Here is a 284,296-nt window from a genome sequence, read left to right as displayed (position 1 = left end):
CCATAGAAAATCAACGGCGTCTTTATTCAATTGTGTGGAGCGCATATCAGGTGGGTTTTCTCTGCCGGCTCTTAAGAGATACACGTGAAACTAAAGCCGATCCTGGGTGCCTAGGGTGCCTGTCATCCAATCCGCACTGAATTTCATTCTAGCACATAGCCAAAATATCGCCCCATTGACATTACATTGGAGTGCAGAAAAGGTCATTTTTTCTCGGTCCTTTAAGAGGTAGGAGTTAAACAAGCTTAGTCTGCGGTGCCCAGGGGGGACCCCATCCAGCCCGCACTGAGTTTCATTCCTACCACCTAGGAAAAAAAGTCATTATTCGAGGCTTAGAAAAGTCATTTCTGCCAGGTGGGCTGGGCCTGCTGCCGAATGGAGTAGTCGCATGGAGAGCCGCTCCTGCTCCAGCGACACTTTACAGCGATCTGTATACCTCCTTGGAACATCGAACCTGACCGGGTACGTGTCGGAACGTACTTAGAACATGTCTGGCACTGGAAGAAGGGGAAGAAACGATTTAATACTGGTAATAAAATTACTACTTTCTTCCCGTATGCCGGCGCGCAAGATGGCGCAGGCTCTCATTTGAAGAGGAGGAAGACAACAAACACTGCCTCTACTACCGAGTGCAAGAAGGTAGGGAGTCCTCGAGGAACAAATTCGCACCACTGCGGGATTAGAGGAAGAAACCTCAGGGGGAGGAACGTACAGCGTACCCTGTTGCCCCTTCAGTAAGTCCACGGGACCCTCCGGACAGGATGAGGACATTAGCAAACCTCCTCTCCCCCCCGGTATCCGAGCATAAGTAGGCCCCCGAACCGTGAGGAGAACGGGAATTAGCAGGTGCCATTTCTACTGCTTCTGCAAACATAGGACTGCCCGAGCTGGATGCTTTGGAACGTTGCCATACGGGCGACAACCCTACCACTGATTCTTCCATGAAGGCCATGCTAACGGCATTAGAGAATCCTTAGATAACAGACTGGATAGGGCCCTGAAGCCTATAAAGCGGATATCAAAGAGCTTGTGGAAGGACTGATCATTTGGAAACTAAAATGGGGAGCTGGTGACAGCTCACAATGAACTATATGATGGTCACACAGAGCTTGTCAACGAGGCCTAAGCGCCTGAAGAGTAAGATCAGCGATCTGGAGGACTGCTTCAGGCGCAATAATATTAAGCTACAAGGTATTCCGGAGAATGTTACACAATCAGAACTCTTGCACTTTGTACAGAATTCATTAAAGAAGCTCTTCCTGATAGTACCCATCGGGACTTGACGATAGACAGGGTCATAGAGTGCCCAGACCAAGACATTTATCGGATGACATACCCAGAGACACTCTTGCAAGGGTACACTATTCCCACATCAAAGAAGCCTTCATGCAGGTCACGAGAAATAAAAAAGACTTCCCGGAGAAATTTGCCTCTATCAAAGTCTTTAATGATTTATCAGCTCACACTCTGCAATGGCGACGTTCAATGGCTCCGATCACCATGACACTGCGGTCCGCCAACATTATGTATAGATGGGGATACCCTGCGAAACTACTGGTGACTCGTGATGGCAGAACCACAGCGAAATTTGATTTAGAGGAGGGCACATCCATCCTTCGCCAATGAATCTGGAGCCGACTGCAGACCCGACCCATCAACATCCGGCACGTCCAGACTACCACCTGACTGGCAATTAGCCCGATCTTCCAAGAGGGACGCCGCTGATTACATGAGAGCAGACACTTTTTTGTGCGGCCGACCCATGCTTTCACCTTCACCCGGTTGTCCACCGAACTGTTGACCCCAGAGAACATTTTTGTTAAGTAACAGTTAACACTGTGTATTCCTTTTATCATCCTCTTTGGATGACTGTTACCTATTCTCATGTTTACTTTGTTGACTTTGTTTCTTTTTTTGTTTCTACTCACCTTAGATCTGGTCTCCGCGCGGTCCACCTCTCTCTCGCTGCCCATACTGGAGGCTCAAAGGCCAGGTCTGGAACTCTTCGATTCTGGTAACACACAACACATATATGCATGCTTACTCATTCCACCATGGTTGTGACATTCATATCATACAATGTCTGCGGCTTAAATTCCCCGCAGGGCGATCTCACTTGTAGAAGGAGCTTAAAACTTCCCGAGGCGATGTCGCTTGTGTGCAGGAAACACACATAACAAGCTCAGATGCATTTAGAATTAAACATCCACAATTTCCGATCATTCGTCATTCCCACTACCATGCCAAGAGAAGGGGGGTGTTTATAGCCTCAGAGACCCTTAGCGGTTCAAATACATAAAGAAATCGCAGATGAAGAGGGTAGATACCTTCTTCTTAATTGCACCATAAACAACACTGACCAGTAGCGAAAATAGGCGGGGGCAAAGGGGGCGGTCGCCCCGGGCCCACTCAGGCAGGGCCCACTAAGGTCTCAGACAGTTAATGCTGTCTGCAAAAGCTATTGCTTTTGCAGACAGCCTTAACACATGTCTGTCCTGGCCGGGGCCCCCAAGAAGCTAACAGCACCTGGCAATAGCGGGCCCCCTCAGCTGGGATGCCGTGCCCGGCCAGGGCTGGATCTTCTCCCTGCTTCTTCCTCACAAGCTGCTGCTGGCCCCTCCCCCTCATACCACACTCTGTAGGACAATGAGGGGGAGGGGCCAGCAGCAGCTTGTGAGGAAGAAGCAGGGAGAAGATCCAGCCCTGGCCGGGCACGGCATCCGACAGCTGAGGGGGCCCGCTATTGCCAGGTGTGGGGAGGGACCAGCAGCTGGAGGGATCCTGCCGTCCATGGCTGCCAGAGAGGGACTGAAGTCATCCAGCAGCAGCTCTGACAGTAAGTGAGGCTGCTGAGCGCTGGAAGGTGTCAGGTACTGTGAGAGGAGTGACAACACACAGACAGACACAGACACACAACCACCCACCCACACCACTGACCAGACACAGCAGCTATATATATATATATATAATATATATTACATACAGTAATATATATATATATATATATATATATATATATACAGCTCTGGGACCATCTTGTACTCAGTACGATGGAGGTCACACAGCTTTCCAGAATCTTCTATTCAGTATAATGGAGGTCACCCAGCTTTCCCAGTATCCTGTAGTCAGTATAATGGAGGTCACCCAGCCTTTCCCAGTATCCTGTAGTCAGTATAATGGAGGTCATACCCAGCTTTCCCAGTATCCTGTAGTCAGTGTAATGGAGGTCACCCAGTTTTCCAGTGTCCTGTAGTCAGTATAATGGAGGTCACCCAGCTTTCCCAGTATCCTGTAGTCAGTATAATGGAGGTCACCCAGCTTTCCCAGTATCCTGTAGTCAGTGTAATGGAGGTCACCCAGCTTTTCCAGTATCCTGTAGTCAGGATAATGGAGGTCACCCAGCTTTTCCAGTATCCTGTAGTCAGTATAATGGAGGTCACCCAGCTTTTCCAGTGTCCTGTAGTCAGTATAATGGAGGTCACCCAGCTTTCCCAGTATCCTGTAGTCAGTATAATGGAGGTCACCCAGCTTTTCCCAGTATCCTGTAGTCAGTGTAATGGAGGTCACCCAGCTTTTCCAGTATCCTGTAGTCAGTGTAATGGAGGTCACCCAGCTTTTCCAGTATCCTGTAGTCAGTATAATGGAGGTCACCCAGCTTTTCCAGTATCCTGTAGTCAGTATAATGGAGGTCACCCAGCCTTTCCAGTATCCTGTAGTCAGTGTAATGGAGGTCACCCAGCTTTTCCAGTATCCTGTAGTCAGTATAATGGAGGTCACCCAGCTTTTCCAGCATTTGTACTCAGTATGATGGATAGATAGATAGATAGACAGACAGACATACATACAGACAGACAGACAGGAGATAGATAGATGATAGATAGGAGATAGATAGATAGGGATAGACAGATAGGAGATAGATAGATAGGAAGGAGATAGATAGATAGATAGATAGATAGATAGATAGATAGATAGATAGATAGATAGATAGGAGATAGATAGATATATAGATAGATAGATAGATAGATAGATGGATAGATAGATAGGAGATAGATAGATAGGAGATAGATAGACAGACAGACAGATGGAGTGATATATAGATAGATAGATAGATAGACAGATAGACAGACAGACAGGAGATAGATGGATAGATAGATAGACAGACAGGAGATAGATGGATAGATAGATAGATAGATAGATAGATAGATGTCTAAAAGCTTATTACCTATACCACTATTATTTTTAGGCAAAGATAATCTGGTTAAAAGGGTTCTCCAGAAAAGAGGGTTCTCCAGAAAGAAAAACAGCATAATTGTTTTCTTCCAAAAACAGCGCCACCCCTGCTCTTAGGTTGTGTGTGGTATCACAACTTGGCTCCATTCACTTTAGTTGAATACCACACACAAAGTGAGGACAAGAGTGGTGCTGTCTGTGGAAGAAGGCAGCTATATTTTCTAATCTTAAGCCCTTTTACTTTTTTGCGGTTCTATATTCCAGATGTAGAAGCCTCTTACACGGCTCTTTATTCTTATTCACTATCAGAAATGTAGAACAATATTCCCTTTATTATTCAGAAATCCTTGTCACCTGCTGAGGTTTCCTATGGGTAACCTTGGTTGGGGGCCCACTCAGACTCACTCGCCCCCCTAGGCTGAACCCCTAGCTACGCCCCTGCACACTGACTATACAATTGTCACGATATATGCCCCGAACAAAGGTCAAGTAAATTTCTTAAAGAAAATGCTCAAACTTATGAAAAAAACAAAAATGGTCAGCTAATACTCTGCGGTGATTTCAACGCGGTCCCAGACTTGATTAGGGACTCTACGTACAGAGGACGCTATCCTAGACCATCCCTGGACGACATACTTTGGCAGGCAGAATTGTATGATGCTTGGAGGGCACAACACGGAAATGAGGTAGATTATACCCACTACTCTCACACTGCAGATTCATATTCCAGAATAGACTTAGCCCTATTGGATAACGAATCCCTCCTCAAATTGCACTCAATCTACTATAAAAACAGGGACATGGTCAGATCATAGCCCGCTGCTGTTCTCACTTAAGGAGAAGGCGGAAGCCCCCCCTACCTATTTATGGCGGTGTAACTCCTATATCATCTCCCAGGAAAAATATAGAGTTAAACTTTTGGACACCCTAACTAACTACTTTAAAGATAACGATAATGGCGAAACCACAGACACCACCTTGTGGAATGCCCATAAGGCGGTCATACGGGGGAAATTAATTCAGATTGGTTCTTGGGTTAAAAAGAACGTTCTAAATTAACAGACTCCCTCCTTTCGGACATCAAAAGATTAGAAGCCATGCACAGGACTAACACATCCCCTCAGACATTAGCGGACATTAAGAAGCGCGTAATGATTTACGCCTGGTACTGCTGACGGATTACGAGAGATCCCTTAGGAAAGCTAAATCCATTTACTATTCGGAAGGAGACAAAGCAGGGAAGACTCTTGTGAGAAAAATTAAGACACAACATGCCAAAGCTAGAATCCCATATTTAATAGATACCGTTTCTGGAAGCAAACTTATTGACCCTAGGGACATAGCATTCAATTTTTAAATCATACTATGAAAAACTCTATAATCTAAAAACAGATCCTCACACCCATCAGCCTACCCCTCAAGAAATTGACGCCTTTTTACAAAAAAATAAAACTTCCCTCCTGACCCAGGAACAATTAATGGCCCTTAATTCTCCGATTACATTGGCTGAGGTCTCCCGAGCTATAAAAGACTCCCCCTCCAACAAGTCCCTGGGACCAGATGGGCTTACCGTGACACTATTATAGATCCTTCTCGGGTATTCTTGCCCCATTTATGACCAGATGTTTTGTAGAATCTCAAAACAAAGGCACCCTTCCCCCAGAAACCAGGCGGCCATAATAGTTCGCGCTACCTAAACCTGGTAAAACACCCGATAGGCCAGCGAACTTTCGTCCCATATCATTGCTGAACTGCGATTCTAAATATACGCCAAGATTTTGGCATCCCGACTTGCTGATATCCTCCCCCACCTTAATTCATGTAGATCAAACAGGTTTTTTGAAACATAGACAGACATATGATAATACGAGAAGAGTTATAAATATATTCCATCATATCAACTCTACAAAATTGCCAGCAGTCGCAAGTTTCCCTTGACGCCGAGAAGGCGTTCGACCGTATTTCGTGGTCGTTCGCCTTCTCGGTGTTGCGTAAATTTGGCCTACAAGGTACCATTTTACACAGCATCCAAGCGCTTTATTCTGCTCCATCAGCGAAAGTTTTCATCAATGGCACATTATCCCCATCATTTCAATTAACGAATGGTACTAGGCAGGGTTGCCCCCTATCCCCTCTTATGTTCATCATGTCTATGGAACCTCTGGCCAGATGATAAGAGATGACCCCCGAATAGCAGGCGTACAAATTGGCAAAACCATCCACAAACTATCCCTGTACGCAGATGATGTAATCCTTACCCTAACCCACCCAGCGAAATCTCTACCCAATGCTTTGTCTCTTTAGCTACATTTGGGAAGGTGTCCTACTATATGTTAAATTCTACTAAATCGGAAGCCCTTCCCTTGAACATACCTCAGCCTGATTTGGATGCATTACATAGTGGATGCCACTTAGATTGGCAGAAGACATCCATCAAATATTTAGGAACACACATAACCGCTAATTTGAGACAACTATATCAGGCAAACTATGTCCCGCTACTAAATGATTTGCAAAAGTCCGCAAGCAACATGATTACCTTAGAGATATCCTGGTCCGGTAGGAACGCTGCATTTAAAATGCTATTACTACCACGCTTACTATATTTATTCAGAGCCTTACCAATTCATGTCCCTTTACAATTTTTTTCGGAAAGCTCGCACCATGGCGTCCAAATTTATTTGGAATAACAGACCCCCTCGCATTGCCTACAAAGTGATGATTAGACCCCCATTGTTAGGTGGCCTAGGGGTTCCAAATATATATAATTATTACAGAGCGACGCTGTTAAACCAAGCCCGAGAGTGGCTTACCCCTCCAACTAGTTTCAAACCCTGGCATCAAATAGAAGACTCACATTGCAACTTCCCCTTGTCATCGCTTATTTATTCGCATGTACGGACTCGAAGGCTCGTGCTGCACAATTATCCCCCTCCTATGGCTGCCAGCCTTAAGTGCTGGATGCGGCTACATACCTCAGAAGGCAAACAGTATAAATTATCAGACCTCCCTATCCCTATAAATGCCTTATCCGCTGTTCTCCTACATACTTCAATACAGACGCTGACACACTGCACAACAAGGGCCTCACCAGAATAAAGGATCTCTTTGATAGAGGTCAACTCCTTGAATTCCAATCCCTGACTAAAAAATACAATCTCCCCTCAACTTCTTTTTCTTATACCTTCAAATTAGGCATTGCCTTAATGAGAGGTCTGATATCGCAGCTTTTTGGGACCCTTTGTTACACCAACTTTTCATAGCCGACTCACGCGGCTTGCGCCCACTATATGAGCGACTGGGTGGTTTTCAAGACTTCCTTAAACCTATAGCCTTAAAGGGGTGGGAAAGGTTCTTTTCCCAATCATATACCGAATCCCAATGGCTTACGGCATACAAATGGTCCTTGAAATCTGTTTCTTTCAACTGCTCATAGGGAAAATGTCATAAAAATACGCTTACAGTGGTACTATACCCCTCAAAAATTGCAGACTATCTTCCCCAATTCCTCTCCACTTTGCTGGCGGGGATGTGGCCAAATAGGCTCACTCTTATTAACGGCCCCACAGGCCCTTTTGTTTTTGAATGTGGAGGAAGTTCCTTCTCCGGTGAGGCTCTTATACTGCAAAATTTTATAGCAAAAATAGGCCTCACCAGACAATGGAAATCTCCTATCCTTCCATTATTGGATGACATTATCGCAGACATTCGTCACTGTTATACATTAGAGAGGCTTATAGCCTATAGCAATCATTCCATTAAAACTTTCAACTCAACGTGGGCCCCCTGGGAAACATTGTAAATACCATTCTTCACCTCATTGATTGCCATACTATATTATCTCTTACACATATTTTAACAAGTTGTCTCTGACACATACAACATCGGGCCTGACTGGGGTCGGATAAATCTCTTCTCTCTGTATGGAGGACACTACTAATCACCCGTTGGTATTACGAAGGGGGCTTGAGGGGGTGGTCTGGCGCGGACACCCATCCGTATCTTCTATAATTTGCTAAAACAATACCTGTAAGTATTTGAGGTGAGTAGATGGTTGAGGCCTGATATATCAGTCCTTGTTCTGTTTTTGTTTTTCTGTGACTGCGCATTCCCGGGTTCCAGTCCTCTGCCCTGAATCATTGATGATCTAGCAACACATCCTTATCTTTTGAGTGCTCACTAGCTAAAACTTCCTTACTGAAGACGTGACCCAAAGAGCTCCTATTGGTCTGCTACCCTCTGACTGTGCACTCACCTATATCCGACTGGGCATTCGGACTGGGTCGAAGGGAATGCGACTGTTCTTAGTTTTAGTTCTTCTTCTTTTCTTCACCTGATTGTGATTTTGTGTACTTTCTTGTTATCCCTAGAAAAGTTAAAAACGTTTCCTCAATAAAAACTTATTGAAACAGAAGTCATTTCTGTAATTCCCATAGAAAATCAACGGCGTCTCTATTCAATTGTGTGGAGCGCATATCAGGTGGGTTTTCTCTGCCGGCTTAAGAGATACACGTGAAACTAAAGCCGATCCTGGGTGCCTAGGGTGCCTGTCATCCAATCCGCACTGAATTTCATTTCTAGCACATAGCCAAAAAATCGCCCCATTGACTTACATTGGAGTGCAGAAAAGGTCATTTTTTCTCGGTCCCTTTAAGAGGTAGGAGTTAAACAAGCTTAGGTCTGCGGTGCCCAGGGGGGACCCCATCCAGCCCGCACTGAGTTTCATTCCTACCACCTTAGGAAAAAAAGTCATTATTTTGAGGCTTAGAAGTCATTTCTGCAATTCCCATAGATAATCAACGGCGTCTCTATTCAATTGTGTGGAGCGCATATCAGGTGGGTTTTCTCTGCCGGCTTAAGAGATACACGTGAAACTAAAGCCGATCCTGGGTGCCTGTCATCCAATCCGCACTGCATTTAATTTCTAGCACATAGCCAAAAAATCGCCCCATTGACTTACATTGGAGTGCAGAAAAGGTCATTTTTTTCTCGGTCCCTTTAAGAGGTAGGAGTTAAACAAGCTTAGGTCTGCGGTGCCCAGGCTTAGAAGTCATTTCTGCAATTCCCATAGAAAATCAACGGCGTCTCTATTCAATTGTGTGGAGCGCATATCAGGTGGGTTTTCTCTGCCGGCTTAAGAGATACACGTGAAACTAAAGCCGATCCTGGGTGCCTAGGGTGCCTGTCATCCAATCCGCACTGAATTTCATTTCTTTTTTTAAATTTTAAGCCAAAGGCTAAGATACCTTGCTTGCCCAAAAGGTAAAATTTAACTTTTATTATTTCTTCATTAAAAAAGGGAAAAATAGATGTGCAGTGATTGTGTATTTACAGTGTTAGTTAAAATAGACACACACTGATGTATCCATAGTTGGGTTTATTGTGCGTTCAACAGCTTGTATGTCCCTGGATAATTGTCCAATATTGGGATCTTGCTTGTTGCCACTGAAGGGGAGGTGTGGAATTACCCACTGGTCTCTATGGCCGACTATGGAATGCAATGGGGATTTCTAGGGGTCCTCAATGATATGTCGCGGGCCCGCGATATTTATGCACAGAATGAGGATATACCCTTTGGCATTATCTTTATTTTTCTTAGATGCGCTATGAACTTTAAGTCAACGCCAATACTTTGAAAAAGTTGGGAAACTCCGACGAAACTAGTCAGAAAGATGGCAATGGCAATTTTAATCTACAGACACACTGATAATGATGTCCTAGTTGGCAGTTAATAGCAGCATTGTGTATTGCTGGGTGTAGTATACGGAGAAACAGGCAAGGCTAGATCGCAAGTCTCAGCACCCGCCGTTGCGAGCAGTTAGCCTATTAGGAGATAGTGTACGGAGAAGCAGACAAGGCTAGATCGCAAGTCTCAGCACCCGCCGTTGTGAGCAGTCAGCCCATTAGGAGATAGATATAACCCATATAGGTTCATCTCCCAGCCGCCGATGTGAGCAAGCACACGTTGAACTGGCGTATGACTGTAGGGCTGAGCTGCCACCGCATACAAACAGGGGCCATAGTAGATAGCAATACTAAGTGTGCTATCTCTAAGTCATTGGCCACTGAGTCCAGCCGCACGCAGCAAGCGGTGACAAGTATGACTTAAGTCACTGAGTACAGTGAACACTTGCACGCAACAAGCGGCGTTAACGATATTTTACCACCTCCCTATATCTCCTTTGAGTGACGGCAACGATTACACTATACATTTAGAGTATCAGCAGCTTATACACAATTAATAACTGCTGAACTAGCCGTCATTCACCAACATATGCCGCGTTAAAAATGCAATGGAGAGAAAATGACTTAAAGTTCATAGCGCATCTGAGAAAAATAAAGATAATGCCAAAGGGTATATCCTCATTCTGTGCATAAATATCGCGGGCCCGCGACATATCATTGAGGACCCCTAGAAATCCCCATTGCATTCCATAGTCGGCCATAGAGACCAGTGGGTAATTCCACACCTCCCCTTCAGTGGCAACAAGCAAGATCCCAATATTGGACAATTATCCAGGGACATACAAGCTGTTGAACGCACAATAAACCCAACTATGGATACATCAGTGTGTGTCTATTTTTTTTAAAATTATTTATTTCTTTATTTTCCAAAATATACATTTAACAATTCATTATACATATTTACTGGGTTACAATACATTACTCAAGTTCATACATAATACACCTATACAGATATGAATCACAAATTTTTAGTCCATCGTGTCATTAAGTAATCCCCTCAGGAAATACGGACTGTTATCTGCAACCCATACAATCTAAATGAAACTTGAATAGCCCTTATAAAACCCCAAACAACCCCATCCACCCATCCCACCCATGCCGTGGAGGAAGAAAAGGGGAAGCGGAGGAAAGAAAAAATAAAAATAGCATTAAGTTACACTCCATCAATTGATTCAAGAGAAAGTTCCGGAATCAATACATAGGCTGTTACCACAACTATATGCATAGATCAAGAAACTTGATTCCGAGGACTAACCTCCAACCCACCCCCACCCCCATCTTCCACCCACCCACCCCATTATGCCCTAGAGGAGCAAGAGCAGAGAGAAGAGAGAGAGAGAAAAAAAAGAAAAAAAAAAAAAAAAAAAAACATTCAGGCCTCACCTCTACTTCCACTTCCCCCAAATCCGTTGGAATTTAACCATGCCTTCTTTTTTTTCCTGAAACCAAACCAACTCATAACCCCTAAGCTCTTCAAGTGATCTTAACCATTCAACCTTAGTTGGTGCCTCTTGCGAAAACCATTTATTCAAAATCCTAAGTCGGGCGTAAAAGAGGACCCGCAGCATTAACTGCTTGTCTTCCTCCATCCCCGTCGAAAGCCCAAGGATTGCTATCAGCGGATTACGTGGGATGCTGTAATTAAGTTTACTATTTAATTCATCAAAAATTTCTTCCCAATACTCCCGAATAGGGGCACAGGACCAGAAGAGATGTAACAAGTCAGCTCTTTCCATTCCACATCTGGGGCACGCTGTTGTGTCCCTAATTCTCATTTTATATAGCAACTCCGGGGAATAGTAACATAAATGAACAATGCGAAACTGTGTTATTCTATGCATTTCATTAAGTGAGACTTTACCGATGTTTTTCAAAATATTCTCCCACTGATCAGTCTCGATCTGCCCCATTTGCCTCTCCCATCTGGATCGACTTGCATCAGCCCTACCCTGCTCTCCCAAACCACTCAGCAATTTATATATAATGGATATACGCTTTTTTTTAATATCTAATTCCAAAAGTGATTGAAAAATCCCTGAGTGTACTATAAAAAATCTTCCTTCCTCCCGTGAGCAAGCTCTAGCATGCAACAACTGATTATAAAAAAACTTGTGCTTGGGTAATAATCCATACGTCTCACAAAAATAGTGAAAGGAGTGCAATTTCCCATTTTCAAATACCTGAGCTATTTTATTAATACCCCTCTGCTTCCAGAACCAACTATTAACAATTTTATTAAATTCACAAATGTGCAAATTATTCCAAAGTGGAGCAAGAGCTAAGCTCCCGCTTATTCCACACCAGAGTCTAGTCTCATTCCAAACTTTATCCAATAAGTGACATAATGAAGAATTTTTATAAGGCTCCCGTGTCAGGGAGCCAGACTCCAATAATTCATACCAGTGATCAAAAGTGCCCAAACTCAATAAGTGTTCAAAAATAGCCACCTTTACCCCTTTTATAATATTAGCAAAATGTGCTGAGAGAAAATATAAACGCAAGTTAGGAAGCGCGTACCCTCCCTTTCTTTTCGGGGTTGCAAAAACAGAGTATTTCAATCTAACTCTTTTCCTTCCCCAAATTAAATCACCCAACAAATTTTCAATTGACTTAAGCCAAGCATCCTCGATCCAGATGGGGGAGGCCATAAAAAGAAAAAGAAGTTGAGGCAGAACAACCATACGAATTATTACGATTCTATCCGCCATAGATATAGGAAAAGTCTTCCATACCCCTATCCTGCTTTTAAGATTCTTAGCAAATGGGATTAGATTATGATTCCGAAAACCATCCACCTGTCCGGAGATCTTGATTCCAAGATATTCCAGACTATCCGATGGTCCCAAAATCCTGAGTTTCCCTATAGGGGAACCAATCTCCCCATCAAGAGGGAGAAGGGACGATTTCTCCCAGTTGATGGCGAGACCTGAAAATGACCCAAACTCCTCGATCTGCCCAATCATGGCTGGGAGTACCTTTTCTGGGTCCCTGACAAACATCAGAACATCATCTGCGTATAATAGAAGCTTAGGAAAACCACAACAGCTACCAAAACCACCATACCCAGGGTACTGTCTTGCCCAAGCTGCTAGAGGCTCAACATAAAGCGCAAATAATAAGGGGGATAGGGGACATCCCTGTCTAGTCCCCCTTCCAAGAGAAAAGGGCTCAGAAGGAGAACCATTTACAATAAGTCTCGCTGTTGGAGAGTTATAAAGTGTTTTAGTCCAATTCAGGAAGCGTCCCCCTATACCCATCTTCTCCATAGTGTACCACAGGAACTCCCACTCCACCCTGTCGAACGCCTTAGTGGCGTCTAGTGACAGGATGGAGCGGGCCCCCGGGACACTTAATTGAATGTTGGCAAATACTCTATTGATGTTGTCATGGACTGTCTTGCCTGGCATAAAACCACACTGTTCCTCCCCTATAACCGAGGCAATCACTTTGCCCAGCCGCAAGGCCATAACTTTTGCAAATATTTTTATATCAGTGTTTAAAAGAGAGATGGGACGGTAGGAATCGACCTCCAAGAGATCTTTACCTTTCTTGGGAATTAAAACTATATGTGCTTCTCTCATGGACTGTGGCAAGGAGCCCCTACTACAGGATTCTTTCAAGACCTCTAACAGAATGGGCAAGACAGCACCAGAACACTTTTTATAGAAAAGAAAAGGCAAGCCATCAGATCCCGGAGCCGAGTTACCCGCAAAGGACCCCAAGGACTCCTCCAGGTCCCCTACTGTCAAATCCTCCTCCAATAAATCCGACTGTTCATTAACAAGTGAAAGCATCTTGACATCTGCAAAAAAGTTTTGCATCTTTCCCCTGTCAGCCAGACAGTCAGAGCCATATAATCTAGCAAAAAAATCTACAAGCACTTTTTCAACATTATGTCTACCCTGAACTATCTTACCCCTGTGGTTCCTAAGCCCCGTAATGTCCTGGCGCTCCTGCTGGTTTTTAAGAAGATTAATCAGGAATTTATTGGGTTTTCCTCCCGAAAGGAACTTCTGCTGCCCCAGAAAGGATAATTTATGTTGGGCCTTCTGTCTCAACCACTCCCCATATGTGTCTTGAGCCTTCCTAAGGTTACTCAATGCCTCAGGAGTGCCTTCCCTTTCAAATTCCTTAGTGTGATGTTCCTGCTGCAACCTAAGCTCTCTTTCCTTTACACCAAATTGTTTTTTTTTAATAGAGATCTGCTTCACATAGAGACCCCTGAGATAAGCTTTTAAGGAATCCCAGACAATTAGAATATCTGCTGTTCCCTTATTTGTGTCCCAGAACCATTTAATTTCCTTACTCATTTCTTCTTCATTATTCAAAATATTGAGCCAGTGCTGGTTCAGTCTAAAAGGTTTAGGAATATAGTCATCCCCCTGGCCCTTTAATTCTAACAGGAGAGGAGCATGATCAGAGATAGTTTTAGGCTCTAGTCTGATATTTTTAATATATTTTAGCCCCATATTGTTAACAAGAGCTAGGTCTATTCTAGAGGCAGACTGGTGCGAGGCACTGAAGCAAGAGAAAGCAATTTTATCCGGATATCTCAATCGCCAGGCGTCAAACCAGCCTACCTCTTTGCAGAATGTCCTAAGAGGAGATGATTGCCCTAAGTTTTGCATTCTAAAACTTTTACGATCTAAACTTGGATCGAACACGCAATTGTAGTCACCAAGCGCAAACAGGCACTCATACTTTTTCCCCTTCTGGAAGTTCGTCAGGGCTATCAAAACATCTACCTTAAATGGTGGAGGAATGTAGATAAAAGCAATAACCACTTCCCTTCCGTCTAACTTCCCATGCATGAAGACATAACGACCTCTTTGATCCACTACTGAGGAATATAAGGAAAAATTGACTCTCTTGTGGATAAAGACGGATACCCCTGCAGAGTAGGAAGACAGAGTGGAGTGCAGTTCGTATTTCACCCAGAGTCGCTGACATTTATAAATACTGTCTTTATCTAAGTGTGTTTCTACAATACCCACTATAGCAGGGAGATGTCTGTTAATTGCGTCAAAAATGGCTACCTTCTTGACTCTTTCCGCCATACGTCGCACATTCCACAAAAGAATTTTAGTGGGGGTCGCCATTCACCAACTGGAGAAGAGAAGAAAAGAAGAAAAAAAAAAAAAAAAAAAAAAAAGAGAAGAAAAGGAAAGAAAACCCTCTGCTCTTGCCCCTCACCCTCCCAACCCCCCCTTACCCCCCATTCCCCCCCAACCCCCCCACCCCATCTGTCATGCGTACTATACGCATAACTCCAAACTAGGCCCTGCCTCCGCATCTCCGAAGTCCCCCCCGCCCGGGCTTCCCATATTATTCTCAGGCATTGATCCCCTTAGAACAAAACATTTCAAAAGTAGTCACTTTTATTATAGCCCCTCCGAGTCCAGCCATTTAGTCACCTCCTGGGAGTTTGAAAAAAATTGGACAGAATTTTTATATACTATCCGTAATTTGGAAGGGAACAACAGAGAGAAAGCAATCCCTGCTGTCCTAAGTCTTCTCTTAGCCTCTCGATATGAGCTCCTTCTAATCTGAGTGTCACGAGAATAGTCAGGGAATAGTGAAATTTTTGACCCATTGTATTGGATATCGGCCATTTCCCTAGCTTTCTTAAGAGCAATATCTCTATCACTTGAACAAAGAGTTTTAACCAAAAGAGTACGTGGGGGACTCCCAGGAGGTGGCTTCTTGAAAGGGACACGGTGGGCCCTTTCCAACCCAAATAAATGAGAAAAGATGTCTCTTCCAAAAGTGTCCACAAACCATTTAAAACAAAAATCAGCTGCATTTCCTCCCTCTACCTCCTCAGGGAAACCAAGTATTCGTATATTACAACTACGGGCACAGTCCTAGAGATCTATGACTTTATCCCTTATGCGAGCATTTTCCCGCCCCAAACCCGTTAACTCCTTTTCCAACGCCCCCATCCTTCCTTCCATCTGGGGTAGTGATTTTTCCAGAGAGGTAAGTCTATCCTTAATAGACGCAGAATCTTGTCGAATAAACATAATCTCAGAGGAGACGGACCCAACCTGAGTGGCTAGTTCCTTAAGCGAGGTATTACATTTTGCTATTTCCAAAAGAATAGTGTCAAGTGCTGCAACTGGGGGCTCATTCGGTTCCAGTGAGGCCTCATCAGTGCGGGCCTCCTCACTGAGAACCGCGTAGCGAGAGCCACCAGGAGAAGCTGCCTTGGCACCTCGTATTTTGGGAGGCATTGGAGATTTCAGAAACTTATCTATCTTAAAGGATGAATTTAAATCCTTGAGTGAGCTATTGCTTCCTGATTTACGATTTTGTGCTTTAGCTGGCATAATCAACACAAAAACCTTAAGGGGGCAGTAGAACATACAAAAAGACACATAAGTAGATCTTCATATTGGCTGTCATGAAGGACATAAACAGGGTTGCATGTAAAATAATAAAAAAAAAAAAAAAAGAGGGAGATATTACGCTTTACGTGGTAAGAAACAAGATTCCAATCGATAAAGTTCATAAACAGGGGAGATAGTAAAGTAACGACCGTTAATTCCCTTCCTTTCACTTGTTTGTAAACCTCCACCTCCAATATACAGCGAGGCCAATTCACAACCTGGCCCAGGAATCTTGATGCAAACGGAAAGTCCTCACCGGGTCGAGTTTTAATGCCAATACACTGCAAAACCAAGGAGGGAGTAAAAAGGAGGGTAATAAAAACAAGATATTCAATCTTCAGTACTTCCGATCTAATAGCCTTTAAACCCAGCATGAGAGGGTAAGCCTGCGTACCTGCACCCTGATGACATACAGTTCTAAAGTATTCCTGGTCTTTCACCATCTTTCCCCTTCTCTAGTGTAGTAATATATCACAGAGCTTGGAGGTAAAAGTCCTGAGGAGAAGGGGAAATAGAAATATACAGTCACAGGGCATCTTACTTTCCCGCCCACGTATTGCTATATTGCCTTCAGAGTCATTTCACAGGGACTTACTAAGTCGGGTAACAGGAAAAAGGAGCACGGCTTACCCTCACCCAGCAACGTTTGAAATAGGAAGGGGACGATCACAGCTTGAGGCTGCATAAACACCAGCAGCAATGGCGCCCTGGCGTCTTGACTTCAGTCCGTCACGTGACTGCATCTGGGCGGAACAGGAGCCTTTTATGGTTTGCATGTCTTGTATGGTTACCTCCCACATGTTTAACCCCCATCCTTGCTGGATCTCGGAGCCGCGGATCTCGCGGTCCTGCGGTCATCAGACCCCCGTCTTCGGCACAGTGCGTCCAGAGGGGAACCCGAAAAGAGAGCACCTCCAGACTCCCGGCTCCGTCCGCCACCTCCATCACCGCACCACCGCGACTCCCGTCCCCAAACGATCCGCAGCCAAACAGGCCTCCCCTCAAGCCAGGGAGCCAAGAGACCGCCGACCCCAAAGCCCCCAGGTCCAGGGACACAGGCACACAGGTACGGCTAATCAGGGTGTTCAAGGGGAGAGTTCATGGCTCGGCGCCCGGGCAAACGAGGCTCCGGAGGTGCTGAGAGGCAGGTGCAGCTACGCCATCTTGCTGCTGCTAGCCACGCCCCCCGTCTATGAGTGTGTGTCTATTTTAACTAACACTGTAAATACACAATCACTGCACATCTATTTTTCCCTTTTTTAATGAAGAAATAATAAAAGTTAAATTTTACCTTTTGGGCAAGCAAGGTATCTTAGCCTTTGGCTTAAAATTTAAAACTATAGACAAATACCTCCCTCAAGGTTAGGATCACTCACCCCAATCTAACACATAGAGAGTAAACCCTCTCACTACCCGATCCTATTCCCCACTATAGTGGGCAAGTACCGATCATACAGACTACTAAATACGGTTACGTATTATGGCAAGTTTTCTGTCCGATATATTATCAACTGAGACCCTCCAGAGTGCCGCGAACCAAGTATTCTCTCTATCAGACCTCCCACTAAACAGTATCGATATAAACACAGCATTTAAGGAATTACAAAAGACCTATAAGAGCTATATTAGGTCATGGTGGGAGATCAGCAGCCTCCAAACATATATTGATCAGAAAATAGTATATCGGGGGCTCCGTGTTAACATCCGCCCAAACGCACATCAAGAGGACGCCGAATTCATCAAAGGGTGGCACGAACTAATGACCGCGAATTCGATACGGATGCTAGAGTATCTACTAACACATGAGAAAATTGTCTTTTCGAAGCTAACAACACAACTAGAGACACAACTTCAACAAATTCAATTTTTTAGCACTAATCCGGAATTTACAAACTTTGAAACGAGGCTACAGCGACATATAGAGATCTTTCAATCCGAGATAAAAGAACGAAAGCACCGTAAATATATCCGTGACAAAAGAGACTTTGAAACAGGGGAAATTTATAAAGAAGCCAACAATACGAACAAGTACCAATACTCCGAATATTCGGAATCAGATTACTCAGGTACTGAGGATCCGACTCTTCCAGATAATAGTGGTTATCAACAACAGAAAGCGAGGAACTTTAACCCTAAAAAACAAACACGCAAACCAAGGAGTAGAAGACAGCAAGCACAATACCAAACACCAAATCAAGGATGGACACAAAATCAAGCACCACAATATCAGAGACCACAAGAAACAATACCAACAATGACTGGAAATTCTGCACCCTTACCACCATCTGGTACACCTTCCTTATCCTCTGCACACCCCAGCACTATGATCAACAACGCACCAACCACGATACCGGGACACATACAACAACAACAAACGAACTTTGCCCCACTCACTATTCAACCTCCCATCACAAGTCATTTTTTAGGCCCAGCACAACTCAGGGACCGCAGCCAATGGGCATACAAGAACCCCCGATACTAACAAATGAAAAACCACAAATCATGAATTTATCCTCAACCACACTAACAGATATGGAAATCCAAATATTGGAAAAAGGATTATCATTCACACCTACCCCTCGTTTTGATGAATTTATGTGGATCAAAGACATTCACCTCTTCGCTAGGAAATTAGCACTCCACAAATTTTATAAGAACAGACAAGCCAATCCAACTAATATATCCACAAGAGAAAGAGAGGCAATAGAGACCCTCTTCGACTTACAAACTGAGAATGAAACGGGAATATATGAATTTTCAGCACCCGCCACAAACCTACGACCAAAGTCTCTATTCACACCATCTCTGGTGACGTTTCACAATATCGATAAGTTTGTAAATTTGGTATGTAATGACATACAAAAAATAGAAACAAAAATCTCTAAAAATGACATGAACCTAACTCATCAAGAAAATCAGGCATTAAAAAACCTCATCAAAAACCAACAAATTGAAATAAAACCTTCAGACAAGGGCGGAAACCTAGTAATTATGGAAAAAGAAGATTATAAACAGATGTGCCTACGATTACTACAAGACGATGCCACATATGAAGTTTTGCGATCTGACCCCTCAAAAGAATTTCTGACTGGAATCAAAAACCTACTCACTGAAGCAAAAGGACAAAAACTAATATCAGACCTTGAGTTCAAGGCTCTCTATAATCCCACTCCAACATTGGCTACATTCTACGCCCTCCCTAAAGTCCACAAACAGAGGACACCTATACCAGGACGCCCGATAGTCTCGGGCAATAATTGCCTCAATGAAGGAATAAGCAAATATGTGGATCAGGTATTAGCTCCTTTTGTTGAAATATTACCATCTTACCTCAAGGACATAACAGCTACAGTTAAAAAATTACAAGAAATATCAGTCACATCCGAGGTGATGCTGGCCAGCTTAGACGTAGAGGCCCTTTATACCAGCATCAAACACGAGCACGGCATCAATGCCGTAGATTACTTTTTGTCAAGTAGGGGTAATACGTTTATACCTCACAACAAATTCATACTTAAATTACTGAATTTTCTGCTATCACATAACTATTTCATCTTCGATAAAAAGTTTTACCTTCAAAGACCGGTACGGCAATGGGCACCAGCTGTGCCCCCACCTATGCCAATCTCTATCTAGGCTGGTGGGAGGCCACCTACGTCTTCAATGACAATCAGCAATGTTACACAGATCACATACTTTTTTGGGGGCGCTACATCGATGACGTCCTAATTGTATGGGACGGAGATGTAGCGCTCTTCAATGAATTCGTCATGAACCTTAACTCCAACCCTATAGGACTCACCCTGACCAGTGAAATTCATCCGAATCAAATCCATTTTTTGGACCTTACGATTACAATTGAAAACAACGGTGATCTTTCGACAAGAATATACCGTAAATCGACTGCCACCAATAGCTTTTTACAATGGAAAAGTTTTCACCCTACACCCCTCAAGAAGGGCATTCCAGTTGGACAGTATCTTAGGGCACGGAGAAACTGTTCCACAGAAGAGGCATTCCTGGACGAATGCAATATATTGTATCGTAGATTTATCAATAGGGGATACCCAAAAAAAGTGCTCCATAGGGCCTTCTATAGAGCGAGAACCACAGATCGCAACAGCTTACTAAATAAGAACATGTACACCGTCACACCATCCAAGATCATCAGATGCATAGGTACCTTTGATTCTGCACATTATAAGATCAGACAAATCATACAACAATACTGGCCAGTATTACAGGCTGACCCTGATCTAAAGGAAGTCCTCTCGAACACTCCGAGTATCACATACAGAAGAGGCAGGAATCTAAAGGACCACCTGGTACACAGTCACTTCTCAAATACCATCGACGAAAACCCACCAACAACATGGCTTCGATCCGATATTAAAGGCTCTTATCCATGCGGTACTTGCGTACATTGCAAATACCTACCAAAAATGAAGACCTTTACTAACCCAGTTGATCAATACACTATAAGACAATTTATAAACTGCCAGACTCGAGGCATCGTATATGCGGCCAAATGCCCTTGCGGGTTGATATACATAGGAAAAACCATCCAGCCCTTTAAAAACCGTATCGGCTCACACCTAAGCAATATTAAAACGCGGACAGAAACCAGTGTAGCCCGCCATATTACTGAGTTCCACAATGGAGACCCCAGGGGTTTATCCTTCTGGGGTATTGAAGCAATACGTCTTGGGCCAAGAAAAGGAGACCTGGATATTAGGCTCCTACAAGCTGAAGCCAAGTGGATACACCGCCTGCGGACACTCTACCCACAGGGGTTAAATGAAGGGTTCACTTTTACCCCCTTTCTATAACTACAGGACACATGCAAGTGAATCAAGTATACACAGCGTTATTTTAGAAGATCCTAGCTCTGTGAAACAAGTATCAAACACCCTCTATATATTCCTTGGAATTCTCAAATTACCTTAGGCAACAGGTACAGAGATCTCAACAACTAAATCTAACCAATATAATATATATATAAAAAAAGGGGAAATACTCACCATATCAGTAGCTGAAACTTTCATATAATGGTGTATAACCATCAACAACAGCGTATTGCGAGAAACAGATGTTGTCCAACCCAAAGCCTTCACACGGGACCTGGAAAAAGCTAAGTCCCTGCGCAGACGCAATGAACAGTCCAGAGCCCGTCAGAAACTAAGTCTTGACGCATGCGCAATACGGGATAACTGGACCAAAAACTAAGTCCCGGCGCAGACGCAGTAGTAAGCGCAGTGTCTTTAATGACCTAAGTCCGCGCGCATGCGCAAGAACAACGGTGGAGGCGGGGACTAGCAAATCACCCGCGAAATTTGAATGTGGAGGCGGGGATTAGCAAATCACCCGCGAAATTTGAATGTTAGAGGCTGTCCCTGCAATTTAAATGATCGTAGTCATCCCAAAGGGATCAACCCCCCGAAGATTATGATTGGTTAGCATCCTAGGATCAGGGGCGGACTATCCTCAGCATCTATATAGTCATCACTGAGGCCCCGCCCGCTAACGCCAATACTTTGAAAAAGTCGGGAAACTCCGACGAAACTAGTCAGAAAGATGGCAATGGCAATTTTAATCTAGAGACACACTGATAATGATGTCCTAGTTGGCAGTTAATAGCAGCATTGTGTATTGTTGGGTGTAGTATACGGAGAAACAGGCAAGGCTAGATCGCAAGTCTCAGCACCCGCCGTTGCGAGCAGTTAGCCTATTAGGAGATAGTGTACGGAGAAGCAGACAAGGCTAGATCGCAAGTCTCAGCACCCGCCGTTGTGAGCAGTCAGCCCATTAGGAGATAGATATAACCCATATAGGTTCATCTCCCAGCCGCCGATGTGAGCAAGCACACGTTGAACTGGCATATGACTGTAGGGCTGAGCTGCCACCGCATACAAACAGGGGCCATAGTAGATAGCAATACTAAGTGTGCTATCTCTAAGTCATTGGCCACTGAGTCCAGCCGCACGCAGCAAGCGGTGACAAGTATGACTTAAGTCACTGAGTACAGTGAACACTTGCACGCAACAAGCGGCGTTAACGATATTTTACCACCTCCCTATATCTCCTTTGAGTGACGGCAACGATTACACTATACATTTAGAGTATCAGCAGCTTATACACAATTAATAACTGCTGAACTAGCCGTCATTCACCAACATATGCCGCGTTAAAAATGCAATGGAGAGAAAATGACTTAAAGTTCATAGCGCATCTGAGAAAAATAAAGATAATGCCAAAGGGTATATCCTCATTCTGTGCATAAATATCGCGGGCCCGCGACATATCATTGAGGACCCCTAGAAATCCCCATTGCATTCCATAGTCGGCCATAGAGACCAGTGGGTAATTCCACACCTCCCCTTCAGTGGCAACAAGCAAGATCCCAATATTGGACAATTATCCAGGGACATAAAAGCTGTTGAACGCACAATAAACCCAACTATGGATACATCAGTGTGTGTCTATTTTAACTAACACTGTAAATACACAATCACTGCACATCTATTTTTCCCTTTTTTAATGAAGAAATAATAAAAGTTAAATTTTACCTTTTGGGCAAGCAAGGTATCTTAGCCTTTGGCTTAAAATTTAAAACTATAGACAAATACCTCCCTCAAGGTTGGGATCACTCACCCCAATCTGAATTTCATTTCTAGCACATAGCCAAAAAAATCGCCCCATTGACTTACATTGGAGTGCAGAAAAGGTCATTTTTTCTCGGTCCCTTTAAGAGGTAGGAGTTAAACAAGCTTAGGTCTGCGGTGCCCAGGGGGGACCCCATCCAGCCCGCACTGAGTTTCATTCCTACCACCTTCGGAAAAAAAGTCATTATTTCGAGGCTTAGAAGTCATTTCTGCAATTCCCATAGAAAATCAACGGCGTCTCTATTCAATTGTGTGGAGCGCATATCAGGTGGGTTTTCTCTGCCGGCTTAAGAGATACACGTGAAACTAAAGCCGATCCTGGGTGCCTAGGGTGCCTGTCATCCAATCCGCACTGCATTTCATTTCTAGCACATAGCCAAAAAATCGCCCCATTGACTTACATTGGAGTGCAGAAAAGGTCATTTTTTCTCGGTCCCTTTAAGAGGTAGGAGTTAAACAAGCTTAGGTCTGCGGTGCCCAGGGGGGACCCCATCCAGCCCGCACTGAGTTTCATTCCTACCACCTTAGGAAAAAAAGTCATTATTTCGAGGCTTAGAAGTCATTTCTGCAATTCCCATAGAAAATCAACAGCGTCTCTATTCAATTGTGTGGAGCGCATATCAGGTGGGTTTTTTTCTGAGATACACGTGAAACTAAAGCCGATCCTGGGTGCCTAGGGTGCCTGTCATCCAATCCGCACTGAATTTCATTTCTAGCACATAGCCAAAAAATCGCCCCATTGACTTACATTGGAGTGCAGAAAAGGTCATTTTTTCTCGGTCCCTTTAAGAGGTAGGAGTTAAACAAGCTTAGGTCTGCGGTGCCCAGGGGGGACCCCATCCAGCCCGCACTGAGTTTCATTCCTACCACCTTAGGAAAAAAAGTCATTATTTCAAGGCTTAGAAGTCATTTCTGCAATTCCCATAGAAAATCAACGGCGTCTCTATTCAATTGTGTGGAGCGCATATCAGGTGGGTTTTCTCTGCCGGCTTAAGAGATACACGTGAAACTAAAGCCGATCCTGGGTGCCTAGGGTGCCTGTCATCCAATCCGCACTGAATTTCATTTCTAGCACATAGCCAAAAAAATCGCCCCATTGACTTACATTGGAGTGCAGAAAAGGTCATTTTTTCTCGGTCCCTTTAAGAGGTAGGAGTTAAACAAGCTTAGGTCTGCGGTGCCCAGGGGGGACCCCATCCAGCCCGCACTGAGTTTCATTCCTACCACCTTAGGAAAAAAAGTCATTATTTTGAGGCTTAGAAGTCATTTCTGCAATTCCCATAGAAAATCAACGGCGTCTCTATTCAATTGTGTGGAGCGCATATCAGGTGGGTTTTCTCTGCCGGCTTAACAGATACACGTGAAACTAAAGCCGATCCTGGGTGCCTAGGGTGCCTGTCATCCAATCCGCACTGAATATCATTTCTAGCACATAGCCAAAAAATCGCCCCATTGACTTACATTGGAGTGCAGAAAAGGTCATTTTTTTTCTCGGTCCCTTTAAGAGGTAGGAGTTAAACAAGCTTAGGTCTGCGGTGCCCAGGGGGGACCCCATCAAGCCCGCACTGAGTTTTATTCCTACCACCTTAGGAAAAAAAGTCATTATTTCGAGGCTTAGAAGTCATTTCTGCAATTCCCATAGAAAATCAACGGCGTCTCTATTCAATTGTGTGGAGCGCATATCAGGTGGGTTTTCTCTGCCGGCTTAAGAGATACACGTGAAACTAAAGCCGATCCTGGGTGCCTAGGGTGCCTGTCATCCAATCCGCACTGAATTTCATTTCTAGCACATAGCCAAAAAATCGCCCCATTGACTTACATTGGAGTGCAGAAAAGGTCATTTTTTCTCGGTCCCTTTAAGAGGTAGGAGTTAAACAAGCTTAGGTCTGCGGTGCCCAGGGGGGACCCCATCCAGCCCGCACTGAGTTTCATTCCTACCACCTTAGGAAAAAAAAGTCATTACTTCGAGGCTTAAAAGTCATTTCTGCAATTCCCATAGAAAATCAACGGCGTCTCTATTCAATTGTGTGGAGCGCATATCAGGTGGGTTTTCTCTGCCGGCTTAAGAGATACACGTGAAACTAAAGCCGATCCTGGGTGCCTAGGGTGCCTGTCATCCAATCCGCACAGAATTTCATTTCTAGCACATAGCCAAAAAATCGCCCCATTGACTTACATTGTTTCACGGCCGCGGCGGCGGCCCGTGTTCCGGGCCGCCGCTGCGACCTCCTCCTGCCACATGCAGCCGCCGGGGTCCTTGTGCAGGGACCCGGCGCTGCTGCTAGTTCGGCCCCTGGGGGCGCCTCACCTCTCCTCCGCTCCTGTCTCTGTCTGTGCCAGCCGGCGCGCGCGTCCCCGCCTCCTAGGGCGCGCGCGCCGGCTGTCTCAGATTTAAAGGGGCAGTGAGCTCCTGATTGGTTCACATGTCAATCACTCCCCTATAAGTTCCAGCCCTGCCCCACTACAGGTGTTGGAGCCTCTACATGCTTCCCATAGCGTTTGGCCCAGCTCCCTGTTGTTCCTGATTCCTATCCGCTACCTGGTCCCTAGTCCCTGTTCCTGATTCCTATCCGCTACCTGGTCCCTAGTCCTTGATCCTGTTTCCTGTTCCCCTGTGACACCTTTGCTCCTGTGTTCAGCCTGTCACCTGGGGTTACGCCCACAGACCTCTGCCAGCACCATCTCCTGCCTACTGCTCCTGCCACGCCTCGCCTGCCGTCACTAGCAACCAAGCCAGGGGTAGCGACCTGGGGGTCGCCTGCCGCAGCAAGTCCATCCCGCCTTGCGGCGGGCTCTGGTGAAGACCCGCGGCCCCTTAGACTCCGCTCCCTGGTGAGGTTAGTGCCATCGCTGGTGACGGTCCGGTGGATCCACTACTCCAGGCGTTACAGTAGGCTCCAACCATGGATCCCGGCGAGGTGCCTGATATCCGCGAAGTAGCCCGAGTGGTCGCCCTAGAGGCGCAACAAATCCAGAAACAGTCGCAGCAGATCCAGCAACTCACTGCCGCCTTACAGCAGCATATTACAGCCCAGCGCACACCACCTCCTGCTGCTTTTTCAACACTTCGACTGGCTCTTCCAAGTAAATACTCTGGTGACTCCAATTTGTGCAGATGATTTCTGACTCAGTGCACCATGCATATTGAACTTTTAAGTAGTCAGTTTCCCACCGAGCGCTCTAAAGTGGCTTTCATCATCAGCCTATTGGAGGGTAGAGCTCTGGCCTGGGCCACGCCACTGTGGGACCGAGATGATCCTGTTGCTGCCAATCTCCGAACCTTCCTAGTCGAGTTTCGCTCCGTCTTTGAGGAACCTGCCCGTGCCTCTTCAGCTGAAACTGCTCTCCTCAACCTCTCTCAAGGGAGCTCCTCTGTTGGTGAGTACGCCATCCAGTTCCGCACCCTGGCGGCAGAATTAGACTGGAATGAGGCCGCTCTAATAGCCACCTTCAAGAGGGGTCTGTCCAGTCGGATGAGAGACGTGCTTTCCGCCCAAGACCTACCTACCTCCCTGAACGAACTCATCCTACTGGCCACCAGGGTCGATACTCGTTTTTCAGAGAGGGAGGAGGAGGTCTGGCATGAACGGCGACTAGGCCTGTCCCGTCGCCATCACCAGCTGGCGCCGGTCTTCCAGTATCCTGATGTTCCGGAGTCCCAGTCGACTCCTGAGATTCCTATGCAGGTGGAACGGGCTCACCTGACGTCTGATGAAAGACTTCGTCGTCTGGAGCTGAATCTCTGCCTCTACTGCGGTGGTTCGGATCACTTTCGACTGAGATGTCCCCAACGTCCTCAAGCGTCCGGGAAATGCCAGCACCTAGGTCCAGTGGGAGAGGTCTCCCTAAGTGTGAATGCCACCACTCCAAAGTTGTCTGTGCCAGTCTCCATCCAGACACCCTCAGGACAAACTCACCAGACTACTGCCTTTCTCGATTCTGGGTCAGCAGGCAATTTTATTGCAGCTACATTGGTCCAGAGAAGGCGGCTACCCGTGACCCCACTAGCCAGACCCCTGACTATCTCCTCGGTCACGGGCGAGATTCTTACCGACCATGTGCACTACCAGACCGCACCTCTAGTCCTCCAGGTGGGCACGTCACATCTGGAAAAGATCTCCTTCTACGTCCTGCCCCATTCTTCTTCCACCATCCTCCTGGGACTCCCTTGGCTGCAATTACATGCCCCTAAATTGGACTGGAGAACCGGGAAGATTCTCAGTTGGGGTCAGGACTGTTCCAACCAGTGTCTGAGGTCACCTCAGCCCAAGCATTCTATGTTGTCACCCGAGCCCGCCAAGCCTTTGTCCAGCCTAGCGGCGGAATACCAAGATTTGCCTGATGCCTCCTTCTGAAGGCAAGAAAGAGGGGGAGGCCAAAGGGGGGGGTACTGTCACGGCCGCGGCGGCGTCCCATGTTCCGGGCCGCCGCCGCGACCTCCTCCTGCCACATGCAGCTGCCGGGGTCCTTGTGCAGGGACCCGGCGCTGCTGCTAGTTCGGCCCCTGGGGGCGCCTCACCTCTCCTCCGCTCCTGTCTCTGTCTGTGCCGGCCGGCGCGTGCGTCCCCGCCTCCTAGGGCGCGCGCGTGCGCCGGCTGTCTCAGATTTAAAGGGGCAGTGAGCTCCTGATTGGTCCACATGTCAATCACTCCCCTATAAGTTCCAGCCCTGCCCCACTACAGGTGTTGGAGCCTCTAATGCTTCCCATAGCGTTTGGCCCAGCTCCCTGTTGTTCCTGATTCCTATCCGCTACCTGGTCCCTAGTCCCTGTTCCTGATTCCTATCCGCTACCTGGTCCCTAGTCCTTGATCCTGGTTCCTGTTCCCCTGTGACACCTTTGCTCCTGTGTTCAGCCTGTCACCTGGGGTTACGCCCACAGACCTCTGCCAGCACCATCTCCTGCCTACTGCTCCTGCCACGCCTCGCCTGCCGTCACTAGCAACCAAGCCAGGGGTAGCGACCTGGGGGTTGCCTGCCGCAGCAAGTCCATCCCGCCTTGCGGCGGGCTCTGGTGAAAACCAGCGGCCCCTTAGACTCCGCTCCCTGGTGAGGTTAGTGCCATCGCTGGTGACAGTCCGGTGGATCCACTACTCCAGGCGTTACACATTGGAGTGCAGAAAAGGTCATCTTTTCTCGGTCCCTTTAAGAGGTAGGAGTTAAACAAGCTTAGGTCTGCGGTGCCCAGGGGGGACCCCATCAAGCCTGCACTGAGTTTCATTCCTACCACCTTAGGAAAAAAAGTCATTATTTCGAGGCTTAGAAGTCATTTCTGCAATTCCCATAGAAAATCAACGGCGTCTCTATTCAATTGTGTGGAGCGCATATCAGGTGGGTTTTCTCTGCCGGCTTAAGAGATACACGTGAAACTAAAGCCGATCCTGGGTGCTTAGGGTGCCTGTCATCCAATCCGCACTGAATTTCATTTCTAGGGGTGGTGATCCCTATCTATTGGGAGGTATTGATCAAAGTTTGTAATTTTTGCCAGGTGGCAGAATACCTGTATTTCCCCAACAGTAAAACTTAACTTTTATTTGTAAGTAACTAAAGATAAATCCCCAGTGTGTGACATGTATTTACAGTGCTCACTTAAAATAGGTGTGCAGCTGACTCGTTTACCTTGAGCGTATTACATAGTTTTACATAGTCTCATTCAGACTAGACTGTGGCACTTGCGTTATATGGTGCGGTATATTTTAATGTTTGCAGACAATCCTGCTTAAGTAGTCACTGAATTATTTTAGTCTCACTTGTGGAAAGTATTTGAATATACCACATGTAAATATCGCAAGTTATCCGGTTATCCCGGTAATTATTGAGATGTGAGTGGAGAGCGATAGCTTGTAGGCATATATGAGTTTACGGTCCTCCCGCTATAACAAGACTTATCACGCTCTCATATAGCTCAGGATAAATAATTAATACAGCGACCCAGGATACAGTGTGTCAGCATTAAGGGTGTAGTACGATCATGTATGCTTACTGCAGATGCTGCTGGGCAGCTGCCCCAATAGCTCTGCTCGATCGATCACCCTTAAAGTGCTTGACCCTGATCTCAGACACGGGTGCCGTTGTGCCCAGTTACAACATATTCTACGGCAAACAAGGTAACACGTGCAACACCTAATCTAAAAATCCATGCCTATCTACCTAACTAGTTTCATCAGCTCCCTGACGTTATCAAAGTACAATTGGCAATTGTACTTTGATAACGTCAGGGAGCTGATGAAACTAGTTAGGTAGATAGGCATGGATTTTTAGATTAGGTGTTGCACGTGTTACCTTGTTTGCCGTAGAATATGTTGTAACTGGGCACAACGGCACCCGTGTCTGAGATCAGGGTCAAGCACTTTAATGGTGATCGATCGAGCAGAGCTATTGGGGCAGCTGCCCAGCAGCATCTGCAGTAAGCATACATGATCGTACTACACCCTTAATGCTGACACACTGTATCCTGGGTCGCTGTATTAATTATTTATCCTGAGCTATATGAGAGCGTGATAAGTCTTGTTATAGCGGGAGGACCGTAAACTCATATATGCCTACAAGCTATCGCTCTCCACTCACATCTCAATAATTACCGGGATAACCGGATAACTTGCGATATTTACATGTGGTATATGCAAATACTTTCCACAAGTGAGACTAAAATAATTCAGTGACTACTTAAGCAGGATTGTCTGCAAACATTAAAATATACCGCACCATATAACGCAAGTGCCACAGTCTAGTCTGAATGAGACTATGTAAAACTATGTAATACGCTCAAGGTAAACGAGTCAGCTGCACACCTATTTTAAGTGAGCACTGTAAATACATGTCACACACTGGGGATTTATCTTTAGTTACTTACAAATAAAAGTAAAGTTTTACTGTTGGGGAAATACAGGTATTCTGCCACCTGGCAAAGATTACAAACTGAATTTCATTTCTAGCACATAGCCAAAAAATCGCCCCATTGACTTACATTGGAGTGCAGAAAAGGTCATTTTTTTCTCGGTCCCTTTAAGAGGTAGGAGTTAAACAAGCTTAGGTCTGCGGTGCCCAGGGGGGACCCCATCAAGCCCGCACTGAGTTTCATTCCTACCACCTTAGGAAAAAAAGTCATTATTTCGAGGCTTAGAAGTCATTTCTGCAATTCCCATAGAAAATCAACGGCGTCTCTATTCAATTGTGTGGAGCGCATATCAGGTGGGTTTTCTCTGCCAGCTTAAGAGATACACGTGAAACTAAAGCAGATCCTGGGTGCCTAGGGTGCCTGTCATCCAATCCGCACTGAATTTAATTTCTAGCACATAGCCAAAAAATCGCCCCATTGACTTACATTGGAGTGCAGAAAAGGTCATTTTTTCTCGGTCCCTTTAAGAGGTAGGAGTTAAACAAGCTTAGGTCTGCGGTGCCCAGGGGGGACCCCATCCAGCCCGCACTGAGTTTCATTCCTACCACCTTAGGAAAAAAAGTCATTATTTCGAGGCTTAGAAGTCATTTCTGCAATTCCCATAGAAAATCAACGGCGTCTCTATTCAATTGTGTGGAGCGCATATCAGGTGGGTTTTCTCTGAGATACACGTGAAACTAAAGCCGATCCTGGGTGCCTAGGGTGCCTGTCATCCAATTCGCACTGAATTTTATTTCTAGCACATAGCCAAAAAATCGCCACATTGACTTACATTGGAGTGCAGAAAAGGTCATTTTTTCTCGGTCCCTTTAAGAGGTAGGAGTTAAACAAGCTTAGGTCTGCGGTGCGGTGCGGTTAACACCCCTCGTGCTTACGATCGCCGCTATAGGCTGATCAATTCAGATCAGCCAATAGCGGCGATCGGAACCTTTCCGGGTCATCGGTGACCCGATGACCCTGAAAAAGATGGCGGTCGGTGCTGTCCGAGGACGGCACCGACCGCCATTACTGTAAAAAGTAATGGTGGTCACCGTGCCACCGGCCCGATCGCCGTGAACGGCTGTCCAGTACCGGCCGGCCGTTCACGGCGATCAGGGCCGGTGGCACGGCGATCAGAGTCCCACAATATAGTAAATGCCTGCCCTGGACCCCTCAGCTAGGTAGCCGAGGGGTCCAGAGCAGATATTTGTACATTACTCACCTGTCCCGGGCTCCTGATCGGCGTCTTCCGGGTTCGCGGCGTCCTCGTGTTCGTTCGGGTCTTCGGCTTCCTCCGTGACGTCACGTTCGGCTTCTCTCGGCTATTTTCGGCTCCAGCGTCGACTTTTTCCGTATTTTGCGCTCTGCTGCCCTCTAGCGGCTGATATGTGTAATACACTTATCAGCAGCTACAGTGATGTTCAGAATGTAGAAAAAGGTTTTTGTTTTTTTTTCAATTTTTTTTTTCTATATTCCGCACCCTATCGCCGCTGAGTGTTGATCAGCATCGCACGAAAGTGCGCTGCTAATCAGCAACTCCTCCTTTTTGGCGTAGGGTGTTTTTTTTTTTATATTCTACTGCTACGGTCTGCTTATAAGTGCGGCATATAAGTGCGGCATTTATCAGCAACTCCTTTGTTGCCGTAGGTTTTTTTTTTTATACTTACTGTAAAAAAACACGTAAAAAACACTACATTACACCACACTACATTGAATAAAGTTTGACACTACACCACTACATACCCCATATACCAATCCCCGTATAAAGATGGCCCCCAGGGTGTTTTCGGCGTCAGAGGGATACGTTATTGCCTCCGACACTGAAAGAGCCAGTGAGGATGAATGGGAGGGATCCTTCTTTCCTCCATTCATCCTCATCATCCGGTGACGTGTCTGGGGGTAGCGTAGCGTACGCTGCCCCCCAGACACGTCTTTTCTGTCAGTACCGTCCCAATAAGAGATGACGGTATGGAGTGAAATTCTACAAACTCTGTGAGAGTACCTCAGGGTACACTTACAGATTTAGGGTACATGCACACTGCGGAATGACGAAGGATAACCCTTTGTGCATTCCGCAGCTGGCACCCGCCGGCGGTTTGATGCAGGCGCGCGTCTCCACCCGTGTCATAGACTCCATGTTATGCATGGGCGGATTCCATCGTCCTTCCAAAGAATGAACACGTTGGACAGAGAGCGGAATCCGCCCATGCATAGAATGGAGTCTATGACACGGACGGAGACGTGCGCCTGCATCAGTCCGCCGGCGGGTGCCAACTGCGGAATGCACGAAGGGTTATCTGTCGCGATTCCGCAGTGTGCACGTACCCTTAGAGTGTATGTAGGAAGGGACACCCGAATCCTGCCCCCAGATGCCCCCTCCCCCCTCATTCTCGGAGTTAGTGGGAAGATCGTCCGGGAACTGATCTTCCCACTGCTGGATAAAGGTCACCACCTGTACGGGGATAACTTTTATACCAGCACCCCCTCTTCCGGTCCCTCGCTGCCTGAGCTACTGTAGCTTGTGGCACTATCCGAAAATATCAGAAGTAGTAATAGCGCCCTAATATTTAGCAGCCATGGAGCGGACCCAGCGCTTCTGGATATGAAGGACCCCGTATCGCACCAGGACAACATTTTCCAGGTGACGTCCCTCACACTGGAGAAAGGAAGACCCCAGAAGAAGTGCAGAGTGTGGCGTAACAGGGGGATCAGGAAGGACACCATTTTCCAGTGTGACACCTGTCCTGATCCCCCCAGCCTCTGCATACTGGATCGCTTCAAGGCACACCACACGTCATTGGGGTTCTACATTATCTAAATTCTGTCCCTTATTCCTATTTCAGGGGTCACGTTGATCCGGGGATTATTCTGATCGCCATTATGGAGTCGGGAAGGAATTTTTCCCCTGTGATGAGGCTACTGTCGTCTGCCTCACGAGGGGTTTTTGCCTTCCTCTGGATCAACACAGGTTGAATTTGATGGACACCTGTCATTTTCAACCTTATAAACTAATAATTGGCCTAATACCCCCAAATAAATTAGAATTGTCCCTTTTCCCCAGCTAAGTAGGTATGGCCACCATTCCCATTAGAGGATGCCATGATGCAATTACAAAGCCTCTGTGCGGCCAGGACAATAGAAACCCCCCACAAGTGACCCCATTCTGGAAACTACACCCGATAAGGAATCTAACAAGGGGGGCAGCGCGGATATGGCCCCCTGGTGACGGCCACATTTGGGACGTGAAAATGAAAAAATTTTTATTTTTTATTTTCTCGGCACATGTTCTACGTAAGTGCCCGTCACCAGTGGGGTCCATATCCTCACTGCACCCCTTGTTAGATTCCTTATGGGGTGTAGTTTCCAGAATGGGGTCACTTGTCGGTGGTTTCTACTGTCCTGGCAGCACAGGAGCTTTGTAATTGCGACATGGCCTCTAAAGGCCATAAAATGAAATTTTTTACTTTTACGTCACATTGTTCCACATTTGTGCCCGTCACCAGTGGGGTCCATATGCTCACTGCCCCCCTTGTTAGATTCCTTGAGGGGTGTAGTTTCCAGAATGGGGTCACTTGTGGGGGTTTTCAGTGTCTTGGCAGCACGAGGGCTCTGTAAATGCGACATGGCCCTTGAAATCCTTTTCAGTGAAATTCAGCTTCCAAAAGCCAATTGGCGCTCCTTCCCTTTGGAGGCTCGTCCTGCGCCCCCTTGGCACTTTATCGCCACATGTAGGGTATTTCCGTACTCGGGAGAAACTGCGCTACACATTTTGTGTCTTTTTTTGCCTCTTATCCCTTTAAGAAAATGAAAAATTGAAGGCTAGAACAACATTTTAGTGTAAAAAATAAATTTTTCTTTTTTCACGCCATATTGTTCGGAAAATCTGTGAAGCACCTATGGGGTCCAGATGCTCACCGCACCCCTTGTTACATTCCTTGAGGGGTGTAGTTTTCTAAATGGTGTCCCTTTAGGGGTGTTTTTTAGGTTTTGGCACCCCAGAGCCTCTGCCAACCTGAAGTGGTACAGTCAAAAATGACCAAATATAACGGAGGCGTTGAAATTCACTAGGCGCTCCTTTATATCTGAGGCTTGTGGTTGCGTCAAATAGCGCAATAGGGTCACATTTGGGGTATTTCTATAAACTGCAGAAACGGGAAAATAATTATTGGGGTGCATTTCTCTGGTAATAGGTTTATAATTATGAAAAATATTGGATTACAATAAAATCTCTGCACAGAAAATTAAAATTTTAAAATTCCTTACATACGTAGCTTTTATTTCTGTGACTCCCCTAAAGGGTTAAAACACTTTCTGGATATGCTTTTGCGGAGTTTGGGCGGTGCAGTTTCTGAAATGGGGTGCTTTGTGGGGCTTTCTAACATACAGGCCCCTCAAATACACTTTAAACCTGAACAGGTCCCTAAAAATATCTGATTTTGAAATTTTACTGAAAATTTGGAAATTTGCTGCTAATGTTTTAAGCTCCCTATCGTCTAAAAAAAATGAAAGATAGTTTAATAAATGCCGCCAACATAAAGTAGACATGTTGCTAATGCTATTTAATACATAATTTATGTGGTATAACCACTTTCTGTATACGCAAAAAAGTTTCAAAGTTGGAAAAATGCATTTTTTCACATTATTTTTTCATAAAATTTGTTATGAGTATCGACTCCAATTTACCAGAAATGTAAAGTACAATATGTCACGAGAAAACAATCTCAGAATCAGCCGGATAGGTAAAAGCATCCCGAAGTTATTAATGAATAAAGTGACACTGGTCATATTCATAAAATTTGTCTCTGTCATTAAGGCCATTTCAGGCTCTGTCCTTAAGGGGTTAAAACAGCTAAATAATTGTTTAGCTGTTTTAGTAAAGTTAATTTAGATTAGAATATTCGATCAAACTCGAATCTTTTGAATACTGCAGTATTCGTTTGAATAGCTATTCGATCAAATACTATTCGCTCATCTCTAGTATTGGGTAAATGCAAATATGTACAAATGCTGAGAAGATGCCTGCATTGGATATAGCTATGTATATATATATGTATATATGTATATCCGATACGGGATGATGGGTTTGCTTTACATGGGATGCATATTGAAGCATATGTGTGTATATTCTTGATTTGTTTATTCACCCAATACACAGAAACAATAGACTGAAGCCATATATGTTTTGTTTGTATGCTTGAAATTTAACCCCTTAACGACATCGGGCGTACCCATACGCCCCCGTTGCCTGGGCTTTAACGCAAACGGGCGTATAGGTACGCCCGATGTTTCCCCGATCGCTGTGTGTTCACACACAGCGGTCGGGGAAGATGGCCTTCTATAAATCATAGCAGGCCATCTTAGCTTCACGGCACGGGGGGTGGTTAACAACCCCCGTGCTTACGATCGCCGCTATAGGCTGATCAATTCAGATCAGCCAATAGCGTCGATCGGAACCTTTCCGGGTCATCGGTGACCCGATGACCCGGAAAAAACTGGCGGTCGGTGCTGTCCGAGGACGGCACCGACCGCCATTACTGTAAAAAGTAATGGTGGTCACCGTGCCACCGGCCCGATCGCCGTGAACGGCCGGCCGGCCGTTCATGGCGATCGGGTCGGTGGCACGGCGATCAGAGTCCCACAAAATAGTAAATACCTGCCCTGGACCCCTCAGCTAGGTAGCCGAGGGGTCCAGAGCAGGTATTTGTACATTACTCACCTGTCCCGGGCTCCTGATCGGCGTCTTCCGGGTTCGCGGCGTCCTCGTCTTCGTTCGGGTCTTCGGCTTCCTCCGTGACGTCACGTTCGGCTTCTCTCGGCTATTTTTGGCTCCAGCGTCGGCTGTTTCCGTATTTTGCGCTCTGCTGCCCTCTAGCGGCTGATATGTGTAATACACGTATCAGCCACTATAGGGATGTTCAGAATATAGAAAAAGTTTTTTTTTTTTTTTTTTTTTCCAAATTTTTTTTTTTTCTATTTTCCACACCCTATCGCCGCTGAGTGTTGATCAGCATCGCACGAAAGTGCGCTGCTAATCAGCAACTCCTCCTTTTTGGCGTAGGGTGTTTTTTTTTCTATATCCTACTGCCACGGTCTGCTGATAAGTGCCGCACATAAGTGCGGCATTTATCAGCAACTCCTTTGTTGGCGTAGTTTTTTTTTTATACTTACTGTAAAAAAACACGTAAAAAAACACTACATTACACCACACTACATTGAATAAAGTTTGACACTACACCACTACATACCCCATATACTAGTCCCCATATAAAGATGGCCCCCGGCGTGTTTTCGGTATCGGGCGCATACGTTATTATTGCCTCCGACACTGAAACAGCCAGTGAGGATGAATGGGGGGGATCCTTCTTTCCTCCATTCATCCTCATCCTCCTCATCACCTAATGACTTAACTGGGGGTAGCATAGCGTACGCTGCCCCCCAGACACGTCTTTTCCACCAGTACCGTCCCAATAAGAGATGGCGGTATGGTGTGAAATTCTCCAAACTCTGTGAGAGTACCTCAGGGTACACTTACAGATTTAGGGTACGTGCACACTGCGGAATGGCGAAGGATAACTCTTCATGCATTCCGCAGCTGGCACCCGCCGGCGGACTGATGCAGGCGCGCGTCTCCGCCCGTGTCATAGACTCTATTCTATGCACAGGCGGATTCCATCGTCCGTCCAAAGAATGAACACGTTGGACGGAGAGCGGAATCCACCCGTGCATAGAATGGAGTCTATGACACGGACGGAGACGCGCGCCTGCATCAGTCCGCCGGCGGGTGCCAACTGCGGAATGCACGAAGGGTTATCTGTCGCGATTCCGCAGTGTGCACGTACCCTTAGAGTGTATGTAGGAAGGGACACCTGAATCCAGCCCCCAGATGCCCACTCCCCCCCCCATCCTCGGAGTTAGTGGGGACATCGTCCGGGAACTGATCTTCCCACTGCTGGATAAAGGTTACCACCTGTACGGGGATAACTTTTATACCAGCACCCCCTCTTCTGGTCCCTCGCTGCCCGAGCTACTGTAGCTTGCGGCACGATCCGAACATATCAGAAGTAGTAATAGAGCCCTAATATTTAGCAGCCATGGAGCGGACCCAGCGCTTCTGGATATGAAGGACCCCGTATCGCACCAGGACAACATTTTCCAGGTGACGTCCCCCACACTGGAGAAAGGGAGACCCCAGAAGAAGTGCAGAGTGTGGCGTAACAGGGGGATCAGGAAGGACACCATTTTCCAGTGTGACACCTGTCCTGATCCCCCCGGCCTCTGCATACTGGATCGCTTCAAGGCGCACCACACGTCATTGGGGTTCTACATTATCTAAATTCTGTCCCTTATTCCTATTTCAGGGGTCACGTTAGTCCAGGGATTATTCTGATCGCCATTATGGAGTCGGGAAGGAATTTTCCCCTGTGATGAGGCTACTGTCGTCTGCCTCACGAGGGGTTTTTGCCTTCCTCTGGATCAACACAGGTTGAATTTGATGGACACCTGTCATTTCCAACCTTATAAACTAATAATTGGCCTAATACCCCCAAATAAATTAGAATTGTCCCTTTTCCCCAGCTAAGTAGGTATGGCCGCCATTCCCATTAGAGGATGCTATGATGCAATTACAAAGCCTCTGTGCGGCCAGGACAGTAGAAACCCCCCAAAAGTGACCCCATTCTGGAAACTACACCCGATAAGGAATCTAACAAGGGGGGCAGCGGGTATATGGCCCCCTGGTGACGGCCACATTTGGGACGTGAAAATGAAAAAAATTGTATTTTTTATTTTCTCGGCACATGTTCTACGTAAGTGCCCATCACCAGTGGGGTCAATATCCTCACTGCACCCCTTGTTAGATTCCTTATGGGGTGTAGTTCCCAGAATGGGGTCACTTGTCGGGGGTTTCTACTGTCCTGGCAGCACAGGAGCTTTGTAATTGCGACATGGCCTCTATCCTCCATTCCAGCCTCTAAATGGCGCTCTGTCCCTTTGGTGACTTGCCCTGTGCCCATATGGCACATTATGCCCACATGTGGGGTATTTTCGTACTCAGGGGAAACTACCCTACACGTTTTGTGTTCATTTTCTTTTTTAACCCCTTGTGGAAATGGAAAAAAATCAAGGCTAGACCAACATTTAGTGTAATTTTTGTAAAATTTTTACTCTACATCATTAATCTTGTCATGATTTTTTCATTTTCACAAGGGGTTAAAAGATAAAAAAAAACATTTAATGTGTAGCGCAATTTCTCCTGAGTACGGAAATACCCCACATGTGTACATAAAGCGCCATTCGGGTGCAGGGTAAGCCTCCGAAGGGACGGAGCGCCATTTGGTTTTTGAAGGCTGGATTTGGATGGAATGGATTTCGAGGGGCCATGTTGTATTCAAAAGGCCCCTGTGTTGCCAAGACAGTTGAAACCCCCCACAAGTGACCCCATTATGGAAACTGCACCCCTCATGGAATGTAACAAGGGGTGTAGTGAGCATATGGACCCCACTGGTGACGGGCACAAATGTGGAACAATGTGGCGTGAAAATGAAATATTACATTTTTTACACTATAATGTTGGTTTAGCCTTGAATTTATCATTTTCACAAGGGGTTAAAAGAGGGAAAAAAAAAAAATGTGTAGAGCAATTTCCCCCGAGTCCGTAAATACCCCACATGTGGACATAAAGCGCCATGTGGGCGCAGGGCAAGCCTCCCAAGGGAAGGAGCGCCATTTGGATTTTGGAGGTTGGATTTGGCTAGAATGGATGATGAAAGCCATGTCGCATTTACAGAGCCCTCGTGCTGCCAAAACATTGGAAACCCCCCACAAGTGACCCCATTCTGGAAACTGCACCCCTCAAGGAATCTAACAAGGGGTGCAGTGAGGATATGGATCCCTTGATGACGGGCACATTTGTGCCATGAAAGTGAAAAAATGAAATTTTTTACTTTTACGTCACATTGTTCCACATTTGTGCCCGTCACCAGTGGGGTCCATATGCTCACTGCCCCCCTTGTTAGATTCCTTGAGGGGTGTAGTTTCCAGAATGGGGTCACTTGTGGGGGGTTTCCAGTGTCTTGGCAGCACAAGGGCTCTGTAAATGCGACATGGCGCTTGAAATCCTTTTCAGTGAAATTCAGCTTCCAAAAGCCAATTGGCGCTCCTTCCCTTTGGAGGCTCGTCCTGCGCCCCCTTGGCACTTTATCGCCACATGTGGGGTATTTCCGTACTCGGGAGAAACTGCGCTACACATTTTGTGTCTTTTTTTGCCTCTTATCCCTTTAAGAAAATGAAAAATTGAAGGCTAGAACGTTTTAGTGTAAAAAATAAAAAAAAAAATTTTCACGCCATATTGTTCGGAAAATCTGTGAAGCACCTATGGGGTCCAGATGCTCACCGCACCCCTTGTTACATTCCTTGAGGGGTGTAGTTTTCTAAATGGTGTCCCTTTAGGGGTGTTTTTTAGGTTTTGGCACCCCAGAGCCTCTGCCAACCTGAAGTGGTACAGTCAAAAATGACCAAATATAACGGAGGCGTTGAAAATCACTAGGCGCTCCCTTATATCTGAGGCTTGTGGTTGCGTCAAATAGCGCAATAGGGTCACATATGGGGTATTTCTATAAACTGCAGAAACGGGACAATAATTATTGGGGTGCATTTCTCTGGTAATAGGTTTATAATTATGAAAAATATTGGATTACAATAAAATCTCTGCACAGAAAATTAAAATTTTCAAATTCCTTACACACTTAGCTTTTATTTCTGTGACTCCCCTAAAGGGTTAAAACACTTTCTGGATATGCTTTTGCAGAGTTTGGGGGGTGCAGTTTCTGAAATGGGGTGCTTTGTGGGGCTTTCTAACATACAGGCCCCTCAAATACACTTTAAACCTGAACAGGTCCCTAAAAATATCTGATTTTGAAATTTGACAGAAAATTTGGAAATTTGCTGCTAATGTTTTAAGCTCCCTATTGTCTAAAAAAAATGAAAGATAGTTTAATAAATGCCGCCAACATAAAGTAGACATGTTGCTAATGCTATTTAATATATAATTTATGTGGTATAACCACTTTCTGTATACGCAAAAAAGTTTCAAAGTTGGAAAAATGCATTTTTTCCACATTATTTGGGATTTTTTCATAAAGATTTGTTATGAGTATCGACTCCAATTTACCAGAAATGTAAGGTACAATATGTCACTAGAAAACAATCTCAGAATCAGCCGGATAGGTAAAAGCATCCCGAAGTTATTAATGACTAAAGTGACACAGGTCATATTCATAAAATTTGTCTCTGTCATTAAGGCCATTTCAGGCTCTGTCCTTAAGGGGTTAAGAGTGGTGTTTGACGATAAACATGTGGGTAATGGGATTAGGTAGATAGCAATTGCTCTGTTGGGTCTATTCTTTGGCCAACCAGGGAAGTAGTGACGTTATCTGGGCAAAAGGCCCTTGTGGCGAGGGCACAATAATTCCCCTGCTTGTCCTTGCTATTAACAGAAGCACTTTCCAGGGCAGAGATTTTATTTGTTTCTAAGAAAGACTTTTGGATTTTTATTTTTGTGTTATCCATTTAATGAAGGAGTGGTGAAGAGCGACCACCATGTAAATGTACAGGACTTTACACAGAGATCTCTTGTGTGACTGAAATCAGAGCTGCTATGTTTATATTATACAGCTCCACCATGTTTGCTATCTGCTGTGGATTCATTGATTCATGTTATACTTGGATATTGACCCTGGTTGAGTCTGTCTCTAAAAACTCAGCAAATGCACAGAGCCTGAAGAGCTGACATCCCGAGATCTACAGTGTCTTCAAAGGTGCCAAGATGATGCACAAGTGAAGGAAGACAACGTACCTGGCCCAGCACTGCTAAAGGGACTGCACCTCCAGCCATTCCGGCAACCCTCAACCCGTCACCAGAGATACAGAGGGGAAGGGGAGAAATGAAACAGTCTTCCAAACTTGTAGGGCGGGGGCAGATGCCTACTGAAGGTCTGTTCTTTGGCCAACCAGGGAAGTAGTGACGTTATCTGGGCAATAGGCCCTTGTGGCGAGGGTACAATAATCCCCTTGCTTGCATTTCCTGCACCATTTTTTGGTTTTTAAGCCCAGCTGTGACCTCCCCAGTTTCTATTTGTAGCAATCGACCAATGTAAAAGAGGTAGATGGTGAAGTGTTTAGTGTAATATTTTGGGTGAAAAATATTTTAATGTGATAATTGTATGACTTCAAATAGGTGTCACAGAGTGTATAGATGCTTGTATCGGAAAGAACCACGGCACTTCGATATTTGCAAGAATAAGTGAAAAGTTTATTTTTTTAGCAAAATGATATACTTTCTATGTATGGTCGGAGTAAAATACCGTATATCATTTTGCTAAAAAAATAAACTTTTCACTTATTCTTGCAAATATCGAAGTGCCGTGGTTCTTTCCGATACAAGATTTATGGGTGAAGAGCCCAGTTACCACTGAGCACCGACTTCCATATCTAAGGCAGAGATGTGCAGCACTGACCCGATATAGAGTGTATAGATGCAGCCACCAACAGATTGTATCCCACAGCCCCCCAAAAACTAGTGGGACCACTAGTATATTTTCTGATTTCTGTATTTCTTACTCAAGGCATATCTAAGCTCCATATTGTGCAGTGTCCATAAAATAATGAACCCCAGGGGTAAGGGTCGAGAACGAGGGCGTGGGGTTCCAAGCGATGCAGTTGGCAGAGGCCATGGTTCAGGGCAGGGTGACACAGCAGCACCAGTTGAGGAGGGAGCAGTGGCACACCGCAGATGTTCACTCCTTAGCTTCTTGGCTCAACTAACGGGGTCTCATGGTAGACCGATATTGAAACTGCAGCAGTGTGAACAGGTGATGACATGGATATCTTCCACGCAGTTAACCCAGGCTACCCAAGGAAGTGGAACCCTTGCTCCATCAGCTCAGTCTCCTTCCCCACAGCCTGGCCCCTCAAGGGAAAGAAGGGATTCAGATCCACCATCACCACCATGCTCCCAGGAACTCTTTTCTGGACCCTTCCCCGAGTATGAGCACATTTATTACAAATTTATGACAAAATAGTAACAAAGACTGCACAGTATTTTGATCATTCTGGAAAGATAAAGCTCAGTGATACACAACTCTGCAAATTGTCCAAAGGTTGCGGCAATATCTTTTCTCCTTAACCCCTTGCCGCAAAATGACGTTCCTGGAACGTCATGTAAAGCAGGTAGTTCCCGCAACATGACGTTCCAGGAACGTCATGGCTTCCCTACCTCCCCCCGCTGTCCCTATAGAAGATCGGGCAGCAGGAGGATGCTATATCACACAGCATCCCCCTGCTGCCTCTGCCCGGAGGGGAGCCGCGCTCCCCCCGGGCAGTTAACCCCATAAACGCCGCGGTCAATGCGACCGCAGCGTCTATGGGGAGATCGGGCGATCGGGCGGCGGGGGGAGGCTGCAGCACGTTGCCTCCCCCCACCGCCACAACTAGTATGTCCCCCGGCCCCCTCCCCTTGTCCCCCGATACCGGAGATCACAGCTATTACCGTTATAGCGGTGATCTCCGGTACCGGGAATTACCGGCGCCGCCGAGAGCTTTCATCTCCCCCCACCGTGAATCCACGGTGGGGGGAGATGAAAAATGTCCCCTCAGACCCCAGATCAGCCCCCCGATCAGACCCCAGATCACCGTACCCGGGCGGCCATCAGATCCAAGATGTTTGTTCGCAGGGATGGAAATAAAATAATGATCAAAGCCCCATGCTCTCCGCCACCGGAGGTAGCGGAGAGCATGGGGCAGTGATCGGGGACCCCCCCGTGTGGTCCCGGAGCAGGCGATCGGCGGTATATACTATATACCGCCGATCGCCTGTTCCCAGTGCTGCCCGCACTTTTTATCCCCTGTCACCATAAATCATTGGTGACAGGGGATAAAAAGTGTTACAGTGTCACCCCCCACCCCCCCTGTCACCCCCATCCCCCAGTCACCCCCCCTTCCCCATATACTCACCGGATCCACGGAGCTCCCTCCTCCTCGACGTCCTGGCTGGTTATGAAGTGCGCATGCGCTCCACAACCAGCCAACTCTGAAAATTTAAAGTGACAGAGACCAATTTGGTCTCTGTCACTGAACTATGATTACTGTGATAGAAAATATCACAGTAATCATAGTAATACAGTGAAACAAATGTGTAAAAGTACAAAAAGTGACAAACACACAAAAAAATAAAACACACTTTTTTTTATTATAGTAATAACTGCAGTTTACTCCCAGATTATTCCTAACCCCCCAGATTACCCGTAACCGCCCCAGGTTGCCTGTAACCGCCCCAGGTTGTCCGTAATCACACCAGATTGCACATAACCGCCCCAGATTGCACACAACCACCGCACGTTGACCGTAACCACCGCACGTTGCCTCTAACCACCCCACATCGCCTCTAACCACCGCACGTCGCCTCTAACCACCGCACGTCGCCTCTGACGACAGCACGTTGCCTCTTACCACCTCAGGTTGCCTCTGACCACCCCACGTCGGCTCCGACCACCGCACGTCGCCTCTAACCACCCCACGTCGCCTCTAACCACCCCACGTCGCCTCTAACCACCCCACGTCGCCTCCAACCACCGCACGTCGGCTCTAACCACCGCACACTGCCTCTAACCACCGCACGTCGCCTCTGACCACCCCACGTCGCTTTTAACCACCGCGCACTGCCTCTAACCACCGCACGTCGCCTCTAACCACCGCACGTCGCCTCTAACCACCCCAAGTCGCCTCTAACCACCGCACGTTGGCTCTAACCACCGCACACTGCCTCTAACCACCGCACGTTGCCTCTGACCACCCCACGTCGCCTCTGACCACCGCACGTCGCCTCTAACCACCGCACGTCGCCTCTAACCACCACACGTCGCCTCTGACCACCGCACGTCGCCTCTAACCTCGCCTCTGACGACAGCACGATGCCTCTTACCACCTCAGGTTGCCTCTAACCACCGCACGTCGCCTCTGACCACCCCACGTCGCCTCTGACCACCCCACGTCGCCTCTGACCACCGCACGTCGCCTCTAACCACCGCACGTCGCCTCTGACGACAGCACGTTGCCTCTTACAACCGCACGTTGCCTCTAATCACCGCACGTTGCCCCTGACCACCGCACGTTGCCCCTGACCACCGCACGTTGCCTCTGACCACCGCACGTTGCCTCTGACCACCGCACGTTGCCTATAACCACCGCACGTTGCCTCTAACCACCCCAAATTGCCAGTGACCCTCTCCAGATTGCCCGTAACGACCCCAAATTACAGGTATCCATCCCAGATTACCTATAAGCACTTCAGTTTATCCGTAACCACCCCACGTTGCCCATAACCACCCCAGATTCTCTGTAACCACCCCAGGTTGCCCATAACCACCCCAGGTTGCCCATAACCACCGCAGGTTGCCCGTGACCACCCCACATTACCTGTAATCTCATTTTTTATTGTATTTTAGTAACTGCGCTATTCTAATAACTATTACTAGCTGCGGTTTTGCTCCAGCAAATTGGCGCTCCCTTCCTTCTGAGCCCTGCTGTGTGCCCATACAGTGGTTTATGCCCACATATGGGGTACCGTTGTACTCAGGGGAACCTGCGTTACAGATTTTGGGGTACGTTTTCTCTCCTGTTCCTCGTGAAATTAAGAAATTTTTAACTAAACAAACATATTATTGGAAAAATTCTAGTTTTTCAATTTTACTGTCTTATTTTGAATACTTTCCTCTAATACCTTTGGGGTCAAAATGGTCACCACACCCCAAGATGAATTCTTTAAGGGGTGCACTTTCCAAAATGGGTGGACTTTTGGAGGGGTTCTCTTCTGCGGACACTACAGGGGCTCTGCAAACGGACCTGGCGCTCAGAAACTTCTTCAGCAAAATCGGAACTGAAAATGCTAATTGGCGCTCTCTTCTTTCTGAGCCCTCCTGTGTGGCGATACAGTAGTTTATGCCCAAATATGGGGTACCATTGTATTCAGGAGAACCTTCTTTACAAATTTGGGGGTGCTTTTTTTCTTTTGTTCCTCGTGAAATTGAGAAATTTCAAACTAAAAAACATATTATAGGAAAAATTCAAGTTTTTCATTTTTACTGTCTAATTTTAAATACTTTCCTCTAATACCTGTGAGGTCAAAATGGTCACCACACCCCAAGATGAATTCTTTGAGGGGTGTACTTTCCAAAATGGGGTGACTTTTGGGGGGTTTCTCTTCTGCGGACACTACAGGGGCGCTGCAAATGCACCTGGCGCTCAGAAACTTCTTCAACAAAATCTGCATTGAAAAAGCTAATTGGCGCTCCTTTTCTTCTGAGCCCTGCTGTGTGCCCATACAGTGGTTTACGCCCACATATGGGGTACCGTTGTATTCAGGAGAACTTTCTTTACAAATTTTGGGGTACTTTTTTTCTCTTGATCCTCGTGAAATTGAGAAATTTCAAACTAAACAAACATATTATTGGAAAAATTCGTGTTTTTCATTTTTTACTGTCTAATTTTGAATACTTTCCTCTAATGCATGTGGGGTCAAAATGCTCATCCTACCCAAAGATGATTTCTTTGAAGGGTGTACTTTCGAAAATGGGGTGACTTTTGGGGGGATTCTATTCTGCGGACACTACAGGGGCTCTGCAAATGCACCTGGCGCTCAGAAACTTCTTCAGCAAAATCTGCATTAAAAAAGCTAATTGGCGCTCCTTTACTTCTGAGCCCGGCTGTGTGCCCATACAGTGGTTTACGCCCACATCTGGGGTACCGTTGTATTCAGGAGAACCTGCGTTACAAATTTTGGCATGCTTTTTTTCTCATGTTCCTTTTGAAAATGAGAAACTTTAATCTAAACGTATATATTATTTGAAAATTAAAATTTTCGATTTTTTTTACGGCCTAATTGTGAATACTTTCCTCCAGCCCCTGTAGGGTTAAAATGCTCATTATACCCCTAGATTAATTCTTTAAGGTGTCTAGTTTACAAAATGGGGTCACTTATGGGGGTTTCCAGTATACAAGCCTTCTAAATCCATTTAAAAAAAGAACTGGTCCCTAAAAAAAATCAGTTTTGGAAATTTTCACAAAATGTGATAATTTGCTCATAAATTTCTAAGCCCCGTAACACCCTAAAAAAGTAAAATGTTTCCCAAATTATGCAAGAATAAAGAGGACATATTGGTAATGTGATTTAGTTACTAATTTATGTGCTATGACTTCCTTTTTTAGAAGCAGAGAATTTCAGAAGTTCATAAAATGCAAAATTTTCAAATTTTTCTTGATATTTTGATGTTTTTCACAAAAAATACACAAAGTAGCGACCAAATTTTGCTACTAATATAAAGTGTCATATGTGACGAAAAAACAATCTCAGAATCGCTAGCATACGTTAAAGCATCACTGAGCTATAAGAGCATAAAGTGAGACAGGTCAGATTTTGAAAAATGAGCCTGGTCATTAAGGCCAAAACAGGCTTTAGAGGCAAGGGGTTAAGAGTGGATTATTGGTTTTGTCTGCCCATTTCCTGCCACAGGGACCTGCAGATCCTTGCACTGCAAGGAGATACATACTCCTCTGGCTGTGAAGGGGCAGAACATGGCAGAAAATTGCCTTTCAAAAACAGGGGAAATAAAGGAAGCTGACCTTCCCATCTTTCCAAATGAAATACGAGAAGGATCTTCACATAAAAATGCACAAACGTGTTTCTTTTATTACCAAATAGTGCTACAATATACAATGTAAACTTTGCTGTCTAATTCTGTTTCTCTCTCGCTGTTTTTTTTTTGTACAATTTGGAAAAAAAAATCAGACCCTGCTCTAACAAAGGAAACAAATGAAAATTCTAGTTGTTGGGCAGCACACAATTAGTAAGGCAGGACTTCAAGTGATGATCCCATTGCATGAGACAATTGCCAGATCCTTAAGGAATTAAAACCAGGATGCCTGAGCCACATCAGTTTTGCAGTTATGTTGAGTTTTGAGCTGATACAGCCATACCCCATGAACATCACATGATGCAGGGAATGTTACTTCAACTGCTACAGTCAAATTAAAAGTCAAATTCAAACTCAAAACAGTGGTGGGGGAGAGGTGGTGAGTCACATGATGCAGGGAATGTTACCCCAACTGCTACAGTCAAATTCAAAGTAAAATCCAATTTAGCATCCTTATCTTGTCCATTTCAAACCATATTATCTGTGGATGTCATCTTATGGTTGTCCTTTGCCGTCCTTTCACCAGTACCTTCTACCTTCTTTGGATGTTGCTATGTTGTGTCAGGCAAAGTTTTTGGGTGGTTCATCATTTGTTACCTCTGTTTTAATGGCTCCCTGTGTTCTCACTGTCATGCTGTGTCAGGCTAAATTTTGGGGTGGTTCATATGCTACCTCTGTGTTAATCCTTTACTATGTGATCACTGCCATACTGCTGCCCATAATTTGGCGTAATAGTGCGATTAGGCAGCCTCAGAGGCATCCATGCATGCTCCCTTTGCTGTTTGCTGTCCATTTCCGTGTTGTTTCCATCATTTTCTAAGGTTGACAAGTTTCCACACAACCTTCCCTCTACCGAGCTTGGGTCCCCTGCAAAAATGCTCGAGTTTCCCATTGACTTCAATGGGGTTTGTTACTCGAAACGAGCACCCGAGTATCGGGAAATATTCCTCTCGAGTAACGAGCACCCGAGCATTTTAGTACTCGCTCATCACTAATGTTGTACATAATAAGCTCACATGGCTCTGTAGGTATAGAAAAAAAAAAATGCTAGCGCTATGCCCTTTTGAGCACGTGAGGAAAAAAAGAGAAAGTGCTAAAACGAAAATTGGGCATGTCCTTAAAGGGTTAATGAAAACAGTCACAGCACGGAAGTCATCAAGTATCATCAAGATTCCAATGAAGAGGCATAAGAAGCCGATCAGCAATTACCAAAAACGCTTGTTAAAGTGACTCTGTACCCACAATCTGCCCACCCCAAACCACTTGTACCTTCAAGATCTTTCCTGAGGTCTGTTCGGCAGGTGATGCAGTTATTGTCCTAAAAAACAACTTTTAAACTTACAGCCCTGTGCTTATTTGGCGTTGCCTAGAGTATCTGTGCCCTAACTTTGCACCACCCCTCCCCCCCTCTTCATCATTAGGAATGCCACTGGCAGGATTTTTCCTATTTCTCTGCAGTGGACACTGCACAGGTGCCTTAACGATCCAACCCATTATTCATGTTTTCACAGCTGATTAATAGGAGAAAATCTGTCTGCAGAATTCCTAATGATGAAGAGAGTGGGGAAGAGGGATGGAGAGGTTGTGGTAGCCTAGACACTCTAGGCCACGCCAGTTTGGCACAGGGCTGCAAGTTTAAAAGTTGTTTTTTAGGACAATAATTGCATCACCTGCCGAACTGACCCCAGGGCAGATCTTCGATTAAAAGCAGCTATCCAAAGGTACAAGTGGTTTGAGGGAGACAGATTGTGGTTACAGAGTCGCTTTAACCCCTTAACGACATAGGGCGTATATTTACGCCCTGATGCCGTTAGGGACGTTCAGAGCGGGGCCGCGCGGAGGCCGCGCTCTGAACCGCGGCAGTCCCGGGTGCCGCTTCTAGCCCGGGACCGCAGGTATTAGCGGGCACGGTCCGATCGCCGTGCCCGCTAATACAGTAATCAGATGCAGCTGTCAAAGTTGACAGCTGCATCCGATTGCCGGACGCAGCGTCATCCCTGGTGTCTAGTGGGGAGATCACTCCTCCGGGATGTTATCCCGGAGGAGCGATCTCCGTAACTGAAGCCGGCCGGGGACCGCTCCAAGATGGCGCCGTCCCCGGCTCGGCACTCGTTTACTTCCGGCTGCAGCAGCCGGAGGTAAACGAGTGCCTAACTCATGGATCTCTGCAGCATATCTATGCTGCAGAGATCTCTATGAGAGATCAAAGTGTATATACTAGAAGTCCCCCAGGGTGGCTTCTAGTGTAAGTGTAAAAGTAAAAAAAAAAAAGTGTTGTTAATAATAAAAAGCCCCCTCCCCTAATTAAAAGTCTGAATCACCCCCCTTTTCCCAGTTTATTAATAAAAGTAAACAAATAAATAAATAAACATGTTTGCTATTGCCGCGTGCGTAATCGCCTGAACTATTAATTAATCACATTCCTGATCTCGCACGGTAAACGGCGTCAGCGCAAAAAAATCCCAAAGTGCAAAATTGCGCATTTTTGGTCGCATCAAATCCAGAAAAATTGTAATAAAAAGCGATCAAAAAGTCATATATTCGCAATCAAGGTACCGATAGAAAGAACACATCATGGCGCAAAAAATGACACCTCACACTGCCCCATAGACCAAAGGATAAAAGCGCTATAAGCCTGGGAATGGAGCAATTTTAAGTGATGTATATTTGTTAACAATGGTTTGAATTTTTTACAGGCCATCAGATACAATATAAGTTATACATGTTACATATCGTTTTAATCGTAACGACTTGAGGAACATGAATAACAAGTCAGTTTTACCCCAGGACAGATGGCGTAAAAACACATTTCCCCCAAATAAACAAAATGCATTTTTTTTTCAATTTCACCACACTTAGAATTTTTTTCTGGTTTCGCAGTGTACTTTATGCAAAAATTCAGCCTGTCGTTGCAAAGTACAATTAGTGTCGCAAAAAATAAGGGCTCATGTGGGTTTATAGGTGGAAAAATGCGGGAAAAATGGTGGAAAAATGCAAGGAGGAAAAAACGAAAACGCAAAAATCGAAATTGGCTCTGTCCTTAAGGGGTTAAAGGTTATGTATTTAAAAGGATGCGCTACAAAGTGCTGGACCTGGGAATCATAATTGCTTACTAAAAAGATCTTCAGGTCCCTTATTTGTGCCAAGTCAAACACTTGCGGCAGTGCTGGGAAGCCTGGATAATGAAGTACATATCAGAGTGCTTTGATCTGAAGATTTTTGAAGCCAGAATTTTTTAAGGGCACCACAACGTCTGTTACTTTAACTCCATGCAGCAGGATCTCCTTTGCAAATAGCATAGTTACAATCTACAGTATCATCTGTAAACAAATGTATTGATAAGCAGCAGAGCAATGTTTTATCAAATAAGCCCTGAAGATTTACAGGGGACATTGATGTTTATTTATACATGGAACCAAGTGTGTTCTTTATATTACAGTAATAATATCACTAACATTGACAAGCAAGGATTAACAGTTAAACAGTAACCATAAGAATAAGGCAAACAGTTTTCGTCATATATCTAGCACAAATAAAATGTTGTTAGCATTCTAAGGAATATTATAGAAAAGGACAAATGATCCAGAATATGTACTCTGAAACGTGAAAAAAAGAGACTGTCAAACTATTGCAGCCCATTTTCCTGCCTGGTTTACATGTGAAGAACCTTGGCATTTCTGAAACATAGGATAGACATGTGTGGGTAAATTATTAAGTAAAGTGAAACAGGTAAATCTCTTAAATTAAAATGATGTGATCCTTTGCTTTAAACAGTGGTGACTCAGAAGCTACCCTAATGCAAGCTAACACTTACTGCATAAAATCCTACAGTGGAAGTGGATAGGTTCACAATGTCCGATTATACTTTACAAATTATTTGTCAGCAAATTAAGCAAATAAATTATTACAACTGGAAATAAAGAACAAGTGTGAGATCAACTGCTAGAGGATGTCTAACGAGGTGAAACCTGAAAGAATCTCCTATACCCCAGGAGAAATGAGTACAAATTGAATAACAGAAGGTCAGGTCCTCAAGAGAGACAAGAGAGTATGATGAAAATGATCGCTGAAATGATTATTTAATGAAATGCATAAAATCATACATGTAAGGGAGTAAAATGCAAAGGGTATCACCGGTGAAAATTAGTAATAATGTTCAAAAACACAAGAAAAATATTTGGTCAGAACAAAAAACAAACAGGAAGATGGAAAAAATATATATAAAAGAAGAAAATATAAAATAAAATAAAAATAAAATAAAAATAAAATTGAAATAAATAAATAAAAAAATACAAAAATAAATATAGAAAAAAATAAATAAAAATAAAAATTATCTTACCGTATAACCCACAACATAAGCAAATAGAGAAGATTTTTTATAAATATTGGCCCATCTTCTGTCGGGACAAAATTTTAGCCTCATTACTACCAGTTAAACCCCCTATTGTATACACTAAAGCTCCTAACCTTGGAATCAAAGTCGCACCCACAGTCAGAAACAGTCAGTCAGTAATAAGTAACACCTCCTGGCTCCTCCACACTCATGGGTTCTACAGATGTGGTTCCTGCTCATGTTTTTAGACCACCAAATTCCAGAAAAAAAACTCTAAGCGTCACATCTACAACCAATCACTTCACCTGGTCCATAAAAGAACTTCTAACATGTCACACCAAAGGTGTTATATATCTTATACAGTGCCCATGTGCAAAACAATACATCGGTAGGACCAAGAGAGCACTCAAAGTCCGCCTTCACGAACACTTTTACAATATCAAGAAAAGGCAACGAAAAGCATCCCCTATCTCTTCACTACAAAGAGTTTCACAATATGGAGATCTCGGGTACCACTTTCACTGCCATACAATCAGTCAATAAATGTTGGAGAGGTGGCAATTACATTGCGGCCATGTCTAGAACAGAGTCCAAGTTCATATATGATTTTGAATCAATTGCACCAAGTGGCCTCAATGAAGAATTAGAAATTTTTGGTTTCTTGTGAGTTTCTCCCTGGCCTGGGGGACCTTGCTCACGGCCCGTCATTTGCCAGGCTGTACTATCAGCGCAATGACGGGCTCTGGGATTGATCCCCCGATGCCCACTTGTACATCTACTATACAATCAAGCTTCAAGCAAAACACTCCTACTTTCATTTCCTTCCTATTGAATTTTCATTGTCATGTATTCCCTTTCTTCCCTTCTATGTTCAATCAAGACATCCCAATCACTCTATGACAGCATCACTCACTCTCATACTATTCACACATTCCTTAATTGTCACTACTGTTTTATAATCTTGTCTGGTTCTTTTTCAATCATTCAAATATGTTAATATTGTTGTATTCATTTACTATTATGTTATAACATATGTTTCTGGACCATATACTTGTGACTAGTGAGATCCAGTCCACTAATTAGCCACAACTCAGGTTCCAGGTTGAACTTTGGGGCGGTACTCAAATTAATTATCCAATCATAGGGCTATGCCCCCTTCAAATGTTGGACATTTCCACTGTTTTTCACATTATACTAGCTGCAGAGGAAAGAGCCAAGAGGGCTCTGAAACGCGTCCAGCCTTTTTATCCTATTTTTATCACCATCCATACAATTGAACTTTTACCTACATTGTGCAGAAAAAAACGCCAAAACCACCACGAGGTCCGGCGGCTACCAAAGTGCAGTGCACATGCGTGAGACCGGCTTCCAATTTAAAGGGAACAGAACCCGGCGCGAGCCGCCAAAACACAGACGTACCAACCATACGGCGTGACAGCTTCATCAAGACCAGACGTCACTGTGAGCACAGCAACCGCCGAAAGCGGCAAGACGGGTGAGCGGTGCATAAGCATCATAGACTGTTGAATCTTAAGACTGTTACATTTGTACGCACCTGCTAATTTGTTGCAAGAACATCCACGGCAATTATACAGCCATTGCAACAACCACACTGAATGTGGATACAACTCGCCTTCAAGACACATTGCTGTCTGTCTTCAACCACTTCTAGGACACAGCGCTGCCTGCCATTAACTGCACACCACCGATTACAATTTCACAAATGGATCGGTAGTCCCGATTGTATGGATGCTAAAGTTATTTAAAGCTTTTTGGTACAGTATATTAATTGCTGAACTACTGTATGCACAACCTTTTGAGACAATTTTTATACCAATTTTTACACTAATTTTCACTATTTCATATTTTTTCTTTTCATTTTCCTTTTTTTCTATATTTATTTTTGTATTTTTTTTTATTTATTTATTTTATTTTTCAATTTTATTTTTATTTTATTTTATATTTTCTTCTTTTATATATATTTTTTCCATCTACCTGTTTTTTGTTCTGACCAAATATTTTTCTTGTGTTTTTGAACATTATTACTAATTTTCACCGGTGATACCCTTTGTATTTTACTCCCTTACATGTATGATTTTATGCATTTCATTAAATAATCATTTTAGCGATCATTTTCATCATACTCTCTTGTCTCTCTTGAGGACCTGACCTTCTGTTATTCAAATTATTAAAACTGCCTGCACTGGTCTTGGGAGGGGTCTGGTTCATGCGGTTATGGAGGTAAAGCCAGTAGTTTGCAGATAGTTTACAGTTCTAGCTCACGTGGCAAAAACAAGTGGGGTGTACAATAAAAATAAAGTAGAAATATCTTACAGGCCATGCTTATAAAATTAATTTCTAAGGCTACATTCACATCTGTACTAGAAGCTCAAATAAGAGACAATGTCACAGATTCCGCTAAGCTGTGCTTTGTCTGTTGAAATGACTGACTATAATGGATTCTTGTTGAGCTTCTGTGATAGTGTGACATACAGTATTATGTAAGTTATGATATATTATGACATATCAGTCATGTAATGGTTGCAGCACTGCCATCATTTTCATTGTTCTGCTCCTAAGATAATGCAGAAAAGATGATAAAAGAGCCTATGGGTAATCTTTGTTAGATATTACAGGTTAGGTCAAGACAAGGTAAAATGCAATACAAAAACAGTCCATAAATGAATCAGTATTATCAGTAAATGATTTCAGACATTGACTTTTTTTTACAGTGAGCTGTACTGTAGTGGTCACTACGTTGCTGCTCTTGTGTTGTTCCTTGGTAAGTCCTTCCTTGTTCTGTAGGACAATTATTAGGGAAACTGCAGAAAATATCTTAACGTTTAGATTCATATACACACCTAAAAAAAAAACAAAAAAAAACCACATAAGTATTTATGGTATTTATAGCACACCAAAAATGATGTCAGTGAGTAAAAGTACTCCCCTAGGTGTTCACATGGCATGTCATAGTTGGGGATGTGGGTGCCGAGACCCTGCTGAATGGACCCCTTCATCTCCGCTCTAAGAACCTATAATGGAAGTCTATAGCACATTCAGACAACTCATAGATTCCCATTATAACACAGTACATAGTACATAGTTCACTATAGCCATTTGGAGCAGAGAAGAGGGGGCACAGTGTTTGCAGCCATGTGCTTCTGTCCTTCAATCTAACCATTGTAAGGGGACTCAGCACTTACACTAACCGGCCACTTTATTAGGTACACCTGTCCAACTGCACGTTACCACTTAATTTCTAATCAGCCAATCACATGGCGGCAACTCAGTGCATTTAGGCATGTAGACATGGTCAAGACAATCTCCTGCAGTTCAAACCGAGCATCAGTATGGGGAAGAAAGGTAATTTGAGTGCCTTTGAACGTGGCATGGTTGTTGGTGCCAGAAGGGCTGGTCTGAGTATTTCAGAAACTGCTGATCTACTGGGATTTTCACGCACAACCATCTCTAGGGTTTACAGAGAATGGTCCGAAAAAGAAAAAACATCCAGTGAGCGGCAGTTCTGTGGGCAAAAGGGGGTCCAACCCGTTACTAGCATGGTGTACCTAATAAAGTGGCCGGTGAGTGTATATCTTCATCAATACAAAATTCTGATCGATCATTCTGACAAAGAATACCAAATGATGGCTACTCTAATTGTAAACACCAGATACATTGTGAAAAAATAGAAAAATAGGAGGGCACTCACCATAAAACTTGACTTTTATTGTGATTACATAAAAAAACGATCCATTGTGTTCAGGCGACCAAGACGCCAGCACCATGCGGTGAATCCACGTGACAGCCGTTTCGCGAGCGTAAGCACGCTTCTACAGAACCTTAATTTCTAAGGAGGAGCACCCCATATCCCTTCTCTCTGATTAAAAGGCAAAATCTAATGAAATATCCTAACGGGACACTGTTCATACTACTTTAGTGCCGATTACATCCATGCCCTAGTCATGCTAAAAAAGAAAAGAAAAAGCAAACTAATGGAGTGAGAGACCTGCAGTGCTTAACCCCTTAACGACATCGGGCGTAAATTTACGCCCCCGCGCCCTGGTACTTAGCGCAAATGGATGTAAATTTACGCCCAATGTTTCCCCGATCGCTGTGTGTTCACACACAGCGGTCGGGGAAGATGGCCTGCTATAACGTATAGCAGGCCATCTCTGCTCGTCGGCACGGGGGGTGATTAACCCCTCCCGTGCCGACGATCGCTGCTATAGGCTGATCAATACAGATCAGCATATAGCAGCTAAATTCAGCTGTCCGGGTCATCGGTGACCCGGAAAGCACTGGCGATTGGTGCTGTCCAAGACAGCACCAATCACCATTAGTGTCCGGGGAAAAGATAGTGCCGATGCCACCCCCACGATCGCCGTGATAGGCCGGGCCAGTACCGGCCGGCCCATCACGGCGATCAAACCGTTAAAAAACAGTGTCCCCGGGTTCTGCACCCCTCAGCTACCTAGCTGAGGGGTGCAGAACAGGTGTGTATAGTGTAGGTGCACTATACTCAACAGATCTGGGCGTCCGGAGCAGCGATCGGGTCCCGCGCGTCCTCACTTCCGGGTTCGATCGGGTCCCATCGGCAATTTCCGGCTCTTCGGCTTTTCCGTGGCCCCTATCTTTGGCAGTCTTCGTCAGCTTCTCTGTACTGCCCCCTAGCGGCTGTTCAGTGAATATCATTCACTGATCAGTTGCTTTAGGTTAAAAAAAAAAGTTTGTTTTTTTTTAATTATTTTTTTTTTTTTTTTACTTTTTATTCGCCCTAACGCCGCTGAGTGCTGATCAGCATCGCACGTAAATGCGCCGCTGATCAGCAACTCCTCCTTTTTGGCGTAGGGGCGTTTCCTCCCCTATATCCTACCGCCACTGTCTGCTGATAAGTACCGCACACAAGTGCGGCATTTATTAGCAGCTTCTTTTTTGGCGTAGAGATATTTTTTGCTTACTGTCAAAAAACACTACACTACATGAAATAAAGTTTTACACTACACCACTACACATTTACATACCCCATATACTAGTCCCCGTATAAAGATGGCCCCCAGGGTGTTTTCGGTGTCGGACGCATATGTTATTATTGCCTCCGACACTGAAACAGCCAGTGAGGATGAATGGGGGGATCCTTCTTTCCTCCATTCATCCTCATCCTCCTCATCATCCAGTGACGTGTCTGGGGGTAGCGTAGCGTACGCTGTCCCCCAGACACGTCTTTTCCGCTAGTACCGTCCTAATAAGAGATCACGGTATGGCGTGAAATTCTCCAAACTCTGTGAGAGTACCTCAGGGTACACTTACATATTTAGGGTACGTGCACACTGCGGAATGGCGAAGGATAACCCTTTGTGCATTCCGCAGCTGGCACCCACCGGTGGACTGATGCGGGCGCGTGTCTCCACCCATGTCATAGACTCCATTCTATGCACGGGTGGATTCTGTTGTCCGTCCAAAAAATGAACACGTTCATTCTTTGGACAGAGGGCGGAATCCGCCCGTGCATAGAATGGAGTGTGACATGAGCGGAGACGCGCACCTCCATCAGTCCGCCGGCGGGTGGCAGCTGCGGAATGCACAAAGGGTTATGTGCACGTACCCTTAGAGTGTATGAAGGAAGGGACAGCCGAATCCAGCCCCCAGATGACCCACCCCCCCACCCCATCCTCGGAGTTAGTGGGAAGATCGTTCGGGAACTGATCTTCCCACTGCTGGATAAAGGTTACCACCTGTACGGGGATAACTTTTATACCAGCACCCCCTGTTCCGGTCCCTCGCTGCCCGAGCTACTGTAGCTTGCGGCACGATCCGAAAATATCAGAAGTAGTAATAGAGCCCTAATATTTAGCAGCCATGGAGCGGACCCAGCGCTTCTGGAGAAAGGGAGACCCTGTACCGCACCAGGGAAACATTTTCCAGGTGACGTCCCCCACACTGGAAAACAGGAGACCCCAGAAGAAGTGCAGAGTGTGGCGTAACAGGGGGATCAGGAAAGACACCATTTTCCAGTGTGACACCTGTCCTGATCACCCCGGCCTCTGCATACTGGATCGCTTCAAGGCGCACCACAGGTCATTGGAGTTCTACATTTTCTAAATTCCTTCCCTTATTCCTATTTCAGGGGTCAAGTTGATCCAGGGATTATTCTGATCGCCATTATGGAGTCAGGAAGGAATTTTTCCCCTGTGATGAAGCTATTGTCGTCTGCCTCACAAGGGTTTTTGCCTTCCTCTGGATCAACACAGGTTGAATTTGATGGACACCTGTCATTTTCAACCTTATAAACTAATAATTGGCCTAATACCCCGAAATAAATTAGAATTGTCCCTTTTTCCCAGCTAAATAGGTATGGCCGCCATTCCCATTAGAGGATGCCATGATGCAATTACAAAGCCTCTGTGCGTCCAGGAGAGTAGAAACCCCCCACAAGTGACCCCATTCTGGAAACTACACCCCATAAGGAATCTAACGAGGGGGGCAGAGGGTATATGGCCCCCTGGTGACGGCCACATTTGGGCCGTGAAATTAAAAAAAAAATTATTTTTTATTTTCACGGCACATGTTCTACACATGTGTCCATCACCATTGGGGTCCATATGCTCACTGTACCCCTTGTTAGATTCCTTATGGGGTGTAGTTTCTAGAATGGGGTCACTTGTGGGGGTTTCTACTGTCCTGGCAGCACAGGAGCTTTGTAATTGCGACATGGCCTCTATCCTTCATTCCAGACTCTAAATGGCGGTCTGTCCCTTTGGTGGCTTGCCCTGTGCCCGGATGGCACATTATGTCCACATGTGGGGTATTTTCGTACTCGGGGGAAATTAACCTACACGTTTTGCATTCATTTTCTTTTTTAACCCCTTGTGGAAATGGAAAAAATCAAGGCTAGACCAACATTTAGTGTAAAAAATGATTTAAGTTTTACACTAAATCATTGATCTTGTCTTGATTTTTTCATTTTCACAAGGGGTTAAAGATAAAAAAAAAACACAAAATGTGTAGAGCGATTTCCCCTGAATACGAAAATACCCCACATGTGGACATAAAGCACCATGCGGGTGCAGGGTAAGCCTCCAAAGGGAAGGAGCGCCATTTGGCTTTTGGAGGCTGGATTTGGCTGGAATGGATTTCGAGGGGCCATGTTGCATTTAAAAGGCCCCTGTGTTGTCAAGACAGTTGAACCCCCCCACAAGTGACCCTATTATGGAAACTAAACCCTTTAGGAAATGTAACAAGGGAAGTAGTGAGCATATGGACCCCACTGGTGACGGGTAAAAATGTGGAACAATGTGGCGTGAAAATGAAATATTACATTTTTTACACTATAATGTTGGTCTAGCCTTGAATTTTTCATTTTTACAAGGGGTTAAAAGAGAAAAAAAGCCACAAAATGTGTAGAGCAATTTCCCCCAAGTCCGTAAATACCCCACATGTGGACATAAACCGCAATGTTACACAATATTAACCCCTTAGGGACCAAGCCTGTTTGGGCCTTAATGACCAGGCTCATTTTTCAAAATCTGACCTGTCTCACTTTATGCGCTTATAAGCTCAGTAATGCTTTAACGTATGCTAGCGATTCTGAGAATGTTTTTTCATAACATATGGTACTTTAAGTTAGTGGCAAAATTTGGTCACTGTCTTGTGTGTTTTTTGTGAAAAACATCAAAATATAATAAAAAATTTGAAAATTTAGCACTTTACAAACTTTGAAATTTTTTGCTTCTAAAAAAAAAGGCACATGACAAAAATTAGTAAGTCACATTATCAATATGTCCTCTTTATTCTGGCTTCATTTCGTAAACATATTTCACTTTTTTAGGGTGTTATGGGGCTTAGAAATGTATCAGCAAATAATCAAATTATCATGAAATTTCAAAAACTGATTTTTTTAGGGACCAGTTCTTTTTTTAAGTTGATTTAAGAGGCTTGTATACTGTAAACCCCCATAAGTGACCCCATTTTGGAAACTAGACACCTTAAAAAATTAATCTAGGGGTATAATGAGCATTTTAACCCTACAGAGTCTGGAGGAAAGTATTCACAATTAGGCCGGAAAAAATGGAAAATAGAAATTTTCCAATAATATATTTGTTAAGATTAAAGTATCTCATTTTCATAATAAACATGAGAGAAAATGCACCCCAAATTTTGTAACGCAGGTTCTCCTGAGTACAATGGTACCCCATATGTGGGCGTAAACCACTGTATGGTCACACAGCAGGCCTCAGAAGGAAGGGAGCGCCCATTAGCATTTCCAGTTCAGATTTTGCTGCGTGCCAGGTGCGTTTGCAGAGCCCCTGTAGTGTCAGCAGAATAGAACCCCCCCAAAAGTCACCCCATTTTGGAAAGTACACCCATCAAAGAATACATCTTGGGGTGTGGTGACCATTTTGACCCCACAGGTATTAGAGGAAAGTATTGAAGACAGTAAAAATGAAAAAAATAGAATTTTTCCAATAATATGTTTGTTTAGTTTGAAATTTCTCAATTTCACGAGGAACAGGGGAGAAAACTCACCCCAATATATGTAACGCAGGGTCTCCTGAGTAGAACGATACCCCATATGTGGGCATAAACCACTGTGTGGTCACACAGCGGGGCTCAGAAGGGAAGGAGCGCCAATTAGCATTTCCAGTTCAGATTTTGCTGTCAGCAGAATAGAACCACCCCAAAAGTCACCCCATTTTGGAAAGTACACCCCTCAAAGAATACATCTTGAGGTGTGGTGACCATTTTGACCCCACAGGTATTAGAGGAAAGCATTCAAAAGGAGACAGTAAAAATGAAAAAATAGAATTTTTCCAATAATATGTTTGTTTAGTTTGAAATTTCTCAATTTCACGAGGAACAGGGGAGAAAACTCACCCCAATATATGTAACGCAGGGTCTCCTGAGTAGAACGATACCCCATATGTGGGCATAAACCACTGTGTGGTCACACAGCGGGGCTCAGAAGGGAAGGAGCGCCAATTAGCATTTCCAGTTCAGATTTTGCTGTCAGCAGAATAGAACCACCCCAAAAGTCACCCCATTTTGGAAAGTACACCCCTCAAAGAATACATCTTGAGGTGTGGTGACCATTTTGACCCCACAGGTATTAGAGGAAAGCATTCAAAAGGAGACAGTAAAAATGAAAAAATAGAATTTTTCCAATAATATGTTTGTTTAGTTTGAAATTTCTCAATTTCACGAGGAACAGGGGAGAAAACTCACCCCAATATATGTAACGCAGGTTCTCCTGAGTAGAACGGTACCCCATATGTGGGCATAAACCACTGTGTTGGCACACAGCGGGCCTCAGAAGGAAGGGAGCGCCAAGCATTTTCACTGCATGATTTTTCTGAAGAAGTTTCTGAGCGCCAGGTGCGTTTGCAGTGCCCCTGTAATGTCTACAGAATAGAACCCCCCCCCTCCCAAAAGTCACCCCATTTTGGAAAGTAAACCCCTCAAGGAATTTATCTTGGGGTGTGGTGAGCATTTTGACCCCACAGGTATTGGAGGAAAGCATTCAAAAGGAGACAGTAAAAATGAAAAAATAGAATTTTTCCAATAATATGTTTGTTTAGTTTGAAATTTCTCAATTTCACGAGGAACAGGGGAGAAAACTCACCCCAATATATGTAACGCAGGTTCTCCTGAGTAGAACGGTACCCCATATGTGGGCATAAACCACTGTGTTGGCACACAGCGGGCCTCAGAAGGAAGGGAGCGCCAAGCATTTTCACTGCATGATTTTTCTGAAGAAGTTTCTGAGCGCCAGGTGCGTTTGCAGTGCCCCTGTAATGTCTACAGAATAGAACCCCCCCCCTCCCAAAAGTCACCCCATTTTGGAAAGTAAACCCCTCAAGGAATTTATCTTGGGGTGTGGTGAGCATTTTGACCCCACAGGTATTGGAGGAAAGTATTCAAAACTAGACCGTAAAAATGAAAAAAAATTGAAATTTTCCAATAACATGTTTGTTTAGTTTGAAATTTCTCAATTTCACTAGGAACAGGGGAGAAAAAGCACCCCAAAATTTGTAACTGAGGTTCTCCTGAGTACAATGGTACCCCATATGTGGGCTTAAACCACTGTATGGGCACACAGCAGGGCTCAGAAGAGAAGGAGTGTCATTTTAGTTACAGGCAATATGCAGGGTTTACTGGTTATCTGGGGTGGTAATAGACAATCTCGGGGTGTTTACTGGCTTGGTGGCAACAGGCAATCTGGTGGGGTTATGGGCAATCTGGGGTGGTTACGAGCAGTCTGTGCCAATCTAGGGTGGTCACGGTCAATCTGGGGTGATCACAGGCAATCTGGGGTGTTTGCTGGCTGTATAGGGTGGTTATGGGCAATCGTGGGGTGTTTACTGGCTATCTAGGGGTAGTTACTGACTATCTGGGGTGGTGACAGGCAATCTGGTGGTGTTCACTGACTATCTGGGGTTGCAACAGGCAATCTGGGGTGGTGACGGGCAATCTGGGGTGGTTGCGAGCAATCGGTGGTGGTTGCGAGCAATCTGGGGTGGTTACAGGCAATTTGGGGTAGTTACAGGCAGTCTGTGGCAATCTGGGGTGGTTACGGGCTGTCTGGAATAGTTATGGGCTATCAGGGGGGGATACGGGCAATCTGGGGTGGTTACGGGCTGTCTGGGATGGTTACGGGCTGTCTGGGATGGTTACGGACAATCTGGGGTGGATACGGACAATCAGGGGTGGATACAGGCAATCTGGGGTAGTTACAGGCAGTCTGTGGCAATCTGGGGTGGTTACGGGCTGTCTGGAATAGTTATGGGCTATCAGGGGGGATACGGGCAATCTGGGGTAGTGATGGGCTGTCTGGGGTGGTTATGGGCTGTCTGGGATGGTTATGGGCTGTCTGGGATGGTTATGGGCTGTCTGGGATGGTTATGGGCTGTCTGGGATGGTTATGGGCTGTCTGGGATGGTTATGGGCTGTCTGGGATGGTTATGGGCTGTCTGGGATGGTTATGGGCTGTCTGGGATGGTTATGGGCTGTCTGGGATGGTTATGGGCTGTCTGGGATGGTTATGGGCTGTCTGGGATGGTTATGGGCTGTCTGGGATGGTTATGGGCTGTCTGGGATGGTTATGGGCTGTCTGGGATGGTTATGGGCTGTCTGGGATGGTTATGGGCTGTCTGGGATGGTTATGGGCTGTCTGGGATGGTTATGGGCTGTCTGGGATGGTTATGGGCTGTCTGGGATGGTTATGGGCTGTCTGGGATGGTTATGGGCTGTCTGGGATGGTTATGGGCTGTCTGGGATGGTTATGGGCTGTCGGGGATGGTTATGGGCTGTCGGGGATGGTTATGGGCTGTCGGGGATGGTTATGGGCTGTCGGGGATGGTTATGGGCTGTCGGGGATTGTTATGGGCTGTCGGGGATGGTTATGGGCTGTCTGGGATGGTTATAGACTGTCTGGGATGTTATGGGCTGTCTGGGATGGTTATGGGCTGTCTGGGGTGGATACGGGCAGTCTGGGGTGGATACGGACAATCTGGGGAGATTACAGGCAATCTGGGGTGGTTACAGGCAATCTGGGGTGGTTACAGGCAATCTGGGGTGGTTACAGGCAATCTGGGGTGGTTACAGGCAATCTGGGGTGGTTACAGGCAATCTGGGGTGGTTACGGGCAATCTGGGGTGGTTACGGGCAATCTGGGGTGGTTACAGGCAATCTGGGGTGGTTACAGGCAATCTGGGGTGGTTACAGGCAATCTGGGGTGGTGACGGGCAATCTGGGGCGGTGACGGGCAATCTGGGGTGGTTACGGGTAATCTGGGGTGGTTACGGGTAATCTGGGGTGGTTACGGGTAATCTGGGGTGGTTACAGGTAATCTGGGGTGGTTACGGGTAATCGAGGGCACTTGACTTTAGTGACAGGCGTTAAAAAGTGACGGCACCATTTGGAACAAGCGATCAGTGGTATATAGTATATACCGCTGATCACTTGTACTGGGACCACACCGGGTGGTCACCGATCATTGCCCTATACTCTCCGCCACCTCCGGTGGTGGAGAGAATGAAGCTTTGATCATTTTTAGGAATCAATCACTGTGAACAGAGTCTGTTCACAGTGATGGCGGCGGCCATCTTGGTTCAGATGTCCGCCCAGGGAGGGGAGGGTCAGTGGCCAGGTCACTAGGGTTAATTCTGGGGACAGGGGGGGGACATGTTCTCATCTCCTCTCACTGTGGATTCGCGGTGAGAAGAGATGAAAGCGATCAGCTGCACTGGCAATGTCTGTTACCGGTGGCCGTTGTTATACTGATAATAACGGCGATCGCCACTCTGCCCCAACCCCTCAGCTACCTCCAATAGCTGAGAGGAGGGGGCTGCGGGCATTACCGGCGCCGCTGCACTATTCTGCACCATCGCCATAAAGAGCTGATGCCAGCCGAATAGAGCCCGTTAGTGATCACCGTAAAAATCCGTATCGGCGGTCACTAATAACATAATACATGTATTCTCTGGGTCACTACGGTTACAGCGATACCACATTTGTATAGTTTTTTTTTAACTATTACCGCTTTGGCGCAATAGAAACCATCTTCCTAGCAAAAACACACAAAAACTGTCGCCGCATTGCAAGATCCATAGCATTCTCATCTTTTGCGTGACAGAGCTGGTTTTGGGCTTATTTTTTGCGGGAAGATCTTTAGTTTCTATTGATACCAAGTTTTATATGTATATGACTTTTTGATCTCTTTTATGACGTATTTTCTAAAGTGGATTGATAAAATACAGCTATTATGGTACTGTTTTTTTTATTTATTTTTTTACAGCGTGTGTCGTGCGATATAATTATTGATATAGTTTTATAGATTGGGTCGTTACAGACGTAACGATACCAAATATGTATAGGATTTTTGTTTTTGATCACTTTTATGTAATGTTTTATAGTGTATGGGGAATGTAATGCATCTATTATTGGAGGGGGGGGCTGTGTTGTTTGGTGCACACTTTTTTTTCACTTTTTTTTACTTTTACACTAGTGTACATTACTGTACACTAGTGTAAAATACTTAGATCACTGATACAATACATTGCAGTACCTGATGTACTGCAATGTATTGTATTATGCCTCATGCTGACAGGCAATAGCCACGGCCACCCCTGTCAGCATCAGGCATCTTCATGGTGACCCCGGGGACCTTCATTAGGACCCCGGGATCACCATGGAGACATCGGGACCGCGGACGCCGCCGCGGGACATCGCGATCATGTAAGTGGACCTGCGGCGCCGTCCGGGATCCACCGGGACCCGTTAAATGCCGCTGTCATGGTTTGACAGCGGCATTTAACGGGTTAAACTGCCCGAAGCGGAGAATCCTCCGCTCCGGGCAGTTACAGGAGGGTGCCAGCGGTCACACTGACCGCTGATCACCCGTCCTGCAGCCGCCGTCGGGTGGTAATTTATTCCGATGCGCCCGCCGTTAAAAGGCGTACGCATCGGAATAAAGCCCATTAGTAGGTCGCCGTGAAAAGGCAGCATGGCGGTCAATAAGGGGTTAAATATGACAGATATAAATGAGTTGCTTAACACTGTGGTCACCAGTTAGTGGAACATTGGATTACAACCCATGGATGCACAGAACAAAATAAAACAAAGCATTTATTATACAATAAAATATAAAAAATAGTAGTAATAATAATAATAATAATAATAATAATAATAGAACACCGCCGTTCTACACTCTACACTTGCATTTTGTGCATTATTTGCATTATATTAGATTGTATCTAACTTGTTTATGTAGTCATTTACTATTATTTGCATTATATTAGATTGTACCTAACTTTTTATGTAGCCATCTTCTAGCCTATGCATATTTTATGTTTTATTGTTTCTACTTAGATATTTAACTATCTGTACTATTTTTATCATAACTTCTCATTATTAGTCTCTCTTGAGGACCTGTTATCCCCTTTTTTTAAATCAATAGGAGTATGTCCCTGCTGTTATCTGCCCATCAGTCCCGCTCCTGTGGCTGTCACAGCTGCCCGAGGCTGCTCCTTTATCTTCATAGAGCAACTTCTGTGTCCCTGTACGGAAAAGAGCAATAACAGCACGGACTATGCTATCCTATGATATAGGCCGTGCTTCCACTGCTCAGGGACCTGGGTGCTGCTCTCTGAAGATGTAAAAGTAGCCTTGGGTGGTGGTGACAGCTGCAGGAGTGGGACAGAAGGACACATAACAGCAGGGACATACTCATATTGATTTGCCTCTTCATCCAAATCCTGCAGTTATAGGTGGGTGTATTTGGGGAGGTGTGTAGCTCTAAAGTTCCTCTCAGTACATACAGGGACAACTGGGCGGCATTACATGACAGCAGGTTCATATAGTGAGCCTGCTGTCCCACTGTATAGGCGGCTCGCTTTTCTTCAACCTCAATCGGGATCCCTTCAGTGCGGCTTCAGTCTTCAGAGAAGTCCTGTATAGGGTCACTTTGTTCCATATACAGGGCTTCTGTCTTCAGTGTGCAAAGACACGCACTGTACACGGAACGCCATTGGTGTGACGTTCTGTTTATAGGCCGAGTCTTTTAAACGCCTCTACAAGCCGGGTGTCGGGTCACTGATGTCACTGCGTCACTTTTAAAAGTTCAAAATTAGAGATACGTGCTAGGCAGACAAAATCAAGTGTCTAAAAAATTTTTTGTCGCAAAACCCCTTTAAGTTTCATGTTTGGAGAACACTGCATTACATTCAGAGATTTTTTTTAATACAAGGATAAATTACACTACAAATTAGAGAAAATGACTTGTCATTAGACCTGTGCAATCTAACTATACCGATGTATATAAAGATGTTTTTTGGGAACAAACTGAAGTAAAAAGACTAAGGCCCCATTCACACGTCCGTGTCAGTTTTTACTGTCAGGAAATCCAAATCAGGAGACCTCAAATGTCATCAGGAAAGTATGAGGATTTCCTGACAGTAATCCGTTTTTACCTTCAGGAAAAACCTTCAGGATTTCCTGATGAGAATAAAAAAATAGGACATGATGGGAGATGTATTTCTGCAAACTGGATGGTCACAGGCTGCAGAAGTACGACTCCCATCATGCCCGACTGACAGGACATGATGGGAGTTGTAATTCTGCAGTCTGTGGCCACCCAGGTTGCAGAACTACAACTCCCATCATGCCCCGCTAACATGGCATGATGGGAGTTGTACTTCTGCAGCCTGTGGCCATCCAGGTTGCAGAAGTACAACTCCCATCATGCCCTGCTGACATGGCATGATGGGAGTTGTACTTCTACAGTCTGTGGCCACCCAGGTTGCAGAAGTACAACTCCCATTATGCCCGACTGACAGGACATGATGGGAGTTGTAATTCTGCAGTCTGTGGCCATCCAGGTTGCAGAAGTACAACTCCCATCATGCCATGTCAGCAGGGCATGATGGGAGTTTAAGTTCTAGTGGGGTGATCTCACCTGTCCTGGTTCCTGGTCTGCTGATCACTTTCGTCCGGGGGTTGCCTGACAGATGGTGCAGAGGTGACGGCAGCAGGAGGTGAGATGGGGGGTGCACTTGCTGCTGCTGGAGGAGGATTGCGAGCCGGTGGTCCAGGAGCCACTATCCGGGGGGCGCTGTCAGGGTGAGGCTGTCTGGGGGGCGCTGTCAGGGTGAGGCTGTCCGGGGGGTCGCTGTCAGGGTGAGGCTGTCTGGGGGGGCGCTGTCAGGGTGAGGCTGTCCGGGGGGGTGCTGTCAGGGTGAGGCTGTCCGGGAGCTGGGCAGACACAGAAGGTGAGCAGGGCCAATGTCAGTCCGGGCGGGGGGCGGCGATACCCATCAGCAACGCACCCTGGGGGAGAGATACAGGGGTGTGCCAGCTCTGCGTGTGGTCCTAGTCCGGTGGGGGGCGGAAGGCTGAGCGTGCAGGCGGCAGCCAGGGGTCCGGGTGCCCGGCAGAAAGGTGTGCTAAGGCTGCGGGGGTCCCGGGGGGCTCTTAACCAATCCGGAATCCAGGGCACTTTCCTGATGTACATCAGGAAAGTGCCCGTGATTCCGGCGCCCCCATAGACTTCTATGGGGGCGTCCGGGCCGGAATTCCGGACAAAAATAGGACATGTGGTATTTTTTCCGGATCTATTTTCCAGAACGGACACCCTTCCGGAAAAATCCAGAAAGGTGTCCGTGACCAATTAAAGTCTATGGGCCACATGTATCATCCGGCGAACGGATGATTTTCGGCGGAAAGTGCCGATTTGCGTATTTTTTTTTATACGCAAATGGCCGATCTGCGAATAAAATATTCGCAAATCGGCACTTTCCGCCGAGTACGCCGGGGGGGCGGAAAGGGGGCGTGTAGTGGGCAGAACGGAGGGCGCGGACTCAGAGTCCGTGCGATTTACCATCCGTTCCGCCCAAATGTACGCCGAAAACCTACTCCAGTCCTCAGCTGGCGTAGGTTTTCGGCGGTGCGCACCGGCGCGCACAGGATTTATGTAGAGGCAGTCCGCCTCTACATAAAACCCTGTAGCGCCGGAGCTGCGGGGCATTTATAAGTCCGGCGTGAAAAATCCGGATGGTTTTTCCGGACGTGTGAAGGGGGCCTAAAAAGATGAATCCCCTACACAAGATTGTAAAGATTAAACTAGATTTGCATTTCCAGGGAAATACATAGTGCTTGAAAAGAGCGCTCCTTTACCAGTGACTTCCAGAGCGCCCCTCTTACCAGTGACTTCCAGAGCACCCCTTTACCAGTGACTTCCAGAGCGCCCCTTTACCAATGACTTCCTTTTAACATAAATGCTGGGTGCTGTCCCTTTAAGAGCGACTTGGGTCCCATCCCTTTAAGAGCAAATTGGCTCCCGTCCCTTTAAGAGCGACATGGGTCCCTTTAGGAGCGATGTGGGTCCCATTGCTCTTAAAGGGACCCAGGTCGCTCTTAACGGAACCCAGGTCGCTCTTAAAGAGACCCATTTCGTTCTTAAAGGGACCCAGGTCGCTCTTAAAGGGACCCAGGTCGCTCTTAAAGGGACCAATTTCACTCTTAAAGGGACCCAAGTTACTCTTAGAGGGACCCAGGTCGCTCTTAAAGGGACCCAGGTAGCTCTTCAAGTGACCCAGGTCGCTCTTAAAGGGACCCATTTTGCTCTTAAAGGGACTAAGGTCGATCTTAAAGGGACCCAGATCGTATTAAAAGGGACCCAGTTCGCTTTTAAATGGACCCAGTTCGCTCTTAAAGTGACACAGGTCGCTCTTAAAGGGACCAATTTCACGCTTAAAGGGACCCAGGTCGCTCTTAAAGGGACCCATTTTTCTCTTAAAAGGACATATTTCGCTCTTAAAGGGACATATTTTGTTCTTAAAGGGACCCAGGTCGCTCTTAAAGGGACCCATTTTGCTCTTAAAGGGACATATTTCGTTCTTAAAGGGACCCAGGTCACTCTTAAAGGGACCCATTTTGCTCTTAAAGGGGCATATTTTGCTCTTAAAAGGGACCCAGGTCGCTCTTAATAGGACCCATTTTGCTCTTAAAGGGACATATTTTGCTCTTAAATGAACCCAGGTCGCTTTTAAAGGGACCCAAGTCGCTCTTAAAAGGGACCCATTTTGCTCTTAAAGGGACCAATTTCGCTCTTAAAGGGACCCATTTCGCTCTTAAAGGGACCTAGATCGCTCTTAAAGGGACCCATTTTGCTCTTAAAGGGACATATTTTGCTCTTAAAGGGACCAGGTCGCTCTTAAAGGGACCCAGGTCGCTCTTAAAGGGACCCATTTCACTCTTAAAGGGACCTATTTGGCTCTTAAAGGGACCCATTTCGCTCTTAAAGGGACCCAGGTCGCTCTTAAAGGGACCAATTTCACTCATAAAGGGACCAATTTCACGCTTAAAGGGACCCATTTCGCTCTTAAAGGGACATATTTCGCTCTTAAAAGGGACATATTTTGCTCTTAAAGGGACCCAGGTCGCTCTTAAGGGGACCCAGGTAGCTCTTAAAGGGACCCAGATCGCACTCAAAGGGACCCAGTTTGCTCTCAAAGGGACCCAGTTTGCTCTTAAAGGGACCCAGGTCACTTTTAAAGGGACTAAGGTTGCTCTTAAAGGGACCCAGATCGCACTCAAAGGGACCCAGTTTGCTCTCAAAGGGACCCAGTTTGCTCTTAAAGGGACCCAGGTCACTTTTAAAGGGACTAAGGTTGCTCTTAAAGGGACCCATTTTGCTCTTAAAGGGACCCAGGTCGCTCTTAAAGGGACCCAGGTCGCTCTTAAAGGGACCAATTTGACGCTTAAAGGGATATATTTTGCTCTTAAAGGGACCCAGGTAACTCTTAAAGGGACCAATTTCACGCTTAAAGGGATATATTTTGCTCTTAAAGGGACCCATTTCGATCTTAAAGGGACCAAGGTCGCTCTTAAAGGGACCAATTTCACTCATAAAGGGACCAATTTCACGCTTAAAGGGACCCATATCACTCTTAAAGGGACATATTTCGCTCTTAAAAGGGACCCAGGTCGCTCCTAAAGGGACCCAGGTCGCTCTTAAAGGGACCCATTTTGCTCTTAAAGGGACATATTTCGCTCTTAAAGGGACCCAGGTCGCTCTTAAAGGGACCAATTTCACTCATAAAGGGACCAATTTCACTCTTAAAGGGACCCAGATTGCACTTGAATGGACCCAGGTCGCTCTTAAAGGGACCCATTTTGCTCTTAAAGGGACATATTTTGCTCTTAAAGGGACCCAGATCGCTCTTAAGGGGACCCAGGTAGCTCTTAAGGGGACCCAGATCGCACTCAAAGGGACCCAGTTTGTTATTAAAGGGACCCAGGTAACTTTTACAGGGACTAAGGTTGCTCTTAAAGGGACCCATTTTGCTCTTAAAGGGACATATTTCGCTCTTAAAGAGACCCAGGTCGCTCTTAAAGGGACCAATTTGACGCTTAAAGGGATATATTTCGCTCTTAAAGGGACCCAGGTCGCTCTTTAAGGGACCCAGGTCGCTCTTTAAGGGACCCAGGTCGCTCTTTAAGGGAACCAGGTCGCTCTTTAAGGGAACCAGGTCGCTCTTTAAGGGACCCAGGTCGCTCTTTAAGGGACCCAGGTCGCTCTTTAAGGGACCCAGGTCGCTCTTTAAGGGACCCAGGTCGCTCTTTAAGGGACCCAGGTCGCTCTTTAAGGGACCCAGGTCGCTCTTTAAGGGACCCAGGTCGCTCTTAAAAGGGACCCAGGTCGCTCTTTAACCCCTTAACGACATCGGGCGTACACTTACTCCCTCGCGCCCTGGTACTTGGCACATCAGGGCGTAAATTTACGCCCGATGTTTCCCCGATCGCTGCGTGTTCGCACACAGCGATCGGGGAAGATGGCCTGCTATAAATCATAGCAGGCCATCTTAGCTTCTTGGCACGGAAGGTGGTTAACACCCCCCGTGCTTACGATCGCCGCTATAGGCTGATCAATTCAGATCAGCCAATAGCGGCGATCGGAACCTTTCCGGGTCATCGGTGACCCGATGACCCGGAAAAAAATGGCGGTCGGTGCTGTCCGAGGACGGCACCGACCGCCATTACTGTAAAAAGTAATGGTGGTCACCGTGCCACCGGCCCGATCGCCGTGAACGGCGATCGGGCCGGTGGCACGGCGATCAGAGTCCCACAAAATAAAAAATACCTGCCCTGGACCCCTCAGCTAGGTAGCTGAGGGGTCCAGAGCAGGTATTTGTACATTACTCACCTGTCCCGGGGTCCTGATCGGCGTCTCCCGGGTTCGCGGCGTCCTCCGTCTTTCCGGCGCGTCTTCGAATCTTTCCGGTGGTCCCCGTCGTCTTCTTTCGGCTATTTTCGGCTCTAGCCTCGTCATTTTCTGGAATTTGCGCTCTGCTGCCCTCTAGCGGCTGATATGTGTAATACACTTATCAGCAGCTACAGGGATGTTCGGAATGTAGAAAAAGTTTTTTTTTTTTCCAAATATTTTTTTTTTCTATTTTCCGCACCCTATCGCCGCTGAGTGTTGATCAGCATCGCACGAAAGTGCGCTGCTAATCAGCAACTCCTCCTATTTGGCGTAGGGTGTTTTTTTTCTATATTCTACTGCCACGGTCTGCTGATAAGTGCCGCGCATAAGAGCGGCATTTATCAGCAACTCCTTTGTTGGCGTAGTTTTTTTTTATACTTACTGTAAAAAAAAAACACATAAAAAACACTACATTACACCACACTACATTGAATAAAGTTTGACACTACACCACTACATACCCCATATACCAATCCCCGTATGAAGATGGCCCCCAGGGTGTTTTCGGCGTCAGAGGGATACGTTATTATTGCCTCCGACACCGAAACAGCCAGTAAGGATGAATGGGGGGATCCTTCTTTCCTCCATTCATCTTCATCATCCTCATCATCCTGTGACGTGTCTGGGGGTAGCGTAGCGTACGCTGCCCCCCAGACACGTCTTTTCCGCCAGTACCGTCCCAATAAGAGATCACGGTATGGTGTGAAATTCTACAAACTCTGTGAGCGTACCTCAGGGTACACTTACAGATTTAGGGTACGTGCACACTGCGGAATGGCGAAGGATAACCCTTCGAGCATTCCGCAGCTGGCACCCGCCGGCGGACTGATGCGGGCGCATGTCTCTACCTGTGTCATAGACTCCATTCTATGCACGGGCGGATTCCGTCGTCCATCCAAAGAATGAATACGTTGGACGGAGAGCGGAATCCGCCCGTGCATAGAATGGAGTCTATGACACGGACGGAGACGTGCGCCTGCATCAGTCAGCTGGCGGGTGCCAACTGCAGAATGCACGAAGGATTATTTGTCGCGATTCCGCAGTGTGCACCTACCCTTAGAGTGTATGTAGGAAGGGACACCCGAATCCAGCCCCCAGATGCCCCCTCCCCCCCCCCCCATCCTTGGAACAAGTGGGAAGATCGTCCAGGAACTGATCTTCCCACTGCTGGATAAAGGTTACCACCTGTAAGGGGATAACTTTTATACCAGCACCCCCTCTTCCGGTCCCTCAGCTGCCTGAGTTACTGTAGCTTGCGGCACGATATATCAGAAGCAGAAATATCAGAAGCAGTAATAGAGCCCTAATATTTAGCAGCCATGGAGCGGACCCAGCGCTTCTGGATATGAAGGACCCCGTATCGCACCAGGACAACATTTTCCAGGTGACGTCCCCCACACTGGAGAAAGGGAGACCCCAGAAGAAGTGCAGAGTGTGGCGTAACAGGGGGATCAGGAAGGACACCATTTTCCAGTGTGACACCTGTCCTGATCACCCCGGCCTCTGCATACTGGATCGCTTCAAGGCGTACCACACGTCATTGGGGTTCTACATTTTCTAAATTCTGTCCCTTATTCCTATTTCAGGGGTCACGTTGATCCAGGGATTAGTCTGATTGCCATTATGGAGTCTGGAAGGAATTTTTCCCCTGTGATGAGGCTACTGTCGTCTGCCTCACGAGGGTTTTTTGCCTTCCTCTGGATCAACAGAGATTGAACTTGATGGACACCTGCCATTTCCAACCTTATAAACTAATAATTGCCCTAATACCCCCAAATAAATTAGAATTGTCCCTTTTTCCCAGCTAAGTAGGTATGGCCGCCATTCCCATTAGAGGATGCCATGATGCAATTACAAAGCCTCTGTGCGGCCAGGACAGTAGAAACCACCCACAAGTGACCCCATTCTGGAAACTACACCCCATAAGGAATCTAACATGGGGGGCAGCGGGGATATGGCCCCCTGGTGACGGCCACATTTGGGACGTGAAAATGAAAAAAATGGTATTTTTTATTTTCTCGGCACATTCTACGTAAGTGACTGTCATCAGTGGGGTCCATATCCTCACTGCACCCCTTGTTAGATTCCTTATGGGGTGTAGTTTCCAGAATGGGGTCACTTGTCGGGGGTTTCTACTGACCTGGCAGCACAGGAGCTTTGTAATTGCGACATGGCCTCCATCCTCCATTCCAGCCTCTAAATGGCGCTCTGTCCCTTTGGTGGCTTGCCCTGTGCCCATATGGCACATTATGCCCACATGTGGGGTATTTTCGTACTCAGGGGAAACTACCCTACACGTTTTGTGTTCATTTTGTTTTTTAACCCCTTGTGGAAATGGAAAAAATCAAGGCTAGACCAACATTTAGTGTAATTGTTGTAAAATTTTTACTCTAAATCATTAATCTTGTCATAATTTTTTCATTTTCACAGGGGGCTAAAAGTTAAAAAAAACAAACAATAAATGTGTAGAGCAATTTCCCCTGAATACGGAAATACCCCACATGTGGACATGAAGCGCCATGCGGGTGCAGGGTAAGCCTCCAAAGGGAAGGAGCGCCATTTGGTTTTTGAAGGCTGGATTTGGATGGAATGGATTTCGAGGGGCCATGTTGCATTCAAAAGGCCTCTGTGTTGCCAAGACAGTTGAAACCCCCCACAAGTGACCCCATTATGGAAACTACACGCCTCAAGGAATGTAACAAGGCGTGTAGTGAGCATATGAACCCCACTGGTGACGAGCACAAATGTGGAACAATGTGGCGTGAAAATGAAATATTACATTTTTACACTATAATGTTGGTTTAGCCTTGAATTTATCATTTTCACAAGGGGTTAAAAGAGAAAAAAACACACAATATGTGTAGAGCAATTTCCCCCGAGTCCGTAAATACCCCACATGTGGACATAAAGCGCCATGTGGATGCAGGGCAAGTCTCCGAAGGGAAGGAGCGCCATTTGGATTTTGGAGGTTGGATTTGGCTAGAATGGATGATGAACGCCATGTCGCATTTACAGAGCCCTCGTGCTGCCAAAAAACTGGAAACCCCCCACAAGTGACCCCATTCTGGAAACTGCACCCCTCAAGGAATCTAACAAGGGGTGCAGTGAGGATATGGACCCCTTGATGACGGGCACATTTGTGCCATGAAAGTGAAAAAATGAAATTTTTTACTTTTACGTCACATTGTTCCACATTTGTGCCCGTCACCAGTGGGGTCCATATGCTCACTGTGCCCCTTGTTAGATTCCTTGAGGGGTGTAGTTTCCAGAATGGGGTCACTTGTGGGGGGTTTCCAGTGTCTTGGCAGCACGAGAGCTCTGTAAATGCGACATGGCCCTTGAAATCCTTTCCAGTGAAATTCAGCTTCCAAAAGCCAATTGGCGCTCCTTCCCTTTGGAGGCTCGTCCTGCGCCCCCTTGGCACTTTATCGCCACATGTGGGGTATTTCCGTACTCGGGAGAAACTGCGCTACACATTTTGTGTCTTTTTTTTCCTCGTATCCCTTTAAGAAAATGAAAAATTGAAGGCTAGAACGTTTTAGTGTAAAAAATAATTTTTTCTTTTTTCACGCCATATTGTTTGGAAAATCTGTGAAGCACCTGTGGGGTCCAAATGCTCACCGCACCCCTTGTTACATTCCTTGAGGGGTGTAGTTTTCTAAATGGTGTCCCTTTAGGGGTGTTTTTCAGGTTTTGGCACCCCAGAGCCTCTGCCAACCTGAAGTGGTACAGTCAAATTGACCAAATATAACGGAGGCATTGAAATTCACTAGGCGCTCCATTATATCTGAGGCTTGTGGTTGCGTCAAATCGCGCAATAGGGCCACATATGGGGTATTTCTATAAACTGCAGAAACGGGGCAATAATTATTGGGGTGCATTTCTCTGGTAATAGGTTTATAATTATGAAAAATATTGGATTACATTAAAATCTCTGCACAGAAAATTAAAATTTTCAAATTTCTTACACACTTGGCTTTTATTTCTGTGACTCCCCTAAAGGGTTAAAACACTTTCTGGATATGCTTTTGCAGAGTGTGGGGGGTGCAGTTTCTGAAATGGGGTGCTTTGTGGGGCTTTCTAACATACAGGCCCCTCAAATACACTTTAAACCTGAACAGGTCCCTAAAAATATCTGATTTTGAAATTTTACTGAAAATTTGGAAATTTGCTGCTAATGTTTTAAGCTTCCTATTGTCTAAAAAAAATGAAAGATCGTTTAATAAATGCCGCCAACATAAAGTAGACATGTTGCTAATGCTATTTAATATATAATTTATGTGGTATAACCACTTTCTGTATACGCAAAAAAGTTTCAAAGTTGGAAAAATGCAGTTTTTCACATTTTTTCACATTATTTGGGGGTTTTTCATAAAGATTCGTTATGAGTATCGACTCCAATTTACCAGAAATGTAAAGTACAATATGTCACGAGAAAGCAGTCTCAGAATCAGCCGGATAGGTAAAAGCATCCCGAAGTTATTAATGAATAAAGTGACACTGGTCATATTCATAAAATTTGTCTCTGTCATTAAGGCCATTTCAGGCTCTGTCCTTAAGGGGTTAAGGGACCCATTTCACTCTTAAAGGGACCAATTTTACGCTTAAAGGGATATATTTTGCTCTTAAAGGGACCCAGGTCGCTCTTAAAGCGACCCATTTTGCTCTTAAAGGGACATATTTCGCTTTAAAAGGGACCCAGGTCGCTCTTAAAGGGACCAATTTCACTCTTAAGGGGACAAATTTCACGCTTAAAGAGATATATTTTGCTCTTAAAGGGACCTATTTCGCTCTTAAAGGGAACCCAGGACGCTCTTTAAGGGACCCAGGATGCTCTTTAAGGGACCCATTTCACTCTTAAAGGGACCCATTTCACTCTTAAAGGGACCAATTTCACTCTTAAAGGGACCAATTTAACGCTTAAAGGGATATATTTTGCTCTTAAAAGGGACCCAGGTCGCTCTTAAAGGGACATATTTCGCTTTTAAAGGCACCCAGGTCGCTCTTTAACCCCTTAAGGTCAAAGCCAATTTTCGTTTTTGCACTTTTGCTTTTTCCATTTTATGTTTAAAAGTCCATAGCGCTTGCATTTTTTCACCGAGAGACTTATATGAGCGCTTTTTTTTTTGCGAAACCAATTGTACTTTGCAATGACCGGCATTATTTTTCCATAAAATATGCTGCGAAACCGGAAAAAAATAATTTGCGCTGTCAAATTGAAAACAAAAACGAATTTGTTTTGATTTCGGGGAGTTTTGCATTTACGCCGTTCGTTCTATGGTAAAACTGACTTGTTATGCATGTTCCTCAAGTCGTTACGATTACAACGATATATAACATTTATAACTTATTGTATCTGATGGCTTTTAAATAAATCAAAACATTGTTAACAAATACACGTTCCTTAAAACCGCTCCATTCCCAGGCTTATAGCGCTTTTATCCTTTGGTCTATGGGGCTGTGTCAGGTGTCATTTTATGCGCCATGATGTGTTCTTTCTATCGGTACCTTGATTGCGCATATACGACTTTTTGATCACTTTTTATTACATTTTTTCTGGATTTGATGCGACCAAAAATGCGCAATTTTGCACTTTGGAATTTTTTTTGCGCTGACGCCGTTTACCGTGCGAGATCAGGAATGTGATAAATTAATAGTTCGGGCGATTACGTGTGCGGCGATACTAAATATGTTTATTTATTTGTTTATTTATTAATTTATAAAATGGGAAAAGGGGGGTGATTTGGACTTTTATTAGGGGAGGGGATTTTTTTTATTAATAAAAACACTTTTTTTTTTTTTTTTTTTTACATGGACTAGAAGCCCCCCTGGGGGGCTTGTATATACATAGCACTGATCTCTCATAGAGATCAATGCTGTGTATATACACAGCAAAGATCGATTAGATTGGTCATAGATTGCTATGGCCTGCTGCAGGCCATAGCAATCTATTGCCGAGCCGGGATCAGCGTCATTCCGACGCTGAGGCCCGGCACGGGCAGAAGAACGGATCTCCCCCCCGCGATCGCATCGCGGGGGGGAGATCCGACCCACTAGACACCAGGGATAGTGTGCATAAAGCACTTCAATGCAGCTGTCAGGTTTGACAGCTGCATTGAAGTGCTTAACTAGAGTGCTAACAGAGGCACTGCCCGGCTGCACGTGTCAGCCGGGATCAGCGCCGTTCAGAGCGGGGTCCCGGCGGGACCCCGCTCTGAACACCCCCCGCGGCACCATGACGTATCAGATACGTCATGGGTCGCTAAGGGGTTAAGGGACCAATTTCACTCTTAAAGGGACCAATTTCAGGCTTAAAGGGACATATTTTGCTCTTAAAGGGACCCAGGACGCTCTTAAAGGGACCCAGTTCGCTCTTGAGACCCGTCCATTTAAGAGCGACTTGGATCCCTTTAAGAGCTACATGGGACCCTTTAAGAGTGACTTGGGTCCCGTCCTTTAAAGAGCGACTTGGGTCCCTTTAAGAACGACTTGGGTCCCTTTAAGAGCGACATGGCTCCCTTCCCTTTAAGAGCGACTTGGGTCCCTTTAAGAGCGACTTGCGTTCCTTTAAGGGCGACCTGGGTCCCTTTAAGAGCGATCTGGGTACTTATAATGGTAAAGATCATTGCTCGGTTACCATGACAATCTTACTCATGTCAGTGAGACAAAATCATTAAGGACCTTCCATATATTACATCTTCTATTGGCCAATAGTGGACATGTGACTGTGGATGGTGTGACACATTGCCTGACAAAACCTTAGAGTTCCTATTGGCTGCTATTTTTCAGCTATTTGCATATGTGCTGTGATTGGCTGTTAGCGGTTAGAGTGTGGCCATTATTTGCAATGGGCCATTATTTTCTATGGGAAAACAGAAATTACTCACCGATAATGATGTTTCCTCGAAACATGACGGCACCATGGAGAGAGGGACCCCGCCCCCAGGGACAGGAAACCTAGAGTATAAAAAATTTAGGCCCTCCTCTCATCCTCAGTGATTTACAGAGACCGAAGAGAGCCCTGGTTAGTACAAGGATAATAATACCATACCTTCACCAACTAATAATCATGCAAAATATATATGTCCTTTTTTTTTTTTTTTTTTTCTTTTGCACACCCTCGTGAAAAAAGTGAGATAGCACCAAAAAAGGGTGGGAATGTGGTGGTGCCGTCATGTTTCGAGGAAACATCATTATCGGTGAGTAATTTCTGTTTTCCCCATCAACATGACGGCACCATGGAGAGAGTACCAGAGAAGAAACCACTAGGGGGGGACAATGGCCTGTAAGACTTTCCTACCAAAGGCAACACCCGATAAATCAGATAAATCTAATCTATAGTGCCTGAAGAAAGTGTGGGGTGAAGACCAAACCGCCGCCCTACAGATCTGAGCAATAGTAGCGTCCCTCCTCTCCGCCCAGGAAGTCGCTATTGCCCTGGTGGAATGAGCTCTAAGCCTAAGTGGTGGAGGAACCCCTGCCACCGAATAACAAGCGCATATTGCTTGTCTTATCCATCTGGAAATGGAGCCACTGCTTGCCTTACATCCCTTATTGACTCCAGAGAACTGTATGAACAGTGATCTGGACTTGCTAAATTGCCTGGTAGATTCCAAGTATTGCAAAACCACTCTTCTGACATCTAGGCAATGGAATTCTTTTTCTTTATCGTTAGATGGGTTCTCACAAAAAGATGGCAAAACAATGTCCTGAAATTTATGAAAATCAGTCACTACCTTTGGAAGAAAGGCTGGATCGGGGCTAAAAATTATTCTGTCCGATAAGATTTTTGTATAAGGTTCACAACAGGACATATTTGCCAATTCTCCTACTCTCCTGGCCGAGGTGACTGCAACCAAAAGCGCTGTTTTTAATGTTAAATTCTTTAGTGAAATTTCCGTGAGTGGCTCAAACGGAGCATCTGTCAGGCTTTTTAGTACTAAATTCAGATCCCATGGTGGGACGGCACAGCTAACTGTGGTGGAGAACCTGGCTGCCGCTTTAAAGAATCTCATGACCCATGGATCACATGCCACCTGCTGATTATACAATGCCCCTAGTGCTGAAGCATGAACCTTTAACGTGGCTGGTTTTAGTCCTTTCTCTAGACCCTTTTGTAGAAAATCCAGCACCTGGGCAATATTTGGTTTATGTAAGTCTATAATATTGGAACCCACAAAGGAGAAAAAAGTTCGCCAGATCCTAAAGTAGATCTTATATGTATTCGCCTTTCTACTTTTCTGTAGAGTGGTAATTACTGCATCAGAAAGGCCATGAGTTCTAAGGATCATCCTTTCAAAAGCCATGCTGTCAGGTGCAGTTGCTTCACACTGGGATGCAAGATGGGTCCCTGAGAAAGAAGATCTTCCTGCTCCGGCAGCACCCATGGGTCCGCTACTGACAGACTCTGAAGAGACGAGAACCATGCTCTCCGTGGCCAGAATGGCGCTATTAGAATTAACTTGGCTTTGTCTTGTCTTATTTTCTTCAACACTCGGGGAATGAGTGCTAGTGGAGGGAAGGCATACATAAGGCTCCATGACCAGTGGTGAGCTAATGCATCTACTTTTAGGGGCCGGTCTGCTGGGGACAATGAAAGAAAAAGCTTGACTTGCCTGTTCTGACGGTTTGCGAATAAGTCCACGACTGGTACCCCCCATAGGTCTGTTATCATTCGGAATATTGTAGGGTTTAGCTGCCATTCTCCTTGATGTAACTGGTGACGACTCAGGAAGTCCGCTCTCGTATTCATGCTCCCCTTCAAGTGCACTGCGGAAAGACTTAACAAGTTGTTTTCTGCAAATAAAAAGATATCATAAGACAGGTTAAGCAAACCTTGACTTCTAGTTGTACCCTGTCTATTGATCACAGAAACTGTAGTAGAATTGTCTGACATAATTTTTACATCTGTTTTATAAATGAATCTCTTTGCTGTCAGCAAAGCTTGGTGAACTGCAGCTAATTCTTTTTGATTTGAAGACCCAAAGGTATGCTGTTCCAACCAGGGGCCTTGGAAATTGCGGTGATCCAGATGTGCTCCCCATCCCCAGGGACTCGCATCTGTGGTAATGACTTTAAGGGATTTATTAACCCAGCTCAGACCCGCTGATAAATTCTTTTCCGTAAGCCACCATGAAAAACTGTCTAGAGTTCCTTGTGACAGGGTGATCTTTCTGTCAAGGTCTGTGGGTGAGCCGTCCCATACTGCTAATAACTCTGCCTGCAGACGTCGGGAATGGTATTGAGCCCAGGGTACTGCGGGAATGGTGGCCGTAAACAGACCCAACAAGGACATACCGTTCCTTATGGACGTTTTTGGATTTTGAATTATAGTTTTTACTGCATGCTGCAACTTCTGAATTTTCTCCTTTGGCAAAAAAGATTTCTGCATTACTGAATCCAGTATTATTCCCAGAAACTTCTTCCTCGTTGCAGGGACTAGAGAGGATTTTTCTTCGTTTATGATCCAGCCCAGGTTCTGTAGAATGGCTAGGACTCTTTTTATCATTATCTGCAGTTTGCTCCTGCTTTCCGCTACAAGCAGAAAGTCGTCCAGATACGGAATGAACAACCCTTCCTCTTCTCTTATATGAGCTGCCATTTCCGCAATAATTTTTGTGAAAACCCTCGGGGCAATTGATATCCCGAATGGTAGGGCTCGAAATTGTAAGTGTAGAAGCACCTTGTCTATCCAGATTGCTATTCTGAGGTATTTTTGAAATGTCTGATGAATTGGCACGTGCAGGTAGGCATCTCTTAGGTCGACAGACGCCATAAAACAATTTGGATAAAGAAGATTTATTGTGCTTTTTATTGTCTCCATTTTGAATTGTTGGTATTTTATGAACTGATTCAATGGTTTTAAGTTTATGATTACTCGGTAGGATTTGTCCGGTTTTTGTATTAGGAACAGGGTTGAATAAAACCCTTGTGCTTCTTCCCCGTTTGGAACTGGTATCAGAACTCCCTTCTCCATGAGAGTCCTGACCTCTGTCTCCAATAGATGTTGGCCCTTTTCTCCCGAGTGACTCTTTGTTATTATAAAACGAGTGGGAGGCAATGAATGGAAATCTATATTTACTCCTTCTCGAATGGACTGTAACACCCAGGAACTGCCGCAGATCTTTTCCCATTCCTGAGCAAACTGAGCCAACCTGCCCCCCACTCGTGGCTCGGCGTCATTGGGCAGAGGGCTTCTTGGAATTGTCTGTCTTTTGAGAGAACATATACCCTCTGGCTTTTCCTTTCCCTTTTCCAGAGGTTTCTGGCCCTTTCCTCTGGAATCTACCTTTTCCCTTGTTCCGAAAGGACTGGTAGTGACTCCTTTGCGAGGAATAGGGAAACCCCTTTTTTCTATCTGACGCTTTGTCTAGTAGGTCATCTAGAAAAGAACCAAACAAATAATTGCCTTCACATGGTATACCACACAACTTAGCTTTCGATGCTGGTTCTCCCGACCAATTTTTTAACCATAGGGCTCTTCTGGCCGAATTTGATAAAGCTGCTGAACGTGCCGAGAAACGCAAGGCGTCAGTTGAAGCATCTGAAAGGTAAGCAGCAGATTTCTTTAACATGGGTAAATGCTTTTCCCCCGATTCTCCTGCCTGTATATCCTGTTCTAGTTTACTGAGCCATACCATCATAGACCTAGCTACACATGTGCTTGCAATGTTAGGTTTAAATGAGGCTGTGGAAGCTACCCAGGATTTCTTTAAAAAAGCGTCTGCTCTTTTGTCTAAAGGATCCTTTAAGGTTCCTAGGTCTTCAAAGGGTAAAGCTCCCTTTCTGGACATTTTGGCTATAGAAACATCGATGCTAGGCGGTTTATCCCAGGAAGGATTCTCTGATTCGTCGAACGGGTATTTTCTTTTAACCGCTCTAGGAATGAACCCCCTTTTTTCTGGCTTTTTCCACTCTCTTGTAATAAGTGATGAAATTGTTCTATGCACCGGAAAAACTCTTTGTTTTTTAGTGTCTAGTCCTCCAAACATTATATCCTGTACAGATTTAGGTTCTCTAACATCTTCCAATTCCATAGTAGCTCTAACTTCCTTTACTAGAGCACTGATATCCTCAATAGAAAAGAGAGGTTTCCCCCCAATATCTGTGTCGGAGAAGTCCGAGCCCTCTGCTCCCGAACCCTCTTTTGTTATTACTCCCTCATCTTCAGCTTCACCAAAAACTTCAAGTGGAGCTCTGGAGGGACCTGGCACCTCTTCATCAGGAGGAGGTTGACACATAACTATTGGAAGCGGGAGAGAAGGCGTTGGTGCAGGTCTAATATCCTTTAAGGAATTCTGGATCTCACTCTTAATAATATCTTTTACAGATGAGATAATAGCCTCCATAGAAGGGACTTCAGCCCTAACCATTCTGGAAATACACTCTTCACATGTGGGCTTGTTGTAATCAGACTTTAGTTTATCTTTACAAATCCTGCACTCTCTATGCCTAGAGGACCTTGAGCGCTTGGCACTTTCATCCTGCAATTAATCATAATGAAAGCCCATAAATATGTGATACAGAGGAACAAACAAATAGAAGTCATCTCACCACCCCCAACCGGGGGAGAAGCATGGCCGATACCCTGGATGATGCCGCGCCGGATGACTCCTTCCTCCGTTCACTGCTGGAGCTCATTGCCGCTGCTACTGCTGCTACTTTGCTCCGAGCGCCGGCCGACTCACTCAGCCTGAAAGATCTGCAGCCGCCAGCCCCGGAAGTACTCTGACCGGCGTGCTACGTCACTTCCGGCGCGTCCTGGCCGGGACTCCCGCGCGACGTCACTACCTCGCGCCCATAGGGAATCCCGGCTTCCGAACCGGAAGTAGCTCATTCGCCGCAGCGTCTTTGAGCTGCCCTGGTCTGTCCGGTTCCCGGCCTCAAGACGACACCGCGTCCGGGAGGAACGGTGAGTCGGTCTTCTCTGGGAGGCCCCTGCATCCCCTCTGGACCTCCTCAGCACACCCCAACTAGGGCGGCCCAGCAGGAGAGAGGTCCCGGCATCTGTTCTTTGGAGACTCTGCAGAGCCTCTGTACTCCAGGTCTCCCGTCAGGGACAGGAAACCACTGAGGATGAGAGGAGGGCCTAAATTTTTTATACTCTAGGTTTCCTGTCCCTGGGGGCGGGGTCCCTCTCTCCATGGTGCCATCATGTTGATGGGGAAATTTGGGGTCGTTTAACGTAAATTTCTTAAAAACGACAAATCCGATCGAAACGAAAAATAGATAGCAGACCTCACACCGCCGAGGGCTTCGAAACGCAGTTTGAATGGAGTGTGTGCGCAAAGCGGTTCGGGCTGTATTACACGCAGAAAAATGGGGGGAGGAGGAAGAAGGGGAAGAAGAGGAAGAAGAGGAAGGATTACAATATAGTGCTTTTCAAGCACTATAATGATTGGTTATTATAAATGTTTCTAGTAGGCTGGATTGTAGAGACTATTTTTGGTTTATGTGTTAGGGCCCTATTCCACAGGAACTATAATCGGCAGATTCGACTGATTATCGCTCGGTGGAATAGAGAGAACGATCAGCCAATGATCGTGTCATCGGCTGATCGTTCATTTAGGGCCAGACCTAAAATCATCGTTCCCCCACCGCGCATCGCTACGGTGGAATAGTGGTGCGCGGAGGGCGACCGACGATTTGAGAAGCAGCATACATTACCTAGCAGGGCTTCTCCTCCGCTGTCTTCCTTCCCGGGTCCCACGCACTCTAGCTTCAGAATGGCCTATCAGCTGAAGGAGCGCTCAGCCAATCACAGGCCGGGACCGCCGTGGCCTGTGATTGGCTGAGTGGCCTGTCTGGTGACATGCCATTCTGAAGCTAGAGCGCGCGGGACCCGGGGAGGAAGACAGAGCGGAGGAGAAGTCCTGCAGGTAATGTATGCTGCAAGGGCTGCAAGGACATCGGTAACAATGTCCCTGCAGCCCTCGCTCAACGATCATCGGGCCGTCGAATAGGCCCAGTAAACGAGCTGCGATCTAGCAGATTGGCGCTCGTTTACATCGTTGATGGGGCCCTGCTCTGCCCGTGGAATAGGGCCCTTAATCAACTTCTTGCTTTTGCAATGAGATAACATTTGCTCGCATGTAAACTTTTCCTTTTGAGAACCTTTTTCAAGCTAGTTACTGTGATTTTCCAATACACTGATGATTACGTTGCAGCAAGTACAAAGTCCTTCTGTCAACATTTGCAGTTTGCAGTGGAAAACTTATTGCCTAATCCCTGAATAACAGGGAGATTGTAGGAAGAACGATAGAATAGGTTAGGTACAAGACATAGGATGTCCCACCTTAAGGGGCCTATTCCACGGGGCGATAATTGGCCAAATCACCCGATTCGGCCGATTATCGCTCTGTGGAATAGAGACAACGATCAGCCGATCGTTTATTTGGGTTCCAACCTAAAATCATCGGGCACCCAACGTGCATCGCTGCGTGGAAAAGCGATGCGCGGCGGGTGACCAACAATTTTAGAAGCATCATACATTACCTAGCATGTTGCAGGGCTTCTCCTGCGCTCCATCTTCCTCCCGGTCCCGTGCGCAGCAGCAGCTTCGGAGCGGCCTGTCTTAACTGACAGACCGCTCAGCCAATCACTGGCCAGGACCGACGCAGCCAGTGATTGGCTGGGCAGTCTGTCAGCTCACACAGGCCGCTTCGACGCTGCTGCTGCCATGCAGGATCGGAAGGAGGAAGGAGCCCTGCAACATGCTAGGTAATGTATGGTGATTAAAAAAGGGTTGCAAGGACATCGGTAACGATGTCCCTGCAGCCCATGCTAAAAGATTATCGGCCGTGGAATAGGCCCAGTAAATGAGCGCCGATCTAGCAGATCGGCGCTCATTTACATTATTGATCTGGCCCCCATCGGCCTGTGGTATAGGACCCTAAAAGACAGTCCTGCGATGAAGGGACCTAGAGGAGACTGGCTATACCTGTAGTCAGAGGAATAGGGACAGTCTAGGGACAGGAGTGATGATACAATAAGGTTTGGTTATTTTGATGAAAAAAAGAGAGGTATTTGTCAGGTCATTGGACCGACATGCTGCCACTATGTAGCTAAATAAAGATAACAGTAGGTAAAATGGAGCAGATAAAAATGAGAATGGTGTAAAGCATAGGCATCTGATGATGATTATTGATTATTCTTTTCATAATTAAACGTAATTTTAAATCTTATTGAAAGATAGTTTTCAGGAATAATACAGATATTAGTTTGGATATTGATAACAGCTTTGATTTCTTTTGCAGCTTTGATTTCTTTTGTAACTAAGCTGTATATTGAATGTATACTGTAAATACTTACAAATTGTTTATACCTATTAATAAAAAAAAAAAAAAACACAGTAGATTGTTGGCAGAAAAAGACCACTTGGTCTATCTGGTCTGCCCCTTTTAGTATTTCTTTCAGTTATTGTAGACTTACCTACAGCATCTGCTGAAAGTTTGTTTCAGCAGTTAATAATCTACATAAAAAAATATTTCCTTGTGTTGTTTCTGGCCTTTCGCCCAACTAACCTTAGATTATGTCCCCTTTTTGTATTCAGTTTCTTATTATGAACACACTCTTCCTCTTCCTCCTGATTGTACCTCTAGCTATAATGCCCAGCATATGTTTGCTTTCCCTATCGCCTGGCTGCACTGGTGACTCATTTTAAGGCAGTCAGATTTCACTGCCCTAGACCCTTCTCTGCTGAAGTCTTTGCTAACACAGCACTGCCAATATGATACTAGAATAGAGGATTCCTCCTCACAAAGTGCATTATTTTACATTTGGAAACCTTGAACTACATGTTCCTGGCAGTTTTGACCCACATGTTTATATTGATGTCTTAGGGGTGCCAAGGGGGGTGCCCAAGGACTTTAAGGCCTGGAACCAGGTAAAAGCCAGGTTTGAATCACTGGTCTCTACCAGAACGATAAAAAAGAATGTACTGTAGATGGTATAGAGTACATTTATATTACAATCAGCAGCGATTTATAAACCACACCCGAGAGGCATTAAATGGAGTAGTAGAACAGCTAGGTCCCACATGTATTATGGCCTTTCAGAACCCTCTAGCCCTTAAAACTCCTCCTTTAGAAACTCTGTAAAATGTTGCACAAACATTGTTGATAACACAGGACCATAAGCCAGTCTAACCAAGGCACTAAATAGGACTGACCTGTCAACGGAACTAAAGAGATATTCAGGGATAGATGACCCTTGGGACACACATTTTAATTTAATTGAAGGGTTGTCAGAGAGCTTTGGCTCAAGTTGTGGAAATAAAGACAATTTTTTCACTGTTAACGATGGCCGCCCACATTCTTGACAACTCCATAATAATTATTATAAATAAGTTGTGGCTTGACATGGTGTCAGAGTAGTTCTTCGTATGTATATATGTGTATTAGTACACCTAATTTGGAGCAGATAGACAACAGTCTGGTACTGATTGAGTACCATCCACAACACTGTCAATACTTTTGAGTACTCAAATACTTGACTGCATAATGAGCTCCAACAAGCATGTTTGCTCATCTCTACTCAAAGTGTCTGTTGATTATTCCTATAGAGTATACAAAAAGCAGTAATCATGAAGTTACCATCTGTAATTATTCTAAAAATTATGATTCACATAACATGCATCCCAACCATTTGCTTTTGATGCAAAATAATGATTTGTAATATACAAAGATTGTGTACTTTGTTACCTTAAGCTTTTAAGAACAGATTCTAGCAGCCACATTCCTGAGCACTCTGAGATTGTGGGCGACGTGGTGACCTCAGCTGTCGCAAAGCAGCATCCCCGTACTGAATACCTGACCCCATTCTTTCTGGATCAAGTTCACCTGATAAGAAAACATCATAATTAAAAGTTAAATTATGCATAGCAATATACAAATAGAATTCTGACAAAGCAAACTAAAAATTACTTTGGATAAATTTCTTGCTACTGTTGGGGTCATATTTATTGCTACTTGTGGGTTGTATTCTGGCCCCATTTACTTAAATGAGTGGCGGAGCATGTAGTGCAACATGGTGGTTTCTGGTTGTGTGACCAGAAATTGCCATATAGCTGTCACGAACACGCGCGCCAACCTGCGCCGGCCCTGACACGGGGGAGGGGAGTCCTAACCACACCAGGCGGAAAGGATCTAAAACAAGGACCAAAAGGGGGGGGAGAAGGACAAGACAAGGAAATCAAAGGAACTTGGGGCTCTGGACTCCCCTGGGTTGCTCTAGCCCTACAGGTCGATTCACCTCACGCACTCACGCTTTACGCCCTGCTCCCGGGCCGTAACTTGAGCGTAAATCGCCACCTGCCGCCTTCCGCACACCCAGACACCAGACACCCACTTGGCCACGAACACTGCCTGCTCGTTGGCCAACACAAACACGACACTTCGCTATATCTGGACCCACTAGTCACTGTCATACACGTGACCCACTGACCGCAGCCAGACACACATCCACGAAGGACGCACACAGAACTTTGCTATGTTGGGACCCACCGGCTGTCGTCATACACAAAACCTTCCAGCCGCTGCCAGACACCCAAACACAACATACATACACAACTTTGCTGCCACCACCCTATCTATTACGTTACTGGGGAGACAGGGAACCCCAAGAGTGTTCCACCCGCAAGCAGACACACCCACAAGGTAGAGTAAGCCACCCGGTCATACACTATACGGTCACACACCGCACATGCACTCTTCCTGGAGCTAACTAGGTTCGTTTAGGCTACAAGACAAACCATCAAACTTTTAGGTTTAATGCATTAAAATGGACAGTACTTTGTTACAAAAAGATGGTTACAAAAAGACATACAGACACTGCAAACAAATAAAACAAAAAAGGATAAAATAAGAAAGTTCTAATACTTAGCACAGGATGCGTCGTATGGGTTCTTCCTTCCCTGGGGATTTGGGCTTAGAAATGGGTGCACAAACCAATTCGATTGGATCCCCAACTTTGTGACGATTACATGTTCCCTAGGTCTCACTTTTATTTAAGACCTGAAAGGGTTGGGCTGAGGGCGTCACCTGACATCTGTAACTCAGCCCCTTTGGGCAGAGCTTCAGCTGCCCCCCTCAGCCCTCAAGGGAACACACATATCAAAAAAAGATACTTTCCCAGGCACCATATCAATGGTACGGGCCCCAGCCCTTCTTCATAATTCATATCTCGCCGTTCTGATTCCTGGCATATCAAACATCATATGCCTCGGACACTGAGAAGGTGAGATACCCCTTATGGCATGATGAGGACAGGAAGACAGGCCATGTTTGGACTCCCCGCGATGTCCTCATCATACCCAACACAATGGTATGGCTTCCGTGGCTCTATTTTTTTATTTTGACAAAGGTATGAAAGATTTCATATTCCTTTTCTTAAAGAGCATCCACCCCCTGCTGGCATGGAGTCAGTGAGCCTGCCTCAGAGGTGCGAATTCAAAACTAGCTACAATCTACTCCACCATCTCCTTTGCAGCTCCACGCTTATTGCCCGGTGACGAGAGACTTTTGGTCTTTTACACAGGGTAATCAGACGGCCTGACTCCCAGCTAATCGATAAGTCCATATGATTAACTTGCGTCAGCTATGGGCTATTGCTATTAGACTAAATCTATAAAATATCAATCACAATCTATAAAATATCCACTGCACGAATACATATAAACCACACCACACATAAAACCACTTACATATTCATGAATAAGGACAGGGCTGTCCATATTCCTTACACCCCCCCTTTTATGAGATGGCAAGGGAGATCGATTCACAGATCATCTCCCGGCCATCTCCATGCTCCTTTTCTCTGATGGGACAACCCATCAGCAGGGGGAAGCACATTCTTTCTGACCAAGTCCCAGAATTCTGAGTGGAGGTCAGCCGACCTCTCACACAGATATCAAGTATATCATAACCACTGGTGGCCACAATTACAGAGTTTACATAGCAATGGTACAGGAAACGTCCTCCAATCTTAAGAAAGTCCTCTACCTTCCTAGAATCCCAAGGCATCTCATGAAGAGGTCTCGTCCCGGCCACCCACAAACTGTTGATATCTGGGGGGTCAGTTTTGATGTTGAAGGGCCTCTCATCTTTGACTCCTCTCGTAGTTAGAGAGACAACAAGTTCATTGTCCAATGACCCCAATGATCCCGGTGGATCCACGGAACTTTTTCCACCTTGTAATCCATTTGGATAGTCCATTTTAATAAGGACTCCAACAGTTTCCATCATCTCCATGTTTTCCTCCACACAGTTCCTAGTCTCTGCATCTGGGAACTCTTTAGAAATGTTCTTGTACTCCAGGCTGCATTTAGCTATAGGAACACCGTCCATGCCTTCCTCAGTTGGCCTATGGACAACAGCCTTCTCTGTAGGACTTCCCTCCTGTTTGGCAACACAAGAAAAATCTTCAGCCCCGGCATCACAGGGCCCTTTACATATATCACAGTCTCCCACATCAGTATATGCATTATCAATGGGATACTCCACGCTAATGTCCATACCTCCACCAGGTTCCTGGACATTGGAGTCCTCCGACTCCACACAGCTTTTTGGGGACAGCTCCCTAATCCCAGGGTGGCAGGCTGTCCCTTTCACAGATTCGGACTCCTCACACTGCTGAGACACAGAATCCATAGTGGCAGGAACACAGTCCATTTTCAAACTTATGGGGGCTTCAAGGCTGACCACCCCATCTCCTGTTACAGACATCGGGATTACTTGCACCACCTCCACCATGCAAAACATCTCAAAAGGACAGTCAGCCTTTTGGGTACCCACCACCTCAGCATCAGTGGGTTCACAAGCAATATCCTCCTTCGACAGTCCATTTAGATAAAGTGGTGTCTCCAGGGAGGGGTTACACCAGATGCTAGTGGTTGCAGCACTTCCCAGGTCCTTGGAACAGTCCAACAATCCTCCACCATTTCCCACAGGCCCACATGTTGTAATATTACAGTCCTTGCCATCGGTATCACACAGTACCTGGCTGGTTCTGCTGATCTCCTCCTCAGGTGCTGCTGTGTTTTCCATAACTGGGGTCTCCACATGCTGGAGTGTCCTCGGCTCCACATTGGTTCCCAGCAACACACTAGTAGCCACCTCTTTGTTCTGGCACAGTCCTTGTAATAACAGTGTCCTTGGGGTTTAGCATCTTGGCACTCCTTTTTCCCCACTCTTGGATGAGTGCACGTTTAATGGTGTTATAGTCCTGGTAAGCCTCCGCAGGTAAGCAAACTAAAGTTTCCAGCAGGTTTCCCCTAAGGCAGCAGATGAAGTTGCGTGCCCATTTTTCCGCCGGCACATAGAATTGTAGACAAATCTCTTCAAACAGAGGCCCCAGGGTGTGTAGGTCCTCATCTGTCTCCATGATGGGCAAATAGTCAGGATCGGGCCCATACAGCATTGCCCCCACACGGCTCCCAAGCAGTTGTGCCAACTTCCTCGGGAATCCTCTCATAGCTTCTATCTCGGGTTGGACGTATTTCAGGCGTATCAGGGGCTCATATATACTTAGATTCTGCAGGTACTTTCGCAGGCAGATATCTATGATCCTCATGGTTTAAAAATAAAAAGATAGAAAAGAAAAACAAGATAGGGGAGGGGAATTGTTTGCACGTATGTCTACAGAACAAAAATCAAGTACTGTGTTTGTCTTGTATGCTGGTCCACCTCGCAAGGTATCTACCAGCCTTTAGTGTCAGGAATAATTCCGTAAACCAGACACTAAAGCCTAATCACACAAAAAAGTGATATCCCACCGCTGCTAACCAAATTGTCACGAACACGCGCGCCAACCTGTGCCGGCCCTGACAAGGGGGAGGGGAGTCCTAACCACACCAGGCGGAAAGGACCTAAAACAAGGACCAAAAGGGGGGGGGGGGGGGGGGGGGGGGAAGGACAAGACAAGGAAATCAAAGGAACTTGGGGCTCTGGACTCCCCTGGGTTGCTCTAGCCCTACAGGTCGATTCACCTCACGCACCCACGCTTTACGCCCTGCTCCCGGGCCGTAACTTGAGCGTAAATCGCCACCTGCCGCCTTCCTCACACCCAGACACCAGACACCCACTTGGCCACGAACACTGCCTGCTCGTTGGCCAACACAAACACGACACTTCGCTATATCTGGACCCACTAGTCACTGTCATACACGTGACCCACTGACCGCAGCCAGACACACATCCACGAAGCACGCACACAGAACTTTGCTATGTTGGGACCCACCGGCTGTCGTCATACACAAAACCTTCCAGCCGCTGCCAGACACCCAAACACAACATACATACACAACTTTGCTGCCACCACCCTATCTATTACATTACTGGGGAGACAGGGAACCCCAAGAGTGTTCCACCCGCAAGCAGACACACCCACAAGGTAGAGTAAGCCACCCGGTCATACACTATACGGTCACACACCGCACATGCACTCTTCCTGGAGCTAACTAGGTTCGTTTAGGCTACAAGACAAACCATCAAACTTTTAGGTTTAATGCATTAAAATGGACAGTACTTTGTTACAAAAAGATGGTTACAAAAAGACATACAGACACTGCAAACAAATAAAACAAAAAAGGATAAAATAAGAAAGTTCTAATACTTAGCACAGGATGCGTCGTATGGGTTCTTCCTTCCCCGGGGATTTGGGCTTAGAAATGGGTGCACAAACCAATTCGATTGGATCCCCAACTTTGTGACGATTACATGTTCCCTAGGTCTCACTTTTATGTAAGACCTGAAAGGGTTGGGCTGAGGGCGTCACCTGACATCTGTAACTCAGCCCCTTTGGGCAGAGCTTCAGCTGCCCCCCTCAGCCCTCAAGGGAACACACTTGGACATATCAAAAAAAGATACTTTCCCAGGCACCATATCAATGGTACGGGCCCCAGCCCTTCTTCATAATTCATATCTCGCCGTTCTGATTCCTGGCATATCAAACATCATATGCCTCGGACACTGAGAAGGTGAGATACCCCTTATGGCATGATGAGGACAGGTAGACAGGCCATGTTTGGACTCCCCGCGATGTCCTCATCATACCCAACACAATGGTATGGCTTCCGTGGCTCTATTTTTTTATTTTGACAAAGGTATGAAAGATTTCATATTCCTTTTCTTAAAGAGCATCCACCCCCTGCTGGCATGGAGTCAGTGAGCCTGCCTCAGAGGTGCGAATTCAAAACTAGCTACAATCTACTCCACCATCTCCTTTGCAGCTCCACGCTTATTGCCCCATGCCGAGAGACTTTTGGTCTTTTACACAGGGTAATCAGACGGCCTGACTCCCAGCTAATCGATAAGTCCATATGATTAACTTGCGTCAGCTATGGGCTATTGCTATTAGACTAAATCTATAAAATATCAATGCACAAATACATATAAACCACACCACATATAAAACCACTTACATATTCATGAATAAGGACAGGGCTGTCCATATTCCTTACATAGCCTTACCCTTAAGAGCAACTTTTATTGTTTTTCATCAATGTCTCAGTTTTATTTTTTAAAAGTTTCCATTTATGCATTTTTAACCCCTTAGTAGCGAAGCAAAGTTTCTTTTTGCACTTTTTTCCTCCCCATGTTCAAAAGGCCAAAGTACTTGCATCTTTTCACCTACAGACCCAAATAGGGTCTTATTTTTTGCAACACCAATTGTACTTCGCAATGCCAGACTTAAAGCGACTCTGTACACACAATCTGCCCCCTTCTTACCGCTTGTACCTTCGGATAGCTGCTTTCAATCCAAGATCTGTCCTGGGGTCCGTTCGGCAGGTGATGGAGTTATTGTCCTAAAAAAATAATTTAAAACTTGCAGCACTGTGTCAAATTGGTGTGGCCTATAGTGTCTATGTCCAGGTTTGCACCGCCTCTCCATCCCTCCTCCCCACCCTCTACACCATTAGGAATGCCCTGGGCAGGTTTTTTTCCTATACATCACTTGTCTGAACACTGCATAGGTGCCTTAACAATCCAAAACATGTGCAGTGTTCTTACAGGTGATGAATAGGAGAATACCTGCCTGGGGAATTCCTAATAATGAAGAGGGCGGAGAGGAGGGATGGAGGGCTGGTTCAAGTCGAATGCACAGACACTCTAGGACACGTCAATTTGGGCTACAAGTTTAAAAGTTATTTTTTAGGACAATAACTGCATCACCTGCCGAGCAGACCTCAGGACTGATCTTGGATTAAAAGCAGCTATACGAAGGTACAAGCGGTTGGGGGGGGGGGGCAGATTGTGGGTACAAAGGCACTTTAATGTTTTCATAAAATAGGCTGTGAACCCAAAAAATTATATGTACTTAAATTGACATGTTATCTATGTTCTTTACAGCTGTACAAATGTATATAAGTTTTATTTTATTTATAAGGCTTATATTTTATTGGTTTAAGGGGCTATTTGAGGTGTAATTTTTTTGCCCCATGATCTGTACTATTATCCGTATCTTGGCTGCATATATATGCAACTTTTTGATGACTTTTTATTCAAAATTTTTCAAAATCCACATCGTTCCTTCATTTGCTGGGATCGTAGTAACGATCATAAATAACCACTATCATTCTGTGTAATATGGTGAACGATTTTAGGTTAACAATAAACAATTTCATTTGGGATCATTTATCGTTAAAGATCACTTTGTCTAATAGGACCCTTAATCACCGAGCCAGGGACAGCGACAGGAAGCCTGAGAACCCGGGCTGTAAGAATAAAGGATTGGCTTGCCATAATTGCATCACAGCAAGCATCTCATACTGGACTGCCAAGGATGGCATTTAAAAGCCATTTAAATGCTGCTGACAAAACATCATGGTTTAATAGATGGTTAATTAGTTAATTAGCTGGCATGGGGGATTGTTAATAGCAGCTAGGATCGGCGCTGTACAGAGTGGGCTCAAACAGTGAACCCTCTCTACCACCCCTAGAGATGCCATGATATACCAGTTACGTCATAAGTCCTTAAGGGGTTAAACATAACAATCAACAAAGAAAAGAAAAAGAAAACAATACAGTGCCCAGAGAGATCAAAATCACAATGAAATTGGTTACACAGAAAAATGTAGGCATCACAAAATGTAATTTACTAAAAGGGGCTGATTAACTTTACCATAGGCCCCGGGCTGTTCACCAAGCCTGCCCCCCCCCCCCACTGTAACTATGGCAACACTAGTGTGGTGTTCCTAACAGAGCATAGATAATGTCATGATGCCCTGATTTGTGCAAAGTTGCGGTAAAAAAGCAGCATTTTTTTTGCAAATTATGGCAGAACAAAAAGCAACTTAAAGCATTTTTGGGTGGCCATGGGCCCCCCAGGAGCTCAGGGCCCCGGGCTACCACCCAAAAAGGACCTATTATAATCCGCTACTGTAAAGTGTCACTGTCGTTGAAAATTTTTTTGCAGAAATAAATAGTCAAGGCGATTTTAAGAAACTTTGTAATTGGGTTTATTAGCCAAATATGCCATTATTTGCACGTAAAAAGCCTTTTCCCAGGTCCCCCCCTCCTTTCTGTCATCCACTCCTCAGAATCAGGAAATCTCGACTGTTTTTTCATCAGTCGGATCTGTCTGGTCTATGAAGAGGGGAGGGGGAAGGAGCGAGATTAGCGGGCAGCTGAGAGCAGAGAACAAAGGATTGCTCAGCAGGGGAGCTATTCAGGGCCCTAATTAGAGGTCAGAGAAGTCCATGGTGACTGTCAGAGGAGAGAGCCCGTGATGTAAATGTAAATGAACTCTTTGTTGTCCTGTTTTGCTGCTTTTACTTTCTCTCTCCATAGGAAAACCATGAAGACAGGGGGAGAGCTTTAAACTGCTTTTTCATGATAAAAATTCATTTTTCGGCTAATAAACCCAGTTACAAAGTTTCTTAAAATCGCCTGGACTATTGATTTCTGCAATAAAAAAAATTTACGACTGTGACACTTTAACCCCTAGACGACCCTGGATGTAGGGTTACGTCATGGAAGTCTGTCCCCAGACGACCCATGACGTAACCTTACGTCCTGGGTGTTTCTCCCGATATGAAGCGTGCTCCGGAGCGGAGCGCGCTTCATAGCAGGTGGGGGCCGGCTGCAAACAGCAGCCGGGACCTCACCGGTAATGACACGCTGCAGTGATCGCGCTGCCACGTGTCATTAACCCCTTAAACGCCCCTGTCACTTACCGATCGGGACCCCCGCAGTGTGACTGCGGGGGTCCCGATCGTTGAAACGGACTGCCGGAGGTCTCTCACCTGCCTCCGTGCGGTTCGATCGGCAATCTGCTACACTGAGCCTGCACAGGCAGGCTCAATGAGCAGATCGCCGATAACACTGATCAATGCTATGCCTATGGCATAGCAATCATCAGTGTATAAATCAAAGTAGTGAATGTAAAAGTCCCCCAAAGGGGCTTCAAAAGTGTAAAAAAAAAAAAGTTCAAAACACTATTACACTACCCCAAAGCCCCTCCCCCAATGAAAATCTAAATCACCCCCCTTTCCCATTATATAAATAAAACATATAAAAATAAATAAATAGATAAACATATAATATACCGTAGCGTGCGTAATTGTCCGATCTATTAAAATATAACAAGCATCATTGTGATCAGTGAACGGCGTATACGAAAAGAGGGGAAAAAGTGCGCAGATTACCGATTTTATGTTACATTATATATTTAAAAAAATCAATAAAAAGTGATCAAAACGTCCGATCTTCACAAATATGGTATTAATAAAAACTAGAGATCATGGCGGAAAAAATGACACCCCATACAGCCCCGTAGGTGAAAAAATAAAACCGTTATAAGCGTCACAATAGGCCCATTTTATTAATATTTAATTGCCAAAAAAAAAGGATTTCATAAAAAAATACATATATAACATTAGAGAATCTGTGTAACCTGCATATGGTTGTGTTCGGACTGACCTATAGAATAATAGTGTCATGTCGCTGTTACCATATAGTGCATTATGTAGACACAGAAACCCCCCAAACGTTACCATATTGCATTCTTATTTACGATTTCACCTATTTATATCTTCATAAATAATATATTTGGAATTCCATCATACATGTTATGGTAAAATGAATGACGCCATTACACAGTACAACTATTTCTGTAAAAAACAAGCACTTACATGGCTTGTAGATAGAAAACTGAGAGTGCTGGAGCTCTTAGAAGGGGAGGAGGTAAAAACGAAAACACTAAGATCAAAATTTGCGCGGTCTACTGGGTCATTTTGGGCCTGGTCCTCAAAGGGTTAAATAAAAAAGGCTAATTCGAAAACCTTGACTAGGCAGCACATGGGTATGGAAGGGTTAATGCATGTGTCCCAACAGTTACTAGCCTGTCACCTTCACATGGGACTCTGCAGGGGCAGCAACACTTACATTTGACAGCTAAGGGTCCTATAACAAGCAGCGATTTTTAGCGATTAACGACTAACGATAAAAGATCGCAAACGAGAGTGTTTATCGTTAGCCTGAAATCGTTCACCATATTACACAGAACGATGGTCGTTAGATACGATCGTTATTGCGATCAATTATTCCTTCTGATCTAAGGAAAACAATGGGCAATGTGCTATTACACTGAACGATAAGTGAAAAAATGTGGAACAAAATGCGAACAAACTGGAATTACAGCGAACGATTGGTGAACAATTAGCAAGCGATTAACGATAATTTTAGGTTCAGATCTAAATCAACGATCAACGACATACGAACGATTTTTCGATCGTTGCCTGCAACGACACAGAACGATTATGGTTTAAATTCGAACAATATAATGATTTTTCACACGATAATCGTCCCGTGTAACAGTGCCCTAACCCTCTTTCCCCCTACTAAGGAACATTTTAACCCCAAGCAGACCATACCTTCTCAAATTTTAAAGGACAACTTCGGCCCAAACTATTTTTTAATATGTTGGAAAGTTAGACAAATTTCTAATGTACATTAATTATGGGAAATGCACATATAGAACTATTTGCCTTAATTTAGTAGATCAGGGAGACTTCAAATTCTCTAAAAAACCGTGACATCACGAACCGGGGGGGGGATTACAATGGAGTGTCCAGCAGGGGCGCACTATATATAGGTGTCGATGAGTACCATTGACTTCTATATATAGTGCGCCCCTGCTGGACACTCCATTGGAATTACAATGGATGTGCATGGGAATGTACTATACAGTATGTTTTTGATTGAATACATTCATGGAACACTTTGGGGAGCAGGTGTCCTTGCTCCCCAAAGTAATCCATAAATGTATTTAACCAGTACGTTTGGATGGCACCGAGCAGGGAGGGAGAGAAGTGCATCTACCTCCCCCCTGCCTCCCTACTCGATGCTGCTGCTGCTGCCACATGTGCACAGTACTATTCCCTCATTATCTGTTCATATTATGAACAGATAATGGGGGAGTAGTACCTGTGCTATTCCGATAACGAACGCCGCCGCAGCACAGCTGCTTGTCTCAGCACTTCAGCATGCTCCCTCCGCCGCTACCCCTCCTCCTCCCAGCTAACAAGTTGTAACTATAGCGCCGCTCATCGCCGCCTCTCTCCGCCGCCGCTTACTGCTTCTATCCACTGCTGCTTACTGCCTCTCTCTCTGCTGGCACATACCGCTTCCCGGTCCGCACTGCATGCCGGCTGGGGACAGGAAGCACCTCACCCCGCAGGGAGCACTGCACTCCCGGTGCTCCCTGTCCCCGGCCGGCATGCAGTGCGGACCGGAAAGCGGTATGTGCCAGCAGAGAGAGACAGTAAGCAGCAGTGGATAGAAGCAGTAAGCGGCGGCGATGAGCGGCGCTATAGTTACAACTTGTTAGCTGGGTGGAGGAGGGGGAGCGGCGGAGGGGGCATACTGAAGTGCTGGGACAAGCAGCTGTGCGGCGGCGTTTGTTATCAGGATAGCACAGGTACTATTCCCCAATTATCTGTTCTTAATATGAACAGATAACGGGGGGAGTAGTACTGTGCATATGTGGCAGCAGCAGCACCGAGCAGGGAGGGAGGGGGGAGGTAGATGCACTTCTCTCCCTCCCTGCTCGGTGCCCTCCAAACGTACTGATTAAACACATTTATGGATTACTTTGGGGAGCAAGGACACTTGCTCCCCAAAGTATTCCATAAGTGTATTCAATCAAAAACATACTGTATAGTACATTCTCATACACATCATTGTAATTCCAATGGAGTGTCCAGCAGAGGCGCACTATATATAGAAGTCAATGGTACTCATTGACTTCTATACATAGTGCGCCCCTGCTGGACACTCCATTGGAATTACACCCCCGGTTCGTGACGTCATGGTTTTTTAGAGAATCTGAAGTCTCCCTGATCTACTAAATTAAGGGAAATAGCCCTATATGTGCATTTCCCATAATTAATGTACGTTAGAATTTTGTCTAACTTTCCATAAGTAATAACATATTAAAAAATAGTTTGGGCCGGACTTCTCCTTTAAGCCATTGAGAAAGGAAGGGAGAATTAGGCTAGGTTTACTCTGTGTTTTTCCAATCTGTTTAACGTATACGATTTATGGGACAAAAAAATAAATGATGCGAAAACGGATGCAATTGTTATCTGTTTGGATTGTTTTTTCTATTGACTTCCAATATAAAAAAAAAACAAAAAACGGATCCAAATGGATGCATTTTTTAACGTGCAAAAAAATTGTGTCGACTACGTTTTTCTGTCTGTTAAAAGTAACCAATTAAAAATGGATACGTTTAATGGATGGCAAAAACGCAGTGTGAACCCAGCCTTGGGTCCGAAAGAGGTGGAAAGCTGAAAAACAAAGCCTGGCTGTTTGCGTAACTCCCTGACTTATGCAAACAATGTAGCTCATATGCCTGTACCAGATGGGTCTACCTCTTTAAAGTGGTTGGCCACCTTTAATATAATTTATTTTTAAAACAGTGCAGTGTATGTAGCAGGTCATTTAGGAATGGAGAGAGCCCTGTTCACTCTAACGATACAGCTTTTCCCCTGCACAGTGCCTGTTTCTCTTGCAGGCGGAGGGCTCTTGTGTCCACACATAACTGACAATTAAAAGAGCATGTGAAAATACACATCACTGTGCCTCTCATTTGGTATCTTTTGGGCTGACCACTGTGTCTTCACACATTGCCTAAGGGCCCTATTACATGGTCAGGCAAATTTGGCAGATTATCGCTTTGTGTAATAAAGACTGCAATCAGACGAAGGAAGCGATCGACTAATCGTTGATTTGTCAACAAGTTGAGAGACATCGGCTGTCTACCGCACATCGTTACATGTAAAGGTGATGCAAGAAGACTGCTTATGAATGTGTAAAAACATAATAAACTTAATACATACCTGTCCATGCTCCCCAGTGTTCTCCTAGCTTCTGCCCTCTGGCAGCAGTCGTCTCTGGAATTTCTAAGACTGTATCTGAAATGACAGGCCGTGGTGCTGTTCCGTTTCGGCCAGTGATTGTCACTTAAGCTCAGAAGTGCCAGCAATAGGTGTGTGGACAGGTATGTATAACGTTTATTATTTTACACTTTGTGCAACTCCATGTTACCCCATGTCCCATCCAAGGGCCATGCAATAGGGCCCTTATTTTCTGGGCAGTTGCATATGGCTTGCCATTTGTTTATTACCAACATGAAAGTTATTGTCCAAAGGATAAACTTTTTTTTTTTTTTTAATATGGATTAGGAGTGGTGTAAAGATAGATTCCCTAGCAGATGCCGGTCAGAACCAAACTCAAATTAATTCCTTATTATAAAATGTGCCCCATTTTCATTATTTACCTGATTCAATTTTGTTTAGTATTTTCCTGGCACACTGTACAAATGCTTCCTCTACATTTTCGCCTGTAAGCGCACTAGTCTCCAAAAACATCAGTTCTGGGGGGGAGAAAAAAAATCAAAATGTAAATACTAACATCAAGTGTGTGAAAAAATAAATAAATGTAACAGTAGGAAAACATGCTTATAGAATATTTCATGTAGTCTCTAAGTATACAAGAGAAAATGTTTGCTTTTTAAAATAGGACCCAGCATTGCAGTACAGTATATGCAGTAACCTTAAGTGCAAAAGACTTATTGCTGGGCAAAGTATTCTATTCAAATAAAAGTTCTTATTTTGTAATTATGGTGGTAGCCAGTGATGTGTAGGTTCTTCATCATGTACAATGTGCTTGTATCAACTGCTTAGGAATTTATTTAAGTATGCACTTAAGTGACAACTGAAAATATGCATGACCCTGTGTGTTCACTGCTTGAAGGGGTAATCATCTCTGTAGTGACATGCACATACATGTATTGCAGGGGAACTGTCCAGCAGAAGTGTTACAGTGTACATATCAAGAAGGCCTACTTCCAGATCAGCTTTGAGATCCTCTGTTAATCTGCAAGCTCAGGTTTCCATGGATATGGAGGTCTCATTAGACCATAATGTGCGCAACCCCCATTGGGTGTCTCGCACATTACTCTCTCACTGCATCTTCGTATCCAGGCCCAGACAGACAATCTGACATACCGGGCATAAGCCCAGTGGGCTGCCCAGATTGCCACTCCGTGGGGGCTACATGGGGTGTATAATTAAATGTTGATTTATTAACCCCTTGCCTCTTCAGCCTGTTCTGGCCTTAATGCCCAGGGCCTATTTTTCAAATCTGACCAGTCTCTCTTTATTTAGTTATAACTATGTAGTTATAACTCTGCAATGCTTTTAATTATCACGGTAATTCTGAGACAGTTTTTTCGTGACATATTCCTCTTTATCTTTGTGGTATACTTTGGTTGATACACTCAGTATTTTTTTGTAAAAAAAAAAAAAAAACATTTGCGCGAAAATTAGAAAAATTTACATTCCTTTATATTCAAAATTCTCTTTTCCTAAGAATGATAGTCATGCCACATGAACTAATTATTAATGCAACATCTACAATATGTCTACTTTATGGTGACGTCATTTGGTGAACGTCCTTTTACTTTTTATGACGTTAGAGGACTTCGAAATTTTGCAGCGATTTTTTTAATTTTTATGAAAATTTTAATTCTGATTTTATTAGGGACCAGTTCAGCTCTGAAGTGGATTTGTGGGGCCTGAATGTTAGTTACCCCGGTAAATCTCTCCACTGTAAAATCTGCACCCCTCAAAGTATTCAATGTAACATTTCATGTCATTTATTGACCCTTTAGGTGTTTCACAAAAATTTAAGCAAGTTGGAGGGGAAATTTAAACATTTATTTTTTGGGGGCAGATATTCTATTTTAATAAATGTTTTCCTCTAACACAGCAAATACTAATACCCCATATTCCAGTGTTTCTAAAAATCCCCCATATGTGGCCGCAGTGCGTCACCTGACTCCACCACAGGCCTCAGACATGACAGAGACGTGGTGAATTTTGGGGCCTTTTTTTTTAATTTCAGGTTTTTTATAGCCATTATACCATGTCACAGAGGCCTTGCGGTGCCAAAACATTTGACAAGACAAGTTGACGGATCCACCTCCGGATTCCCCATAGATGCTGTGGTCCCACAGATCGCGGGGCCTATGGGGTTAACTGCCTGGGGGGAGTGAAGCTCTCCTCCGGGCAGAGGCAGCAGGAGGAGGCTGTGTGACACAGCCTCCTGCTGCTGCCCGATCACTGATAGGGACAGCGGGGGGAGGCAGTGAAAGAATGACGTTCTGGGTACGTCATTTTGCAGGAACTACCTGCATTACATGATGTTCCCGGAACATCATATTGCAGCAAGGGGTTAAAGACTAACTGGCAGCGGTGCAGTCGCATTGCTGTTAATCAGGTGCTGTGGTCCACTGCTGGTCTAAGGGGGCTGGCCGCTGCCAGACAGTGGTTGTTGTTTCACTTAGTCATTAAAAACTAACAGGCAGCGACTCAGTCACAGCACTAATCATCTCTGTTGAGGGCTGCTGCTGGACTGAGGAGGCCACCAGAGCCACCATCAGGGCAGATCAGCTGTTAGGGGTCTGGCCTGCCTCCCAAACTGCACTTATGTTTGTGAAAAGCCCTTTCCACTGAAAGTGCATAGGGAAGAGAAAGGCCCCACGATTTTAGTTGAGTAAGAAGCCCCTCCCCCCCCCCCCTTGCACTCTCCGTGGATAACCTCCCCTTCTCAGCAGTTCCCAGGCTTGGCACAAAGACACACCACAGAAGATATAGTGAAAAGCTGTAACCTCCTCTTCTCTGTCTTGGCCCCCTCCCCATGCAGTGATCTCTGCCTCCTCCTGTATACAGTTCTGCAGTCGCTGCGGAGGGGGAAGGGCTGCAGGCTCCAGAGTCTGGAGGAGAGGAAGATTGAGACAAGTGGACTCCTGGACAGGGCTGTGGAGTCAGTAAGCCACAGCTCCGACTCCAACTCAGACTCAGACTCCTGAATTTTATCAGGACCGACTCCGACTCCCGCTCCTACATAAATGGCCAGTCATATACCAGGGGAGTTATTTATCACACTGGCTCAGCAGCTTCTCCCTAATGTCCTACATGATCCTGGGGTGACTTCTGAGTGAAGGAATAGTGTATATAAAGCAGATTCTCCTGTGTGTGAAGGGGATGCAGAAAGTCTCCAGCCTCCATGTCCTGAACTACTCACAACTAGACTAGATGGAGCAGGTGGTCTTTTCCTGCTGACAGTCTTCTATGTTTCTAACTAAATATTCACCATACTTAAAGAAACACTGCTAAAAATGCCAGATCCCTGTGATAAAAAGGTCAGCCATAGTGATATACAGGGGATCACACATAGTGATATAGAGAGGGGTCACACATAGTGATATAGAGAGGGGTCACACATAGTGATATAGAGAGGGATCACACATAGTGATATAGAAGGTCACTGAGGGGGCACGAAACAGCACGCACAAACACACAGCCTGCTGCAGCCATAGCATACACACACACACCCACACAGCCTGCTGCAGCCATAGCACACACAGACACACACAGCTTGCTGCAGCCATAGCACACACACACACAGCTTGCTGCAGCCATAGCACACACCACACACACGGCTTGCTGCGGCCATAGCAAACATACACACAGCCTGCTGCAGCCATAGCACACATACACACAGCCTGCTGCAGCCATAGTGCACACACAAACAGCCTGCTGCAGTCATAGCACACACACAAGCTACTGCAGCCATAGCACGCGCGCACGCACACACACACACACACCTGCAGCCATAGAAAACTGAAGAAAAACACACAATCTTCTCCCAGAGAGAAAACACCACACTGAGGACAGAGATTACTGCTAAACTACTTATGTCTTCTCCTCCTCTATATTACACAGGAAATCTTCATATTACACTGCTGCTCATATGCAGTCATCCAGCAAGAGAACAGCACAGATCTCCCCCCACATAATGGACTCTTCCAGCTCAGAAACAAACTGCCAAATAGCGACCGACAACCGACCACCCTTATGTAATAGGGCCAGTGTCCAATTAGAATGTCGCTCATTATATATATTCATGAGCAAAACTTGTAAAATTCATATGAAAATTCAATTCTACATTTTTAAAAGATTTTTAAAAGCTGGAGTCGGTAAATTTTTTTCCGACTCCAACTCCAGCCAAAACTAGCTCCGACTCCAGCCAAAACTAGCTCTGACTCTGGAATATACTGTCATATGGGCGGTCTGGGTGGCTCATAATTGCTTAAACGGTCCATTTTCTGTTGCATCCCTTACTTTGGGATTCCAGAGCTCCATGCCTCAGATCCGTGGACAGCCACTGCTTTCCAGTGATAAAGTAGATGGCAGCCAGCAACCCACTCTCCTTTTTAGCTGCAGACTGATTTAGGTCTGTGGCCTGCAAGTAATTAGCTGTAGCCGTCAATGCAAGCAGCGTCATGACATCATCACACCGCCTGCATCAGGAAGTTTAATTAAGGCGTAACAATAATATGTTTTGACCATTCAGTTTTACTTAGCTTAGATCATGATAAGAATTTTTGCAATATACATTAATAACCTAAAATGAACAGTTTTTTAAATACATGAAGCTTAAAGTCCCCTCAAAGCTCTCTTTGCCCCTGAGTTATTTCTGCCTTCCTGCTGGACATGCCCCTGCCAGGGAATCGTACCTAGTGTACGGACTCTGACAAGATAATCAGATAACAGCCCTGACACAGACAGAAACATAAACAAAACTTCCTCGCCCCCCCCGCTAGCAGCACGTTTTCCCCCCTCCCCTCACAGAGGTGACTAAGCAGAGCTGAGGGTGTTGTGTGTGAGGAGCAGCACAGGGGAGGAGCTGGATGGAGGGACAAGTACCCAGTGCTTCAACCAGGAGGGACATGCCAGCCATGACTCCAATGTACTACATGAGGGAGAGTGGGTGAGTCACTGAGGGGAGGACTACAAGTCCCAGCACAACACAGCTGTAGTCCTTCCATAGTACATATAACATTCACTATCAGATGTCTACAGCAGGTGCCCCCACCTCCATGGCTGACATTATCCTACAGCATAGCTCCCAACTGTCCCGGATTCTGCGGGACAGTCCTGTTTTCGGGGTGCTGTCCCGCGGTCCCGGAACGGCACCCAGTCTGCCGCATTATATGTGGTCTGACCAGAAAAACAACAAAGCGGTAACTCACCTGGCCGCCGGTCCCAGCAGCTCCTCTCCCGGCAGAGCGCGCACTCCTGTCATCCTCCAGCGCGGCCAGCGGGAGACAGAGACGCTGACTGTGCAGTGACTGGGCACAGTCAGTGTCTGTATACCCGCTGCCTGTGTCGGAGGTTGATGGGAGTTCGCGGCGGACAGGTGAGTTACCGCTTTGTTGTATTTCTGGTGGGGCCCAGCCCCAAAGCAGTGGCGGGCTGGGCCGGGGGGCAGGGGGGCTCACCTGTTCCCCGGTCCCAGCAGCTCCTCTCCCGGCAGAAGACGCACTCCTGTCATCCTCCGGCGCGGGCAGCGGGGGACAGAGACACAGTCTGCGCCGGATGCGTCCTGTGGCGTCTATCATGAATTATAGAGGCTGCAAGGACACCCGGCGCAGGCTGCGTCTCTGTACCCCGCTGGCTGTGCCGGAGGATGATGGGAGTGCGTGTTCTGCCGGGAGAGGAGCTGCTGGGACCGGCGGACAGGTGAGTTGCTGGTTTGTTGTTTTTCTAGTCGGACCACACTATATGGGTCATTGGATACTATGTGGGGCATATATGGGGGCATTGGCTACTATGTGGGCACTATATGGGAGACTGGCTACTATGGGGGCATTGGATACTATGTGGGGCACTTTATAGGGGACTGGCTACTATGAGGGGCATATAGCGGGGCATTGGCTACTATGTGGGGCACACTATATAGGGGCATTGGCTACTATGTGGGCACACTATATGGGGGCATTGCATACTATGTGGGTACTATATGGGGGCATTGGATACAATGTGGGCACTATATGGGGGCATTGGATGCTATGTGGGCACTATATGGGTGCATTGGATACTATGTGGGCACTATATGGGGCATTGGATACTATGTGGGCACTATATGGGGGCATTGGATGCTATGTGGGCACTATATGGGGGCATTGGATGCTATGTGGGCACTATATGGGGGCATTGGATACTATGTGGGGCACTATATGGGGGCATTGGATGGTATGTGGGCACTATATAGGGGCACTGGATACTATGTGTGGCACAATATGGGGTGATTGGATACTATGTGGGGCACACTATATGGGGGATTGGATACTATGTAGGGCACGATAATGGGAGGATTGGATACTATGTGGGGCACTATATGGGGTACTGGCTACTATGGGGGCATTGGATACTATGTGGGGCACTTTATGGGGACTAGGTACTATGTGGGGCATATATGGGGCATTGGCTACTATGTGGGGCACACTATATGGGGCATTGGATACTATGTGGGAACTATATGGGGGCATTGGATACTATGTGGGCACTATATGGGGGGATTGGATGCTATGTGGGCACTATATGGGGGCATTGGATACTATGTGGGGCACTATATGGGGGCATTGGATGCTATGTGGGCACTATATGGGGGCATTGGATGCTATGTGGGCACTATATGGGGGCATTGGATGCTATGTGGGGCATATATGGGGGCATTGGACACTATGTGGGCACTATATGGGGGCATTGGATACTATGTGTGGCACTATATGGGGTGATTGGATACTATGTGGGGCACACTATATGGGGGATTGGATACTATGTGGGGCACACTATATGGGGGATTGGATACTATGTGGGGCACTATATGCGGGGATTGGATACTATGTGGGGCAACTATATGGGGGATTGGATACTGTATAGGGCACTATAATTGGGATTGGATACTATATGGTGTACTATTCAGTCTGCAGCATGTGGTGACAGTAGGGGAGTGGCTATGGAGGGTTGCTATGGGGGCGTGGCTATGGAGGGTTACTATGGGGGCGTGGCTATGGGGACCGCAGCGCACATGTCCCTCTTTGCAAAAGTTGGGAGGTATGCTACAGTGTTATGAGAGCAGAGGACTGTATCTAATCCCACTGTGTGTGATACCATCTGCTAGGGCTCTGTATCTAATCTTACATTGTGATAATGTATGCTGGGGCTGTATCTAATCCCACTGTGTGTGATACCATCTGCTAAGGTGCTGGTCAGTGAATAGTGGGACCCAGCCAGGGAGATGAGGGATAGGCCACACCCACTTTCTCTCAGCCAGGAGATAAATTAATTTATTCTTCTGAGCCAAACAGCTGGGGATATCTCAGCAAACGCACACACTATCAACACAGTTTATAGCTCTATTTAAAGGGTAACACGTGGATGGGAGGAGGTCAGAGCGTCATGACGTGAGGACGTGGCTCCTTCCTCCCCCCCTCCCTTTCCACCCCTCTTCCTACCCCTCCTGAATACCTCTCCCGGCTTGGGATCTGGCCGTGCTGCAGCAGCCCGGTGATTGCTGCGGGATGATGGACGACGAGAGAGCTCCGAGGCAGGCATCCCCCCCCTTGCTTGGACGGGTTCGCTTTCCTGCACATGAAGCAGATCGGGACGGGAGACGCTGCCGGAGTTCGGACCTTCCCGGACACGTGATCGGGGGGCACGCCGCCAAGTGGAGCACGTGAGCAACAAGACAGATAAAGGAAGGGAGAGTAGTTCTCTCCCTGGACGGCTGAGCCGGCGGACGGACTAGGAGCCATGAAATGATTGCTGATTCACTCGGCACACAGTAAGGACCGGCTTAATATGTTGGAGGACAGTTGGTTGGGGGCTGCTGGAGTGTGTTGCGGGGGCACGGTTGGCCGTGTTCGCTGGCTGTTCGTGTGCCTGTCTCGGAGCGGCGGACCGGGCCTCTGTAGGCGCACCCAGGGGGCTCCTATACTAACTGCAAGGGAATGTCTCCCCCTTTTGATAGCAGCCTTCTCTCTATTAGAGCATTGTGATACACACCAGAGGAGTCTTAGCCGGATTGACGGGTCAGCTTGGGACGCTATAGGTGTTGGGAGAAGATATCCCATCGATGCCAATTTAGCGAGTCAATACAATCGCATGCCGTGAGAGGTATAAATGGCGGAACCCTGTGACCAACATAAGTATGAGAGGAGCAGAAATGAATCTGTTTTAAACTGTACATATGGTGCTTTGTTATACCCGGATGAATATTTACAGTGTTCCCCCCCTTGTTTTATTTGCAGTCTCGGAGTACTGGATAAGATAATTACTACTCCCTGGATAATTTTGGTTAAAGCCCACAGTGGCTGGTTACAACTATCTCCTGGGAACAATGCCTTTGAAAAGCTCCTCTAAGAAATCCTCGGTGGTATCCACCCCCAGAGGGCCACCCAAAGGTCAAATGTTGGAGAAATACTTAAAATCTCCCACTCCCACTAAAAATGTGGAGGGGAGGGTTACCCCCCTCATCTGGAAGGAAAGTTGTAGAGGAAGCTGGCTCTCGGCTCTCCGTTTTAATGGAGGGCGGGAATGCAGAGGAGGAGGGAGATCTCAACCCAAGGGAGGTGCAACAGAGTATACTTAAGGAGGTGCTAAATTGTAAAAAATCTATAACTGATCTTACGTCTCAGGTTGGAACTGTATCATCAGAAGTGATGATTATAAGAGACGATTTAGGTAAGATCAGTGGCCGACTGTCGGAAGTGGAGAGGGAGCGGTGGCCCCCTTGGAAACAAAGATACAAGAGCTTAGTTCTAAAATGGAGGGGATGCAGAGGGACATTGCTCCTACCCAGAATAAAGTTAATGATCTGGAGGATCGCTCACGGAGATCTAATATCAGGATATTGGGTCTCTCTGAGAGAGTGGAAGAGGGGGATGCGGTGTCATTCGGCCAGGAATGGAGACATTTAACAATCTGTCTAAACAATCTGACTACGCTCTTCCCAATTGAGAGAGAGCACCGTGTTCCATCAAAACAACTCCCGCCGGGCTCTCCCCCTAGGACTATGATAATATAAATTATGTGCTCGGGGGATAAAGATAAAATCTTAAAAGTGGCTAGGCTGAAAGAGTCAATCCTATATAATGTGGCTAAGGTCTCCCTGTTCCCAGACCACGCCAAAGATACGCAGAGGATGAGGATTTCATACAAGGAGGTGAAAAAGAGACTGGTCACTGCCAAGATCCCATTTTCCTTGTTGTTCCCCGCAAAGTTGCGGGTGGTGTATAAAGACTCTGTGAGGTTCTTTTCTAATGCTCAGGACGCAGGCATATGGCTAGAGACTAAGGGTCTTTAGAAGGGACAATATCTGGCTTGTGTTCCTGTAGCTTGGGTTAAAGTATAGAGGGGTAATGCAAGCATCCTTTATGTGTTGATATTTATTTGCTGGAGGGGGGGTTGATGGGGAGAGGTGAGTTTGACATAAGATAAAGAGACTTTCCAGGGCGTTGTGCTTCGAAGGGTCATTTGGGGTTTGGGGGGAGGGTGGATGGGAGTAGGGATGGGCCCAGGGCAGGGGAATTTTGTTGTGTGGTGGGTTTTCTTCCTTTTTTTTTTCTCTTTCTCTTTCATTTAGATGAGTTTTATTATGCTATGCTGGAACATCAGAGGATCGGTGAAGCGGGCAAAAAGAACGACGGTTTTTGACGTGGTTTGTCGGCACCTTCCGGCAGTTATCTGTCTGTTGGAAACCCATTGCATGGAAGATACGTTTGGTAAACTAACATTTGGTAAACTAAGCCGTAAGTGGGCTGGAAATGAATTTCATGCATGTTATTCTAATTATACATCTGGGATCTCGGTGTTAGTGCATAATAAAATACCTTTTAAGCTCAAAGAAAAAATTGGATAATAGGGGTCGCTACATCTTCCCACATTGTAATATATACTCTAAGCAAAATTCTTTTATGTCCCTCCCCCTTTCTCTTTGCAAACTTTGTTCGAATTGGTGGGGTTCCTTCAGGGGATAGAGGACCTCCCACTAATAATAAGTGGGGACTTCAACTGTGTGATCAATCCTGTTTTGGATAGGAGGGGGAACCAACAAGGATCTGGCGGGGGCACGACCCCCCTGGCCAGATTTCTTGAAGAGATGGGGTGGAAGGATGTTTGGAGGAGTCTAAATGCTAGTAAGCCTGTATTCTCTTGTTTTAGTTCTTTTCATAGGTCCGCGTCTCGGATCAACCTTATTTTGTGTAATGATTTAGCGCTTAAGCTCATCTGTAAAATATCATATGAAGGTAGATCTATATCTGACCACTCCCCTGTGGCGGTTGGAGTAGAGGTGTCCCCGAAGGCTTTACGCGCAAGGGGGCCATTCCGCTTCAACCCCCACTGGCTGAGGATCATTAATGATAGGAGAGAACCTATCATAGCTGAGCTGGAGTTCTTTTGGAGAGTAAATAAAGGGTCCACTGGAATCCACTATGTCTGGGGTGCACTTAAGGCATTTTTAAGAGGTACTTTATGTAGAGAAGTTGGAGCAAAGAAGAAGAGCTTTAGGATGCAGAAGCAACATCTAAGAAGCACAATTAGCAAAGCTGAAGATGAAGTAGTAAAGGGTGTAACAACCCTTGGATTAGATAGTTTGCAGCAAGCCCAAGATGAATATGGTAGGTTTCTAATGGAAAAGGCCCAACATAAAATTTGCAGGACAACAAAAGTTTGTAGAAGGAGGGAAGACCGGAAAGTTATTAGCTAACATCATAAGTGCCCAAAAAGACAATAACTATATTGCGGCAATATGGAATGCCCAGGGAAATTTGGTGAGTGACATAGAACAGATAAAGAAAGTAGCATTTGATTTTTATTCTGATTTATACAGCTCAGAATGCAGAGAAAGGGAGGGAAGTGGTGTAGACTTTCTGTTGGGATGTGATCTACCCCAACTTACGGAGGACCAAAAAACATTTCTGAATGCACAGCTCACTATAGAGGAGTTAAGAGATGCCCTTTCGAGTGTAGGATCTACCACCCCCAGGTCGGATGGCATTCCATTTGATGTATACAGGGAGTTTGGGGATGTCCTCTTGCCTAAATTACTGAAATTATTTAATGAATCCTGTGATAAGGGGACACTCCGGCCTCCATGTATGAAGCTAACATAGTCCTCATCCCAAAAAAAGGAAAGGATCCGCAAAAAATAGAATCCTACCGCCCAATATCTTTGCTCAACACAGATTTTAAAATTATAGCAAAAGTATTGGCAAGGAGACTTGCTAGGGTAGCTCCAGATTTGGTAGGAAAAGAGCAAGTGGGATTTATTTCTGGGCGTTCTATATTTAATAATATACATATAGCCTATGCTAACATTCAGGTGGGTGATGAGACCCCCCATTCCATCCTTTCGTTGGCTGCCATGAAGGCTTTCGACAGGGTGGAATGGGGGTATCTCTGGGAAGCCTTGAGGACCTTTGGCTTGGGGGAGAATTTTATTAACTGGGTAAAAATGCTTTATGCAAAACAGTCAGCCAAAATTTGTTTGAATGGTGAAGGAAGTTTGAGATTTTCCCATTTTCGCGGGGCACCCAGCAGGGGTGTCCCCTCTCCTCTTTTATATCTGTATGTGGAACCTTTATCCCAGAGGATTCGCCAAGAGTAGGACATTCAAGGATTTGGGTTGGAAGGAAGTAGTGGATAGCTTCAGCTATATGCGGATGACATACAGTTGTTTATTAAAAATCCGCATCGGAACGTCCCCCTCCTTATAATTCTGGTCAAGGACTTCGGGCAATTCTCCGGCCTGAGCATTAATTGGGAGAAGTCCTCTACTCTTCATTTGGGTGATGAGAGGAGAGAAGTAGGAGGGAAAGATCCTCTGATTAGTAAAAAGGAGACTATTGATTACCTAGGGGTTACGATATCCCACGACGCTAGTAAGTATCTAGAATTGAACTTCAGACCATTGATGAAGAAAGTAGATAGAAAGATTGAGGTGTGGCTGAAACTCCCCCTGAGCACGGCAGAGAGGATAGCGATAGTGAAAATGGTGTTACTTCCCCAATTTTTATTTTATATACAAGCGTCCCCTTTATGGATCTCTGAGCACTGGTTCAGAAAGATAGAAGCACAGTTTAACAGACTAATTTGGGGCAGAAAGGAGGTCAGGATGAAGTACCAAGCATTGACCAGGAGAGAGGGTGAGGGTGGGCTGGCCCTGCTGGATCTAGGGCTCTACTTCCTTTCTGTGGGAGCCCAGAGACTTGCAAGATGGGTGTCTTCCCCCATTACACAGTATTTGAGTTCTAATTTTGGTAGTGATATAAGTGTTTTTGAGGGACTAGAGTCGGGGAAATTTGTAGAGAGTAAAAAAGCACTGTACACCTTTGCACAATTATATGAAAATTTTTTTAAAAATATGCGGTATCCAGGGTAGTTTGTTATGTTCACCACTATGGTGGAATAAAGATTTCGGTGAATTCTTAAAAGGAAATATGGCACGTTTTTGCAGGGCCGGTTTTAGACTAAATGTGGCCCTGGGCAAAGTTGAAGGTGGGGCCCCATATGCTGAAATATTGTAGCAACAATTTAAGGTCCCCATACATTTTACACTTTTGTTGCTGGTACCTGTTGTTCCTGGTGGGTTCGGCCATCAGTGTAAGGTGTATGGGGCTCTCTGGACAGTCTGACAGATGATATCAGTGGACATAGGGGGGACCTCTTTGTTCTCAGAGAGATAAGCCGCCATCAGATCTGTATGGCTATGGCTTTCCCCTCTCATAGAGAACACAAGAACACTCAGATGTGCCAAATTTCTGTGTATGGGGAGGACGGGACCGGATGGGACAGATAATTGTCAGCTGAAGGAATGTTCAGCCAGCAGTTATTGGAAGTGTACGGCCACTTTTAAGGCCGTATTACACTGCCTGATATTCCGCAGAAGTGAGCGCCAATCTGGTAGAATGGAGCTCGCTTAGAGAGCCTACTACATGGCTCTTTTATGATGTCTTTCACATGTCGGGACTGCCGCTACATGCCAGGACTGCCCCTACATGCCAGGACTGCCCCTACATGCCAGGACTGCCGCTACATGTCGGGACTGCCCCTACATGCCGGGACTGCCGCTACATTCTGGGACTGCCGCTACATGTCAGGACTGCCCCTACATGTCAGGACTGCCCCTACATTCTGGGACTGCCCCTACATTCTGGGACTGCCGCTACATGGCGGGACTGCCGCTACATGGCGGGACTGCCGCTACATGCCGGGACTGCCGCTACATGTCAGGACTGCCGCTACAAGTCAGGACTGCCGCTAGTGGTGTAAACACAAGAACTATTTATATGAATTGCTTTAAAAAAAAAAAAAAAAAAAATCACTATAATCAGGACCAAATATTACCTCCATACCGTTTATTAAGAAAACACACTATATATAGGCCAATATTACCACCATAAAGTGACCGCCCCATAATGACTCTATATACACTATATACAGACCAATATTACCACCATAGAGTGACCACCGCATAATGACTCTATATACAGACCAATATTACCGCCATAAAGTGACCGCCCCATAATGACTCTATATATACACTATATACAGACCAATATTACTGCCATAGAGTGACCACCGCATGACTCTATATACACTATATACAGACCAATATTACCGCCATAAAGTGACCGCCCCATAATGACTCTATATATACACTATATACAGACCAATATTACCGCCATAGTGACCACCGCATGACTCTATATATGGACCAATATTACCGCTATAGACTGACCACTGTATAATGAATGACTCTATATACACTGTATACAGACCAATATTATGTGGCTGTCAGTCTATGGCTGTACTATTGGTCTGTATATAGTGTATATATAGAGTCATTATGTGACAGTCAATCTATGGCAGTAATGACTCTATATATACACTATATACAGACCAATATTACCGCCATAGGCTGACCACCACATAATAACTCTATATACACACTATATACAGACCAATATTAACGCCATAGATTGACCACTGCATAATGACTCTGTATCCAGACCAATATTATGTGGCGATCACTCTATGGCGGTAATATTGGTCTGTATATAGTGTGTATAGAGTGATTATGTGGTGGTCACTGTATGGCGGTAATATTGGTCTCTATATAGAGTGATTATGTGGTGGTCACTGTATGGAGGTAATATTGGTCTCTATATAGTGTCATTATGTGATAGTCAATCTATGGCAGTAATGACTATATATACACTATATACAGGCCAATATTACCGCCATAGAGTGACCGCCACATAACTCTATATACACACTATATACAGGCCAATATTACCGCCATAGAGTGACCACCACCTAAGGACTGAATACCACCTTATTTTTTTTCTCAATAAAATACACTGTACTGCCTTATATACATAGGAGCTGCAGCCAATCAGCGGCCTCAGTGGTCATCGGCAGCAATTACATAGGACTGATGAGGCGGAAGAATGGCTGCAGCTCCTATATACAGTCTATTCACCTCAACACTTGGGAGTCAGCAGTGCTTATACACACACACCATTATATATATATATATATATATATATATATATATATATATATATATATACACATATACACATATACACACACACTCACACACCCATGAAAACACATTATACAGATCCAAACCATCCAGTCCACATACTATACACAGGACATGTAACACACACTACATTCATCCATTATACACTTACATTCATACACATTACACACTACATGTACAGTATACTTACTCCCTCTAGCATGCTGGGTGTAGTGGTGAATCCCCCTCATGTTCCTTGCAGCAGCAGCAGGCTGTCATCCTCACCCGGCAGCCCTCTCCTCCATCGTCCCGACAGCTCCACACCAGAGGAGGAAGTCACGTGCAGTGAGAGGAGCTGGAGGGAGGGGGAGGGGGAGCAGACACCGAGCCCAGCGCAGCAGCCAGGAATCATTCACAGACGCTGCAGGACCCTGTCTGTGCTCTCCTCTCCTACTGGAACTGCGGTAGGGGGCCCCTGGGGGATGGGGGCCCTGGGCATTTGCCCTGCTTGCCCTGCTTTCCCCCCCCCTAACGCCGGCCCTGCGTTTTTGGGAAATAAGGGGGCTTAGATTTGTTCACCAGTTTTTTGTAAATGGGGAACCTGTGCCTTTTGAGGTATTGAAAGCACATTTTCAGATTAATGACAGTCACAAATTCTGGTATTTACAGTTTTTGAGTGCTTATTCTGTCACACAAGATAAAGAAAAAATTCACATTTATTCACATAACTTGATAAAAGCTATTCAAGAAGAGGGGGAAGGGAGAAAATTTCTCCCCAGAGTGTATAGGGAACTGGTGTTAGAGGTTAAAACCCCACATCTTTCTAGGACAAAAGACAGATGGGAGAAGGCACTGGGACAAATCCCCCAAGATATATGGGAAATGAGTATTAAGAACTTAGGTAGGAGCTCAGTCGGGATGTCACACAGGTTAATTCACTTTAAAATCTTCTTCTGGTTGTCATATACCTCAAAAATACTGGCCAAATTTCATAATAGGGATCAAATGCGGTGCAAGGGGTGTGGAGAGGTTGAGGTAGACCATTTTCACTTACTCTGGTCATGCTCTGAACTAAAAGATTATTGGACGAGAGTTATTGGCCATGTGGAAAGATGTCTGGGAAAGAGTCTCCACCTGTCGGATATGGAAATAATCTTGGGAGGGGTGATTGATGACGGGGAGGGGGGAACTTTTATTCTTGCAGTTGTTATATGTTTTATAGGAACTGAGTTGTTTTTTGATATTGAACTGTATCTGATAAAAGGAAAATAAAAAATCTCTTTAAAAAAAAAAAAAAAAAAAGGGGTAACACGTGCTTTTTTATTTGAGAAATTTTATTTTTTGGCTACTTAAATTATAGTTACGCTTTAAGTATCCTTTCCACTTTGCTGATGGACTGCAGATTTTCACCACTCAGACCTGCTGCAGAAAATCTTCGTTGTATCTGCCGCTGTATGAGTAGACCCTTGGTGTGAAAGCTTAAGCAATTATCCACAAATGTCCTAAAATTAGGACAAATAAAAACAGCGCTCAGTTCTATCCCTTAACAATCCAGTACAGATGCTCTGGTGTCATCAATGACATGCTGTAAAGACAGGTGTACACAGCAACCAATCACAGCACATGACCGTCAGATGCAACCAACCACAGCGGTCATATGACAGTCACCGCAGATGCAATCAACCGCAGTGGTCACATGACCATTGCTGCAGATGTAAGCTATCATTACAGTAAGCAGCGCCTCTGTATTATAACCGGAACTAATCAGATTTTTATTTTTTAACAGATTTTCTTATTTAACATCTGTGTCATGTGTCAAAAGTTAATTTAAGTACTGTAATAGCTGACATTTTTCATTGAAAAATACCTTTTCAGCCATTCTTGTATAAAACTTTATTTATTTTTAACGTTCAAAATATGGTCTAATTGACACATAAATCAGCATGTATTGCCTGTTGTAAATGGACAAAGATATGTCCCAGACTGTCTTAGAAGTGTTTTGGATTATTGCTTTTGGTAAGGTGGGGTTAAGACAAGTCGGCAGTATGGTGTCCTGAAATTCCTGATGGCGCTGTCTCTGCTGTGTGTGTTTACGTGTGTCTGTGTGTCCTGTGTGTATGTGTGTATTTACAGGTGCTGTGTGTCTATGTATGATGCTTTGTGACACTGCATCAGGGCAGGTGAGTTAACTCCTGCACCATCCTTAAGTATTCTCTAAAGGCCCAATCATACGAAGCGATTATCGGCCGTATTCGGCCAATACCGACCGTTACGGACGATAAGTGTTTTGTGTAATAAAAGACAACGATCAGCCAACACGCACAATGTCGGCTGATCGTTGTCTTTCAACATGTTGAAAAATACACGATGAGGATAAAAGCCATATGCTTCCGTCACTCCGAGTAATAGGGGCGGTGGCAGCAGACCGCTGCTATCTTCTATTGGCTGCCCGGACAATCTAACAATCACCCAGGCAGCCCCCCGCGGCTCTTACACGCATCAGCAGCGAGCAGGGAACAAGGAGCAAGCTTGCTCCCTTTCGTTGCTCCGTGCTTAACCCCTGCATATTTTTAGGCCCATATTACGAACAGCCTGTCAAAGTCTGACTTAATAAAAAACTTATTTCGATACATTATTGTGTGCAAATCTGCAAATTTTGTGGGCTGGTAGGTATTTAGTGCCAGGGCTGCTTTTTGGACCCAGTCTGGCCCTGTTCATATTCATGGAGAGCCAAACTTCCAGATTAACTGAGGATCTCACCGCTGATCCAGAAGCGGGCCTTTGTGATAGGTACACATCATGCTGCCGGGTGGGGGGATCCGGATAGTGTGAATAAGCCATAAGATAATTAAAAAACTTTTCCATTGAATCCAACAAATGATAACAAGCAATTGTTTAAAAGTCAGTGTCTTTTCGACATCACTCTCTCCTGTATAATCATTTCCTCTCTGATGAGCTGGTAGAGCTGCGTATCATGTTACAGCTGAGGAACTGCATTAACGGTATTGGTCAAAGTTCTGGTAAATATCACAGAGCAAGCACTTCAAAATGCTTTCATAAAAATTGCAGCCTAAGCAATTGCCCTGGAAAAAAAAACAGTAATGTTGCCTACTCAAACATGTACTAAAATGTAGGGGGGAAAAAAAGAAAAGCTTGAAAACTGCAAGCAATTTGCCATTTGCCACAGGACCAAACATGGTATCAAACATATGACTTAACAGCTTTGGCTATGTTCACAAGGTTTCTGTTATAAAGGTAAACCACCATGCAGTGCTGGGGGTCTTGAATGCCTTCCGTCGTGTGTCCCGGAGCCTGTAAATAATGATTGATATTTTCACAGCTGCCCCTGCTGGCCATAGCGCTTGCATTTTTTCACCAACAGACCCATGTGAGCTATTATTTCTTTTGATACCAAACTGTACTTTGCAACAAAACACTTAATTGTTTTTTTTTTTTTTATTGGGGGGGGGGGGGGGGAAGAGGTTTTTTTTACGTTGTTTGCCCAGTGGTAACACTACCATGTGATCTATATTCCTCTGGGCAGTACAACTATGATGATGGGCAACTTATATAACTTTTATTTTACTTGATTTAAAAAAAAAAAAAAAAAAAACTTTAAAAAATTAATGTATCTTACCATGCAAGATCAGAAATGCGATAATTTAATAGTGCGGTTCCCAAGTGGTTTTCAACTGGGGTGCCGCAGGATTCCAGTAGGAATTTTGACACTATAATTTTAAGCGTCCCTAGAAGCTGCAGTGAGCTCCGCTCACTTTGCTGTTCCGCCTGCAGAATGTAACGCAGGGTGAGCAAGAGTCAGCAGAATGTAAGAGTAGGCTGGTCTGGGCGAGACAGTAAAGAAAAAGGAAAGTGAGCTGCAGTCTCCTCAGGCCCTCATGGATGCTAGGGGTAACCTCACACATCACCCTAAAGATATCTCTTCTATTTTACTCAGTACTATTCCAAACTGTATTCCCTGCCCTCCACCCTCCCATCTGACCCAGAGGCCGTTCCCGGCTCATCACTACTTTCCTGCAAGAATGTAACTTGCCCTCCCTCTCTTCTGAGGCCCGCGAGGCGTTAAACGCTCCAATTACTCTGAAAGAACTCTTGGAGGTCTTCAAGTCTCTCCCGTCGGGGCTGGTTTCACTTACCTTTATTATAAAACTTTCGCTGCTGAGTTGTCTCACTGTTTAACTCCTTCTTACAGGGAGCCCCTATACCACCGGCTATGTCACATTCTTACATCACACTCATTCCCAAATCGGGTAAAGACCCAGTACACTGTAGAAATTATAGACCGATTTCCTTACTGAACTCGGACTTTAAATTCTACACGAAACTCCTTGCCGCTACATTGGGATATTGGCTACCCACCTTGGTGCATGCGGATCAGGTAGGATTTGTCCCGGGCCAACAGGGTGGTGATTACACCAGGCGAGCAATAGACATCATAGACACTGTCAACCTACAAGCAGACTCTGCTGTGGTTTTGAGTTTAGATGCAGAGAAAGCATTCGATAGCTTAGGATGGCCCTTTATGTTTGAGACGCTGAAGTGTATGGGTTTTTCGGGTTCCTTTATGGGAGCGGTCCGTGGTCTGTATGCACGACCCACTGCAGCCCTCATATGATATCGGAAACTTTTCCGCTTTCGAACGGCACTAGTCAGGGATGCCCTCTCTCCCCCCTGCTGTTTGTCCTCTGCATTCAGCCCCTGGCGGCTGCCGTTCGAGGTAATATTGACATTAAGGATGCCTTCACACCTACCGGATCCACAGCGGATCTCATTTCTGCGGATTCGAAGCGAGAACCGCTGCGGATCCGGTATCAATTCACCCCTATGATAGCACATATTCGCAGCGGGATTGACATCCCGCTGTGAATATGTGCTTTAACTCCCTGGTGCCCGCAGCCCCGCCGTCGCATCCCTGGCGCATCCCCCCTTCCCGGCCACATCCCCCCCATCAGCCCACCCCCGCATCCGAGAGCATACATTACCTGCTCGGCGGCGCGGCTGCAGTGAAGCTGCCGGCTCCGGTCCCGCTCAGATCAGCTGAGCGGGACCGGAGCCGGGAGCCTCACTGCAGCCGCGCCGCCGAGCAGGTAATGTATGCTCGCGGCCGCAGGCCGGAGATGGGCTGATGGGGAAATGTGGTCAGGATAGGGGGGATGTGCCGCCGCCGGGGATGGGGGATGCGATGGCGGGGCTGCGGGCACCAGGGAGTTAAAGCACATATTCACAGGGGGATGTCAATCCCGCTGCGAATATGTGCTATCATAGGGGTGAATTGATACGGGATCCGCAGCGGTTCTCGCTTCAAATCCGCAGAAGTGAGACCCGCTGTGGATCCGGTAGGTGTGAAGGCACCCTAAGGGAGTTTCTGTACGGGGTCGGGAGTTTAAAGTGATGCTGTTAGCGGATGACGTCCTGCTTACCCTGTCGGATACGGTGACCACCTTGCCTAATTTGCACGTTCTACCGACCAGGGTACAAAGTGAATACATCAAAGTCCGAGGCCATGCCAATAAACCTCCCTGATCCACTGATTGCACAATTGAGCTTGTCTTTTAAGTTTCAGTGGATGAAGTCTAATATGAAATATTTGGGGATTCAGCTGACACCCACCTATTCCTCTTTATATTCAGCCAATTTCCCTGGCCTCTTTAGGGACCTGAGAGCCCTCTTATCTTTTTTTGATCAGATAATTTTTATTGAGAGAAGACAGTGAACAGCACAGAGAATAATCATTGGCCGCCTCGCAGGGCGCAAACATATCTTGGATAGTACATGGAGTCTAAGGAACTGATAGCAACGACAATACAAACAGTTACATTGTCCACTTACTTCTCCCCTTTTTTCTTTTTTTCCCCCCTTTTATTTCCCTCCTCCCCCCCCCCCACCCTTTCGTTCGTTCTAATAGTACTTACTTCCAACAATAAAACAATAAGAAAAGAAAAAGAACCCTTGTGCATCGTGTGTTATTTCCTTGGGGACAGCCCTCCTTCAACTATGGAGACATTTAATAGGTTACCCGGTTTGCAGCGTGCTAAGAAGAAACATCACATATAAATAGGGTACACTACCATCCACTCTGATAGCTGTTTTTGGCCCTATCATACAACATCCCATTAATGCGACAATCCCCCCCCCCCCCCCCCTCCCAAAGCCCCTAAATACTGTTTAGTACCATTTGCATCGGGTGCCTACATATCTGTAGAAGGATGGCAGAAGGGATTCCCGGTGTGTCCAGCCAGCGGCCCCATATAAGCTCGAACTTACAAAGACACTTCCGTTTAGCATACACTCCTCGCTCCACTCTTATAACAGCATTCAATCTAGTAATCAGTTCACGCTGGGTGGGTGCTGACTGGCTTTTCCAATGAAACGCAATTGTTTTTTGTGCTTGGTACAGGACACGCTCTATCCCCGTAGTAATATGTTCAGTAACATTCTGGTCATCTAGAAGTCCTAATAGACATTGCTTAGGGGCCAGTCTAATGTCAGTCAGAAACACTTGTCTAATGAGATCTGCCACCTCCTTCCAGTAGGACTCTAGTTCCCCACAGCCCCAAAACATATGCATAAGGTCTGCATCCGGGAGGGCACATCTAGGACAGTGTGAGTCAGAGCGTACACCAATCTTCTGCAAAAAGGCCGGGGTCTTGTATACTCTATGTATCAAATATAGTTGGGACAGTCGTTGAGCCTCGCTCAAAGAGAGAGAAGGGGTGAGTCCCAGTACTTCCTCCCATTGGGAGTCCTCTAAGGCGCCCACGTCACCCTCCCACTTACCCCTTACAGTCAAAGGAACCGTATTCAGATGTGCGCTCAACAGTTGTGCATATACAGAGGAGATTGCCCCCCTAGAAAGACCCTTCTCGCCCACCTCCTGTAACAGGCAATGATCAGAGACAGTCAGGGGGGTTAAAGTATGTTGAGTTTGTAGAGCATGTCTTAATTGCAGATATCGATTGTGTGTTAGAGAGGGCATACTCATCACAGATCTGATAAAATATAATCACAGAGCCCTCCTTCCACACATGACATAAGCGTGTAATCCCTTTAGCAGACCATGGTGAAAAGCCCTCTAACCTGAATATCTCTGGTAACTTTGGGTTTCTCCAAAGGGGGGTATAAGCAGTGAATCCCTTCACGCCCAATAGCTGTTTGTCCCCCTCCCATACCTTCAATATCAGTGCCAGTGTAGGAATATTACGGCCAAACGCCTTCAGACATCCAGCTTCAACTGCTGCTATGGGGGGCGAGTATCCAGTCATCCATTCCACTAGGAGACCTGACCTTCCCAAACCCTCCGCCTGTGCCCACCCCTTCAGGTGCTGTAGCTGCGCTGCTAGAAAATATATATAAGGGTTGGGGACCGCTAGCCCACCCATCTCCTTCCCCCGTTGTAAAGTATCTAAACGAATTCTGGCACTTCCCTTCTTCCATATTAGTTCCCGAAACAGTGTATTTATCTTCTTAAAGTATAGTTTGGGGACCAGACTGGGGCGTTGTGCAGTATATACAAAAGTTGAGGCATAGTGATCATTTTTAGTGGGTTACATCTTCCTATAACAGAGAGGGGGAGCCGAAGCCATGCAGCCACTTTTTGGGTACACCTGTGTAACAAAGATACCAAATTTTCCCCGACATAATCCTGGACCCGAGGCGTTACCATTATTCCAAGGTACTTAAATTTATCAACTATTTGTAGCGGAACACAAGGAATCTGGAGGGGGGGCGAGGACGGAGCCAGCGGGAGAATAACTGACTTGTGCCAGTTAATGGTTAGTCCTGACCTGACCCCAAAGTCACGTATTATGGTCATAATAGGTGCAATAGAGTGCTGGAGATCAGCGGTGTAAAGTAGTAAGTCATCCGCATATAATGACACTCGTTCCTCGCCCCCCCCCCCCCCCACAGGGGAACCCTTTTATGAGAGTTGAGTGTCGCAGTAGAGACGCCAGGGGTTCTATCGCAATAGCGAACAGCAAGGGGGATAGTGGGCACCCCTGCCGTGTCCCCCTTCCCAAAGCAAAGCGATGCGACAGACACCCATTTATCCTAAGTCTAGCCCCTGGATCTGCATAAAGCAAGCGCACCCAGGACAGCTAATTGGGCCCAAAGCCCATCCTCCCCATGACGGCCCAAAGAAAATCCCACTCGACGCTGTTGAAAGCTTTGGCAGCGTCGAGTGAGACAACCGCTGCCCCCCGCCTGTCCCCAGAGAACGCCTGCAAATTTAGAAACAACCATCTAAGGTTGAGGGATGTAGATCGATTGGGCATGAATCCTGCCTGATCAGGATGAATCAGGGAGGATATAACTGTTGTGATGCGATTAGCCAGGGTCCTAGCCAAAAGCTTCACATCCGCCGTGAGCAGCGAGATAGGCCGGTACGAATGCGGTAAAGCGGGATCCTTGCCCGGCTTAGGAATCACTACTATTACTGCCTCACGGAGGGTGCGAGGCAAGGAGCCTACCTGGAGAGCATCTTGATACATATCCAGTACCTGCGGAAGTATAACCTCACTATGTTGTTTTAGAAATTCCGCCGGCAACCCATCTATTCCCGGGGCCTTATCATTAGTAAGTGACTTAAGCGCCAGCTCCAACTCCTCCAATGACAGAGATTTCTCCAGCGCCTCTCTCTGCTCCGAGGTTAGAGACGGCAGCGGGATAGAAGATATATACTGCTCTAGAGAGGCACGGTCAGAATCAAGCAGTCTAGAAGTATATAGATCTTCATAGAATGCAAGCATGCGGTCAAGAATGTCTGCATCAGACGTTAGGCTGCCGCGCCCCCCTCAGATGTCAGTTATGCAATATGGGAAGACCCATTCTGTGAAGAGACTATTGTGGCCAGCAAATGGCCCGTACTCTCCCCCTCCTGGAAGAAAGATTGTTTTGTAAATTGTCGTTTTTGCTCAGCAACATGGCGAACATGATCTTTATGCAGGTCTTGTGCCTCTTTTCAGTGTTTGGCAGTAAGGGGCGTGGGATCAGAGATACTGTGCCTCAGTCTGGGTAACCCGTTCTTCTAACGCTTTAGTAAGGGCTCTGGATTTGGATTTGTAGGTACTGATCTTTTGTATATAGATGCCCCGAATGAACGCCTTCATGGTGTCCCAGACACAGGCCACCGAGGCAGTGCCAGTGTTAATATTAAAGAATTCCCTTAATAGGGTATCAATATGACTATCCTTATCCACCAGCTGCAGCCAGAAGGGATGAAGGCGCCATGGGGGCTTCAGCAAATGGGGACCTTCCCCCCAGCCCAGAGTGACATGAACGGGGGAGTGGTCCGATACCCCTCTAGGAAGGTATGCTACAGATTTAACATAAGAAAGCATAGTTTGAGTTCCCAGGGCGAAGTCAATTCTAGATAGCGTACTGTGGGAGCTGGAGTAACAAGAATATTGTCTTGTTCCGGGATTACGTAATCTCCACATGTCACATAACCCTATTTCCAACAAGAGTGTCGCTAGAGGGGTGGGTCTGGAGCCCTGAGCAAAGGTTCGGGAGAATTTGTCCAGGTTATAGTCTAATATATTATTAAAGTCCCCGACTATCATAGTGGGCAGAGATGGGAGAGTTGCCAGAATACCAATCACTTTTTTAAGAGCAATACTATTGTAGGGTGAAGGGATGTACAATGCCACAAGAATAAATTCCTGTCTGAACAGAGAGCAATGGATACATACGTAGCGCCCATCACTATCTACATGTGAGGAGTGACAGATGAACGGCAAGGCTTTATGTACAAGAATGGATACCCCGCGGGAGTGTGTGGAGTATGTGGAATGGTAGCATGAGAAATCCAATTTCTCTGTAAGAGATGGACTGAGTCTTTTATGAGGTGCGTTTCCATAAGACACAAGATACCAGGTTGGTAATCTTTCATAGATAGGAAAACAGAGCACCGTTTATCGGCACTCCCCATGCCTCGCACATTCCACCCTAATAAGTTCATCCTATGCGCCATAGTGTAATACAACAGAAAGGGAATATAGATATTGCACACTGCTTACTAGTCCAGGAGGGACTGTCCCACACACACGACCCACACACCTAAACAAAAACACTAAACAAATAACTTGCCAACAGGGCACAGACATGACCTTCCATGGAAAGTCCAGGGGCACCTCTCTAGGGAGGCAAAAAGAGCTTGTGAAGAGAATGAAAAAAACACTGTAAAACTGTCAAGCAAACATGGGACAGCATAGCCCTTGATTAGTCAGTGTTCAATAGTAGCTATACTCAGCTAGTAGGATACGAACCTGCGAGCATCCGAAAGTAACAACCAGGAGGGGATCACAGATGAACATAAAAATCAAAAGGAAAAAAAAGGGAAAAAAAGGATTTTGCGTAACTGGAAGGATACACCAACAGTCACTGTTAGCACAGCGGCAGGAAAGGTCCAGAGAGAGGTAATTGACAGCTCATTCTTTTGGTCAGCCATCCCTGGTGAATTGGCGCAGTTGCCTCTCATTAGCGTCCAGCCAATGCAAAGCCTCCCGAGGCGAATCAAAGAAGTGGGTGGTACCCAGGGCTGTAACTCTGAGTCGGGCCGGATACAGCATGGAATACATTATGTTGAGTGCACAGAGTCTCTTTTTGATATCCAGAAACTGAGCCCTTCTTTTTTGCACCTCTGCTGAAAAATCAGGGAAAATAGAGATTCGCCCACCATTAATTGTAAGATCCTTATGGTCTCTAGCAGCTCTCAGAATGATATCCCTATCCCTGTAGTGCAGGAGTTTCATGAGAACTGGGCGAGGCGGCGCTCCAGGTGCCGGGGGCCGGAAGGGGACCCTGTGCGCCCTTTCAATGGCAAACAGTGGTGTAAGGGTGTCTCTGCCAAACTTATTCAGTAACCAGGATTCGAAAAATTCCACAGCATCTCTGCCTTCCGCTCTTTCAGGCACCCCTATGAGTCTCAGATTGTTTCTCCGGAGACGATTTTCCAAATCATCCGTTTTTGAAATTAACAAGGAAACATCATGCACCACTTTCTTCACATCACCTGCAAACGGCGGGATGGCGTCCTCTAAATCACTGACTCTCTGTTCCACTCCCTGTATGCGGTCATTAGTTTTCCTCAGATCATGTCTGATAAATGTGACCTCCTGTTGAATAGCCCCCACATTGGTGTTAAGAAGCATAACAGCAGCATATACATCTTTTAAAGTGGGATCTGCTATTGGTGCTGCGTCACACTGTGCTGCCTGAGGTGTTGGAGCTGTAGCAGGGCCGGTCATTACACTGTCCTCTTCCCCAGAGCATTTTCCCCCAGCCTGAGGAAGCTGATCCTGCGGGGTCTCAGGAACTATGTCCCACTCACCGGTTTCGGCGGGCTGATCGGCACCCTGGTAAGAAGAGGGACCGTGGGCAAACTGTTCCAGCCTCATGGCCAAGTCTCTGGGGCGCTCCGCGGCGCCATTTTGCTTGCTGGGGGTGGCGGGCTCCGTTTCCTTACTGGACCGGGATCGGGTGGTAGTGCCGCCCGGCATAGTGACAGGCAGGATCTCCGTTCGTCAGGCAAAACCGCCGCTGGCTCTGCAGGGAGGATGACTTATCAGGATGGCTGAGCAGGAGCTCAAGGGAGATGCGACCGCTCACATCGCTTGCAGGACACGCCCCCGAGAGCCCTCTTATCTAAATGGTCATCACACTATATCTCCCTCCTGGGTCGCATCGCTTCAGTTAAAACAGGGGTGGGGAACCTTTTCCATGTCGAGGGCCGGTCGGGCATTAATAAAATCATTCGAGGGCCGCATACCGTGTGCGGCAGTTAGTAGCGTGGGTTTGCAGCACCCGGGGCAAGGCAAAGTATTGTTCCCCTAGTGCCCCTGCTATTGTAGTTAACCCCCAGTGATCCCCCTGCTATTGTAGTTAACCTCCCCTGTGATGCCCCTTGTAGTCTAGTTAACCCCCAAGTCATGTCCCTGGTAGCCTAGTTAACCCCCCCAGTGATGCCTCTGGTAGGCCTAGTTAACCCCCATCAGTCATGTCCCTGGTAGCCTAGTTAACCCCCATCAGGCATGTCCCTGGTGGCCTAGTTAAAGGGGTTGTCCGGCGCTAAAAAATTATTCACAGAATAACACACATTACAAAGTTATACAACTTTGTAATGTATGTTATGTCTGTGAATGGCCCCCTTCCCCGTCTCCCAACACCCCCACCCGTGTACCCGGAAGTGTGGTGCGCTATACTCACTTGTCACGTGCCGACCACGGTCTCCGATCCTCAGCAGTGACGTCTTCTTCGGGCGGCCGGCGGATCTTCTCGAGTGCCGGCCGCCCTCTGCAGCGTCATCCGAAGCTCAGCCGCGATTGGCTGAGCATAACTGTGCTCAGCCAATCGCGGCTGAGCGGCTGATGACGCGGCCACGTCATCAGCTGCGATTGGCTGAGCACAGTTATGCTCAGCCAATCGCGGCTGAGCTTCGGATGACGCTGCAGAGGGCGGCCGGCACTCGGGAAGATCCGCCGGCCGCCCGAAGAAGACGTCACTGCTGAGGATCGGAGACCGTGGTCGGCACGTGACAAGTGAGTATAGCGCACCACACTTCCGGGTACACGGGTGGGGGGGGGGGGGGACACGGGGAAGGGGGCCATTCACAGACATAACATACATTACAAAGTTGTATAACTTTGTAATGTGTGTTATTCTGTGAATAATTTTTTAGCGCCGGACAACCCCTTTAACCCCCATCAGGCATGTCCCTGGTGGCCTAGTTAACCCCCATCAGGCATGTCCCTGGTGGCCTAGTTAACCCCCATCAGGCATGTCCCTGGTGGCCTAGTTAACCCCCATCAGGCATGTCCCTGGTGGCCTAGTTAACCCCCATCAGGCATGTCCCTGGTGGCCTAGTTAACCCCCAAATAAAAAAAATAAACATCCCACTCACCTTAGCTCCGCTCCCACGCTGCCCATGTCCTCTTCTGTCCCAGGTCCTCTGTGCCGGTCTTCTCCTGCAGGCGGCGCGCGATGAAATGACGTCATCGCGCGCGGCCCGCAGGAGACTGAAGACACGCGCCGCTCTGCTGGGAAAGAAGCCGGCATAGACAGCATCCTCCTGTGTCCGGCAGCTGTCACAAACACCGGAGGATGCTGTGTATGTCGGCTCCTTCCTCCTCCAGAGCGGTGCGCATCACAGGGGAGCTGCGGGCCGCGGGCCGCATCGGGAGGTCTCAGGGGCCGGAGGTTCCCCACCCCTGAGTTAAAATGACTATACTCCCGAAACTATTGTATTACTTTGAGACCCTGCCTGTTAGAGTCCCGCTTAGCGAACTTAGGGCGCTCCAGAAGGCCATCTTTAGATTCATATGGGAGGGCAAGAGACATCGCATTCCTAAGTCAGTGATGCTGTGTAGTAAGGCGCAGGTGGGACTTGCAGTCCCTAACATACTGTACTATTACTGGGCTGCTCATCTTTGGCAAATCCCGGCGTGGTCCACCTACTTTGCTTATAGAAAATGGATGGAGATAGAAAAGATCTGTCTGGTGCCTTTCCACCCGAATTCTTTTCTATGGCACTCCTCTCCTCCCAGTGCTTCGCACTTGTCTCTCTTGGGCCCCATGAAATTTACCCTTCATGTCTGGTCCTCCTGCTCAGTGAAATTTAACCTCTTCTCTCCAATCTCTCCTCTTAACTCCTTCCTATACTTCCCCTCCTTCTCCTTGGGCTTGCAATCTCAAATGGTGCGGGTGTGGGGGACTAAACGACTCTTTCAATTCGCGGACATAGTCGACCCCCTTACGCGGACCATACTCTCATTTGATCGGTTGAAAGACAGATCGGACCTCCCCTCCACTGAACAGTTCACCTACCTGAGACTTCGCCACTTTATGCTGTCTCACCTGGGTTCTCTGACACTTTCCAAACCTACTGCGTTTGAACAGTTAGCTAGAACGGGAACATCCACGAAAAGACTTATCTCGGATATCTATCGCATTCTTAATTCTTCCTTGGAAGGAACCCAGGTCAGACATGCTTATATGACTAAGTGGGAGTCTGCCCTTGGCGTGCAGCTATCTCCGGAGAGGTGGGCAATAGTGTGGGAAAGGGCTTTAACCTCCTCGATCTGCACCACGTATAAGGAATCCCATTATAAGCTTTTGTTGATGTGGTACCACACTCCAGAACTCCTGAACAAACTAAATAGTAGTATTTCCCCTCAATGTTGGAGATGTATGGGGTCCCTCGGTACTCCCTATCACATCTTCTGGGAATGCCCCCTCATTCGGACACTTTGGAATGAAGTGTGCACCATGCCGTCGGCAGTCCTTCAAGTGGAGGTTCCTACCGAACCAATAGTGTGTCTTCTTAACCTCTACCCCAAGACTATCAGAAAGAAAGCAGGGAAGTTATTGCTAGCAATATTAACCGCAGTGAAGACCCTGATAGCCAGGAGCTGGAAGCAGGCGAATCCTCCCTCAACTGTGTTAAGGCCCGAATAAGAGAAATAAGAGCCTTGGAAAGAATGACAGCCTCTTTGAATAACAAAATTGATCTTTTTGAGTCCGTATGGTCTTCTTGGGATTCATTCTGTGCATGAGATGATGATGAAGGTCAGGGTCCTTCCTCCCCCCTCATCCCCCCCCAAGTCGCTACCCCTCCCCACTCCCCCTGTCTTGTCAGTGTTCATAGTGTCTGATGAGTTTGTCTCTCCATTAAAACTTTTCAGTCCCCATGGTGTGCTGGTTTGAATTGTTTCGTTCCCATAGGTTGATTTCTTCTTGCCTCTTTTTGCGTCCCCGTGTGGGGTCTACTGGCTGGACTACTAGAACCGGCCATACTACCGTTGATACCGTTGCTCAAGAGGGAAGTGTGTTTACTAAGTAGTATTAGTTTACTGACATATGCCATACTGCTTGTATACTATGCTATACTTACACTGTTTTGTCTTTGTGAAAAAATCTAATAAAAAATTACAATTTAAAAAAAGAAAAAAAAGAAAAAGGAAAGTGATCAACTCAGATCAAACAAGACGTCACCTAAGAGTCATTCATTGGAGTTTTCAGTGTTTTGAAGAACATTATAAGGTTGAGGTGCCCTGAGCTAATTTTTTTTTCCCAAGGTGGAAAAGGTTGGGAAACACTGTTATAGACTGATTTATCCATATTGTAGATATGTTCATCAGTTAGTAGCTGTATTTACTGTTAACCCATCCCAATAATACTACTGAAAAAAGGGTTGAGAAAACCTTGAAACACTAGTGTTTTTATATATAATCCACAGTGATGAGTATTAAATGTCATCTATATCTTTGAAAACTAATGCACTGAAAGTTTGTTTTCTGCATGTATAGGGTGCATCTGTCCTGCGAATTCTCAGCCAACAAGGATAGACACTTGCAGAGCTCAACAATAGGAGCAACATCACCTGGAGAGCACATTGGCGGAGTGTAAGGATGGCACCAACGACATGGAGATAACACCACTCGTACCGATCAGAAAACCGATACAAAAGCAACGCCGATTGGAGACAGAGTGGAGCAGGCAGTGAGGATTTTCAGAAGCATCAGGATGTGCTGCAGACAAACAGCCCAATTCATGTAAGAGAAACCTATTGCACACAAAGTTAGATTATGGGTGGGGATCGGACATGGATAAACCTTGGAGTCATGGCTCGGGCCAGATAGAATAAAAAAAGAAAAGTTAACTGTGAGTTGACATCACTCGTGAGTTACAGGATATAAGTGCACTTTCATAATTTGTTCAGTTTGCATTAAATTATGAGAGTATGACAATTTGTTACAGTAAATGCATTAAACATGTACTTTGGGCTGTTTTACTGTGGCTGCTCAAGTTGCACTAAAAAAAGGCCTAGGGCCAGCTTAATCCTGGAGCCAACTGTGCACATTGTAATTGTGACTTAGGGTCTGTTCACGCGTACAGACTCGCTGTGTAAAACTCGCATAGAACTCGCATAAAAGAAGCTGCGTTTTTTGTGGTGTTGAACTTGCCTGTGAAAATCATGTGAAAATCAAAACTCGCATGTAAAAATAGCACCAAACATGCAGCGAGAATACACACATACATTGACTTGATAGCAAGCAGTATCGCTGTGAATTTATGTGAGAGAAACTCACAGCGATAAATACGCAGCGAGTCTGTACGTGTGAACAGAGCCTTAAAAAGGGGTACTGCACCGATTTTTGTCTTTCAAATCAACTGGTGTCAGAAAGTTATAGAGATTAGTGATTTACTTCTATTTAAAAATCCCCAGTCTTCCAGTACTTATCAGCTGCTGTATGTCCAGCAAGAAGTTATGTATTTTTTCCAGTATGACACAGTACTCTCTGCTGCCACCTCTGTCCATGTCAGGAACTGTCCAGAGCAGTACAGGTTTTCTATGGGGATTTCCTATTGCTCTGGAAAGTTCCCAACATGGACAGAGGTGGCAGCAGAGAGCACTGTATTAGAATGGAAAGAATACACCACTTCCTGCAGGATATACAGCAGATGATAAGTAGTGGAACACTAGAGATTTAGAAATAGCCCAATACCAATATCCCTATGATATATAACCCTTTTACAATGGCGAGCCAGGCCCAAACTGTTTTGAATTTGTTTCTGTGTTTTGTTCTGGTGAACTTAGATAGGTGGAGGGGCGCGGAAAGGTAACAGAGGTACATGGCAGAGTGTTATACTTTGCGCTTAATCCTTGAAGTTCGGACAGGTAACACAATTTCATTTAGGACTGAGCACAGATCATGATTAAAGCAGAGAACCTATTTTTGTAAGCTATGTTGGTATTGGCATATAGTCACTATATCATACACCGGTGCTAGGCAGCAGGGCGGGGACAGGTAACATAGGTACACAAGAGTCTGTTCCCTGAATGAACCTCAGTTGTCTGGTCCCATGAAAGACACTATTCTAAAGCTGGTGCCACATGTAGCAATGTGCAGGTGCACACTCCCGTGCCCCCTGTTGGTGATCAGGTAATGATAAAAGTAAACAGACCAATGACAATCAATGTCAGAGGAGAAGGGTGTTCTGGGTCTATAGAGATCAGGCAAAAGTCACCCAAGCTTCCATAACCCGGGCAGATAATTAGGAAACTGTAGGGTTGGGAAAGGGGGGAGACAGATCAATATGGAGCACATACCACCTCCCTTTTCATGTAATTTATTGGAAGTGTATTAATGTTTCTCTAGTTTTGTCTTTCAGGGAAAAATGAACTTGAGTAAAGGGAATCCTGATGGTGTGCAGCTTAAAGGAGAAGTCCGGCCAAAATTATTTTTTTATATGTTATTACTTATGGAAAGTTATACAATTTTCTAATGTACATTCATTATGGGAAATGCTCATATACTGCTATTTCCCTTAATTTAGTGTATCAGGAAGTGTTAGAATTATCTTCGAAGCAGTGACCGCTGCCACCGCCGCTCACACAGGGGCTGCTTTTCATGCCCCCCGCCGCTCCCCCTCCTCCTCTCGGCTTCAAACTTACTATCGCGCCGCTGATTCCCCGCCGCCCGCGCCGCTCCTCACTACCCGCCCGCTCGTTCGCACACCCCGTTCCTCACACTATCTGGCCGCCGCTCTCTGCTCTTGCATGCCGGCCGCGTCAGCCCGCCCCCACCCCGGCCGGGAGCATGGCGCTTCCTGGTGTCCCCGGCCGGGGTGGGGGCGGGCTGACGCGGCTGGCATGCAAGAGCAGAGAGCGGCGGCCAGATAGTGTGAGGAATGGGGCGTGCAAACGGGCGGGCGGGTAGTGAGGAGCGGCGCGAATCAGCGGCGCGATAGTAAGTTTGAAGCCGGGAGGAGGAGGGGGAGCGGCGGGGGGCATGAAAAGCAGCCCCTGTGTGAGCGCCGGTGGCAGCGGCGCGGGCGGTGATAGGGATAGCAAAAGGTACTACTCCCCCATTATCTGCAGATAATGGGGGAGTAGTACTTTGTATATGTTCCCAGCACCGAGCAGGGAGGGAGGGAGGGGGGAGGTAGATAGCACCTCTCTCCCTCCCTGCTCGGTGCCCAGCAAATGTATTAATTGAATACATTTATGGGATACTTTGGGGATCAAGGACACTTGCTCCCCAAAGTATTCCATAAATGTATTCATGAAGTCACAAAAGTATAGTGCATAACATTACATTACATACACTGTAATTCCTATGGAGTGTCCAGCAGGGGCGCACTATATATAGAAGTCAATGGTACTCATTGACTTCTATATATAGAGCGCCCCCTGCTGGACACTCCATAGGAATTACACCTTTTGTCGTGATGTCACTGCTTCAGAGATAATTCTAACACTTCCTGATACACTAAATTAAGGGAAATAGCAGTATATGAGCATTTCCCATAATTAATGTACATTAGAAAATTGTATAACTTTCCATAAGTAATAACATATAAAAAAAATAATTTTGGCCGGACTTCTCCTTTAACTTTATTTTTCTTTGCAGGCAATAACCAGGTGTCAGAGGACCTTATGACATTTTTATATTTTTAAGGGAAAGCCTCTATACTGAATTATAAGCAGTCAGGTGGGCTAAATTCTAAATTACATTTTTGTTCCTCCCAACACCTGTACTGGCAATCTGTCACTAAATGAATGAGTTAGTTGCCATTGCGGAGGGAGGCTGTGGACTATCACACCTATCGGTGGATGAAGTCGGCTGTAAACAAATCTTAGTCACATGTTTGCATTCTACTATGCTCAGCTTTACACATCCTTGTAATGTGTTTCTCAATGGCAACATGTTTAATGATTTTAAACAGATTGCATGCTCCTTGAAAACCATCAAATACAAATGTGGATGGAATAAGGTATACTAAGCAGCATTCAATCTGAATTTTTATTTGTCCTATGACAGACATTGTCTGCAACTTTGTGATATAAAGGTACTGACGTAGAAAGGATGCAATATATAATACCAAAGCAGCATCAGTACAAGGAGATACAGTGGTGTCTTGGATTACGAGCATAATTCGTTCCGGGTCAGTGCTTGTAATCCAAATCCACTCTTAAACCAAAGCAAATTTTCTCATAAGAAATCACTGATCTGCAGACAATTGGTTCCACACCCCAAAAATAATGATTTATTATTCTGAATAACATGTAAAACAGATGAGACTGCAGGGAGTATAGAATGAATGAGCGGGTCAGATGTGGGCACATAAAAGCAGCACTCTCTGTCCTGAGAAAGAGGGGTTACAGCTAGGAGAGATTACCTCCACAGTCCTGTCCCCTGATACAAGCCCCAGCCTAAAGTGGATCTGATATGATTTTAGAAGGCGAGGAAGACTTCCTGGGTCAGAGTTCAGGGCTGTAGACCACGCTATGCAGACCATGCCCCTCCTCCACTCGCGCTCCCACCCAGTACAGGTGCAATGCTCTTAAACCAAGTTACAATTTTAAAAACTGTGAGCTCTTAAACCAAAACACTCTTAAAGCAAGTTACTCCTAAACCAAGCTACCACTGTTTATGTATTGTCAAAGAGTTGAAACATTTATCTGACAAAAACAAAACAAAACTGGATGAACGTTACATTAATAGTTCTATATTCGTATTACCTGGGTTAACTCCCTTATCATTGCATTTAATGCTTATTATGTTACATTTGTTTTACTCTGTGTTCTCTTTTTAATTCTTTCACTGTAGTTTTGCTAAACTCTAATGTTTTTCAACAGTGTAAATGGATTGGAGTGTGCATGTAGGACAAATGTCAAGGTGAGGGAGAGATAGTTACCCTACCAGTGGCCCAGAGAGCTGTATGCACAGATATAGTATCAGGTGTTATTGTCCTCAGGCCCATAATACATGGTGTTATGCTGCATTGTATTCTAGCTGGGATGCATCTCACTAATAAGATGACACAAATGTCTATGCATCTGGAAGTATCTTATTACACAGTCATTACAGACAGTGGAAGACCAAGGAGAATGGACATCTTTCCCCGTATACTTTGGGCTTGTTATTACCTCTTTTCTCAATTTTCTCGACACATGCCGGTGGCCGGGCGGGGAGTCAGCCATCAGATAGTGTAAAGTTTGCCCGGACCCGGAAGAAGCAGGAGGGGGGAGCAGAGGGGGATGATAGCTGCACAGTGATGAGCGGCTCCCCCTGTGCGGCAGCATCAGCAGTGGCGGCAATTTCAGCCATATAACCCAGCTACTACCTCCCATCACCTGCTCATGCTATGAGCAGGTGATGAGACTAGTAGTTGAGTGTAGTCCAGAGCGGCGGCGGGCGTTCGGTAGCGGTGGGGGTTCGGCAGGCTTACTGTGATGTACTGATTGATTACATTTATGGAATATTTTGGGGAGCAAGGGGACACTATTTGGGGACACTTGCTTCCCAAAGTATTCCAAAAATGCATTCAATGAAAAACATTGTATATTACATTTACATACACATCCATTGTAATTCCAATGGAGTGTCCAGCAGGGGCGCACTATATATATAGAAGTCAATGGTACTCATTGACTTCTATATATAGTGCGCCCCTGCTGGACAGTCCATTGTAATTACACCCCCGGTTCGTGACGTCTCGGTTTTTTAGAGAATCTGAAGTCTCCCTGATCTACTTAATTAAGGGAAATAGTCCTATATGTGCATTTCCCATAATTAATGTACATTAGAAATTTGTCTAACTTTCCGTAAGTAATAACATATTAAAAAATAGTTTTGGCCGGACTTCTCCTTTAAATCTGTTGGGCCATGGGAGGTCACACCCCCTGTCACCAAGCCCACTAAATTTAGGGAAAGCAGCATAGAAAGGATTACAAAGTGCAAAATATTGTGCAAAATGTTACTTCTGCAGAAATATAGGACTTTTGTATGCCAGGAAACTGGCACAATAACAATAAATTCCACCAAAGTTGTTTAGGAAACTGACAAATCAATTGGGTGAATGCCAACTAATACATAGAAATCCATTACTGTGCATACAGACAATATATGTTACAGGTATTATTCTAGTGATTTTCTCCTCTGCTTTTACACATTTCTGAAATTAATACTTTGTCACTCACCATTTTCCTGTGCAAATCGAGAAGCTTCCAAAAATGTGACTTCACGATCTGCATCTAAGTCTTTTTTGTTCCCGCAAAGGATTATTACAATGTTCTGACTGGCCAGCATTCTAGCGTCTGTCAGCCAGTTGGTGAGGGCATTGTAAGTTTCTCGACTGTATTTGGGAAAAGAAAACAGATTCAATGGTAAATATGTTTATTTGATATAATTGTATACTCCTATACAATGACAACAAAATACCACGGCATATATAATTGGTCCTTCATTAGTCCCAATTTAAAGCGTAACTGTCATGTTTTTTGTTTTATTGCAGAAATCAGTAGTATAAGCGATTTTAAGAAACTCTGTAATAGGTTTTATTAGCCAAAAAAGCCTCCTTCTGTACTCAAGAAGCAATCCCCCAGCCTCCCCCCCTGACTTCTTATCTGTGCATTATCAGGCAAACACGTCTTCATTACAGAGAAGCCAGTGAAGACGGGCTCTGCTCTCTCCATTCTGTGCCTATGAAGGGGGGAGGGGCCGAGGGAGATGAGGGAGCAGGAAGAGGTGAAATGAAGGTCAGCTGTTTGTAGACTGTCTGGGCACCTAAAACGCTAATTTCAGGGGTCAGAAAGGTTAGTGCTTATCTATGAACTTACTGAGAGAAGACTGCAGAAATCCTCCCTGCTCATTCACTCCTCTCAGCCCCTCCCCTCTCCATAGCCACATAATGGAGACAAAAATCCTGCTTTATTTGATGTGAGGGGGGAGCCTGGGAGATTGCTTTTTCAGTACAGAAGGAAACTCTTTTAGTACATAAAACCTATTACAGAGTTTCTTAAAATCGCTTGTACTATAGATATTTATTGTTTTCAGAAAAATGACCCTGAAATGACAGTTACGCTTTAACCCCTTCCCACGTACAAGATTTTTGGCAATTTATAACATTTCAAATTTAAAGAGTCATAACATGTATGTTTTTCCATATAATGAGCCATATTATTATTGACATTTTACCTTGTGATGTCATAAACAAGTAAAGCACCAGCAGCCCCTCTGTAATAGCTCCGTGTAACAGATCTAGGCATAAAACAGATATAAAATTTAGGATACAACAATAATGTGGGGTGGTCTTTCATATTGATAACTGTATATTGTTATACTAATGGTATAATGGACACTAAGCACACACAACCACTAAGGGTCCTTCTACACGGGCTGATGGGGGCCCAATAATAAATGTAAACAAGCGACGATCTGTTTGACACTCTGAAAGCTGGAGCACGCAGGACCCGGGGAGAAGCAGAGCGTAAGAGGAGCCCTGCAGCATGGATACAGTTTGGAAATAATCATCGCTATTGCACGCAGCGATGCACAGTCGGCGCCCGACAATTAGAGGTCCAAACCTATATCAACAATCAGCCGTTGTCATCGGCTGATCGTTGTGTTTATTACAAGGAGCGATAATCGGCCGCATAGGCCGGATTCGGCCAATTATCGTTCGGAGTAACAGAGCCCTATGACTAGACAATAGAGATGAGCAAATTTACAGTACAACACAAAGGACCCTATCCTGGTTCGCATACAACCAGATGTGCTCCTTCCTGCGAGCGTCCTCAGTTGTCTCCTCTACCTTTCCTGACTGCACTGACTTCGACAATTGGGTTCTCTCCTCTGAGGGAGGCACAGGGAATCTTTCGAGAATGTACTTATCGCTCCTCGCTTTAAGCAATGATGAGCGTGCCTCGTTTTTTACAGCTTGAGAAAGGGACCTTGCTGTCACTTTCTCGGCGGATGATGTACTGAAAATCTGTACGTTCTCTCATGGTTTGCCCCTCGATGCACACTCAAAGGAGAAAAATTATAAAATGTTATCTCGATGGTACCGCTGCCCTCAGCTATTACATCGTATGTACCCTGACGTGTCTGACAGGTGCTGGAGGTGCCACACTGCAGAGGGATCAATACTGCATATTTGGTGGGAGTGCCCTGCGATTCAATCTTCTTGGGAGGGCATATTTAAAATATACGAAGCCTATTCTGGTAAGGTGGTCACTCATACCCCTCAACTGGCTTTGCTCTCCCTCCTGCCGGGGACCTTGGCATCCTAAAAGAAGGGCATTCTGCGACACATGCTGGCAGCGGCTAGGACGGTATTACCGCGCCACTGGAAATCCACGGTGACACCTTCTCTGTCTGAATGGCACAGGGAAATGCGTGCTTTGCAGTAGGCAGAGGAACTGGTAGCCGAGGCATATGACTGTTTCGGGAAGTTCTCTAAGGTATGGACTGCATGGATTCTTTTTGAAAGCTCCCCCTCTTTCTCTCAGCTTTTGACTTGAACTGTTGCTTCAGGTCTGTAGCGGACCTCATGTTGCTATGGTTGGCTAGTGACTGCGACACCTGTTGGGTGTGTGGCTACCCTAACTTCACCCCCTTTCCTCAGCTTTCCTTTTGTATCTCCCCCCTTCCCCCCCCCCTTTTTTTTCCCCTCTTCTGGTGTACTTTGTTGTCCTGTCTTTTAGTATGTTCGTTTAATGTGGATGCGAGGACAAGGCAATGTTCATGCTCGTTACCCCTTGTGTTTACTCGTTGCCGTTCGGGGGATCTGTCTTGCTAAGGTATATATCAACATTTTCTGCTGGGTAAATGTTCAACCTTATGTTCTTAATTTCCTATCTGTTGTTGGAGGAGGCCCTTCATCAGAGTACACATGTTCCTTCTCCTCGCATAAGTTTCCCTCATGATGTAATACTTCTTTCTGTTTTATACATTTGCCATGACATTCTTGTGTAAGCATTTATGTTCCCCTTTTCTTTGTATATGTGTTATTTGAAAAATTAATAAAATAAGAGTTAAAAAGCTTGCTGCTTTTGAAGTCCATGCTGTGCTGTGCTGCTCCTCCCTGGGTGTCTGGAAAAGATGGATTCAGTCTTAGGAAAGTTTTTCCAGGACTGGCTCCAGCTTTTCCAAGCACTCAGGGCGAATCGGCATAGACTTCAAAGGCAGATTGCTGATTGAAGTGGATTGCCAAGCTAACAAGGTAATTCACTTCGTTTGCACTGTAAATTCGCTCATCTGTACTAGGCAACATCAAATGAAAAGACCCAGATTTATCAATTTCTTAGAAAAAAAATGAAGCAATTTGTCCATCATGAAGATCAGTGTAGTATGCTATATACAGCACCGATCAATGAGATTGGCGCTCCATTGGTCTGGTCTGACCAGATCAATAGAATACAAGCCGGGATCAACTTCATTCCAATGCTGAGGCCCGGGCCGGTAAGATGAAGTCCCCACTAGACACCAGGGAAAGGCGCACAGAAGACTTTTAAATGCAGTTGTCATATTTGAAAGCTGCATTTAACAGTCTTATTTGCGGGAGCGGCGATCGGTCCTGGGCTGTAGATAGCAGTCTGGATCGTGACAGTTCAGAGCGACGAGATGGTGTAAATGTACGTCATCCGTCGTTAATGGGTTAACATTCTTGATCATTTCATTTAGTCCATTAGGGGTTAAATGTGCATAAATAAAAAATCCAATAAGATTCACAATTGATGAGTTGCTGGAATCTATTCACCCTATTCTGAGGGATGTGCTGCAAGATTATGAGCGAATTTACAGTGCAAACGAAGCAAACTGCTTTGTTAGCTCGGCAATCTGCTTTTTAGCCAGCTGCTTTCGAAGTACATGCTGTTCCGTGCCACGCCACCCCGGGTGTCTGGAAAAACTCCAACCCTGGGGCAGAGCAGCACAGACTTCAAAGGCAGCTGATAAGCAAGATTGCCGAGCTAACAAAGCTATTTGCTTCCTTTGTACTTTAACTTCCCTCATCTCTAATTATGAGTTTACGGGAGTCTGGTTTACTGTCATGCTTCAAAAAATAATCTTTACATAAACTATGTTTCAGAAAAGTATTTTTTATGTTAGCCCTCTGCTTGTTCATATGGGACAGCACAGTCTGAATCATGTGGTCCACGTATTGCAATGCCCACAAGGGCATTGAAGCATATACACAGCGCTCTTGGGTCTAATAACATGTCACCTAAGGATTAGGTTATGTTCTTACATGGGGGTATTCATTTCATTTTGGAGCACAATGTTTTTTCTTTGAGGGGGATGTCTATCACCAGGTGAGTTTTGCCTTTATGGACCATTTTGAATCGGCTGTCATCACACAGTCCCTCACTTACCTTAGACATGCCCTTTTTTTTTTACTGTTAACAGAAGTTGAGGAAAAAAAGGCTTTGGGTACAATAATTCCAGCGCTGCCAATGAATGCAAGAGGAATGCACCGAAGTAGTAAAAAGCAAATATGTACTTTATTCAAAGTAGGCACGAGGTTGACATGTTTCGGGAGGCACTCTCCCTTCCTCAGAACAAATGTGCATACACAATGAGAGCCAGATCAAGGTTTAAAAACAGTAAAAGCCCGCCAAACCCGCCCACTAAAGAGAGGGGGGGGGGAATTGAAATGACAGGAGACCAGGGACGGACTGGGCCACCGGAGAGTCGGGGACCCCGGTGGGCCCTCCCCCCTTTGAACTGGTGGTGGGCCTCCTGTTTAGCATCTCCCTATGATCGGGAGATCAAGGGGCCCTCTGCTGCCATCCACGCTGTTTAAGTGATGAGAGAATAGCAGCAGGGCCCGTTATTTCACTTCACCACTGTAAAGTCACACACCCCTCCTACCCCTGCACTGTTAATGGAACAGTCCAGTCCAAATCAGCTCCCGGAGTGGCTCTCTTGCTGCCTGTCACGATGCTCCCTCTGTCCTCACTGTAAACAAACTGTGTGGCAGAAGGAAGAGGCAGAAAGCTGCACAGAGAAGCAGCAGCAGGCCCCCTACATCCCCCCTCCCCCTGCAGTGATATCTCCCGTCTCCTGGTGCTCTGTGTTAGGGCTGGGCGGTACACCGTCAAAATACTGACACCGTCTGTGGCGTCGGTTAACCGACCTCAACTTTGTCAGGACGGTATCTGCGGTATTTTCCCCCTCCCTCCTCCTCCTCACCCTGCGGCCGCATGCTCTGCTCCCCTTAGTCTTCCTGAGGAGGAAGGCTGGAGATCTGACAGGCTGCGCACAGGCGTGCTGTGTGCTCAGCGCTGCTGCTGCTGCCGGGCGGCTCACTCACTTCTCTTAGCTTCTCTGGAAGCTACACAGTGCCCTGCCCCAACCTCTCCCGCACATACAGTTGGGGTCAGGTGTGGGTCGGCACATCCTCCCCCCACCAGGCACCGCACTCTGTCCCCGCACAGGAATCCTCGGCATCCAGTTATCTTTTGGCATTGTTGGAAGCAGCCGTATGTGATGATCTGCCAGTGACGCTGCCGGCAGATATATGTGCTACAAAACTGAGTGACAGGGCGCCGAGGTCTCCTTCCTGTGCGGGGGGGGGGGGGGGGGGGGGGGGGGTTAGAGAGAGAGAGAGCAGTGCCCGGTGGAGCATGGAGGTGCCGACCTATACCTGACCCCTGCAACAACAGTATGTGCGGGAGAGGTGGGGGTCAGAACAGCACGTGACAGTGACTGGGGGTACATATCAGATAGATATAGGCAGATAGATAGATAGATAGATAGATAGCAGATAGTTAGGAGATAGATAGATAATAGTTAGGAGATAGACAGATAGACCTCTATATCTCCTATCTATCTGTCTCCTATCTATCTATCTATCTAAAATAGCAATATGACTGCAGCACTCCGGAATAGTGAAGAAATGGAGATTTATTGGTTCATGGAAAACACAGCAACGTTTCAGATCCTTCAATAGGATATCTTACACCGGCGGACCGAGGTGTGACAGCTGGCACCCGCCTTTATCGTTCAAGAGTGCTGCGGTCTTGTCTTTGTTTATCTATCTATCGCCTGTCTGTCTGTGTGTGTATGTATGTATGTATGTATGTATGTGTGTGTGTGTATATATATATATGTATATGTTTGTATATGTGTGTATATATACATATACACGCTGTATATAGATAGAGCAAAAAATATAGGCAGCACACTAAACGAACTGTGAGTGCAAGCAGACGTAAAAATACTCTGATGGTAATACAAACGTGAAAACGTGAATTTATTCCATATAACAATGTGCAGCAAGCTTCACAAGTAATATACGTTTGGCACTTGAAATGGCGTAGGAGATGCAAAACGTTGTGTATTACTTATGAAGTTTGCTGCACATTGTTATATGGAATAAATTCACGTTTGTATTACCATCGGAAAATGAGGTTTTCAAAAGGGGTGTGGCTTTTAAAAGGGGCGTGTCATAATTATTGTTCAATTTATCGTTACCGCGGCTACATGTACAATAAACCGCGATATTGATTTATACCATTATCGTCCAGCCCTACTCTGTGTGCTGTCGGTGCTAAAGAGAAGGGGAGGGCTGCAGGCTGCACGGGAGAAGAGAAAGTGGAGAGACTAGTGGACCCCTGGAGCTTCCTGCAGAAACTAAGTCAGTGTGTCAGTAAGTGCATAAGTGTGTGTGTGTGTGTGTGTTTTTGTATATTTGTGTATTCTTGTCATCTGTGTGTGTTTGTACATCTTTATCATGTGTCTGTTCATGTAAGTGTTATCTATATATGTGTGTGTGTATGTGTGTGTTTGTGTGTAATCTGCTTGTGTCTGTATCTTGGTCATTTGTGTGTTTGTTTGTTTGTGTCTGTGTAGTGTATGGTTTGTGCGCTCATCTATTATGCATATAGTGTATACTATGTATTGTAGTTGTATAGATGTTTATAGAGAGACAGAAATGGTAGGCTCTTTAGAAGTTTTCTATAGATTATATTGTAAATGTATGCAGTATGCATGTAGGCTACACATATAAGCGTATAGACTGTGTGTAAGGAACTTACCTTGTCCGGCTCCAGCGGCGTCTCCGTCCAGCTCGGCTCCGGCTGTCGGCTCGGGAGCGCGCCGCTGCTCCGCCCGCCGGAGCCGAGTGACGTCACGGAGACCCGACAGTGTCCCTAGCAACCGGGGACGCCGTGGGGTCACGTGACCGTCAGCTGGCCGGCCGGCACGCAGCTGATGTGTTTTGCACTCAGGCTGAGTGACAGGTCGCCCGGCCGCTCAGCCTGCAGTGCACCAGCTGCAGTGAGGCTGGACTCAGGAGGCCGGACCAATCAGCCTTTGGTCCGGGCTCCTGGTCCAGTATAAAGTTTCAGTGTAGCCAGCAGGTTATCGCTGGCTATTAGTTGTTTCTGATCCCAGCTCCCCAGTCCCTTGTATTCTGTCCTTTCTCATTTCGACTTGCCCGGATTCTGACCTTTTTGCCTGTCCCCTGACTCTCCGTTTGGTTCCGATTTTGTACTGCGTTGCTCGTTTGGTTACTGACTCGGCTAGTTGACTTCCCGCTTTTTGTTTGTCTGTCTGTCTGCGTTTTATGTTCTGCACGTATACAGCATAGGGATTGTCTTCGTGGTTGTCCGCGACCGCCTAGGGTCGACCGAGGCAAGTAGGCAGGTGACAGTGGGTGGGGTCAGAGTTAGGGCCCACTGTCTAGTGTCTTATCTTCCCCAGCCACTCGTGACAGAATAGCCAGCCCAAAAATATTGTGTGACGTGTGCCAAGGATTTGTTATCATGGATCCTATGAAGGCGCTAGTGGAACAGATGCAGAATCTGAACACATTGGTTCAGAATCTCGCTGAACGGGTTCAAGAGCAGGAGGCTGCTCCTCGACAGGTTACGATGACCACGCCCTCTCCCCCTGAACCGCCTGTACAACTCCCGGAAAAATTTAAGGGGGATAGAAAGAGTTTTCGAACCTTCAGAGAAGGGTGTCGGTTGTTTTTTCGACTGCGTCCCCGTTCGTCAGGGGATGAGGCCCAAAGAGTGGGAATAATCATGTCCCTCCTGCAGGGTCCCCCACAAGAGTGGGCATTCTCACTCCCTCCTAACGCCATAGAACTAACTTCTGTGGACTTTTTCTTTTCGGCCTTGGGACTATTGTACGATGACCCTGACAGGACTGCAGTGGCCGAGCGACAATTGACGTCCCTAAAACAGGGGAAAAGACCAGTTGAAGATTATTGTGCAGAGTTCCGCCAGTGGTGTATCCCATCTGGTTGGAACGACTCTGCTCTGCGCTACCAGTTCCGGGTGGGTCTCTCTGACCAGTTGAAGGACCTGTTAATAGCCTATCCTCCCCCTGAAACGTTAGAAGAGACCATGACGTTAGCCATTAGGGTAGATCGACGGATGCGAGACAGACGAAGGGAGAAGTGCACCTCTGAACCCTGTAGTACCTCTTCCTCTCGTGTCTTTTCCTAAAAACCCCTCTTCCCTGCTGCCACCACCGGAGGAACCTATGCAAATTGGCGCCACCGATGCACGAACTAGACGAGCCCATCGGATGCAGCATAATCTTTGCTTATACTGCGGCAAAGCTGGACACCGGGTTCGGGAATGTACCTCCAGGCCTGGAACATCGTCGGAAAACTCCAGCGCCTGAGTGACTATCGAGGGGGTCACTCAGGCGCACAGGTACCACTCGATAAGAATAAATTGATGGTTCCCATCTCGCTATGCTTGGGCGAGAGATGTATCTCGGGGTTTGCCCATGTTGACTCAGGGGCATCCGCTAATTTTGTTAATTCCGGGTTTTGGTCCGGTCTGGGGGTATGCCCGCTTCAGCTTAAATGCCCGCTGAGTATCACGGGGGCGGATTTTACCCCATTGGCCCAAGTAAGAGTAAAATATATTACTCCTCCTCTCGAAGTGAAAGTGGGGTCGATCCATTCTGAGTGTCTAGATTTTTTGGTTATGGACAATTTGTCCTCTGATGTTATTTTAGGTTTACCATGGTTGACCCAACATAACCCTGTGTTTGATTGGGTAAACAGAGAACTTGTCCAATGGGGACCAGGTTGTGCCGCCCATTGTATTTCTTTGAATTTAACTGAATGTTCTTCGTTAGAAGGAGAGCTCCCTGAATTTCTATCTGATTTTCTTGATGTCTTTGATGAAAAATCGGTGGACGAGCTACCCCCTCATCGTCCATACGATTGTGCTATTGATTTAGTTCCTGAATCCAAGTACCCGAAAGGACGCATTTTTAACTTGTCTAAACCAGAGAGAGAGGCTATGCGTGATTATGTTAAAGAGAGTTTACATAAGGGTCACATCCGTCCTTCCTGTTCTCCCCTTGGTGCTGGGTTTTTCTTTGTGGGTAAAAAGGATGGTGGCTTACGCCCTTGCATTGACTATCGGGAATTAAATAAAATCACGATTAAAAATCAACATCCTCTCCCTCTGATTCCTAATTTGTTTGATCAGATTGTGGGGGCCCGGTGGTTCTCCAAAATTGACCTCCGGGGGGCCTATAATTTGATTCGTATAAAGAAGGGCGATGAATGGAAAACTGCCTTCAATACCCCCAAAGGACACTTCGAGTACCTTGTCATGCCCTTCGGGTTGTGTAATGCACCTGCAGTTTTTCAACGTTTTGTTAACGATGTTTTTCGCGACTACCTGGGACGTTTTTTAGTGGTATACCTGGATGATATCCTGATTTTCTCTCCAGATTGGTCTTCGCATGTTGGTCATGTTCGTAAGGTTATGGAACTCCTAAGACTTAACCATTTATTTGCTAAATTGTCAAAGTGCCAGTTTGGTGTTCAGGAGGTCTCTTTTTTGGGATATAAAATCACCCCTAGTTCTTTTGGGATGGATCCCCTTAAGGTGACGGCCATTGCCAAGTGGGAGCGCCAAAGGAATCTTAAAGCTTTACAGAGATTTTTGGGATTTGCTAACTATTACAGAAAATTTATTAAGGGGTTCTCAGTGATTGCTAAGCCCTTAACAGATCTTACCAGAAAGGGAGCTGATGTGGATAACTGGACTCCTGAAGCCATTCTGGCATTTGACAAACTTAAAAGATGTTTTTCTGTAGCTCCGGTGTTGATTCAACCTGACTTTGAGCAACCTTTTATTGTCGAGGTGGATGCCTCAGAGGTAGGGGTGGGGGCTGTTCTTTCACAGGGTCCTGAAACTCTCACCAATCTCCGACCCATTGCCTATTTCTCTAGAAAGTTCTCCAAAGCAGAATGCAACTATGATATAGGCAATAGGGAACTCCTTGCCATTAAGTGGGTGTTCGATGAATGGAGGCACTTTCTAGAGGGGGCTAAACACAAAGTTAAGGTTTTAACCGACCACAAAAACCTTGTTTATTTAGATAAAGCTAAGCGTCTTACTCCACGACAGGCCAGATGGGCACTCTTTTTCACACGGTTTAACTTTGAAATCACCTTCAGACCGGGTTCCAAAAATATAAGGGCAGATGCTTTATCTCGTAGTTTCAACGTCAATGAAGTCCCCATAAAGGAGTCTGAAACCATCTTATCTCCGGGGGTGGTGGTGGCTATACTGCAGCCCGATCTGGCTGCCCAAGTTGTCCAGTCTCAATCTATGGCGCCTAGAAATACCCCGGAGAACAAACTATTTGTTCCCCCAAATCTTCGTTTGAGAGTTCTGGAAGAAACACATTGTTCAGTTTTGGCAGGTCATCCAGGTATTGCTGGTACTAAGTATTTGTTATCTCGTCATTATTGGTGGCCATCTTGGGTCAGAGATACTAAGCTGTTTGTGGAGGCTTGTGAGATTTGCGCCAGGTCCAAGGTTCCTCGCAGATTACCCGAGGGACTTCTCCAACCCCTACCGGTACCTGCTAGACCTTGGACCCACATCTCAATGGACTTCATAACTGATTTACCACCCTCTAAGGGTAAAACTGTGATTTGGGTGGTGGTTGATAGGTTCTCTAAGATGTGCCATTTAATTCCTCTCAGCAAGCTTCCTAATGCTCGTACCTTGGCTTCTCTTTTTATTAATCATATCTTACGTTTACATGGTGTACCAGAGAATATTGTTTCTGACAGGGGAGTACAATTTGTGTCTAAATTCTGGAGGGAGTTTTGTGGTCGCCTGGGCATATCCTTGTCCTTTTCTTCAGCTTTCCATCCGCAGTCCAATGGTCAGACGGAAAGGGTTAACCAGTCACTGGAGCAGTTCTTGAGATGTTTTGTTGCAGGGTCACAGGAGAAATGGAGAGAATACTTATCTTTGGCAGAGTTTGCCCTAAATAATCGTGAAAGTCAGTCTCTCAAAATGTCACAATTTTTTTGTAATTTTGGGTTTAATCCTCGTTGTTCTTCTGTACATGCGGCCGAGTCCATTAATCCATCCGCTGAAAAAATCTACAGAAAACTGTGCACAGTTTGGGCCCAGGCTCTTCAGAACCTGGTTAAAGCCCAAGAAAATTGTAAGAAACAATCAGACAAAAGACGTATATCTGGCCCTGAGTACAGGGTAGGTGACAAGGTATGGCTCTCTACTAAAAACTTGAGATTGAAAACACCATCTGGTAAACTTTCTCCTAAATATATTGGTCCTTATGCCATAGTAAAAGTCGTCAACTCAGTTTCGTTTAAGTTACTGTTGCCTAAGAGTCTAAAAATTCACGATGTCTTCCATAAGTCTCTGTTAAAGAAATATATTAATCCCGTGTTACCGTCTGCTCCCCCTGCTCCTTTGATTATTCAGGGTGAACTTGAATATGAGGTAGAGAGGATTCTGGATTCTCGCCGAGTTCAGAGTTCTTTACAGTATCTGGTTCATTGGAGAGGATTTGGCCCAGAGGAGCGCACTTGGGTAGCAAGTAGGGATATGCATGCACCACGTCTCATTCGGCAATATCATTTGCACAACCCGTCTAGACCAGGTCCTGTTACCAAGGGTCCTGAGGCCCCTCATAAGGGAGGGGGTAATGTAAGGAACTTACCTTGTCCGGCTCCAGCGGCGTCTCCGTCCAGCTCGGCTCCGGCTGTCGGCTCGGGAGCGCGCCGCTGCTCCGCCCGCCGGAGCCGAGTGACGTCACGGAGACCCGACGGCGTCCCTAGCAACCGGGGACGCCGTGGGGTCACGTGACCGTCAGCTGGCCGGCCGGCACGCAGCTGATGTGTTTTGCACTCAGGCTGAGTGACAGGTCGCCCGGCCGCTCAGCCTGCAGTGCACCAGTCACACAGAGGAAATAACCGCCAGCTCCCCCTCTCCACTGTAGCTGCATTAGGCCTGTGACCTACAAATGATCAGCTGTAGCTGACAGTGTCATATCCCCGTACCTGCAGCGTAATAATGCCATCACACCACCTGCACCACTAAAGCCCCTTAAAAGTTCTTAATATATATTGCTGCCCTTATAGAGAACATAATAAAAGATCCTATTCTTACCTTACCCGGTAACTTTTCCAGGTCCCCACTGGTCACCCTGTGGCTTTACCTGGTCCCCTGCTGAATGATTCCACTGCCACTTCTGGGACAGCACCACAGCCAAACACTGACTGAAACATATATCCTCCACTCCAACCACTGGGTAAGATCGGGCGCTGGTGCAAGATAGGCCAAAAAATAAATAATGAAGATAAAAAACTATTAAAACACAACGCGTTTCGAAGTCGTGCTGACCTCTTTCTCAAGTGTATACACTTGAGAAAGAGGTCAGCACGACTTTGAAACGCGTTGTGTTTTAATAAATAGTTTTTTATCTTCATTATTTATTTTTTGGCCTATCTTGGACCAGCGCCCGATCTTACCCAGTGGTTGGAGTGGAGGATATATGTTTCTTGCAATACCGTTTTTTGGTTTCTGGGAGTGGCTGCAGTCCACACACATGTGAGCATTGAGAGTTGTGCCTTGCATTTGCACAACCACACCAGGTGAGAGTCTTCCCTTTACTCCCCTGCACTTACCCAAGTCTTGCAGACCCCACACATTGGAGCGCTGTTCACATTTATCTAAACACTGACTGAAACAGGACAGCGTTGTGGCCAGTGAGCTGTCAATGGCTCAGAAATGGCGAACGGAACACTCAGCAGGGGACCAGGAAAAGCCACAGTGAAGTTGGTGAGGTAAAAATAGGATTTTTATTAACCCTTTAAGGACATGGCCCATTTTCGTTTTTACGTTTTCGGTTTTTCCTCCTTGTGTTTAAAAGGTCATAGCACTTGCATTTTTCCACCTAGAAACCCACATGACCCCTTATTTTTTGCTTCACTAATTGTACTTTGCAATTACAGGCTGAATTTTTGCATAAAGTACACTGCGAAACCAGAAAAAAATTCAAAGTGTGGTGAAATTGAAAAAAAAACGCATTTCTTTTATTTGGGGGAAATGTGCTTTTATCCTTTGGTCTATGGGGCTGTGCGAGGTGTCATTTTTTGCGCCATGATGTGATCTTTCTATCGGTACCTTGATTGCCCATATACGTCTTTTTGATCGCTTTTTATTCAATTTTTTCTGGATTTGATGCGACCAAAAATGCGCAATTTTGCACTTTGGGATTTTTTTGCGCTGACGCCGTTTACCGTACGAGATCAGGAATGTGATTAATTAATAGTTCGGGCGATTACGCACGCGGCGATAGCAAACATGTTTATTTCTTTATTTATTTGTTTACTTTTATTTAAAACCTGGGAAAAGGGGGGTGATTCTGACTTTTATTAGGGGAGGGGGCTTTTTACTATTAACAACACTTTTTTTTTTTTTTTTTACACATATACTAGAAGCCCCCCTGGGGGACTTCTAGTAAATACACTTGGATCTCTCATTTAGATCTCTGCAGCATAGATATGCTGCAGAGATCCATGAGATCGGCACTCGTTTGCTTTCGGCTGCTGCAGCCGAAAACGAACGAGTGCCGAGCCGAGGACGGCGCCATCTTGGACGCGTCCCCGGCCGGCATCAGTAACGGAGATCGCTCCTCTGGGACAAGGTCCCGGAGGAGCGATCTCCCCCACTAGACACCAGGGAAACGTTGCCTCCGGTAATCGGAGGCAGCTGTCAACTTTGACAGCTGCCTCCGATTAGCTAATTAGCGGGCACGGCGATCAGACCGTGCCCGCTAATAGCAGCGGTCCCGGGCTACTCGCGGCACCCGGGATCGCGGCACTTCAAAGCGGGGCCGCCGCGCGGCCCCGCTTTGAAGTGCAAGTGAGGACATAGGACGTACCGGTACGTCCTATGTCCTTAAGAGGTTAAAGAGTCACTGCCGTGAATTTTTTTTTTTTTTTTTTTTGCAGAAATCAATAGTCCAGGCGATTTTAAGAAACTTTGTAATTGGGTTTATTAGGCAAATATGCCATTATCTGCATTTAAAAAGACTTTTTCCAGGTCCCTCCTCCTCTCCTTTCTGTCATCCACTGCAAAAAATCTAGAAATTGTAACTTGTTGCATCAGACACAACCTGTCTGTTCTATAGAGAGGGGAGGAGGGAGTTAGCTGAGAGCTGACAACAAAGGAATACACAAACATGGAGCTGGGTGAAGCTGTATTCAGAGGTCAGTGCTGACTGTCAGAGGAGATAGCTGTGATGTATTTGTAGATTAACTCTTTGTTGTCCTGTTTTGGTGTTTTATTTCCCTCTCTGCATAGGAGAACAATGACGACAGGGGGAGAGCTTCAAACTGCTTTTTCATGATAAAAATTCATTTTCGGCTAATATACCCAATTACAAAGTTTCATAAAATAGCCTGGACTATTGACTTCTAGGGGAAAAAAAAATAAATCACAACAGTGACTCTAAGTTCTCTATAAGGGTATATATATGAAAAAACTTTTCCCTTAACCCCTTAACGACATCTGGCAAAAACTTACACCCTCGCGCCCTGGTACTTGGCGCATCAGGGCGTAAATTTACGCCCAATGTTTCCCCGATCGCTGCGTGTTCACACACAGCGGTCGGGGAAGATGGCCTGCTATAAATCATAGCAGGCCATCGTAGCTTCACGGCACGGGGGGTGGTTAACACCCCCCGTGCTTACGATCGCCGCTATAGGCTGATCAATTCAGATCAGCCAATAGGGGCGATCGGAACCTTTCCGGGTCATCGGCGACCCCATGACCCGGAAAAAATGGCGGTCGGTGCTGTCCGAGGACGGCACCGACCGCCATTACTGTAAAAAGTAATGGTGATCGCCGTGCCACCGGCCCGATCGCCGTGAACGGCCGCCCGGCAGTTCACAGCGATCGGGCCGGTGGCACAGCGATCAGAGTCCCACAAAATAGTAAATACCTGCCCTGGACCCCTCAGCTAGGTAGCCGAGGGGTCCAGAGCAGGTATTTGTACATTACTCACCTGTCCCGGGCTCCTGATTGGCGTCTTCCGGGTTCGCGGCGTCCTTGTCTTCGTTCGGGTCTTCGGCTTCCTCCGTGACGTCACGTTCGGCTTCTCTCGGCTATTTTCGGCTCCAGCGTCGGCTTTTTCCGTATTTTGCGCTCTGCTGCCCTCTAGCGGCTGATATGTGTAATACACTTATCAGCAGCTACAGGTATGTTCAGAATGTAGAAAATTTTTTTTTTTTTTTTCAAATTTTTTTTTCTTCTATTTTCCGCACCCTATCGCCGCTGAGTGTTGATCAGCATCGCACGAAAGTGCGCTGCTTATCAGCAACTCCTCCTTTTTGGCGTAGGGTGTTTTTTTTCTATATCCTACTGCCACGGTCTGCTGATAAGTGCGGCATTTATCAGCAACTCCTTTGTTGGCGTAGGTTTTTTTTTTATACTTACTGTAAAAAAACACGTAAAAAACACTACATTACACCACACTACATTGAATAAAGTTTGACACTACACCACTACATACCCATATACTAGTCCCCGTATAAAGATGGCCCCTAGGGTGTTTTCGGTGTCGGACGCATACGTTATTATTGCCTCCGACACCGAAACAGCCAGTAAGGATGAATGGGGGGATCCTTCTTTCCTCCATTCATCCTCATCATCCTCATCATCCAGTGACGTGTCTGGGGGTAGCGTAGCATACGCTGCCCCCCAGACACATCTTTTCCGCCAGTACCGTCCCAATAAGAGATCACGATATGGCGTGAAATTCTACAAACTCTGTGAGCGTACCTCAGGGTACACTTACAGATTTAGGGTACGTGCACACTGCGGAATGGCGAAGGATAACCCTTCGTGCATTCCGCAGCTGGCACCCACCGGCGGACTGATGCGGGCGCATGTCTCTACCCGTGTCATAGACTCCATTCTATGCACGGGCGGATTCCGTCGTCCATCCAAAGAATGAACACGTTGGACGGAGAGCGGAATCCGCCCGTGCATAGAATGGAGTCTATGACACGTGTGGAGACGTGCGCCTGCATCAGTCCGCCGGCGGGTGCCAACTGCGGAATGCACGAAGGGTTATCTGTCGCGATTCCGCAGTGTGCACGTACCCTTAGAATGTATGAAGGAAGGGACACCCGAATCCAGCCCCCAGATGCCCCCTCCCCCCCCCCCCCCCCTCATCCTCGGAGTTAGTGGGAAGATCGTCCGGGAACTGATCTTCCCACTGCTGGATAAAGGTTACCACCTGTACGGGGATAACTTTTATACCAGCACCCCCTCTTCCGGTCCCTCGCTGCCTGAGCTACTGTAGCTTGCGGCACGATCCGAAATATCAGAAGCAGTAATAGCGCCCTCATATTTAGCAGCCATGGAGAGGACCCAGCGCTTCTGGATATGAAGGACCCCGTATCGCACCAGGACAACATTTTCCAGGTGACGTCCTCCACACTGGAGAACGGGAGACCCCAGAAGAAGTGCAGAGTGTGGCGTAACAGGGGGATCAGGAAGGACGCCATTTACCAGTGTGACACCTGTCCTGATCCCCCCGGCCTCTGCATACTGGATCGCTCCAAGGCGTACCACACGTAATTGGGGTTCTACATTATCTAAATTCTGTCCCTTATTCCTATTTCAGGGGTCACGTTGATCCAGGGATTATTCTAACCGCCAATATGGAGTCGGGAAGGAATTTTTTCCCTGTGATGAGGCTACTGTCGTCTGCCTCACGAGGGGTTTTTGCCTTCCTCTGGATCAACACAGGTTGAGTTTGATGGACACCTGTCATTTCCAACCTTATAAACTAATAATTGGCCAAATACCCCCAAATAAATTAGAATTGTCCCTTTTCCCCAGCTAAGTAGGTATGGCCGCCATTCACATTAGAGGATGCCATGATGCAATTACAGAGCCTCTGTGCGGCCAGGACAGTAGAAACCCCCCACAAGTGACCCCATTCTGGAAACTACACCCCATAAGGAATCTAACAAGTGGGGAAGCGGGGATATGGCCCCCTGGTGACGGCCACATTTGGGACGTGAAAATGAAAAAAAATTGTATTTTTTATTTTCTCGGCACATGTTCTACGTAAGTGCCCGTCACCAGTGGGGTCCATATGCTCACTGCACCCCTTGTTAGATTCCTTATGGGGTGTAGTTTCCAGAATGGGGTCACTTGTCGGGGGTTTCTACTGTCCTGGCAGCACAGGAGCTTTGTAATTGCGACGTGGCCTCCCTTTGGTGACTTGCCCTGTGCCCATATGGCACATTATGCCCACATGTGGGGTATTTTCGTACTCAGGGGACGCTACCCTACACGTTTTGTGTTCATTTTCTTTTTTAACCCCTTGTGGAAATGGAAAAAAAACAAGGCTAGACAAACATTTAGTGTAATTTTTATAAAATTTTTACTCTAAATCATTAATCTTGTCATGATTTTTTCATTTTCACAAGGGGTTAAAAGATAAAAAAAAACATTTAATGTGTAGAGCAATTTCCCCTGAGTCCGTAAATACCCCACATGTGGACATAAAGCGCCATGTGGATGCAGGGCAAGCCTCCGAAGGGAAGAAGCGCCATTTGGATTTTGGAGGTTGGATTTGGCTAGAATGGATGATGAACGCCATGTCGCATTTACAGAGCCCTCGTGCTGCCAAAACACTGGAAACCCCCCACAAGTGACACCATTCTGGAAACTGCACCCCTCAAGGAATCTAACAAGGGGTGCAGTGAGGATATGGACCCCTTGATGACGGGCACATTTGTGCCATGAAAGTGAAAAAATGAATTTTTCCCTTTCACGTCACATTGTTCCACATTTGTGCCCGTCACCAGTGGGGTCCATATGCTCACTGAACCCCTTGTTAGATTCCTTGAGGGGTGTAGTTTCCAGAATGGGGTCACTTGTGGGGGGTTTCCAGTGTCTTGGCAGCACGAGGGCTCTGTAAATGCGACATGGCCCTTGAAATCCTTTTCAGTGAAATTCAGCTTCCAAAAGCCAATTGGCGCTCCTTCCCTTTGGAGGCTCGTCCTGCGCCCCCTTGGCACTCTATCGCCACATGTGGGGTATTTCCGTACTCGGGAGAAACTGCGCTACACATTTTTTGTCTTTTTTTGCCTCTTATCCCTTTAAGAAAATGAAAAATTGACGTTTTAGTGTAAAAATAAATTTTTCTTTTTTCACGCCATATTGTTCGGAAAATCTGTGAAGCACCTGTGGGATCCAGATGCTCACCGCACCCCTTGTTACATTCCTTAAGGGGTGTAGTTTTCTAAATGGTGTCCCTTTAGGGGTGTTTTTTAGGTTTTGGCACCCCAGAGCCTCTGCCAACCTGAAGTGGTACAGTCAGAAATGACCAAATATAACGGAGGCGTTGAAATTCACTAGGCGCTCCTTTATATCTGAGGCTTGTGGTTGCGTCAAATAGCGCAATAGGGTCACATATGGGGTATTTCTATAAACTGCAGAAACGGGACAATAATTATTGGGGTGCATTTCTCTGGTAATAGGTTTATAATTATGAAAAATATTGGATTACAATAAAATCTCTGCACAGAAAATTAAAATTTTCAAATTCCTTTCACACTTCGCTTTTATTTCTGTGACTCCCCTAAAGGGTTAAAACACTTTCTGGATATGCTTTTGCAGAGTTTGGGGGGTGCAGTTTCTGAAATGGGGTGCTTTGTGGGGCTTTCTAACATACAGGCCCCTCAAATACACTTTAAACCTGAACAGGTCCCTAAAAATATCTGATTTTGAAATTTTACTGAAAATTTGGAAATTTGCTGCTAATGTTTTAAGCTTCCTATTGTCTAAAAAAAATGAAAGATAGTTTAATAAATGCCGCCAACATAAAGTAGACATGTTGCTAATGCTATTTAATATATAATTTATGTGGTATAACCACTTTCTGTATACGCAAAAAAGTTTCAAAGTTGGAAAAATGCATTTTTTCACATTATTTGGGTTTTTTTCATAAAGATTTGTTATGAGTATCGACTCCAATTTACCAGAAATGTAAAGTACAATATGTCACGAGAAAACAATCTCAGAATCAGCCGGATAGGTAAAAGCATCCCGAAGTTATTAATGAATAAAGTGACACTGGTCATATTCATAAAATTTGTCTCTGTCATTAAGGCCATTTCAGGCTCTGTCCTTAAGGGGTTAAGAGGACCCGGCCAATTTCAATTTTTGCATTTTCGTTTTTTTCCTCCTTGTGTTTAAAAGGCCATAGCACTTGCATTTTTCCACCTAGAAACCCACATGAGCCCTTATTTTTTGTGTCACTAATTGTACTTTGCAATGACAGGCTGAATAAAGTACACTGCAAAACCAGAAAAAAAATCAAGGTGTGGTGAAATTGAAATTAAAAAACCGATTTCTTTTATTTGGGGGGTATGTGTTTTTACGCCATTCGCCTTGGGGTAAAACTGACTTGTTATATATGTTCCTCAAGTTGTTACGATTAAAACGATATATAACATGTATAACTTTTCTTGTATCGAATGGCCTGTAAAAAATTCAAACCATTGTTAACAAATATACGTCACTTAAAATCGCTCTATTCCCAGGCTTATAGCGCTTTTATCCTTTGGTCTATGGGGCTGTGTCAGGTGTCATTTTTTGCGCCATGATGTGTTCTTTCTATCGGTACCTTGATTGCGCATATACGACTTTTTGATCGCTTTTTATTACAATTTTTCTGGATTTGATGCAACCAAAAATGCGCAATTTTGCACTTTGGGATTTTTTGGCGCTCACACCGTTTACCGTGCGAGATCAGGAATGTGATTAATTAATAGTTCGGGCGATTACGCACGCGGCGATAGCAAACATGTTTGTTTATTTATTTATTTGTTTACTTTTATTTAAAACCTGGGAAAAGGGGGGTGATTCTGACTTTTATTAGGGGAGGGGGCTTTTTACTATTAACAACACTTTTTTTTTTTTTTACACAAATACTAGAAGCCCCCCTGGGGGACTTCTAGTATATACACTGTGATCTCTCATAGAGATCTCTGCAGCATAGATATGCTGCAGAGATCCATGAGATCGGCACTCGTTTGCTTCCGGCTGCTGCAGCCGGAAACAAACGAGTGCTGAGCCGGGGGCGGCGCCATCTTGGAGCGGTCCCCGGCCGGCTTCAGTATCGGAGATCGCTCCTCCGGGACAACGTCCTCACTATACCACCACCGATCATATGCAGCCGTTAATCGGAGGCAGCTATCATCTTTGACAGCTGCCTCCGATTACCTCATTAGCGGACCATGCCTGCTAATAGCCGCAATCCCGGGCTACATGAGGCACCCGGGATCGCGGCGGTTCAGAGCGCGGCCGCCGCGCGGCCCCGCTCTGAACGCGGGGAGGCGGCCCTGGACGTAAGGGTACGTCCAGGGTCGCCTAAGGGTTAAAGAGGACCTGTCACCGCCCGTGCCTGGGTGACAGGTTCCCCACCCCCATCTAGATCCCCTTATACAGACCTCATCTGGCCGAGGACGGAGATATCCTGTACAGAAGCTGGCGCGCGCGCTGTAGGGAGAGGTCCGGCGTCCATAGAGAATGAATGGAGCCGGACTCATCTCTGCAGCGTGCACACGGTTCCATTCATTCTCTATGGACGCCGGACCTCTCCCCACAGCGTGCGCGCCGGCTTCTGACCGGGATATCTCCGTCACGGGAGCGGGACTCGGCCAGAAGAGGTCTGTATAAGAGGATCTAGCTGGGGGTCGGGGGCATGTAACCCCGGAATGGGGGGTGACAGGTCTCCTTTAAGGGGCTTTAGGGGATATTTTCTTATATTGAGTAGCAGGGCTACCATTAGGAATTTTAGGGCCCCATACTGCTGACTTGTCTGCCCCCTTATCCCCCCTTACCACAAGCGAGTCTTTTACACGGGCTGATTCTCGGCAACAAGAGTCGCCAGCAGAAGGTGGAGCCAATAACCTGTAATCAAACTGTGTCAAGCTTATAAAGTAACTCTATGGAGCCCGACTTTGTTTTTCGAACACAGAGTGGGGAGAGGACACGCTGCAGCACATCCTCTTCCATATATTACAGTAAATCTGTGTATGTGCTCAGACCTTCTCTGTTGGCTAAATCATCACTCAATCAGTTATGTTGCAGGTGGCAGGCTCCATATACTATAATAGAACCCATCTCCTATAAGGAGTGCTGAGCCCCTCACATGCAGTGTGATGGAGCCATTATTGGGGGTCTTAGCACTGAGACACTCACCGATCAAACATTTTATCATGTCTGACATCACATTTATTGACAAATGCTTTAATGACCACCAATATGTTTTTCATGGAGGTTATTAAGAGGTGTTATTCTAGCCCCACATTCATGTGGTGAGGCTAGAATGAACAGTCATGGGTCTCCTCTGCTGGAAATTTTAATAAAGGAGCAGAGTAGATGGACCAGATGCTCATTTTCTCTAATCTTCTATGTTTCTAAGGCTGTGCTCACATAAATGGTATTGTTATATTGCAATTGCATAAATCATGATAGCTCAATTTTACTGTATCTAAAATTATGATAAAATGCATAAAAAAAAACAGCAAAAATGCCATGTACTAGGAAAATTCTCTACACTGGCAGTTTAATAAAGGTTCTAGGAACTCCTGTCTGGATGATAGGTGTTCCTGCTTCACCTAAGTGTCAATCTATGCTATTTGCATATGCTGCCACAGAAAAGATTGTACAAGTGACTGACTACCTCTCTGGTCACATACACAGCTGTATGCAAAGTTGCTGTACTAACATGAAAGGTTTGGTGTGGGGTGGGCCCCTAGAATCAATTTCCCTGGTGGGCCCAAGGTACCCCAGTCCGACACTGCAAGAGACTGTAAACATTAAATAGTTAGGACTAGTGCGTATTATGTATATACAATTATTGTGGCAATAAAGATTTATACTTAAAGTGTCACTGTCGTGAAATTTTTTTTTGCAGAAATCAATAGTCCAGGCGATTTTAAGAAACTTTGTAATTGGGTTTATTATCCGAAAAATGCATTTTTATCATGAAAAAGCAGTTTGAAGCTCTCCCCCCTGTCTTCATTGTTCTCCTATGGAGAGAGTTAAAGAAAAGACCAAAACAGGACAACAAAGAGTTAATCTACAAATCCCTCACGGGATATCTCCTGTGACAGTCACCACTGACCTGTCTGAACTCAGATTACAGCTGTCACCCAGCTCCATGCCTGTAATCCTCTGTTATCTGCTTTCTGCTGCCGGCTAACTCCCTCCTTCCTCCTCCCCCTCCCCTCTCCCTAGAGCAGACAGGGTACGACTCCTGCAACAAGTCACAATTTTCAGATTTTTCAGAGTGGATGAAAAAGAGGAAGGAGGGGGGGACCTGGGAAAAGGCTTTTTACATGCAGATAATGGCAGATTTGGCTAATAAACCCAATTACAAAGTTTCTTAAAATCGCCTGGACTATTGATTTCTGCAAAAAAAAAAAAAAATACGACAGTGACTCTTTAAGTGTAATAAAGCAATGTAATAATGTTTTTATTTGTATAGCGCACACAGATTCTGTATGTTTTTGGGTGTGGGAGGAAACCCACGCAAACACGGAGAGAACATACAAACTCTTTGCAGATGTTGCCCTTGGTGGGATTTGAACCCAGGACCCCAGCACTGCAAGGCTACAGTGCTAACCAATGTAGCAACCAAATAATTGTAGCCAAGGTATGGTAACAGCTAGCGGTGCTGCAGGGAGAGCGAGAGCCACGGCCGCGATGTGGGAGCTGTCAGTGTGTGGCCGCACGGTGTCAGCTGCTGTTTGAGTGAGATCGCTGATCACTGTAGTATTTTCAGTACGCTGCAGGCTGTGGGATCCCTATGCAGCCATCGCGTTGTTCAAAGTGTAAGGAGTTAAGATCAGAGCTGCCGGGACTGATATCGAGAGTGGCCTGATAGAGGTCTATGCGGGGCACGTCAGAGAGGATTTGTATTAGCGGTGCTGGGCGGCATTCAGTGGTATGTCAATTCTAGTAAGAGGCGGCTTTCAGTAGTCTGTCTATTCCAGTGAGAGGGAACAGTGGATTGTGATGTCTTAGGGGTGATTTATGATGAATTTTGGTGACATATATATGTAATATAATGAGTACATTAATTGTAAATAGAAATGAAATGTGATGAGTACATGAATTATCATGGATTATGAGTTGTGTTAAATTATAAATTATGACACAAAAATAAAGATGAATTATGAAGATTAGAATTCTGATTTTAAGTGTCATGATTGGTAGGGTAAAAGGATTGAAGATGGACAATGGAATGAATATGGTGAGTAGATGGGTAGTGTGGTAGTTGACTAGAGGACATTAGGTGTATACATAATGAGGTAGAAAATGAAAAGTACGTGGTATTGTAAGGGATACATGAGAATACTGGACAGTAGGTGTGAATGGAAGCATGGTGTGACTAATGAGGATGTGGAATGTATGGAGAGGAATAAAAAATGAAATGAAATAAACATATAATAATGGTAATAATAATAATCGAAATAATAGACAAATGGAAGGACAGTAAGGCATAAAGCAAGGTAAACATGTGTAAAGGAAGGAATAAAGGGATGAAATTGTAACATAGTAAAAACCTATAATGACATATAGTAAAAAGTCAAGGAAGGATGTTACACAGAATAATAAGTATATATAAGGTAAAAGATATCACATGCATAGTCGCTTAGATGACTAGTTATGCACGTTCTCAATGTATTCATTGACTAACTTGGCAAGACAATCTTTTATTTGTCACCATGGACATCTCCTCGCTATATACGGTCATTGACCATCAACTAGGTGGACAATCAGTCAAGGAATTCCTCACCAGTGACCCCACTATGCCACCAACCCAACAAGAGTTCATCCTAGACTCCATCCAGTTCATCTTACAGCACAATGTATTCCAGTTTAACAACAAGATCTTCAAACAAAACCGGGGCACTGCGATGGGCAGTACTTTCACGCCCAGTTTTGCGAACCTGTTGGTGGGCGACTTTGAAAATAAGATCATTTACCAACACCTCCTGTTTCCCAAGTGTATACACTATTGTCACTATATAGACAATATATTCATTGTATGGGATGGTAGTGAGTCCGAAGTATTGGAGTTCATCAATGACATTAATACGAATAACTGGGGACTGGAATTTACACACAACATATATTCAAATGAAGCAGAATTTTTGGACATTATTGTTTTTCATGAAGGCACTGACATCCTCACGAAAACTTTTTTCAAAAGTGTGGATGGCAATAGTTATTTACTAAAGATGAGCGAACCGGGTTTGGGTTCGAGTCAATCCAAACCCGAACGTTCGGTATTTGATTAGCTGGGGCTACTGAACTTGGATCAAGCTCTAAGGTTGTCTGGAAAACATGAATACAAACAATGACTATATCCATGTTTTCACATAGCCTTAGGGCTTTATCCAAGTTCAGCAGCCACTGCTAATTAAATGCCAAAAGTTCGGGTTCCGATCGACTCGAGCATGCTCGAGGTTCGCTCATCTCTGTTATTTATTATCAGAGTGGCCACTACGACAAATGGCTGAACATACCTTTTGGGCAGTTTGGCAGGATCCGGAGGAACTGCACGAAAACCAAGGACTTTAGGATTCAGAGTAAAATCATTACTAAACGACTTTTGGTCAAAAAATACCCCACCTCTCATCCGTAATTCTTGCAAAAAAGCAGCTCTCCTCAACCAACAACAATGCCTCCAGTCAGGGAAGAAGAGACCCACATCGGATCACAACACCAACCAGGATTTCCATTTGAACTTCATCACCACCTTCTTTTCTGACTTCAAGGCCATCAAATCAATTCTGATTAAACATTAGAACATCCTCCAAAGCAATCCGTTTCTCAAGGATACACTCCCTCTAGGTCCAGGTATCACTTTCTGAAGAGCATGCTCGCTCAAGAACATCTTAGCCCTGAGCCAACTCGAAAATACTTCTAAGAAATATACCTCTCCTTCCACTTCACTACCATTTCTAGCCAAACCAGTGGGGAACTACAGATGTGGTGTCAACAAATGTAAATGCTGCTTGAACATTGCACAGAGACATCAATGGAGACACCTTTCAAATTAAATCATATATCTCCTGTAGTTCTCCTTTTGTCATCTACTTGCTGACCTGTTCTTGCGGTACCCAATATGTTGGCCATACCACACAACCCCTCTGTACCTGCATGAACCAACACAGGTCAAACTTTGAAAGGGGGTTCCTGCTTCATAGTGTTTCCCGACATGCAGTTACCTGTAATTAGAGTAACTTCTCTTCATTCACGATCACTCCCATAGAGACTATCCCTGCAGAAGGCCTAAGATTCCATAAACTGCGCAGGCGCGAGAACTTTTGGATCTTCAAACTCAAAACTCTGATTCTATAAGGACTTAATGAATACATTGAGAATGTGCATAACTAGTCATCTAAGAGTCTATGCATGTGATATCTTTTACCTTATATATACGTTTTATGATTCTGTGTAACATCCTTCCATGACTTTTTACTATATGTCACTATAGGTTTTTACTATATGTTACAATATCATCCCTTTATTCCTTCCTTTACACGTTTACCTTGATTTATGCTTTACTGTCCTTTCATTTGTCTATTATTTCAAATATTATTATTACCATTATCATGTTTATTTCATTCCTCTCCATTCATTTTCATTCCTCTCCATACATTCCACATCCTCAATAGTCACACCATGCTTCCATTTACACCTACTGTCCAGTATCCTCATGTATCCCTTACAATACCACAAACTATCCATTTTCTACCTCATTATGTATCCACCTAACATCCTCTAGTCAACTACCACACCACCCATCTACTCACCATATTCATTCCATCATGACACTTACAATCAGAATTCTAATCATCATAATTTATCTTTATTTTTGTGTCATAATTTATAATGGAACACAACTAGTGATGAGCGAACATGCTCGTTCGAGCATTAGGCTACTCAATGGTACTCGTTACTCAGACGAGCATCTCGCGATACTCGAGAAAATCTCATAATCCGTTTCCTGTAAGTTTGCGCGCTATTTCTCAGCCAATAAACATGCAGGAGACTCTTTGGTACATCCGGCGATCACGTGGGACCCATACATGTTGATAGCAGCGATTGGTTGACCAGATCAGATGACCCTGCCATATAAAAATCGCGGTCAGTAGTGCTCGCTTCAGACGTATGCTGGAAGACATTAGGGACAGAGCTGCTGCTGGTCAGGGAAAGAGTTAGGGAGGAAATTGGCGTTCCAGTAGACAGGGAATACTAGCGAAAAAACCAAACAGCCCTTGTAAGGGCTTCAAATCGTTTTTAAATTAAATTACTACAGACTGCTGGCTGGGACTTGCAGTGCAGCTACCACGATTTCAGCAGCACACTGTGGTGATCGGCTGCTGGCAGAAAGGGGACATTAGGTGTTGCATATAGACCCCTAAGAAGTCCTCAGTACTCTTATGATTTGTAGCTGGTGGTGCTGCTGTAGTTAATTGTATTGCTGTGATTTGTAGTACACCTGCATAGAACTTCACTGTTCATTGTAAGGGGGTGTCACAGTGTATTGGTGCAGCCACCATCAGATTGTATCTCACAGCCCCCCCAAAAACTAATGGGACCACTAGCATATTTCTAGATTTCTGTCTTTCTTACTCAAGCCATATTTAAGATCACTACTGCTTGCAGAGTGTAAAGGGGGTGTCACAGAGTGTAGTGGTGCAGCCACCACCAGATTGTATCTCACAACTAAAAACTAGTGGGCCCTCTAGTATATTTTCAGATTTCTGTATTTCTTACTTTCTGACTTGGAGGTGCTGGGCTGCCCTGCCCCTGGTGTGTTGTCAGAGCGGGTCTTCAGTGCAGCTGGTGGCATCATCAGTCACTAATAAGCGCACCCGCCTGTCAACTGACAGCGCTGACAGGCTGGCGTTTATTAATTTATTTATTTATTTTATTTTATTATTATTTATACCCTGTGTAATTAGCAGTGAGCTTGGTTGCGTGTGACAAGGAGCGAAACCTGGTGGCGGCTCTGCAACTTGGCAGCCTCACACATGTACCATGCCTGGCCCACTTCTTCAACCTAGTGTTGCTGCAGTTCCTTAAAACCTACCCCAATTTGGCTGACTTGCTCACTAAGGTGCACCGCATCTGTGCGCATTTCCGCAAGTCAACCAGGGAAAGTTACCCCAACTGCTACAGTCAAATTCAAAGTCGAAACAGGGGTGGGGGGAGAAGTGAGGAGTCAAATTATGCAGAGAATGTTACCCCAACTGCTACAGTAAAAATTCATAGTCAAATTCAATTTAGCATCCTTGTCTTGTCCATTTCGAACCATATTATCTGTGGATGTCATCTTACGGGTGTCCTCTGCCGTCCTTTCACCAGTACCTTCAACCTTTTTTCGATGTTGTAGCAGTTTTAAAGGCATTATTGACCAGGCCTTTCACCAGTAGCGTCTATCCTTCCTAGGATGTTGTAGTAGCCCTTTTGAAGGATGGATTGACCAGGTCTTTTCAACAGACAGGCTACCGCACTTGCCCTCTCTTAGAGACTCGTTAAAGGATTGAAAAAGTGTATTCATTCAATCAAATCAAATTCTGGGGCCTCTTAAGAAGACTGTATTGTTATTCTTCGTCCCTACATCCAAAGATATGCCTCTCACGCACAACTGCATGAGGGGGTGAGGCTAAATCTAGCCATAATCTGGCTATTTTAGTTTTAGGTGCAGCAGTGCCGTGGGTAAGCGGCAACAGGCGGTGCTCAAACTGCTGAACAGCACATTCTACCTTCCTTGGATGTTTTAGCCATTTTGAAGGCAGGATTGACCAGGCCTTTCACCAGTAGCTTCTATCCTTCCTTGGATGTTGTAGTAGCCTTTTTGAAGGCAGGATTGACCAAGTCTTTTTAATAGACAGGCTACCGCACTTGCCCTCTCTTAGGGACTCTTTAAAGGATTGGAAGTGTATTCATTTGAGGGGGTAGAGGCTAAATCTAGCCATAATCCGGCTATTTTTATTGGAAGATTGTATTATCCATCTTGGTCTGGGTCTGTGGTGTCAGGCTAAGTTTTTGGATGGTTCATATGCTACCTCTGTTTTTAATGGTTCTCTGTGTCCTCACTGCCATGCTGTGTCAGGCTAAATTTTGGGGTGGTTCATATGATACCTCTGTTTTTAATTGTTCTCTGTGTTCTCACCGCCATGCTGTGTCTGGCCTAATTTTTGGGTGGCTCACTTGCTACCTCACTCACTTTTAATGGTTCTCTGTGTCCTGACTGCCATGCTCTGACGTCAATACGTTTGTGGAGGAGCGTAACTGGTTGCTGGGGGCCCACCGATCGCGTCCCCAGCAACCAGATGTGTTATCTTTTTTTTGTGTGTGTAGCCGCGACCAGGGCCTCACCACCCCCGGTCGATTGGCATCAGGTGTACCCTTGATGGTGACTGACAGCTGGCCTAGCCAGTTAGCTGTCCCCACCTAGCTTCATGTCCACTATAAATCAAAGCCTCTGGCCTCACTCCAATTTTTTGGGAGGCTCACTTGCTTCCTCACTCACTTTTAATGGTTCTCTGTGTGTTCACTGCCATGCTGTGTCTGGCCTAATTTTTTGGAGGCTCACTAGCTACCGCTTCTACCTTGATCACTCTTTCCTCACCACTATGCTGTGTCAGGCTAAATTTTGGAGTGGTTCATATGCTACCTCTGTTTTTAATGGTTCTCTGTGTCCTCACCGCCATGCTGTGTCAGGCTGAGTTTTTGGGTGGTTCATATGCCTACCTCTGTTTTAACCAGGCTGTTGCCCAGAATTTGGCATAATGGTGTGATCAGGCAGCCTCAAAGGGATCCATACATGCTGCTCCTGCTGTTTCCTGTGCATTTCTGTTGTTTCCATAATTTTCTGAGGTTGACAGGTTTTCGCACGACCTTCCCTCTACCGAACTTGGGTCCCCTGCAAAAATGCTCAAGTTTCCCATTGACTTCAATGGGGTTCGTTACTCGAAATGAGCACTCGAGTATTGGGAGATATTCATCTCAAGTAACTAGCACCCGAGCTCATCACTAAACACAACTCATAATCCATGATAATTCATGTACTCATCACATTTCATTTCTATTTACAATTCATGTACTCATTATATTACAGATATTCACCAAAATTCATTATAAATCATCACCCCTAAGACATCACGACCCACTCTTCCCTCTCACTGGAATAGACAGACTACTGAAAGCCGCCTCTTACTAGAATTGACATACCACTGAATGCCGCCCAGCACCGCTAATAAAGATCCTTTCTGACATGCCCCGCATAGACCTTTATCAGGCCACTCTATATCAGTCCCGGCGTCTCCGCTTTTAACTCCGCCCACTTTGAACAACGCGATGGCTGCACAGCCTGCCGCATACTGAGAATACTACAGCGATCAGCGCTCTCACTCAAACAGCAGCTGACACCGTGCGGCCACACACTGACAGCTCCCACATCGCGACTCTCTATCTCCCCTGCAGCGCCGCTAGCTGTTACCACCACCTTGGCTACAATTACAGTGGTACCTCGGTTCTCGAACTTAATTGGTTACGGAAGGCAGTTTGAGAACCAAGCAGTTTGAAAACCGAGCAGTGTCTTCCCATAGGAAATAATGTAAATGTAAATGATTACATTCCCACCAATAATTACCTACAATACTCATTTATTACACTGATAAGTGCGCAGTATAATGTACAGGACATTAAACATAAGAAATGTTCATCAGAACCAGCAATTATAGTACAGTAATCACCAACTTCTCACCCATCCTTTATTGTATAGCGTCCCCCCATCCAAGCACTGTAATGTATGGGAGATGGTGGTGCACTGCCTGTACTACTACTGCACTGTATATGCACTCCAGCAGTCTTATACAGCACTGTACTGTATGTGAAGCCTCACCACTGCTTAACGGGGTAGTGCGGCGCAAAAAAATTATTCACAGAATAACACACATTACAAAGTTATTCAACTTTGTAATGTATTTTATGTCTGTAAATCGCCCCCTTCCCCGTGTCCCACCACCCCCGCCTGTGTACCAGGAAGTGCGTGGTGCATTATACATTACCTGATCCGTGTCGAGGGCCGTCCGCCATTTTGTGCCAAACGTCATCTTTGGACGGACGAATTGCTGCCGCCGCCCCCCCTCTGCCGCGTCACAACTGTGCTCAGCCGCGATTGGCTGAGCACAGTTATGCTCAGCCAATCGCGGCTGATGACGCGGCCGCGTCATCAGCTGCTCAGCCGCGATTGGCTGAGCATAACTGTGCTCAGCCAATCGCGGCTGAGCACAGTTGCGACGCGGTGGAGGGTGGGCGGCGGCAGCGATTCGGCCGTCCGTCCGAAGATGACGTTTGGCACAAAATGGCGGACGGCCCTCGACACGGATCAGGTAATGTATAATGCACCGATCCAGTACCCTAAATAGGGTGATATGCTTCAAGCCCATGGGGCTACAAGGTGAGATTAATACCTCCCTCCCTATTTTGTCACCATTACCCTCTGATAATCACACAAGGCGCCGGTGCTCTTTTTCTTTGCTTCTTTTTCCTCTAGTTCTTTTTTACTGTTGTTATATGGACAATATGTTTATGTTATGGTTTGGCACACGTGAGGAAGCAGAACATTAAAGGGGTCATCCACCTAAGAAAGAAAAAAATGAAATGCTAGCTAGCTCTTTCTGGCAGGGGGACACTGAGGGACACAGGGCACTGGAGGGACACTGAGCATCCCTCTGCCATCATCCTCTCCAGCAGCAACAGCCCGCACAGCTCTGGGAACCGGGTCTTGACATCGCCAATTTATCCAGGAAGTGAAGCCTTGATGTAGTCGTGCAGTGAAAAAAAGCACTTTATAAGCATTTCCCATAATAAGTGTATATTAATGATTTGTATAACTAAGGGTCCATTTACACAGAAAGATTATCTGACAGATTATCTGCCAAAGATTTGAAGCCAAAGCAAGAAACAGAGATGAGGCCCAGAGATTTCTCTTCTTTTCAAATCCATTCCTGGCTTTGGCTTCCAATCTTTGGCAGATGATCTATCAGATAATCTTTCTGTGTAAATGGACCCTTATACAATACAATATTTTCACCTGACTTCTTTAACCCCTTCAGGACCAGGCTTCGTTTTTGCAATTTCGTTTTTTCCTCCTTGTGCTTAAAAGGCCATAGCAGTTGCATTTTTACACCTACAGACCCACAAGCCCTTATTTTTTGCGCCACTAATTGTACTTTGCAATGACAGGCTGAATTTTTTCATAAAGTACACTGCGAAACCAGAAAAAAATTAAATGTGTGGTGAAATTAAAAAAGAACGCATTTCTTTTATTTGGGGGGGGTTTCGCTTTATTCCCATGCTTATAACGCTTTTATCCTTTGGTCTATGGGGCTGTGTGAGGTGTAATTTTTTTGCGCAATGATGTGTTCTTTCTATCGGTACCTTGATTGCACATATGCAACTTTTTGATCGCTTTTTATTACAATTTTTCTGGATTAGATGCAACCAAAAATGCGCAATTTTGAACTTTGGGATTCTTTTACGCTTACTCCGTTTACCGTGCGAGATCAGGAATGTGATAAATTAATAGTTTGGGCGATTACGCACGCGGCGATACCAAACATGTTTGTTTATTTATTATTATTTATAACATGGGAAAAGGGGGCGATTCACACTTTTATTAGGGGAGGGGGCTTTTTATTATTAATGACATTCTTTTTTTTTTTTACTTTTACACTTATACTAGAAGCCCCCCTGGGGGACTTCTAGTATAAGCACTCTGATCTCTCATTGAGATCTATCCTGTATACGGTGCTGAGCCCGGCCGGAGCACAATATATATGGATTGCTCCTCCGGGACAACAGAGCGATCCACCCCACTAGACACCAGGGATGGCTGCATACAAGTAATCAGATGCAGCTGTCGGCGATCGGACCGGGCCAGTTAATAGCCACGGCGCCGGGCTACATGAGGCACTCGGGACCGCAGAGGTTCAGAACGTGGACCAGCTCTGAACACACGTAGGCGGCCCTGGACGTACAGGAATGTCCAGGGTCGCCTAGGGGTTAAGGCCCAAACTAGCTGCAGCAGTAAGGGGTTAAGGGAATGTGTCATCAGAAAATGACAATATTTAAATAATGTTTTATGTTAAACGTATTTTTAAAGAATTTTTGGTGATTTTTTTCTAATTTTGCATTTTTCTATCTATATTATAAAATAATCTTAAAATCTTCAGTTTTCATTCTCACCACTGAGACTAAAACTAAACTGAAACTTCCTATTTTGTCTGTCATGATAAGTGGAGGCTGCTGTAAAGGGATTTGTACAGCATACAGTGTCATGTGACACCAGTAAACATAGGAGCTCCAGGAGACTGGACCTGGATATACGCTTTATATCCCATTCCATGCCGATTTAGATTGTAAAGGTTATAACAACAGAGACACTTTGAAAACACTACCGAGGTGTGAACATATATAAATGGAGTGTATAACAACAGCTTCTGTTGTTCACTTTGCCTGACACTATGTAAAGCATTTTGCACAGCTAAAAAATTTCCCATCCCTACTATAAACTTGACTAGACTGGTCTATAAAATAAGGATGCTGGGACCAGGGGAAAATATATGTAACTAGGTAAATAACTGGCTGAGTGATAGGAAACCACCTGATCATCCAGCATCCAGGAAGAGAACAGCACAGATCTCCCCCCACACAATGGACTCTTCCAGCTCAGAAACAAACTGCCAAATAGTGACAGACAACTTTTCAATGACCACCCTTATGTAATAGGGCCAGTGTCCTATTAGAATGATGCTCATAATATATATTCATGAGCAAAACTCCATGAATAAAATTCATATCAAAATTCAATAAAAAATTTTAAAGATTTTTTTTCCAACTCTGACTCCAGCCAAAGCTAGCTCCGACTCCACAGCCCTGGTTCCGGCTCATGGTCCCCACCTGTGACATCAGCCAATCAGTGGCAGGACATAGCTGTAGTCCCTGACTGGCTGAGTGGGTAGTTCCTGTGGGGCTGCGATGATTCAGGAGTGCGGAAGCTGATGGAGAAGCGGATATATCTGGGCTTATGTCTGACCTCTATGTCACAGGTATCTGGCATTGTAAGGCGTTTTCCTTTGTGTATGGTTAATATTTAGTTAGAAATATAGAAGATTGTCAGCAGAAAAAGACCACCTGATCCGTCTAGTCTAGTTTTGTGTTGTTTAGGACATGGTGGCTGGAGACTGCATTCACTGCACACACACAGAGGAATCTGCTTTATATCTTATTCACTCAGAAGTCGCCCCAGGATCATGTAGGACATTACAAAGAAGCTGCTGAGCCAAATCTACTTTACACCAGTTCGATAAATAACTCCCTTGGTATCTGATTAGCCATTTATGAAGGAGCTGGAGTTATTAGAGTCAGAATAGGTCCCTGATAAAATTCAGAAGCCGAAGTTGGAGTCTCCAACTCCACAACCTTGGGGTCTACTTCTTTACATTAAGTTTATTAATGACCTTGTAGAGGGGCTATAAAGGAGAATCTCCATACTTGCAGATGACACTAAAATAGGTAACGTAATCACCACAGAGGAGGATGACCTAATATTACAGGGGAGAGGAATATATTATTACAGGGGAGGATAATCTCATATTACACTGGGGGATAATATATTACAGGGGAGGAGAATATTACATTATAGAGGAAGAGAATATACTTTTACAGGGGAAGATAATATTATATTATAGGGGAGGACGATATAATATTACAGGGGAAGATAATATATTATTATAGAGGAGAGTAACATAATATTACTGAGGAACATAATATATTATTACAGGGGAGGATGATATTATATTACAGAGGAGGATACCAAGCTTAGATGCTGCACTATAAAACCTGTATAAAACTTGTCTGTGTCTTCTGTCTGCTTTAGGCCTGATTAACATTATGTATGAACAGTGGCCGCTGCGCAACACGTCCCGGCCGCTATCTGAGATGTTCACTTGGCTAATACTGCAATAACGGCTGGGTGAACATCACTTCATGTTACTTGGAATGCGGGCACATTTGGAGTGTTCCCATGCTCCAATTAACCATAACACACAATGTAAAGTACGGCCGGACTCAGTACTTTACATTGTGTGCACAGGCTATTTTGTGCGTTACTGAATAGCGACCGCACAAAACAGATATGCGAGTTTTCTGTGCAGCCGCACAGAACAGCGGCCGCAGTGTATAAAGACTGTATACACTGCAGCCATTGTTGTATAGAAAATAATGTTACCTACACTGTCAATAAACAGTGGCTGTTGTTGCAATTTGCAACGGCTGTTATCTATTGAATAGATACAGTGTGAACATGGCCTTAAAATCGCTTTATTTCATCAGTGGACAGTGTCGACTGCCGTAAAGCTCTGCCCAGTTGCCACTGTTAACCGAAGAAATAAAGTCAGAGTAAAGGGGGTTAAAGAATCACTTTAAAGGGAATCTGTCATCTGCAATTCATTTTCCAAACTACTGACACGGTTAGATGCTGTTAGGACAAGGATACACATGGTACCTTTCATATATCTGTCTGTGATTTCAGAAATATAGATAAATGCTCTTATACAGTAAGAGGAGTCAGATATTTTCCTGAGCTCCTGAAGTGCAGCAACCTGTAACACCTACTCTCTTCTCCTTCCCATACCTGATCCTGCTGGGACCAAGCTTCCAGGTGTCAATCAAGCAGGGAGGGGGGAGAGAGGAGACACAAAAGCTTGCAGCTATTCAGGGGCTTAAGAACGCCTCTGTGACCACAGAATAAAAGCATTTCTTTGCATCCTGGAAGCACAGACAGATATATGTCAGGAGTTTGGAACATAAATAACATTTGACAGATTCTCTTTAGCCCTTATGGATAGCGTATGGATGTCACCAACTCAGGACCTTCCTGTATTAATGCAGACAAGCGGCTGTAGAATACTCTTCATCAGCCTATATACCATGCATTGGTGGCATGCACTACTACATCTACGCTCCAGCTGCACAGACAAAACTTGTAACTAGACAACTCCTTAAATATAATAACATTATAATGGTGTCTGGCTAAAGGCCTATTTGGGGATCATAATAATGCTTATGGGTAATTCAAGAAACCCCAAACAGAGAAGCACAGGAACACATGCCACTACAACATGGCCCTGACCAGACCTCCAAAATCAAATCTGACAAGTGAAATAAAATTGTGCCAACATGCCACAAACATCTAATAAAAGTATGAGATTTAGCAATGAAAGACACAAGTATTCATACCTAAATCTCTCCTGTCCAGCTGTATCCCAGATCTGTAGCTTCACATATTTACCACCAACGTTTATAATCTTGGAGCCAAACTCTACTCCTATTGTGTGATTGGAATCTTCTTTAACTGAAAAGAAAATGTGTAAAGGCAAGAAAGCAACTCATGTACATACTATTAATAGTCTTACCATGTATCATCGATGTCTGCCATAACATTAATTGAGGAATATTTATTATGTCATTACAATGGCACCAGCAAGTAAACCCCTTATGGCCACAGGACAGCAATGGCAGTGTCATCTTTTAACAGCATGACGTTTTCTGTCACACTCCAAAAATCGTTCAGTAATGATTTGAGGAAAATTACAATAAGATCTAATAAGCATCTGTGGTATGTGCTGGAAAACCAGTTTGATCCATAGTGGCTTAGCACATGGCTGTTTAGGTGGCACAAGGTAGACATACACAATACTAGGCAAATATTAGGCTATAGTTTAAAGCAGGGGTAGGGAACCATGGCTCTCCAGCTGTTGCAAAACTACCACTCCCATCACGCCTGGACAGCCAAAGATGTCTAAATGGTCCCTGGGACAGGACGTGGATTGGAGGCAGCTATGCAATGGTATCAGAGGTTTTGGGGAAGCAGGTGAGTACAAATTTGATTTAATGTTATGGTTGTATACAGTATGCAGACATTCTAGAAAAAAAGAATAGATACTTTAGCCCAGATTAGCTAAAAGACCATTTTAGTCAATCTTAAGGCCCTATTCCACGGAACGATTATCGTTCATAAACACGCTCCAACGACTGCTCGTTAACGATCACTAAACAATTTTTTTTACCGATAACACATGTGGAAATGTGAACGACATATGTAGTGTAAAGATTATTTTGCGGTCGTTACATGGTTATTTAAAACGTTTGCCAGGATGATCATGACCATCCGACACACCTCCTTTTTTTAAACCTTTAAAAATTTCTAATTTTACAAACCGATTGGCAAATTATCTTTCAAAGACCAACGATTTTTTTCGACATGCTGAAAAACTATTTTGAACGACAATATAACGATTTTGTCTTTATCGTTTGCTCGTTTACACCTCTTCCACAAAGCGATTATCATTAACGAGCGGTCGTTGGAGCGAGTTTATGAACGATAATCGTTCCGTGGAATAGGGCCTTTAGCTTGCTTCAAACCAGAATTGTGCACCAAAATTTGGTGCATTTTTTGCTCATTTGAACAAAGACCAAATACACACCCATTTTGTGTTTGAAACATTCATTTAGCACAAGTTGGGCCAAAATTCTGGCACATCCGCAATAGTAAATCTACCAAATATGTGAAACACATTCTACTTGTGGTGTGAGTGTCAAAAGTCTAGACGTTAAAGGGATAAACCCATCTGGGACACCTATGGCAGTAATTTGAAACTGCTGGAGGTACCCAAGAGCTATGTTGTCTGCACAACTCCTATTAAAGTCAATGGGAGCTACGCAAATTGCACAAACCTGAGGTTTCAGACATTTATATATATGCTGGTTAAATACCCTAGAGAGAAAAACAAGAGCAGAGACCAGACATGAACACAACCATTGGAACAGGATTCAAGTTACTGACTTACATTTCTTCTCAATAAACTGGTGCAGCAGGCAGGATTTTCCAGTCCCAGCATTTCCAATAACCAGGAATTTGAACAGGAAATCTGGAAAGCAGCAAAATGGTAAATTGCAAAGTGACCTCTCAGAAGCGTACATCAACAGCTACAAATGACAGTCCCCTTGTCTTAAAACCTTTCCTCAGCACAGATGAATTCCTATACAGTCATGTAAAAGCAGCCTTGGCTAGCTTAAAGTGACACTGTCACCTCCTTTTTGCATTCTGACATCTCTACACAGGTGTAAAGGGTAAATTTAGCGGTTTTCATACCTTATTTTATATCATACGTCATGGTGCTTGTTCAAGTAAAAAGTCATCTTTTATCAACTGTAGATTGTATTAAGTGGGCGGGGTCTCACGGCATTAGCGCCACTTAGCCCCGCCCACAACACCACAGTTGGCCCCCCTCGCCGGCCATTGGAACAGGCTGGTTGAAAGGTCTAGACCCCACCCCTTTACGTCAGCCAACCAATGGGTGTCAAGGGGGCGAGGCCAACAACGCCCACTTAATACAATCTGCAGTTGATAAAAGATAACTTTTTACTTGAACACCATGACGTATGATATGAAATAAGGTATGAAAAACGCTAAATTTACCCTTTACACCTGTGTAGAGATGCACAAAGGGGGTGACAGTGTCACTTTAACATGAATCAATTACAATGTATTGAAGATGCTTATGGCACCAAATTCATGCACACCATTGGGAAGTCTTACAGGAAAAAGAATCTCTGTTGCCCATAGCAACCAAAGCTCCAGACTTTTTTACCAGAGCTCCTTAACCCTTTCACGACCTGGGATCATTGATGCCTCATCAGCTTATGGGATCATAAAGATGCCATAGGCTGCTGTCCCCTGCCGCTGTTACTATCTTATAACAGAGGCAGGGGTGAGAGGGGAGGCGGCAGAGCTCACAGGCGCGCACCCAGCACGCGTTCTGCCCTCCCCCTGCCGGCCTCCGTAGATGGAAACCGGCTACCATCGTGGCTCTGCGATCAGTTCGCAGAGCCCCGTTGGACACTGGAGAGACAATTCTCCCACAGTAGAGGGAGAATTGTCTCTCCGGAGCCCTACAGATACTGCGGTCGTGCTGATGTATAGGGTTAACTCTCCGGTGCTGAGAGTTGCGGCGGGTCCCTGGCTATCACTGATAGCTGGGACCCACCGCGGATGACACAGGCGTAGCGCCTACGCCTGTTTCATCCTCTGCAGTAAATTCTCGTCGCTGCAGCACCAGGCATAGGCTGCAGCAACGTAACTTTACAGTGCAGTGGCGGGAGGGGGTTAATGTGAAGCTGTCATTAGGTCTTAAATGAGGGCAGCCGTCTTAAATGAGGGCAGAAAAAACAAATGACAAATACTGAGCAGATCAGTGTATTAGGTTGGGTTCACACTGCATTTTTGCATTCTGTTCAACGTATGCTTTTTTAATTGGTTACTTTTAACGGACAGAAAAACGTAGTCAACACTACTTGTGTCCGTTAAAAAAAACGCATCCGTTACAATCAGGTTTTTTTTAAATGGAAGTCAATGGAAAAAGGGGACATGCTGGTTCTTTCGGCAGAAGGCGGAATCCACCTATGCATGGAATGGAGTCTATGACACGGGCGGAGACGCGCGTGGCCGCCAGAGTCCGCGAGTGGATGTGAGCTACGGCATCCACAACGGGTTTTCTGTTGGGATTCCGTAGTGTGAGCAAAAATGGCAGATCTGTGGTGGAATTCCACCTGCCTGTGTCACACAGTGTCTCTTGTGTCAATTCCGATAGCGGAATCCGCCCTGCCATAGAATGGTGTCTATGGCACGGGTAAAGATGCGTGCCACCTCAGGCACGTACGAGCTTCAGAATCCACCGGAACTTATCTGTGCGGATTATGTAGTGTGAACCCACCCTTATTTGTGATATTTTTGTTTTTCTGCCTCTTGAAGTGTCATTATTGTGTGACTGTTTATTGATGCGTTTGACATGTCAATTTTCAATAAAAAAGATTTGGGGGGGGAACAAGGACAATAAGTAGTCTTCTCGATTATGTGCATGAGCCCAGTAGTCCTCAATATTCATAAGCAGCAAAAAAAACTCCGCCCACCAGCTGCTGATTGGCAGTTGTCTATCCATGCTGTGTAAAGTCAGTCAACTGTCAATCAGCAGCTGGAGGGCAGGGTGAGGGGTGTGGCAAGAATCCCATTCTCCTGCATATTAGTAGAATGGCTGAATAAAATGATGTCAGTAAGGGTGCGTTTACACAGACAGATTTATCTGACAGATTTTGGAAGCCAAAGCCAAGAATGGATTTGAAAAGAGGATAGATCCCAGTCTTTCCTTTATGACGTGATCCCTGTTTATAGTCTGTTCCTGGTTTGGGCTTCAAAGATCTGTGAGATAAATCTGTCTGTGTAAACACACCATAATGCACCAATCTCTTCAGTATTTCTGTCACTAGTTCATGCGGTCCTCATTTAAGGCAGAATAAAGTACAGTAAAGATTTCCTTTGCGTACACTTATAAAGAGCATCATTTACAGCTTGCTTTGGCCCATGCTACAGTGACCTATGTTTAGGTAGTCTACAATAAGATATCTTTTATTTATCTCCCCCAATGTCACATAGTACTGCTCATCCAGTCAAATATTCAAAATACCGCAAAACCATTTAATCCCAGCACCAATGTCATGTCATACTGTCAACAGCACTTCTAGAGAATTTTTACAGGAAAAGTGTAAGCAACAACATCAGTGTAAGAAACAACATCAGTGTAAGAAGCAACAATCTGGGTATTACAATGTAAGATCCACAGTGAGAAAGTACCTGTCATTGTGTAATGTGATTAAACATCATCATAATGGGTTTGTGACTATAACTATACGTGATCTTGCAATCACAGATCATTTCTCATTGGGTTCTATGTTTACATTGCCTGTTTGCACAGTAAGTAGGACATCACCAATGACGCTGGATTTATCAGATGACAATTTAGAATAGTTTCACACAGAAAATCAAAAGCTTGGAAGTCAGCTTGGAAGTCAGGAATTGGCAGTTATCATATAAAAGGACTGTCGGTGATAAGGGGGTGATCCGACCTATCTGGGGGAAAAAATGGATTCTTTCTACCTTGCTCAATGTTTTGTGCCTTGGATCCCAAAATTGTGGCTCTATGCCACCCCTATGTCCTGTTTCATGACGAATCTTCTTGCCTCAGTCTTGAGTTGCGTGCTGTGCTATGCCTGCATCTCCCGACATCCCATTGATCATGGCCCTTTCTTGTCACCCCCCCCCAACAGTGCACAGACGCCAACTCAGAAGAACAGGGAGGTACAGCACAGAGGGAGCAACACCCAGACCAGTCATGCCTCTAGAGATGTCCCAAACCAAAATGGCGCCAAGGAAAGGCTGACGCTTCCAGTGGGCAGGTGGAGGGAGTAAAGTTAGGTAAAATTATTCCCAGTAATTGAAACACATTACAAAGTTATATAACAATAAAAAAAAGATGAAAGTAGATCGCACAGCCTGGCTCCCCGCTCACAGGTCCAAGACGGTCATGATCACCAGCCACTCTATGGTGCTCAGTCCCAGAAACGACAATGTAGTAATAAATCCAAAAACAAGTGTAGGACAGCACTCACCGATGTGAATAAACCGTCCTACACTTCATTTTGGATTTACAAAGTTATATAACTTTGTAATATGTTTCAAATCACCTATCTGTCCCCCTTCCCTATCTTTTCCCCTAAATCCCCACCAGGAAGTGAAGTAAACCCAGTCTTACATAATGACTGTTGACCCCAGGCTTTTCTGTGGAAGCCATTTTGTGACAATGACACCATCAAGAGGGAAACTGGTCTAAGCCCTGTTAGGCCAGCCTCCCTTTGTCAGATGACTTAGGTTGCTCAGCTCTGATTGGCTGAACAAGATGTAATCCAGCTAACAGTTTTACAGAGTCAGTTAGACATCACAGGAGACAAAGTGCATCATGGGAAAGCCCAAACCAGGAAGTAAAGAAAAATGAAGCCACCAACTGGAGCTTCAGGGACCTGCAAACAGAAATTCAAACGGAGACAGACTCCAGAGGGATGGTAAATATAAAAACTAGGTTTTATTGATTGATTTTTTTTCATTTTTTATCAGCACCCGAGTACTCCTTTAACCTCTTAAGGACATATGACGTACCGGTACGTCATATGTCCGCATTAGCACTTCAAAGCGGGGCCGCGCGGCGGCCCCGCTTTGAAGTGCCGCGATCCCGGGTGCCGCGAGTAGCCCGGGACCGCTGCTATTAGCGGGCACGGTCTGATCGCCGAGCCCGCTAATTAACTAATCGGAGGCAGCTGTCAAAGTTGACAGCTGCCTCCGATTACCGGAGGCAACGTTTCCCTGGTGTCTAGTGGGGGTTATCGCTCCTCCGGGACCTTTTCCCGGAGGAGCGATCTCCGTTACTGATGCCGGCCGGGGACGCGTCCAAGATGGCGCCGTCCTCGGCTCGGCACTCGTTCGTTTTCGGCTGCAGCAGCCGAAAGCAAACGAGTGCCGATCTCATGGATCTCTGCAGCATACCTATGCTGCAGAGATCTCAATGAGAGATCCAAGTGTATATACTAGAAGTCCCCTAGGTGGGCTTCTAGTATATGTGTAAAAAAAAAAAAATAAAGTGTTGTTAATAGTAAAAAGCCCCCTCCCCTAATAAAAGTCTGAATCACCCCCCTTTTCCCAGGTTTTAAATAAAAGTAAACAAATAAATAAATAAATAAACATGTTTGGTATCGCCTCGTGCGTAATCGCCCGAACTATTAATTAATCACATTCCTGATCTCGTACGGTAAACGGCGTCAGCGCAAAAAAATCCCAAAGTGCAAAATTGCGCATTTTTGGTCGCATCAAATCCAGAAAAAATGTAATAAAAAGCGATCAAAAAGACGTATATGGGCAATCAAGGTACCGATAGAAAGATCACATCATGGCGCAAAAAATGACACCTCGCACAGCCCCATAGACCAAAGGATAAAAGCGCTATAAGCCTGGGAATGGAGCGATTTTAAGGAACGTATATTTGTTAACAACGGTTTTAATTTTTTACAGGCCATCAGATACAATATAAGTTATACATGTTATATATCGTTTTAATCGTAACAACTTGAGGAACATGCATAACAAGTCAGTTTTACCCCAGGGTGAATGGCGTAAAAACACATTTCCCCCAAATAAAAGAAATGCGTTTTTTTTTTCAATTTCACCACACTTCGAATTTTTTTCTGGTTTCGCAGTGTACTTTATGCAAAAATTCAGCCTGTAATTGCAAAGTACAATTAGTGACGCAAAAAATAAGGGGTCATCTGGGTTTCTAGGTGGAAAAATGCAAGTGCTATGACCTTTTAAACACAAGGAGGAAAAACCGAAACCGTAAAAACGAAAATGGGCCATGTCCTTAAAGGGTTAAAGAGTCACTGTCGTATTTTTTTTTTTTTTTTTGCAGAAATCAATAGTCCAGGCGATTTTAAGAAACTTTGTAATTGGGTTTATTAGCCAAATCTGCCATTATCTGCATGTAAAAAGCCTTTTCCCAGGTCCCCCCCTCCTTCCTCTTTTTCATCCACTCTGAAAAATCTGAAAATTGTGACTTGTTGCAGGAGACGTACCTTGTCTGCTCTAGGGAGAGGGGAGGGGGAGGAGGAAGGAGGGAGTTAGCCGGCAGCAGAAAGCAGATATCAGAGGATTACAGGCACAGAGCTGGGTGACAGCTGTAATCCGAGCTCAGACAGGTCACTGGTGACTGTCACAGGAGATATCCCCTGAGTGATTTGTAGATTAACTCTTTGTTGTCCTGTTTTGGTCTTTTCTTTAGCTCTCTCCATAGGAGAACAATGAAGACAGGGGGGAGAGCTTCAAACTGCTTTTTCATGATAAAAATGCATTTTTCGGATAATAAACCTAATTACAAAGTTTCTTAAAATCGCCTGGACTATTGATTTCTGCAAAAAAAAAATTCACGACAGTGACACTTTAACCCTTTGAGGACCAGGCCCAAAATGACCCAGTGGACCGCGCAAATTTTGATCTTAGTGTTTCCGTTTTTCCCTCCTGCCCTTCTAAGAGCTCCAGCACTTTCAGTTTTTTATCTACAGGCCATGTAAGGGCTTATTTGTTACAGCAATAGTTGTACTTTGTAATGGCGTCTTTCATTTTACCATAACATGTATGAGAGAATCCCAAATATATTATTTATGAAGATATAAATTGGTGAAATCGCAAAAAAGAATGCAATATGGTAACGTTTGGGGGGTTCCTGTGTCTACGTAATGCACTATATGGTAAAAGCGACATGATACCATTACTCTATAGGTCAGTCCGAACACAACCATATGCAGGTTTATGCAAATTCTCTAATGTTATATATTTTTTTTAAATGAAATCCTTTTTTTTTGGCAATTAATTATAAATAAAATGGGACTATTGTGACGCTTATAACGGTTTTAGTTTTTCACCTACGGGGCTGTATGGGGTGTCATTTTTTCCGCCATGATCTCTAGTTTTTATTAATACCATATTTGTGAAGATCGGACGTTTTGATCACTTTTCATTAATTTTTTTATATATATAATGTAACATAAAATCGGTAATCCGCGCACTTTTTTCCCTCTTTTCGTGTACGCCGTTTACCGTTCGCAATGACGCTTGTTATATTTTAATAGATCGGACAATTACGCACGCTACGGTATATTATATGTTTATCTATTTATTTATTTTTATATGTTTTATTTATATAATGGGAAAGGGGGGTGATTTCAACTTTTATTGGGGGAGGGGTTTTGGGGTAGTGTGTTAGTGTTTTTAACTGTTTTTTTTTTTACACATTTGAAGTCCCTTTGGGGGACTTTTACATTCACTAGTTTGATTTGTACACTGATGAATGCTATGCCATAGGCATATCGGACCGCACGGAGGCAGGTGAGAGACCTCCGGCAGTCCGTTTTACCGATCGGGACCCCCGCAGTCACACTGCGGGGGTCCCGATCGGTAAGTGACAGGGGACTCCCCCTGTCACTTACAGTTAAACGCCGCGGTCGCGCCGCGATCGCGGCGTTTAAGGAGTTAATGACACGCGGCAGCGCGATCGCTGCAGCGTGTCATTACCGGTGAGGTCCCGGCTGCTGATTGCAGCCGGCCCCCACCTCCTATGAAGCGCGCTCCAAAGTTAAATAACTTAAAGCCTTTTGTCACCCTTCCCATGCCACCCTCCACAAGTATTAAAATTTATATGATTGGCTAAGCAAGCTTTTAGTCACCTGACACTCTCCAGCCCCCTCTGCGACATCAGATGACTCAAATTGTTCGGCTCATCTCAGATTGGCTGAACAAGCTGTCAGTCATTTGATCCCAACTGAAGATGCGGAAGAAAAGACGCTGTCGACCTGCGAACGGTGTGAAATTCGAACGAAGATGGACCCAGGAGTGAGGGTAAGTATAAAAACTGTGTTTATGTTTTTTTTTTTTCTTTCTTCTTTTAGAGACGCCAGAGTTGTCCCTTTAACCCTTTCCTGCACGAGGACGTAACTGTACGTCCTTGTGCGGGCGTTCAGAGCGGGGCCACGCAGCGAACCCGCTCTGAACCACCGCAATCCCAGGTGCCTCATGTAGCCCGGGACCACGGCTATTAGCAGGCACGGTCCAATCGCCGTGCCCGCTAATTAGATAATCGGAGGCAGCTGTTAAAGATGACAGCTGCCTCCGATTACCGGATTCAGCTGTTCCCTGGTGTCTAGTGGGGGAGGACGTTGTCCCGGAGGAGCGATCTCCATTACTGAATCCGGCTGGGGACCGCTCCAAGATGGCGCCGTCCCCGCCTCGGCACTCGTTTGTTTTCGGCTGCAGCAGCCGAAAGCAAACGAGTGCCTATCTCGTTGATCTTTGCCCCAGGGGGGCTTCTAGTATATGTGTAAAAAAAAAAAAATAAAGTGTTGTCAATAAAAAGCCCCCTCCCCTAATAAAAGTCTGAATCACCCCCCTTTTCCCAGGTTATAAATAAAAGTAAATAAATAAATAAACATGTTTGCTATCGCCGTGTGCGTAATCGCCCGAACTATTAATCACATTCCTGATCTCGCACGGTAAACGGCGTAAGCGCAAAAATATCCCAAAGTGCAAAATTGTGCATTTTTGGTCGCATCAAATCCAGAAAAATTGTAATAAAAAGTGATCAAAAAGTCGCATATGCGCAATCAAGGTACCAATAGAAAGAACACATCAAGGCACAAAAAATGACACCTCACACAGCCCCATAGACCAAAGGATAAAAGCGTTATAAGCATGGGAAGGGAGCGATTTTAAGGGACATATATTTGTTAACAATGGTTTGAATTTTTTACAGGCCATCAGATAAAAGAAAAGTTATACATGTTACATATCGTTTTAATCCGAACAACTTGAGGAACATATAAAACATGTCAGTTTTTCCATATTTCCAATTTCACTGCGCATAATTTTTTTCTGGTTTCGCAGCATATTTTATGCAAAAGTTCAGCCTGTCATTGCAAAGTACAATTAGTGACGCAAAAAATAAGGGCTCATGTGGGTCTGTAGGTGTAAAAATGCAAGTGCTATGGCCTTTTAAGCACAAGGAGGAAAAAACAAAAACGCAAAAACGAAAATTAGCCTGGTCCCGAAGGTGTTAAAGAGGACCTGTCACCCAACACCCCCCCCCACCCCCCCACCCCCCGTGCCGGGGCAGAGCCCGTCCGACCTCCCGGTGGAGACCCCTATACTTAAGAAGTCCCGCTCCCGAACCCGCTCCCGTTACCAAGATATCGCTGTCAGAAGCCCAGCGCGCGCTCATTAGAGATGAGTCCGTCGCTCATAGAGAATGAATGGAGCCGTCATTCTCTATGAGCATTAGACTCTCTGGGAGCGCACGCTGGGCTTCCGACGGCGATATCTCGGCAATGGGAGCGGGTCCAGAAGCGTGACTTTGTGCACGTGGTAAGTATAAGGGTCTCCACCGGGGGTCGGCCGGGCTCTGCCCTGCCGCGGGGGGTGACAGGTTGCCTTTAAAGGGAACCATTCACCCCGTGGCCCCCGGCAGAAACTGACATACAGTGACATAAAGGTCAATATACTTACCACATCGCTCCCGGTCCCGTCCCGGATCCCGTTGTTGACACGGAGAAATCGCGGATTCTTCTTCTCCCGCCCATTATGGTAATGAGCTGAGATGAGTCCAACGTCCATAGGAAACGGCGGACGAGTCCAACTTATTCATGAGGTCCTCTTCTCGTCGCCGCCCATCCACGCCTCCTGGAACTTGATTGACGTCTTCAGTCTTCAGTCTTCTGCCGAATTCCCGCGCAGGCGCCGCTGCGATGGTCTCGTCACCTCTTCTGCGCCTGCGCGGTAAACAGGATACGTGTTCGAGCCAATCGGCGCACGCGCAGTAAACAGTGAAGCTGCTGAGCGGCTTCAATTGTGAACTGCGCATGCGCCGAAAACAACTGTCACGGCGCCTGCGCGGGATCCGGCGAGAAGAAAGAAGACGAGGAGGAAGAGGACCTGGCGTCAATCAAGTGTCGGAGGCGGGGAGAAGGCTGGATTTCGGACCCGGCGGCGCTCATTACCATAATGGGCGCGAGAAGAAGAATCGTCGATTTCTCCATGTTAACAACGGGCTTCGGGACGGGACCGGGAGCGATGTGGTAAGTATACTGACCTTTATGTCACTGTATGTCAGTTTCTGCCGGGGGCCACGGGGTGAATGGTTCCCTTTAAAGCTTACCGCACTTATACAAAACATATCGACCCTGCATACAGGTCAGACCCAGTACAGTCACCAGGTAAATGCTACTCTGACTTACATAAATACTTGACGCGTAACTGTCATTTACTTGTGACTTTTCAGAAATAATATTATCAAAAGTATCAATATTGCAAGCAGTTTTAAGAAACTCTGTAGCAGGTTTTATTACGCAGAAAATTTTCCTGCCTCCCCCTCACTTCAGAAGAAGCAGGATTTGTGTGTCCATTATGTTCTATGGAGGGGCTGAGAGAAATGAGTGAGCATGGAGAGGAGAAAAGGCAGCCCTGCAGACTAGTTACAAGTGTGCCACAAGGGTCTGTTTTAGGTCCGTATTTTTAATGTTTGTATCTTTTCAATCAATTTAAATCTTATGTTTGTAAGTGAAACAGAAGAAAATTTGATAGGTAAGGTTAGTGGGACAGGAGAAGGTTTGGTAGGTAAGGTTTATCTGTTTGTTGATGACACAAAAGTGTGCAACTTAGGATGGCATACAGGGGGTGTAATCAGGGAGGACGGTCTGCTGTTCGTGGACTCCGGTAGGAGGTGCAAAACTCCCAAAAATGGCAATAGACAGTCCTTTGTAAATACAATTCAAACAGAAAAGAAATGGGGTGCACTCACCAGAGTAGTCTTCATTGCTTTATTTCTTCAAATGCAAAAACACAAAGGACATAGTGCAGACATGGACAAGGTGGACGCTAGGAGACAAACAGGTTGCCTTCCTAACTCTTCCTCACTGTCCCATCAGTCCTGTCTCTCCCCTTACTGCCCCATCAGTCCTGTCTCTCCTCTCACTGTCCCATCAGTCCTGTCTCTCCCCTCACTGTCCCATCAGTCCTGTCTCTCCCCTCACTGTCCCATCAGTCCTGTCTCTCCCCTCACTGTCCCATCAGTCCTGTCTCTCCCCTCACTGTCCCATCAGTCCTGTCTCTCCCCTCACTGTCCCATCAGTCCTGTCTCTCCCCTCACTGTCCCATCAGTCCTGTCTCTTCCCTCACTATCCCATCAGTCCTGTCTCTCCCCTCACTATCCCATCAGTCCTGTCTCTTCCCTCACTATCCAATCAGTCCTGTCTCTCCCCTCACTGTCCCATCAGTCCTCTCTCTCCTTTCACTGTCCCATCAGTCCTCTCTCTCCTCTCACTGTCCCATCAGTCCTCTCTCTCCTCTCACTGTCCCATCAGTCCTCTCTCTCCTCTCACTGTCCCATCAGTCCTCTCTCTCCCCTCACGGTCCCATCAGTCCTGTCTCTTCCCTCACTATCCAATCAGTCCTGTCTCTCCCCTCACTGTCCCATCAGTCCTCTCTCTCTTTTCACTGTCCCATCAGTCCTCTCTCTCCTCTCACTGTCCCATCAGTCCTCTCTCTCCTCTCACTGTCCCATCAGTCCTCTCTCTCCTCTCACTGTCCCATCAGTCCTCTCTCTCCCCTCACGGTCCTATCAGTCCTCTCTCCCCTCACTGTCCCATCAGTCCTGTCTCTTCTCTCACTGGCCCATCAGTCCTCTCTCTCCCCTCACTGTCCCATCAGTCCTGTCTCTCCTCGACATCTCCCCGACTTGTGGAAGTCAAAGACTGTCCACAAGCTCATCAGAGCACAGGACACTATGGAGCTCGTTCCAGGGCTCACTGCGGCCACCGCAGAGACTGTTTGGACTAGCCTGGCTTCGGCGAAGTTGACCAGCGGGCACAAGGACTTGTCATGGATGGCCATTCAGGGGGGCACGCCTGCAACCTGTGCAACACGCGGTACTGCCCCCGATGCCCCTTCACGGAGGAAACATCTTTGCACCTCTTTTGGCAGTGTCCGTTTGCCCAGGGCCTGTTGGACGCCCTGGAACTTGACAGTGTGCCCAGGAACAGGCTAACACACTGCGCGGTGCTGTATAGCCTGTTCCCTGGAAATTTCGGCAATGAGGCAACCCGGGAGGCCTGGCGCCTTATGAACTGTTTTAAGGACGCGATATGGCTTGCCAGGAACCGCCTCATTTTGAAGAAGGAGAGGATGTCCTTTCTGGACTGCCGCAGGCTAGTCCACAGCCTGCTCAGAGACTATTCCATTATGGACAGATCAGACCAGGAAGAAGAGGATTGATACTCCTCTCCTTCCCCCTCTCCCCTTGTGTTGTGTTGTCTTTCAATAAAGCTTCGGCCTGTGATTTCCCCTCCCCACCCCCCACCCCTCTTTCTCACTCCCCTTACACCATCACTGGTCTGTATTGCTTTATTGTTTGTTGTTATTAGGATGTTTAAGTATGCGGGAATGTTAGTGTAGCATGTAGTACGATGTATAGCGTAGGGAACCTGTGCTGTATGCTGTACTAGTGCGCTGTGTTTATATTGTCTTATTTATTTGGGCTGCGCTGCGTCGCAGTTTATGTATGCTTGACGACGACTGATTGAAAATATCTTTATTACAATCAAAAAAATCAGTCCTGTCTCTCCCCTCACCTCTAGGTGGAGACAGCGGGATCGCTGTTGCTGCCAACACCCCCACGCTGTGCATCCCCAACATGCCGCCCGCCCTCTTTACACTCGCAGCCCGTGTCTTCCCCTAATAAGGTGCCGCCTCTTCCCCTCACATGGCACACCGCATAGGAGTCATCACGATGGGTTGCAGGACGTGACTTTGGGCTTGCCGCGGGACATGGGGGCCATTAACAAGTGGTATGCTTGTGGTGTCAGTGGTGAAGGACCACAAGGGGCTGGTGGTGGAGGGTGGTAGAGGGGGTAGGCGAGGAATTGAACAGGAGAGTTTTCTGCTTTTTCCTTACCTATTCCTCATTGTGAGCATACCCTTAGGCAGCCCTACTTGAAGAAAGCCCAAGATGAGAGGAATTTTTGTTTCCACTGGAGTTCCGCGGGGAAAAAAAAAAAAAAAGGCATACACACTTTAAAGGGATACTCCATCCAAGAGCTAAAAAATAAAATGCTCCCAAATCTAGCTGGTCTTTATCACCATGTCCCCCTGAGTATTTTGAGCCATCTCCCATCGTTTTAGCTGCTGTTCCTAAGTTTTTTTAAAAGCCAGTCTATATCAAAGATGGTCCAGGTGGGAAACTACATTTCCCATCATGCAGTGTTTCTCTCTGAATGGTCCTGAAATGTGCCCGCCCCCTTCTCCTCATTACTACATTGCACAGTAAACACAGGACTGTGTTTACTGAGCAACTGAAAGAGAGCAGCCCTGACAGAGAAGACCAATCCCTGATAATAGTAAATAGTAACTAGATTTGCATTTCCAGGGAAATACATAGTGCTTGAAAAGAGCACCCCTTTAACAGTGACTTCTCTTTAAGAGAAACTTTAACCCTTGATACCCCCCCCCCCCCCTTTAAGAGCAACTTTGGTACAGTCCGTTTAAAGGGAATGTGTCGCAAAGTAAAAAAAAAAAACTGTTAAAACTGAATGGTTTTTTTTTTTGGTTAATTTATGTATTTTTCATTTTTTTTAACATATAAGGAAATATACAAAATTAATGATCTAGTTTTTCATATTTCCCAGTGATGGCCGCTAGGGGGAGCTCCAGAAGGAAACTGCTGGTAAAAATAACCTGAAATCCGGCTGCTGAAAAAAAGAGGCTGTCCTTGCTCAACTGCTGTGAGATCATCACCTTCCTCCTCTTTTCACAAGGGAACAAAGAGGGGAAAGGTGCTATTGTGTACTGTTGGGCAGCGCCATTTTGTTGTTGTTTGCACAGCAGTACACATACAAGAAGCATGTCCCTAGCCGATAATACACCTCAACCTGCTGCAGAACCACATACAGCTCACCTGCCCACACTCACCTCCCGCACTTCTCACCGCCCATCCCCAGCACGCACATTAGTATTGTTGTTACACATAGGGTGGTATTACACGGATCGCTCCATTTAATAAAGACAGCGATCAGTCGATGAACGTTGTCATCGGCTGATCGTTAATATAGGTTAGAACCTATAATTGTCGGGCGCCGACCGCGCATCGCTACGTGTAATAGCAGTGCACGGTCAGCGACTGACGATATACTTTACCTATCCACGCTCCGGAGCTCCTCCTGCGGTCCACTTCTCCCCGGGTCTCGCGCGCTCTAGCTTCAGAGCAGCCTGTCAGCTGACAGGTCTCTCAGCCAATCACAGGCAGGGACCGCCGCGGCCTGTGATTGGCTGAGCGGCCTGTCAGCTGACAGGCCGCTCTGAAGCTAGAGCGCGCGGGACCCGGGGAGAAGCAATCCGCAGGAGCATCCCTGGAGCGTGGATAGGTAAAGTATATAGTTAAAGCAAGGGCTGCAAGGACATTGGTAACGTATCGGTAACGGCCCTTGGTAAACGATTATCGGGCTGTGTAATAGGCCCAGTAATTGAGTGCCGTTTACAGGTATTATGGGGCCCCATCGGCCCGTGTAATACCACCCTTATACTGACAGCTTATTCCTGTAAACTTGGGAGAAGCAAATGTGCAGCAGTAGCAAAATGCTTTGCTATGCTCGGCCGTCAGCCGGCTGCATTTGAGCTCCACTCCAGGTGTCTGGAAAATCTGGGTACAGCTCTGGGGAACTTCTCCCAGGACTATATCCAGCTTTTCCAAACACCAGGAGTGGAGCTCAAATGCAGCCAGCTGACGGACGAGTATAGCGAAGCATTTCGCTACTGCTGCACATTTGCTCATCTTTAATACACACCCATAGAGGCAGCTTGTACATGCACACCCATACAGGCAGCTCGTACATGCACACTCATACAGACAGCTCGTACATGCACTCTAATACAGGCAGCTCGTACATGCACACTCATACAGGCAGCTCGTACATGCACACCCATATAGACAGCTCGTGCATGCACTCTCATACAGGCAGCTCGTACATGCACTCTCATACAGGCAGCTCTCTGGTGTCCGCAGTGTCATACATTACACAGGTAGAGAAGATATATATATATATATTATATACACACACAGGAGAGTACAGGCTATTGCTCTCTGGTGTCCGCAGTGTCACACACTACACAGGTAGAGGAGGTATATATATTATAGGAGAGTACAGGCTATTGTTCTCTGGTGTCAGTAATGTCACACGTTACACAGGTAAAGGAGATATATATAACATGAGAGTATAGCCGTGGGGAAGCTGGGTGACAACCAGTATGGCTGCTCAGGGCTGTGGGGAAGCTGGGTGACCTCCAGTATGGCCACTCTTCTAGTCTATTCACATGTTCTGTATATATACAGGGCTCTATAGATTTAGTGTTTGCAGTAGTAGGGCTGGGAGGCTGGGTCTAGTAGCATTAGCAGTAGGGCTGGGAGGCTGGGTCTAGTAGCATTAGCAGTAGGGCTGGGAGGCTGGGTCTAGTAGTAGCAGTAGGGGTGGGAGGATGGGTGTATTAGTAGCAGAAGGGCTGGGAGGCTGGGTGTAGTAGTAGCAAGGCTGGGAGGATGGGTGTAGTAGGGTGTGGGAGGATGGGTGTAGTAGGATGTGGGGGGGGGGGGGGTGGTGTAGTAGTTAGCAGTAGGACTGGGAGGATGGGTGTAGTAGGGGTGGGAGGATGGGTGTATTAGTTAGCAGTAGGACTGAGAGGATGGGTGTAGTAGTTAGCAGTAGGGGTGGGAGGATGGATGTAGTAGTAGCAGTAGGGGTGGGAGGATTGGTGTAGTAGGGCTGGGAGGATGGGTGTAGTAGTCAGCAGTAGGGATAGGAGGATGGGTGTAGTAGTAGCAGTAGGGGAGGGAGGATGGGTGTAGTAGTAGCAGTAGGGGTGGGAGGATGGGTGTAGTAGTAGCAGTAGGGGTGGGAGGATGGGTGTAGTAGTAGCAGTAGGGGTGGGAGGATGGGTGTAGTAGGGGTGGGAGGATGGGTGTAGTAGTTAGCAGTAGGGGTGGGAGGATGGGTGTAGTAGTTAGCAGTAGGACTGAGAGGCTGGGTGTAGGAGTAGCAGTAGGGGTGGGAGGATGGCTGTAGTGGTAGCAGTAGGGGTGGGAAGATTGGTGTAGTAGGGCTGGGAGGATTGGTGTAGTAGGGCTGGGAGGATGGGTGTAGTAGGGCTGGGAGGATAGGTGTAGTAGTAGCAGTAGGGGTGGGAGGATGGGTGTAGTAGTTAGCAGTAGGACTGGGAGGATGGGTGTAGTAGTAGTAGTAGGGGGCTGGGAGCATGGGTGTAGAAGTTAGCAGTAGGACTAGGAGGCTGGGTGTAGTAGTAGCAGTAGGGGGCTGGGAGGATAGGTGTAGTAGTAGCAGTAGGGGTGGGAGGATGGGTGTAGTAGTTAGCAGTAGGGGTGGGAGGATGGGTGTAGTAGGGCGGGGAGGATGGGTGTAGTAGTTAGCAGTGGGACTGGGAGGAGTGACATCAGCAGGCACAGTGGGGGAGGGGTGGGGAGCCATGTCTGCTCCTTACAGTGTCTCTGGTGGAGCTCAGTGTCTCTCTCCTGCCTCTCATTCTCCTCCTGCCGATCTTCCTGCGGGGAGGTAAGGAGAGGGACCTTCACTGACAGATCTTCTCCCTGCTGGGGCTGCACGGGGGAGGGGGGGGGGGTGTCACTACTCATGTGTGAAGGGTCTTGTCCGCGGCGCTGGGGAAGGAGGGGGAGGTGGAGCTGGTGTTTGGCTTGTGATGTTGGAGCCCGCACTTTTATTAAAAAAAAAAAAAAGTAAAGTGTGCGGGCTTCAACATCACAAGCCAAACACCAGCTCCCCCTCCACCTCCTCCTTCCCCAGCGTGCAGCCCTCCCACAGTGTCAGGATGCTATGTGCTGCGCATGTCCAGTGTAAGTGAACCAGACAGACTCCGTCAGTTCACTCCAATGATCTGGAGGTGCCGTATAGTGTCTGTGTGTGTGTGTCATGAAATGACATCACACACAGACACTAGAAACATGGCAGCCCCCTGTGCACAAATAAATGTTATAAAAAAAAACTCAAGCACTATGTTAAAAAAAGAAAAAAATTCCAACACACTTATTTGTTCTTATTACTATTCATTTAAAAATTTTCAAAAATGTGACACTGTCCCTTTAATAGCACATTTGGTACAGTCCCTTTAAGAGCACATTTGCTACAGTCCCTTTAAAAGCATATTTGCTACAGTCCCTTTAAGGGTACAAACACACACACCGTAAATGCAGCGTATTTACTGCTGCGATACGCAGCAGATTAGATATAAATAACTGAACACAGCATCAAATCTGCTGCAGATCTGCTGCGTATCTGCTGCGTTTACGGTGTGTGTTTGTACCCTAAGAGCACATTTGGTACAGTCCCTTTAAGATCACATTTGGTACAGTCCCTTTAAGTGCACATTTGGTACAGTCCTTTTAAGAGCACATATGGTACTGTCCCATTAAATGAAATCTCTACCCACAATCTGACCCCACCAAACAACTTCGGATAGCTGCTTTTTATCCAAGCTCTGTCCTGCGGTCCGTTCGGCAGGTGATGCAGTTAATGTCCTAAAAAACAACTTTTAAACTTGCAGCCCGTGTCAAACGGGAGTATCTGAGCCCTAACTTTGCACCATCCCTCCATCCCTTGTCCCAACCCTCTTCATTATTAGGAATGCCACTGGAACATTTTCTCCATGCTGAACACTGCACAGCTGCTTAACAATCCAGCCCATGTGCCAAGCTGACACAGGTGGGGAATAGAAGGCAATCTGCCTGGAGCATTCCTAATGATGAAGAGGGTGTGGAGAAGGGACGGTGGGGTGGTGCAAAGTTAGGGCACAGATACTCCCGTTTGGCATGTGCTGCAAGTGTTTAAAAGTTGTTTTTTAGGACAATCACTGCATTACCTGCCGAACTGACTTTTTAAAAAAGACTTAAGTACCATCCTTTGAAATCCAGCTACTGACCCTTTAAGAGCGACTTGGATACCTTCTCTTTAAGAGATGTTTGGGTACTGTCCCTTTAAGAACAACTTATGTAATGCCCCTTTAGGAGCGATTTGGGTACTGTCTCTTTAAGAGCGGCTTGGGTACTGTCCCTTTAAGAGCGACTTATGTAATGCCCCTTTAAGAGCGACTTGGGTACCTTCCCCTCAGCTCTGCTACTTTACTAATTGACCTCTCCTACTTATAATGGTAAAGATCAGTGCTTGGTTACCATGACCATACCAATCTTACTCATGTCAGTGAGACAAAATTGTTAAGGACCTTCCATCTTCTATTGGCCAATATTGGACATGTGACTGTGTGGATGTTGTGAGACATTGACTGACAAGACCTTAGAATTTCTATTGGCTGCTATATTTCAGCTATTTGCATATGTGCTGTGATTGGCTGTTAGCGTTTACAGTGTGGCCATTATTTCTAATGGGCCATTATTTTCTATGGGAAATTAGGGTTTTTTCTTAAAAACGACAAATCCGATCAAAACCAAAAATAGATAGCACACCTGTCACCTCTGAGGGCTTCGAAACGCAGTTTGAACGGAGTCTGTGCACAAAGCAGTTCAAGCTGTATTAATCGCAGAGCTCAGCTTTAACCCCGCCCAATGAAGGAAGGGTGGACACGTGATCCACATCTCAGAAGGTGGGAGCCAGGAGGAAGGAGTGAGACAGAGTGGACTCCATTTAGCTCATTTTTTAATATGCAGAGGGGTGACAAAAAGCGCCAAAAGGGTGCGGAACACATAATTACTTACTAGGACCAATATGTAAAGCTAAGGGTGGGCTTTTACAAAATGCTAAAAAGATTTTTGGTGGAATACCCCTTTAAGGTATATTTTTGCCGTAACTGGTTTTCTGATTTTTTTAAAGAGTCGATATTACCCCTTCTGCTCCTGAGCATGGACGTCTCAGGATCCAAGCTGACGTGCATAGGTTTGACAGATTTGGATACCAAACTGGTCCCTGATTTAGTAGGTCCAGATTCAAAGAAGATGATAGGGAGGTTCCAGGGCTAAATTCTGGAGGTAGCTAAACCACGCCCGCCTCGGCCACAATGGCACTAGAAGAATGACTGTGACTTGTTCCGCCAGAATAATCTGTGGGATCCTGGGAATAAAAGGGAAAGGAGGAAAGCTGTAAACTAGGTTGAACTTTCAAGGATGGGCTAAGGCATCCACTGCAGCCAATCAGTCACTCTGATCTAAAGAGAAAAGGTCCTGCACTTTCCTGTTCTTTCTGGTTACAAACTCGCCTACTTGAGGTTGTTCCTACTTGAGGGTCAACATCTGGAAGACCCTACTTGCCCGGAAGGATGGTGTGTCTGCTCAGATAATCCACCTGGAGGTGGGTGGCTGACAGCAACAGAAGATGATCTTCCGCCCAGACAAAATCTGGTCTGAAATAGATCGAAGTGCATTCAGTTTGGCACTTCCCTGATGTCTCAGTTAGGCTATTGTAGCGACATTACTCAAGAGTACGTGGACATAAAATTGCCTCAAGATACTTCCCGCCTTCCACAAGAACATCAAAACTGCATAGAATGTGCTTGGCTCCAGAAGATTGCAGAAATACATGCCCTCATGGAGCCTAGGACCGACAGGGCCTCCTGGATTCATTGTCTCTTGGAATCTAGCAGAATCCATAGGAAGGCTTTTTAGGTATCTGGGATAAAGTCTGATGTTTGCCTGTTTGTCACCAAACCTAGGGAGGTCAGGAGATCCAGGGCTGTTTAGATCCTGCAGGAGTTACTGCCTGGAATCTGCAATGAGTAGAGAATTGTCTAAATAAGATACAATGTTTATCCCATGCAGATGAAAATATCCCCTCCCCCATAATATTTGTGAAGAAAAGGGGGGCAGATGATATCCGGAAGAGTAGAGCCCTGAATTGAAATTGCTGTATCGTTTTGTCCTTCCAGATCACATATCTCAGGAACTGTGGGAAGAGGCACCGATCGGGATGTGATAATATGCGTCTTTTAAATCTGTAGATGCCCATCGATCACATCTATCGAAATGAGTGGGGTTGTTGATCAACTCCATTTGGAACCTGCAGTATTTGCCAAATTTGTTGACTTGTTTCAGGTTTATTATTAGCCTGTAGGGCCATTGGGCTTCTGAATAAGAAAAACATTTGACAAATGACCCTTCCCTAGTTCCTTCAATGGGACAGGGGTTACTACATTTGACTCTATCAGCTCCTTTACACTGTTTTATAAGCTCCATCTGAAGGAATTTTGAGGACTGATTAGGAATATTATTATTATTTTTTTTTTTTTTTTTGTGGTGGTGGTTGTGGGGGGGGGGGGGGGCGCAAAAACTATTCTGTAGTCCTGCTGGATTACGTTTAGGACACTCATTTTGCATTATGGAGTTTCAAGTCTCTGCCCAACCAGAATACCGTCACCGTTAGTCCTGGAAGGTTGTGGGGTTATAAAAAAATATTTGTTGGTCTATTTATCATTGCCCCAGTAGCCAGAATCCTGCTCCACACTGGCGAGGGGCAAATACCCTGAAACTGCAGTCTGTGGATGGATGCCTAGCCTTGGTAACCCTTGTCTTATGTCGTTATACTCGCAACAGAGTTAGACTTTGACTCACAGGGGCCACCCTGGTGTTTCCCTATTTAGGTCCTAAAGCTCGCAACAGAGTGAGGACCTGAGGGACTACGTATCAGGGTGGTTTGGTGCAAAAACTGGAGAGCTGCAGGTTCCCCATCTCTGCCCAAACATATTAACCGCTAGCACTGGCTATTCACTTGCGCCAAATACACATACATACATATATATATATATATATATATATATATACACACACATACATACACACTCACACACACACAGTGGTACCTTGGTTTAAGAGTAACTTGGATTAAAAGGGAACTCCAGGTAGAGGGGGGTAAATGAAACTTCTGCAGAAGCAAATACCATTACATACCTATCTTCACCCCCAATTTTCCTGTAGATGGCATAGGGGGATTAAATCGTCTGGAAACCATGGTCAACACAACCAGCAAACGCCCATACACCTTCAATAAACTGAGGCAGCAAAAATGATGTGGTAGGCTCCCATCCCTTCCACTACCTTCCAGCCTACAGCTATATCAACAAAACCTTACAGAATTTCTCAGACAAAGACTGGTCAGACCACTTCTTAAACCCAAACACCACCATGCAGACAAGCAGATTACCAAATACTACTGGTGGCTGACCTCTAAATACGCCTACAAAAGTGTACAGTCGGGCATTTCATACTGGACTTCAGTGGTACCCAACGTCACAGTAGACGACATTATAAAAGCCCTCCAAGCTGCAAACAAATACCTCCCTTCAGCATTTCACCAGGAGATGTCATACAAAATAGCTCATAGACCTTATAAATCCCCACACAGAGGCTCGCTTATAGGCAATACCACGGATCATACCTGTCCCAAGTGTGGTGCCCCTCACGCCGACCTCCTTCACTGCCTGTGGTCCTGGCAACATATGCAAACATCCTGGAACCAGATCAAAACCTTCCTCTCCACTCATCTCAACCTTCCGTGCACCCTCCATACGACTAGCGTGGGATAAGAAGATGCTGTTCGCAAATCCATTTTACACTGCTGGATATCAACTGCTTTGCCCACCATGCAACTCTTGGTGAAAATTGTATACCTTCCGTATGGACTGTATAGAATCCTCCCTTCTTAAAGGGAACCAATCAGCTCAAAAACGCATATCCAGCTTTTGAAATGTGCTGTTAGACCGCACACTTGCCACACGTTTTCATAGTCTCCTTGCCTCCCTCGTGTAAGTCGCCAGGAGACCGTGACTACCTGCTAGCCGCACAACGCCCGGCTGACTACCTGAGGTAATCTGTATACAGGGCGCCAGTTTTATAAAGTTACTTTGCGGCTTACATGGGGACTTTTCCCACACCTGGGAAAGATTCATCCCTATTCTTCCCCTTCATATCAGGAACATATTGAAACAATATTTTCATACTACTACCTGGTACTTGGAGCAGAAAGTAGCTGGGGTAGACCCATCATATATAAACACCGCTAACTTCTGATCTGTTATGTTCCCATGACGTAAATCTCTCCTCCCCTCCCTTTCCACCGGGTGCCCAGATCTCTCCCCACCCCTCTTTTGTTCAGGTATTGGGGGGGGGGGGCGGTTCTGTATTGTGTTTCTGTACTTCCTGGTTGATCAGTTCAATGCTTTCCCTCAGCTGTTCATTACAGTCCCCCACCCTGCCCTTATCCCACCCAAATCTGTTGCAGAACATCTAGGCTGTGTTCACATATTGTAGTTTCATTGTGTTACTGATTTATTTGCAGTACTTCATTTCATTTCATTGTAGTCCCACCACCCCCACAGCACACAGTTACTACTGTTACAGTTACTAATGCCAATATTGGAATAAAGTAAAGAACTTTTTTAATTTAATATATTATTTTCTCTTAATCTCCAAGCACATATAATGATCAAGCATCTTTTATCTTTGAGGTTGAGCCCCACAGTAAGAACTTTATCCGATATTGTTACATGGGATATATTGTTTATGCCTTGTTTCTTGTACAGGTGGGATTGGCAGTGCTGGCTCTGATCCTCTGTGCCGTTTAGAATCATTTAATTGTGTTACTGCATCATTTTTGTAAATACGCTGCAGTACTGCAATGAGGCTCCAACATGTGTGAACATAACCCTAATTTCACTGCAGACTTTTGCACAACCTGCAAAGTTGCAGCAGCTGCTTCCTGCTGGTCAGAGATGGTGAATCATGGAGGATGGGGGATCCAGTCAAGCCTCCAGTGACATCATGCCCTGCCCCCTGTCTGCATCATCAGCCTGCGCTCAGCAAACACACACAATGTGAGACAGAGGCATGGAATTTTTGTCTCCGAAGGTGGGAGAGCAGTGGGAGCAGGAGACAATGTGGATTGGCACAGAGGCCATTTTCTTCACTTCCTGGATTTCAATCAGCTACTAGTATGGCAGAACCGTACAGCTATGGTTATACATTATATAGACACATATAAAAATTTTTAATGTACTTTTATGTGGTTTTCCCCTTTTGCATTAAGAGCTCACAGTTCTTTTTAAATTGTAATTTGGTTTAAAAGGGTAGTGCGGAGGTAAACAATTATTCACAGAATAACACACATTACAAAGTTATACAACTTTGTAATGTATGTTATGTCTGTGAATGGCCCCCTTCCCTGTGTCCCACCACCCCCACCTGTGTACCCGGAAGTGTGGTGCGCTATACATACCTGTCACGTGCCGACTCGTCTCCGATCTTCAGTCAGCGATGTCGCCTTCGGACGGCCGGGCCGCGTCATCGGCTGCTCAGCCGCGATTGGCTGAGCACAGTTATGCTCAGCCAATCGCGGCTGAGCAGTCGATGACGCCGCAGAGGGCGGCCGGCAATCAGGGCGGACGGAGGGATTCGGCCGAAGACGACATCGCTGACTGAAGATCGGAGACGAGTTGGCACGTGACAGGTATGTATAGCGCACAAACACTTCCGGGTACACGGGGAAGGGGGCCATTCACAGACATAACATACATTACAAAGTCGTATAACTTTGTAATGTGTGTTATTCTGTGAATAATTGTTTACCGCCGCACTACCCCTTTAAGAGCTCCCCGTACTGGGTGGGAGGGGCAGTGGGAGAAGGACATGGCCTGCCCAGGGTGGTCTACAACACTGTACTCTGACCCAGGAAGTATCCCTCACCTTCCAAATCATAGCAGTGTTTCCCATCCTCTCCATTCCTGCTATAATGTGCCTGCACTCACACTCACATTCACAGTGCTGTATATAAAGTTTCTGTTTGTCCTCCTGTACAGCTCTGTGATTCTTACTTCCTGATTGGTCAATGCTGAACAACCCCCCCCCCCATATTGCTGTCATGTGACCAAACAGACCTCTGACAGCAGCCCAGCTTCTCTATTCTAGGCTATTGTACTACGCTACTGCATTGTGGGAATCTGCATCCCCATTTTGTATCTACAAACTGCTGCTGTTTTTTCAGGTTTATGCACTTACTATACATTATACTTCACATGTTGAAGGAGCCATTCTCCCAATATAATCAATGCTATTCATTATCAGAGTATGGCTGGCTTCACAAATTGCAGATGCAAATCGCTGCATTTTATTAAGCTAAATGTAATTCTGCGAGAGCCATACAATCTGAATATTAAAATAAAAGTAAATGTGAGTGTTTTATGTAAGACTAACACTTTTAAAGTATATACAATAATGCTACGTTTACACGGAATGATAATTTGCCTGATCGTACGATTAACGATGTCGGAGTGACGTTTTTTTCGATCAGCGTTTATATGGAACGATATATCGTACAGAAAATTCGTTTTGCGATCGCTTAAGCCTATCTCACACATTGGGTAAATCGGCGAATGACTGTTCACACGGAACAATCTGCAAATTTTTTGCGAACGATCCACGACGATTTGAGAAGTTGTTGAAAGATCAAAATGAACTATTTTTTTCCGCTCGTCGTTTGATCGTTCGCTGCGTTTACACGTACGATTATCGTTCGAATTCGATCGTTATCGGGCGAATTCGCACGATAATCGTTCCATGTAAACGCAGCATAAGTCTATGAATTCTTTTTAATAACGCTGTTGTGCTGTTGCCAACCAATGAAGAAAAAAAGTACTTTTTACCATTAAAGGTACAAACACAAACACCATATACGCAGCAGATCTGCAGTGTTCAGTTATTTAAATCTAATCTGCTGCGTATTTGTTGCGTATTTGCTGCGTTTCGCAGCAGTAAATACGCTGCGTATACTGTGTGTGTGTTTATACCCTAATGGGTCTCTGGTGCTGCATGGTTTTGCTGATGGCTTTGTAGTCCCCCACCTGACACCCTATCAAGGAACTTCAGCTGCCAGATTTTGAGTGGGAATCTTTGTCATACGATGAGCAGAATCACTACCTGGATGATTTACTAAGCAGCAAGCTGTGGACAAGGTCGTGTGTTCTGTCTCTTCTTTTGCTGGTGCTCTACTGAAGAGACTACTGCCTTTCCAAAGAGTTTTCTATGCTTTTTGTAATCTAACAAGTATCACGACAAAGGAGAAGTTAAACAACACTTACTTGACACACACGCACTACCCCACCTGACCCCCCCCCCACACACACACACACACACTACCCCACCTGACCCCCCCCATACACACACACTACCCCACCTGACCCCCCCCCCCATACACACACACTACCCCACCTGACCCCCCCCCATACACACACACTACCCCACCTGACCCCCCCCCATACACACACACACACTACCCCACCTGACCCCCCCCCCCATACACACACACTACCCCACCTGACCCCCCCCCCCATACACACACACTACCCCACCTGACCCCCCCCCCCATACACACACACTACCCCACCTGACCCCCCCCCCATACACACACACTACCGCACCTGACCCCCCCTCACATACACACACACACTACCCCACCTAACCCCCTCATACATACACACTACCCCAACTGACCCCCAAGCTCCTGCTCAACGTTGAGCACATCCGGGCACTATATAGTGAGGGCGGTAGGCGAGGCTGCTGCTAATATCATTGTGGTGCTGCCGGGCTGTGAGAGAGATGCAGCCATCAAAAGAGCAATATTTGGCTCACGAACCATAGGTTCATGACCCCTGATCTACAGCTTTTCTGAATGTGAATGGTCACAATTAGAGATGAGTAAACGCTGCTAGAATGTAAGTGACAGTCCTGTTCAACTCACCGGCCGGAGCATACATTACCTGTTCCATGCTCCGGCGGCTCCCAACGTCTGGACAGCCCGCTCAGCCAATCAGGGCAGCGCACTGATTGGCTGAGTGGGATGTCCAGCCGGAACCCATGAAGCAAGCCGAAGCGAGGAGCAGGTGATGTATGCTCCAGGCTGGCTGGGGGGGGGTTAATGGGGTTGTCACTTACATGCTCGCAGCGGGATGTGAATTTGCTGTGAATCCGTTATGTTTGACTCTAGCCTAAAGATATCCTCTTATGGAAACTAACCAGCAATGGATCCGCAGCGGATTTCGCTGCAAATTTGTAGTGTGAAATCTTCTGCAAATCCGTTACATGTGAAGCAGGTTCAGTTGTAATATCAGAGAGCAATTAACAAATGGATTTTAGCTGCAATGTGTGAACCCATGTCTTGTAAAGATGATAGTCACTCCCAACCTAGCTCCACTTTGATGACAAATATGCTCATTCTGCTAAACAAACATATAGCTGCAACAAATTGAGCACACATAGCCATTAGTTGTCTACGCTATGGTATATATCAGCATCTTGTTTTGCCCCAGACGTACATGGAAACCGCCATCTTTATTTGGGCTCTGTTTACACTGACAGCAGCCACATTGTGGTAATGGGAGTCCTCACACCATGGATCCTGATCTGACTCACAGGGAATACAGTGGGCTCTTTTGGTTTCCTGGTGCTCGGCCAATAACCATTGGCAGATATGGCAGTGCCAGCCTTCAGGAGCTATGGGCACACTATGCCCACTGATAACATGAAAGCATTTTCTGTATGAAATGAGCGGTGCCCACTACAAGACGATGAAAGAGGCTGCAGTTACATGAGGCAGCGGGAAGAAGACATGGAGGCTGCTAACAGATCGCCAGCACACACGAGCCAGGCTGACCAATCGCACACGCACACCTGCACCGCGGCAGCAGCGCAGCGGTCATCGCTCCTAACACTGTACACCGCCATAGCCCAGGCCCCGCCTCCATACCGTACGTCTCAGACATCGCTGTCTGCGACATGTTCCAATCACCAGTCGGGTTCTTTGTTGGCCGCTCGATTTGGTGCCAGCGGTGTCGATGCAAGGCCGGTAAGTATCAGGGGAGATCAGTGGGTCATAGACCTGCGCCGCTCCCCGCACACCAGTCCTCGCATTATTCCACCTCCTCCCAAGCTGATAGCAGGACGCATGCGTCCACGACCACCGCTCTCACGTCCGGCCTGGAGCCTCAGAGAGGAACCAAAACAATGCGCACGTGTTACCCACACCCGACGTCACGTGCTTTTGCGTCTAGTGTTGCGTCATGCCTAAGTTTGCTTGAATTTGGTTGTCACTGTGAGCCAGCGTCTCCTCTCTATGCCTGGCTTCTAGGCCAGACAACTATTAGGTCGAGTGCTGGAGTGGAATACTGGGGCTAAAGCATTGCTGAGGTATATATAGCTAAAACTTTGGCTGTCCAGGCATGATGGGAGTTGAAGTTTTGCAACAGCTGGAGAGCCAAGGTTCCCTACCAGGGCCGGGACAATGAGTTTTGGTGCCCTAGGCAGAGAAGGCAAATGGCGCCCCCCCCCCCCCCACACACACACACACACACACACACACAGGAGCATGCTGGGAGCTGTAGTTCTACCTCTATCACACAGGAGCATGCTGGGCAGGGGCTGGCTGGCAAATTTTAGCCCGGGGGGCAAGTACACAGCACTGGCCCATGAGTAGCAGGCTGGCAGCCCATCCTTAAAGGACCACTCTGGCCTCTTACCTCTTACCTATAACATCTTCGGTCCTTCCAGTCATTTGTGACCAAATATCCTACTGTGCCCTGTGAAAGGGTCAGAACTCACTTTCCTGTATAAGTCTATGGGGCGGCTTAGTGATGACACAGAACAGTCCCATAGACAGATGCTAGGAAAGCTGGGTGACCTCTATCATACTGAGTACAAGATGCTGGAAAGCTGGGTGACCTCCATCATACTGAGTATAAGATGCTGGGAAAGCTGGGTGACCTCCATGATACTGAGTATAAGATGCTGTGAAAGCTGGGTGACCTCCATTATACTGAGTATAGGATGGTGGGAAAGCTGGGTGACCTCTATCATACTGAGTATAAGATGGTGGGAAAGCTGGGTGACCTCCATGATACTGAGTATAAGATGCTGTGAAAGCTGGGTGACCTCCATTATACTGAGTATAGGATGGTGGGAAAGCTGGGTGACCTCTATCATACTGAGTATAAGATGCTGGAAAGCTGGGTGACCTCCATCATACTGATTATAAGATGCTGGGAAAGCTGGGTGACCTCCATGATACTAAGTATAAGATGCTGTGAAAGCTGGGTGACCTCCATTATACTGAGTATAGGATGGTGGGAAAGCTGGGTAACCTCCATCATACTGACTACAAGATACTGGGAAAGCTTTGTGACCTCCATCATATTTAGTATAAGATGCTGGGAAAGCTGGGTGACCTCCATCCTACTGAGTATAAGATGGTGGAAAAGCTGGTGACCCCCATAATACTGTGTACAAGATGCTGGAAAGCTGGGTGACCTCCATCATACTAAGTATAAGATGGTGGAAAAGCTGGTGACCCCCATAAAACTGTGTACAAGATGCTGGAAGGCTGGGTGACCTCCATCATACTGAGTATAAGATGGTGGGAAAGCTGGGTGACCTCTATCATACTGAGTATAAGATGGTGGGAAAGCTGGGTGACCTCCATCATACTGAGTATAAGATGGTGGGAAAGCTGGGTGACCTCCATCATACTGAGTATAAGATGGTGGGAAAGCTGGGTGACCTCCATGATACTGAGTATAAGATGGTGGGAAAGCTGGGTGACCTCCATCATACTGAGTATAAGATGGTGGGAAAGCTGGGTGACCTCCATTATACTGAGGATAAGATGGTGGGAAAGCTGGGTGACCTCCATTATACTGAGGATAAGATGGTGGGAAAGCTGGGTGACCTCCATTATACTGACTACAAATACAAGATGCTGGGAAAGCTGCCTGACCCTCATTATACTGACTACTACGCAAGATGCTGGGAAAGCTGGGGTTACTGTATTTTTACAATAGTTTATATCACTCGATGTACTTCTGTATATATGTCTCCTCTATGTACTCCTGTGTAGGTCTCCTCTTGTATATATGTATCATCTATATACTTCTGTATATACGTCTCCTCTATGTACTGCTGTATATATGTATCCTCTATGTCCTCCTGTATATATGCCTCCTCTATGTACTCCTGTATATATATGTATACTCTATGTACTCTTGTATATATATATGTATCCTCTATTTACTACTGTATATATGCCTCCCCCTGTATATATGTATCCTCTATGTACTGCTGTATATATGCCTCCCCCTGTATATATGTATCCTCTATGTACTGCTGTATACATGTATCCTCTATTTACTGCTGTATATATGTATCCACTATGTACTCCTGTATATATGTATCCTCTATGCCCTCCTGTATATATGTATCCTCTATGTAGCAGGGACACATGCAGGCAGGGGCATTTCAGGGATAAGCGAGGGGGGGGTAGCGGGACACATGGTGCCTCCATCTAGGTAGAGTGTAGTAGTGGAGGTATAGTGGATAATGGGTGTAGTAGTACAGGTAAAGATGAGGGGTGAGGTAGTACAGGTATAGATATGGGGGGTATTAGTAATACTGATGAGGGGGATTAGTAGTACAGGTATAGATGTGGGCTGTAGTAGTACAGGTAAAGATGAGGGGTGTAGTAGGAATAAAGGTATAGATGAGAGGTGACAGGGGCATACTGGGGGAAACTGGGGCAGCTGGGGATGACTGGGAGAGCTGGGGGTGTACGGGGCAAACTGGGGGGTGAGTGGGGCAGCTGGGGGTGACTGAGGGGGACTGGGGCAAACTGGGGTTGACTTAAGCGGGACTGGGGCAGTTGGAGTTGACTGAATGAGGACTAGGGCAGACTGGGGGTGACTGAAGGGGGACTGGGGCAGACTTGGGCGACTGAGGGGGGACTGGGCAGACTGTGGATGACTGAGAGGGACTGGGGCAGACTGGGGTGACTGAGGGGGACTGGGCAGACTGTGGATGACTGAGGGGGACTGGGGGTGACTCTAGGGGGACTGGGGCAGACTGGGGGTGACTCTAGAGGGATTGGGCAGCTGGGGGTGATTGGGGCAGGAGTGCACATATCCCTCCTCCTCTCACGCCGGCACACAGGTTCCCCTCCCGGCCACACGTGCAGGTCCCCGGTCTCTGAAGCAGGCCACAGGGACTGTAGAGGTGATAGCGTCACTGCCATTACTGGAGCTGTACAGCGGGATCGGGGGATGCAGATCCCGCTGTTCAGCTCCAGGACCCGAAGCAACGTTATCACCACTACAGTCCCTGCAGCCTCCTCCAGAGACCGGGGACCTGCACGTGTGGCCGGGAGGGGAGCAGGACATGATATGTATAGCTGGGGTAGGTCAGTCGCGGCTCTGTTAGGCGGACTGCCGACCGCCCTGCACCTCACCTCCGGCCCGACACTCCACGCACCGCCGCCCGCCATGCACCTCACCTCCGCGCCGCCTGCTTGACCTGCACCTCTTGCCCGGCCGCCAACCCGTCACTCTACGCTGCTCCACCTGCAATGATTTTTTGTGAAAATTGAATTTACGGTTTTAATCGAAATTGATTCTAACCTTCTGGGCAAATTAATTTGATTAATCGCCCAGCCCTAACTCCTCTGTATGTATGTATCCTCTATGCACCCCTGTATATATGTCTCCTCCTGTATATATGTATCCTCTGTATGTCTCCTCCTGTATATATGTCTCCTCCTGTATGTATGTATCCTCTATGTACCCCTGTATATATGTCTCCTCCTGTATATATGTATCCTTTGTATGTCTCCTCCTGTATATAAGTCTCCTCCTGTATATATGTATCCTCTATGTACCCCTGTATATATGTCTCCTCCTGTATATATGTATCCTCTGTATGTCTCCTCCTGTATATATGTATCCTCTATGTACCCCTGTATATATGTCTCCTCCTGTATATATGTATCCTCTGTATGTCTCCTCCTGTATATATGTCTCCTCCTGTATATATGTATTCTCTATGTACCCCTCTGTATGTCTCCTCCTGTATATATGTATCCTCTATGTACCCCTCTGTATGTCTCCTCCTGTATATACATATCCTATATGTACCCCTGTATATATGTCTCCTCCTGTATATATGTATCCTCTGTATGTCTCCTCCTGTATATATGTCTCCTCCTGTATATATGTATCCTCTATGTACCCCTGGTAAAGTCCAAGGTTGGAACAGCGGAACCTCCCAGGGATGCACAGTCTCCGTCAGGTGGGCCCACACCTGATACTCAATAGCGAAAAAGAAATGGTGTGGAGACAGCATCCATCCAGTGAAAAAATATTTTTTTTGTATATATGCTTCCTCCTGTATATATGTATGCTCTATATACTCCTCTGTATGTCTCCTCCTGTATATATGTATCCTCCTGTGTAGGTCTCCTGTATATATGTATCCTCCTGTGTAGGTCTCCTGTATATATGTATCCTCCTGTGTAGGTCTCCTGTGTATATGTATCCTCTATGTCAGGGAGGGGGAACCTTGGCTCTTCAGCTGTTGCAAAACTACAACTCCCATCATCCATGGACAGCCTATCGCTCTCCAGCTATGATGGGAGTTGTAGTTTTGCAGCAGCAGGAGGGCCTTGGTTCCCTCCCCCTGCCTTATGTCCTGCTGTGTAGATCTCCTCCTGTGTAGGTACCTTGCTTGCTGCAGACACCATCTTCTCTGTCTTCAGGCTCTTCTAGCCCAGTTGCAGAAGAACCAGCTGGGAGGAGAGAGCGGCCTCTGGTGGCCGGAGGAAGATACTGCCTACAGCAGTTTGCTTTTTACCATAAGCCTCTTAGGCTTATAGAAAGCATAGTGGCCATACAGGGGGCGGGGCTTACCGGTATGGGGGCGGGGCTTCGGCGGCCGCTTCCATCACAGTCCGGATCCACCACAGCCACAGGTAAATATGACTGAAGAGGGGCGGGGCTGTAAGCAGGGGAGGCACTGAGGACTCCGGCCAGCTGTCAGCAGCCATGCGGCCCTGACAACTGGGGGAAGACCGGCCCGGGGGGCATATGCCCCCCTGCCCCCCGGCCCAGCCCGCCCCTGATGCTGGGTGCTGTAGTTCTACCTTAGTCACACAGGAACATGCTGGGAGTTGTCCTACCTCAGCCACACAGGTCATGCTGGGAGTTGTTGTGCTACCTTAGTCATACAGGTCATGCTGGGAGTTGTTGTCCTACCTTAGTCATACAGGTCATGCTGGGAGTTGTTGTCCTACCTTAGTCATACAGGTCATGCTGGGAGTTGTTGTCCTACCTTAGTCATACAGGTCATGCTGGGAGTTGTTGTCCTACCTTAGTCATACAGGTCATGCTGAGAGTTGTCCTCCTACCTTAGTCATGCTGGGAGTTGTCCTCCTACCTTAGTCATGCTGGGAGTTGTCCTATCTCAGTCACAAATTCCACTAACACACACACACACACACCATTAGTACACTAACACGTACACACACTCTCCATTAGTGTACACACACACACACTCCATTAGTACACACACTCACTCCATTAGTACACACACACACACTCACTCCATTAGTACACACACACACACTCACTCCATTAGTACACACACACACTCACTCCATTAGTACACACACACACTCACTCCATTAGTATACACACACACACCATTAGTACACACACACACCATTAGTACACACACACACACTCACTCCATTAGTACACACACACACACACACTCACTCCATTAGTACACACACACTCACTCCATTAGTACACACACACACACACACACACTCACTCCATTAGTACACACACACACACTCACTCCATTAGTACACACACACACACACACTCCATTAGTACACACACACTCACTCCATTAGTACACACAAACACACTCACTCCATTAGTACACACAAACACACTCACTCCATTAGTACACAAATACGCACCTACCCACACAGCAGTAGCAGTGGAGGAGGACACTGAGGATGTTTCTGAGGATGCCAAACAGTCTCCTCATCGTTCTCTGTTGGGAGGGGGGCGGGGGTTGGGGCATCTGCCATTACACTTGTCCCTGCACTTCCCCCCTCTCCTGATTGGCTCCAGAGGTCATGTGACATTTATTAGAAGCTTTTCTTCTGCTCCGGAGCCAAGCAGAAGAGAGGAGGAGCAGCGCAGGTCCTGCCGTTGCGGAGCTGGAGCAGAGTGGAGAAGGGATGCTGCTGTGTGAGGTGGGGTGGGGGGATTTTTACGTGAAGCTACATTGCGCCCCCTGTAATTCACCAGGAGATGGCGCCCTAGGCCATCGCCTACCCTGGCCTACCCTTTGTCCCGGCCCTGTTCCCTACCCCTGATTTACTGCCTAGTCTCAAATTATTCTGCAGCATTTGAACAGCCCAAAAATGACTGCTTGTAGGATATTTAATTTGTCCCCTCAAAACCTGCAAAATAAATGTAATTTGCAATGGCTCACCAACACAAGTGTAAACCTATCCTTAGCCACATAAAGCAGCCATGTTATAGAACAGGCTAAGCTCCTGAACCTGCTTCATACTTAGTGTACATTAGCCATATGTACCTCAGATGTCACTCAGGGATAGAAACACCTACAGTCATATAGACACACACACACTCACACATTCACACACACAATACACACAGTGGCGGTCTTTAGCACCAAGCACCCCAAGCGATCGCTTGGGGCCCCCCTGAACTGTAACTATGAGCACTCGTAATGAGCGCTCATAGTTACATGCAGCAGCACTGACAGGGCGGGAGACATTGGCCCCCTTCCTGTCAGTCACTCTTGTGGCCGTAGGAAGGGTTTTCCCTGCGGTCACAAGTGGCAGCTTTGTCCTTGTGTTGCCGGCACTCCAGTGACATCACTGGAGCATCGGTGCCAGGACAAGGGGAGTGCGGTCTTGCGGCCACAAGAGTGAAGAGAAGAGGAGACGTCCGGACCCAGGTGAGTATAAGTGTTTGTTTTATTGTGTTATATACTATATGGGAGGGGGAGCACACAGGGTACTGTTTAACTGGGGGAGTGCACATCGGGGGTCTATATAAATGGGGAAGCACACAGGGGGAGCACACAGGGGGGCTATAGACTACTGGGGCTTCACAGAGGGGTCTATATACTACTGGGGGCAGCAGAATGGGGTCTATATACAACTTGGAGAGCACACAGGAGGTCTATATCCAAGTGGGGGAGCACACAGGGGTCTATATACTACTGGTGGGGCACACAGGGGGTCTATATACTACTGGGGGAACAGACAGGGGGTCTATATACTACTTGTGAGACACACAGGTGGTCTATATATAACTGGGTGAGCACACAGGGGTCTGTATACTACTGGGGCAGCACACAAGGGGTCTATATAATACTGGTGGGGCACACAGGGGGTCTATATACTACTGGGGGAACCACACAGGGGGTTTATATACTACTGAAGGAGCACACAGGGGTCTATATCCAAGTGGGGGAGCACACAGGGGGGCTAAATACCCCTGAGGGAGCACAGAGGGGGTATATACAACTGAGGGCAGCACACAGGGGGTCTATATACAACTGGGGCAGCACACAGGAGGTCTATATACTTCTGGGGGAGCACACGGGGGGACTATATATAACTGGGGGAACACGGGGGGACTATATACTACTGTGGGAAGCAAACAAGGGGTATATACTACTGGGGGCAGGACACAAGGGGTATATACTATTGGGGGCAGCACACAAGGAGTATATATTACTGGCGGTAGCGCACAAGGTGTATATACTACTGGGGGCAACACACAGCGGTCTATTGTTTTGGAACGCGTGTTGAGGGGGGGCCCCAGACATAACTTCGCTTGGGGCCCCAGAAATGCCAAGACCGCTCCTGAATACACATACATAAACACTCACACATACAGGCAGACACATGTATACACGTACACATACCTGGACACACTAACACATGTACGTACGTAGGTAAATACACACACTCACTCATAAGTACATGCATAAACTCACACATACATACCAGGGCTGTGGAGTCGGTAAGCCACAGCTACGACTCCAACTCCCGAATTTTATCAGGAACCGACTCCAACTCCAGTTCCTTCATAAATGGCAAGTCAGACACCAGGGGAGTTATTTATCGAACTAGTGTAAACTTTCCTTTGTGTGCGCAGTGGATGCAGCTAGTCTCCAGCCACCATGTCCTGAAGAACTCAAAACTACACTAGATGGAGTAGGTGGTCTTTTTCTGCTGAGAATCTTCTATGTTTCTAACAAAATATTCACCATACACAAAGAAAAACTGCTAAAAATGTAGATACCTCTGATATAGAGGTCAGATATAGGCCCAAATTTACCAGCTCTCTGCTGGCATCTGCTCTCCTGAATCATTGTGGCTCCACAAGAACTACCCGCTCAGCCAGTTAGTGACTGCAGCTGTGTCCCGCCTCAGTCACTGATTGGCTGAGCAGGCAGTTCTGACTGGGGCCATGACATCACAGAATCGGAAGCCCGACGTAATGTGATGCTGCATTATGGAGGCACGGGGACGGGTAAATATAATTTCTTCTATTATGAACCCACCACCCCCTGTCTTTCCTGGATTATTCTTTGTTGAATACCCCTTTAATTTCTGCCGCTTTCTTTCACTCTCTAACACACACGCAGCCTGCTGCAGCCATAGCACACTGAAGAAAAAAACTTTTCTCCCAGAGAGAAAACACCACATCGAGGACAGAGTTTACTGCCATACTACTTATGGCTTCTTCCCCTCCTTCTTCTCCTTCTCTATATTACACAGGATATCTTTATATTACACTGTTGCTCATATATAATCATCCAGCATCCAGGAAGAGAACAGATCTCCCCCCACACAATGAACTCTTCCAGCTCAGAAACAAGCTGACAAATAGTGACCGCCAATTTTTCCCGATTACCCTTGTCTAATAAGCCAGTGCTTTATTACTTCACCCTTTCTAACTAAATGTATGTAAGTGTTTCTTTATTGGTTTTAATAAATACGGTCCTTAGATTGATAGAGCATAAAATATATTTATGATGAACATTTATAAGATTCATATGAAAACACAATTATAAAATTTTGAAAGATTATTTTAACCCCTTAAAGAGGATGTACCATCAGGTGCATCCTCTTTAATCTGACCCGTGGATAGAACGGCGCCGTCACGGGCAAGCGGTCCATTTTTTCAATACGCGTCACAGTTCCTGTGTATGGCGCCGTTCTTTGCACGGGTACCGGGCCGGAGCTGAGGCACAGGAGGCGGGCCGGCCTGCCCCTATATGACGCGGCTCCATTGATTCTAACGGAGCCACGTCATAGAGGGGAGGGAATTCCCTCCCACTGGGGCGGGCCAGCCCGCCTCCTGTGCTTCAGCTCCTGCACGATACCCGTGCATACATCGGTGCCGGGCTGCGGATCAAAAAACGGATCACGGCACTGGCTTACCTGTGACGGCGCCGTTCTAACCACGGGTCAGATTAAAAAGGATGTACCTGATGGTACATCCTCTTTAAAAAGAACCAATCACGGCCAAATGTTGTTTTTTTTTATTGCTCCATTTAATAAGATTTCCTTTTTAATCAATTTTTGTAATATAATTAATTATTTTTTTTGCCGGGTTTTTAATATATTTACATTTCCCTTCACTGTTGCGCGCCGGCTCTTTTCAAAAGAGCCGGCGCGCAACAGGAAACTCCCGGCATGCCGAGCAGCGGGAACGGCTCCCAAGAGCCTTTGCCCGCCGCTCTGTAAATACACAGTGATCTTGCGCTATACAGTGCGAGATCGCTGTGTATGAATGTCCTAACTGAGCCTTATAGTTTATCGCTGAAGATACAGACTGCTTTTGCAGTCTGTATCTTATATTTTACCCAATCCATCCTAGCTGCGCAGTAAGGCCCTTGATTTTGTCCCTTGTGTTCCAGTGGTGCGTTCCACCGTCGGAACATGTGACGTCATCAAGATGGCGCCCGGCTTTACTGCACCGCTACAGAGGACTGGGTAAAGTATAAGTTACAGACTGCAAAAGCAGTCTGTATCTTCAGGAATAGACTTTATTAAGATACAGATTGCCTTTGCAGTCTGTATCTTATATTTTACCCAGTCCTCTGTAGCGGTGCAATAAAGCAGGGCGCCATCTTGATGACTTCACTTGCGTTGCGACGGTGGAACGCACCACTGGAACGCAAGGGACATTATCAAGATGGCTGCGGCCGGCTTAGTGCGCCGCTATGATGGATTAGGTAAAATAGAAACATACAGCCTGCAAAGGCAGTCTGTATCTTCAGAAATAGACTTAGGAAGATAGGAGCTTTTACAACAGGGACAGTTAATTTAGATGATAGGTTCTCTTTAAGGATGGAGCCCAAAATGGCCTAAAAGCATAACTAAAATATTTTGACCATTTAGTTTTAGTTAGTTAAGGCCATGTTAAGAATTTTTGCAATATACAATAATAATCTAAATTGGACAGTTTTTCTAATACATGTGGCTGAATGTGCTCTCAGCCCTCTGTCTGCCTCTGCATTATCTGTCCATTCCTGTTGTCTACGCTCCCCTGGAGATCCGTACTCTGGCTAAGCTATGTACGGATTCTAAGATAGCCAGCACATGTCAGGCAGCTGTCACACTGTAATTCATCCCCCCAAACCCACTGTTATATGTACAGTAGGGCAGGGCTGTTTTGGTTAGGGGGCAGTGATAGCAGCAACAGTGTGCACATTGATTAGAAATGTTATTTCCATAAAGCTCTGGTGGGCTCTGCTATGTTAGGGAGGCAGCAGGTGTCAGGTGCACTGTACCCACAGACCCCCAGCTTCCCACTCGTACCCAATCGCGGCTGAGCATCTAATGATGCGGCAGAGGGCGGCCGGCACTCGGGACGATCGGAGAGCGCCGGCCGTCCGTCCGTCCGAAGAGGACGTCGTGGCACAAGATGGCGGACGGGCGCGACACGGATCAGGTAATGTATAATGCACCACACTTCCGGGTACACGTGCGGGGGTGGGGGGACACAGGGAAGGGGCCGATTCACAGACATAACATACATTACAAAGTTGTATAACTTTGTAATGTGTGTTATTCTGTGAATAATTTCTTAGCGCCGCACTACCCCTTTAAGGCCATTTCAGGCTCTGTCCTTAAGGCGTTAATAGAGATGTACACAGTACCTGCTTGGCGTCACATATGCAGCAGCATAATCTCTTTAGGGTGTGTTCACACGTACAGAATCCACAGCAGATTTGATGGTGCAGATTTGAAGTCACATATTCAATGAAAATCTGGGCCATCAGATCTGCTGCGGATCCTGTACGTGTGAACGCACCATAGGGAACCAATCACCACCAGCTAGCCCCTGCAGCTATACATACAGTGTAATAGGACTGGTAGCACTGTTTGCTCGCCATGACTGTTACACAAGTCCCCCGAAAATTAAAGGGAACCATTCACCCAGTGGCCCCCGGCAGAAACTGACATACAGTGACATAAAGGTCAATATACTTACCACATCGCTCCCGGTCCCGTCCCGGATCCCGTTGTTGACACGGAGAAATCGCTGATTCTTCTTCTCGCACCCATTATGGTAATGAGCTGAGATGAGTCCAACGTCCATAGGAAACGACAGACGAGTCCAACTTATTCATGAGTAAAAGTATAAACAGAAAAAACACAAGGCAGAGCGCCTCATAGCGTGACACCATACATAAAAGTGGCAATGGGCCTGATAACAAAACACACAGGTTTAGGCTCACCTGGTGTAGTTGTGATAAGCCACAACTACTATACAGCGTGTCAAGGAAGCCGATAGAATGGTCGCTGCTGAGGACTCTCACCCGCAGACTCTAGGTGTGCGTAATCATAGACAAAATCCAAAAGGGCAAAAAGGAGATAATGTCCTCGCGCAGACCATAAGTACAATTTCTGGTTTTATTGGTACATAGATATCCACAGGTAACGCGTTTCGAGAGCCCTATGCTCTCTTTATCAAACCTCCAGGATGATTAAGACAATACACAAATAATGGTCTATATATACCCCCACCTATACACACATGGCCTGCCCCCATACTCAAAAAACGGAAGTACGGCCGTAATCAATAGCAGAGTGGTACCTTTCAACAATACTCAAGTCATATAACTGTATGGCATATAGCATCGCTCATAATCCAAAAATACAAAGGTATAAGTGAAAAAAAACTTCATATACACATCATCATCTCACCGCATCATCATGCGCTGTCTCACGGCGTCCTCCTTAGTTGCCGCGTCGAAGCAGGACCTTCGCGCATGCGTACTCCGGTTCTAAGCTCCTAGACAACCGGAGACGCTACAGGTCCTACCTATATCAATGTTGAGAGGAGGAGGGGAGAAGTATAATTAACCCCTCCTCTCCCTCAGCGCGAGTAAGAATGGGAATGCATTCCTATCGAATGCTAGACGCATGGCATATAGCAGCATATGATATAGAGTAAAAAATTAATTAATTAAATAGGAACATAACATTACTACAATATATACACGCATGTGTTCAGGGTGGATGGGTGATGTGCATAAAATAGATAAATCCATAAAAACATGAACATATCTATAAATAGATAAATACACATATACATACATGGATACATATATATATATATATATATGCACATGTGCACATAAACACAAGCATAATAATCTCTCAAAAAAAGTCACTAAAAAATAATAATTAATAAATAAATAAAATTCATAGTGTTTATATAGATACCTACACTTCTATAGAAGACATATACTAAAGAACCAAGGATGGCATATCTAGGATAGTGTTGTGAAGGATCACTCTCCACATATAGATAAATAAATAAATGGATGTATAAATATATAAATAAATACATACCCATACTGACACACATACTCACATGCACACTTAGGCTTGGTTTCACAGATTACTCTCGATGGCTTCATTCAAACCCCAAGGAATGAGTGAAGAGATCTTATATATCCAATACATTTCTCTACGTCTCAACGTAGCGAAACGGTTATTGTGTCCTGGGGAGATGTGTTCTATTGGCACTATGGAAAAACCATCAATGGTTTTTCCATAGTGCCAATAGAACACATCTCCCCAGGACACAATATGGACACAAAGTGCCAAGGGGGTGCAGGGAAATCCTCCAAAAGGAAGGAGCGCAAATTGGATTTTGGAAGCTGGATTTGGCAAGAATGAAGGACGAAGCCCATGTTGGGTTCACAAAGCCCCCGTGCTGCCAAAACAGAGGAAACCCCCCCACAAGTGACCCCCTTATGGAAACTACACCCCTCAAGGAATCTAACAAGGGGTATAGTGAGCATATGGACCCTACTGGTCACAGGCACATAGGTGGAACACTGTTCTGTGAACATGAAAAATTTTAATTTTTAAACTAAAACGTTGGTGTAAATTTTATTTTTTTATGTTCACAAGGGGTTAAAAGTGAAAAATAAATAAATAAATGAGTAGAGCATTTTCCCCTGAGTGTTATAATACCCCACATGTTGGGATAAATTGCTGTGTGGATGCAGGACAAGCCTCCAAAAGGACTAAGTGCCCTTTTCAGTCTGGAAGGGATGACAGAAGACAAGTTCAGTTTGCAAAGCCCCCTTGCTACCGAAACAGTGGAAACCCCCCACAAGTGACCCCAATATGTAAACTTAACCCCTTTAAAAAATGTAACAATTGATGTAGTGAATAGATGGATCCCACTGGTGACAGGCATATAGGTATGGAAATAAATTGCTATGTGGGCGCAGGACAAACCTCCAAAAGGACAGAGTGCCCTTTTGAGGCCGGAAAGCCCTTTTGAGCCCTCATGCTACCAGAACCTCACTGGTGACATGTACATAGGTAGGGATAAAAGTTAAAAAATAAATTAGACATCCACATAGTTGGCTGACAGTTGCAGACATTCAAAGATAGAGAAATGCTCAAAAAGGACCCCATTACAAAAACTACACCACCCCAAAAATGTATTTAGGGGTGTAGGGTGCATGAGCATTTCTAAAATGTATTTTCCAGGAATAAATGTGCTACAGTGGTTGAAAAGTAGAAATACCAATATTTACACTGCTCAACTTGTTAGGCCAGAATGACTTTCCACATCGGTATTTGATGCTGACGTGAAAGGTCTGCCCTCCACTTAGGGTATGTTCACATTGAGTAAAACTGGCAGAATTTCGGATGGAATTCCGCCAGACTCAGTGTGATACTATGTAGGTCTATAAGAGGGTGCAAGCATGCCTCCTTTCCGACGCTCTCCACGAGAAAGAATTAAAGTGACTGTACCACGAGGCCCAGGCTGAAGCACTGGATGCAGGCCGACCCACCCTTAGTGGGAAGAAATTCCAGCCCCTCCATGACGTGACTCCATTAGAATAAATGGAACTCTATCATAGAGGGGCTAGGGTTTCCTCCCACTAAGGTTGGGTCATCCCGCCTCCAGTGCTTCAGCCTATAGGTATAGTCACTTTAACATGTTTATTCTTTCTCAGAGAGTGGCGGAGAGGAGGCGTAGACCTACATAATATCACACAGAGTTTGATGGAATTCCGCATGGAGAGTTCTGTCCAAATTTCTGCCAGTTTTACTCAGTGTGAACATACCCTAACGGTGCGTTAACACTGAGCAAACCGGCGGAATTTTGCAGCAGAGAATCTTGCCCGCCTCCGTGTAAACCAGTGTGTCTATGGTAGGGCTCGTGCGCCTCCACTCTCCGCTCAAAGAATTAATAAGTCAATTCTTTGAGCAGAGAGCGGAGGCGCGCAAGCCCTACCATAGACACACTGAAATAGGTGGGGCTCCGCCGCTGAATTCCGCTGATTTTGCTTATTGTGAACATACCGTAATTATTCTGTGTATGTCCCTTCTAGAAAAAAAAATGTGGCCATAATCATAAGCCTGAAAATACAATGGCGCTTAGGAGCCAAAATGAGCGCCATGTGTATTTGAGGTCAAAATTAGGAGATATGCACGGCATTGGCTGACAGTTGCAGACATTGTCAAGAAAATAAAATAGAGAAACGTCCTAACGCCCTATTCACACATCCTGTTCCTGTCCGCAATTGCGGATCCGCAGAAAAAGTAGGACCAATGTATTTCAATGGACCCATCCACATATCCGTATTGTGTACTGGGCTGCAATCCGTTCCGCAAAAAAAAAGGACAGGCCCTAGTACGGACAGTAACTGACACACCCAATACAACTCTATGGGGTCCGTATTTTTTCACGGATGCAATACGGATGAAAATTTGTGGATTGCTTACGGATTCAAAATAATATACTGTCGTGAGAATAGACCCTAAAACTATACCACCCAGAAATATATTTAGGGGTGTAGGGTGCATGAGCATTTCAAAAATTTATTTTCCTGGACTGAATGCGCTGCAGTTTGTAAAAAGTAGAAACACCCATTTTCACACTGCTCAACTGTCAGGCCAGTATGACTTTCCACATCGGTATGTGATGCAGACATGAAAAGTATGCCCTCCCCTAATTATGCAGTGTATGTCTCTTATGAAAAAAACAAAATGAGATGAGTGCGTATACTTGATAATAGTGTTCAAACATCAGCATAAGAATGTTCGTGTCTTGCTGTTCCGTGGAGAAGGTGGAGACAGCCTGGAAAACAGGGACCTAGGCTGTATCCCTTTTTTTTCTGACAGGACTTGGGCTGTCTCCATGGAGCAGCCAGACCGCAGCATTCTAAAGCCGATGTTCGAAACCGATTATCGAGTATACTCTCTCATCTCTAGTAGAGATTCCACTGGTCAGACCAGTGTGAGTTTCCCTGTGGGTGTCCAATGCCAACATGGAAAGTCTGCCCTCCAAAAAAAAACAAAAACATAATTTACCTGAGGCAAGAATCGAATTTAGTCCATTGACGACACACTTCCTTTAGTCACTGCTTGCACAGGTGCCTGTTTGCCCATTTTATATAGATATAGAAACAAATTGCCCATTAGGAGCAGTTATTGAGAGGTTCAATTTACTTATTAGCAAAAATGTACTTTTATTACTATGACATAGAGAAGAAGAAGAGAGAGCAGACCTTTAAAAACTGCCTGCCGGCTGACTATATATGTAATCAATAGGTGAGTCCACTGCAGATAGACCCTATGGGGGACATGTATCAAGCAGTGTACCTTGTGCTCCTTAGTATTTTTTGGCGTAAGTGTGATGTGCACAGCCCTTCGTCAGATTTACTAAACAGTGTAGCTCGGTGTATGTGTGAATATGACAGCTTACTCCAGTTTTTTGCCTTCTTGACATTTGTGGGCGTGGTTATCCGTAAGAATATTCTCAGCCGGGATTTATCATGTGAGAATTTTGAAATTTTCGCATTTTCGTTCGCATCTGTACTCCAGTCCCAGGGTAGCGGAACTTTTTTAACCAGGGTCAATTCATGAATACCTGCAGTAAAATGCACAGCGCCAGGGAAGCTATAGCAGGTGATTTATGAACCAACATGTGAATGTTCATAAATACCTTACTAGGCTGCAAACATATAAGCCAGTGCACAGTGCTAAAAATATTCGCAAAAAAAGGTGCAAATGATAAATGTCCCCCTATATGTTTAGTCAGGCAGTGGTCACTAAGTTGCAATATACATACATAATTTTCTTTTTTTTTATCATGCTGTAAAACAAAGCTGAACTAGATTTTTAGACTAAACACATAATTTCTGGCAAGCAAAGAGTGTCACGGCTCAATGTGTCCATCAATCACATGACTAACTTTTCTGTGAACGCTCAGATGGCCTGGGAAACAGAACTTTCTGTTTTCTGACAGTCAGAAAACAGAAAGTGTTTTTTTAATGAAAAATATAAGAAAAAAAATGATTAATGTAAATTGCAAACTTGCTTTATATCACATCTACTGTTGGTTTAAATTTTGAAAGTTATAACGACAGGTACACTTTAAACTTTTAAGCAATAAGGTAAATATCCCCATAATATATTTCCCATCAGTTTGGGCAATAAATGAATAGAGCTCTTAAAGGTGCTATAGTAGCAATGAGTGAAGGTTATTATTAACAGTTAAATTTACATTCATACAAATTTACATCAGACTCATGAAGACAAGGGCTGGTCCCTAAATAAAGGGTGTATTTGTAAATCCCTCATTAGGTTACAAACACACTTGGCGGGTCTGCAGCGAGTCTCCATGCTGCGTTTTTGCAGCGAGACTCGCTGCAGATCCCGGCCCTATACTTTTAATGGCAGACAAACACGCAGCAGGGATTTACATCCCTGCTGCGAATTTGTTTGCAGCCCACCCCATTAACCCCCCGGCCGCGGGAGCTGATACTTCACCTGATCCCGGCTCCGGCGGTTCCCGATGTCTTCAGCAAGCCGGAGCGGGGACCAGGTGAAGTATATGCTCCAGCCAGCCGGCCGCCCGATCGCCCCCCCGCAGCACCGATCGCACGCCCCCCCCAATTTCCCCCCCGCAGCCCCGGCCGCTCGATCGCCCCCCGGCAGCACCGATCGCCCACCTGCAGCCCCAATCGGGGGGGGGGGGGGGGGGGGGCGATCGGGCGGCTGGGGCTGCAGGGGGGTGTGCGAGCGATCGGTGCTGCGGGGGGGGGGGGGGCGTGCGATCGGGCAGCCAGGGCTGCGGGGGGGCGTGCGGGCGGCTGGCTGGAGCATATACTTAACTTGGTCCCCGCTCCAGCTTGCTGAAGACATCGGGAACCGCCGGAGCCGGGATCAGGTGAAGTATCAGCTCCGGCGGCCGGGGGGTTAATGGGGTGGGCTGCAGACAAACTCGCAGCAGGGATGTACATCCCTGCTGCATGTTTGTCTGCCATTAAAAGTATAGGGCCGGGATCTGCAGCGAGTCTCGCTGCAAAAACGCAGCATGGAGACTCGCTGCAGACCCGCCAAGTGTGTTTGTAACCTTAAGGCCATTCGGACCCAGACTCTTTAGGTGATATATCTACATCGCCTCTTCCCTTAATAATTTTCTATCCAGATTCCCTCTTCTGGGGCCCAATTTCGGTTGTGTCAATCCCAAAATGAGAGGGATTTCAGGCTTCTTTTATATGTCTGGTCATGGATGTCTCTACATTAGTTCTAATGTTGCTCAAATGTCTGGTGATCCTCCTCTTTAACCCCTTGCCTCTAAAGCCTGTTTTGGCCTTAATGACCAGGCTCATTTTTCAAAATCTGACCTGTCTCACTTTATGCGCTTATAGCTCAGTGATGCTTTAACGTATGCTAGCGATTTTGAGATTGTTTTTTCATCACATATGACACTTTATATTAGTGGCAAAATTTGGTCACTACTTTGTGTGTTTTTTGTGAAAAACATCAAAATATCATGAAAAATTAAAAAATTTTTGCCATTTTATGAACTCTGCTGATTCTCTGCTTCTAAAAAAGAAGTCATAGCACATAAATTAGTTACTAAATCACATTACCAATATGTCCTCTTTATGCTGGCATAATTTGGGAAACATATTTTACTTTTTTAGGGTGTTATGGGGCTTAGAAATTTATTAGCAAATTATCACATTTTGTGAAAGTTTCCAAAACTGATTTTTTTTAGGGACCAGTTCTTTTTTAAATGGATTTAGAAGGCTTGTATACCGGAAACCCCTATAAGTGACCCCATTTTGGAAACTAGACACTTTAAAGAATTAATCTAGGGGTATAATGAGCATTTTAACCCTACAGGGGCTGGAGGAAAGTATTCACAATTAGGCCATAAAAAAACAAAAATTGCAGTGCCCCTGTAGTGTCCGCAGAATAGAATCCCTCCAAAAGTCACCCCATTTTGGAAAGTACACCCCTCAAAGAATTCATCTTGGGGTGTGGTGACCATTTTGACCCCACAGGTATTAGAGGAAAGTATTTAAAATTAGACAGTAAAAATGAAAAACTCGAATTTTTCCAATAATATGTTCGTTTAGTTTGAAATTTCTCAATTTCACGAGAAACAAGAGAAAAAAAGTACCCCAAAATTTGTAACGTAGGTTCTCCTGAATACAACGGTACCCCATATGTGGGCATAAACCACTGTATGGGCACACAGCCGGGCTCAGAAGGAAAGGAGCGCCAATTAGCTTTTTTAATGCAGATTTTGCTGAAGAAGTTTCCGAGCATCGGGTGCATTTGCAGCGCCCCTGTAGTGTCCGCAGAAGAAAAAACCCCCAAAAGTCACCCCATTTTGGAAAGTAAACCCCTCAAAGAATTCATCTTGGGGTGTGGTGACCATTTTGACCCTACAGGTATTAGAGGAAAGTATTTAAAATTAGAAAGTAAAAATGAAAAACTTGAATTTTTCCAATAATATGTTCGTTTAGTTTGACATTTCTCAATTTCACAAGGAACATGAGAGAATCCGCACCCCAAAATTTGTAACGCAGGTTCTCCTGAGTACAACGGTACCCCATATGTGGGCATAAACCACTGTATGGCCACGCAGGAGGGCTCAGAAGGAAGGGAGCGCCAATTAGCATTTTCAGTTCAGATTTTGCTGAAGTAGTTTCTGAGCGCCAGGTGCGTTTGTAGTGCCCCTGTAGTGTCCGCAGAAGAGAACCCCCCCCAAAAGTCACCCCATTTTGGAAAGTACACCCCTCAAAGAATACATCTTGGGGTGTGGTGACCATTTTGACCCCACAGGTATTAGAGGAAAGTATTCAAAATAAGACAGTACATTTGAAAAACTAGAATTTTTCCAATAATATGTTCGTTTAGTTTGAAATTTCTCAATTTCACTAGGAACAGGGGAGAAGCTGCATGCCAAAATCTGTAACGCAGGTTCTCCTGAGTAGAACGGTACCCCATATGTGGGTATTAACCACTGTATGGGCACACAGCTGGGCTCAGAAGGGAAGGAGCGCCAATTAGCATTTTCAGTGCAGATTTTTCCGAAGAAGTTTCTGAGCGCCAGGTGCGTTTGCAGCGCCCCTGTAGTGTCAGCAGAATAGAATCCCCCCAAAAGTCACCCCATTTTGGAAAGTACACCCCTCACAGAACTCATCTTGGGGTGTAGTGAGCGGTTTGACCCCACAGGTATTAGAGGAAAGTATTCAAAATAAGACAGTGAAAATGAAAAACTCAAATTTTTCCAATAATATGTTCGTTTAGTTTAAAATTTCTTAATTTCACGAGGAATGGGAGAAAACGTACCCCAAAATCTGTAACGCAGCTTCTTCTGAGTAAAACGGTACCCCACATGTGGGTATAAACCACTGTATGGGCACACAGCGGGGCTCAGAAGGAAGGGAGCGCCAATTTGCTGGAGCAAAACCGCAGCTAGTAATAGTTATTAGAATAGCGCAGTTACAAAAATAAAATAAAAAATGAGATTACAGGTAATGTGGGGTGGTCACGGGCAACCTGGTGTGGTTATGGGCAACCTGCGGTGGTTACGGGCAACCTGCGGTGGTTACAGACAATCTGGGGTGGTAATGGGCAATGTGGGGTGGTAACGGGTAACGTGGGGTGGTTACGGATAAACTGAAGTGCTTATAGGTAATCTGGGATGGGTACCTGTAATTTGGGGTCGTTACAGGCAATCTGGCGTGGTTACGGGCAATCTGGAGAGGGTCACTGGCAATTTGGGGTGGTTAGAGGCAACGTGCGGTGGTCGGAGGAAACGTGCGGTGGTCGGAGGAAACGTGCGGTGGTCGGAGGCAACGTGCGGTGGTCGGAGGCAACGTGCGGTGGTCAGAGGCAACGTGCGGTGGTCAGAGGCAATCTGGGGGGAATTACGTGTGATTAGGGGCAACATGGGGTGGTCACAGACAATCTGCGGTGGTTACGGGCAACATGGGGTGGTTACAGACAATCTGGGGTGGTTACGGATAAACTGAAGTGCTTAAAGGTAATCAGGGGTGGGTACATGTAATTTTGGGTGGTTATGGCAATCTAGTGTGGTTACAGGCAATCTGGAGGGGGTCACTGGCAACGTGTGTGAGTTAGAGGCAACGTGCGGTGGTTATAGGCAACGTGCGGTGGTCAGAGGCAACGTGCGGTGGTTATGGGCAATGTGTGCTGGTTATAGGCAATGTGTGGTGGTTATAGGCAACTTGCGGTGGTAAGAGGCAATGTGCGGTGGTTAGAGGCAACGTGCGGTGGTTATGGGCATTGTGCGGTGGTTATGGGCAACGTGCGGTGATTACATGCAATCTGGCGTGATTACGGGCAACCTGGGGCGGATACGGGCAACCTGCAGTTTTTACGGGCAACCTGGGACGGATATGGGAAACCTGCGGTGGTTACGGTTAATCTGGGGGGTTTAGGGGTAATTTGGAAGTAAAGTGCAATTATTACTATAATAAAAAGTGTGTGTTTTATTTTTTTGTATGTTTTTCACTTTTTGTACTCTATACATTCATTTTCACTGTATTACTATGATTACTGTGATATTTTCTATCACAGTAATCATAGTTCAGTGACAGAGACCAAATTGGTCTCTGTCAATTTAAATTTTCCGAGATAACTGATTCAGGAGCGCATGCGCACTTCAGAATCAGCCTGGACGCTGAGGAGGACGGACCTCCCTGGATCAGGTAATGTATATGGGGAAGGGGGGTGACTGGGGGTGACTGGGGGGGGGGGGTGGAGGGCGACACACTGACACTTTTTATCCCGTCACCAATGATTTATGGTGACAGGGGATAAAAAGTGCATCTTTGCACTGGGAACAGGCGATCAGCGGTATATAGTATATACCGCCGATCGCCTGCTCCGGGACCACACGGGGGGGTCTCCGATCACTGCCCCATGCTCTCCGCTACCTCCGGTGGCGGAGAGCATGGGGCTTTGATCATTTATTCATTTCCATCCCTGCGAACAAACATCGTTTGTTCGCAGGGATGGGGCGGACATCTTGGATGTGATGGCCGCCCGGGGAGGGGAGCGGGTTAGTGATCACCCACTAGGGGGGCTGATCTGGGGTCTTATTTATACATTTTCATCTCCCCCCACCGTGGATTCACGGTGGGGGGAGATGAAAGCTGTCGGCGGCGCCGGTACCAGCGGATCGCCGCTATAATGATAATAGCGGCGATCCGCCGATATCGGGGGACGCGGGGAGGGCGCCGGGGGACATACTGGTAGTGGCGGTGGGGGGAGGCAGCGTTCTGCGGCCATGAATCTCCCCATAGACGCTGCGGTCGCATTGAACGCGTGGTTTATGGGGCTAACTGCCCGGGGGGAGCGCGGCTCCCCTCCGGGCAGAGGCAGCGGGAGGATGCTGTGTGACATAGCCTCCTCCCGCTGCCTGATCACCGTTAGGGACAGCGGGGGGAGGCAGGGAAGCCATGACATTTGGGTAACGTCATGTTGCGGGAACTACTTGCTTTACATGACGTTTCCCAAACGTCATGTTGCGGCAAGGGGTTAAGGGCTTGATAGTCTTTCCCACATAAATGTTTCGGCATGTACACTGTGCTGTATAATTCACTCCTAAAGATGAGCAGTTGATAAAATCTCGTATCTCATAAGATCCATTCTCATGTGGTTTGATGAAACTCAAAGTTCAAGGTGTATACTTGCAAAAGGTGCAGCCCCCCACAGGGGTAAGAGCCACAAATACTTGATTTTAGCCAAGTCGATGGTGCATGAGACTCATTGGCTAAAAATGGCTATTGACCAAATTGTCACGTAAATTGCTGCCACATCTGTAAATTATGCTTGGATATAAGGATACCACCTCTCTTAAATCCGAGTTCGCCAACAAAATTGAACTCGAAGTTGATAATGTTAATAATTCTGCCCTAGGAGTCGCCCTGTCCCTGAAAAATGCTCGGTGTGGTGTTTTCTTAGGTTATAACCAATTAAGGGATCTCCTGTATAGGACATCACATTCTATGCATCAGTGCAATCCGACAGTAACTATTCCATGCAAGAAAGCTGTTAGTGGATGTTGGTTTTTTGATATCTTTTAGAGACGCCACCACCAGGATCCAAAGTGACTGTCAAATCCAGAAAAGAATTGTGATGAATTTTGGATGTGAAGTGTATGCCAATTGTATTTTTGTTAACTGAAGAAACAAATTTCTGAAATTTTGTGACGAAAAATGTGCGAAAAAAATCTAAATGTTATTTAAATACCTACCCCAAAATAATATGTGAGTATTGAAAGAAAAAAATTGCCCTGAGAATACAATAGTGTCCTCCCACCACCCAAGAAACAAGTTTACGTAGTTTGGTGCACATGAAGTCCCCATAGCTGTGCCCTTCTTCTGAAAATAAAAGTGCAGATCAAATAAGAAATAATTGTGGTAAAGTAGAAACTGTAACAAAATTTTGAAGAATCTCATTGTGCCGCGTGTACTGGGTGCCCTTAGTGCTGAAAAAGTGCTGTGTTGCTGTGATCCCTAAATCATGTTTGATGTTACCATCAGGGCTGTGGAGTTGGAGTCGGAGCTAGTTTTGGCTGGAGTCGGAGTTGGAAAAAATTTACCCACTCCAGCTTAAAAAAAAAAAAATCTTTAAAAGATTTTGAATTGAGTTTTGATATGAATTTTAAGTTTTGCTCATCAATATATTTTATGAGCAATATTCTAATAGGACACTGGCCCTATTAGATAAGGGTGGTCGGGGAAAAGTAGTCGGTCACTATTTGGAATCCATTTCTGATCTGGAGTCCATTGTGTGGGGCAAGATCTGTGCTGTTCTCTTCCAAGATGCTGGATGACTGTATATGATCAGCAGTGTAATATGAAGATATCCTGTGTAATATAGAGGAGGAGAAGACATATGTAGTGCAGCAGTAACATCTGTGCTCAATGTGGTGTTTTCTTTCTGGGAAAAGATTGTGTTTTTCTTCAGTGTTCTATGGCTGCAGCGGTGTGTGTGTTAGTGTGTGTGTGTGTGCGTTGTGGTTGCAATAGGCTGTGTGTATGAGTGTGTGTGCTATGGCTGCAGCATTCTGCATGTATGTGTATGCTATGGCTGCAGCAGGCTGTGTGTGTGTGCGCTATGGCTGCAGCAGGCTGTGTGTATGAGTGTGTGTGCTATGGCTGCAGAAAGCTGTATGTGTGCGTGCTATGGCTGCAGCAGGCTGCGTGTGAGAGAGGTAAAAAATTAAAGGGGTATTCTGAGCAACAGTGAAAAATCCAGGAGGGACAGACGGTGGTTGGTTTATAATGAAGAAGCCCTATTTACCTGTCCCAGTGTCCCCTCTCTATCATTATGTGTGACCCCTCTATATTACAGGTATCTGGCATTGTTAGCAGTTTATCTGTGTGTATGGTGAATATTTAGTTAGAAACATAAAAGATTGTCAGCAGGAAAAGTCCACCTGCTCCATCTAGTCTTGTTCTGAGTTGTTCAGGACATGGAGACTGGCTGCATCCACTGCGGACACAGGAGAATCTGCTTTATATCTTTCCTTATTCCCTCAAAAGTTGCCCCAGGATCATGAAGGACATTAGGGAGAAGCTGCTGAGCCAGTGTGATAAATAATTCTCCTGGTATCTAACTGGCCATTTATGAAGGAGTGGGAGTCTGAGTTGGTCCTGATAAAATTCAGGAGTCAGAGCTGTGGCTTACCAACTCCACAGCCCTGGTTACCATATAAGGCCTCCACATCCAGACCCGCAATCAGTGTGCATGGTGGAAAGACTGTCTATTGGAGCATGGTGACGGCGTCCTTCGTATCCTTAATACATGATGGAAGTCCTGAAACAAAGGGGGCTAGAAAAGTATCTACGTATATACATATACCCGGTGTAAAATTTTCATCGCCGGACACTTTAGGGTGACCAGGGCAACTCTTTTTATGAATGTTGGGGAGCGTGTAAAAAGGTAATTAGATTTTCTTCTTTGGCTTTTAATTTGCTTTAATTCCAACACATTTTTGTGACGGATTACTATCCAATTTCTCGTATTTTTCATTGACACTCAAGAGTCTCATCACCGTTAACTCTCTAACAATATCATTATTATTCCTCACTTTCTCCAAAGCACGTAATTCCTGGTTGAATAAATTCTTGTGCCCCAAAGATTTAAACTTTCGTTTTAATTTTTCTAGTCCTGACTCACAAGATGGACGAATGTATCTGGATTAGAATATTGGCAAAATGGAGGTGTCAAAGTAGATTAGAAGAAGTCCATCGAAAATTTTTATTTAAGTGTTGTATTGCCCCTCAAAAGTTGATGCAGAGACTGATGGCTGAGGAACACTGAGGGACACAGGGCTTTGTAGGGATACTGAGCATCACTCTGCCATAATCCTCTCCAGCACCCACAGCTCTGGGAGTTGGGTTGTGACATCTAGGGATGGTCCAAACCTGCAGAGGTTCGGTTTCGTATGGCCTATGGCTATGGCTGTATCCCAGTTTTCCAGGCGGTCCTCCCCCTGGATCCGCCAGCTCCACGGAGTGGGCAGACAGCGGGAATCTGCTGCCGAGCGTTCGGGTTCATACGGTCTTCTAATCTACTTTGACACCTCCATTTTGCCAATATTCAAATCCAGATACATTCGTCCATCTTGTGAGTCAGGACTAGAAAAATTTAAACGAAAGTTTAAATCTTTGGGACAGCGGGAATCATTACTGAGAGTTCGGGTACGTACGAACCCGAACCGAACTCGGTTCGGACCATCCCTAGTGACGTCACCATTTTATCCAGGAAGTGAAGCCTTGATGCAGTAGAAAGTGCAGGGAAAAAAGCACTTTATGTGCATTTCCCGTAATAAGTGTATATTTGTAATTTGTATAACTTTTGGGGGGCAATGCAATACTTTAATAAAAATTTTCGCCGGACTTTAAGGTTTCAACTGAAAATACAGGTTTGGGTCCAGACTCCCTTTCATGTTGGAGCTGCTCAAGAGCCACCAATGTTTTTATCTCTCTTTTCTGTTTGTATATTGCACATCCCTTTTTTATGCATCTTATGAAGCACCCATTTACACTCAAACATATTAATATCATTTATCCACATAAAATGGTTGAAATGAGGTGTGGGTGTAAAGGTTAGACCAGTTTCCAGGACCTTTTTCTGATAAAGGGTATGTGCACACTGAGCAATTTTGAAAATCCGTCGCAGAATTCTCAGCTCGCGGACTGCGGCGAGCATGCACATCTCCGCCCGTGTCATAGACTCCATTCTATGCACGGGCGGATTCTGCCCTCTGTCCAAAGAATGAACTTGATCATTCTTTGGACAGATAAAAAAATCCACCATGCATAGAAGGGAGTCTGCGTGGAGATGCACACGGCGCGAGCTGAGAATTCCGCTACGGAGTTTCCTTCAAAATTACTCAGTGTGCACATACCCTAACACAGAGAGATATCAGACAAGTTACAAATCTGTAGCCCAGAACCAATCACGTCTGTGGTATCAGTAATTGTTAGGCTGGACTAAACATGTAGGCCCATTTGTCTCTGTCTCGGAGGAGTGGCACACACGCATTGAGTATCCCAACTGAGGTCAGTGGCTTCAGGTCCTCAACGTGGTGATCTACGGCCCTGTGCAAACATTGTCTAAACGAAGAGTGCGGCCTAGGAGATCATAGCACATGCCCAAACTTAGTCAAGGGGTGGGTGAAGCTTACTAGAACCTCTTGGCTGAGGTCAGAATAGGTAGTGACTACCCTAGTTCACTATACATCAAATAGAGTACAATAGAAAAGAAAAGCGCCTAGACCTCTAAGCTGTGCTGATGAGTATAATGTCAGAGATAAAGATTAATATGATAAATAGCAATGTTTATAACAATAAAAGTAAATCTACAGTTAAAATTTATTATGGGTTAATGCTGATATGATAAAAATCATCACATATATTATAAAATTCGAGGTACCAATATACCATTCAAGAGCTCTTGTAAAAAAACAATGATAGCAATGTTGTGGGGAAAAAAGTGCTCTAAAGTATGGGTCAAAAGTTTGTTGACTAAAAGTCTCAACCAGTCTTTAAACACAAAAATTTCTGTTACAATGTACATTAGTTGCTCGTTCTACTAGGGGAGATATAAAGAGACACAATGTGGTAAATGCCGGTTTGCACTTCTCACCACTCCTGACGTCCTCTCCAGGGCTGATGTTCCTAAATTTCACTCGTTCAACTGCGCGTCCTCGTGGTCCTCTAGTTCTTGACGCGGCCTTGTTATCGTCTAGGTATAGTAGAGATAACAGCGCTGGGTCTTAGTGCCGATATGTGGAAGTATGATGCCAGGGCCCCTTGACAATAGCGCTCAAATATCGCAATGTTCTTAGTAGTTGTGATATTTTAAACAGATGGTTCATAAAGGTATTATGTCAAAGTATTATTCTCTGTGTTCCAAACGCGTTTCCGAACCTCACATGGGTTTCCTCTTCAGTGGCTCTTGCAAAAATATATAAGATACTTATATTTTTTGCAAGAGCCACTGAAGAGGGAACACATGCGAGGTTCTGAAAATTGGCACGAACTGTCAGCACCTCGGGTCCCTTTAAAAATGTAGCTATTACAGGGGGGTCTGGCTAATTTGGCATTTTATAGTAATGTAATGGCCTTAGGTGCCATTGCATAACTGTAAATATATGTTATTATTTTTAATGCCTCTGTAAGGTGCTATAGCAGTTTTTATAAACTGTCAAGAGCTGGGTCTTTTCCAAAGACCTGTCCTGATGGATGTTCCTGGCAACCCCTGTGCTTTTGAGATACAGAGCAATTTTGTGAGATTGGTCTGTAGCTCTCACTGTTAATTAATATCCCTGCAGCCTATAACTTAGCATACCACCCAAAGGACGACAGTTGTGGTTCACGCCAGGAAAATTTTACAGACTTTTCTATACTTTTTAATTCAAGGATGTATTCACACATACAGGATCTGCTGCAGATTCATGCATGCATTTAGATACATTGGGGGAGATTTATCAACAGGATTTTTCTGTGTGTGGTCTATTTCTGCTGTGGCAGTAATAGACTGGTCTATTGAAAGTGCAATTTACTATTAGGGATACGCTTGGTATATTTTCTGTGGTGTTGATTTGTTTGTCTAAGGGTCCATTTACACAGAAAGATTATCTGCCAAAGATTTGAAGCCAAAGCCAGAAACAGACTGTAAACAGGGAACAGGTCATAAAGGAAAGCCTGAGATTCCTCCTCTTTTCAAGTCCATTCCTGGCTTTGGCTTCAAATCTTTGGCAGATGATCTGTCAGATAATTCTTTCTGTGTAAATAGGCCCTCAGAATTGTCTCTAAATAGCCTCATTGGCCCTGATTTGCCCCCTACGTAATGAGCATTTTCTTCTCCCTTTCTTTTTCAGATACCGGTATGCAGAGTTGGATTATGTCAGATTTGTTTGGACTACGTCAATGACCAGCGGATTTTAATGTTCATTTAAATTGTCAATGAGGGGTGTAGGGGTGTTTTATCTGAATAAAAAAATAAATTCTAGGTATGTTGTTTTCTTTCATTAATTTACAGGCTTAGTAGTGTAGACTGTCTGACGGAATCCATTACTTAGTCGGGGCCTAGTGTTAGCCAGTATAAAATGGCTAACACAAACCCCCATTATTACCCCAGTACCCAATGCCACCAGGGGTACTGGTAAGAGTGCCAGTAGTCCCGGAGTATCTAAAAATGGTGCTCCGGGACTGGGCACTTGTTTAGTGGGCCTATTACATGGCCTAACAATCATTTAGCAAGGGCTGCTCGGATATCGTTAGCGGGATTGCATAGTCATTGGTTAAAGGAACATGAAGGCATGTTTTACTTGTGTTCCTGGCCTTGGCTGGATCTGGTCTCTAAGCTCTAGCCCAGAGTGATTCACCATCTTAGACCAACATTAAGTAGTAGAGGAAAAAATGCTGACCGATGGGAATGGCGCTGTCCAATAACTCCACAGAAGGAATGAATGAAGTTTAAGAGGATTTTATTAAAATAAAAGCAATAATGATACAAGCATAATGCATTACGGGAGATACTACACCCTTCATCAAATCCAGTGATTGGTGTGGTGGAGTTTCATGCACTTGTATTACAATGTGGAATGTATTTTTTGCATCTTAGTAGCATGATGTGGTACATAACAATAACAGAGCACAAACAATAAGGTTATCATTCTATGCTCTTTTTTTAAAGAATTTATTTTAACATTTTTGCTGAAAATACAGAAATAGCAATATACAAGACATCCACCTCGCGAAGAAGAAAAGTAAATGACATTGCACAACGGGATACAAGAAAAGATCCATAGATATTGCAATATAAGAGACCAACATTAGGAGCAGTCCAAAGGCGCAATTCCAGTTACAGCAGTCATTAAAATGATTACGGTTTCCCCAGAAATGGAAAACAATACATTAAAGACTAATAACACACTCACTCACACATACACCCTTGTGCCTTCCCACCCCAGAGTCCCATCCAAGATAGACACTAACACGTCGTAGTGTCTAGCATAAGCCAATGAATCCAGCTCTTTTTTAAATTTCTGCGGGCATTAACGGCTGTCATACAATATTTGATATAGAGAACATATGTATTGACCAGTTGAATCCATCTGTTAAGAACGGTAATCTCAGTGTTGTTCCACTATATAGCCACTATACAATGTAGGATTCATGTATCTTCCAAAGTGATCACTTTCAGTCTGGGTGACCACAATAGGTAGAGATTTAGAAACTAGAACCGAAACTCCCCTAGAGGCAGTAGAGTATGTGGCATGATAGTGTTAAATATGATGTGTTTTACAATGAACAATATCTTGGTATAATATAATGTAAGTCATATATATACTGCTGACCTCACCATAATGGCACAACACTATTCACTGTATAAAGTAATTGTAATACTGACATTATAATATCATATTCTATACTAAGGAGACGTGTATAAGTTGGAAATAGATACATAAGTGTACACAGCACTATTCACGGTTACATGACTATGTAGGGTGGTAATGCCAGTACACAGCACGATAACTATACATCCATAGCTGGAAACAGGTTATGCTGATGCATAGAGAAAGAGTTCTATATTTGTTATGGTCATATATGTGCAGACACAAACACTCAATTATAATAAACACGCCCACACACATGACATTGACAGTGAGTCATGAACCTATATAAGATGGTAGTTACCAAGATGGAGGTTGGTTGGATCAGGGCTGTACAGAAGGTATGAGCCCTATGTCACAAGAAGGATCCAGAGCCTTCAAGGAGAAGGTTGTGATGTAAGCGTGAGGAATCCATGATGGAAGCGTGAAGGAAGGAATGTCTCCCAGGATGCTTGAGTGAAGCAACAGCTGCCTGAAGCTCGTGACGATTTGTAAGACAAACCCTTCACTTCAAAGGAACACTCATATGAACTATGGACACTAAGGCTGTAAGACGTTTCTCTGATATTCTTTTCTATTCAATTCTGTAATTTCACTACTTTTAAAGAAGAAGCAATAAATCTCCATTTTATAAAGAAACCTCTCTGATGTCATCCTACTGCGGCGAGCCATAAACTACAGGTGCTAACGCCATTTTCTACAGATAGCCCCTGGCAATCCAAGCTCTATTGAGGGCCAAGATTTTCTGGCCGACAATGTGTGTTTCTTGCAAACAAATGATGTGGGGGGAAAGCTTTTTAACAAAATTAAAATACTAAGGCCCTTTTAAATTTAGAATTCAACCCCCGAACATTCCAGCTTACAATTTTAAGCGATGCCATCATAAACCAAGAAGGAGGGGAGTAGGCGGTCACCTAGACTGAGACATCTAAAGGAAGGAAGGCACACCCAAACACACACACATACACACCACAAGAACACAGACAATACAACAGATAAACATCCTATGAACAACTAAATACCCCAACGCCCTGTCTAACACTAAAACAAGCAAAACAATAGTGTAGACCTATACCCTAACAAAGAACTATCGCGGGGAGCTAGGGGCCTCCTAGAGGCGCAAGTCACTCAACTAACTGTGGGAGGACAAAACTACTGTCACATCCCTCCCCTGCAATCCACCAGTAAACACAAAGAGGAGGAAGAGACCACTAACTCAAAAAAGAAAAACCCTCCCTCCGGTAATCCCTCAGTCCCAGCAAACAGGAGACTTGTCATAATAATGATAAATGCAGAATCTTCAGTCCGGTGGATGATGTGCTAGGGCCGCCTCTGCCCATTCCAAGGCCTTAGTAGGGGAGGTAAAGGACTTTGTAGTATTCCCATCGACCACATGGAGGCTAGCTGGATACATCATGGAATATTGGTAACCCTTGGCCCGTAACTTGGCGCGAGCTTCAATAAATTAAGTACGATGTTTATGCAGTTCAACTGAGAAGTCAGGATAGAAAGACACTCTGTTGTTGTCCACCAGAACTTCCCCTTTAAATGTGAACAGCCCGCTAGATAGCATATCTGCCACTTAAGTGGAAAAGTCGTAGTAAGAATGGTCAGGGTGAAGCCCCTGGTGGAGGTGGTTTCATGGGAACCCTGTGAGCCCTTTCAATTGCAAAAAAGGTAGAGAAAAATCACTTGGGAGGGTCTGACACAGCCAATTTTCAGTGAAGGCCACCGGATCATCTCCTCCTGACTTTTCAGAAAGATCTACAATATGGATATTTCTCCTTCGTAGGTGATTTTCAAAGTCGTCTGCCCTAGTCATGACCACTTTCATTTGCCGTTGTACTGTAGGTCGGTTATTTGTGCCGGGATATGGTGTACTGTATCCTCCGCATCTGAGACCCACCTCTCCACCTCCGCTGCACACTCCCTGAGTTTTTGAGTTTCATGTCTAAGGATTACGAAATCTTGGCGCAGTTCATCAACCTTAGATACCAGCATAGATTGGCAAGTATTTACTGCAGCTAACACTTCAGAGAATTTACCGTCAATTGCAGTGGCAGTATATTGAGACCTCTCGGGGGAATGCATCTGTGCAGGGCTAAGCGAGCCCTCAAAACAGGACAATTGGCTTTTAGGCGAGGCATCTCTCCCACGAACGTCTATATCCGAGGGAGCTACTGAGGCAGTTTGCTGAGGAACCTTCCCCTTCTTGTTTTCTCCCCCTTTAACGCCTTCCATGGCGCGACAGAAGCGCACCTAGGGACCAGAACACTAGTGAGGCAATATAGAGATTTAGCAATGTCGAAAATGAGGGAGGTAAAGGCTGGCACAGGCAGAAAAAGGAGGATAATGGTGGGGTGGCAACTTATCCAGGCACACCGCGGGTGAGAACAGCTCCCCTGCTTATACAATAGTGGTGGAGCTTAAAGAGGAACTCTACATAAGGAAAACAGAAGTTACTCACCGGGTAATGATGTTTCCTCGAGTACATGACAGCACCACGGAGAGAGGGACCCCGCCCCCAGGGACAGGAAACCTGAAGCATAAAAGGATTAGGCCCTCCTCTCAACCTCAGTGTGTATTCCAGAGACCAACTCTTTTTAAGAACTGTCACCAAAATCAAATCAACAAAACTTTTCTTTCTTTTTTTTCTGCACACCCAAGTAAAACAAACAGTGAAGATAACCAATAGGGTGGGATGTAATGGTGCTGTCATATACTCGAGGAAACATCATTACCCGGTGAGTAACTTCTGTTTTCCCCTTCGACATGACAGCACCACGGAGAGAATACCAGAGATGAGAAAAGAATTTAGGGAGGGACTATAGCCTGTAAGACCTTACGCCCAAAGGCCACACCAGAGGAATCAGAAAGATCCAACCTATAGTGTCGGAAAAAAGTGTGCGGTAAGGACCAAACAGCCGCCCTGCAGATCTGAGAGATGGAAGCATCACTTCTTTCAGCCCAAGAGGTCGCAACCGCACGGGTGGAATGAGCTCTGAGCCTAAGGGGAGGAGAAAGACCATCAGAAGAGTAAGATGAGCAAATAGCCTGCCTTATCCATCTGGCTATAGAACTACTACTAGCCTTACAACCCTTATTGGCTCCTGAAAACTGAATAAACAGAGATCTAGATCGTCTAAATTGCTTAGTGACTTCCAGGTATTGTATAACTGAGCGCCTTACATCTAAACAATGGAATTCCTGTTCTCTCTTGTTAGCAGGATTATCACAGAAAGAGGGTAATATTATTTCCTGTGAGCGATGGAAATCTGAAACAATTTTGGGCAAGAATGCAGGGTCTGGTTTGATTATGATTCTATCTGACAAAATCTTAGTATAGGGCTCACAGCATGACAGGCTAGCTAACTCCCCTACTCGCCTGGCTGATGTTACTGCAACTAGAAGGACCGTTTTAAGAGTAAGATTTTTTTAGAGAGATTTCTGACAAAGGTTCAAAGGGAGCATCTGTTAAACTCTTAAGGACTATACTCAAGTCCCAAGAAGGAACTGAGGGAGACAGTCTTGGAGAGAGCCTGGAAGCTGCTCTAAAAAATCTAACTACCCAAGGATGAGTAGCTATCTGATGGTTGTATAATGCTCCTAAAGCAGATGCCTGAACCTTTAAAGTGGCTGGCTTAAGGCCCTTCTCTAGGCCCTTTTGGAGGAAATCCAAGATTTGAGCAATATTAGGTTTATGAAGGTCTTTTTCTGCCCCCAAAAAAGAAAAAAAGGTCCTCCAAATTCTGAAGTAGATCTTAGAGGTTACCGGCTTCCTACTCTTCTGTAAGGTTGAAATTACAGCATCAGAGAGACCATGACTTCTAAGGATTAGCCTTTCAAAAGCCAGGCAGTCAGGTGCAGCTGCTTCGCTTCTTGATGAAAGATCAGAACCTGAGAAAGTAAATCCGGTTGTTCCGGTAGAACCCAGGGATCCGTCACCGACATGGATCTCAGACCTGAGAACCAAGCTCTGCGTGGCCAAAATGGGGCTATAAGAATCACTCTTGCTGAGTCCTGACGTATCTTCCTTAGTACTCGAGGGATCAAGGGCAGCGGAGGAAAAGCGTACATTAGACTCCAAGACCACGTCTGACTTAGGGCATCTACGCCTAGGGGCCGGTCCGCTGGGGACAAGGAAAGAAACTGTCTCACCTGTCTGTTTGCTCTGGTTGCGAACAGATCTATGACCGGCCTCCCCCAAAGGTGAGTTATCATCTGAAAGATTGAGGGATTCAGGCGCCATTCCCCTCGTAGTAGCTGATGTCTGCTGAGGTAGTCTGCTCTTGTATTCAGTATTCCCTTGAGATGGACAGCTGATAGGCTCAAAAGATTTTTCTCTGCAAAAGAAAAAATAAGATAACACATGTCCAATAACAGGGGGCTCCTGGTGGTACCCTGTCTATTGATAACGGAAACTGCTATTGAATTATCTGAGAATATCTTAACATTACAATTTTTTATGTGAGACTCCGCCTTACACAGGGCAAAATAAATAGCTGCTAATTCTTTGAAGTTAGAAGATCTATTGCTGTATTCCTCATCCCAGGTACCCTGAAAGTTAAGATGTCTGATGTGAGTGCCCCAGCCTGAAGGGCTTGCATCTGTGGTTATTATTTCAGGTGAGGAAAAAGTCCAGCTAAGACCTTTAGAGAGATTATTCCTGGATAATCACCAGGCAAAACTCTGCAATGTAACCTGGGATAAGGTGACTTTTTTGTCCAAACCTGTGGGAGAACCATCCTATGCCTCGAAGAGCTGGGCCTGTAAGGGCCTTGAATGAATTTGGGCCCAAGGAACCGCTGGAATAGCTGCTGTAAACAGACCAAAAATCGACATACCCCTCCTTATGGATGTTACTGGATTCTGAAGAAGATAGTTTGTTAAGTCTTGCAGCTTCTCTATCTTCTCCAAGGGCAGGAATGATTTTTGAGTCACTGAGTCCAGTGAAATTCCCAGGAACAGCTTTTCCCTTTCTGGAGTTAATGATGATTTTTTGTAATTTATTATCCAGCCGAGATTTTCTAGAATGGAAAGGTTTCTCTTTAACATTGTTTGAAGTTTTTCTTCTAATTCTGCTATCAACAGAAAATCGTCCAAGTATGGAATGAAACCGCCTTCCTGCTCCCTTATATGAGCTGCCATTTCCGCCACTATCTTGGTGAAGATCCGTGGGGCACTGGAGATGCCGAAGGGCAGAGCTTGAAACTGTAGGTGAATCAGGGAGTTGTTGATCCAAATTGCTATCCTGAGATATTTTTGAAAATCCTTGTGGATTGGAACGTGTAAGTATGCGTCCTTTAGGTCTACTGACGCCATAAAACTATTTGGAAAGAGCAAGTTTACTGTACTTCTGATGGATTCCATCTTGAATCTTTGGTAGCGAAGATGTTGATTCAGAGGTTTGAGATTTATTATGACTAACTTTCGTCTGTTTTTTTTTTACCAGAAACAATGTGGAATAGAACACCTGACCTTTTTCTGACTCCGGAACTGGAACCAGGACTTCCTTCTCCCGTAATGCTAGAACTTCCCATTTTAGGGACTCTAGTTCCCTTGAGTCCTGATGGCCCTTTGTTATAACAAACCGAGTGGGAGGAAGGGATGCAAAATCTAAGCGTACTCCATCTTGAATAGACTGAAGTACCCATCTGCTACCGCAGATCTTTTCCCATTCCTGTGCTTTCCCCCACTCGAAATTTGGCGTCATTGCGAGGAGGACTTCTTTGTTGAGTCAGATTTTTGGGAGAACATATAGCCTCTTGACTTGTTGTAGGCTCTTCCTCTACTGGACTTGTCCGTATTCTTTCTGTGAAACTTTTCCTTTCCTTGACCTCGAAAGGACTGAAATCGTTTCCCTTGAAAGGCTGCTGGAAAATTTCTCTTTTTGTCTGCGGCCTTATCCAGTAGATCATCTAACACAGTCCCAAATACATATTCTCCTTCGCAGGGTATGGTGCACAATTTTGCCTTAGCTGCCGCATCCCCTGACCAGTTCTTTAATCACAGGGCTCGACGGGCCGAGTTGGACTGTGCAGCTGAGCGAGCAGAAAACCTGAGTGCATCAGTGGATGAATGAGCTAGAAAGGAAGCAGATTTTTTAAGCAGAGGTAAAGCTGTAGTGAATTTTTCCCTAAAGTCATCAGCCTGAAGATCTATCTCTAGCTGGGAAAGCCAAACCATCATTGACCTAGCCACACAAGTGCCTGCAATGTTTGGTTTGAAACTTCCTGTGGCAGCTTCCCAAGTTTTCTGTAGAAATCCCTCCGCCTTTTTATCCATGGGGTCCTTGAGCACCCCTAGATCATCAAAAGGTAAGGACCCCTTGCGTGACATTTTAGAGATAGACACATCTATCTTTGGGGCTCTATCCCATGATGGATTATCCATTTCCTCAGAAGGGTATTTCCTCTTTACTGCCCTAGGAATGAAGCCTTTTTTCCCTGGCTTACTCCATTCTTTATTAATAAGATGCTCCTGTGCACTGGAAAAACCTTCTTTTTCTTTTCCTCTAAACTTCCAAACATAATGTCTTGAATGGACTTCGGTTCTTTGGGATCTTCAATCTCCATTGTGGAGCAAACCTCTTTAACTAAGGTACACACATCTTCTAATGAAAATAAGGCCTTAACTCCTGTCTCAGTGTCAGAATCTTCTGATCCTGCTGCGTCTGCCTCTTCTTCTCTAGTTTCCCCTTCCTCATGTTCAGGTATAGATACCGTAGTAATTCTCTGGGAAGGTCCCGGAACACTAACCGGAGTTGTAGCAGGTACACTTTTAAGGGAATTCTGAATTTCATCTCTTATTAAATTTTTTACAGAGGAGAGAATAGAGTCCATGGGTGGAACCTCCGCAGCTACCAATCTTCCAATAACATTGTTCACAAGTTGGTTTATCATAGCTGGAGCCAAGTCTGACTTTGAACACTCTGCATTCTTTATGTCTGGAGGATTTAGATTGCCTAGACGAATCCTAATATATGATTTGTAAAAAAATAGGAAAAAGAAAAATATACTATTAGGGAAAATAAAAGTTGATCATCTTACCACCCCAACCAGGGGAGAAGTGATTCAGTACCCGGAAAGAGGCCTGAGCCTCAGAGGAATCTTTCCTAGCCTCACTGCTGGAACTCATTGTAGCTTGTAGCTTGTGAGTATGTCGGCCGAGCTCACCACTGCGCACTCCATGCTGTTCTCTGGTTTATCCGGCGTCTGACGTCACTTCCTGTGCGCCGCGTGACTCCCACACCACGTCACTGCGCAGCGTCAAACCGGAAGTAGGCCGCACTGTGGAACGCACACTCCGTATGGACGTGACTTACTGTCTCGGCCCACAACTGCCTCTGAATACCCCGCGGCTGCTACCAGGAGATCTCAGGGCTTCCGATCCGGCTCCTTTGCCGTTCTGGAAATACGGCTGGTGGTGGTGAGTCGGCCTTACAGTGCTACACCGGCGCTATGCAGAGCCATCCCCCCGGCCATTCCACTAGAATAGGCCCCCGCAAATGGGGAGGCTCCGGCTTCTTTTTTAATCCTTTAGGAGACTCACAGAGCCTCCATACTCCAGGCCTCCCGCAGTGACAGGAAACCACACTGAGGTTGAGAGGAGGGCCTAATCCTTTTATGCTTCAGGTTTCCTGTCCCTGGGGGCGGGGTCCCTCTCTCTGTGGTGCTGTCATGTCGAAGGAGAAAACTTGTTTTCTATTAAAAGTACATTAACAATTATATAGATGTGTCTTTATAATGTATTACCATACTTGTACGGTTCTACCACACTGGTAGCTGATAGAGATCCAGGAAGTGAAGAAAAATGGCCTCTGTGCCAATTCACATTGTCTCCTGCTCCCACTGCTCTCCCACCTTAGGGGACGAATATTCCATACCTCTGTCTCACATTGTGTATGTTTGCTGATGATGCAGACAGGCGGCAGGGCGTCATGTTACAGGAGGCTTGGCTGGATCCCCCAATCCCGAGTGATTCACCATCTCTGACCGGCCAGAAGCAGGTGCAGCAAGGACTGTGGACTGTGATGAACAGCTGAGGAAATGCATTGCATTCTGGAACCAGTACGGAACCAGTATGGATTTTTGGTAGTTTAAAAACTGGGATAGATATGTAAGTAATGCGTTCTGCAGAAGTTTAATTTTTTAACCTCTACCTGGAGTTCTCCTTTAAGCTCAGTGAAGAGGGATAAGGCAGGGAGGGATCTGCCATGTGGCCAAGATGGCCACCGCTCCAGTAGCAATGAGGCCTATGGTGATGCAGTTGTGCCCGATGTGGATTCCTAGCAGCACACTGCCTCTGTCATGCACCCACTTCACCTCCAGATGAATGCACTATGGGGTGTCCTTACTGTATGCACCAAAGTTTCAGGCGAACAAGACCTCCGTCACAGACCTTGGGAGTAGGAGAGTGTTTGGTGTGAGCAGCGGGCTGTGGCTCGAATGAGGGGCGGACCAAACCGAAGAACAGAGTCGCCGGTGAGGCCAGCGAGAGCACTCACAGTTCTGGGGGGAGACACAGAGCTTGGGCACAGAGCCGCAGAGGCACACAGCAGGAGGTGTGCGGCCAGGGTCAGCAAGCTGCGGCCAGGGAGAGAGTGGGACAGGCCGAGGTGGGTCACTGGACTGGAGAAATCTGGTTGTGTGAGGGATGTCTCGGGGCCCGGAGGGAGCAGCTACAGGAGTCAAGGCAGGATAATTAGGTCAGGATGGCGGGAGCCATCCAAACCCCTCCCCATTTCATGCTCTTCTGCTTATGTATGCAACATGAGCTCATTTACCTTACTGCCCAGTACATGCATATTACAAGCTGTATTACATTTATCTGTGTATGCACCCACCTACTGGTAGTTTGCATTGTCCATTCCTCAGTACTATTTTCTTAATCATTTTATCATGTATGTTTAACTTCACGAAATAAGGATTTTTATAGATTTTGTTTTAAAATTAAATCCCTTAATGACCACACTTTTTAATTTTTCATTTTCACACTTTTTTTCCTCCTTGTGTTTAAAAGGCCATAGTGCTTGTATATTTTTTTTACATATAAACTCATATGAGCTCTGATATGTTATCTATGTTCCTCAATAAGTACGAGTACAACTTTAAGCAACTTATATAACTTTTATTGTATTGCTTTTAAAAAATTAAAACCTTTAAAAAAACTAAATATATTTAACCCTGTAAGGACACACATGTCATTGACCTAAAGGACCAGGCCAATTTTCATTTTTGAATTTTAGTTTTTTCATCCTCGCCCTCTAAGGCTGCATTCCCACGTTCCGTGATCCTGACGGATCACGGACGTGGAATGCATGTACCGGAGTCCCCCGCGCAGTTTTCCCCTGCTCCCAGCATCTAATTACAGATGCTGTCCGGGCGCGGGGGGACTCCAGTATATGCACTCCACGTCCGTGATCCGTCAGGATCACGGAACGTGGGAATGCAGCCTAAGAGCTATAGCGCTTTTATTTTTATCCTAAGGGCTGTTTGGGGTCTTATTTTTTACGCCACGATCTCTAGTTCTCATTGGTACTATATTTGTGTAGATCAGATGTTTTCAGGGGTGTAGCGATGGGAGGCAGTTGCCCCGGGTGCAAGGTGGGCGCCAGCCTCCCTTGATACACAATCCTCTGATCTGAAAGCTGGCATGTGCAGAGAGCTGCTGGCCCTGCTGTTCAGTGGTTGCTTGAAAAATACCAGTGTGTGTGATAAGCAGGACAGGCGCTGAGTGCTGGCCTAATAGGCTTCACAGTGCCTTCATGCACCATATCACTGAATTTATGCTCTATAAACAGCTGTTCCCATAAGCTTATGTTCTTTAACCTGTGGGTCACCAGCTGCTCCAAAACTACAACTTTAGCAATCAGAGCATGATAGGAGTTGTAGTCTTGCAAAAGATTAGAACCCACAGGTTGGTGAATACTTATAAGCTATTCATAATGTACAGGAATCTTCATGACACCAGTGATTAAGTCAGTCACTGGTGCTGTCATGTTATAGGGGAGGCTTATGTGGCAGTTTTATTTTCAGTTTTTGGGGGCTCCTGTGGGGTATCACTTTTTGTATTCCTGATGTGTGTGGCACTGTATGTTCCACTGTTATGCCCATAGGATAAAGTGTGCCACGCAGCACCTGTCACTGACAGTTAAATGCCACAACCGCGGCACTGAAAGGGTTAATGATAAGCGAAAGCGCGATTGCTAGGACCCATCACTAACCATGAGGACCCCTGATAGCAGCCAATCCCAACCCTCTATGAAGCAAGCTCAGCTCCTGGACCTTCTAGTGTAATGATACATGATGGGTCCCTTAAGGGGTTAAAATTTCTCTATTCTGATCCATATAACGCTTTTATTGTTTAATTTATGAGACTGTGTGAAGTGTCATTTTTTTGTGCCATGATCTGTACTTTCTATCAGTACCACACTTGCATATATGGGACTTTTTGATCACTTTTTATTCAAATTTTTCTGGATAAGATGTGACAAATATTTAGAAAATTTGCAATTTTGCACTTTGGCTGTTTTTTTTTGCACTTACGCTGTTTACTATACAAGATCAGAAATGTGATAATTTAATAGTTCAGACAATTCTGCAAGTAGCAATAGCAAAAATGTTTATTGTTTATTTATATTCATACACTGGGAAAATGAGGGTAATTAAAATTTTTAAAATGGGAAGTGATTTTTTTTTTTTTACACTAATTTGGAATCCCCCCAGGGACTCCTATGAGTAATACCATGATTGCTCATTGGGATCTATGCAGTACATATGTGCTGCATTGATCTATGTTTTCTTTACTCAATTGTTTCAGGCCGCTGCTAGTTGTGTACAGCAATGGGAGCCAGAAGAGGGCCCGGGCTGTGAGTATGATGGATCGGCTAGCTGGGATGGGATTGTATCTCTTTCCAGGGCAGAGGTGCAAACACTATGTTATGAAATTGTGCATTTAAATAAAATAAATTCAATTTATATTTACTGCAGTGTTGTCCCATGTAATTTTTTTATTAAATAATGCAAAAAAACATGTGTATATGCATGTATATTTTACATTTCTAAAATACTGCCATTCCATTAAATATGCAAAATAATTTATAGAGCAGCTAAGCAAGTAAATACAAAGACTGGTGATAAAATCTGCAGTATGCCAGGGCATCAATATCTCTTCCATGCAATGCCAGCACTGTTCTTAGAATCAGGTTACATCCTTTTTTACCATCTGACCAAGACACAATCTCCGTTTTCCATAGAGTAAAATTGTAGTGGCTTTAGGTCATTTTCTAGTTTAATTTCCTTGCCTTCCATCTGTTGACAAATAAAAGAGGAAATATTGAAAATGCATGCTCTAATGATATATACTTGTTTATACCACCAAGTTTAGATTCTGAAGGTCTTTCCATAGCCATAAGGTGATCAGACTCTTAGGGTGGTATTACACGGGCCGAGCAGGGCCCGATAATACGTGTAAACGAGCGCCGATCTGCTAGATCGTCACTTGTTTACTGGGCCTATTACACAGCCCGATAATCATTTAACAAGAGCTGCAAGGACATAGTTACCGATGTCCTTGCAGCCCTTGCTAAACTGGCATACATTACCCATCCACGTTCCAGGGCTGCTCCTGCCGTCCGCTTCTCCCCGGGTCCTGCATGCGCTCTAGCTTTACAGCAGCCTGTCAGCTGATAGGCTGCTCAGCCAATCACAGGTCGGGACCGCCACGGCCTGTGATTGGCTGAGCGGCCTATCAGCTGACAGGCCGCTGTGAAAATAGAGCGCGCGCGGGACCCCGGGAGAAGCGGACGGCAGGAGCAGCCCTGGAACGTGGATGGGTAATGTATATCGTCAGTCGCGGGCCGCCAAAAATAGGTTCTAACCTATATCAACGATCAGCCGATGATCAAGTCATCATCTGATCGTTGCATTTATTACACGGAGCGATAATCGGCCGAATCGGGCCAATTCGGCCGATTATCGTTCCGTGTAATAGTACCCTTACAGCACATTAGCAGGATTTGCTATACAATGAGGAAAACTCCCACAAAACATTCTGTCATCACAACTTCCAACACACCATGATCCTCACACTAAAGGGTGGTAGCTTTATTTTATATTAGTCCTTGGTAAACCCCACTTACTTTGGAGCTTTCATATGACAGTTTCAGTTCTGAACCAGGCACCTTAAGTAAACGATAAAGTAAGCCCTTTACCTTTTGGACAGTCATAGAATCTTGGGAGAAAAAGAAAAAAAAAGTTATAATGCAATGCCATTTTCTTCATTGTAATAGATAATATAGTTTATAATAAATTCCAAGTGCAAAACACTTGTGTCCCTGACATGTACAAGTCCATGAGCAAGCGGGAACTGTCCAGAGCAGGAGAGGTTTTCTATGGGGATTTGCTGCGGCTCTGGACAGTTTCTGACATGGACAGAGGTGGCAGCAGAGATCACTGTGTCAGACTGGAAAGAACAAACATATACTTTTTTTTTTTTTTTTATAGAAATAGTAATTTACAAATCTGCATAATTTTCTGACTCCAGTTGATTAAAAAACATTTTTATTCCTCTTCAGTTCCTCTTTAATGAAGTAGTTTTTTCTGCCTCTGTTCATACTGTTCAGCATTGTTAGTTTCCACTATATAGGTCTATGTGTTGGTCTAAGCTACAAGTACTTTGTATATTTCCATTAGTTATAAATATGTGAATACAGGATATTGTTTCCTGTTGTCAGCCATTTGGATTGAATTTAGCCTGTAGGGATTGGACATACAAACAAGATGTGCATTTCCAGGAGAAAATAAATAGTGCTTGAAAATAGCACCCATGTAACAGTGACTTCAAGGGTGCCCCTTTAAGAGAAAATTTGACACATGACTTTTTTTTCCCCATCATGGGTGCGTTAAGGGTGTATTAGGCGGGTTCTTTGGTACTGCCCCTTTAAGAGCATTATTGGTGCTTGACCTTTGAGGGTTACTTTGTTACTAGACTTTTAGGATCGACTGGGGCGACTCCCTTAAGAGCAAAATCTGATCCAGCCCTTTAAGATCAAATTCAGTATTGGCATTTAAGAGAGAATTTGGTACCAGCCCTTTAAGAGCACTTTAGAAGAAAAATTGATAACAACCCTTTTGGAGCAAATTCAGTACTGACCCTTTAAGAGAAAATGAATATGCTTTGAAAGAATTCACTATTGGTCCTTTAAAAGTTAATATGGTACTTACCCTTTAAAAACGGGCTCAGTACCATCCCTTTAAAACCTTTTTTTTAATTTTTTTTTAATATATACATACACACACACATATATATATATATATATACACATATATATATATATATATATATATATATATATATATATTTGCACAAACAGAAAAACCAATAATAAAACAAAAAGCACTAGCATGTGCAAAGTACATCCACAATGGACATAAACGGCATTAACAGCATGAGAATCAGGTAGTCCAAAATGCGTTTCCACATAGGAGACCGGCCACGAAACAGTAGACAGTCAATCATGATGACAAAATAACAGCAGAGAACAATACAACAGTATAATTAAGAGATCTGTAATCTAACAAGAGAGTCGGCCAGGTCCACTTTACAATACCATTCGTTAAATCCGAATGGTCGTACAATGTCTGCTATAGATTGTTGGTCAAAATGTGTTATGATACAGGTCCACCATTTCGGGAAAAAAAAAGTGTTTGGTCGATTTGTTTTTGTGAAATTCCGTGTCTATTCTATCCACTTTCAAATAAAGTTCACCATAGGAATATCCGGGAGAGATGGAGATAACAAATTATAAAACAGACAGTGGAGAGCCACCATGTGCACCAATTGGGGGAGTATAGCGTATTTTGTCATTGGCATCTGGGGGATGGGGCTGGTGGAGCAGGAGTACTTGGGTGAGTGGAAAGCTTAATTTTTCAGTGGGTTGTGTAGTCAAATACTTGTCGCTAATATTGTCTGGTATTGGGGCAACTCCACACTCCGTGCCACAGGTTGGTCAGAGGCTTGACACTTTGGGCAGGCAGTAATCCTGTCCAGAAAGTAAGGCGAGGGCAGAATATTGAACCCATATAGAGCCCCAAGCTCTAATTTGAAATATGTCTCCCACCTTCTCTCATTTATTGCATTTTCTAACTCTTGCCCAACTTGCCAAAACAGGGTCTTGTGTCCAACGCGCCGACCTCTTAGAGAGGTCTTTATGAATTGCATTAAATAAAAGAGATATTGAAGCTTTACGCGGTTCTTTACGGCCATCCAACGTATGGGAGTCAGCTTCTTTGGACAAATCCAACAGTTTAGCAATATAGAAGATGTAAATCTGATCAGCATATAAGAACCAAGAGGATGGCAGCTGAAATTTTGCGCTGAGCTTTAATAGGGTAAGCCACTCACGGTGTTCCCGCCTTATGAGGGGTTGTGGAACCCCTGTCTTAACCACGGTAACAATTGCCCTGGGGGGAATTTCGGGTGGCGTGCCAAAGGCATGCACTTAGATATGAGAAAAGCCAAAAGCCTTACGCATCTCCTTCCATGTGACAATCGTATCCCGGAGTAAGACCGAGCATTTGATGTCTGGAGGTAATTTGGAACAGGTGGTGTTGAGGAGGCATTTTATGTCCGATGGATAAGCCAGGGCCTGTTCCAGAAGCATGTTGGGGAAAAAAAGGAGGAACCGTGTAACCAGTCCATCATATTTTGGAAGAGGCAGGTTAAATTATAACCCCGCACATTTGGGAAATTTAGGCCCCCTTCTGCTTTGCAAAGCATCAGTTTAGTGAGCGATATCCTATGCTGTTTACCTCTCCAGAGAAACTTAGTAAAGACTTTGTTAATCATGTTTGTGTCTTTATGGGTCAGCAGGAGGGGAAGAGTTTGGAGCGGATACAACAGGCGTGAGAAGCTAATCATTTTGATCAGATGACATCTAGCAGATAGGGTTAAGGGCAGACTCTCCCAGTCTCTCAATTCAGCTGTAATTTTTTTAATGAGGGACAAATACTAAAGACTATAAAAAGGGAGCAAAAGTTCCTACCAATTTTGAAGCAAAGATATGTTACAAAAGAGGAGGCGCCCTTAACATTGAAATGGCTAACACTGGGTAGCCAGGCTGGTACAGCAGTACCCAGAGAGAGGAGTTTAATCTTATTTTAAAGCCTGAAAAAATACCAAAGGAGGTTAGAAAGTCTATGATTTTCAGCCAGTGGAGAGCAGGCTTGTTTAGGAAAAGTAAGAAGTGGTCAGCGAACATTGACAGCTTGACAGACCTTGGACCCACCTTTAATGCTTCCAAGAAGTCAGTTTGATTCAGATATCTGGCCAGGGGTTGAATAGCCAGGTTGAAAAGAAAGGGAGACAGGGGGCACCCCTGCCTCGTCCCCTTTTCCAATTTTAGAGGGGGTTGATAGGATGCCTTGGGTATGGATGCGTGCAGAAAGGTCCGCGTATAAACCATCTAAAGAGGTACAGAAAGCACACGTAAATGGCAAATTTGTCCAGTATCAACCCCAGCCAGTCCCCATAGCACGTTATCAAAATCCTTCTCCACGTTCATCGTAAGAAGGGCAGGCTGTTCTCCTGGCCGGGGCCGATGCTGGACACGATCAAGCACCGCAATCACCTTACGGATATTCGTTACCGCTGACCTTGTGCGCACGAATCCCACCTGGTGTTTTCCTATCAGCTCCAGCAAGAACTTAGCTAATCTGTCCGCCAGGATGTTCAAAACAATTTTAACACCCTGAATGATCAGGGAGATGGGCTGATATGACCCTGGATCCAGGGGATCATTCCCTGGCTTTGGGAGAACTTTAATATGGACTAATTTGGACATTTGAAGAATAACCCCAGTGTTGGAAATGCCTGTATAGTACTCCGGTAGGATCAGAGATATTTGCAAGTATTTTGTAGAATTCTCCAGAATACCCATCCGGACCTGCAGATTTACTGTTCTGCAATGCCTTTATGGTAGCGAAAACCTTCTCTTTGGTGATATCAGCCTTGAGCGAGTCCCTCTGTTTCTGCATCAGCGCTGGGAGAGACAATTGGCCAAGGAAACGAGTTACTTCCAAGCAATCCAGTGGAGTCCATTGGTAGAGGTCTGAGTAAAAATCTGTCAACACGTTATTTATAACCAAAGGCTGCTTATGAGTGTGGCCCATTGGGTTCCTTTAGTGCTAGCACGTGAGATGGGGGAAATCTGCCTTTCCCTAGCCTGGCTAACATCTTCATCGTAGTGCGTAAAATACACGCGCTCCCTTCTTTCGATCCACATCTCATGTTTTGGATCTGGAGCCTCCTGACCAACCCTTTAGCCGGCAATGAGGCCCATGCTTCCATAGGCGACATGATTGGTTGCAGCTCTGGTGATGTGAAGGTCGCGCTATAGATGTACACGTCTCTAGGTTTGGCGCTGCCGCAGCTTACTTTAGGGACACAAAAGGTGAAGTAGAGCCATCGCTGTGAAACACTTTTAAGGTTGCCGGTCATTGGAACTGAAACCTTCTATCAGCTTTATATAATGATGAGCAAATGGTGCTGAACGTTCTCCTGTGTTTTGTGACTCCCAAAGAAATGTCATTGAACAATAGTAATGGTAGTTTGAGGATTGTCTAGGACTGACAAAACCTCAAAAACACTGATGTATGGTAGTTTCTCCAAAATTCGACATCCACAGGTGGATTAATAGTAAATATAAATTTATTCAGGCAACGCGTTTCGGCTTGTACGACAGTCATGGCTTGAGATAGGCTTGTCCATTGTTATACATGTCGAAACGCGCTGTCTGAACAAATGTATATTGTTTACTATTAATTCACCTGTGAATGTCGAATTTTGGAGAAACTACGATACATCTGCGCCACTTCACCTAAGGGAGTGTTTTGGAGGTTTTGGAGGTCCCTAGACAATCCTCAAACTACCACTTGGATCTACCCACCTACAACCTGTTAGTTGGGATACGGGCTGCGGTGTACATATCAAGTAATTTTCTCTGGAAACGCTGGCCTACTGCTAAAATTTGTTCCTGTATATATCAACCGGTACTCCAGCACTTGTAGTGGCGCGGTGCTCGTGGCAACAACAATTGACCAATAAATGATAAGTGCAGCGTTCGTATATTATGTTACAATAAATTGAAGAAGCATTGACAAAAGCGAGTGCCGGGATTTATCATTTATTGGCTAAAATTTGTTCAATAGGGAGTACACTGAATAAAGAAAAACTACAGCCATTACAGTTTAGAGCAGGGGTCTCAAACTCGCGGCCCACGGGCCTCTGGATACTAATTTGAGGCCCCCACCTCAATGGTAACTTTCCTGTAAGTGCAGCCCTGACACTGTGCTCGTCTTCGGGAGGCCGGCCGAACGGCTGCAGCCGTCCCTGATGCTGGCCCCCCTCTGCCGCATCATCAACTGCTCAGCCGCGATTTGCTGAGCTTAACTTTATGCTCAGCCAATCGCGGCTGAGCAGCTGATGACGAGGCAGAGGGGGGCTGGCATCAGGGACGGCTGCAGCTGTTCAGCCGGCCTCCCGAAGACGACAGAGAGGTGGGCGGCGGCGGCGGCGGTGGGAGGGGAGGTGTGCGGCGGCGGTGCGGGGCAGGTGAGAGGTGCTTACAGCCGCCTAGCAGAGCCGCTGCCCCCTAGCATCCCTGCCGCACATGCAGCTCCCCGGTCTCTAGAGGAGGAGGCCGTGGGGACTGCAAGGTGATCGCATTGCTGCAAGTCCTTGGGCTGTTCAGCAGGATCGGGGGATGCAGTGCAGACCCCCGATCCTGCTTTACAGCCCTAGGACTTGCAGCGATGCGATCACCTCACCCTGCAGTCCCCACGGCCTCCTCCTCCAGAGATCGAGGAGCTGCATGTGCGGCTGAGAGGAGAGCGCTGGTGCCAGGGGTGAGAGGAGGAAGAGGGGTGTGTGCCCAGCTCCCCCCAGTCCCCTGTGTCACCCCCCAGTCCCCTCTCAGAGACTCCCAGTCCCCTGTGTCACCCCCAGTCCCCTCTCAGAGACCCCCAGTCCCCTGTGTCACCCCCTGCTCCCCCCAGTCCCGTGTCACCCCCTGCTCCCACCAGTCCCCTCTCAGAGACCCCCAGTCCCCTTTGTCACCCCGTCCCCTGTGTCACCCCCCTGCTCCCCCTAGTCCCCCCCCCAGCTCCCCTCTGTCACCCTCTGCTCCTCCCAGTCCCGTCACCCCCTGCTCCCCCCAGTCCCCTCTGTCACCCCCAGTCCCCTGTGTCACCCCCCTGCCCCCACCAGTCCCCTGTGTCACCCTCTCCTCCCCCCAGTCCCCTGTGTCACCCCCCAGCTCCCCCAGTCCCCTGTGTCACCCCCCAGTCCTCCTTCTTGTGGAAAACCTGATGCGGCCCAGCCTCACCCAGACTCTACCTCCAGCGGCCCCGGGTAAATTGAGTTTGATACCCATGGTTTAGAGAATGGCGCGAGACACTGAAGCAGAAACCCCTTTTCCACATCCATGTTTACGATATATATGGCCAGTGTCGGACTGGGCCATCGGTAGGCCCCAGCCCCCCACGCAGGCAGCACACTGACCTCCCTTGGACTGATCGGGGCTCCCTGGGGGTGTTAGAGATGTTAGAGATGCTCCCTGTGCTGGAAGTACTAGCCCCGGCACACACCGAGCGTTCTGGTGCCGGGCCTGCTCGGGAATCCCCAGGGACACCAAGAGGGGGCTGCGCATGAGCCGGGGAGAAGAGCAGAAGACAATAGCGACGGGGGAGCGTGTTGTGAGGCGAGTTGTGATTTTTTTTCCCCATCACAGGGGGGCCGTCTATAAGGGGGATATCACAGGGGGCAACTATAGAGAGATATCATAGGGGGCATCTATAGGGGGATATTACAGGGGGCATCTATAGGGGATATCACAGGAGGGACCATCTATAAGGGGGATAATAAGGGGGGGGGCAGTTTCTCTATATCACAGGGAGGACCATCTCTAAGGGGGATATCACATGGGGGCATCTATAGGGGAATATCACAGGGGGGCAACTATAGGGGATATCACAGGAGGGACCATCTATAAGGGGTGTAATAGGGGGGGGGCATCTATAAGGGAAATATCACAGGGGGCATCTATAAGGGGGATATCACAGGAGGAATCTATAATGGGGACTACACAGAGGAGCCATCTATAAGAGGGACTACTGGGGGGGGCGCTATATAATATACTATAAGGGGGTCACAGAGTCAGACTACCCACTAAATGAGGGTGTAAAGGGGCCAATACAGATGTGCACTTTGTATAGAGAGGAGGATGGTGACAGAGTGAGGAGCCTACTATGTCTGTCTGGCAGATTCTGTGGATTCGTGGCTCAAAGAAATTTGCATAATGGTCCAGGACAGATGGAGAAGAAAGGTGAAAAGGGAAGAACTCCGATCAGAGAAGACGTCCCCTGTGAGTCACCTGATATAACTGCTCTATAATTTATATGGAGTATAGAGCCTGTGTAGAGCTGGGTATCTCTATATGACTAGACAAGGTGATGCTGGTCTTTGTACAGTGTATTTTATTCAGTAGTAGCAGTGGTGTTAGTCAGTATGCGGTGGTGTTAGTCAGTATGTGGTGGTGTTATTTACTTGTAATCAGGTACTGTGTTTTATTGGATTTAGTATACTGGATTTGGTCAGTAACAACATGGTGGTGGTGATGGTAGTGGTTGTGGTGGTAATATTTCCACTTTGTATACTGGTATTATTGGTTTCAGTACACAGGATTTGGTCAGTAACAGCATAGCAGTAATATGTATGGAGATAATATTTCCTTCCTATATACTGGTGTTATTGGGAATATCGGTCTTGGTGTGTATAATATATTTTACACCCACACACACCAATAGCATCGCTTGGTCGAGAAAGAGAGGCCCAAGTTGACAGTCTGCAGACCTCAGGATATGCTGGGAGTTGTAGTACAGTAAAAAGAGACAATCCTCTGATAACTGCCGCTGTAGACAGATGTATTGCTGGACCCTTAGGGCTGATGGTTGTGACCCACAGATTGCAGCCACCAGGAGACTCTGCAAACAGTGGTTTATTAAAAGGTTGTTCCCTCAGAAACTACAACTCCCAGCATACCCTGGGAGCTGTATAAATGTAGGGTGTTCTGAGATTTGTCACAGATACAGATGAATTTAGGAAAGGACCGGGTCAGCATGTCGTGTCTCACTGGTTCTTTATTGGTGGGCCCGAGGTACCCCAGTCCGACACTGTATATGGCTGTTTTGGCCCCTGAAGTATACTGCAGTCCCACTGCTGTTAACGCTTTATGCCATCACGATCTCTGGCTGTAAGGGATATGTTACTCCACCCCTTTTTAACTCTGCCACGGTATCAGTCCAGCTAGCTATACGACACAGGAGTTTAATCTGATGACTGTGAGCTGCAATGGCTATCCCACCCACTTAACTCTGCGCTCTAGCACTGCAGCTGAGTTTATGAAAGCAGCGAGTTTCCCGCATTCAGTCATGTTCTCTGCCTGTAAGTTGTACAATGTAAGTTTCTCTGAGTTACAGTATGAAGTCTGTTAGTGAATAGTGGCGATCCGCAGATGGTTTATCATATGATCTGTGTCATACTTATGATCATTGTGTCATACTTATTTCATTTTATCTGTTTATACAAAATAATGATTTATATTGTTTTAATGTCTCCTGTTAAGTCTGTATACTCCTTCTCTGTTTTAGGAACACCCATAGGTGGTGTTTCCCATTTTGTCCATTTAAGTAGTCTGTTTTTATTACTTGCCATGCACTTTCTTGTATCTGATGAAGAGGACAAGTCTTCGAAACGAGTAATATTTTGTGCTTATTTATTCAATAAATAATATTAACGTTTTTTAACCATCGAAAACTCATTTTTGGGAGAGCACTGAGCTAGAGTATTATATGCTTTTTTCTGTTTCTGACGTATTACCTCCATGGGCTCCACACATTTTTGGGAGTATACAGTTTCTGGTACAGCCAGCTTAGCAGTCCTTAGAGTACCTAGTTCCACAATCAGTTGGATCACATTCTGGACTTAGACTTGTACCCCACAGTTTGGAAGGTGTGATATGCACAAAGCCCAAGTGGCTTTCAGGTGAGCCTCTTTTCACCTTATCCTACTCCTTATATATTGAGGAATTACACGAGGCGCCCCTGTCCGTTTTTTCTTTCTCTTTCTGTTTTGTGGTATATTATCAGAGGTACTGGATCTGCTATACTGGGGATTCCCAATTTGTGTGCCCGCTCCACTCTGCAGGCATGTTGCAGTCCTAGGGATTTAGGCAAATCTCACTTTTACAAAAGCGCTGGAGCTCAGGAAGGCCTACTTTCTCACTGACTCCAACTATATGCAGGTTGTTACGGTGGGAGCAGTTTTCCAAGCCCTCCAACTTATCCCCAGCCCTGGTCATCTCCTGTGCCATGGCCTGCTATGTGCTTGCTTGAATTTCTGAACATTTTGCCATTCATTTCTATAGGGATCTTTTTCAAGCACTATAAATATTGCTCCCTGTTGTCAACTATTTCCGGAAACACTGACAGACTCCTGTCAATGCAGAATCCTTCCATACTCTCATGATTATTGCCCTAGTCCCTATTTATGGAGCAGGGAACATTCAGCTGTGGGTGTCAGTATAAAGTGTATGGAACTCTACTGAAAGATGATTTCAGTGGAAATATGGGTGACATGATGGAAAAATTGCTGCTTAGCCCCTTTGTTCTTGGACAGATAAGCTGCCGCAACAGCTCTGTCTTACCCTTCCCCGTAAAGACGACAGGAACGCTCGGTGACATGTCTATGAATTCATTATTATGTGCTTCTATCTTCATCTTTTGCCTCAAGAGTCTTAAAAACTCTTGCAAATCCAAAATCCAATAATCATGGTTTCAAAAAGATAAGAATTTTACTCCTGGTTGTCTCCTGTTCATAGAGCCATGAAACTGAAGTAGTTCCACAAATTTTATTCACGGACATTTGCATCTTACTAGTGTTCAGCGGACCTGTCAGTATGTTCCGGTTTGGCAGCATTATCTGAACCCCAATGCTCTACGTTTGACTCCCCGTGGCTGCAAAGGTTGGTGGCATCTAACTTCTGCGGCCACAGGGAATCAAACACAGAGCATTCAGGTTCAAATAACTATGCCTAGCCCGAACATTTTGACAGGTTCCCTCAACGCTACATCTTATATCACATGGATAATTAGCAGTTGACAACTCCCAGGACATTTCATATAATTTGATGGTGTCATTGACACCCTCCTAGCACCACATATCTGTCCCTAAGTACTGAATAGTAATTTCGTATTTCTAGTCATTGTTATTCTTCCTCAATTCAGATCTCATCCTTGCTTTGTCTGCTATTTGCTGCTAATAAGCAAAGATTCTCCTTTAACATAAACATTTTCATTGGTTCATCTTCAGATAATCTCATATCTTGTGCCCTCTCCTGCTCTTATATGTTTACTGTGGCCTTTGTCTCAATGTATTTATGTAGGTAAAAGTGGCATAAAATGCCTCCTTTTTTTTTTATTTTTTAATATGGGCACCTATTTAGTCTGACATATTGAAGTGCAGCCCACAAGAAATGTACCAAGCATATAACAGCCTAAAGAATCCCCTAATTCATATTCATTCTTTATCCCTAGAGCCCCTTACGCAACTAATATCTTTCCAACTCCAACATAACTTTTATTACTTCATTAGTTTATAAATCATATTTAAAAGTGAATATATGCATGCAAGTTAAAATTCAAATCACTGTGTCACCTCACTGTAATTCATTGTGATACTTTTCTAACAATATCCCCTGATGATGCCAGTTAGGTGAAACATGTCCTGCAGTATGGGACAGCAGTAGATATACACACAGGAGGAGGAGAAATGAAGCACAGTATATATTTGTTTCCTAATGTGCAAATGGGATAAAGTAAAAATAGAAATCTTGTTAGTTTTGGGAAAAAAACTTTATAAGTAATTAGAGCTGTTTACTCCTTTCACAAAAAAGTTTTGCTACCACATAAATGTTGTGTCAGTTTGGTGTACTGTATGCATGTCCAGTACATTTCAATTCATTAATAGAATGCTTCCTTTTCATGTTCAATTTACAAGTTCACATATCTTTTTAAAAATGAAAACAGAAAAACTAGGAGCAAATTTTTGCTTACCTGGTAATTTCTTTTTTATTGGCTTTTGATCTGGTCTGTCAGGGCACATAATAGTTAGGGCTATAAAGAGGAGGAAACAACTAAATAATTCATACAACTTATAACTAGTAAAGTTACATTAACTATAAAACAAAAGCTAAATTTATCAAACTTCAAAATTCTCTTGTTCTAAGAAAAATAGTCACGCCACATGAACTAATTATTACTGCAACATCTACAACATGTCTGCTTTATGGTGACATCATTTGGTGAACGTCCTTTTACTTGTTAGGAAGTTAGAGGGCTTCGATATTTTGCTGCAATTTTTCAGGAAAATTTCAAATTCTGATTTTATTATGGAGAGTTCAGTTCTGAAGTGGATTTGTGGGGCCTGTATGTTAGTTACCCGCATAAATCGCTCCACTGTAAAAACTGCACACCTCAAAGTATTCAAAGTAACATTTAATAAGCTTATTAACCCTTTAGGTGTTTCGTATAAATTTAAGCAAGTTGGAGGAGATATTTAAAATGTTCATTTTTTTGGCAGATATTCCATTTTAGTCCATTTTTTTCCTCTAACACAGCAAATACTAACTGAGAAATGGAACTCAATATTTAATCTGCTTATTCTAATGTTTCTAGAAATCCCCCATATGTGGCCGCAGTGCGTCACCTGACTTAACCACAGGCCGCAGACATGACAGACCTGGTGAAGTTTGGGGCCTTTTTTTATTTCAGCCATTTTTGTAGCCATTATACAATGTCACAGAGGCCTTGCGGTGCCAAAATATTTGTGTAAGACAAGTTGACGTTTACATCTGTACCATTCGGGGGAACATGTGACACCCTGATAATTTTTTATTACATTTTTTGAGGTTGAACAAATAAAAAACACAATTTAGCAGCTATACGTCACATATGACATGTTGTTATTCATCAGGCTAGTACGATTACAGTGATGTCCATTTTATATAGCTTTTGCTATAGTTTATGGCATTTATACTATAAAAACTTTTTGGGTCTTGCATATTGTAAGATCAATAATATTTGTATTTTTTTGCCAATGGAGTTATGTGAGGGCTTTTTTTGTAGCATATGCTGACATTTTTAGCGGTACACCTTTTGGGTACATGTGATGTTTTGATCTATCTTATCTATTTTTTTAGGGGGCGGGATTAACAAGAAAATGTCATTTTGGTTAGTTTTATTTATTTATTTTACAGCATTAATAGGGCGGGATAATTAATGTAACAGGTTAATAGATGGGGTCATCACGGACGCAGTGATACCAAATATGTGTATCTTATTCATAGGGGGTGATTTATAAAGGGGTGGGGAATGTGTATATTTATTTTATATTTAATTTATTTACTTACTTATTTAACTTATTTGTTTGTTTGTGTGTGTAATTGTGTATGTGTTTAACTTTTCAGGTGTATCTATAATCTATAATAATAATAATATCTATAATACATTACAGCACGTGATCTGTGCTGTAGTGCATTAGAGAATGAATGAGCTGTCAGAACTCTGAAAGCTCATTCAAACGATCAGACCTCTGCCTCAGAGCAGAGCATCTGGGTTGCTATGGTAAGCCTGGGGGGGGGAGCGAATATCCCTCTGGCGGCCCCATAGACACTGTGGTCCCATGGACTGCGGCGCCCACGGGATTAACTGCCCAGAGGGGCAGCAGGAGGAGGCGGTATGAAACAGCCTTCTCCTGCTTACCGATCGGCGCTAGGGACAGCTGGAGGATAGAAACTACCTGCTTTACATGTCGTTCCAGGAATGTTATTTTGCGGCAAGGGGTTAATATAGTTATTTTATTTATCTTGTAGACATTACCATTTGCACACAATGTAACTGTTTTGCAAAAAGACATATGTGAACATGTTGGACAACTTAGATGTCAACATTTGAATGTTCTATTATGTTCTTTTATTCTATTATTATTCTCTTCTATTATTTACCACTCTGGGTAGTTTAACCCATTACATGCTGCTGTCGAATGATGACAGCGGCAAGTCAATGGTTCCAGTGGTGCAAGCGCACTATACTTACAGACTTGAATACCAGCGGCGAGGTCCCGGCTACATGCCAATCTTGGGGGCCTTCTGAAGACCACAGGACCTGCCAAGCATATGCTTCTATGGTTTTTGAACCATTGTATCTATAAACCAGACTAAATATACAATGCTACAGTAAGGATCTGCAAAACATGTGAAAAACTAGCTAAATGACCAATAAAAGTGGCCATTTTACTGGTAAAACCCTAGTATTATTGAAGTGCATACAGTGATTGGCTACCTCTGTACAGTACAGTGTGATACTACATATTTTGCGCCAGCATGAGTTGCTTCTTTAGGCCCTAGGCGAGGTCAGCTTTATTTTATTTTTCTGGGACCCTGTGTGATCTATACAGGACCCTAAATATGTTTCAGTCTTCTATATAAAAAGTAATTTACAGCTTCCAGCTTTTGACATATTAGTTATCTTCTATTTTTTTACCCCATTTCAGGGGCTTCAGAACCAGAGAGTTTTGGTCTCAAGATACAAGAGTTTCAACATACAATGATCGTCCTGGAACCAATTAATATTGTAACTTGCGGGACCACTTTATGTTGGTATGGTACAAACTTACTAAGCAGTTGATTTTTCAAGGCAAAAGGCTGTGGTTGCTTAATTTCTGCATCATCAGGTGCCCCATATTCTAGAATGAAAAGAAAGAACAGTTAGGAATTATGCTGTGCTCATATCTGTGTTCCCATATTCTGTTCCCTTAGAAGAGCAGAAAAACAGGTCAGTCACATAATGGACACAACTGGATTGCTTTATAATGGGGTATGATGGATTTTTTTTATCCAGTATCCAACATTCAAATGACACACGACAACTTTACTGCCCTAGAAGGACACCTATGCTTCACCCCAGCAATTTTAGTACAACCAGAAGTCAAACATGGGAGCATGCTGCTTGATGCATGCCAGGCTCATTGTCTTCCATTTTGGGGTAAAGTAAGAAAAAAAAATATTTCAAAAAGTTAGATTTCTCTTAGCATTAGAGCCTAAAATATTGAAGAGTTATTGACAGGATGTAAGCAGGCTACCAGCACATCGTCCTGTCTGACTACGTGTCTAAGTTCTAATGCACTCTAGGTTACATTTAATGCGTTACAGGGGTAAACAGCCTATAACTTCCCTTATAAAACGCTCCTAAACTCTGCATGTCTTACTAACTGCTTCCCCATAAGTAATTTGAGACAACTTCCACCTTTGTAGCTGCTGCTGTTCCTCCATTTTTTCAAAAGTCAGTAAATTTCTAAGATGGCGCGGGTTGGGAAACTATATTTCCTGACATGCAGCGCACCACCATAGTCGGTCCCTACATATACCTGCGCAACGCACATACTAGGCCAGAACACAAAGAACTCTGCGTGGGTGCCATCTCCAATGGAAGGGGCAAAGAAGGAAAGGAGCTGACTTGTTAGATAAACTACATTACAAAGTAAGGTAAATAAAAAGGTTTAATAAAAAAATAAAAAAAAGTGTTTGAGCAGAATACCCCTATAAGTTGAATAATGAACTTCTGTAGCTTTTGAGTGCCCATGAGATTTCTTTGTATTGTTTCTGGATGTTTACAGTATTTCTTACTTTCTATAAGTTCACTGTATCGAGGATGTTCTAGAAGAAATTCCACTGATGGGTTATTAAGTAAGCAGTTCTGATTTCCACCTGATTTTAGCCATTCATTCCCAAACATTTTCCTGTAGTCAAGTTCAGCGCCCTTTCTTTCCTGTGGAAGAATCTATCAAGAAATAGCAAAGTAGTAATGTACCAAAAATGGCTTTAACTAGAGTTTTGTGCGACAACATATAAAAGTAGTACTCTTAGATAAGGTTAATTTCTTCAAGGGGTATTCTGCTTAAACATAACTTGTCATATCTTGCTGCCCATGACTAACAATTCCTTTCCATACTTGCTATTATCTATTCAGTATCCTTCCCCTAGTTCTGAGCTGCTGATTTCTGCTGAAGACACAAAAAACTGTGTAAGCTTTTCTCTCCACCTCCTCCCCCTCCCTTCCGAGACAGCTGATGTAAAAAAAGTCCCTATCTGCAACTTTGTAATGTCGGGAGGATTAATCACAGTGAGTTCATCAACAACCTAACCTCAGATTAACCCTCCCGGCATTACAAAGCTACGAAGTTAGAGATAAAGCCTGCCAGGGCACCAACTCTATGGAAACTATGAAGGAACCACATGCAACTTCTCCTAAGCACCATGTCTTAAAGTAATATAACATGGAACAGCCCCCTTCTCCCACCTTGCCTCTACAGGGTTAATGGAATTAAAATAAACTGAGTGAAAGTGAGGCTATATACCACCTGATGTATGTACACATTACTTTCCTTAAGGATCTATAGAAATAATGTATACAATTCAAGATTATTTGTATGCTGTTGATATATGCATGAACCCCATGGCATGAATGTTTAGAGGAAAAGTGAAAGAAGTTATTACGGACTCAGAGATTGTATCCTCAAATCACGTCATTTGTTCACATCATTCTGTTTTAACTGTTTCTTACTGTTCTAAAAGGGAAAAACAATTCAATAAAAACAATCTGTTATAAAAGACTGCTATAAAGCCGTTACATTAGCTGTCTCAGAAGGGAGGGGAAAGGAGGGGGAGACGAAGAAAAAGGCTCTCACACAGTGTTTTGTGTTTTCAGCAGAAATCAGCAGCTCAGAACTGGGGGAAGGAGACTGAATAGATAACACATACGGAATGAATTGTTAGTCTCACCATGGGCAAAAACGTATGTTTCGGCAGAGTACCCCTTTAGTCATGTTCACACACTTTAATGGCTGTTGTTGCAGAGTGCAACAACGGCCGTTATTAAACAGAACTGATTATTGCATGGCAGTGTATGTGTATATTTTGTACAGCCCCTATTCGGTGAACAGCAGCCGTACAAAACAGCCTGTGCTTACAGTGTAAAGTACGGCTCCCGGCCGCAATTTACACTGTTGTCTACGGCATATTGGAGTGAGGGCACACCACAACGCACAACACAAAAGCCACTGTTCTTACAGCATCTGAACATGGCTTTAAAGAGAACACAGGGTAGTTTTGAGGCTGCAACATATTAAAGGGGTAGTGCGACGCTAAGAAATTATTCACAAAATAACACACATTACAAAGTTATACAACTTTGTAATGTATGTTATGTATGTGAATCGCCCCCTTCCCCATGTTCCCCCACCCCCGCACGTGGGCCTGGAAGTGTAGTGTACCATACATACCTGACGCGGACGCGTCATCAGCTGCTCAGCCGCAGCTGAGCAGCCGATGACGCGGCAGAGGGGGTCGGCATCAGGGACGGCTGCAGCGATTCGGCCGGCCTCCCGAAGATTATGTCATTGACAGAAGATCGGGGACAGGGGTCGACACGCATCAGGTATGTATGGTACACTACACTTCCGGGTCCACGTGCGAGGGAAGAGGGAACACGGGGAAGGGGGCGATTCACATACATAACATGTGTTACAAAGTTGTATAATAACTTTGTAATGTGTGTTTTTTTGTGAATAATTTCTTAGCGCCGCACTAACCCTTTAAGTGTCCCGATTCAGTTCACCAGCTCCAATATTAGGGAAGTACTGCTTATACAATTCTATAAAAACATAAATGTTCGTCAACAGTGTTTTTCATCATTAACCCCTTTCCAGGTATTGTATCTTTATTTATCCATCGCTATAAGAGCACTTATTTTTTTAGGGCACATACTTTTTTAAAGAGCCAATTTTGTGTTTGGAGATGGAAAAAATGTACTCCAGCTTTATTAAAAAAAAAAAAAAAAAAACTTTTAAAACTTATCCTATCTAAACCTCTTATGTAAATGTAAAGTCCCTGAAAATATTCGTCCTAGAAAGAAATATGTAAAAAGTTCAGACCCCAGGGGGTTATTTACCAGACTGGTATAAAAACTAGCTGATTCCACTTTCCATTCTTTAGATTCTTTAGAAAATAAAAGATAAAATCAAATTTTTTGCTAGACGGGTTCTACTTTATACCAGTTAGATAAATAATCTCTATGTGGTCTGATTCCTTATATGATTGTGATTAAGGGCAACGTTAATATCTTACTATTGTAATTTGCTGTTTGTATACGGAGTGGTAATGACTATATAAGGTCTAAAATATAACTTTTATTTACTCATTAAAATTGTAGCCCTAACAACAATCAAAAAAATAAAATAACTAATGTGACAAAAAAACTGTGACAACTAAATCCCGTGACAGATAGGTGGGTGATGGATTATGGGACCTATAGCAATTTTATAAATTGGGGGAGGGAAAGGTGCACACTGCACTAGATAAAATTAATAAATAAATTATCCCTGCCTTTTGGGGTGATCACCTCCTTAATAGGGTGGCCCCAACCACGATGACGGTCCCTACCCTCAAATAAGTGCACGGGGAAAAAAACAACAAAAACCTAGTGTCACCCTACAAATCCCAATCCAAACCAAAACAAATTATACCGTGTACACACTGTGAACTATATACATTACAGATCAACCAATGAATTAAAATATGCACGTTCCTACACGTTTCCCCCGTCTATTTATTACGGGTTCATCAGGGAACCAACGGACATTAATCATTTAAACATGGGATGTAGATAAATATTTGTTTCTATTGCACCAAATATGGGATGTAAACAATTATTTATATTGCACCAAATATGGGATGTAAACAATTATCTATATTGCACTATATACGAATAGATAAGCTATAAGATATAGATATACTACAATAGGGTGTCACTGTGTAAACGCTCACAAATTATAAATGAAATTGCTGTGACTATGTTTCACATTGACATGGAGGGTTTACAACAAACTTGTGTGCTTTGCAAGAAATCCGATAAAGTATCCTAGATAGAGATACAGACAAACCTCTAGGATTAAAGATACATCCTAGGTATATATCAATCACTGATGCGCGATATAGATATACTCATCTAGATGATGCTGTTCCACCTTCCATTTGCGGGGAGGTAACATGTCCGATATACATGGGGGTCTCGGCCGTGCGTTCCAGAGGAGCACCCGAAATAGTGTACCGATAGGTCGGGTGTCGATGTGGCTACATCGACACCCGACCTATCGGTACACTATTTCGGGTGCTCCTCTGGAACGCACGGCCGAGACCCCCATGTATATCGGACATGTTACCTCCCCGCAAATGGAAGGTGGAACAGCATCATCTAGATGAGTATATCTATATCGCGCATCAGTGATTGATATATACCTAGGATGTATCTTTAATCCTAGAGGTTTGCCTGTATCTCTATCTAGGATACTGTTAAATGTGAGAGAACGGGGGGGCCTAGGTGTCTTTATCGGATTTCTTGCAAAGCACACAAGTTTGTTGTAAACCCTCGATGTCAATGTGAAACATAGTCACAGCAATTTCATTTATAATTTGTGAGCGTTTACACAGTGACACCCTATTGTAGTATATCTATATCTTATAGCTTATCTATTCGTATATAGTGCAATATAGATAATTGTTTACATCCCATATTTGGTGCAATATAAATAATTGTTTACATCCCATATTTGGTGCAATAGAAACAAATATTTATCTACATCCCATGTTTAAATGATTAATGTCCGTTGGTTCCCTGATGAACCCGTAATAAATAGACGGGGGAAACGTGTAGGAACGTGCATATTTTAATTCATTGGTTGATCTGTAATGTATATAGTTCACAGTGTGTACACGGTATAATTTGTTTTGGTTTGGATTGGGATTTGTAGGGTGACACTAGGTTTTTGTTGTTTTTTTCCCCGTGCACTTATTTGAGGGTAGGGACCGTCATCGTGGTTGGGGCCACCCTATTAAGGAGGTGATCACCCCAAAAGGCAGGGATAATTTATTTATTAATTTTATCTAGTGCAGTGTGCACCTTTCCCTCCCCCAATTTATAAAATTGCTATAGGTCCCATAATCCATCACCCACCTATCTGTCACGGGATTTAGTTGTCACAGTTTTTTTGTCACATTAGTTATTTTATTTTTTTGATTGTTGTTAGGGCTACAATTTTAATGAGTAAATAAAAGTTATATTTTAGACCTTATATAGTCATTACCACTCCGTATACAATTTGATTATTCTGACTATAGGGTTACCCTATTTTTGGTCGGCAGGAGACCCTGTATCTTGTACCTGCGGTAATTGAACTATTGTAATTTGCTGTTCCTAATTGCCCCCCCAGATCAGTACGATTACAGTGATACCAGGATAACAAGGTGTCTTTAGTACTAGATCCTGTTAATATCAGTCAATATATCTACTCATTTAAATGAATTAAAGTGAAAGACGGTTGGGAATGCTCTAACACAGACAGCAACTAAAATGATCTGCTCTCAGGATTAGTGGTGTCCTAATAAGACCAAACATCTGTGACATGTTCTGTCAGTACCATAATCAATACCTACCTTAGTCCTGTTTAATATTTTTAGCCTTGCTATCTTTGCAATTATAAGCTGTCGGATAGTTTCAGGGTTCTTATCAGAGCTCATTATAGGGTTATTCTGGCAATTTAAAGACTGTAAATTTCTTAGTTTGTTCAACTCATTCATAAAGGACCACTGCAAAAGAAACAGGATATGATAATCATATGACAAAACTATAAATGCCATCTTGTAATAACAAAGTCACCTTCATCCTACTAGATTAAAGTGACTCTGTACCCACAATCTGTCCCCCCCAAACCGCTTGTACCTTCGGATAGCTGTTTTTAATCCAAGATCTGTCTTGGGGTCCGTTCAGCAGGTGATGCAGTTATTGTCCTGAAAAAACAACTTTTAAATTTGCAGCCCTGTGTCAAACTAGCGTGGCCTAGAGTGTCTATGCCCTAGGCCTGCACCTCCTCTCCGTCACTCTGTCCCTCCTGCCCTGCCGAACGCACGCCAGGACAGATCTTGGATTAAAAGCAGCTATCCAAACTTACAAGCTGTTTGGGGGGGGTCAGATTGTGGGTACAGAGTTGCTTTAAGGGTGCCTTAACACCTACCGGATCCACAGCGGATCTCACTTCTGCGGATTCGAAGCGAGAACCGCTGCGGATCAGTACCATTCACCCCTATGATAGCACATATTCGCAGCAGGACTAACATCCCGCTGTAAATATGTGCTTTAGCCCCTCGGTGTCCGCAGCCCCGCCGCCGCATTAGCCCATCCTCTGCCGCATCCCCCATCTCCGGCCACATCCCCCCATCCCCGCCACATCCTGCAGCCCGCCGCCGAGAGCATAAAGTACCTGCTCGGCGGCGCAGCTGCAGTGAGGCTGCCGGCTCCGGTCCTGCTAATGAGCACAGGGTGGACCCGGCTCCGGTCCCGCTTAAAGCACAGGGTGGACGATTCTCCCCCCCCCCCCCCCCATCAAACTCACCTGTGATATACTATTTCCATCAACTGACAAATTATTAAGGCAAGTAAAACTTTCATTGCAACAACCTATAGAGCAAAAAGAAAAAACAAAAACATTAAGCTAATGCCACACAGACCTGCCAATGTTACCAACATTAATAAACATGGATGATAAATCTTAACGTCACACACACAATGTTCTCAATGTTAAGTAACACCCTACACTCTATGCAGATATTTAAGGGTTCTCCATTGGTGACAAGGCAAGATTTCAAAGTGTACCTGTCATCAGGTCCGCTGCCGGATCAGCTGTGAAATCCATTCTGACAGTGGAAGTTTGTTTCTCTATGGCTACAAACATGCAAGAATTCAATGTACGTGACCCCCATTCTGTTCAAATTGGGGTCATGCGTCTTATGCATGTTCTTAACCATGTAGACACAAACTTCTGCCAGCAGAGTGAAATTCAACACTGATCTGGCAGCGACCCTGGTGACGGGTACACTTTAATACATAATGGTTTAATAGTTACAAAATAAAGATATAACAGAAGTAAATGAAATGTGCAGAAAGTACAAAAATAAAATGTACTGTTAATTAAATGAAAAAAAAAAAAAAAAAAAAAAAAAAAAAAAAGAATGCTTTACAAGGATGTAGGAAGAAATTGTACAGAAAATGAACTGGGTTGGATCCCCAACCTGTGTGTCAGAGGGTCAATGAAACTATAGTCAAGTCACATTATCATAACCTCTTCCTACTTTCAGCAGAGCATGCTCCTGAGGAAGTGACGTGTTGTGAGCTGAGTTAGAGTTAGATACAGGCTGTCTGCACACATATCTCTTGTTGCAAAAAGGGATGATTATTGGCCAAGGGTAGCAAAGTTTCTGAAACGGTGCAGTTTGTGAACTGTCTACATGCTGCTGTGGTGAAGGTGCATCGTGAGTGGACGAATGGCACCACCGTCCGGAAACTAGGGCAACATCACATGCCACTGATTTTAAGGGCAGACCAACACACTAGAAGGATCAAAATAAACCATCAAAATAAACCATAAGGCCGCAATTTTGCATTTTTTTGGTATAAGTACAATTCCAATGAGGATTACAGTGAATAACACCCATTCAAAAAAATTTCTGGAATATTCTTTACAGTAACAAACTACCATTCTAAAAATGTACAAATTTTTGTATACCTGTTGCGAATGTGCAAACCGCCTTTTTGGCTTCAAAACCAGTTAAGATATTGTGTCAAAACTAGGATGAAGTCAAGTTTACTTAAGGGGTGTCCACCCGCAGTGTTATGCCCTGTAAATCCTGGGGCAAGGAAGCCATTTCAGATCGGCATGCAGTGCGCACATCATCAGGTCAGAGACTTACAGTCCTCTTTGGCAGGAATGTTTTGCAGACACTTGTATAATGAAGGATCAGGAGCTGTCTCTGCTTCCTCTGTATCTAATATGGAAGACTGGTAGGAATAGCAGGATGCTAAATGCTCTGGGGTCAGTGCACTGCACTGCAAGTGGGGCTCATCCCGTGTCATTCAAGAACCAGTCTGGGAGTGGAAAGAGGGGCCTAACAGTTTGATAAACTGGAGTAGCTTTACCCAGTTTTGAGGATTTTTGTGGCTGTGGAGTCAGGGCTTCTGGTAGCTGCTGTATTGGGTCAGCTGCAGCTTCTGTTCTCCCCTGAGAGGTCGACTCCTCCAGGATGGCAGGGGGTAAGTTCCAGGGGGCCTTCTGGGGGCATCCGGTGCCTGGCCACACACTCTGTGTAATTCGTGTTGGTGCTGTGCTGCTGATTGTCAGGCTGGTCAGGGGGTGCTGGGGCCGCATTGCTCGTCCCTGGGGCTCTCTCTTGCATTTTGCATGCCGCAGACCCGGACGGCACCATCTTGGATGCGGCCTGTATCAGGTCCACCGATAGGAAGATGTCTAACATTCGGGAGAGATAGCAGGTCCCGAAGCCGGCGTCTTGCTCAGGGTTCTCTGGGCTCCCTTCCGAACCATGTTTGGAGGCAAGGGAACTGCAGGAGCTCTGTTTAATCTGCTCTAATAGAGACCTCTGTGGCAGAACTAAGCACCACACATCCTCTCAAAATGGCATCCGGCCACACACCCCAAAAATTTAGCTTAATACATTACTTTAATAAAGTTATATTACTCTGTAATATAAAAATTACTCTTAATTAAAAAAAAAGGATATTCTTCGATTTACATGTAAGGGCCCCTCTGCTGCCACCAACATTTGTGTCTGGAACTGCAGGGTCCCACTGCCCTTTTGTACTGTACTGAGGCAATGATGAGGCATCATCACTCGCTCTGCTTCTAGCATAGTGATAGCAAACACCGCTTACTGTGCAGAGGCTAAAGGACACTGCAATCGTGGCAACCTCCTTCCCCACCCCAGTGCAACATTTTGGACGGCCAAAAAGGGACATTGTGGTTCATTCTAGGAAAATTTTACAGACATTTGTTTTTAATTCAAGGGTGTCGTTACACATCCAGGATCTGCAGATCCTGGATGTGTGATGCATCCTTAGGTCCCATTCACACATCAGTAACCTTGTCTGTAATTACGGGCCCACAACTGTGGACAGGATTACAGATGTGTCAGTTACTGTCCGCATTTGCAGGGACCCACTGTCATATATGTGAAATTGCTTCATCGTTTTGTTGCGGCATGGATCATGTCCCCAAATGCAGCTGAGTTCGCTAGCCGTCTAGAGAAGGAGGACATCTCTGTGCAGGAGCACAGTTAAAAGCAGGGACTCCCATAATTATGACAGGAATCCGCACTCGCACTCCTTTACAGTAAGTAGTGGTGCACAATGAGCCCCTACTTACTGCTAGTCCTTACACTCTGTGAGCTGGGTGCTCTGCACCTGAGCCATGGAGTGTAAAAACCAATTAAACACATTTACATGGTTCCCTATGAGAACACACAGCTCGGTTCTCGAACTGTTTGGTCCTGGAAGAGCCTTCAAGAACCGATTGAGTTCAAGAATAGAGGTATTAGCAAAAAAACACAAACATTTTTTTCTTCAGCTTCCAGGGTATCCCTTTAACATTTGATTAATCAGCTGCAAAAGTAACCATAAAAAATTTCTGCAACTTTTTGGCCCAAAATGCTAAATCTTTGCAAAATCTCACTTCAGTCCAAAGTACACTTAGAAACTTGTTTTCAGTAAGCTTTTTAATGTGCTTTATTGATAGTTGTCCATTTAAGAAGGATGTGTGCCACTGGCTCATGACGTAAGGTCAGGAAAACAGTGTGGAAAATCCCTTCAAATACACAAACAACGATAAATCCCCCCAAACATATTTATCATATGTCTCCAGTACAAGAATTAATAATAAATAGATACTTACCATGTTGAACAGAAAAGTTTACAGACGAAATTCTATTATTTGAAACGATCAAGTGCTTTAATCTGCAATGAACAATTGTAATATTTTTCATATAAAACCAAGCAAAAATGTTTATGGGGGTATAAACCGCACTGATAAAACAAAGTAATATAGCAGAACAAGTGGACACAATCTGATGTTAGAAACCCCCAAAAAATTAAAAGTCTGCCACAAAATAATATGTTTGCAATTCAAATATTAAATATCAACCAATCTGAGGTTAGTTGAGTTTGTTCTGAAAAATCAAGAACAACATGAGAAATTCATTTCCTGAAAGAGTAGTAGATGTTTGGAACAAACTTTCAGCAGATGTGGTAGATAAATCTACAGTAACTGAATGTACACCTGCCTGGGATAAACATATATTTGTCCTAAGGTAATAAGAAAGGGGAAAAAAGGGCAGGCAAGATGGAGCAGGTGATCTTTTTCTGCCAACAGACTTCTATGTTTCTTATCTATGAATATACTATTTATGCTGTTTACAAACCAATGTTTTAGCAGTAAACATATCAGAAAAATGCCTATCCTATGTCAAATATGATTCACATCAAGAGCGAACTTTAAAGTACTGTATTGGCCAATGTATGTATAGAATGTATAAAAATCTAAAAAAGTTTATGTGTTTTATAGTGGCCAGCAATCAGAGCTGCCTTCCAGTGAGTGTGCAGTAGAGTTACGTGTAGATATATAGCAGTGCTTTATGTGTGTAGCACGTATAGAAGGAACCCAGCACTGTGAGTGCTGGGTTCTTTCTATGCACACTACTGGATCTCTCACCTCGTGCACCAACGACTAGCGGATTGCAGTCTTCCTACTCTCTTATGTGTGTAGCAGATCTGTGTGTGTGTGTGTGTGTGTGTGTGCGCACACATGTATATGCGTAGCAGTGCTGTGTGTGTTTGTGTATGTTGAGCAGAGCTTAGTATGCGTTGGTAAGTACAGTGAAGCAATGACCCAACCTCTGGGTCTCCAGCTATTACAAAACTACAACTCCTTGGGGAAAAAAGTCATCGTCATCATAAAAAAAAAAACACACACACAAAAGCTTTACATTTCAAGGTGCTGCCGAGAAATACGGGGAAATCATGAATTAGGAAAAACAATTTGGCCAGTTTATCGTAAGTGTAATACATACACGTTAATCTGTGTAAGAGTCTGTATTACATCTACTCAGTTTCTGCCTAGCTGCAGATGTAATGACCTGAAATGCTGACATCGTAGTAATTGATTATAGGGATCTATGATGCTGTCAGTTCGAGCCATTACACCTGCAGGCGAAACATGACCTCAGAAGGATCAGAAATAAACTTATATTACGCTTGTGTGATACTGGCCTAACTTACCTTGCCCCTTGAGAAAGCGGTATGATTCCCCCTTTCCATTCACATAAGGGGCAGATAATATAGTTGAAGGAAAGTTGGGTATATCTATTCTGTAGCTATATTAGTCTGTGTATCCATAGGAGGTAGAATAGTTAATGATTTAAGACACTGGTGATAACATATATATGATTCCCATGTTGTGACTGTCCTGGTTGTTGTACGGTGTACATTGTTTTGTGCATCTCAATGATAATGTAATTTTTAATCTTATTAATAAAAATATACAATATGAGGGTCTAGTTTCGGCTGAATTTGGTGACATACAGTAAATGTGGGAACGCGGCCTAAGACGGATCAGATATCAATATTAGAAACTAGAAAATCATGATGCTAATTGGTAAGTGAAAATGGGGTGTCTTGGTGCCTAGGGCAGCAGCATCTGTTAATACCGCCCTGGGGACTGGGGAGTAGGTACTCCACAGTACTTTGTCCCCATGGGTAAGTTTTTAGTGGGGGGGGGGGCAGGGGAGAAAGAGAGAAAGAGGAAAGAAAGGAGGAGAGTAGAGAGAGTGGAGTGGCCGTGTACAGATTGGAGTAGAAAAGGGTCAACTGAAGCAGCAGCCAAGGACAGGTCACTGGTTTCCTGTCGACATCCACTTGCCCTTTCCTGTAGCTGCAAAGATCTGTCAGTGGCTTCTGCTTCAGCTAAAACTTGTCTTCTCAATATCTGTGTGCTGCTACTCTGCTTTCTCTCTTCTCGCCAAGGACAATGAAAACAGCGACAATGAAAACTGTGCAGGAGAGGCCAAGAGAAGAGCCCCACCACCCCAGGCGAGGGAGAGGGTCCCTCGCGGCGCATGCAGCTGGCTGGAGGTGGTGGCTGCCTACCTGCAGGTAGAGAGCGGCGGCAGGTGGGTGGATTGGATGGGACAGGTGTTGTTGCCAGGAGCATGTTCGCTTGATAAGACACACTGAGTGAAAAATAGTAAGTTTTTATAGGAAATTATGCTCATGTGGCTAATTTGTGGTATAATATAAATTACCCAAATGTAAATGATGACAAACAAATCCAAACCTAGACCACAAATTTATTGACAAAGATCCAGACCAAACCAAACCAAACCAGAGGTGCATCTTATAGTCCAAAAAATATATATATTTTTACTTTCAAAACTTAATATTTTAATATTTTGCATGTTTGAAATTTTCTCTTTGTTTCCATTTACATATATACAGTAGCTATTTTTTGACATTTATACTATAAAAGCTGTTGGTGTCTTGCATATTGTAAAAGCTGTAATAAATTTTTTCGCCAATGGAGTTATGTGAGGGCTTTTAGTCTTTGCGGCATAAGCTGACATTTTTAGTTATACACCTTTTGTGTACATGTGACATTTTGATTGCTTTTTTCAGTATTAATAAGGGGCAGGAGTATAAAAAAAAAAAAAAAAAAGTCATTTTGGTTAATAAAAATGTTTTTTTTTATGGCGTTAACCCCTTAACACAGGGCTTACATGTACACCCTGGCTTCATTAAGGGAATTCAGAGGGGGGCCGACCCCGCTCTGAACCGCCGTGATCACGGATGCTATTTGCAGCGCCGTCCCCGCTAATCAGACTCTTAAATGCATCTGTCAAAGTTGACAATAAGCATTATTTTCCCCATCCCTGGTGTCTAGTAGGGGGGATCCCACCCCCCACATCACCTGCGACTAGAGATGAGCGAACCGATTCACCCGGTATCGGATCCAGGTCGGATTTTCCAAAAAGCCAGAGTCCAATCAGATTCAGATTTATGGAAGTCCGCTCCGAATTTCTTTTTCTTGCTTCCTAAAATGGCAGCCGCCATTTTAGAAATCAGGAAGTGCTCTGGGCGGGAAAAGCAATTTCCCATGATGCCCGGAACACATCTAGCACATCTTGCACTAGCCCACCCCCAGTGACGTCGGCATAGCTTTAAGAGGAGCGCTTACGTGACCGAAGGACGCAGTCTGCTGAGAGAGTGGAAGGAGAGTGCACAAAGCTCGTCAGTGACAAAACGCTGGCAATTGCTCGTGCTGCTGTTCTAAGAAGATATTCAAAAAAGGCAAAGAGAAAAAGTCACTGAAAAAAGCAAGAGCCACCGGCACTACTTCGCAGGTTGTAGGGGAGGTATTCTATATGGCCGCTGTTTGCGAACACTGTATATGATCATTGGTTGGTGCTCACTCTGAAAATGCAGTGATTTGCACAACAGTCTATTACAGAAAAAGAAATCAAGAGGGCTTCTTCATTCGTGCTACATATTAAAAGCACAGGACATACTGGGCTTTACTGTAGAGCGCCAAGCCCCTAATGAAAATCAGGTAACAGCTGGTTCGCGCGCATCTTAGGACCTCGCCTCTCCTGTATGCCTGGAGCTAAAAAGGTTTTGCCCAGTTACGTTCAGGATTGGGCGTTACAGAAAACATTACATGTTAACAAACAAACAAACTTCCTATCTTTCTACAAACTGTGTTGATCTAAATCGACATATTTAGTTAAATTTTATTGTTTAAGCCAATATCTCCTTGTGCTCTCGTTTTTTTATTATTAAGCGGGCTTCTTTTTGCAACAACGTTGTGTTCATATCCTGTCCTGCTCTGCTATGCACTCTTTCCAGACCTACAAATTTTAAACCGCTTACATTACCATTATGTTGGTCATTTACAAGTGTTATTAATCTGGTTGCTCCTTTTTTAGTTTTACATGAGTAGATATGTTCGTAAAACTTTCTATTTAGATTTCTCATGGTTTTCCCTATGTAATGTACTCCGCATTCGCAAAGGATAGCATATACTACTCCTTTGGTTTTACAACAGATGAAATCGCTGATATTGCATATGTGTCCGCCTAGTGTGACCGTCTTCGTCGTGAGACAATATTCACACCAGGCGCACCCCCCGCACCTATACATGCCTATTGGGGCGGCTGTCCGTAACCATGATGGGTCTCTGTTTTCTTTGTACTTGCTTCGCAATAACATATCCTTTAGATTCCTACTAGGGATGGTCTGAACCCGCCGAGGTTCGGCTGAACCCGAACGCTCAGCATCGGATTCCCGCTGTCTGCCCGCTCCGTGCAGTTGGCGGATCCAGCGGGAGGACCGCCTGGAAAACTGGGATACAGCCTATGGCTATGGCTGTATCCCAGTTTTCCAGGCGTTCCTCCTGCAGGACCTGCCCGCTGCACGGAGCGGGCAGACAGCGGTAATCATTGCGGAGGGTTCAGGTTCGTACGAACCCCATCCGAACCAGGTTCGGACCATCCCTAATTCCTACATCTTTTAAATGTTATTAGGGGTCTCTCAGAATATATTATGACAGTACTGGATCTTTCTGTATAAGGTACCAATTTCTCTGTATCGCTTCCCGTATTTTGTCTGCAACGGGGCTATACTTGAAGGCAAACGTGAAACAGGGTGTGGCTTCTGAAGTTTTTTTTTTGTTTTTTCCTATTTAGCAGTAAATCATCTCTTTGTTTATTCAGTGCTCTGTCTTTTGCTTTCTCCACCTCCTTCATCTGTCATGATCAGCAACATTCCGCTAACTTTTGAACCGCCGCCGCCTGCAAGGGAACTGTTGGCGTCTATGAGCAGCCAACTGCTCTTTGACGATGAGCACGTGGGGGAAGAGACAGGGGAAAATCAACTGGAGGGCATAGCTGTGTCGGAGGCGATATCAGAGCAGGCCCATGACAGGCCTGGCAGGAGAGCAGTAGGCAGTAGACTAGAGAGGGCTGGGCAGGAGCCTGATGAGGATGATAGCATCATTCTGGAACTGGATGATGCTAAATCGGCTGTTACATGGGATCCAGGGCAGGAGTTGGCTTATTCGATGGATTTGTCAACCAGAAATCCGTCCGCCAGCCGGCCCGCCACAACTAAGAAGCAGACAGGCAGCACTAGTCAAATAACAAGTCGGAAGCGTAGCCGGGACAAGAAGATGACCACTGGGGAACCCTCCTCCACTGCAGGTCCTAGTATAGTCAGCGCCCGCCCATCCTCGCAGCCTGTATGTACTAGACTCTACACCTCGCCTGTATGGCAGTTTTTTAAAAAGTGCCAGGAGGATACCTATGTGGTCATCTGTCGCCTGTGCGACAGGCGCATTAAAAAGAGGCAAGAGTTGCCATCCTGGCACCAGCGCCATGGCTGCCCATATGAAGCGCCACCACCTTTCCGCCTGGGAGAAACGGGGTGATAGTGGGTCACAGCAGGCCCAGGCAGACCCGCGGTCAACAGCAGCAGAAAGCAGCAGTAGTCAGGGGGGCCTTAAACACAGTCAGACCTCCTCTGTGGAAGGGAGTGTGGCTTCACTCCCTTCTTCAGCTGGTGGCCCCTGTGTTTCTAGCAGTAGGCAGTCTGTCATCATGGAGTCCCTATACCGGAGGAAGACATATGCACCCAGCAATCCCGCAGCAGTCAAGCTGAACGCCCACCTGGCCAAGTTGGTGCTCCAGGCTCTGCCATTTAAAGTGGTCGACTCGGCACCTTTCGTGAACTGATGTTTTGTGCGGAGTCATGGTGGAAGGTGCCGAGTCAACACTACTTTCCCAACACAGCTATGCCAGACATCTATAGGTATGTTCTCGAAAAAGTCGCTCACTCGCTGAGCCATTCAGTGAGCAGACATGTACATTTAACCACAGACATCTGAAGCTGTAATTATAGGCAAGGGCAGTATATGTCCATTAGTGCTCAGTGGGTAAATGTAATCTGGCCAACGGAACCCCAGCATTTGGCCAGGGAAGGGCGAAGACACCACGCCGTTGTCACAGCAGGGTTCCTGTGTTGTGGTCCTCCCCCACTTCCTCCAGTGGGTCCAAAGCCTCCTCAACTGCCAGTGGTCCTCCCTTGTACTACTTGGGTGTAGCACAGAGGTGTCACACTGTGCTGCACCTAGCCTGCCTGGGGGAAAGGAGACACACAGGGGAAGAGCTGTACCGTCTGCTTGAGACGGAAATCCTCTCGTGGCTGACTCCACACCATCTGAAAGTTGGGACGGTGGTGAGTGAAATGGGATCAACATTCTCTCCGTGCTGCGTCGAGGAGGTATGAGGCACGCCCCGTGTATGGCACATGTTTTAAACCTAATAATTACACATTTTCTAAAGTCTACATCCCAGTTACAGACTGTGCTGTCCATGGCTCGAAAGCTGTGTAACCATTTCAGCCATTCAAGTTGCTCTCACAACATCCGCCTCGACCTGCAGCGGAGGAATGGTCTTCCCAATAGGGATGGTCTGAACAGAGTTCGGTTCGGGTTCGTACGAACCCGAACCCTCGGTAATGACTCCCGCTGTCTGCCCGCTCCGTGGAGCGGGCGGATCCAGCGGGAGGATTGCCTGGAAAACTGGGATACAGTCATAGGCACCAGGGAGCGGGCAGAAAGCGGGTATCTGCTGCCGAGCGTTCGGGTTCATACGAACCTGAACCTCGGCAGGTTCGGACCATCTCTATTTCCCAATAATCGTCTCATTTGAGATGTAGCCATGCGGTGGAACTCCACCCTCCACATGCTTGACCGGCTCTATGAGCAGAGGAAGGCCTTGACGGATTTCCTCTTGATGCAGGCAGACATGGCGACTCCCCTGTGTAACCTGGAGCTCGGGCAGTGGCAGCTCATGCGTGACACCTGCCGCTTGCTACAACCCTTTGAGGAGGCCACCTTGCTGGTCAGTGAGCAAGACACAGGACTGAGCTCCATCATACCCATGCTTTATGTGCTGGAGCTGATGCTCATGAGAATCAGTGGCGAGGGGGAACAGGTCTTGCCACTGTCGCAGCCTGGGTCGGTGGAGGAAAGCTTGGTGGAGGAGGAGGGAGAGGAAGTTGAGGTGGAGGAGGACCTGAAGGCACAGGAAATCTTAGGGGAGACGGGTGGAGAAGGAGATGAGTCTTCCTGCCAGACAAGAGGGGGGGCCAGAGGAGGATAAGGAGGATGGAGGCAGTACCCATTGGCAGTATGCTGTGGAGACGGAGGCAGGGACTCCTTCCCACTCCCTGGTGGAAATGGCTAAGCGCCTGTTGATGTGCTTTCAGGCTGACCCACGCTTGCAAAGGATTCGTCAACGGGACGACTTCTGGCTGGCCACACTACTGGACTCACGGTATCGCAAGAAGCTGTGTGAATTCATTCACCCTTCCCAACGGGAGGAAAAAATAAATTATTATAAAGAGGAGCTGGGTGCACAGTTAGTGGCAGCCTTTGGAACACGGCGCTCTCATTTACGCCATTCCCACCAGGGCCACATCAGCAGCGCTGCCTCCTTCACATCCTCCTCTAGTACCTTGGGTGGCATGAGCAGCGGCACCAGTCTGAGCCTGATGTCCATGATGCACGCTTTCATGCAGCCAGAGGCCGGGGTAACAGGAGCACCCGCACAGTAGCAGGACATGGCAGCACACCTCAAACAGCAAGTCCAGGGGTTTTTGGACTCTACGTTGCCACCTAACGTGCCAGTACCACTGGACTACTGGGTGGGAAAATTAGATGTCTGGCCACAACTCGCTGAAATTGCTTTGAAGATACTCTCCTGTCCGGCCAGCAGTGTGTCATCCAAGCGAGTTTTCAGCACAGCAGGTCATATTGTCAGTGCCAGGGGAACCAGATTGTCCTGTGATAGTGTGGAGTGTCTGACTTTTATCAAAATGAACGCCACATGGATAGATAAGGACTTTGCGACACCTGCTCCTGATACCACAGAGTAGGATGTGGTCGTGTTGTCACCAAGATGTAGGACCTTTTCTGCTTCTATTATGACCTATATGTGAACTAGACCTTACTGCTGCCCTGCTACCTCTCGCCTGTCCATGGACCTCATTATTCTGCTTCCGCTGCTCATGTCACCCAATTACAACTGCTACTCCTGCACTGGCCTCCATGTTGGCTACTGCTGGTCCTTCACTGGCCTCTATGTTGGCTACTGCTGGACCTTCACTGGCCTCCATGTTGACTACTGTTGCTCCTGCCTGGCCTCCATGTTGACTACTGTTGCTCCTGCCTGGCCTCCATGTTGACTACTGTTGCTCCTGCCTGGCCTCCATGTTGACTACTGTTGCTCCTGCCTGGCCTCCATGTTGACTACTGTTGCTCCTGCCTGGCCTCCATGTTGACTACTGTTGCTCCTGCCTGGCCTCCATGTTGACTACTGTTGCTCCTGCCTGGCCTCCATGTTGTCTACTGTTGCTCCTGCCTGGCCTCCATGTTGACTACTGTTGCTCCTGCCTGGCCTCCATGTTGACTACTGTTGCTCCTGCCTGGCCTCCATGTTGACTACTGCTGCTCCTGTACTGGCCTCAAATGATTATTGCTGGACCTCCAATGACTACTACTGCTCCTTCACTGCATTTGTGACCTTTTTCCTGCATGGACCCTGTAATGGTGAATATTGAAGTCTAAAAAAAAAATTATAAAAAAAAATTGACTTTGAGATATTGAAAAGACAATGATGTTACTGACATGTATAGCCCTAAATTCAACCAAATACACTACCCCCGTATCATATAGATGCTTTAAACGATGAAATCTGAAGAAAACCGAAATCCGGTCGGGCCGAACTTTTAAAAAAAATCCGGAATTCCGGTCGGAATGAACTTTTGAGAAGTTTGATCATCCCTACCCGCGACGTGATCGCGGAGGGGCGATCGCCGCATCTTTACCGGGCCGTGGTCTGCGCCGTAATGCCGCTGATCCCGGCTCGACATTCTGTTGCAATCTCATTGATCTATGCAGTATATCTATACTGCATAGATCTCAATGAGAGATCAGACTAGTAATACTAGAAGTCCCCCAGGACATATCTGGTATCGCCACGTGCGCAATTGTTCGAACTATTAATTTATTTCAACTCTGATCTCTCCCAGTGTATGGTGTCTGCGTGAAAAAATTCCCAAAGTGCAAAATTATGTATTTTTGGTCGCATCAAATCCAGAAAGTTGTAATAAAAAGTGATCAAAAGTCGCATATGCGCAATCAAGGTACTGATAGAAAGTACGGCTCATGGCACAAAAAAATTACACTTCACACGGCCCAATAGACCAAAGGATAAAAGCGCTATAAGCATGGTAATAGAGCAATTTTAAGGAACATTTTTTTAAAAATGGTGGAAAGGGTTTAAGTGATAGCTTGCGCAGTGTCCCGACTTGTGCCTACAACTTTCTCCTCCTAATAATTTATAAGCTCGCTAAAGCCCCTATTGTACGGGCCGACTAAGAGGAGCAAACGAGCGCTACTAGCTACGTTCCCCGCTTGCTGCCGCCACTATTGCAAGCTGCAGCAGCGAGCGGGTGAGTCCAGGGGCACCGTGGGGAGGTGCGAGGGGGCTGCCCGGGTGATAGCTAGATCGTTCGACAGCCCATAGCATAAATCAGCGGTCTGCTACTGCTGCTCCTATTCCACTGAGCGACGGCAGCAGATCATTGCTGATCGTTGCCCTATATTCCACGGGACGATTATTGGCCAAATACGGCCGATAATCGTTCCGTGGAATAGGGCCCTTCGTTCCTACTGTAGATTCGCTCAGCTCTATTTGTACCCCCAGAATTGAAAAGTACTGCGCTATATAAATAAAGAGTATTATTATTACAACTTCCAGCATGCCTCTCCATAACACTGTGGGATTGCATAATTCAATATAACCTGTTATGACTGTTTATCCCACCTCTTTTACCTTTATCAATCCTTGCCCACATTGTTGTGTTGTAGTGCCCAGTTTTAACCTGTGACATGCACATAGTGAAGACTGCTACTGAGTAGAGAGCAGGGCTGACATAACTTCACAAAACGGCCACCAATACTATAGAGCAGGATGTAAGCGCTGCGGAATCTGTTGGCGCTATACAAATAAATATTATTATTATTATTATTATTATTATGTAACAACATTTTTTATCTCAAGAACTACAGTACTTCCTGTCTATTGAAGTAAAGTAGCAACACAGTAAGCTAGCAGATCTCATAATTACAGTACATGACAATGTTATAAAACTTTAGATGGGGTTTTATTAGCAGCAAAAACATTTTGCCAGATGAACCCTTTCAGATGTAAGTATTACCTTGGTAAATCTGAAACCGCATGAAGCTGGTTTCCATCAATAATGTGATTGTTTGAAATATCAAGTAGTGTCAAAGACTGAAGACAATTCATAGGCCTACAAAAGAGAAACACAAAAAACAGCATGTTACTGTGTAGTATCACACAAGAACAATTAGTTATATACCTGCAGCTGTGCTAGTGGTATGTTACTGTGCCAGGACCAGGGTCTGTGGAACCCTGTAGTTTCCAAGGCATTGGGGGCAGAAGGGGGGGTCATGTTGCCCCATACTGCTGCCAGTCAATGTAAAAAAATATATATATCTTATACATATTCACATTATAAAACTATATACATTTTATAACTTTATACATTATAGAACTTTATGTTTACGAAGTATGCAGCAATATTTAAAACCTTTTAAATGCTTGATAACCACTTAAATAAACCTGTTATGCTTACCTCTCAGTGCTCCACCTGTGTTCCGATGGGGCCTCTCTGGTGTTCCCCCACTGACTGCAGCTCCGCTACTTTAAAGATGAACCTGTCTCAGGAGTGACAGCCCAGTCAGCCAATCACTGGCTGAGATGGGACAGCCCCACAGCAAGTGATTGGCAGAATGGTCACTCCCGAGGCAGGTACATCTCGGAAGTAGCGGAGCTGCAGTGAGCATTGGGTGCACGGTGAGGTAAGCATATCATGTTTATTAAGAGTGCAGAAATATATAAAACCACTTTTTAAATGCTGGATAACCCCATATAAAGAAATTATTAAAACAATGTTATTGGCCAGTATACCCCTTTAAAACTGACTTGGGCTTCTAAAAATAACAGACTATGTATAAATTCAGTCAGTTCTTGCTCAGTTAATGCTCTGTTCACACTACTGTTGCTTTTTTAGGTTTCTATTTTTTTTCAACCAATAGTGTACAGTTAAGAGCAGCCCCACAATAGAATACAAGGTGCTAAAAAAGTACACTGAACTGAGATTTTGACCTAAAAGTAAAATCTCAATTTCTTTTTAACATAAGGGTGATTTTTTATTTTAAAGAGTACTTAGTGAAACAAACAAACAAACTTTTGACTTGTCAGAGAGACATATAAAATCACCCTATCACATGTTATCTAGTGTCCATAACATGTAATTTTATATTTATAGAGAAAAGCATCCAGGCCTCTCTTGAACTTATATAATAAATTAGCCACAACAGCATCATGTTGCAGAGTTTTCCACAGTCTCACTCCTCTTAGCAAAAAAAAAAATCCCCATCTGTGCTGGTGGTGAAACCTTCTTTTCTCTAGAGATGGAGGATGCTCCCTTGTCATGGTTACAGACCTAGGTGTAAGTAGATCACTACAAAGATCTCTGTACTTCTGTACTGTTCATTCATACATTGTTATCAGCGCGCCTCAAAGATGTCTTTTTCTAAATTAAATAACCCCAAGTTTGATAACCTGTGTTGGTACTGTAACCCACCCATTCCCTTAAAGGGAACCTGTCACCCCCCGTGCCGGAGTGACAGGCTCCCGACCCCCCGTTAGAGCCCCCTATACTTACCTAATCCCGCCGGGTCCCGCTTCTGGAGGTGGTCGGGTGATGAAGATCTCAGCCGCTGCAGCCCGATGCGCGCGCTGAGAGATGAGTCCAACGCTCATAGAGAATGGCGGAGCGCTGGACTCTCCTGTCATTCTCTATGGGTGTTGGACTCATCTCTCAGCGCGCGCGCCGGGCTGCAGCGGCTGAGATCTTCATCACCCGACCACCTCCAGAAGCGGGACGCGGCGGGATAAGGTAAGTATATGGGGCTCTAACGGGGGTTGGGAGCCTGTCACCCTGGCACGGGGGGTGACAGGTTCCCTTTAAAGTAAATAAGAAAAAGGTGACTAGTCCATAAACGTCCCCGCTTCCCACAGAGACTCTGGCAATCTCAGACAGATAAAATGTACATTAAAAATTCATCTATGGTACATACATTAACTTTTTTCAGGAATCAAATCCCCTTCATCAGAATAAGGTGCATACAATAAAATGTGACAGCAGGGTTTAAATAATTCAGCACAATTGTGGCAGAAACACCCTCTAAGTGGTGGGGCTATCTTTAAAATAGGTAAATATCAACTAATTAACATACAAAAAGACATGATTATAATAGTAGATTAAACTAAAAACCATAATTAAACTATTAGAAAGATTCCAGAATTCATAAAACTGTATTATCCAAGTAAATAGCACTTGTAGCAGTTGTCACACTGAATCCCCATACAGCAGTAAAACTTAGCAGAGCGCAAGGATAGATGTTGGGTGCTGTAAGGGGAATGCTGGGGTCATGTGATCATAATGACCAATCACTGGTGGGGTAAGTATCGGCAGCCAATAGGAGCAAAGCACAGATACAAAGTCTATGGACCTGTAATCAGAAGCTGCCAGTGTCAGATCGCATTAGGAATCTTTATGGTGAGCACCCCACTATTCTTTTTATTAGTCATTTACTATTGCGGTATCACATGCAGGGCTGTATTAACAATTGCTGCTGCCCTAGGCACTAAACCTGAAGACGCCCCATCTTCACGCACCGATTGGCTTTACCAGACCTGACCAATACCACCATACCCCCACCCCCCTGGAAAAAACACCAGATTTACTGGCAAGTCTGAATAGGATATGGGAGTCTAAAAAAAAAAAATGTTTTTTCCTTCCCCTGTTCCCTGGTGCTGCCCCCCTGCAAGGTGCTGCCCTAGGCACCGGACCACGGGTGCCTAGTGGTAAATATGGCCCTGATCACATGAGGCGCTGCAGTTAGTATTTTCTCTTGTTTTCTCTTGTTTTTGCACTTTTTCAGCCCAAATAGTATTATTATTTTGGTGTATATAGTGTCCAGCTCTATACAATATACTAATCTGCTTATCCAGTGAAGTATGTTGGCTCTTTTCCAAGGTACTTGTGTCTTCCTCTTCTCCTCACATTGAATACATGATTTTATATATTTGTGATGTGTTAATTTAATAAAATTTAATATAATTTTTTTGCTAATGAAGTTTGATATGTTTTGTTGGGGGGTATATTCTCTTTTTTTTTAGGTGTATGTTGATACCACTTTATTTTTTCCCCTAGTGGGATCCAATTTTTTGGGTGCAAAGGTGCATAGTCTATTGGTGGACCCAATTTGGGGTTCTCAACACCCACAAATTTACTACTATTAGCAGAGCGAACTGATCATACAGTGCAATAACAAAAAAAAAGCATGAGATCTGTGTTACTCCCCCCTTCCAGGCAGGATCGGGTTACTTAGATGTTACTAGTATACGCCTTCCTCATGTTGATGCCTGGATACTTCCCTATGCCCTGTTTCATTGTTCCATGCTCTGTTCCATTGATCAGTAAAGTTCGCTCTGTGCGGTAAGGCTTTATTCCCACATTCCATGTTTCACTAAGTTACAATTTTGAAAAACTATGAGCTTTTCTTGCAAAACGCTCTTAATCCAAGTTACTCTTAAACCAAGGTACCACTGTATATCTCTTAAAAAAGTAAAGGGAACACTCAAACAACACATCCTAGATCTGAATGAATGAAATATTCTCATTGAATATTTTGTTCTGTACAAAGTTGAATGTACTGAACAAAAAATCTCACAAAAATCATTAATGGAAATCAAATGTATTAACCAATGGAGGCCTGGATTTGGAGTCACACAAAATTAGGCTGGGTTCACACTACGTATATTTCAGGCAGTATTTGGTCCTCTTGTCAGGTCCTCATAGCAACCAAAACCAGGAGTGGATTAAAAACACAGAAAGGATCTGTTCACACAATGTTGAAACTGAGTGGATGGCCGTCAAATAATGGTAAATAACGGCCATTATTTCAATATAACAGCTGTTGTTTTAAAATAACAGCAAATATTTGCCATTATATGGCGGCCATCCACTCAATTACAACATTATGTAAACAGATCCTTTCTGTGTTTTCAATCCACTCCTGGTTTTGGTTGCTATACAGCCTCAAATATACAGCCTCAAATATACGTAGTGTAAACCCAGCCTAAGGGTGCGTTCACACCTACAGGATCTGCAGCAGATCTGCAGCAGATTTGATGCGGTGTTCAGTTATTTAACCCTTAGGGGACACAGCCAGTTTTCATTTTTGCATTTTCGTTTTTCCCTCCTCGTGTATATAAGGCCATAGCGCCTGCATTTTTCCACCTAGAGACCCAAATGAGCCCTTATTTTTTGCGCAACTAATTGTACTTTGCTATGGCAGATGTAATTTTTGCCTAAAATGTGCCGGGAAACCAGAAAAAAATTATATGTGTGGTGAAATTGAAAAAAAAAATGTTTTTTTTTTATTTGGGGGGGGGTTGTTTTTACTATGTTCGCCCTGGGGTAAAACTGACTCGTTATATATGTTCCTTAAGTTGTTACGATTACAACGATATGTAACATGTATAACTTTTATTTGATTTGATGGCTTATAAAAAATTAAAACCTTTTAAAGAAAATATATGTTCCTTAAAATCGCTCCATTCCCAGGCTTATAGCGTTTTTATCCTTTGGTCTATGGGTCTGTGTCAGGTGTCATTTTTTGCGCCATGATGTGATCTTTCTATCGGTACCTTGATTGCGCATATATGACTTTTTGATCGCTTTTTATTACAATTATTCTGGATTTGATGCGACCAAAAATGCGCAATTTTGCACTTTGGGATTTTTTTGCGCTGAGGCCGTTTACCGTGTGAGATCAGGAATGTGATTAATTAATAGTTCGGGCGATTACGCACGCGGCAATAGCAAACATGTTTATTTATTTATTTATTTGTTTACTTTTATTTATAAAATGGGGAAAGGGGGGTGATTCAGACTTTTATTAGGGGAGGGGATTTTGTGTTATTAAAAATACATTTTTCTTTTACTTTACACATATACTAGAAGCCCCCCTGGGGGACTTCTAGTATATGCACTCTGATCTCTCATAGAGATCCATGCAGTATAGTTATACTGCATGAATCCATGAGATCGGTGTTCTATTACTTTTGGCTGCTGCAGCCAAAAGCAATAGAATGCCGAGCCGGGATCAGCGCCATTATGGAGCAGACCCCAGCCCGGTATGGATGCAGGGATCGCCCCCCCGCAATCGCGCCGCAGGGGGGCGATCCCCCCACTAGACCACCAGGGATGTATAACAGCAAGTATTTAGAAGCAGCTGTCAACTTTGACAGCTGCTTCTAAGTACTTAATTAGCGGGCACGGCGATCGGACCGTGCCCGCTAATAGCCGCGAGCCCGGGCTACATGCGGCACCCGGGATCGCGGCAGTTCAGAGGGGGGTCGCCGCGCGACCCCCCTCTGAACTCCCATAGCGGCACGAGGACGTTCAATAACGTCCTGGTGCAGCTATGGGTTAAATGAAATCTGCTGCAGAAAATCAGCTGCAGATCCTGTAGGTGTGAACGCACCATTAAAGTGGAAAAACACATTGCAGGCTGATCACAATTTGATGTAATGTCCTTAAAACATGTAAAAATGAGGCTCAATATTGTGTGTGGGCTCCACATGCCTGTATGACCTGCCTACAATGCCTGGGCATGCTCCTGATGTGGTTGAGGATGGTCTCCTGAGGGATCTTCTCCCAGACCTGGACAAAAGCATACGCCAACTCCTGGACAGTATGTGGTGCAACGTGACACTGGTGGATGGAGCGAGACATGATGCCCCACATGTACTCAATCGGATTCAGGTCTGGGGAAAGGGCAGGCCAGTCCATAGCCTCAATGCCTTCATCTTGCAGGAACTGCTGACACACTCAACCCACATGAGGTCTAGCATTGTCCCGCATTAGGAGGAACCCAGGGCCAACCGCACCAGCATTTAGTCTCACAAGGGGTCCAAGGATCTCATCTTCGGGGTAGGCGGGGACCACAGGAGCCAGAATGACGGCGCTTCACGGCTTCAGGTTTAATGAAGTAAAACGATGAATTTTAATGGTCTCATAAACAACGCGTTTCGAGGCATAAATTGCCCCTTTGTCAAGTAGGAGAGACATCATGGGATCTCGGCATCTACCCTTGGAGCCTGGCTGCTACGGCTACTACCTCTCTCTTCACAACAGGTGTTGTGTTCTTAGCACAACACCATCAGGTGAGCAGTTTTATTATCAGCTTGTTCGACCTACAATCTGTTGTTTACGTTATCACCCTATGGCGCCCTTTCCACTTTTTTAGCCCTACTCAAGGATCTCATCTTGGTACCCAATGGCAGTCAGGCTACATCTGGCACATGGAGGGCTGTGGGGCCCTCCAAAGAAATACCACCCTACACCATACTGACCCCCTGCAAACTGGTCAAGCTGAAGGATGTTGCAGGTAGCAGATCACTCTGCGTGGCATCTCCAGACTCAAGTCTGTCACGTGCTCAGTGTGAACCTGTTTTCATCTGTGAAGAGCACAGGGCGCCAGTGGCAAATTTGCCAACACTGGTGTCCTCTGGCAAAGGCCAAGTGTCCTGCACGGTGTTGGGTTGGGCTGTGTATAGTGATTGATTATCCTGTATATATAAGATTTCTCTCCACATGATTGTTGTATACTTGAGAAAGGCTCAGTATGTTTTAGAGCCAAAACATTGTTTTTGTATGTATTTGGCACAATAAAGTAGATTTCTGCATTGAAGAGATCCTGTCCTTGATTGCTGCATTTTCTCTCTCTCTCTCTTTCTCTCTCTCTCTGTATATATACAAAAACAATATAACTGCGGCACTCAAATTCAGGTGAAAAAGTAAACAGAGCATTGGACATGCTTGAGAAAAGTCTTGATTGTAAGACTGAAACGTCACATACCCTGTACATGGATTGAATAAACCTCAGTTTACTTTTTCACCTGAATTGGAGTCCTGCAGTAATATTGTTTTTGTATACTTACACCGAGTGATCTTTGGTATACAGCTGGCACCCGCAATCAACATATTTTGTTCTGGATGTTTATATATATATGTACATATATATATATATATATATATATATATATATATATACACACACACACACACAGTGGTGCCTTGGATTACGAGGATAATTTGTTACGGGACCATGCTTGTAATCCAAATCCACTTTTAAACCAAAGCAAATTATCCAATAAGAAATCATAAAAGTGCAGACAATTGGTTCCACATCCCATAACATGTAAAACAGATGAAATAAACATAAAGAAACAGCAGAATATGCGATATTATAAGTTACTGTACATTAATGGAGAGGATGGAAAACACAAGGGCTGACAGAGACTGCAGGGAGCATGAAGGAATGAGCAGGGCAGATGTGGGCACATGCATGCAGCATTCTCTGTCCTGGGAGAGAGGGGTTACAGCTATGAAGAGATTACCTCCACAGTCCTGTCCCCAGATGTGAGCCCCAGCCTGAAGTGGATCTGCTATCAGGGGCGGAACTACCGCCGTAGCAGCCGGGCCCCTAGCATCGGGGGGCTCGTGGCCTGGGCCCCCGGAGCTTACTGCCTACAACACCCGGTGGCCGAGCGGGCCTCCCGGGTGTTCAGTGTTCTGATTGACAGCGCGAGAAGCCATAGGCTTCCCGCCCTGTCAATCACTCTTGTGACCGCAATCAGCATTTGCTTGCGATCACAAGAGTGTTGCCCCCGCCCCCGACAGATCAGCATCTTCCAGGCGAAGTCCCAGGCAGCGACATCACTCAGGTCAGTGTGCGTCGCGGCGGCTGGGACTTCCGGTACAGGAAGTGACGCGCACCCTGTACCGGAAGTCCCAGCCGCCGCGGCGCACACTGAGCTCAGTAGTGGCGCTGCCCGGGACTTCGCCTGGAAGCTGCTGATCTGTCGGGTGCAGATGAAAAGAGAAGAAAGAGGCCTGCGACCGACAGGGGATCGTGTGGTTAGGTGAGTTGTGAGTTTTTTTTATTTTTATCAGAGGGGAACACTGGGGGCTGTATATATATGGGGGATGCACAGCACTAGGGGCTGTATATATATATATATATATATATATATATATATATATATATATATATATATATATACACATACACTAGAAAATGTACCCGGCGCTGCCCGGGTATAAAGTGTCAGTGTGTTAATTAGATTTGTTCTAAGGTGCCCAGGAGGCCAAGCTAAAGGTATTGTTTCATCTGGGAATCAGTGGAATTAGTGTATACCTGTAGTGAATAGTTGGAGGGGTTCTGTATACCCACAATGTATAGTTTTTAGGGGTCTCGCATATCTGTGGTGCATAGTTGGGGGGGCTGTATACCTATAGTGTATAGTTGAGGGAGGTCCTGTATACCTGCAGTGTACAGTTGGTGAAGGTCCTGTATACCTGTACTGTATAGTTCGGGGGTCCTGTATACCTGTAGTATATAGTTGGTCCTGTATACCTGTAATGTATAGTTGGTGGAGGTCTTGTATACCTGTAGTTTATAGTTTGAGGGTCCTGGATACCTGTAGTGTATAATTGGTGGAGGTCTTGTATACCTGTAGTATATAGTTCGGGGGTCCTGTATACCTGTAGTAAATAGTTTGAGGATCCTGTATAACTATAGTATAGAGTTGGTGGAGGTCCTGTATACCTGTAGTGTATAGTTTGGCGTCCTATATACCTGTAGTATATAGCTGGTGGAGTTCCTGTATACCTGTAGTATATTTGGGGTCCTGTATACTTGTAGTATAGAGTTGGTGAAGGTGCTGTATAACTGTATTATAGAGTTGGTGTAGGTCCTGTATACCTGTAGTGTATGGTTTTGAGGTCCTGTATACCTGTAGTAAATAGTTTGAGGGTCCTGTATAACTATAGTAAAGAATTGGTGGAGGTCCTGTATACCTGTAGTGTATAGTTTGGCGTCCTATATACCTGTAGTATATAGCTGGTGGAGTTCCTGTATACCTGTAGTATATTTGGGGTCCTGTATACTTGTAGTATAGAGTTGGTGAAGGTGCTGTATACCTGTATTATAGAGTAGGTGTAGGTCCTGTATACCTGTAGTGTATGGTTTTGAGGTCCTGTATACCTGTAGTAAATAGTTTGAGGGTCCTGTATAACTATAGTATAGAGTTGGTGGAGGTCCTGTATACCTGTAGTGTATAGTTTGGCGTCCTATATACCTGTAGTATATAGCTGGTGGAGTTCCTGTATACCTGTAGTATATTTGGGGTCCTGTATACTTGTAGTATAGAGTTGGTGAAGGTGCTGTATACCTGTATTATAGAGTTGGTGTAGGTCCTGTATACCTGTAGTGTATGGTTTTGAGGTCCTGTATACCTGTAGTGTATAGTTTGGGGTCCTATATACCTGTAGTATATAGTTGGTGGAGTTCCTGTATACCTGTATAGTTTTGGGGTCCTGTATACCTGTAGTGTATAGTTTGGGGTCCTGTATACCTGTAGTATATAGTTGGTGGAGGTCCTGTATACCTGAAGTATATAGTTGGTGGAGGTCCTGTTTACCTGTAGTATATAGTTTTGGGGTCCTGTATACCTGTAGTATATAGTTTTGTGGAGGTCCCGTGCACTTGTAGTGTATAGTTTTGGGGTCCTGTATACCTGTAGTGTCCTGTATACCTGCAGGGTTGTATTTACCCGTATGGCAGTGTTACTCAGTCACAGTGTGTCGGTATTGGTCATGTCTGGTATGACAGTGTTATCCAGTCACAGTATGGCGGTATTGGTCAGGTCCGGTGTGGCGGTGTTATCCAGTCACGGTATGGTGGTATTGGTCAGGTCTGGTATAGCGGTGTTATCCAGTCACAGTATAGCAGTATTGGTCAGGTCTGATATGATGGTGTTATCCAGTCACAGTATGGTGGTATTGGTCAGGACTGGTGTGGCGGTGTTAC

At 45.2% G+C, this 284,296-nt stretch overlaps 2 protein-coding genes across 8 annotated transcripts in view; both read right to left on the bottom strand.

The window, feature by feature from the left end:
• Positions 1 to 53,125: 53,125 nt before the first annotated feature.
• Positions 53,126 to 203,107, bottom strand: LOC138774572 (ras-related protein Rab-4A). Of its 3 annotated transcripts, XM_069955577.1 has the most exons (9): positions 202,996 to 203,085; positions 201,775 to 201,841; positions 171,768 to 171,848; positions 170,158 to 170,272; positions 135,674 to 135,736; positions 134,677 to 134,831; positions 99,511 to 99,606; positions 86,433 to 86,570; positions 53,126 to 53,836 (listed from the first exon to the last, which is right to left on the bottom strand). In XM_069955577.1, exons 1-8 carry the CDS (start codon positions 203,014 to 203,016, stop codon positions 86,455 to 86,457), a joined length of 714 nt encoding a protein of 237 aa, XP_069811678.1. In that variant the 5' UTR covers positions 203,017 to 203,085; the 3' UTR covers positions 53,126 to 53,836; positions 86,433 to 86,454. The 3 variants fall into 3 exon arrangements, with proteins under 3 accessions (XP_069811678.1, XP_069811681.1, XP_069811679.1); XM_069955580.1 differs by lacking the exon at positions 99,511 to 99,606 and having other exon boundaries at positions 202,996 to 203,107; XM_069955578.1 differs by lacking the exons at positions 201,775 to 201,841; positions 202,996 to 203,085 and adding an exon at positions 198,208 to 198,456.
• Positions 203,108 to 239,060: 35,953 nt separating this feature from the next.
• The window catches only part of TBCE (tubulin folding cofactor E), a 130,604-nt gene continuing 85,368 nt past the window's right edge, over positions 239,061 to 284,296 (bottom strand). For 4 of the 5 annotated variants that reach the window (XM_069954458.1, XM_069954461.1, XM_069954457.1 and 1 more), the window contains exons 9-17: positions 274,477 to 274,572; positions 264,041 to 264,102; positions 260,696 to 260,760; positions 259,740 to 259,892; positions 254,877 to 255,030; positions 253,868 to 253,936; positions 251,248 to 251,307; positions 240,219 to 240,310; positions 239,061 to 239,388 (exon numbers count right to left, since the gene is read on the bottom strand). In XM_069954458.1, the coding sequence (XP_069810559.1) occupies positions 239,296 to 239,388; positions 240,219 to 240,310; positions 251,248 to 251,307; positions 253,868 to 253,936; positions 254,877 to 255,030; positions 259,740 to 259,892; positions 260,696 to 260,760; positions 264,041 to 264,102; positions 274,477 to 274,572 (844 nt within the window). In that variant the 3' untranslated portion in view covers positions 239,061 to 239,295. The remainder of the gene's footprint in view (positions 239,389 to 240,218; positions 240,311 to 251,247; positions 251,308 to 253,867; positions 253,937 to 254,876; positions 255,031 to 259,739; positions 259,893 to 260,695; positions 260,761 to 264,040; positions 264,103 to 274,476; positions 274,573 to 284,296) is intronic. The other variant, XM_069954459.1, reaches the window with a different exon arrangement.

This window comes from Dendropsophus ebraccatus, chromosome 15 (assembly GCF_027789765.1).
Source record: "Dendropsophus ebraccatus isolate aDenEbr1 chromosome 15, aDenEbr1.pat, whole genome shotgun sequence".
Taxonomy (NCBI): Eukaryota; Metazoa; Chordata; class Amphibia; order Anura; family Hylidae; genus Dendropsophus; species Dendropsophus ebraccatus.
Note: the sequence above shows the minus strand (reverse complement) of the source record. Positions and strands in the feature narration are given on the sequence as shown.

Excerpts from the sequence above, each read along its gene's own strand:
- LOC138774572 (XM_069955577.1), bottom strand. The coding sequence starts at position 203,016 with ATGGTGTCTGCAGCAAGCAAG. Across the intron at positions 135,737-170,157 it reads GCTGGACAGGAGAGATTTAG|ATCTGTTACACGGAGCTATT; the intron begins GTATGAATACTT and ends TTTTATGCCTAG. Across the intron at positions 86,571-99,510 it reads ACTAAACAAAATTGAATCAG|GTGAACTTGATCCAGAAAGA; the intron begins GTAAATAATGAA and ends TTTTCTTATCAG.